The sequence below is a fragment of the Podarcis muralis genome, chromosome 8 (assembly GCF_964188315.1).
Source record: "Podarcis muralis chromosome 8, rPodMur119.hap1.1, whole genome shotgun sequence".
NCBI classification, from domain to species: Eukaryota; Metazoa; Chordata; class Lepidosauria; order Squamata; family Lacertidae; genus Podarcis; species Podarcis muralis.
The window spans coordinates 7,979,215-8,267,572 of NC_135662.1; the positions used below are offsets into that span (position 1 = coordinate 7,979,215).

The window sequence follows — 288,358 nt, forward strand, 5'->3', positions numbered from 1 at the left end:
TCTGGAGAATGATCTCTGCTCTTGTCCTGGGTGTTCTTCTCTACGACAAGAGTGAGCTATAACTTGGGTTTGTTCCTTCAAGACCTTTTCCCCTGAGGCTCTTTCTGTTCCAAACTGTAATGTTCTTGCTGCTGCCACATTTTTTTTACCCCTTTTGTTTCATTTCCAGCATCTTGCTGAGATATAAGAACCTAAGAGCAGCTCAGACACAGCTACATGTCATCAAGTTGTGGGTGAGTGTTTGTCAAAATGAAGAATATGCCTTCTCATTACCTTGCAGCTTGTGCTACAAGCCAGTCTTGGGTCCTGCCTGTGAAAGAACCAGGAGTTCTAGCAGCTGTTGCACTCTGTAGTGCTGCTGAGTTCCATCGCCATAGCAACAGCATCAGTACCATCTGCGGCATCCTCCTCCCCCTCTCCACTCATACTCCTCCTCCTCCGTAACATCATCAGTACCAGGAACAGCAGCGGCAGCAGCCTGGGCAGAAGCCAGTGCCTGGTAGCACACTGACTGCAATTTCAACCAGCTGGCTTGGGAGACCCGCTCAGGCACCAGGACCAGTGATGAGCTGCAGCAACCGCTACTCTGTCATTTTCTGGAAGATGGACAGATAGAAAAGAAGGGAGGGAAAGAGAGTTGAGGACAGTACACTGCAGAGGAGCCGGAGAAGACCTAGGTAAGGGACATTTCCCCCCCAACTCCCTGTTTCTGCCAACTCTCTGCCCTTGATTGTCTCAATTGCATTTCCACGTCTTTCTGATTTACTAACCATTTTGAACGTATCCAAATTATCCCTCTCCCCACCCCCCACAAACCAATGCCTGCTTTAAAAAAGAGATTCCCCTCCTCCTCTTCTTACCATCATCACTTTAATCTTAAAAACAACAAATATATTCAGAGAGAGGAGGGGAGGGAGGGAGGGGGAGAGAGAGACTGGATTTGATTGTTGTTGATGGGGGAACATAATCAAGAGACGCAATGTGTTGGATCCAAAGGGAAAAAAAGGTTCTTGCTGAGTGCTTCAGAATAAAAAGTGGGCAGCAGCTTGGAGAAGGGGCTGGCATAGCAATTGTTCATTCTTTTTCAGAAAAAAAGAAAGAAAACCCATACAGGTCTGTGTCCAATCTGTTTATTAAATTGCTCTGAAAAATATTCGGCTGAGATTTTTTAAGACAGCGAGGTGTGTGTGTGTGTGTGTGTGTGTGTGTGTGTGTGTGTGTGAGATTAGTAAAGTCTTTCTCAAAAGCTTGAATTATATAGTGGAAAAAGTAGTGTGTGTGAGTGTGTGTGTGTGTGTGTGTGTGTGTGAGAGAGAGAGAGAGAGAGAGAGAAATTAACGATGATGAGTTCATAAGCTCCCTGTTATTTACAGCTTGGGTTTGTACTGTTTGATATGAAACACATTCTGTACACTGGGTCGGAATATTGGATACTCTTGGCACAACAGGCAGATTAAGAGCATTTTCCCAATGTCTGGTGTCCAGGTATTTTCCAGCCTTCCTACCTGGGGTTCTTTGACAAGAGATAAGAAGGACCGAACTTGCGATGTTCTGCATGCAAATCATGCACTCTGCCACTGAGCACTGGGCACACCGAGTCTGATGTGATGGGCGGAGAGTCCTGCACTGAGCAATGTTTTTGGCTAAGGCACTGAGTCTTCTTCTTAGATACTTCTTAGGGACCATTTGACCCCTTCTTTGAAGCCTACAATTCTAAGGTTGTAGTCCTGTACGAATTGACCTGGAAGTGAGTCCCATTCAACACTGTGGGGCTTATTTCTGAGTAGACGTGCGTAGGATCGTGTTCCAGATATACCGTGTCTTGCTATGTAGACTCATGGTGATGTTGTTATCCGGTGCAAATGGCAGTAACTCCCCTGTAAGCAAACATTAGATTGTCTCAATGTTGTGAATGTCCTTAAGCCATCCATACAAGATTATGTCATATCAATAAATTTACTGTGTGCATCTTTTCCCACCTTGAAACTGTTTTGTGCCTCTGTTGCTATGACTCACCAACCAGTTGAGCTACAGCTCCTGTGTTTCCTTTGATTTGCTTCCTGGGTTGAATTCAGTTTCGTTGCATGACTGAGAATGTTATTCAGTTACAGCAATCATTCCAACAGCAGTTTTCATTTGACAGTGTGCTTGATCATTTGTGTTTTGCCTGTCTTGAACAAACCTCTGAGTTAAGTCACCATGAATCCTCATCTGCACATGGGGAAGCAAGGCTAAGTAACTGTGATTTACTCAAGGCCATTGAAGAAATTTGGATTGGGTTCCTATATCCAGAGACACATACTAAAGAACACAATGCAGATTTTTTTAATTTGATTTTTATTTGCCCCTTCAACTCAACATCAGTTGCTTTTAACAGTTGTTGTTAATTTCACCGGTAATTCTATTGCTTTATTCATTTTGTAAACTGCTTGAAGGTTGCTGCAGTGCTTTTTATAATCAAGCAATATATACAGTAATCTGTATGAAATAAAATCGATAATAATATTTAACCAAAATCAAGTTCTGAGGCAAAATTGATAGAGCAAACCATCACTCAGCATCTGAAGGCAAAAAGAATTCTAGCAAGATTAAGAAAAAGGAAAACACTCAAACAATGAAGTTTTGTACTTTTCTTGATTCCTTCCTCTCCTCTCCAGAAACCTGAATTTGAAATGAATTCTAATGGGTCTTCTCAGGCCAAATAACTTGGAATCCGGAGAAGAGCTAGAGAACAGAGAGATGTGTGTATTTTTGAGCAAAACACTGCAATGTTCTATAGAGCGTCCCAGGTGAAAGATGGGGTTGCCTGGTTGTTGTTCCTTAGCACTGGTGAACATCTTTAGCGAAGGTTTTGCAATGAATGCAGGTGGCACTGTGGTCTAAACCACTGAGCCTCTTGGGCTTGCCAATCAAAAGGTTGGCAGTTCAAATCCGCACAACGGGGTGAGCTCCTGTTGCTCTGTCCCAGCTCCTGCCTACCTAGCAGTTCGAAAGCACACCAGCGCAAGTAGATAAATAGGTACCGCTGTGGCGGGAAGGTAAACGGCATTTCCGTGCGCTCTGGTTTCCTTCGCGGTGCTCTGTTGTGCCAGAAGCAGTTTAGTCATGCTGGCCACATGACCCAGAAAGCTGTCTGTGGACAAATGCCAGCTCCCTTGGCCTGAAAGCAAGATGAGTGCCGCAACCACATAGTCGCCTTTGACTGGACTTAACCGTCCAGGGGAAGTCCTTTACCATTTTTTCCCTTCAGTGCACTGAAAATGTGAACATGGCATCTGTTCCTCTTATGTTAGAAATAAATGCACCTGCATTTTCTGCTCCCTTGTTGCAGGGAGATATAGGAGCACAGGAAGCTGTCTTGCACTGAGTGAGAGTATTGGTCCATCTACCCCAGTATTGTCTACACTGACTGGCATGAGCTTTCAAGGATTTCAGACCAGGATCTATCCCAGCCTTATCTAGAGATGCTGGGATTGATCCTGGGACCTTCTGCATGCAAAGCAAATGCTCCAGCACTGAGCTATGGCTCTTCTCCAATGCTTTGGGAGGTCTTGCCGATCTGAAGGTTGGCGGTTCGAATCCCCACAATGGGGTGAGCTCCCATTGCTCGGTTCCTGCTCCTGCCAACCTAGCAGTGCGAAAGCACATCAAAGTGCAAGTAGATAAATAGGTACTGCTCCGGCGGGAAGGTAAACGGCATTTCCGTGCACTGCTCTGGTTCACCAGAAGCGGCTTAGTCATGCTGGCCACATGACCCGGAAGCTGTACACCGGCTCCCTTGGCCAATAAAGCGAGATGAGCGCTGCAACCCCAGAGTCAGCCACGACTGGACCTAATGGTCAGGGGTCCCTTTACCTTTACCTTTATGACCAGAGATACCTGGTGAAATTCCCTCTTTACAATTATTAGAGGTGCAGAGGTCCAGTCCTCACTTACATCTGGCCATTGCAGATCGTCTTTGAATTTATTTTAAAATTTATTGTCAAAAAAAACCTCAAGTCACTTTAAATAGTAACATTTCGATACTGATATATTTTCTGCTGCTGTTGCTGCTAATCTTAGTAATTTGACTTAGTTTGTGAAAGGTTCATTAACTAAATGTAGATATTTTTGTGTGTGGTCATTTATGAGAGGAATGCTTTTCATACATTATAATATTGCAATGTCTGTTAGCATGCTAATACCTGAAAACTGCTATATTGTGTGTACAGTAAATTTAGGATTGTTTCTGGTGTACGCATATATTTATGATTTGTTTACTGTTTTTGTGAGCTGCTTTAACTATGATTTGGGAAAATAATGCATTTGTTTTCTCTGGCTTATAGAAACAACAAATGCAATACCTGAGTTACTACTGCAGTCTATCTTTTTTTACTTTGAGATTTTCCAATATTTTGGTATGTTGGCCCTTTAAATATACTGTACGCAGTTGTGTATGTGCCCAAAGTCCAACAGTAAGAGCACAATTCAGTAAAAGGCAGTTTTGAGTATTTCTCATTAAAAGCAATGGAGTGGGACTCACGAGACAACCTGAATTTGTTGGACTTATTTATTTGGAAATTGCCCCTCAGGGGCAGAGTTGTGGCTTAGTGGTTAGAGCACACATTTTTTGTAAAAGCTCCCAGGTTTGATCCCATGTGTCTCTGGGGAAGGCCAGGAGAGCCTGAAATCTTGGAAATCCACTGGCTGACAATATTGACAGTACTGAGGACCAATGGTTTGACTTTGTACAAGGCAGCTTATTATGTTCCTATAAATATGTTTTCTTGCACATGGCCTGCTAAAATGAAATGAAGGAATGACATATGTACAAGGCTGCAACAGTGCCCATGTTCAAGTCACCATTCATTATAACTGGGGTTGTTCAGGAGAACAGCAGATTGTGAACAGTCACAGCAGACGGTGTCCTTTAAGAATAACTTTAAAGTTTCACATGTAAATGTTAAGCTTCCCGCTTAATCTTCATTTTAACATTATTGATACTGCTGAATGCCAGTTGTCGAGTAGCAGAGATGCTCATGAAGTCCTTCTGAGCCACGCATGAGGGTTTATAAAAGCCAGGCCTAGAGGAGAAGCAAGTTTCTCAAAGGCCCCTCCAAATTCTCTGTCTCAGAGGAAAATCTAAGCTGAAGAAGAATTCATGGCTTCTCCCTGCCTGCCCTTCTCTCTCTCTCTCTCACTCTCTCTCTCTGTCTGTGTGTGTGTGTGTGTGTGTGTGTGTATGCGTGTGTGTGTTTGTAGTGGAACATCAGTGCAAATTTCATCAGTGCAAAATTCTGGGGTTGTGGCACTCATCTCACCAGTTAATTACCAGTATTTGGCTTTTTAATTTAAATTAATTTAATTATTTTATTACTATCATATCTTCCGAATGCTGAAGCTTTTAAATTGTCTTCTGGCTACTTGCTGAGTTAGATGTATCTTGGTCCAGTCTAGCAAAATGGTTGTATGTGCATATTTGTCCATCAAGGCTGTCTTCACTATGACACATTACATATTACATTACAATGAACTTAAGAAAATCCCTGCTTCATCTAGTTCACCAACCAGATGCTTATGAGAAATCCACAAGCAGGGCATTAAGGCGATAAGGTTCCAGTCAGCCTGTTTGTTTGCAGGAAGCATTTAGAGAGGACCCTGGGAAGCTTTCAAGCAGGTCTGAAGGTCTCACCCCTGTGTTTCATGGCCAGCGGTTCGAATCCCCGTGACGGGGTGAGTTCCCGTTGCTTGGTCCCTGCTCCTGCCAACCTAGCAGTTCGAAAGCACGTCAAAGTGCAAGTAGATAAATAGGTACCGCTCCGGCGGGAAGGTAAACAGTGTTTCCGTGCGCTGCTCTGGTTCACCAGAAGCGGCTTAGTCATGCTGGCCACATGACCCGGAAGCTGTATGCCAGCTCCCTCGGCCAACAAAGTGAGATGAGTGCCGCAACCTCAGAGTCGGCCATGACTGGACCTAATGGTCAGGGGTCCCTTTACCTTTACCTTAACCCGCCCAGGGACCTGGGGGTAAAGTAGGGTAATCAACAACAACAACAACAACAATGGAACAGCAGCATGGCTATCCTATCCCCCGAAACATCAAGGTAGTTTCCCTCATTCCCTCCTGTATTAGGGTCACAGGAAATACTGCATTATTGCCCCTTTGCAAAAATCTTGCACTGACTGCAATGAGCTTGTGCGATCCACTTTCAGCCTGTGGTGGGTTACTCTCCATCCCCCAACCTGAAGACTGAAAGATATTTATTTTTATTATTGTTTTGGTAAGCCTGCCTCCTCTTTCCCCTATGAAATATATCCAAAGCGATGGAGAAATGCCATGAGAATGGCTCATTCCTGACCACGATAAATCAAAGGCAGTATTTTTTTTAATCCACTTTCTGCACATTGCCAAGAGATCCGTACCACATAATAAAGAGGGTGCACGTGGCTGTGCGATGATGGATGGAGGCCTGCGAGCATTTCATCAGCCTAAACTAACAATGAAAGGCCACCAGCGGCCTACAGATTACTTTGGGCTCCCTAAATATTATTCCAAATCATCACTTTGCTGTTGACTAAAAGCATGCAGCAGCGCCGCAGAGATAGAGTCTCTTGATTACGATGGGGCTGCAAAAACTCCCTTTAAAATGATGTCAAACCCCCAGGGATATATAAATCTTTATGTCTAGAATGTTTGTGTGCTTATATATTTATAGCCAGACCAGGTTCATGCCATCAGTGAAATATGCCATTTTAAAGCAGGTTGTTGATGTTGTGCTTTTGCATCTCTGTATAAATAGAACTGGCAAGGCTATGCTGCACTCAAGGAACAAAACCAGCTAGCTGGGGTTCTTCGTTATTAGACTACGGCTGATTCCTCCATTAGTTTCACCACCTTTTCTCCATCTGCCACTTATCAGACAGCTTGTTGTCTGAGCAAATATTGTAATTTTATGTATTTAATGTATTAGTCTCATTTCATGCTTGACAGTCGCTACTATAGCTGTGTTTCTGATGTCGCTGAAGTTGCCCTCCTATGCCACTGTAAGGGAACAAAGTAATTTTATAGTTGGAATCTCCATTTAATTAGCAGCTTTTTTGAGGAGCTGATGCCACAAACTGCTGTGTTGGCAAACAGCAGAAATGAACAATCCTTAGCCCCAAATGATGTATCTGTTACTGGGTTGTGCCGTTTTCTGACCATATAGACAGGGAGACATAATCGAAAGCTCTCCATTCACGGACAAAAGTAGGACATGAAGGAGAAAGATAGGAGAAAGATGCTCCTGCCATGCTTATGTTATATGAACATTATGTATCTCCTTTTTTAAAAAAAAAAAAGTGTGGTGGAGACACAGACCTTCAAACCCATAACTCTCAGCCCCCTACAAACTTTCAAGTGTTGCATAGTCCTGCATGTGACCCTGTTGATCAAGCAGTATGGCTCTAAATGTGTAGGATTAGACCAGGGGTCAGCAAACATTTTCAGCAGGGAACCGGTCCACTGCCCCTCAGACCTTGTGGGAGGCCGGACTATATTTTCTTTTTTTTTTGGGGGGGGGGGGAGAATGAATTCCTATGCCCCACAAGTAACCCAGAGATGCATTTTAAATAAAAGGACACATTCTACTCATGTAAAAACACGCTGATTCCTGGACCATCCGTGGGCTGGATTTAGAAGGCGATTGGGCTGGATCCAGCCCCCAGGCCTTAGGTTGCCTACCCATGGATTAGACCATGTGCCAGTTGCATCACTGGCAGACCTAAATGATGAGCCATGTTGTGCCCCAGAACATAAGTGTTTTGCAGCTGGATCTGGGCAAATTCCCATCTTGTCCAACATCCTGATTTCACAAGGGCCAGCCAGATACCTTTATCCACAGTCAGGACCTTAGCAGAACATCAGTCTCCTCACTTGCAATTCTCAGCAGCTCATATTCAGAGGAGACACCACTGATGGAATATTTCAAGGAGTTGGAGTTGTGGAAGGACGTGTGGATCCAGAATTGGCCTCCACAGTCACTTACGGGCTCATTGTTAAAACCGTGTTTATGGAAGACAATCTTACTCGGCTACGAGTTATCACCAAAGAAGAAGAAGATTCAGAGGCACACCGACTCCAGAACTTGAAGTTCAGCATAGTCAAGTAGCCATTGATTTTGTCTACTCTTCTTTTAAAGCCACCCAATTCAGTGGCCATCACTAGAGAAACCCATAGTTTAACAATGTGTTGAGTGAAGAAGTATCTCCTTTTATCTCTCCTGAATTTCCCACTATTAAGCTTAACTAGATGACCCTTAAGCTCTAGGATAATGAGAGAGGGATGAAAGCTCCCTCTCCACTTCTCCACACCATGGATGAAGCAAAGGACAAGAGGATGCTTTCCTCATGTCATGCACAGAAGTGGGTCAGGCATTCAGCCGAATCTCACTTCAACCTGGGAGCTTTTGTATGAGCTGCTTAGCCAAGACTCATTTTCTTAGCTCTGTGTGGCTTGGTTCATAAGGGCAGGGGTAGCCACTGTGGTTCCTACCAGATGTTATGGGCTACAACCCCCATCATCACAGACAATTGGCCATGCTGGCTGGGGCTGATGGGAACTGGGGTATGGGATGGGGGAGAAATTTGGTTTGCCTCCATCACTTGCGCTTACTGAAACAATGCACAGCTAGCCTTCCAAATCCACACTTCTCTGAATTTTGCAATGCAGTTCTCCAAGTTGCCCCCAACCCCTGTGCACAGAAATGCATTTATTAGAGGGAAAGTAAATTAGGAATGCACATTTTGTGAGAATAAAATGCATTATAAAATGCTTGCAGAAATGTTTGCGTGAGAATAAATGTACACTAAAATGGCAAATTTCCGTGCGGATTTTCAAAGTAATGCAGAAATGTGGCAGACTGACCTTAAGACTTATGAAACTGAGAGAAACCAAAATAGACAGATTTGCCCATTCCTAATTGGAGACTGCAATAATTGGAGGGAGCCATTATGGCTGCCCCTGGTTGAGATTGATGGTGCATCATACTGAAGCTCATTTAGCCACCAGTGAACCTCTCGCTTAATCATTGCAACGCACATTGCTTGCATAAACCAGTAGTTCAGTTTCAAAACAGTGGCAGTTATTTCTAGGTAAGTAGTATTGGTTTACCCCCTAAAAAAAGAATCTGATCCAGGTTTATAAAATTATTTATTTGTTTCATTTGTTTATAATGCAACATTGGGGAAAGTTCAGTGAAAGAGTGCCCCCCCCCCCTCTAGTAGCACTAGAAATTTGATTCATCCAATGAATTTGAATGGAAGTGAATTTAGGACTGAGGAAATAAAATCTGCCCCCCCCAAGCAAAATTTGTGGAATTTGTTGTCACTGTATGGGCTCTAAAGAGGGGTTGTGTAGAGTCATGGTGGGTAAATCCAAGGTCCAAGACATTTCTGGCATATTCAGAGGGCCTTGAATGAGTTGGGAACACGCAGCCATGGATCACTGTGAGTTGGGTTGGCCAGAGTGGTCCGTAGCTGTCAGGAGGCAGGACATCATGCTGGAAGGAGAGGCAGGCAGGATGCAAAGAAGGCCAAGAACTACCTGACTGGCGACTGTGTCTACCTGGAACCAGGTAGGCCCAGTGCCTTCTTCCTACCTGATGCCTATAGGACCAACAACTGTTGAGTGGAAGCATCGGTCCTGTGGGTTGCAGGTGCTACTTCTCAAGCAGCTTTCCTGCTTCTGAAGCAACCATACACAGGATTGAATCCTCCTACTAAAACAGCTGTCCGATCCTGCATGGGGCTGGCCACTTACCCTGCACGGTGCTTGAGGCTAATCCCTGCATACAAAGTAAGTTGCTGGGAAGGACTAGCAGTGGCACTGCAAAGCAGGAGAATGTGATACTGCGGGGTGTCATTTACCTCCTGATCTTCTCAACAGGTTTTTAAATGGTTTTGTTGTTGTTTAGTCATTTAGTCATGTCCCACTCTTCGTGATCCCATGAACCAGAGCGTGCCAGGCACTCCTGTCTTCCACTGCCTCCAGCAGTTTGGTCAAACTCATGCTGCTAGCTTCGGAAAAACTGTCCAAACATCTCGCCCTCTGTCGTCCCCTTCTCCTTGTGCCCTCCATCTTTCCCAGCATCAGAGTCTTTTCCGGGGAGTCTTTCCTTCTCCTGAGGTGGCCAAAGTATTGGAGCCTCAGCTTCAGGATCTGTCCTTCCAGTGAGCACTCAGGGCTGATTTCCTTTAGAATGGATAGGTTTGATCTTCTTGCAGTCCATGGGACTCTCAACCCTTAATAATAAAAAAAATTAGGCCCTCCCTCTGAATTGTTTCAGAGACACATCCAGAAAGAGGTGGTTGTGTTCCTCCCACCCAGGGTGGCATAGGGTAAATTGCCCTGCACAGCCCTAAAATATGCTACTTCCAGGATCAGAGGTACAATATCACATAGTATCATTATGTGGGTGGACCAGGAGGGACAAAGCTATTGCTTATGGGTTTCTGGGGAGGCATAAGTTTGTTCACTGCACTAGGCAAGCTGCCTGGCTGGGTGAGCTGTTTAGTTTGACTCAGCAGAGCTCCTCTTGCATTCTTATGAACCAATTACTACATGATTAGCCACTTGGTAGTTACTTTGCCCTGGGCACCTATCCCATCTTATTTCATCCACGGCTGATCAAAAGGCGATGGCTTTTCTGATGCGCACAGGCTGTGCGTTGTTTATTTTTTTATTGCCGTCTGCAGTGCTCAAGAGCAAACCATTGGCAATAAGTTACCAGGGAGGACCCATCTGAAATGCTGGGCTGTCTCCCGATCCAATGAGCAGAAAAGCAGGCAGAGCTTGAACAGTGTGTAGCATAACTATTAACCAGCAGTCATTCATTGGTATATAAATAAGGACCACCTGCAATTACATTAAAGGCCTGAATGGAAATGGTTGGGGTTTTTTAGGTGCAGATGATTACACACACACACACACACACACACAGAGAGAGAGAGAGAGAGAGAGAGAGAGAGAGAGAGAGCTGCCTTATATAAGTCAGACTGTTTGTCTATCCAGTTCAGTATTATTTGCACTCAAAGGGAGTCACTCTCCAGATTTTCAGACTGGGGTCTCTTCCAGCTCTACCTAGAGATGCTGGTGATTGAAGCTGGAACCTGGAACCTGAAGGAGCGTCTCCACCCCCATTGTTCAGCCCAGACACTGAGGTCCAGCTTCGAGGACCTTCTGGCGGTTCCCTCCCTGTGAGAAGTGAGGCTACAGAGAACCAGGCAGAGGGCCTTCTTGGTAGTGGCGCCCGCCCTGTGCAACGCCCTCCCATTTGATGTTTTTATCACATTATTATTGTTGTTGTTGTTGTTGTTGTTGTTGTTGTTGTTGTTGTTGTTGTTATTATTTCATTAATTCTGTTGGGAGCCGCCCAGAGTGGCTGGGTATAAACAATAAATTATTATTATTATTCTGCATATGAAGCAAATGTTCTACCACTGAGCTATGACCCTTCCCAAGTGGGTTTTAGGCCATGGGTGGTGAGAAGAAATGTGTTTCCCCACCCATCTCATTTTGTGTTGTTTTCAAAGCATTGACTTGTTTAGAATTCGCATCCATTACATCCAGGTGCTGATCCTTAGGGCTCTCTAGATGTTTGAATGTGTGTGTTTTTTTCCTGTATAGTATATCCCAAACAGAGTAGATCAACTTAACCTGAAGTGGAGTGTAATTCTGTTACGAGATGTGTGAGTCTTGCAATGTGGTGGCAATTCTGGTGATAATTGCACTTTTAAAGAGTGTTACATTGGTGAGCTCTCTATTGATTTTTGACTTAGGGAGGGTTGGAATACTTTACTCTTCATAAAGCAGGCCAATACTGTGATATTTAGGAAAGGGGGGGGGGAGATCTGCTCCAAGGACTGTTTGTGTTTTTGTTTTCATGTGAAATGCAGACAAACTCAGGGGCCTTATTCCTCTGTTGATACAACTGATAAGTAAGAGGGTTCGGTTTTCTCTTAATGTCTTTATATCTCTATTACAATTCTCAGAACAAATCTAAAAATCATGGCGATAACATATTTATTATTTAACAACATGTATAAGCAAGTATAACGTGGGTGGCGCTGTGGGTTAAACCACAGAGCCTAGGGCTTGCTGATCAGAAGGTTGGCAGTTCAAATCCCCAAGACAGGGCGAGCTCCCATTGCTCGGTCCCAGCTCCTGCCAACCTAGCTGTTCGAAAGCACGCCAAAGTTCAAGTAGATAAATAGGTCTCCAGCAGCAAGGTAAACGGTGTTTCCGTGCGCTGCTCTGGTTCGCCAGAAGTGGCTTAGTCATGCTGGCCACATGACCCAGAAGCTGTACGCCAGCTCCCTCGGCCAATAAAGCGAGATGAGCGCCGCAACCCCAGAGTCTGTCATGACTGGACCTAATGGTCAGGGGTCCCTTTACCTTTACCTATAAGCAGCTGAAATCAAATTGTATAAAATATTGAATTGCTGATAACATTAACAAACTTCTTTTAAAATGGTCAGTTCAATAAAATGGTCAAAATATAGTAAAATCATCAATGCAAAAACAAATATGCATAAGACAATTACATGCCTGGGTTGGCTTACCTAAAACTAAAATGTTTTTTTGCAGGGACAGTGCAGTGAAGGGGACTGTCCAGTATTAATACCATGATGCTTCAGAGCGTGGGTGCTGCCATCAGCTCTTCATATGCAGTAGTGTAGCATGGAGGGGCAGAGGGGTGGTTGCCGTAAGTGCAAAATTATTAGGGGTGCAAAATTTCTGTTGCTGGACTCTGCTGAAAACGGCTTCTCCATGTGAACCAGGAAGCGACCTCTACTCAAAATAGAACGTATCCTCTTTTCTTATCTCTGCGGCTGCAATCTGCTGGGTGACGTGGATGCCATTAGGCAGTTGAATGTGCATGCGTGCTCCATTCGTTTCCCTCGCCATGGCTCCAGCTACACTACTGCTCATATGTAATATATTCAGTAGTAATGGCCACAATGTGTAAAGTAATATGCAGTTTCCCATAATGATGGGAATGTAAAAGGCCTTGGGGCCCTTTCAGAAATCTGGGCAGCTGGGGAGGCTGCAGAATGCTGGGGGAGATGGGGAGAGGTACAGATGCTATCCTGGGCTGCCTCATAACCAAAAGGAATTCTCAAATCCTTGAGACTGAGGCCGATGAACGGACGCCTCTTTTATTTATTTATCATTTATATTTCAACATTTACAATCTGCTCTTTCATAAAATATAACACATAGGCTTTCCACAAATAAAATGCAATAACATCAATCTATGAAAACCTAGAAAACTAAAGTAAAAACATCCTGGAGCCAGCTTTGCTTCTGGAAATTTAACAGCATAGATTGAGAGAGAAGGAAAAGCAGGGCTTTTTTTGTAATATCAGCTTAAATAAATTTCAGTGTTCGATTTGGTAGCTATGTTATTAATGTGAGCAACCAACAGCATCCATTTTCCCTTAAACTAGGAGCTGCATTATTTAGCACTTGCTACGACAAATAATGTGCAAGACAGGAAGGGGTTGGCATTTATAGCAATGGGTATACAAGTAGGATGTCTTGTAGGTTATGTAGCACAATTTAGTCAAATAAGCTAAACAATTTAAGGTGTGAGTCATGACCTTTAAAGCCATTAAAGGCTTGGAAATAGGTTTCGTGAAGCACGGAATACATCTGCGCCCATGCAAACCTGCCACAGATTTGAAATCAGCGACAGAGGCTGCACTCCAGGGAGAGCAAGCATGGCTGTTTACAGGCATAGTTGAACTCCAACTCCCATCAGCCCGAAGGAGCATGGCCAATGGTTTGGGAATATGGAAACTGTAGTCTCAATAGTATCTGGACAGCTCCACATTAGCAACTCCTGTTTCCTTTGTATGCCCTCTAAGGAGAAAGGTTAGTCTGGTGGGCGTGAACAGGGTCTTTTGGGTAGAGGTCCCATGGTGTGGAGATATGATCAGCTTCCTCCTTCTATCATTTAGGTGGGCTCCAAAATTGTTTCAGCAAAGTGCAGAGGTAGCGCATCTGTTTCACATGTGGATGTTTCCTGAACACCTAAGACCTTCTCGCAACGGTGTTGCACCAGAGAGAAAGAGCCACTTTTCCAAGGTAAGAACAGGTGCCTGACTTTGGCAGGCTGCTAGAAGTGAATTCATGGACCAAATCAAGTGGCTTCATGGGCCATGGGCTCACCACCTTTCGTCTAACTCTTCCACCAGCTTCTGCCTCTATGTGAGACTGTATGCAATTGCAATCTGTTTGTGGAGTGGTGGGCTCCAGATTTCATGGGTGAACTTGTTGGCGCCAACCAAGTCTATGAGGGCATGATTTTCAAAACCCGGTAACCACTAGAGAGAATTTAGAAAGAAATTGGTTAAATGAGCCTACTAGGTTCCTTTTGAAGTGATTAAGGACTGGCTGCTGCATATGTAAACCATTTGGAGATACGGAGGGAGAGAGGATTTTTCATAAATACAACATTGCCATTTAATAATTAATTATTAGCTTTGTAAGCTTTACAGAAAATCTAGAGGAACCACCTTCTTCAATTTTCCAAGTGGTATTTCCAAGGGAGTAATTAAATGTTGCATTCATTTATGTAGCTGTTGAGAAAGAACAATGTTTGCTCAAGGAACAGCTATGCCAAATGCAGTATATTTGTGATGGCCCGGGACTCGGGCTCCGACTCAGAACCAGAGGAGTCTCAATCTGCACCAGATCTTTTGCCTCAGGCATCATCTGAACCAAGTCTGGGGCCTGATGCTGAAGAGTCCCAGTCTGCACAGGTTCCCCTGCAACAAACACCAGCTGGGCCGAGTCAGGGGCCTGAGCCTGCCCTGGCTCCAGATGCGGGGATTACCTTGTTGCCTTCAGCTGGGCCATCACGTACAGCTGCTCCACTACCAGCTTGGTCAGGGGAGGCTGAGGTGCCGTCTGGGTCTAGTAACCCACCAGCGTCTCCCGAGCTGCAGAGACTAAGGTCTGAGAGAAGGAGAGACTTGAGTACTCGCAGGAGGAGTGCTTGCCTTCAGGTGAAACAGGGAGGTGAGTCGCTGGGCGATCAGGATCGGCAGCTACCCCGAGAAAGATAAAAGGTTGTGGGAGCAACATTGTTGTATGCTAGATCCTGCCTGAGATCCTGTACCTGTCCTTGCCTGGTATCCTGCCTTGGCCCTGTTGGACTGACTCCTGGCGGAACCTTCGGATTCTGGACCAGTCCTGGACCACGTTTCACTGGTTACCCCCAGGCCCAGCACAATATTTCAGGGTCATTTCTTCCTGTGTAATACGGCATTTGAGATGAACGAAGCTAAGTTCACTAGAAATGATGAATTAAGTCAGGTGTCAGGGACTGTCAGGGTCTGAAAGGTCACTGATGAGCGAGTGTGCACCTGGGGAAGGGGGGCTGTAGTCTGGCTCAGGACTGGGGGCAGTGATTTGTGGGGAGCGGCATCAGTCAGGAGGCAAGAGTCACAGGCAGGAGAAGCTTCAGAGCTGGAGGGTGGAGCACAGGATGGGTCGGAAAAAGAGGGGGGAGGTAGGTCAGGCAAATGAATGGCCAAGTACTTCTCTGTCCTCTGCACCACTGCACTGCTGTCTCCCAGTACCAGGAGGGGACTGAAGAGGAATGAGCAGGGGAAGTTTCCATGCAGGTGTAGTCTCTGTCTGCATGCATGCAGCCCATCGGGGAAGGTACATAATATGGTGGAGGGGGAGTGGCCCCCACTTGCAGCAACTGCTGCATAGAGCCCAGATCCTGGGAACAGCTTCCTAGATGCTAGACTGGTGTGCGTGGTTATTTGGATCTGTAGAATAACTGTGTTAGCTTTGCCAATAAAGAGTTAACTATCTGCTGTGCGCATTCCTTGGCTGGAGACTGCCCTTGACAGCAGGGATGGGGGACCTCAGGGCCAAGGACCTCTCTGTCTCAGAACTCTCCTCCCTAGACCCGAAGATTTCTCCCCAGATCACACACCCCATTGGACTTGTTTTGCATCTTCCTTGAGGGTTCTTTCATGGCTGGAATGTGTCTTTCAACTCTGATACAGTGGTACCTCAGGTTAAGAACTTCATTCGTTCTGGAGGTCCGTTCTTAACCTGAAACTGTTCTTAACATGAGGTACTACTTTAGCTAATGGGGCCTCCCGCTGCCACCACGCCACCGCCGTGCGATTTCTGTTCTCATCCTGAGGCAAAGTTCTTAACCCGGGGTACTATTTCTGAATTAAAGGAGTCTGTAACCTGAAGCATCTGTAACCACTGTAATGACTTTTGCTTCCCTGGATGCAGGACACAGTGCTGTGTGTCTGCGTATGTAAACCGGTTTATTGGACAAAGGTAAATTTTACATTCCTTGTGCTGCCCATTTTCGTCTTGGACTCGGCCCACCATTGCCATGTGGCCTACAGACGTTTGCATAGAAAGGAACGTGTTGCTCGGGCTTGGGGGGAGGGGAGGAGTTTCTCACCATCTGACCCAGAGAATTAGAAAGCTTCTTCAATGGAAACTGGAGGTGATCATTTGCAGCACCGTGGACCTCAACCAGTGCACCAACCAACTCTGATTGAGGCTGTAGCACTGGAAGAGTTTAGCGTCCCTCCTTGGAATGTTTCCAGAATTAAAATCCTTCATCCCTAGCAGCTATTTGCACTGTACAGTGGTATCTTGGATTAAGTACTTAATCCGTTCCAGAGATCCGTTCTTAACCTGAAGCACCACTTTAGCTTAATGGGGCCTCCCACTGCTGCTGTGCCGCCGGAGCACAATTTCTGTTCTCATCCTGAAGCAAAGTTCTTAACCCGAGGTACTATGTCTGGGTTAGTGGAGTCTGTAACCTGAAGCGTATGTAACCCGAGGTACCACTGTATGTAGTTAGTTGTTTTTTGTGTGTGAGCCTGGTGGTGTTGGTATATAAATTAAAGTTTAATCTGCAGAAAGTGGTACACTGGAAAAGGGTAAAAACCTCTCCTTTGGTGGCACAAAGCCTCACTCCAAACTGGGCCTTCCCTGTGACTGCTGGTAGCTTCTAAAAATCTCAGCATTCCTGTGTTGAGTCTGATTTGGCCCCACAAGTCTCTTTAAGTGAGGGGCAAGCTGTTTGAAAGCTCCCTCCAAGTGCAGCTGTGAAAGTAAAAACTGTAGAACAGATTTCAAAGCACTTCTTTTAGGCATAATTTTCAGAATAATCACCAGTAGCGCTAGCAGGAACGATGTACGTCCCTTAAGAGGGAGAGATCTTCTGCTGATTAACTCCGGCCATTCCCAGCAGGTGTTCTCTGCATAGAAAGTAGCAGAGCTGAAAAGTACTTTGTTTTCTGAAATTTGCAAGCAGGGCTTTACAGCAGATGGACTGAAAAAGTCCCAGCCTACCGTCTGCCCCCTCCTTGTCCTTTTTATTGTTCAATTATGGTGAATTGTGTTCATGGGGCTACTGGGGCAGTTAGACACAATCCCACTTTTAATACTATTTGTGCTTGCACGAGTTTCAGGGCGGTCATACTGCTTCGTTTCCAACCAGCACATGTCCTGTAACTTCCTGCTGAAATCCTGTAGCTCAGAGGTAGCCAACATGGTGCCCTCCATATTGTGTTGGACTACACCTCCCATCATCCCTGAACATTGATCTTGCTGGCTAGGACTGACAGAAGTTGTACAGTGGTACCTCGGGTTACAGACGCTTCAGGTTCCAGACGCTTCAGGTTACAGACGCTTCAGGTTACAGACTCCGCTAACCCAGAAATAGTACCTCGGGTTAAGAACTTTGTTTCAGGATGAGAACAGAAATCATGTTCCAGCGGTGTGGTGGCAGTGGGAGGCCCCATTAGCTAAAGTGGTACTTCAGGTTAAGAACAGTTTCAGATTAAGAACGGACCTCCGGAACGAATTATGGTAAGTTCTTAACCCGAGGTACCACTGTAGTTCAACAATATCTGGAGGGTACCACATTGTCTGTCCTTGATGTAACTTTTTTATACCACAAATGTTACAGGGGTGTTGGGTTTTTTGTCCCACTTTTGTTGTGCTGTAGAGCAAGAGTGCTCTTCCGGATGGCAGTAATGGAGTAACACCGGGGATGCACCACAGAACAACTAAGAAAGCTCTCTCCAAGCATTACACTTTGCATTAAGGAGAGGGAGCGGGAACATGCAAAGATAGCACCCTCACTTTGCCACCACCTGACACTGAACAAATGACTGGAGGATGGCCTTCTCATGTAAGGATTTCCATGGATTTCTGGAATCTAGAAAGTGTGATCTGGAACCTGGGAACTGTGGCCAGGAACCTAGAACATGTGCATGTGAAGACCCCCCCCCCTACTTCAGACGTCTGTGGTGCACACATAGAAGACAGGAGGAGAGATTTCTTGCTGCAGCCCCACTCACACGCTCTCCTTTAAGTATGATGCCTGAAGAGGACTAGAATTAGATCAGAAGAATGAAAGAAGTATTCAATCCCGGCAGCATCTCCAGGCAGGGCTAGGAGAGACTCCTGCTGCAAATCCTGCAGAGCCATTGCCAATCGCTGTAGACAGTACTGAGCTAGAAGAACCAGCGGTTTACCTCAGTAAAAAGCAGGTTCCTCCATTCCCATGAGGACGATGCTACGATAAGCTTTGTACAATCGCCTAGCACACTGCAGGAATTATACAAATATCACTAGATTGGATGGTCTTGAATTGGACAAATTCAGGGAGCAGTGGAGGTTTTTAGGCATGGCAGATAAATGGTGTCTCCATGCTCAGAGGTCATGTATTCTAATAGACACCAGCTGCTGGAGAACAATACTGGGAAAGGGCTATTGTTTGCAAGCCCTGTTTGTGGACTTCATGGAGGCATATGATGGACCTCTGTGGAGTCTTCTGCTGCCTATCCTTCCTTGCAGGGTTGTTGTGGAGGGTGGGGAACCATGCATGCTGTCCTGAGTTTCCTTCCTTCCTTCCTTCCTTCCTTCCTTCCTTCCTTCCTTCCTTCCTTCCTTCCTTCCTTCCTTCCTTCCTTCCCCTGTGTCTGATATGAGGCATTCCCCATAAAATATCCCTATCTTTTTTCCCATTGTTTATTCGCTTTAAAGGTTTAGGCATGTGCAGATAAAAGCAGCCAAAAGGATTTACCAGATTAATATTTCTAGATGACGCCATTGAGAGAGAGAGAGAGAGAACATCGGGGTGTTAAGATCACAGGATGCACTTTGTGTGACTTTGAGCTACCTTTTGACCCCTCTCAGAGGCTCCAGATTAAGGATAATGCACTTACAACACTGTATGCTGGTTATTTGCTCCCCCTGCGCAGCTCATACATTGTGTGCATCCATTGCACTTTGTGCCTGGGAACATAAGTGGGGCAAGATCTGTAATAGAGTGAGCACTGCAACACTAGTACCAGAACAGTTTCGTGTCGCGCTTTCTGCTCAAAAGAAGTCCCAGGCAGCTAATAATTGCAAGAAGCTATTACAACCTGCAACACGGTATACATAAAATCACTGGGAAATATGGGATGCAGTTTACGCAAAGTTAAGCACCTTAAGAGTACAATCCTGTGATTGGTTGGCATTGATTTATCTCGGGAGACAATGTGGAAGAGGAGAAGAACCTTCAGGGGGAAGTCAAACCATTGGAGAATTGCAGCACCGACTGTGGCTGTAGAGAGACAAACCTATATGTGTCTTTGTAGAAGTAGGTCCCATTGGGCCTTACACTTAGGGAAGTGTGTATGATGGGGTTATGCACAACCCAAGAGATTTCAGAGGTGAGATATTTCAGGGGTGCCAGCAGATGCCTTGAATTTGTTTGCCTTGAGATGAAGGTTTCTGGAGTCTGTGATGTCTTTGTGATGTATAGCTTCAGTCACACATGTTTAGTCTAAGATGGAAGCATGAACATCCCAGGAAATCTTGTTCCCTGCTGGGTTTCTAGGTGGGTTCCCAAAGCCATGGCCTTTGTTTCAGAACAGGCGAGGCTAGTTCTGGCCTGTTGTTCTTAGTGGGGGCTGATCCCCTCTGTGACTGGTAGGGTAGAATATGGGGATCTCAAATATTAGAGTCAATAACAGGCAGAGCCAAGTAATTCTAGTTTTGCCCCCATCATTTTCCCTCTTGAGTTCTACAAGGTGCAACACTGAGACTGAAGAGGAAGAGGAGTCTTGCAAGTAGTTCTTGAGCCTTGGAGTGGTTGTGAGTGGGGATGGGAATTGATTTCTTCTAGTTTCTCATTTGCCCCACATTCAGTTCTCCACATGTCCACATCAGGTTGCATTTTTTTAAAGCGCTCATCAAAATTTGTCTGCCTTTTAGTGCAAATTTCTCCTGATATTCACATTTTGATGCATACATGTATTATGGGCACATTATTGCAAATCAGTTTCCCCTAATGTAATGTATTTTATATGCTATTTTCATTAATACACCCATCATTATGCAAATTGTGCCTTAGTGTTCGCATTTTTTGCCCTTTTCGTGGCTGGAAAACTGAGGTGCAAAATTCAGAGCAATGTGAATTTTGCAGGATGGACACATTTTGTTCTGGAATGTTTGACATAGGTAGATTTGCCTTTAAATGCCAGCTTAATCAGATTCCTTGCTCATCCCTACCTGTTATTGAAGTCCATTAAATATAATCCAGAGAACAAGACTTTACCCTCTTGTATGAGACAACCCTTCTGGTATTATGTAACGGAAGGATAATGATAATGAATGCTTTGATGGGGGGGGGAGCCTATATGTGGAGAACGTTCTTTTATTAGACAGCCAGATACCTTGGTTTTTATCAAGAATGAAGAATGGACTCTGTGAATAATGTTCAGAAAGGCAATTCCTCCTTCCTGCTTTAATTACGAGGAAAAAATATTTAAATAAACAATGCAATACAGTGGTACCTCAGGTTACAGATGCTTCAGTTTACAGACTCCGCTAGCCCAGAAATAGTACCTCAGGTTAAGAACTTTGCTTCAGGATGAGAACAGAAATCGCACAGCAGCAGCAGCGGGAGGCCCCATTAGCTAAAGTGGTACCTCAGGTTAAGAACAGTTTCAGGTTAAGAACGGACCTCCAGAACGAATTAAGTTCTTAACCCGAGGTACCACTGTATAATAATAGTTATTAAACAGTTATTAAAACAATGTAAACTAGGGAATGTTTTTCAGGGACACGGGTGGCGCTGTGGGTAAAAGCCTCAGCGCCTAGGGCTTGCCGATCGAAAGGTCGGCGGTTCGAATCCCCGAGGCGGGGTGCGCTCCCGCTGCTTGGTCCCAGCGCCTGCCAACCTAGCAGTTCGAAAGCACCCCCGAGTGCAAGTAGATAAATAGGGACCGCTTACTGGCGGGAAGGTAAACGGCATTCCGTGTGCTGCGCTGGCTCGCCAGATGCAGCTTGTCACGCTGGCCACGTGACCCGGAAGTGTCTCCGGACAGCGCTGGCCCCCGGCCTCTTGAGTGAGATGGGCGCACCACCCTAGAGTCTGTCAAGACTGGCCCGTACGGGCAGGGGTACCTTTACCTTTACCTTTATGTGAATGTTTTCTTCTATTATTTTCAAGATGGTAGGTGAAAAGCCACTTATACTCTTGCTGAGAAGTTTAGCAAAACCAGCAGACTGAACAAGCCAACAACCCTGTGGGGTAGGCTCAGCTGAGAGATAACGATTGGTTCATGTTCACTCTGTAAGCTTTATGTCTAAGGTAAGATTTGAACCCTGGCCTCCTTTGCCTAGTGGTCTGAACATGACGCTGGCATTTATAACCCGCCAAGGATGATACAATCATGAGACAATTGCTGCTAACATGATGTTCCTGAAGAGGGGTGTGTGTGCGCGTGCGCATGTCTGCGTTTTTGTCTATAGCACCAAACTGGTTGGACCAGCTGTTCCTTTGCTAGGAAGCTTCACGACCATCACTATAGGGAATCCAGTGTGGAACTGGAAATCGAGCCTACTTAGATTAATAAAGCTGTAACCAAAGTAATGCATGGGGGACATTAAAGCTTCTAACACATTCCCTATCAACAGAGTGATCATTTTGAGCTAAAATTAGACCCAAGATTGTGCACTTTGTATCTTAATTAATACAAAGCCCTCTTTATCAATTAGCTCTGACAAGTATGTGCAGACGTCTGCTTGCCAACATAATCCCTTACTCCCGTTTTGATTAGGAAATGGAATTACATTAAAATTGATTCTTCTCCCGTGGTCCATTTGTACTCTCTGCCTCTCTTCAATTAGATTGCTGGCCCACAGCCATTCCCTGGCTCCCTGTTAGGATGGCAAAATCACTTCTGCAATGATGCTCTTTCTGTGACTTACGACATATCAGTGATTTATCACAGTGGCTCAACACAGAGATGAAAAGCTATCTTAAGACGCACAGCCTTCATCCACCATTCCTCATGGATTCTTTGCTTTACCTTGACATCCAAAGTCAAATGAGGAAATAACCTTTCCTTGTGTGGAGCTAAAGATGTTTTCTTTGGTTCAAAGATGGGTGGTTGGACTGCGTTCTCCAGGTCATGGTCCATGAGGCCACTTGGTGGAGATGGTGTTCCGCTGATTGAGGTAATTGTGTTTGATTGTACAATGACCTCAACTCATAAGAACCCAAGAAAAATTTTGCAGGATCAGGCCAAAGGCCGAGTCCAGCAGCCAGACTTCACAGTGACCAAGCAGATATGCATGGGAACCCATGAATCATCTGAACGCAGCAACTCTCTCCCAACTTGTGATTCTCAGCAGCTCATATTCAAGGAAATACTGTATTTGACAATGGCTCAAATTGCTGTAAGAATGAAACTCATGAATGAACACATATGAATACAGGGGGAATGGATTCCAGCTATTTCCATTCCACATCAGTTTCACACATGTTCATGCATAAGTTTAATTCTGCATCAATCTGCAGACTTCTCTTAAGAAAGAAAAATGCATTGAAAATTGCTTTATTTTTGAATGTGCCCCCAAACACACAAAATGCAGGGGGTTTTGCATGAATTTTATCACAAAGCACATTTTGGTACATATTTTTTGATCCACTATGTTGTCTACCTTTGGGGTTAGGCTGAGAGGGAAGGGTCCAAGTTCACTCTGTAAGTTATATAGCTTTGATCCTAGGTCTGCCCAAGTCTATTATGACATTCCCACTACACTTTGTTGATGTTCACAGTTTTAGCTGAACATGTAGTTGAGGGTGGGTACCAATGATTGCAGAGTGGCAGGTGAAGATGATGGACTTTGCAGAATTGGCCAGACTGACCTGCAGGATTCAAGACCAGGATGATAAAAAAATTCAAAGGGACTGCGAGTAAATTCATTGTATATTTGAATAACAATTGCAAAAACTTGAAGGCACTAGCAGGATTGAAATAAATCCTACAATGTGGACAATAGAAGTTAAAGAGCTAAATTGCAAGGCAGCACTTGAAAGCTGAAAACCTGCTGAAGGGAAGGAGGGAAGTCATATGCTCAGCAGAGCAGAAAGCTTTTGTGTTTGTTATTGTATTGTTGAAAATATTGTTTAAGGAGGAAAATAATAAAAATATATTTTTAAAAAAGAACATGTAGTTGAGGGTTCCAGGGTCAACACATGCCAACCTGTTCTCCTTATCCACATGTCTGAATGGGTCTATAATGAAAGGTTAATAAGCCTGTTCTAATTAGGGCTGCAGAATGGAAAATATTCTTTCTATTCTTCATTTTTTTTTGTTTTGTTTTAATAGCACATTATTTTTTGTTTGCCTTCATTTCAATTGGCTTCATTTTCTCTCCACTCCCTCACTGATTTCAGCTGAGATTCACACTCTCCTCTGTTACTAGCTTCTTCTAAACCCAGCGTCGTCATGAAAATATCATTTTGAGCTGGAGAATCTCATTTTTAAAATGACACCCATCCACATTTGTGTATTAGCTGTCCCAAAGAGGAGACTTATTGAGAACTAACAACCAGATGTGGTGTTATGTCTTTAGTGGGAAATAGCACTTGCCCCATTTAATAATGCAACCAATTATCTGGGGCAGCAGTGTGTGTGTGTGTGTGTGTGTGTGTGTGTGTGTTGAAGAAGAATTACCTCAAGACCCTCTGATGGGCACCAAATTGTTCTATTCTGACTAGAAGCAGATATCTTGGGTTTCAAGCAAAAGTCGTTCCGGGCTCTACCTGGAGATACCAGGGATTGAACCCAGGAGCTTCTTGTTACAAGGCAGGAAGGCTCTACCACTGAGCTATGCTCCTTCCCTGAAGAAAAGGAGGACCAGGTGGAGGAAGAAAGCTATGTTGTTGTTGTTTAGTTATTTAGTCGTGTCCGACTCTTCCTGACCCCATGGACCAGAGCACGCCAGGCACTCCTGTCTTCCACTGCCTCCCGCAGTTTGTTCAAACTTATGCTGGTAGCTTTGAGAACACTGTCCAACCATCTCGTCCTCTGTCGTCCCCTTCTCCCTGTGTCCTTCATCTTTCCCAACATCAGGGTCTTTTCCAGGGAGTCTTCTCTTCTCATGAGGTGGCCAAAGTCTTGGAGCCTCAGCTTCAGGATCTGTCCTTCCAGTGAGCACTCAGGGCTGATTTCCTTCAGAATGGATAGGTTTGATCTTCTTGCAGTCCATGGGACTCTCAAGAGTCTCCTCCAGCACCAGAATTCAAAAGCTATATTTATGCTCTAATGAGGCTTCCTCCCCCACTCCACATCCGTTGTTTTTGTGCCAGCCTAAAAGAGGGGGAGAAATGTCACTTTTCCTGTTTAAAGTCTGGCATTCAAAGTGTGAAATTTACAGCTTCAAATAGAAAAATGTGTTAATTGCAATACTATATAGCTCAAGCTATGGATGCCGCTGCCATAAGACAACAGGGGCCAGCATCCACCATCAGTTTGATAAATCATTTATTTTTATTTTTTTCCTGCGGGCATCTGCAATGTGGAAGCCAGATTTTGTCTGAAATTTGTTGCAGTTCTGAAATAGGTGTCTGCTTCAGGCTGCGAAGGCAGCTCCAGGTTTGGCTGGAAACGTTGGCAGCCATTGCACCCCACTGCCTATAAAGCATGAATAATTGTTTGGTGTCTTTGTTTTTGTTCAGAGGAAAAAGACAGAGAGACAAGCAAGGAAGACAAAGGAGAGTGTTCACAGTGTGGTTTTATAAATACTTTGTGGCATTGTTCTTTATCTCTCTCTCTCTCACACACACACACACACACACACCAACCAACTTAGGGCATTTAGTTTACCGTTCTTGTGGGAATGTTCAGGGTGGCAGGAGAGGATATATTGTTTATTAATATCCTTCCTAACTTGCACTAGCAAGTTCCTTTACTTAGCAGAGTTTACATTCCCCCCTTTTTACATGCATAGCTAGTTGCAGGTTTGTGTAAGCCTCTCACTATTATACAATTCAGTCTGTCTCAGATTGAATTGTATAGTTCCTGGTAAGTTCCCTTTAATCCCTCTTGAAAGAATGAAGACACAACAATCTTATTTAAAGTCAATAAAAAAAGTTTACTCACATCAATTCACAGTTGGATCCCTGAAGGTAGACTTAGTTACAAATATGTACATGTGGATCTACCCCATATGGGGGAATAATCCAGTGCTTATGCTAGCTGGTAGCTAGCATAGCAGTCCGTAGCAAAAAAAAAAAAAAAAGCTGGTCCATCGAAGAAGGAAGTCAAAAAGAGAGAGCTGCGTGACTTGTCCTTTTTGTTACCTGGACAAGTAAGGTCACGCCCACCTCTAGTCCCATGCAAGGAAGGATGCTCCAGCCCAGGAGGAAACAGGAAGTTTCGACTGGCTGGACAAACATCCCCTTGCATGTCCACTCTAGGAAAACAAGGAATGTTGTATTTGACTGCTCCCTGTGAATTATACCCCACAGTTCTAACCTTGGGCCCCTTAAAATATCACTACAGCAATCTAGCTCTCAGTGCTGTAAGCACATGAGAGCATAAGAAGAGCCCCAATGGCCCTCTTAGTCCAGCATTTTGTTTTTATGGTGGTCAACTAGATGTCTATGCATGCAGGACATAAGAGTAACACTTGCCCACTTGCTCCCTTGCCCACTTGGGATTTTCAGCAACTGGTATTCGGAGGCATATTCCTTATGATAGTGGAGGGAGAATCATAGCCATTTTTGCTAGTAGCAATAGATTTCTTCTTCTTCTTCTTCTTCTTCTTCTTCTTCTTCTTCTTCTTCTTCTTCTTCTCAATATTAATACTTTATTGAAAATGACACAGAGAAGAAAAAGGGGGGAGTGAGGGGAGGAAAGAACAAAGTGTGGGTGGGGGGAGAGGTAGCTAATGCATCAGAAGGCAGAATTCAAAGTGACCTTAGCAAATTGGAGAACTGGGTGCAAGCTAACAAAATGAATTTCAATAGGGACAGATGTAAGGTTCTGCACTTAGGCAAGAAGAACCAATGCACAAATATAGGATGGGGACACCTGGCTTACTAACAACACATGTGAAAAAGATCTTGGTGGATAATAATAATAATAATAATAATAATAATAATAATAATAATAATAATAATAATTTATTTGTACCCCGCTCATCTGGCTGGGTTTCCCTAGCCACTCTGGGCGGCTCCCAACAAAGATTAAAAATACATTAAACTGTCACACATTAAAAACTTCCCTAAACAGGGCTGCTTTCAGAGGTCTTCTAAATCTCAGGTAGTTGTTCATCTCTTTGATGTCTGATGGGAGGACATTCCACAGGGCGGGCGCCACTACCGAGAAGGCCCTCTGCCTGGTTCCATGTAGCTTTGCTTCTCACAGTGAGGGAACAGCCAGAAGGCCCTCAGCACTGGACCTCAGTGTCTGGGCAGAAAGATGGAGGTGGAGACGCTCCTTCAGGTATACTGGGCAGAGGCCATTTAGGGCTTTAAAGGTCAACACCAACACTTTGAAATGTGCTCAGAAATGTATTGGGAGCTAATGTAGGTCTTTCAGGACCGGTGTTACATGGTCTTGGCGGCCACCCCCGGTCACCAGTCTAGCTGCTGCATTCTGGATTCAAAGGTAGCCCCACGTACAGTGCATTGCAGTAGTCCAAGAGGGAGATAACCAGACCATGCACCACTCTGGCGAGACAGTCCATGGGCAGTTGGGGTCTCAGCCTGTGTACCAGATGGAGCTGGCAGACAGCTGCCCTGGATACAGAATTGACCTGTGCCTCTATGGGCAGCTGTGAGTCCAAAATGATTCCCAAGCTGCATACCTGGTCCTCCAGGGGCACAGTTACCCCATTCAGGACCAGGGAGTCCCCCAAGAACAGTACAGTGTGATGCAGCTGCAAAACAAGCTAATAGTGTTCTAGGCTTCATCAACAGAAGTATAGTATCCAGATCAAGGGAAGTAATACCATCACTCTCTTCTGCCTGAGTCAGACCACACTTGGAATACTGTGCCCAATTCTGGGCACCACAATTTAAGAAGGGTATTGACAAGCTGGAACGTGTGCAGAGAAGGGCAACCAATATGATCAAGGGTCTGGGAACCAAGGAATGGTTGAGGGAGTTGGGTATGTTTAGCCTGGAAAAGAGGAGACTGAGAGGAGATATGATAACCATCTTCAAATATCTTAAGGGCTGCAACATGGAGGAGAGAGCATGCTTGTTTTCTCCTTCTCTGGAGGGTAGGACTCAAAAGGCTTCAAGTTGCAAGAAAGGAGATTTCGACTAAACATTCAGAATGTTCTGACAGTAAGAGCTGTTCAGCAGTGACCCCCTTAAGAGGATGTGGATTCTCCTTTCTTGGAGGTTTTTAAACAGATTGTTAGAAATAAATCAGAGGTTGGATGGCCCTCTGTCATGGATGCTGTGGCTGAGATACCTGCATTGCAGGGGGTTGGACTAGATGACCCTTGGGTCCCTTCCAACTCTAAGAGTCTATGATTCTATGAAATGTAACGTAATATACTGCCTTTCATTCTTATTTCAATTGATATAGTGCCGTTATCCTAATACATAAGTAAATATTAATATTCTACATTCTGTATAAACTCATTCCAAATGTTGTCATATTTATTCAAACAAAGTCTACATCTCTAAGAAGTCCATTCCCAAGTTGCGAGTGTTGTCCTATGGATGGTCTTTATCCTCCCTGAATTGTCTAATCCACTTTTAAAGCCTTCCAAGTCGGCAGTCATCAGTACAGTGGTACCTCAGGTTACATACGCTTCAGGTTACAGACTCCGCTAACCCAGAAATATTACCTCGGGTTAAGAACTTTGCTTCAGGATGAGAACAGAAATCGTGCTTCGGTGGCGCGGTGGCAGCAGGAGGCCCCATTAGCTAAAGTGGTGCTTCAGGTTAAGAACAATTTCATGTTAAGAACGGACCTCCAGAACGAATTAAGTTCTTAACCCGAGGTACCACTGTACATCTTCTGGAAGCAAATTCCACAGTTCAACTGTGTGCTCTTTTAAGCAGTACTATAGGGACGCGGGTGGCGCTGTGGGTAAAAGCCTCAGCGCCTAGGGCTTGCCGATCAAAAGGTCGGCGGTTCGAATCCCCGCGGCGGGGTGCGCTCCCGTTGTTCGGTCCCAGCGCCTGCCAACCTAGCAGTTCGAAAGCACTCCCGGGTGCAAGTAGATAAATAGGGACCGCTTACTAGCGGGAAGGTAAACGGCGTTTCCGTGTGCGGCTCTGGCTCGCCAGAGCAGTGATGTCACGCTGGCCACGTGATCCGGAAGTGTCTCCGGACAGCGCTGGCCCCCGGCCTCTTGAGTGAGATGGGCGCACAACCTTAGAGTCTGTCAAGACTGGCCCGTACGGGCAAGGGTACCTTTACCTTTACTTGTTTTGTCTGTCTTGACATTTCCATCATTCAACTTCATTGAATGGTCCCAAGTTCGAGTGTTACCCCCTGGTATTGTGTTGAGTATGTGCGCACTGGAAAGCCCATACAACTGATCCCATTCACATGCACCTGGTTTCCAAATTTTACCCTGGCGGCATGTGAAGAAAGTCACAGAGAAGAAGTGAATGCAATATCTGCTGAAGGCTCTCCTTATGTAGCTATTTTCATAGAATTATATAATCGTAGATTTGTAAGGTCCAGCCTCATACAGTCCAGCCTCTGCAATGCAGGAATCTTTCACCCAACATGGGTCTCAAAACCACAACCCTGAGTCTAAGAGTCTCATGCTCTACTGACTGAGCTATCACCTTTCATTGTGTATATCATTATGCATGGGGGGAGACCTCCTGAAAAAGTTCTGAGTCTTAACCTCCCACCCCAGTTGTTGTTTTCTTCTTCTTCTTCTTTCCACATTTATTGGCTGCTTCTCTCTACTGGGACCCAATAAAAAATTGAAACTTTGCTTTAGGCAGTGATTCTGCACTTAACCACATTTGCTGCTCTTGGGATGCATAAGTTCTTGGTGTCAGAGTTTAGCAGTGCATGCATAAATTATAATCGTGTGTCTCCAACTGAGACACCAGCTGCTAAATTCTCCTGCTCTGGAGAATGCTGGTGGGTGAGAAATTCTTAACAAGATCCCTTTGCCCTGCAGTCAACATGGGCTGGCTATTGAGCTAAGATTTCATTTGCCAGCTAAGGCGTCACAAGTGATAGAAAGCTCAAAGCCATTAAAGGACCAAACTACGAAATATGCAGGGGGTCCATGATTGAACTGATTTTAAACTCGAATGCACAGTGGGAAGAGGACCTGTCAGTTTGATTGAACTGGAGGATGGGGTATTTAACCTTTTCCTCTGGTGCCATTTCCCCAATTAAAATCACCTCCACAAGGTGACTCTTGCATAAACAGGAGCCAGTGAGGTGTAGTGGTTAAGAGCGGTAGTCTCGTAATCTGGTGAACCGGGTTCGCGTCTCTGCTCCTCCACATGCAGCTGCTGGGTGACCTTGGGCTAGTCACACTTCTTTGAAGTCTCTCAGCCCCACTCACCTCACAGAGTGTTTGTTGTGGGGGAGGAAGGGAAAGGAGAATGTTAGCTGCTTTGAGACACCTTCGGGTAGTGATAAAGCGGGATATCAAATCCAAACTCTTCATCTCTTCTAATAGGTATCTGCAGCTCCCTCTATACAGCAGTGGTGGCTGGTGCCCATTTGTACTGATAGGGTGGAGTGCAGGGAGACTAACAGTGGGGGGGGGGCGCCAGAGCACATGACAGGCAGAGCCAACTAACTCAACTTTTGTCACCACCCTCTACTTTTGTCACCATCCTCATGCTTGCTGAGTTCTAAGGCAGGGAAGGAGTGCAGGACAGTGGCCACCAACCGAGTAGGTGGTATGGCTCCATCTCCAATACTTCATCAGTTGCTGCCCCTATATAATAATAGAGTAATGATGTGGTGCTGTGGGTTAAACCAGAGAGCCTAGGACTTGCCAATCAGAAGGTCGGCGGTTCGAATCCTCGTGACGGGGTGAGCTCCCGTTGCTCGGTCCCTGCTCCTGCCAACCTAGCAGTTCGAAAGCCCCTCAAAGTCCAAGTAGATAAATAGGTACTGCTCTGGCGGGAAGGTAAACGGCATTTCTGGGCGCTGCTCTGGTTTGCCAGAAGCGGCTTAGTTATGCTGGCCACATGACCTGGAAGCTGTACGCCGGCTCCCTCGGCCAATAAAGTGAGATGAGCGCCGCAACCCCGGAGTTGGCCACGACTGGACCTAATGGTCAGGGGTCCCTTTACCTTTACCTTAATGATGTTGGCAGAGGCCTTGTAGACCATGTAGCCGAACTCCGTGCTTGATGCAGGACTCTCATAGCTCAAGCATTCCCAATGGATGGCTTCCCAGCCTCTGCTTGAAGACTGGCAAAGAGAGAGAGCTCACCACCCCTAACTGGGAATTTCTTTTAACGTTCCATCAAAATCTACCCACCTGTAATGTATTTCTAGAACTAGCCCTGGGTTTCTGGGGAAGTTTTTCACCAATTTCTGGCATCCCCCCCCCCCCAATAAATACTGATTGGAGGCTGTTTTTTTTTTTTTTTACAGTGGGTGAAAATGCATGTGAAAAGCAAGCCCACCTGGACTTAGACCGACTGATTTATTCTTATAAAGTGGCTTCATACCAACAGCATAACTGTTTTGTGTCTCTGTTTCTGCTCTCTTCAGAAATGGCCCATAGCCTTCAGTGACAGTCCATCATTCTGCACAACAGGATCTCATTGGCGCATTTCATTTTTTTTAGAAAAACACACATTCGCTCCCGGTTCAGAATGAAATGAAATACTCTGCCAAAATTAATTATGCTGAGAAAATGGTTCTTGCATGAGTCATTCTTAAATGAAGGAAAAAATGTGGCATCTCAGGCAATTAAAGCTTCAGATGCAAATTTATATTCCCTTTCCAGTGGGATTGGTAGGATCTTGAAGCCCGCCTGCTAAATTCTAGCAATGGTCAGACCAGCTTTTCCCTGAATTAAGACTGGAAGCATCTTTTATTCTGACACTGCTCAAAGTGTGCTTTAGATTTTGTAAAAGTCAGGTCTAAACACCTTCAAAGGAACCCACTCCAGTGCTTGAATGGAGGGCTGCCCCTGTCTTTGAGATTGCCCCCATAGCTGCTCTTTTAGAAGGTTACAAGATTTGCACCCCCCCTTCAATATTCCACCATGCTTCTTCCCTCCAACTCAAAAAGAAAACTTTGTCTGTCTGTGTTGGGCTGTACACACTTTCCCTATACCACCAACTGGAGGCCCAGATTGTCCCCAACCCTGGCCGACCCAAAGAACATCAGATTTGGGCTCTCTGAATCGATTGGGGTGGTAGTTAAAACCCTGATTAAACATACAGTGGAGTGGGGGAAGGAGCTGCTGAGGGTTCAGTCCTGCTGGGTGCTGCTTCAGAAGTGCCTTTCCTGATTGTCTGTACATTCATTGTCCAACACACCCACTTGGATGTGATAAACCAGCTCTGAAACCCTGGAACGGATAATCATTAGTATCTGGAGTGGACTTATCTCCATGTGTTTCACTGCCCCCTTTGATGGAGTAGATATGGAGATCAGTTGTGTTGGTATGGAAAAGGAAATTAAAAAGTCTCCAGCAACAAGAAGTGTCTTCCCTGCAGCCTTGCTGCACTGACACCTGCCAATTCCAGGTTACTCTGGACAGCCCAGACTGACCTGAGGCAACCTGGGTCTGTCTTGAACCATCATAGCCCAAGCCCAGATCCCACTGACTCTGTTTGGATGTAGGCTTCAGCCAAATCCAGTGCACAGCCCTAGGATGGATGGATGGATGTGTCCCCCTGCTCTGAATGTCTCTTGGAGGAGCTATCAGCTGATTGGAAGTGTAAGGAAATTCCCATATCCCTGATACGTGGCCATCGAACTTCTGCTTAAAAACTTCCAGTGTTAAGTTCAGGGATATGGGACCTGTGGCCCTGCAGTTGTTGGATTCCAGTTCCCTTCATCCTTGACTATTGGCCTTGCTGGCAGGGACTGATGAAAATTGGAGTCTGGGAAGCCATAGATTCCCCATCTCTGGTTTAGTTCAGCCTTAGCATAGAGTGATCTGGACAGCCTGGTGATACCAGCAAGTCCTACCATGTTCTCTGGGGCCTCCTCTCTGATAATTGCACTTTAAGCTTCAAGCCATAGTCTTGGAGTCTTTCCATTTGTAGCCATATTCCAGTTTCTACATCTTGCCTACAACACAAGCATTTAAAATTGTAAATGTTGATGCTGTTTAAACACATTTGACAGGTTTCTCATTCTTCCCCCAGATAGTTTATCTTCTTTTTTTAGGCATGTGTTTTAGCACTGCTGAGAATATCTGTAACAGTTAGAATGTCTGAGAATTTCCCTCTTGGTGAGACAGACCCAAATTTGAGGCCAGCACCACCAACAACTCGGGCACTGGGGAGTTACTACACCCTGAAATATCGATTACCAATCCAGCTTGGTGGTTTACAACGGCTCAAAGCTTTACAAATCCGAGGCCTTTGTAATAACCAACCCCCAACTATGAGTCACTACAGCTTCAAGCTTTATAGCTCTGAAGCCATTTCCATAACCAATCCTGACTGGGGGGCTACTACAGCTCAAAGCTTTGTAAATCTGAGGTCATTGTCATAATCATTTCAGGCGGGGGAATTACTACAGCTTGGATCTTTATCAGTGCTATTTTTCTAGAAAAAAGGTGCCAGAGCTCACCATGAACTTCTCACTTGTTCTCTTAGAATGGCAATAGCTCCCACTTGAAAGGTGGGGAAGAGCTGAGCTCTGGCTGAAAAAAAAAGCAAGCCCTGATCTTTATCAATCTAAGACTGTTGCCATAATCAATCCAGGTCAGGGGTGTGGTTGGGTGTTACTACAGCCTGAAGTTTTGCAGGCATCTGCCCACTTCCAGCTTCTCCTTCACTCAACAGCCTTCCCCCCCCCCCCCCGGTGTTCACTATAACAGGGAGTCTAAAAACGGCTATAACTTTCCCCCTTTTGGCCAAAGTGGATGAAATTTACTGGCACAGGAGCCCCTTCAGAGTAGATTAAGCCTACCAAATTGCAGCGAAATTAGCTACTAGGTCTTTTGGCAGGAGGTAAGGAGCACTCAGATGAGCTTTATATGATGGAAATTCCCATATGCATAGCATAGATCAAGGGTGAGGAACATTTAGCAGCCTGAAGGCCACACTCCGATCTAGGCAGCTTTCCAGGGGCCAGAGGTGGGCAAGGCTGGAGGCAAAAATGGGGATGCAAATGTTATCTCTGCAGAGTTTCTACACACCCACACAGCCCTTTTCTTTCATCTAGGCTAGCATAAGGCCTTGACAGAATTCAATGACACATTCCAATCAGATGAAAACAATCCAGGAGGGTGCAGAGCAGGGTCATCGAAGGGTGTGACCTGGTAAGAGTCATGAGAGCCAGATGGAAAGCTTGGAGGGTTGAAATTTGGCCCACAGGCCTGAGGTTCCCGACTCGTGGCTTAAATATTTACTCCCCCCTCTATATATCAGGCTCCAGAGGGACTCCAAAAACAGCTCAAACACTGAAGCTATGGCAGCTTTCCCCACCCACCCACAATCCCTTTTTTATATATACATGCACGTCAGAGAAGAATTGTTGACTGCAAGGATCAGAACATCCTCTTTGTATAAGCCTACTGCTGGGCTTTGTTCCAGCCCTTTGCCGCTTCGCATGTTTTATATTCCTGCAGCAGACATTAATTCCGTTAATTACCACGGGCTAGAGGTCATCCGAGGTACCGGGAGACAAGTGTGCGCACGTGTGTTTTGCATAATGTGTGCTTCATTCTATCTGCCCTTTTATCTCACGTGCCGTTTGCACAGATCGAGGTAGGCAGGATGAAACGTTCGGAGAGAAAGTGATGCACCCTGAAATGTTAAGATGCTTCACAATGTGAAGCTGACCTTGGGAGTTTGGTTGGAAGCACCGGCTGGCAAAAAGAATAAAATGATCAGAATAAAATAAAATAAAGTCCTGGGGGAGGGGGTGGTGAGAGGACTGAGACACAAGGAAGACATTATACTAGGATTATACTACAGAATGGCAGCAGCTTTCAGAGCACTGGTGTTAACAAGCTCAAAGTGGATTGGGGCCAACATGTATTTACTTGTTTGCTTGTAAGTTGTTGTTGGCTTCTTCTTTTTTCCTGGCTCCTTGCCATAAGTTCCAAGGGCTGGGATTCAGCAACAGAACATAGTATTATATAAAAAAGATACAACAATTGGTCACACCTGGAGTCCTGTGTCCAGTTCTGGGTGCCACAATTTCAGAAAGATATTGGCAAGCTGGAGCATGTGCAAAGGACCAGGTGATCAAAGGTCTGAAAACAAAGCCTTATGAGGAACAGTTGAGGGAACTGGGTATGTGTAGCCTGGAGAAGAGACTGTGAGGAGATATGATAGCCATCTTCAAATATCACAAGGGCTATCACGTGGAAGACGGGGCAAGCTTGTTTTCTCCAGTTCTGGAGGGTAGGACTCAAGCTAATAGCTACAAGTTACGAAAGAGAGAGAGGGAAGGAGGGAGATTCTGACTAAACATCAGGAAGAACTTTCTGACGTTAAGTGCTGTTTGACAGGGAATGGACTTCCTTGGGAGGTTGTGGGCTCTCTTTCATTGGAGGCTGTAAACAGAAGTTGGATCGCTGTCTGTCATGGATGCTTCAAATGAGATTCCTGCATTCCAGGGGTTTGGACTAGATGACTCTTAGGATCCCCTCCAACTATGAATTATGCAGTTACAGATAGGTAGCCGTGTTGGTCTGCCATAGTCAAAGCAAAAAAAAATCCTTCCAGTAGCACCTTAAAGACCAACTAAGTTAGTTCTTGGTATGAGCTTTCGTGTGCATGTTCATGTGTGCACTCTGTGTATCTGAAGAAGTGTGCATGCACACGAAAGCTCATACCAAGAACTAACTTAGTTGGTCTTTAAGGTGCTACTGGAAGGAATTTTTTTTGTTATGAATTATGCAGTTGCAGAACTTGTAAAATCACTCCACGTGGAATGGAACAGTATAAAGTCAGTTACAGAGGTGGGGTCCCACAAAATGAAATACTAGTAAAGATGTGCATACTGGGGAAATTGTTTGATGAAGATGTTAGGCACACCCCTGTGGGGAGGGAGCATCATGTTTTAGATGTTGCAACATTGAAAGGCAGCAAAAGCTGTCTGGAAGGACATGGGTACTGGCCAGCCACTGGCCAACACTTTTCCTGCTGTCCTCCAGAAACTCTCAACATAGAGTGTCTTAGTTCCTAGGATTAACAGACTTCTGGAGAGCCATAAGTTCCCTCTGGCAGAACTCTTGCTCACTGGCTGGGCTAACTTAGTTCCAGTGTATGATCTGTAGGAAGCACTTGAGGCCACCATCTTGCTGAAGCTAAGAAATCTGGGTCTGGTTAGTTTCTGGAGGGGAGACTGCTTGGGAATCCCACATAAACAACATTGGGTTCCACAACAGAAGAAAGAACAGCTTGCCTTCAACCATTCTCTGCACTTCTGAGGGTGAAGGAACTACCAAGAGGCACTCATCTGCAGATCTTTAAACCCAAGAAGGGCAATAGGGTTCAATATGGTCTTTCTCTCTTGAGATCTTCTGTGGGCACATCCATGCCATCCACTTAAAGCAGCACCCATTGAAAGCACACGACACGATGGTGCTGTGAACTGTAGTCCCGTGAGAGGGGTGAACTACAATTCCCAGGGGACACACCATGTGCTTGAAATTGTGCTCAAAATGTACATTGCAGATGTGACCAACATATAAATCCATTTCAGCTATCTGAGGTTCTGCTCCAAAAAGGAAGTCTGCTCCATCCTGGCTGAGGAACTGCCACAAAAGAGATACCCTTGGTGCTTGTTTTGAGCACTGTGTGGTATTGAAAGAAGGCATATGCAAACATGCCAAAGCAGCTGTCAGATCTGAAAGGCAGAATCTGTCAAAACGGCTCCCATTATCCAGCTTCAAAGAGCCTACAGGATTACAGCCATACAAATTTAATGTGTGGGTCTAAGACTCTATGCTATTCAACGGATCCCTCTATTAATTTATTTTTTGCATTCATCCATGCTACAACCTCTCCCCTAGTTTTTCCCATACTCCTTTTCATAAATATCAAGTGGTTTTTTTTTCCCTTTAAAGAAAGCTAAGGATGCACAAGTTTCTGTTCCTTCCTCCTCTGCAAGCTCTTATAGTAAATGATGTCAGGGTAAGTGAGAAAGATCCATTCATTTCCAGAAACCATGAGAAGATTCTTGAAGCATCTAAGTGCAAGATTGTTTGGTCTACATCAGCAATAAATAGCTGAGGAGCACATATCTGTGGATTTGTGCGATTCCTGCAGGGGAGAGACCACTGAGCTGAGTGCAGGTAGCATGTAGAACGGAAGTGTCCCTTACTATTTGTGTGGTAGTAAAGTTGTAAAAGTGGATGTGGGTGGTGCTGTTGTTTAAACCACTGTGCCGATTGGACTTGCCAATTGGAATGTCAGTGGTTCAAATCCCTACGACGGGGTGAGCTCCTGTTGTTCGGTCCCAGCTCCTGCCTACCTAGCAGTTCAAAAGCATGCAATGCAAGTAGATAAATAGATACATCTCCAGCGGGAAAGTAAACAGTGTTTCTGTGCGCTGCTCTGGCTTCACCAGAAGCAGCTTAGTCATGATGGCCACATGACCCGGAAAAACTGTCTGTGGAAGCAGACAAACACCGGCTCCCTCGGCCTGTAAAGCGAGATGAGCGCTTCAACCCCAGAGTCGTTCAGAATGGACTTAACTGTAAGGGGTCCTTTTACCTTTACCTTAAAGTTGTAAATAGTCTTCTAACATCAAGAATGATATTGCCTTTCACGTAAACAATGCTTGGTTGAGCTTTACTGCTTCCATGAGTGTTTTATTGCCATCGGCCATGTGCAACTTGATCCTTTCAATGCTTAGGCTGTGCGATCGTCCCTCTGCTATGCAAGGGAGCTAGCATACATGCAAGGAAGTGTTGCTGGACCACCCTCGATATTCACGGTTGGAGATTTTAAAATCTTCTTCAAATGTTGCTGGGTATGCTTGCTTGCAGCTCTCTCCTATAAATATTCATTTGTTATTTGGGTCCCACCTCTCCTCCAAGCATCTCGAGGCTGCATACATGTTTGAACACTGCAAATTGCTTCATAAATGCTAAGCTGTAAGCATCTACGGAGCTTCCCATAGAGCCTTCCCCAGTGACTCAGAGCCAACGGCAGTGATCCAAATCTATTGCTGCAGCTTTTCTTCCGAGAAGGTACTGGAAACTGAAGGTAAGGTAAAGGCAAATGATCCCCGGACAATTAAGTCCAGTCAAAGGCGGCTATGGGGTGGCAGTGCTCATCTCACTTCGGGCTGAGGTAGCCGGCGTTTGTCCATAGACAGATTTCTGGGTCATGTAGCCAGGATGAATAAACTGCTTCTGGTGCACACTGTGACAGAAACCAGAGCGCATGGAAACGCCGTTTACCTTCCCACCGCAGTGGTCCCTATTTATCTACTTGCACTGGCGTGCTTTCGAACTGCTAGGTTTTCAGGAGCTGGGACAGAGCTACGGCAGCTCACCCTGTTGCACGGATTCGAACTGCCGACCTTCCGATCGGCAAGCCCAAGAGACTTAGTGATTTAGACCACAGTGCCACCCAAATCAGCCAACTGGTCTGCCTAGCCCAATGCTGAGTTCTCTGCTCCAGCGGCCACTGTGTGGTGTGGCAAAGCCACCTGCCCAAGACCAGTGCTGATATAGCCTGACTTTGCTGTTCCCCGCTTCATCACCACAACCACTGTGCCTGCCCCCCCCAGCTTCATTCAGGTAAGATGCAGTAACTCTGGTATGTGGAAAGTGACTTTGCCCTAGGACATTAGCTGCTATTGGCAAGCAACAACTTTGTCCATGCTCAGACCTGTTCCTTGAGATCCTATTACAACGGAGATGTTGTGGGTTGACCCTATGCATGCAAGCACACATTCTGCTGCTTATCTGGACCCGCCCTGTGGTGTATTGGGAAAATGTATCTATCTGTTGCATTCATTGTTGTTGTTGCTTATTAAATTTGTAGACCGCCCTTCTTCAGAATACCACAGGGCAGTTCACAACTGGCATACCCTCCAGACAGACTCCCAGTATTCCGGATTATTGGTTATACTGGCTGGAACTGATGGGAAATAGCTGAAGGGCCACAGGTTCCCCATGCCTATTCTACAAGATGACAACAACAAACAAACCTATGGTCACATAAAGCATCCTCAGTAAGTCCAAACAATCCACATGAAATCCTTGTCTAGACTCTATGAAAGGATTTTGTGGAACTGTAACAACTTTTCTTGTGAATTGTTTGGACTTTATGAACAGGCAGGTGGAATAGACACCATTACATGGATTGACCTTATACATGAACTGACTAGAGAATGATCTGACTCCCTGGGTCTTCTGCTTTGTTCGTTTGTTGAACTTTATGAGTTACTTCTGTTGAAATTTACAATTGGATACAATGAATAGTATACCTTATTTATCTAAGAACACAGCCAGTTACGTCTCGTGTGTTTATTGTGAATATTCTACAAGATGGTCAGACATGAGGCATGAGAGGCTGAAAGCAGTTTTCTTCCTCAATGTGTCCTCCATACTCTTGTATCTACCTCTGAATTATGATGTCCTATGTGAGGATGGGTGAACCTGTCAATATCTGTTTCTCTCAATCTCTCATTTGTCCAGTCCAAAGTTATATTCTCCACATTTACGTACCCATTAGTGATTATTATTATTTTGTGATTTTCTAAAAGAAAATCCACCAGCATTCTAGTGTGGATTTCTCCTAATTTCTAATTCTATTTGCCTAATATGCCCAAAATCTTTTGCAAAGTGATTTCTTCTAATATGCTATTTTCAGGAACATACAAATTTTTAATGCCTGGGGTATGCATTTTTGTATACAATATTCGGCTGGAGAAGTGCATTGCAACATATGGAGAAGTGGGAATTCTGAAAGATGGCCATGTTTCAATTTATGCATTACCTCTGATAGTGCAAGTCTAAGGCTGCGGTCCTACAATGCCTGGGAAATTGTTCCAGGGACCACAGGATTCTCCAGATCCTTCGCATTACAGAGCGGGGAAGGCACATTCAGAGAAGGAGATCTGACCAAATGTGCCCCTTCTCTCAGGTTCCCAAATGTTCTGCAGGCAGTGCCCCACTGAAATCAGAGCTCAGATGTTCAGCAAAATGAGCAGCTACTAGCCATGATACCTCTGTTTTACTGCCAGAGGCAACAGGCTTCTATATTTAGGTGCTGAGAATCCTACTTTGATGCAACTATATGCTATTCACTAGGAATCCCAGAGGCATCTGACTGAGCACTCTGAGAACAGTATTTTGGACTAATTGGGACGTCTCCTAGATCCAGAAGGGTTCTTCTTATGTCCATAGAGAGACAGGGTGTGCAGAGCATGTTCCTGCTCTTTCTCCTTGCTCCTCTGCCTGGCCACTCACTTGGGGAGGATGGTTGCACAGGTAGCAGTCACAAGGAAGAGAAGAAGAAGAAGAAAAGTTTGGATTTGATACCCTGCTTTATCACTACCCGAAGGAGTCTCAAAGCAGCTAGCATTCTCCTTTCCCTTCCTTCCCCAAAACAAACACTCTGCGAGGTGAGTGGGGCTGAGAGGCTTCAGAGAAGTGTGACTAGCCCAAGGTCACCAAGCAGCTGCGTGTGGAGGAGCAGGGAAGCGAACCTGGTTCACCAGATTACGAGTCTACCATAACCACTACACCACACTGGCTCTCAGAGGAGAGGAGCTCCACAGAGATTAGTCCTGGTCCCTGAGGATTCAGTCCTCAGCAGGTGATTAATGTTGCCAACCCTTGGTGCTGGCACTTCTTTCAAAAATTGCATCAGAAGCAAATCCTAATCCCATTCTTTGTATTTTCATAGAATCATAGAAGGGACCCAAGGTTCATCTAGTCCAATGCAGGGGGCATCCGACTTGCCCATGTATAAGAAAATGCTGTTATCTCGAGAAGCTCGAGTCACTTCTGGCACCACAAGAGAGATGCTGTGCCTCATGGTGGGTTTTGTGCTTTGCTGCAAATGGATATTCTTATGGAAATCCCTCCCTCCCAGGGTTGCTGGTGTCCGTGTTTGTTTGTTTCTACCGATGTGGCGCACGAAGCAAATTGATTCCTTACATGGGAAACATTTCATTTGTGCTTACAGCTGGGAGGTTGGAATGTGCTGCTGTTTGTAGCGGTCAATTCACTTTCAAATATATAAAAGGATGTCATATAGAGGAGGGAGAAAGGTTGTTTTCTGCTGCTCCAGAGAAGCGGACACGGAGCAATGGATCCAAACTACAAGAAAGAAGATTCCACCTAAACATTAGGAAGAACTTCCTGACAGTAAGAGCTGTTCGACAGTGGAATTTGCTGCCAAGGAGTGTGGTGGAGTCTCCTTCTTTGGAGGTCTTTAAGCAGAGGCTTGACAACCATATGTCAGGAGTGCTCTGATGGTGTTTCCTGCTTGGCAGGGGGTTGGACTCGATGGCCCTTGTGGTCTCTTCCAACTCTATGATTCTATGATTCTAAGTTTGGAGCCTCCCCTGCTTTGCTAAATGACTTGGGTTCACTTCTCCTTCCCTTCCTGTCCTTTTGTTATGTCACGGAGAGCTTCCCTCTGTTTGTGAGTCCACACTTCTGATTAGAGCTCCAAAACACCTAGCATTCCAGGAGAAGTTTAGTCTGTTTCCTTTATAAATTTTTAATTTGATTTTACAATTTAATCTTCAACACATTTATCATATTTTTAGAAAACAAAACAAAACTCCCCACCACCACCCTGTGACTTCCCTCAACTTCCCCTTCTGGTTCTTTAACAATTTGCTAGGTAAAGGGACCCCTGACCATTAGATCCAGTCATGGCCGACTCTGGGGTTGTGGCACTCATCTCGCTTTACTGGCTGAGGGAGCCGGCATACAGCTTCCGGGTCATGTGGCCAGCATGACTAAGCCGCTTCTGGCGAACCAGAGCAGTGCACGGAAAAGCCGTTTACCTTCCCACCAGAATGGTACATATTTATCTACTTGCACTTTGACGTGCTTTTGAACTGCTAGGTTGGCAGGAGCAGGGACCGAGCAACGAGAGCTCACCCCATTGCAGGGATTCAAACCGCCAACCTTCTGATCGGCAAGTCCTAGGCTCTGTGGTTTAACCCACAGCGCCACCCACATCCCTAACAATTTGCTACTTCTGCTTAATTTTTCTATCTTATTTTTCATCTTTTAGCTAAATGTTCTTATATTCATATCATTCTTAAACCAGATTTTCTTCAAATTACATCTTACATTTCATTAATTTCCATATTGTTATCTCTTAACCTTTACACTTGTTTTCTTAGTTGTAAGTGTTTACTCGAACCGTGCTAGTGAGTCCATTTCTTTCCAGTATTTCTGTAAATACAGCATGTACGGTTCCCAGTCTTTTAAAAAGTCTTTATTGTCATTGTCTCTGAGTCTTCCCGTGAGTTTCACCATTTCTGCGTATTCCATAAGTTTGAATTTAGTTTGTCTGTTTTCATGACTTTTCCCCAACTATTAAATTCCAAATTATATTTGAGCTTTCGCGTGATGTCAGAGCAACTTCTGGAACTTCCTTGGAGAATTTTAAACAGAGGTTTAAAATCCATCTGCCAGAGATTCTTTAGCTGTGGTCACTGCATTGCAGGAGGTTGGACTAGATTACTGTGGGGTGCCTTCCAGCTCTATAGCGCAGGTGGCCCTGTGGTCTAAACCACTGAGGCTCTTGGGCTTGCTGATCAGAATGTTGGTGGTTCGAATCCCCGTGATGGAGTGAGCTGCCATTGCTCTGTCCCAGCTCCTGCCAACCTAGCAATTAGAAAGCACACCAGTGCAAGTAGATAAATAGGTACCACTGTGGCGGGAAGGTAAACGGCATTTCCGTGCGCCCTGGTTTCTGTCACAGTGTGCCATTGTGCCAAAAGCAGTCTAGTCCTGCTGGCCACATGACCCGGAAAGCTGTTTCGGACACACATCAGCTCCCGCGGTCTGAAGCGAGATGTGCGCCGCAACCCCATAGTCGCCTTTGATTGGCCTTAACTTTTACCTTTATAGGTCTTTTACTTTTACCTTTATAACACAAGTTTAGTGCTTATTTCCATGTTATTTGCTTCCAGAAAATAGATCTTTGCAAATAATACAGAAACGAGTGCTTAATATGCATTATGTTCCACTATAGTTTCGGAAGTGGTGTTTACGTTGTGTGAGAGCTCAAATATAATGTGGAAATTTACAGTTAGGGGGATGCCAGTGGAATTGAATAAATGCCATGTGAATACAGCCCTAGAGAGCACATGATAACTCTCCTGCCCTATGCCTCATAATCATTGCACTATGGAAATGAAGAGAGACCCTGGTGTATTTAACCACAGCACATTCCAGCTCTAGAGCCTGGGACCTGTTCCAGCTAACACAATTTCATTTTCTCCATAACCAAGTCCCCAGTGTGTTTTTACCTGAAACTATTCCTAACTCCTCCCCCCCCCCCAAACAGATGGCACAGCAGATAAAATGAAACATGCCGAAATAATGTTTTGCTACCTGTCTTGGTGAAGCAGGGAAAATGCAAAATTTAACGAAGGGGAAAGGGAGGTTGACTGCTGTTGGGATTGCAGCTATTATTACCAACTCCAGGGATAGGGGAGAAGTCGATTTCATTTTGCCCATAAAGGCGCACCTACCTGGTTTGCAATTTCCAAAACGGTATGAGAACAGGAACGCAGCCATCCTTTGAAATGAATTTTGCGATGCAGTTCTGCAGACAAATAATGCATACCAAGAAATGCATATATTAGAATAAAGTGTATATAGGAATGCATATACTCATGAAAGTAACATTTAAAAATGGACTATATCAGGGGAAACGGGATAGGATATAGAAAGAAACAGCTACCCACAGCTAATGTCAGTGGGTGAAAGTTTGTCTGTCTCTGCTTCCCTTGCCACCTGTAAAAGGCCTCTGTAAATATCCCCCCAGAAATTTACAATGTGCAATTGACTGTTTGCTCTTCCTGCTCTGTTCTTGTTTAGTTGTTTGTAATTTAGAGCATTTGTACCTCAATCTTCAGCCATAAAGGCTGCCAGAGCAACTTGCAGATAATCAAAACAAGACACTCCCTACCCACCCATGGCGTAATGGTTGGCGCATTGGACCATCATGACCTTGGAAAACAGGGTTTGAATCCCCACTCAGCCTTGAAGCTCATTGGGTGACCTTGCACCAGTCGCCATCTGTCAGCCTAGCCTACCTCACAGGGTTGCTGTGAGGATGAAATGGGGAGGGGTAGAACCATGTACACCACCTTGAGCTCCTTGAGAAAATAAAAGGTGGTATATAAATGTACTAAATAACTAAACAAGAGTGTGGACTGCATCCTCGTTAGTAGAAGTGTTACTGTACTGAATAGATCACCTTCAGCAATATCAGAGAAGGATCTTACAAGGAGTTCCCTCTTGTGTTGATATAGAATCTTAAAGCCATTGGTTCCAGTTCTACCCTCCAGAGCAGGAGAAAACAAGTATCTTCCCTCTTCCATGTGACACCCTATCATAGCTCCTCTCAGTCTCCTCTTTTCCAGGCTAAACATACACAGCTCCTTCAAGCCCACCTCTTAAGGTTTAGTTTCCAGTCCCTTGATCATCTTGGTTGCCCTGCTCTGCACACATTCCAGCTTGTCAATATCCTTCTTAAACTGAGGTTCCCAGAATTGGACACAGTATTCCAGATGTAGTCTCACCAAGGCAGAAAAGAGTGGTACCATTGCTTTCCTTGATCTGAACACTATACTTCAGCTGATGCAGCCTAGAATAGCATTAGCTTGTTTTGCTGCTGCATCACGCTGTTGACTCATGTTAAGCTTGTGGTCCACCAAGATCCCTAGTTCCTTTTCACATGTACTACTAGTAAGCCAGGTGCCCCCCATCCTATATTTGTGCATCTGGTTCTTCCTGCCTAAGGACAGAACCTTACATTTGACCCTGTTGAAATTCATTTTGGTAGGTTAAGGTCATTTTGAATTCTGATTCTGTCTTCTGTGGCATTAGCTACCCCTCCCAGCTTGGTGTCATGACAGAAGCACAGGATAGTTTTGGCTGCTCAGGAACTCTGCCACTATCCACAAGAACCTAGGATCTCTTTGGTGGCAGTTCACCATCTACACCGCCAACAGTGCCCAAACTGGGGAAAGAGGAATTGTCTAAAGCCCTTAGCATTTTTGATCTCCCTATTCAAGATCTCTCAGCTGTGGAAAGCCTTGCAGTATTCTGGAACCTGGGGAAACATTAATCATAGTTCGGAGTTAAAGAAATTACTCATGTCATGCAGGCCTTGCCTTCTTCCGACGGAGAACAGAAAATGAGCAGCTCAACAATAGGGTGAAATAAATGTTTGCTAACCCCGGTGATTGCTTGGGCTAAAAATAAGCCACCGGCACAGGGATCAGCCAGGTTCCACAGCATCTTATGAGCAATAAAAGTGGTAAATTGCTTACATCCAGCTGTGGCTTTGCATTTCTTTCAATGAAAATTGGATTCCGGTTTTGGCAGGGTGAGACCCAAATCAGCGGCCAGTTAGCTTGCAAAAGGCAACATGTAAAGGTTGTTTATTGGATTTATTGCACACTTTCATGTTCCACCTTTCCTCTGTCATGGAGCTGCAGGTCTGGACCAGCTCAGCCATTATGCAGAATACAGTGACTTCAGTGGAGGCAGATACCAGACCCTCCAGGTGTCCCCATTTCCTAGTGACAGTCCCGGATTTACAGAAGCTGTCCTGGTTTCTGAATTGATCCTGGAATGTCTTGCTTTTCCTTAAAGGTAAAAGTAAAGGGACCCCTGACAGTTAAGTCCAGTCGGTGCTCATCTTGCTTTACAGGCCAAGGGAGCCGGCGTTTGTCCGCTCCGTGGACAGTTTTCCTGGGTCATGTGGCCAGCATGACTAAGCCGCTTCTGGTGCAATGGAACACCAACACCAGAACAGCACGCGGAAACACAGTTTACCTTCCCGCCAGAGCAGTACCTATTTATCTACTTGCACTTTTTAGCGTGCTTTCGAACTGTTAGGTTAGCAGGAGCAGGGACCGAGCAACGGGAGCTCACCCCATCGCGGGGATTCGAACCACCGACCTTCTGATCGGCAAGCCCAAGGCTCAATGGTTTAGACCACAGAGCCACAAGCACCCCTTAGGGTGTCCATATTTTCATCAGAGATATGTTGGAGGGTATGGAGTCATGTGACCCCCGAGCCAAGGAGGTAAGTAACTATACAAACTTCGGAAGACATCTGAAGGAAGCCCAGTATAGGGAAGCTTTTTTAATGTTTAATGTTTTATTATGTTTTTATATATGCCGGAAGCTGCCCAGAGTGACTGGAGCAACCCAGTCATATGGGTGGGGTATTATTATTATTATTATTATTATTATTATTATTAAATATGACATACCTGTTTTCATTGAAGAAATGCTGGAGCAGTGCAAAAAAGCAGCAGCCTATTCTGCCAATATTTAGCATCTGATAGTATATTGCCATTGACCATGGATATTCTACTTTGGATTAATCAGCAGCTATGAGCCACAAGGGACGTGGGTGGTGCTGTGGGTTAAACCACTGTGCCGCTTGGGCTTGCTGATCAAAAGGTTGGCGGTTCGAATCCCCGTGACAGGGTGAGCTCCTGTTGTTCAGTCCCAGCTCCTGTAAACCTATCAGTTCGAAAGCATGCAGTGCAAGTAGATAAATAGGTACCGCTCTGGCGGGAAGGTAAATGGCATTTCTGTGTGCTGCTCTGGTTTCGCCAGAAGGGGCTTAGTCATGCTGGCCACATGACCCAGGAAAACTGTGGAAACCTTTAAAGCGAGATGAGCACCGCAACCCCAGAGTCATTTGCGACTGGACTTTACCTATGAGCCACAAATAACTTCCAGAAAGGGAAAAGCCCAAGCTGCTGGGCTGTGGAAGTTCATGCTTGAGAACTGCCTGTGTGTGTACGAAATAAATAAATAACATGCCTTATCTCTCTGCTCAGCTCACTTTTTCAAACACTTTATTGTAAGCGAGCATGTCTTTGCTCATGACTCACAGTTGCCCTTTATTTCTGAAGCAGCATATCATTATTTTGGTCCTCTCCGAATCTGACTTCATTGATTTTTGTGCTAGCGGGAGAGAGGGAGGGAGAAAGAGTGAGAAATATTCCGTTCTGTGGGACAATATTTCACAAGCATAACGGAGAGGGGGACGGCTTTTCTTCTTTCTTTCTAAAGGTTCTATTATTATTTTTCCACCGGCAAACAAATCCCAGCTTCGTAGCTGGAAACCTAATGCAACACACTGCCTGCCAAATATATTATGAAGCCTTGCCTATTTTCTAAGCAAGACAGCAAATTCTTTCTCTCGCTCTCCTGTTTTTGAGCCATGGTCTTGTTCCATGGGGTGTTTTGTTTTGCTGCTGCATTGCCCCTGATGATGATAATGATTTGGGAAAGGATTTGGTAACAGAAGCAGGCAAGTGTTATCAAAATAGTGAGGCTGGGTTATATTTTTTTCTGAAGAATAACACTGGGAAGATTGAGCAGCAGTCAGGTCAGTAAACAGGTTTGCTCTTTGTCGCTTGTAATGTATGGTGGCGTTCTTAATGCAAACGATACTGTGTGTTTCTCGTTTCATTCTCTGGTTCTTGTCATGTGTTGGTGGGATTTGCAAGGCTTGCACATACCATCATTTGATCTCACCAATGCTTGGTGACTGGGCCAAACCACACACAGAGGGCATCTAACTTTTGGTGTGGATTTTAGGAGTTTAATACTTATCATTAGGTAAAGGTAAAGGGACCCCTGACCATTAGGTCCAGTAGTGGCTGACTCTGGGGTTGCGGCACTCATCTCGCTTTATTGGCCGAGGGAGCCGGCATACAGCTTCCAGGTCATGTGGCCAGCATGACTAAGCCGCTTCTGGCAAACCAGAGCAGCGCATGGAAACGCCTTTTACCTTCCCGCCGGAGTGGTACCTATTGATCTACTTGCACTTTGAGGTGCTTTCGAACTGCTAGGTTGGCAGGAGCTGGGACCGAGCAACGGGAGCTCACCCCATTGTGGGGATTCGAACCACCAACCTTCTGATCAGCAAGTCCTAGGCTCTGTGGTTTAACCCACAGCGCCACCCGCGTCCCCAATACGTATCATTAGAGGCTTTCAAACAAAGGTCAGGGATTCTTGAGCTGTGGTTCTTGCATGGCAGAGGATTGGACTAGATAATCTTGGGGTCCCTTCTAATTCTATTGATGTTTTAAAGCATGAGTCTTCAAGCATAGGTCAGACCCACAGGGGGCCACAAGGCCACACCAGGTGAGTCGCAGATTCGCCATGTTTGATTACAGCTTAGGTTGATCAGATCAAAATCTCAGCAGAACCTCTTCGCAAGGCTGGTGAGTTTTCCATCTGCTTCCCCCATGTCCACCTTTAAATACATGAAATGCAAAGCTGCAAAATATGTGAAGGGGACGAATTCAATATTGCTTGTGCAGGTGATTTGATCCATCTTCAGCAGGCTTTTCCTGGCCGTAAGGCCCATTTTTAAGGTGCTGGTTTTAACCTTTAAAGCCCTATACGGCCTAGGACCCTCGTACCTACTGGACCACCTCTCCTGGTATGTCCCACAGAGGAACATACGGTCTTCAAACAAAAACATCTTGGAGGTCCCGGGCCACAGGGAGGTTAGGCTGGCCTCAACCAGAGCCAGGACTCTTTCAGCTGTGGCCCCGATCTTGTGGAACACTCTGTCTCAAGAGACTAGGGCCCTGCGGGACTTGACATATTTCCGCAGGGCCTGCAAGACAGAGCTGTTCCACCAGGCCTTTGGCCAGGGCACAGCCTGAATCCCTCCTCTGGCAATCTTCACAGAACTCTAGCCCAATGGTTGCCATTAATTTGATTTGAATTAATTTTATAATGAAATGATTTTAGAATGTTGAATTATTTTATTGTTGTTAGCCGCCCTGAGCCCGGCTTCGGCTGGGGAGGGCGGGATATAAATAATAATAATAATAATAATAATAATAATAATAATTATTATTATTATTATTATTATTATTATTATTAGCTTTTGATAAACTTCTGCTGTCCATCTCCATCTTTTCCCATCTGCTCAACCAGCTTCTCCCTTTCTCACCTGCTCTTTAGGTGATGACCTGAAAACATCATGTCGGAGGTTCAGGGAACTGTTGACTTTTCTGTGGAGCTGCACAAATTCCATAATGTGGATCTCTTCCAGAGAGGGTGAGTCAATAGACTTCTGTAAATGTATTCGTGCATAAGAAAGTCACAGGTGCTTTGAAGTGAATCAGATGCCCATGTTATGAAGGAAAGTCCCTCTTCTTACCAGTTGCTTCAGAGAAACAAGCCATGGGCATCATGCTCATGTCTGAGTTGTGGACTTCTGGCTGACCATGGGAAAAGTTGAATTGGATCATTGTTTGCCAGCCTGGTGTCCTCTAGATATTTTGGACTACAGCTCCCATCATCTCTGACCATTGACCATCCTGGCTGATGATGATGGGAATTGTAGTCCAAAATATCTGGAAGGCACCAGATGATGAGTGGAACTTTTCAGTAGTGGCACCTCACCTGTGGAATCCTCTTCCTAGGAGACTTGTCTGAATTTTGTGGTGCTAAAGTAACTGTATACAAATGCATATACTGGGGTAAAGCATGTGTTTAAATGCATATAATAGTGAAAGTAACACACAAAAGGCATTATAGAAGAGGAATTTGTTTTGCAAAAATGTGCTTATCAGAAAGAATTGCATGCAAATAGATATGTGTTTATTAGGAAAATGCTTCTGAATGTTCATGAGGATTTGTTAAATGAAATAAAATCACAAACTGATGTGGAAATGTGGAGAACTGAATTTAAGACTGGGGAAAATGAGAAACTGAAAAAAACTAAAATTGACAGATTTAAGCTCATCCCTAGTGTATATATAGCATTGCAGCCTTATGCAATTACTGCAATACAATATTTCAAAGGCTGAAATAGGAATCACCCCTTGTTTATGACCCTGTCCTGTTTGGAGGACATTCAGGGGGGGAAATGCATGAAATAATTTGCATACTCAATCAGTGTTTACAACAATCTAAAGCAGACACTGGAAAATTTGGAGTGGCATGTTCAAAATATATTGTCTTTTTGAAAGTAAGTAAGTAAGTAAGTATTTTGTGTGTGTGTGTGTGTGTAGATATACTGAGACCTAAAGGTCAAGCATATATAATGCAAATTTTGAAAGAAATGCACATTTGAAGGTTTCTTCTCCTCATTGAAATTCACCCCCATCACCTATGATTTAATCAGCGGAGACAGCTGAGTCTCTACCAAAATTAGTTTAAAGTTTCTGACATTCTTTAATAAACTTGGAAACTGAATTATCCAGATTCAGCAGAGATCAATTAATTGATTTGCCTGCTTATGCCAGGTCTTCATTCCCTCCAACTTCTTCTTATGCCACTCAAAATAATTGACAAATTTGGTGTGTATATTCGTAAACATAAAAAGAGGTAGCAGAGGCAGCTTAGTATGGAGGGGAGAAAAAAGTAAAGCAGAGGCAACTGAGAGGAAGAGTGGGAGGTTCCAGCAATCATAGAATCATAGAACTGATTTAAATTTGTTTTGAATATTGTACTTCAGAGCATAATAATATACGTAAGATGAGCTGGCTGGATCAGGCAAATGGCCCACCTCATAGTGGCTGATAAGATGCCCATTAGAAGACCACAGGAAGGACCAGAATTGGGTCCTCCAGAGCCCTAGGAGAGTGACCAAATAAACTATCTATAGAATGCAGAAAACACAAAGGCCTGAGAGAATTGCCATTGCATTTATGAACCAAGAAAGCTGTGTTATATCATGTTAGATCATTGGTCTGTCAAGCCCAGGCCTGGGGGAACTTTTCCAGCTTGAGGAACACCTTCCTTTCAGTGGCAGGTGGAACAACTAATCCAAATTGTACCTTTGCTTGGTAGGATAGTTTCTACACAGATTCACACCTTCTCTATCCTTCATCCAGGCTAGTAAGAGTCATTATCAGAGTTCAGGGATGGATTCTAACCAGGCAAAAATACTCAAAGAGGTTCTGAACCAGGACCGGTGAGGGGCATTGTATGGGGAGAGAGGTTGTGGCATGAGAAGAGTCCAGCAGGCCAGGTAAAGAGGTTGAAATTTGGCCCACAAGCCTGAGGCTCTCCATCCTTGATCTAGTCAAGCCATGCTCTCCAGATCTTTCAGACTGCAACTGCCATCAGCCAGAGAGAGAGCCTGGCCAGTGGTCATGGAGAATAGGAATTGTAGTCCAAAACAAGTGGAAAGCAACAGATCGAGGAAGGTTGTTTTGGACTTTGGTTGTCTACAGAGGCATTCCAGTGTCCCAGTCCAGGATCTCCAAAGAGGAACCCTAAAGAGGATCTTGTAAATTTAAAGCAAAGCAGGATTGGGTCTTGGACATTCTGAATGCAAGGCAAAATGGTTATGGCTTTCCCCCGTATATCAGTTAAAGTGGATTTGAAGGTTCCTGTTTGGCTCAAATATGGAAGAAATGCTGAAGTAAGGGAGAAAAAGATCATACTAGTAAAAAAATTCAAAAATATCCTTGACACTGAAGGTTTTTTTTTGGGGGGGGGAAATGTCTTTTTTAATGGCTTTTTGTTCTGGAGTTGAAATGTGTAACACTTTAGAGGGGAAAACAGAGCACTTTAATCAGTAAAAGAGCTTGCTGCTAAGGCACTAGGTGATTAAATGCAAGCCAATCCTTTCATCAGTCTACATCCAATTTTGGTGTTCAATATATATCCATTAATCTGCGGGCAAGATGTATGTCTTTATTCCTTGGCAGCGCAATTGCATTCCACCCCCCCCCCCCACCTCGGATAGCAAAAGCTCGCAAAAACGAATCATGTGTTATACTGTAGCATAATCACCTCTCTGTGCATAATATATTTTATGGTGATGTCCACAAACAAGCAGGATGTTGGCTTCTAATAGAATTGGAAATGTAACCATAGCGGGAGATAGTTGCTGTCAGGCAACAAGAACAATAGTAATAACGTTGGGGACAGGAAATGTATACTCTTGAGATTATCATGCTCAGAGCATTTTACCAGTCAGCAAAAAATATCTGCATGATATGATGCATGGTTTCTTTACCCCAAAAGGAGATGCTATGAAATGGTGTACAACTCATGGTGAGCCACCAAGCCAAGCATAGCGCCACCCCCTCCCCAGCCAAGCATAGCTACTGAACAGGATTAAGAAAAACACACACAATTTGAGATAGCAGAGATCATGCGTCTAGCACTAATAATGTCAACAGTGTATAAGAAAGCTTACAGTATCTACATTGTAGAGGATGGGTAGGGAAGCTGTGGTCCTCCAGATACTCTTGGTCGACTCCTACCATCATCCCTCACCATTGGTCATGGTGGCTGGGACTAGGAATGCCAGAGAAATAGAAATGGGAGCAAAAATTGATGTCTGGAACGACAATCAATGCAGCAGTTATGAATAATAATCACTGTTGATACTTTCAGTCTGAAAATGATATGTAATTGATAATCTCCACCCCCCAAAAAATTGTGGTGTGTTTCATTTGCCTTTAAATGAAATCAGTGGGGTGGGATAACATAATAATAGTGTAATTTACGTAAATTAATTTCACTGCAGCAGACAGGGAGATAAAAAACTTACTTTGGGGGTGGAATTGCAGTGGAACGGAAGTGGTGCTCCATGTGATGACTACAGGGTGGAATGGGGAATGATGTCTTCTTAACATCTGCACTTAGGGATGATGGGAGTTGGATTCCAACAACATCTGGAGGGACACAGATTCCCATTTGCTGCTTTACAGTGCTGGGGTGAAACGAGAAATCTGCAGCAGAATCCAACTGTTACCAGCTCTCAGTGAATGCAAGGAATCCTCTGCTCTTCCCTCCAGAGGAACAATTATATAATAATTGCTAAATGGTACCATAATCTGGCAACTTGGGAGAACTGGAGTCCCTGGGGACACAGTCTCAACAACGCTGCTTGCCACATTATATGATACTCACCTGTTTTATTCAATCAGATTTCTCCTTTACAGCATCTCTCCTCATCTTGTTTTCAGTTTATGCTGCTTTTGAAAAAGATAAATTGATTTTTGGAAGTGCATTTCCCACATCTGAGCATTGATATAAAGAAGGGTGTTGGAGTCCATTGCAAGAGGAAGCTGCTGTATTTAGATTCAGTTTTGGTTTCTCTCATTTCCTCATTTCCCCAGTCTTGAGTTCTCCACATTAGTTTGCAATTAATAAAGAAAGTTCTCATGAGAATTTGTCAGCATTTTTGTCCGCAAATTTCTCCTAGCATGCACATTCTTCGACACAATTTTGCCTATCGTACACATTTTTTTGCAAAACAATTTCCCTAATAAAATCATTTTCTGTCATATTTTCACTGATACATGCATATATAGGCAAACTGTACCTTAGTATATGTATTTTTAGCTGGGGAACTGCATTGCAAAATCCAGACACATGCCAATTTTGAAGGACGCCTTGTTTTTCAATTTGCTTGTTGTTTCAGGAAGTGTGAATTAGGTAAGTTCACCTTTAAAAGAAAAAGGGATCAAATTCTCCCCCCATCCCTATTCTGTGCACCACAAGGACTAATTTAGAACCCATCTTGGGGCATGACAGTGCAAGGAGCATCCATTGAAGTTTGCTGTGCAGTTTGGAATAGAAGCAGAGTTCTTGAAGCAAACCTCACAGAGGGCCAACTCCCTCCATCCGTCACAGAAAGGCTTTCTGTAAATCACAATTGAGTCATGTTGGCAAAGGAATGTTGGAACGCCTCTCTCAGAGAGGCATCTATCACATGGTGCAACAGACGTCGTCAGTCTCCTCGGCTGTCAGTCTGGCATTTCTTGTCGGCACTAAATGTACTTTTGAAGTGTTTACTCTGCTTGCGTGGAAGGGAGAAAAATAGCCTTGGCTTGCACAATTGCCAGCATTCTGGTCAGAACAACAGGTAAACTTGGGTGAATTCCAACAATACCCTTAAGGAGATTTCAAATAGCAATTGGGCTTTTAATAAGAAATATAAAGGCTGATTTCCGAAGAATTGATGCTTTTGAATTATGGTGCTGGAGGAGACTCTTGAGAGTCCCATGGACTGCAAAAAGATCAAACCTATCCATTCTGAAGGAAATCAGCCCTGAGTGCTCACTGGAAGGAAAGATCCTGAAGCTGAGGCTCCAAGACTTTGGCCACCTCATGAGAAGAGAAGACTCCCTGGAAAAGACCCTGATGCTGGGAAAGATTGAAGGCATAAGGAGAAGGGGACGACAGAGGACGAGACGGTTGGATATTGTTCTCGAAGCTACCAACATGATTTTGACCAAACTGCGGGAGGCAGTGGAAGACAGGAGTGCCTGGCGTGCTCTGGTCCATGGGGTCACGAAGAGTTGGACACGACTAAACGACTAAACAACAACAACAACATAACTGAGCTCTAGATCTCACCTATATTGTTGAATTCTTATGTTGAGAACAGAATTTCCTATATTCCCCAAAACTGACTAAGTCTTTTGCTCAGAGCTTCTAGCTTCTAACTGGTTTGAGAGTTATTTATTGTTATTTATATAAATATTTAATTTATATAAAGCCCTTCATCCAAAGATCACAGGGTGGTCCACAACATAAAAACACAAACTAAGAAGACAAAATATACAATCAAACAGAAACGAACCAATAAACCCCCCTTCTGCAAACACATTAAAAGGCCGTAGACTATTTAATCAGTTCAAGGCCTGGTTTTTTGCCTGGGTAGGTAATGAAAGGACCCGCCACCCGCTTGGGGATAAGAAAGACACATGGACACAGTATATTAGGTTAATGGGCTAAAAAAGGCCACAACTTTATTGATTACAGCATCTGAGAGGTATTGGCTTAGGTATTGGATAAAACAACAGAGTGTGACTCCACCCCCTCAGGGAGGGGTGAGTCTAACAAGGGTTAACCACCAGTGGGAGGAGCCTGTTGATGCAAATACAACTGAAAGCTCCCCCTTATGTCACTGGGGGTCGTGCCATGGCCCTAGCCACCAGCAAGGGCATCGGACGGGATCCATGACCTCCGGATGCCTTTAGCGGAATACCCATAAAGTGGAGGGGTAGGCGATGGTCACACCCTGCCCTCCAATACACAAACATATTCCAATGCCTAACCACCAATACCTAAAAGTTGTGACGATTTGCTACGAGGTAGGCGAAAAACCAAGTGGCCAGTGCCAATTTGCCAGTTGGATAAAAATTCCTACCAGGCCCTTGGACAACCAAGGTGACCAACCACAATGTCAAGAACCAAGCAATGAACTAAAGGGAGCGTGGGTGGGTGATCCAATGAAAACCAGCAGCGGAATGAAAGGGAAGTGCTGCCGCGGCCACGTTTGAGCGGCAAAACCCCGCCCCCAAGCTTCCACCTGATTGGTTGGCTACCTGGGGGTGTGGCCCGGCAGCCAGGCCAGCTGGGCAGGGGCTGGAACGCCCCCTTCCAAAGCAGGAAACAGCTCCTGCTCACAACTCCTCCCCGCTGTAAGGAGGAGAGGCTTTCTCACAGAGACCAACCAGATTTATTAAATTCCTACCCAGCCCTTCTTCCCAAAGGAGCCCAGAGGCCAACGAGACCTGAGTGCTATGGCACTCTCCTTTTGGGATTTCCCAGAGACTGGTATTCAGAGGCACCCCGCTGCCTCTTCCCACCCCTCTGCATCTGCCGCCTGAGGCAGCCACCTCCGTTTGCCTATTATTAGGGCTGGCCCTGAAGATATTTGGGGACACAAGGAAGCTTTGTTTGGAGAAAACAAAAGGAGCCTGTCTTCCTGCTCAACCCATCCCCTGCGACCAAGGCATTCACGTCTGGCTCTTGTCCGTTCCCTGGTGACAATGCCCTTTCTTCTTTGTTTTACATCCCTGCTGAGCTAGAATTGAATGTCGCTTGCTCCCTTTCCTATTATGTTTCCATTCAATCTCCGATTATATTTAATTTTATTTTTTAAAAAAAGCACACAAATCCGCCTCTCCTCTCTTTGTCCAGCATCCCAAAGGGGAAGCAAAGGGCAGCTTACTGTAAAAATGCCAACACAGGAGCAAATAAAAGGCAAGTCTCGCTACTGTGTTGTGCCAAGAAGGGCACCAGCTCCTGAGGCGAGCATGAAAGGCACTTTCAAGAGAGCCTGTTCGTGTGGCTGTCAGAGAACTGCGGGGTATAAAAGGGTTCGGGCTTTCATTTTGCTTCTTCTTCTCCCCTGATGCCTGCGAGTCCACGCTCCTAAAAGCAAACTACCATTTGATCTCGAATCTAAAAATAACCATATACAGTGTAGGAGAAGATCCAATCTGTGGTTTACCCACATCCAATTTTTAGAAGCTTAGCCTCCTATTTTAAAGCTTATTTGGGCCAGGCAGGGGCTTAGAGGTTAAGCTGGTGGATTGTGCATTTTATTCCCCAAAGCATTTTCCAGAAGGCGCAGGCTGATGCTGCAGGATGGAGCCCTGTGCAAGGAGCCTAAGGCCTAGAGTAGCTTCTGAAGTACACACTACCTATCTTTGCTGTAGTAAAAATGGGTATTTGGCCAAAGATTGTGCCCCAAACTGAAGATCTTGCAAAGAAAATAAAATCCAGTGTGTTGAGAGTCGCAAGATTCCATTCATTTCTTCAAAGAGTACCAAACTCTGGCTTGGATTTGCCATGGCCAGCGGCATTCTCTAGTCATCATCATCATCATCATCATCATCATCATCATCATTTAATTATTTATTATTTATACCCCACCCATCTGGCTGGGCTTCCCCAGCCACTCTGGGTGGCTTCCAAAAAAATATTAAAATACTGTAATACATCAAACATTAAAAGCTTCCCTAAACAGGGCTGCCTTCAGATGTCTTCTAAAAATCTGGTAGTTGTTGTTCCCTTTGACATCTGGTGGGAGGGCGTTCCACAGGGAGGGCGCCACTACCGAAAAGGCCCTCTGCCTGGTTCCCTGTAACTTGGCTTCTTGCAGTGAGGAAACCACCAGGAGGCTCTCGGTGCTGGACTTCAGTGTCCGGACTGAGGCCGTTTAGGGCTTTAAAGGTCAGCACCAACACTTTGAATTGTGCTCTGCCCCACCAGCCTCCGTCTGCCACTACCCAGTTCTCTCCTTCCTGCTTTCTTGCTTCTACCAGTCCAGGGGATGGCACTGCCTGACAGCTTCTTCCTCCTCTTCAACCCCAACCCCTTTTTAGAACTCAGCAGGAGAGAGGAGGGGCAAAACTAGAATTAGCTTGGCTGTCATTGACTCTGGCGCCACCTACTGTTGGCCTCCCACCCTACCAATCCCAATGGGCAACAGCCCAACACTGACCAGAGCAAACCAGAGGGAGGGCTTAGGAGTGACTTTTGGCCTAGGTCTTAAGTTTAAATGGGACCTCATTGCATTTAAACACATGGCAGAGGAGAGGTAAGATTCACACCGACACAGTCTCCGATTTCTTGGAAAAAAACACTGGACAGGAGGGAATCCATGTAGAGGCGGGGACAGTCTCAGCAACTGAGCCATTGGGCAAGACCTATAGGGGATGAGCTGCTGTGCTCACCAGGCCTGACACTCCACCAAGTCTGTGCAAATCATATTCTTGCTAATAAAGGGTTAACCTCCTGGTTGCACACTGTAGTTTACTGATGGCTTACTCCTGACATGTACAAAGCTAAAAATTACATTTGTTGTCCTGCCCATATTTATCTCTGCCAGCCCCCATCAGTGGCACATGGCCCTCAAAAGGTTGCCCAGAATGGAATGTGGCCCTTGGTCCAAAAAACATTCCCCACACCTATTTTCAGTTAACACTATCTGATCGCCATATGCACTTGTCTGTATTTTTTTATTGTATTTTGTTTGTTTTGGGAATCGTATTTTGTTTTGGGAATCATTTCTTTTAATCGCCATTAGTTGACTTGAGTAATACCTATGCCAGCGGTTCTCAACCTGTGGGTCCCCAGATGTTGTTGGACTACAACTACCATCATCCCTGAGCTCTGGCCTTGCTTGCTAGGGGTGATGGGAGTTGTAGTTCAGCAACATCTGGGGACCCACAGGTTGAGAAAGGCTGACCTATGAATTATAAGGGAGGAGGTATGCATTGTGATACAAATGAATGCAAAAAAATATGCATGTATCCTCAGCTCCAAACGTGGTACCCCATCACCCCGACACTTGGCCCCTCTCTGAGCAAGTTGCTCTCCTGCACGCTTGGGAATTAGGAATCTGCGCTGGAGTAATCTGTCACTGGCAAGTGGCAATGCTTGCTGTCACAGTAGTAGAGTAGCAATCTGTCCGGGTGATGACACACTGTGATCACAACTGTGTTTCTCAAGGCGTCCCGCTGGATGATAAATTCTTCTGTGTCAAGGCAAAGTGCTGCTTTTGCTTTTCTGTTTCTAATGCCAGACTATTTAACACTGGGAGTCACAGATATGACAGCATCGCGAAGTGTCCTAGCTCTTCATTCAGTAAATACTATGTTGGCCAGCTGCTTAGATGTCTGCCAGCTGCTTGGTTTCCATTTGCCTATTGGCTGTCTGATCTTAACATGGAACAGATCTCTGCGTGTGAGATCCTCAAAGGTTGCTGAGTTTCTGAAGTGTGTGAAGTATGAGGTTCCTGAGGTGTGTGAAGTATGAGGTTGCTGAGTTCCTGAAGTGCTCTAGAGGGCCAGTGTAGTGTAGTGGTTAAGAGTGGTAGACTCGTAATCTGGGGAACCGGGTTCGCATCTCCGCTCCTCCACATGCAGCTGCTGGGTGACCTTGGGCTAGTCACGCTTCTCTGAAGTCTCTCAGCCTCACTCACCTCACAGAGTGTTTGTTGTGGGGGAGGAAGGGAAAGGAGAATGTTAACCACTTTGAGACTCCTTAGGGTAGTGATAAAGTGGGATATCAAAACTTCTCCTCCTCCTCCTCCTCCTCCTCCTCCTCCTCCTCCTCCTCCTCTTCTTCTTCTTCTTCTTCTTCTTCTTCTTCTTCTTCTTCTTGGAACTTGGCATATATAGTATTTATTTTATCATTTCAACAACCCTGTAAGATGGGATGAAAACATTCTTTAGAACTATATACCTATTGTCTGGAAGTTAACAGCAGGACCATGAAAATGGATTCCACATGCTCTAATGGTAGCCAAGAGACTCATATTGAGGAACTGGAAGAATCAAGATAAGATCCCCTTTAATAAGTGGATCGACAATATGTCAACACTCCCAACCTATGAATAGACTGCTTACAAACATATACTTTGTTTGGATAAATATGACAATATTTGGAATGAGTTTATGCAAAATGGAGTAGGCTATTAATATTTACATAAGCATTTGGATAATAATATCAAAATAATGTATGTCAGGATATTTTTCGTATATGTTCATATTTTTTCTCTACACATTTTTGTGCCTTTTTATTTTTATTTTCTTCTTTTGTTTTTCTTTGTACCACTTTATTTCTTTATAATTGAAACTTCTCAATGAAATATTAACACAAAAAAGAAAGAAAAAACCCTTCTGTAACTTAGGCTTGCATTCCTGAGATCTGCTGTGACTCAGATATGCCTTTAACCACTTTGCTACAACATATGTCTGTGACAGGTGTTTTTCTTCCATGTTTATTTGGTGTTCCTCTCAAGTTAACCCCCTCCCCACAAAGCTGTCCCAGTTCTAGTGCTTTTTTTTCTGTGGGGGGGGGACACAGGGGTACACATACCTCTAAACATTTTGTGAATCTAAGTTTGGCCTTGTTTAGGGGCAGTATTTCAATATGAGTAGGAAAATGAGAGTACCCCTAAACTTTTTTTTAAAGAAAAAAAGCACTGTGCAGTTCTATCCTTTCTTGATGTAAGGAAGGGATGTGGAACCTATGGTCCTCATGAAGTCAAGCTCCACCTCCTGTCATTCCCAGCATGGCCAATAACAATGGAAAGGCATGAACGTGCTGTAGACCATTAGGGACTGGTGTCACAGGATACAGAATGAGATGCTAGATGAAGAACAATGACATCTTAAGTACATTTTCTCTTGAGGAAATAGGGCGGGTGGCTTTTACATCATACTCTGGGACTAGCCAATCACTGTTGCAAATAGAAATCTTGTTGGTTATCATAAACGTATCTGCGATTAAAATTGTTGGCCATCCTGGGAGTTTCATCTGCAGAGCTTTGAGTTCTAGCTGGTTTCAGCCAATGAGCCAAACCGCAGCCTACAGTGTTTAACAGATCTTCACAACTGGTGTTGGAAACTGAAATCTGATTGGCTGGCAATACTGGAGCTTGTGATTGGCTCACTTGTGGGAGTGAAACTAGAGCTCAAAGTCTCACAGTCTGTTCTTACAAAATGCAATCTTGCTTTGTTCAAGGTTGGAAATGATGACTCTTAGGATGACAGCAGCAAAGTGATGCCCTGACCCTGTAGATAAGTCTATAATTGGGAGGCTGTCTGCTTCTGAATGCCAGCTGATAGAAATGACAAGTAGGGAGAAAGAAGGTTGTTGTGCTAATGTCCTCTTTGTGAACTTCACATAGGCATGTAGTTGGCCTCTGTTAGAACAGGATACTGGACTAGAATGAGTCTTTGGCTTGATCCACCTGGACTCTTACGTTCTTATTTATCTTATTTTTAAATTTAAAATAAGCTGCTGGATGCAAATCTGTACCTTTAAACATTGGGCATAAAAGGGAATGTTGGCACTGTGGCTTCTAACCCAACAGAATGGAAAGAATGATGCATCAAAGGTAGCCAATGTGGTTCCTGTGTCAGGTATGCTGGAGTACATTTTCCATCATGCTCCACCACTGGCCCTATTGGCACCACTGGCCCTATGGGCTGGACCTGATGGGAGTCCAGCAATATAAGTCACCCCAGTTCTCCACAGTCATCAAAAGCATGAAAGAACTTTGCTGTTTGCATCTTTTCAGTAACATGAATCCCTTGTTTGTACTGGAGAAATCTGTTAGGGCTGTAAATATACCCAGTGACACTGGTATTGATATTCTCTGTGTACATTTCTACCATATAAAGGGAAGACTTCTGACCTCCTGGAATGGGAAAAAAAAAATGGAAATCATTGGGAGTGGAATAGTTGCGCCATCCTCTCTGACCTTTAAATTCTTGGATAAAACGCGTATAGTTGACTTGACAATGTGAGCAGGCAATGCAGTCTATTCTATTTCACAGAAATGTTCTCTTCCATATTATTACGGTCTTAGCCTTGCTGCTTAGAAGAAGAAGAAGAAGAAGAAGAAGAAGAAGAAGAAGAAGAAGAAGAAGAAGAAGAAGAAGAAGAAGCAGCATCAGTATTACCAAGAAATATGATGGCTCTGTAAAAGCACTCCAGAGAAATTTTGCTAATCCTATCCAAACTCTTCCCTTGGATATTAGGGAAGGGTCCCAACTCAGTAGGAGAACACTTGCTTTGCATGCAGAGGTTCCAGGATCAAAGTGCAGGATCTCTAGGTAGGGCTGGGGAGGTCTGCAGCTTGGAGAGCCACTGCCAGCCAGTGTAGATGACATTGCACTAGATGGGCCAGTGTTCTTACTCTTGGGCTTGCCGATCAAATCCCCATGACGGGTTGAGCTCCCATTGCTCTGTCCCAGCTCCTGCCAACCTAGCAGTTCGAAAGCACATAAGTTCAAGTAGATAAATAGGTATCACTGTGGCGGGGAGGTAAACGGCTTTTCTGTGTGCTCTGGTTTCCGTCACAGTGTTCCGTTGCGCCAGAAGCGGTTTAGTCAATGGCTGGCCACATGACCTGGAAAGCTCTCTGTGGACAAACATGGGCTCCCTCGGCCTGAAGGCAAGATGAGCGCCGTAACCCCATAGTCACCTTTGACTGGACTTAACCATCCAGAGGTTCTTTACCTTTACATTTTACTGATGTCCGTTCCCTATGAGCTGTGCTTTGTATCATCACTTTATGCTTTTCGACAACTGGTCCAGATGGACCTCTTTCCCCTGGCCTTTGGTTGAGTGGACATTATCTGTCCACCTGGATTCCATGCATGCACAGCTATCCTGTGTTGCTATTTTGTGATTCTGGAAAGGTTTCTTGTGGTTTTGTTTTATGGTTTTAATTGTACGGTGTACTTATTCTGTGATATTTTTGCAACCCACCCTGAAACCGTTTGGTGATGAGTGGGCCACATTAAAACAAGTCCAATCTACAATAACAAACAAATAAAGCATTATAGATTTTAGCTATTGTTCTGCTTTATGGTTTTCACCTTTGTTGTAAAATTTGGTTATTGGGCAGTATAGCAGTAAGTAAATACATAAATAAGCAAGCAAAATATTTGCTTTTTCGAAGGAAGGCTGCAATTCCCTCTATAATAGTTTTCTTTTTTCCCCTCCAAAAAAATCTCTCTCTATAGGTATTACTTGGTGCACGCAAGTCTGAAAGTCCCACCCAGGATCCCACATCGATTGCTGGCGACCATTGTTGAACAAACAGGTGAGAAAAGAAAGGAGAGAGAAATGGCTTTGAATGAGGTGAGTTCAACCTGCCTTGAGGGATGGAGCCAGAAACTCAAGAGGGTGAACTGAAAGAGCTACACTGTAATGGACAAATCTGAAGTTGAGTCTAGAATAGTTCTGCAAAACCTCAAAGTATATAGAGTCTACACAGCTGGGATGGCAGTGTGTTTACCTATTCATTTCCATGCCCTGTTAAAAATTCTGGTAATGACTTTTAAAGAGCTAAATGGTTTAGGACAAGATCACACCTATAGAAACCGTTTGTCTGAATCTTGAGATCAGAATCAAAGGCCGTGCCTATCAACCTACCATCTAGACCAGGGGTGTCAAACTCAAATTCATCGGGGGCCGCATCAGCAGTTTGGTCACCCTCAAAGGGCCGGTTGTATCTGTAGGACTATGTAAAGGACATGTAAAGTGGAGGTTTCCTGTGTAGAACGGCCGGCGCCGCTAGAGGGCAGACGTTCTCTGGCTTGTAGGCTGCCGCGCATGCGCTGAAGAGGCAGCTTTCTTGTGTCAAAAAAAAAAGCGAGAATAAAAGGTGAAGGCTGGCGGCCGCTGCCGGCTACACGGGCCACAGGACGAGGTCTGGCGGGCCGGATTCGGCCCGCGGGCCTTGTGTTTGACACCCGTGATCTAGACCTATTAGATCACATCTTCACCATACATTTAAAGCACTATTATACCTCCTTTAGGGATGCGGGTGGCGCTGTGGGTTAAACCACAGAGCCGAGGACTTGCCGATCAGAAGGTCGGTGGTTCAAATCCCCGCGACGGGGTGAGCTCCCATCGCTCGATCCCTGCTCTTGCCAACCTAGCAGTTCGAAAGCACGTCAAAGTGCAAGTAGGTACCGCTCCGGCGGGAAGGTAAACAGCATTTTCGTGTGCTGCTCTGGTTTGCCAGAAGCGGCTTAGTCATGCTGGCCACATGACCCGGAAGCTGTACGCCGACTCCCTCGGCCAATAAAGTGAGATGAGTGCCGCAACCCCAGAGTCGGCCTTGACTGCACCTAATGGTCAGGGGTCCCTTTACCTTTATCTTTATACCTCCTTTAAATAGTCATGGCTTTCCCCAAAGAATCTCGAGAACTGCAGTTTGTTAAGGGTGCTATGAGCTGTTAGGAGATCCCATTCCCCTCATAGAACTACAATTCCCAGAGTGGTTTAACAGCCCCACTTCCCAGGGAACTCTTTGTTTTTTTAAACAAATAAACAATTCAACAACATTTCAAATTTAGCAATCAGTCATTCCACCTATGATTTCCCCCTCCCTCCCTCCATGGTTCCCTCAAAATTTCAGTTTATGCTGCATATCATAGTTACTCTACACCTTCACCTTACCTCACAAGAAAAACAAAAAGTTCACCCCCACTGCTGTTCTTACTCAAATCCTATTTGCATTTTAACATTTTTACACTGAATTTTTTAAGTATTCCGAAAATATTTTCCAGTCTTCTTTAAAACCAGTCTCCCCCTGATCTCTGATTTTACACTTCAAACTTGCCATTTCTACATATTCTATCAATTTCAGCTGCCATTCTTTGTTGTCACGCCATTTTTGTGTCCCGCTGATTTCAATGGCATTTGCTTCCAAAAAGTGAAATTATTGTGGCAGTCTTACGCATACCGTCGTGGAAATTTGTCTGGATTGCTCCCACCGACAAAAGAAAAATACCATGGGAATGACAAATTCAGTTCCATTGGAGTCAGTTTCACTGCTGTTTTAAATATGACTTACTGAAGGAGGACCATTTTTCTTCATTCTGCGAAAGATGTGTTTGATGACCCTTTTGATGCTGTCCCAACAAGTTTGCGCTGCTCATTGCTCAGTGGAGCAGGAAAGAATCAAGACTCGGGATTGTATCAAATTGCTGTCATTAGTTCCAATAACGCTCGAGGAAGCAATTTCTGCCTCCATCAACTGGAAGCAAATTTACTGCCTTTTGGAGTACAAGAGAGAGGACGAACCTTTTTATTTTCCATTGAATGCCATATGATTATTATTTTTTAATGCTGTAATGAACCTGTGTGAATAATATCCAGGATTTTACAGGTTAATGTTTTATAAGGCACAAATACCAATGTATCACATGAATCTGGCAGGTCCCATTTTGGAAATGGATTGCTGTAGTTCTGCTGGCGCCAACAGTTATCCCAAACAGACCTTCTATCTGATTCGGGCTCTCCAATTTGCTTTCTGTCAAGAAAAGAATGATTAGCTGCTGGGTGTACAAACTCTTTAATGCAACCTAGCTAGGGGCTTAAGAATGAGGAAATGTATCTACAGGCACATCCCTTTGGGGAGCAAATGATAGCATATCCACTTGAGTGTAGAACAGGGGTCAGAAAATTTTTCAGCAGGGGGCCGGTGCACTGTCCCTCAGACCTTGTGGGGGGCCGGACTATATTTGGAAAAAAATATATGAATGAATTCCTATGCCCCACAAATTCGCCTTCTCAATCCGGCCCACAGACGAATCAGCGTGGTTTTACATGAGTAGAATGTGTCCTTTTATTTAAAATGTATCTCTGGGTTATTTGTGGGGCCTGCCTGGTGTTTTTACACGAGTAGAATGTGTGCTTTTATTTAAAATGCATCTCTGGGTTATTTGTGGAGCATAGGAATTTGCTCATTTTTTTTCTCTTCAAAATATAGTCCGGCCCACCACATGGTCTGAGGGACAGTGGACCGACCCACAGCTGAAAAAGGGTTGCTGACCCCTGGAATAGAGTGTTGCTATTACTTTCCTTGATTTGGATGGTACACTTCTGTTAATGCAGCCTAGACGAGCATAACGTTTCTGTTTCTTTTTCTTTTTCTGCTGCTGCATGATACTTTTGATTCATGTTAAACTTGTGGTCCACCAAGACATCAAGATCCTTTTCACATGTACTGCTAAACAGCCGGAACTTGAAGAACACAGACATACCCTTAGCTCACAGGAAGGGAGAATTCTAATTATACACAACAGCCTTATTATTATTATTATTATTATTATTATTATTATTATTATTATTATCACTTTAGTTTAGAAGAGTAGCCTCCATAGCTTACTATTCTGGTGCCGGATAGAGTTGCAGATTGGGCTTCCTATCCATTTATATCTGACTGCATCCCATTCCAGTAACCTTGAAAAATGAACTTGGGTTTATGAAAATAACAGCGATAAGTGGCTACATTTATATTACTGACTTCCATGTGAGGAAATTAATAGGGATATCTTACTTTCCCATCGTCCGTAATGGAATAGTGTTAGAGAGGCAGTTAGCTATCGCTCTTTCCAATGGGCTAATTGGAAATGTCAAAAGGCGAGGCTGAGTTGAAGGATTGATTATAGAGCCTTGCAACTTTTCGGCAGGAGTTATACTTTGAGAAGAAAGGGATGAAGAGCAGAGTCTCTAATCACAATGACAGGAAGCGGCAGACATGCCTTAACATGCCAATCTTAAAGCTCAGAGTAAGTTTAGAGTAAAATACAGCCTAGGAAACTGAGTGAAGTCCATTGGCATAAATATTAGGAGCTAACTCCTAGGGGCGGAAGTCCCTTCGCCTCCCCCAATAAAATATTGAAGTGGGCCGGGGGCCCCCAAAACTTATGGGCATTGCCATTCAAATGGTATGTGTGCTGCATCTTGTGATCGATTATACAGGGCTGGCTTTACCCCTTCCCCCCAATATTTTATTCAAGTTGGCACCCCTGGCATGTGTGGTGAGAGCCAGTGTGGTGTAGTGGTTAAGAGTGATAGACTCGTAATCTGGGGAACCGGGTTCGCTTCCCCGCTCCTCCACATGCAGCTGCTGGGTGACCTTGGGCTAGTCACACTTCTTTGAAGTCTCTCAGCCCCACTCACCTCACAGAGTGTTTGTTGTGGGGGAGGAAGGGAAAGGAGATTGCTAGCCACTTTGAGACTCCTTTGGGTAGTGATAAAGCGGGATATCAAATTCAAACTCTTCTTCTTCTTCCTGGCATGACCAGGGGCAAAAAGGGGTGTTGCAATAGAAGTGACTTTTACCTCTGTACAGTAGGCCATGTCCCAGCCCTGCAACAACTGGATGTCACTGCAGACATTGCCCTCCACCAACCATTCAGGCAAGCAAACAAGAGGTATTCTAAGGCACTTAGGGAGGGTGCAGAACAGGGGCAGTGGGGGGGGTGGCCTCAGGAATGAGGGTGTGGTCTGGGAAGGAGGTGTAGGGGAAGTCCCATGGGCCATATAAGTCAGCCTGAAGGATCATATTTGGCTTGGGGTTCTCCACTCCTGGTGCACATGGTAGCTCACTAGGTGTGTGTGTGTGTGTGTGTGTGTGTGTGTGTGTGTGTGTCTGAATAACCCTCCTGGATTTTATGACTGCAGAAACCTTCAGCAGCTATCTGGCAATGCACACTACTGATATGCATTCTGTTTTATAGGTCAATTCACACAGGTGCTCTTACAAGTGATACTTCCTCAACTTCCATGGTTGGGGGGGCTCTGTTGCATGTTGAGACTTTTAAACCTCCCCCCTGAAATAAACTCAGACAAGACTCAAATTTTGGTTTGGTTTTTGGCAGAATTTAGGCCACAACCCTCACCGGTCTTCAAGCAAGCGGGCTGAAGCTGGTTAGTTCTTAGGACCAATGCCTAAGCCAATACCGCTCAATTCCTGTAATCAATAAAGTTGTGACCTAATTCAATCCATTAACCCAAAGTATTGTTTCTCGTGTCTTTATTTCTGAGGGGGGAGGCAGGAACTCGCCACGCAAGTGATACTTCCTCCACTTCCATGGTTGGGGGGGGGGCTCTGTTGCATGTTGAGACCTTTAAACCTCCCCCCTAAAATAAACTCAGACAAGACTCAAATTTTGGTTTGGTTTTTGGCAGAATTTAGGCCACAACTTTATTGATTACAGCAAGTGACTGGTTGCATAGACTCTGGTTCGACTAGCTCCCTGCACCATTGCAGGTAGCGCTGACCCAGTGCACCAGCATAGGTCAGCCTAGGGTGAACACCTGAAGAAGCAGAAAGCCAGGAGCAGGCTATCTCCTCCACCTAAATGCCCCGCCTGGACTCAGGCACAGACACAACCCCCTCTCAGGGATTGACCAAACCATTGAGTCCCTGGATTCCTTTAACTGAATACCTTCACATAGGGATGGTGAGAGCGTTCTCCCATCCCTATCACCTGAACCGGAGCCTATCTGCAACCTTACAAGTTGTGATGAATTGCTACGCAGCAGGCGAAACCCAAATGGCAACAGCCAGTCAGCCAAGTGCGGAAAATTCTTGCCATGCCCCTGTCCCAATGACAGATGACACACGACGGAATAGCAAGGTCAAGCGAAAAGCCCTAAAAGTAGGGACAGGTGGTTGGGTGTTCCGAATGCATGCACTGAAAGAGGAAGCTCTGGGTCACGTGCATTGGTATAAATTCATCCCTCGAACCGTTTGGACTGCGTCCCATTGGCCTGATTGCACCCAGCTATGAGGGACCTACCAATCAGGTGTTGTGGCTGACCAACAGTACCCACCCACAACACAGGGTGTCAGTTTTCCAGGTGCCCTCTTTAAGGGAGGACCTGATTTGTCATTGTTTTTTCAAGTTTGTGTGCCTAGGCAAAGTAACTGTGGAATTGCATTCTTTAAAATAGTAGCATCCTGTGGGTGAATGCCCGTTGGGAGAAAAGGATGGTTTCAATTCATGCAGGCCCTGGTAGCATGGAATGTTTGTTTTTAGCTCAAACAGATTAGACTTTGTTAAAGGTCAGGAACTGACAGGGCTCATGAATTACAAGACAAGCTATGATCCTTCGTTATATGGTCCATTTGCTACATCCTTGCAGAGCTTCAAATAAGCAGAGCGGCGTGACTTAGGCCACCTTCACATCACACAGTTAAAGAACCCTTTAAACAATCATGGCTTCCTCCAAAGAATTCTGGGAGCTATAGCTTTTTATGGGTGCTGGAGAGTTGTTAGGAGTGAGGCTGCAAGCTTCCCTGGAAGGCTGTGGGGCTGTGGGAAGCCAGAGGCACTGGACAGGAGCTGTCTGTCAAGCAGTGAGTAAAGCAGGAACTGAAAATTCATGAGGTTCCCTGTCTGCCAAAGCTATGAATGAAATCCTCAACACAAATCTCCCTGGAGTCAGAGCTGGATTTAGGGGAGTGCGACCAGTTTGATGGGTCATGGATCACCGCCTTGTCGTGGCGAAGGGGCTTGAATAAGAAGCTATGAGCTATGCTGTGCAGGGCCACCCAAGATGGACAGGTCATAGCCGAGAGTTTAGACTAAATGTGATCCACCTGGAGAAGGAACTGGCAAAGCACTCCAGTATTTTGCCAAGAAAACTCCATGGACATAAAAAAGGAGAAGCTTTGAGAAGAAAGTGAGAGTTTTCAAGGCATGCTCTGGTTCACGGAATCACGGAGAGTCGAACACGAGTAAACAACAACAGTGGCCATTTTGATTCCACTGGCTGCAGAGCCTTAGGAGTGCCGCAACTATGTTATGGTTGCCATATTTCTGGAAGTAAAATTCCAGACAGTTGTTTAGCTTTTTTCTTTTTCTTTTTCTTTTAGGAAAAACAAAGTTGTTAAAGCAATCAGCCACAAAATCCTGGAGATTTTCTGAAATCCCCCTGGCCGCTATTTTCGCTATTTTTGCTGGTTAAATTCTGTATGGCAACCCTAAACTATGTTGTAGAATGGAAGGCAAGAGGCGGGAGGCACCAAATTTTGGTGTCACACAGGACCCCAAGCTCTGCTACTGTGGATGATATTGTCAAGTTATCTGAATGCACATTCATGTTTGTTTTCCTTCTTTGCAAGATATCAAACCCTGCTTTAGCCCAGATGTGCATAGCGAATCATGTACTTTGCTAGGTTATGATCTGAAATAATTATGTGCACTGATAGCGTGTGAGCATTAATAGCCTTAGCGTGAAACTTTGGTGTTAACACTTGCCATTGGGTGAGTGTGTAGTCACGCTTTTAAAGTTGCCACAGGATGCAATGTGATAAAGCTCCCCATTTTCGAGTGTAGAAAGGCTTTCTCCTTCACATGGGTTAAATGCCACATAGGCAGATTTTACTAGCTAGCTTTCTGAGTAAGTATTTTCATGAAGGTTAAAGACTGCCTGCATTTACATTCTCAATCCCATGAGGAAGGCACCAGGGCTATACTGAAATGTAATTAGAAGTAACTGAAAAAGAACAATGGCTGTGTGTGTGTGTGTGTGTGTGTGTGTGTGTGTGTGTACAGTAGCATATGTTCTTACCTGTTCCTGCTATAAAGAGGAGCTTAGGTGGGAAAGTTGTCATTTCATCACTTGCCTTTAATTAGGTTTTATTTAAGGAAAGCATATTGGCCCGAAATATGTACAGAAGCTGGGTAAACATCACCATCTGCTTGTGACCTCCCGACTCCCTCAGCAACACACACACACACCACTTTGCAGGCAGTTACTGGTGACATTGCAGTGGGAGCTCAAGCTTGCAGCTCAGAAGGAGATCACTTTCTTTGCATGCATAACAGGCTATGGCAGAGTCCTAGCATGACTAGGTAAGGGCTTTTAGCCAGGGCAGAGTTGAACACTGAGCATTCTTTTTGCACATCCGTCAGTATGTGCAAATCTGACCCTTCTCACACTACCCTGGAAGCAGAGGACGGAGCAACAGTTCAATTACCTGTTGTGCTGAGCTTAAGATTCAAATGTTAAAACTTCTGGGTATTCCCCCCCCCCTTCAAAAAAGGCTGTCAGGAGATAACAGGGCCTTCTTGATGGTGGCGCCCTCCCTGCAGAACCCCTTCCTTCCAGATGTAAGGAGATAAAGAAATACACAACTTTTAGAAGACATCTGAAGGCAGGCCTGTATAGCGAAGTTTTTAATGTCTGATGTTTTATCATGTTTTTATATATGCAGTAAGCCACCCAGACTGGCTGGGGAAACCTAGCCAGATGGGTGGCATATAAATAAGATGATGGTGATGATGAAGATGATGATCTTAGGAAGAGCCACTGCTTATTCTCCTTCAAAAACGACTTGTAATCACAGTTGCCACCCAGATGCCTGTGGGAAACCCACAAACGGAACCTGAGCGCAGGAACATTCTCCCCTTTTGTGGTTTCCAGAAACTCATATTTGAAAGCAGTAGAGAACCTGTCCAAGTGACGCTGACACCAAAACCCCACACATACACTAAAGCAAAATAATGCAAGTTTTACCACCCCACCCCCTTTCCCCTCCTTCTTCCACAAACTTATACTGTAGGCAACACCAGTGGGGTTTTTTTCTTCCTGGGGGTACAAATACATCTAAAAATTTTGTGAATCTAAGTTTGGCGTTATTGAGGGGCAGTATTTCAATATGAGTAGGAAAATGAGAGTACCCCTAAACATTTTTTTTAGGGGGAAAAACCCCACTGGGCAACACTAATGTCTCACATCGAATGTAACTGAGCTATCGAAAAGACTGCGACCTGAAAAAGAGATAATACATGTACTTTTGTAACCAAAGAACATATTTAATAAAAATATTTTTTTTAAAAAAAAACATTACTGCCCTTGACTGTGGAGATAGAGCATAGCCAATATGGCTAGTAGCTGTTGAACTTGTCCCATCATCATTTAAAACCATCTGATCAATGTTATAAAAAGCAACAGCAACATTATTTAATAATAACTGGAGGTTCACAAAACCTTTTAGGCGCATGTGTGTCAACTTCTGGGGTGCTATTCCATGGCAATGCCTAACTGCTTCATTTCTGATCCCACCAGGTCACATTTGAGCAAAAGCCACTGCCAGACCCTCTCTCTCTTCAAGTAACATTTTGTACAGCAGGATTAGAAAGAGAAAAGCACACACCTGCTGAAAGTGAAGGCAACGCTCACAGGGGCCCCATTGCAATGCTAGCCACGTCTATCAATCTGAGCATTGCTTTCTTCCTGCCTTCTCAGGCAGGAGGTTTTTAATTAAGGGAAAGCTCTGCAGGGTCTAGTATCTCAATCTGCTTGCATACAACCGGCATTGTCTTGCGGTTGTTTTTCATCGTTGGGGGGGTGTGGAGGTTCAGGGAGGCCCCCATGTTTTCAAATTACCATCGCTGCTGTGAAAAAAGGGAACAGCCAGGGGGCAGAAGTGTGTGATGGTGTGTGTGTGTGTGTGTGTGTGTGTGTGTGTGTGTGTGTGCTGTTTTTCTTCCATTACAGTGTTTTTCCATTACATTGGTACCTCGGGTTACAGACGCTTCAGGTTACAGACACTTCAAGTTACGGACTCTGCTAACCCTGAAATAGTACCTTGGGTTAAGAACTTTGCTTCAGGATGAGAATAGAAATCACACGGTGGCCGTGCAGCAGCAGCAGAGGACCCCATTAGCTAAAGTGGTGTCTCAGGTTAAGAATAGTTTCAGGTTAAGAACGGACCTCCATAACGAATTAAGTTCTTAACCCGAGGTACCACTGTAGTGAAGCTGAGGCTCCAATTCTTTGGCTACCTCATGAGAAGAGAAGACTCCCTGGAAACGACCCTGATGTTGGGAAAGATTGAGGGCACAAGGAGAAGGGGACGACAGAGGATGAGATGGTTGGACAGTGTTTTCGAGGTTACCAGCATGAGTTTGACCAAACTGCGGGAGGCAGTGGAAGACAGGCGTGCCTGGCGTGCTCTGGTCCATGGGGTCACGGAGAGTCGGACATGACTAAACGACTAAACAACAACAACAGCCACTGTAGTGGTAAATGGCTTGCCACTTTCTTCATTCACAGACCATCTGAAGTTTGGGGGGGAGGGGGTGTTGCCGCTGCTAATGGGTGCAGCAAAAGCAAGTGGGGAGGGTAAAGAGAGAGAACCCCACCCTTCCTGCTTGGTTTCTGGAAAGATGGGTTCTGTGGAGATGTCAGAGGGCTGCTGACAGGATTCCTGTTTCTTGAACTGAAACCATGTGGCATCAGAGAAGGTTCAGGAGGAATCTGGAAGGGTTTAGTGCAGTGGTGGCGAACCTATGGCACATGTACCAGAGTGGGCACTCAGAGCTCTCTCTGCGGGCATGCGTGCCATCGCCCCATCATTCAAAGTGTCTTGCTGCTCTCCTCACCCCATGCCAGTGCAGGCGTGAAATGCTCGCTAGATTGTGCTCCACCCGCAGCAGCGTTGAGGGGGAGTCGCGTGCCCCCTCACGCCGCTGTGAGCATGAAACGTTTCATAGAGCGTGCGTTGGGGGGAGATGCTATTGGTGAGCTGGAGACGCATGTTTGCTGTGCTGACGTGAGTGAGTGTAACTGTTTTTTAGTTGAGTTAGTTATTTTCTGTGTTCCACCTGAAGAAGCTCCAGATCCCTGCACAATCCGCCCCCAAAAAGCTCAACAACACGGATAAAAACGGTAAATCGCCATGTTGGCACTTTGCAATAAATAAGTGGGTTTGGGGTTGCAGTTTGGGCACTCTAAAAGGTTCGCCACCACTGGTCTAGTGGATGGGGGTCTGAGCAGGCCCAGGAGCAGAGCTAAAGCAGGTTTCGGTTGACCTGAGGGCCTAGCCTAGCCATAGACATGTTTTGGTGTTAGCTTAATGAAGCATACTTGGACCGTTACCTCACCAGGAAGCTAGCCTGGCTATTCCAGGACTCTGAAAGCTTGCTTGGATTTTTACACTTGTTGAGTCCAGAAATTAGAAGGATCCAGCAATTAGAAGCCTTACTCCCCAGCAAAAAAACCTCATAGCAGTATTTACTCATTGATGAGATCAAGGAACATTCCATGGGGAAGTTGTGCTCAAGCCTCAAGACACACAAGAGTATACCAAAGTGAGCATTTAAGCCTTTGTTGGTGTATTTATCGACTTTCCTCACTTAGGTTGCAGGAGGAGGAGGAGGAAGGCTCTTAAAACTTGCGTGCAAGTTTTTGCATCTGATCAGCTCAGGTTTAGCAAAGTTTGTCTAAATTAACTAGTATACACCCACTGACTTGCAAGATCATTGAAATACATGGGTACATGTTGTTGTTTAGTCGTTTAGTCCTGTCCGACTCTTCGTGACCCCATGGACCAGAGCACGGCAGGCACTCCTGTCTTCCACTGCCTCCCACAGTTTGGTCAAAGTCATGCTGGTAGCTTCGAGAACACTATCCAACCATCCCGTCCTCTGTCGTCCCCTTCTCCTTGTGCCCTCCATCTTTCCCAACCTCAGCGTCTTTTCCAGGGAGTCTTTTCTTCTCATGAGGTGGTCAAAGGATTGGAGCCTCAGCTTCATGATCAGTCATATTTAGGAGTTTGCTATGTCTGCCATTTGATGAAAAGAATGAAAGGCATCTGAACTTTTAATGTATCAATCAAATCAAATGTTTAAAGGCTTTTTTTTTACAAAAATAGAGAAACATAATCTTGAACTATTACAATGCTGTTCCGCCTTAGAAGAGGTGGTCCTTCCTGTACAACGGAGAAGATGAGATGTCTGTTCTAAAACAGCAGCAGTCTGTTATTTTTATTAAAGCGTGGGGTATTATTATTATTATTATTATTATTATTATTATTATTATTATTATTATTTTGCAGGGCAGGGAGATTATTCCTAATTATTTTAACTAAACAAAGAGTGCTGCCCAGATTTATTGGGGTTGAGTTTTAATCAATCAAAAGTTTTAAAATTAATTAAGCTGATATATCAACGCAGAGTTGCAGGCCTAGAATTAATGTAGCAATTAACTTACATGCGGAGAGCTCTGCAAGGCTTTCAGTCTGACCTCTGTGGAAGTCCAGGCTTGAGAATTAATTCTGCAATTAATTAATTGGCAACAAGCATCACTTTGATCTTGCAGCCCATGTTTTTGGAAGGTTCATCGGAATTAGCATGCAGAGAAAGCATCCCACACAATGCCAGTATTCTCACCGAGCAAGCTGGGGTCAAGGTCGGCTTACTTCAATGACGTATATTGCTTTAAAAGCCTTGATGAAAGGAACCGGCAAAGAAGTAAAAACACCATAGCAGGGATCCCTCCCATTAAACATGGCTGGAAGCATCTCTCTGACAGCTGTATGCTAGCTCTGTTCTGGTTTGCAATAATCTCTCCTACACTGATTTAAAGCATAGAGAGCCTTTGTCATAAAGGTTTACCAGAAGCTTTAACTAAGAATAAGGGTCTTGTGGCAGTATAAGGGTGGTGCTGTAGTCTAAACCACAGAGCCTAGGACTTGCCAATCAGAAGGTCGGCGGTTCGAATCCCTGCACCGGGGTGAGCTCCTGTTGCTCGGTCCCTGCTCCTGCCAACCTAGCAGTTCGAAAGCACGTCAAAAGTCCAAGTAGATAAATAGGTACCTCTCTGGCAGGAAGGTAAAGGGTGTTTCCGTGCGCTGCTCTAGTTCTCCAGAAGCGGCTTAGTCATGCTGGCCACATGACCTGGAAGCTGTACGCCGGCTCCCTCGGCCAGTAAAGCGAGATGAGTGCCGCAACCCCAGAGTCGGTCACAACTGGGGGCTAATGGTCAGGGGTCCCTTTACCTTTAAGGAACAACAGAGTTATGGTGACATATTTTGTGGGCTAGAGTCCACCTCATCAAGTGCACTGGGGGCTGATGACGCACTTTAGTCCATGAGCACATACACCTTCATAAGAGTCCTCAGGTCAAAGGCCCACCTAGTCCAGCATCTTCTCACAGTGACCGACCAAAGCCCATAGGAAGCTGTAGACAGCACTTGACTGCAAACAGGCTTCTCCCCTCCTCTACTTTCTAGCAGCTGGTATTCAGAGACGGCCGAGGAAGAACATAGACTTCATGACTAGTAGCCATTGATGTCCTTGTCTGCCATACATTTAATTAACCTTATTCCAAAGTCATCCAAGTTGGTGGCTATCTTCTGAGTGTCATAAACGTTTCCACCAACTATAAATGCGTTGGTCTTGGAATGTGCCACAAGACTCTTTTGTGCTGCAAAATAGTACCAAAGATACGGAAATGAAGTGGTGGTGAAACCAGCACATCCTGGCCCTACAATATTGGTATCTTTCCACCTCTGCCTGGAGAGGTTGAAGACTGAAGCTGTGACATTTGAACTATGGCCTTCTGGAAAATAGAGACCTTTGGAGGACATGCATTATCTTGGCTGGCCCCTGTATAAATAATGTCTCTAATATGCTACCAATTATGCACCACTGGGGATCCTAGCAAAGGTATATTTGGAAGAGAAAATTACATTAGGTTCTGCATCTCTGAAGGGAGTTAGTGTATCAAATATACACAAACACACTTATATATATATATGTATAAAAATAATAATAATACAATCAAATTGCTTCTCTTTCTTTTTTGTCCTGTTAGATTAAGAGAAGAATAGATTTGGCCAGTAATGCAGTTTTACGTATGGCTCTAGAATGATGAGTTTTCAATGAAAATAAATGAGGCTTCATTGCCTGCCTTTCGAAGAGCTTATCTGCTTCATGCTTTTTATTGTCGTCACTGCGGTGGAGCAAATAAATGAGTTTTCTTTTTCTTTTTCTACTGTCCACGCTTCCATTATGATGCTTGGCTGAAGTGCTGGGGCTGAATGAGGCAGGGGCTCAGTGTCTCGTGGAATGTTCTCGGAGGAAAATCTGTTTTAGTTTTCCAGACCCACCACAAACTGGAAGCCAAAGATAGATAGAGAAAGCACCGTGAAATGTGTTTCTCACTGAGATGTTCCACTTCAGTGTTTAGATGGGGGAAATGGAGGTTCTGATGCTCCCACATATACTGTTTCCTGTACGATAGATAGATGATAGATAGATGATAGATAGATAGATAGATAGATAGATAGATAGATAGATAGATAGATAATGATAGATGATAGATGATAGATAGATAGATAGATAGATAGATAGATAGATAGATAGATAGATTATGGAACTTACACCAAAAAAGGGGGGGTAGGTCTAAGTCAAAATCTATTTTAAAGTCTTGTTTTCACTCTGCCAACTTGATCCCAAAGAGGTTTCGAATTCGGCATAACTTTACGCCAGTTTATCTCAAGGTGTCGTAAATTACACTGGCTCCCATAGTTTGGATTGCTGCCCCCCCAAGTGTTCGATGCATTCCAAATGCATAAAAGTGCAGGGCCTGATTAATTCTGGATGCCCAGGGTGTAAATCTATCTCATAGTTATTCTGTTTTTGGATTCTGTTTTGCAGGTGATTCAATTCTTTGTGCAGCCTGTGTCCATGAGAACACCGTCTACAGCAGAGTGTTTCAAATTTTGTACAGGAATGAAGAGATTGTCATCAATGAATCCATGAACTTCAGGGCCCACCTCCTCGTGGATGGTGAAAAGGTTTGTTTCTCTCAGTTTGGACTCTTGTTTCTGCCTCTTTTACACACATGCATATACACACAAAGAGTGAATCTGGTTCCACTGGTAAGGTATATTGCAGTTATTAATATTGCAGAATCTGAAGCAACTGGAACCATGAAAATGGCAACTGCACCGCTTTCCCACACTAGGCCAATGCTGGGTCTCTTGACAACTTTTCTGTGCCTCTCTGAGACCTCTGTCTCTCTATGCCAGGGATAGGCAACCTAAGGCCCAGGGGCCGGATGCGGCCCAATCGCCTTCTCAACCCCGTCCCCGGACAGTCCAGGAATCAGCCTGTTTTTATATGAGTAGAATGTGTGCTTTTGTTTGAAATGCATCTCTGGGTTATTTGTGGGCCATAGGAATTTGTTCATTTTTTCCTCCAAAATATAGTCCGGCCCACCACATGGTCTGAGGGACGGTGGAGTGGCCCATGGCTGTAAAAGGTTGCTGACCCCTGCTCTATGCCATTCTTCAAGTTGCCAGTCAGTTGGCTCTCTGGTACAGTCAAACCTCGGTTCCCAAACGCCTCAATTTTGGAATGTTTTGGCTCCCAAACACCGAAAACCCAGAAGTCAATGTTCCTGTTTTCGAACGTTTTTTGAAGCCAAATGCCCAACATGACTTCCCCTTGAGTGCAGGAAGCTCCTGCAGCCAATCAGAAGCCACACCTCGGTTGTCGAACATTTTGGAAGCCAAATGGGCTGCTGAAATGGATTATCTTCAATAACCAAGATTTGACTGTACTTGTGTTTCCTGAGTCACACTTCAGCAGGAATGCTGATAGATACTTGCTGATGGGAGCTGAGCATCTTACGCGTCTGAGGTAAATTCATGCTGATTTAGCAGAGCCCCATGATAGAACTGTCACACTCACGCTGCATTGCATCACATTGGTTCTCAGAACACACACACACACAATTTCCTATGTGTTATGAGGCCTTGCTTGTAATGACAGTTCTCTTTTTCAATAACCTCTACAGGTGGAAGAGGCACTAAGAGAAGCAGACTTTCAGCTCAAGCTGGACTTGCATTTTACGGACAGTGAGCAACAGTGAGCACTTTTTGCTTTCCTAAGGCAAACTGATCATTGTGGATTCTGATGCAAACTGGCCCAAATCAGGACTAACCCGCAGATAGAAATGTAGCTGTTCTTTGAATTCCCTCCGAAGGTTGCCACTCTGTCTTTAGCTAAAAACAAACCAATAAACAAAAAACATGCATACGGTGGCCCTGGGTGGCCATGACATCCACTCTCTGTGATCTGCCTTGTGGCTGCAGTCAGTGATTTCAGCTCAGCTGTGGCGACAGTTCCCCAGCAGTGATTTCAGCTTGTGGAGGCTAGCCAGGGCTACATACCTAGCCTAGCATCCCACCTTCATCGCTAGTGAAGGGTAGGTGGGTTCCCACGAGGCAAGACACAGTGATAGCAGCAAGAACCATTATTGAACTAACAGAACTGAGCAACAGGGGCAAAACAATTGCATATATACATTTCTGAAGGCCTAGGCCACTCCCATTCCCAACGTGATTGGCTATCTAAACTTCCAAGCTGCGAATCATGACTCAGAGTTCAAGGGCCAATGACAGAGGCCCAAATCCTGAAATGTTCTGTGATTGGATATCACGTATCGAATCAGAACACAGGAACTCAGAATCCTTAGTCCAGACTCAAGCTCAGGCAAACACAGACCGGTGAATACATAACAGGAAGATAGGTTTTTAAAAAATGTTTTGAGATAAAATACATTTAGACATTGATGTTTTGCGATAAAAGATATTCAGAATAGTATTTAAAAGTGAGTTTTCATGATTTTATTCATTTTTTATAAAATAATCATGTGAAAACGGCAAAGAAATAGACTACTAAGTCAATTGCTAGTGCCGTCTAGTATTTGGGGTCATCAACGTGGCTTCCTTAACCCTACTGTCCTCTAAAATTAGGCTTGGAAGAAGCAAATAGAATAAGTAAGAGTGTTGTGGCATTTCTGATATGCTCTTGGCAGCTTCTATGGTTTGCAAATGTACCCTCAGTTCCAAAACTTTGGCAGCCTCTGATATCAATAGCCATTTCCCACACCAATCATCTAAACCTCCCTCTTTCACGGAGCAAGCCTAAGTTTCTTCCTTGAGAAGTTCCCTAGAATTCATCACTAGTAAGGGTGTTTAGGGTTGCATTCCTAGACTTTCAAAAGTTAATCTTCCCTACAGAGGGTCTGCCTCCTTTAGTGCTGCTATGTCCATTGCCCAGATAGATTGTAGGACATGGAATCACATGAGGAAAAACATTTCCACTTCCCTGAATTGAAGGTAGATTTCTTCCCCCTTCCCACTGGAAACTGTGGGTCCCAGCAGGCTAGATTTAAAAGTGGGTGGTATTCTACCCCACTCCAATTCCTGGGCTCCATGGTTATTGATGGTCTTACTGTTATTTCTTAATTATTGTGTTTTCTGGTTTAAAATTCCGTTTACACATTGCTCTTATATAGTCTTTTATTGTGCTGGTTTCCTATTTGAGGTTTTATGTGCTGGCTTTTTCTAACACCTTTTGTGGCTTTATTGCCATATTTTTATTTTGTTTTTGCCTGATGCCAGGAGAATTTATTTCATGAAGAATCTCATAAACACAATAAAGAGATAATATTGCTTGAAGCTGCCTTAGAAGCCAGAGTTGTTGTTTTTTTAAATTTATTTTTTATTTCTCTTTTTAAGTCACTTTGTGTTGCTCTGGGTTAAGATAAAGAAACTAACTCGTAATGATGATGATGGTTTAATCTAAGCAATCATGTAGTTTCCCCAAGGATTACTGAATGTATCAACTATTCTATAATGGGCTATCTTGAGAAAATAGAATTTACTACGTATGTTCTACGTATGTTCCACCCGTGTTCTAACCTTCACTGTCAGAAGCATTCTGTCTCCAAATGCCAGTTGCTGGTAATCTCAGATGGACAGAGAGTTGTTCCACTCATGTTAAGCTTTCAGGCTTCTTACAGGTATTTTTTGGGCCACTGTGAACAAAGGATGCTGGACTAGACAGGTCTTGGCTGGATCCAGCAAACTCATCTCATGTTAACTCCCGTATGGCGGCAAATCTGGGCTACCCAACACCAACTGGCCTCAAAGGTTCCCATGGTGCCATAATTTGAACGTTTGTCAATGGACCACAGAGATTTTTAAAAAGTCCCTCAGTGAAATATTTGCACCTGATGTTCCACAAAATCCCTCTTTAGAAGCTTCAGCAGGCTTTTCAAAAGTCATGTTTTGAACTTTGAACTTCACACCCCCAGTTTAACATTTCTATTCAGTTAAGAATAAGAGGGAAGATTCCAATAGTGAGAACAGGATCATAAATGGCCTGATTCAGTAAGACTCTTCTTACCATTATTATTATTATTATTATTATTATTATTATTATTATTATTATTATTAGGAAATATGAGCTTCTGTGACATCATTAGTACCAAATGAATGTGTGACTGGGATATATTTTTTATTGCACTGGGCACTCAGAAATTTAGACACACATTCTCCTGAACAGCACGGACATGGGAATAAAACGGATTGTCCTTTTTTGTCCTAGCTCTTCCTTCACCTCTTACACAGGCTTCTCAAAAGTCTTAACGGCTTGTGTCAGCAGCTTCTCCTAAAATGACAAAAGCAGGTTTAAGCCCAATCGCTGACTTTTTTTTTTTTAAGGATCTGTGAATGGTGCAATGCAAGTCACTTTGGGTTTTTCGCAGCAATGTCATAATATTGACACTGCTGCTACAAGTACAATTAAGAGCTAAGCACCAGCCTTGTAAATGCTCCTCGTTGCCAAGTGAATTGCTGCCAAGTGATAAAAATTCCACTCACACCATTGTCTCTGGGGCTGCATCCATGCAGCAGATTGAGCCAGAAGAAGGCTCTTCTCAATTAGCTACCAGGCTAAGTTGAAGGTGGTAGTACGAAGCCCTGTACAGTTTGCATTGGGATACCTTGAAGACCAGCTTATTCCTTATTGTTGTTGTTTAGTCATGTCCGACTCTTCGTGACCCCCTGGACCAGAGCACGCCAGGCACTCCTGTCTTCCACTGCCTCCCGCAGCTTGGTCAAACTCATGTTCATAGCTTTGAGAACACTATCCAACCATCTCGTCCTCTGTCGTCCCCTTCTCCTTGTGCCCTCCATCTTTCCCAACATCAGGGTCTTTTCCAGGGAGTCTTCTCATGAGGTGGCTAAAGTATTGGAGCCTCAGCTTCATGATCTGTCCTTCCAGTGAGCACTCAGGGCTGATTTCCTTCAGAATGGAGAGGTTTGATCTTCTTGCAGTCCATGGGATTCTCAAGAGTCTCCTCCAGCACCAGAATTCAAAAGCATCCATTCTTCGGCAATCAGCCTTCTTTCTTTATGGTCCAGCTCTCACTTCCATACATCACTACTGGGAAAACCATAGCTTTAACTATACGGATCTCTGTCAGCAAGGTGATGTCTCTCTTATTCCTTATAGGCCCAACCAATCACTGTGCTCCGTAGGAGAGAGCCTCCTGCGGCTACCATCTCATCAGAAAGTCCATTCCACCCAATGTGAGAACAGGGCTTTTATTGTGGTAGCACCTATGCTTTGGAACAACCACCTTCTCCAGTACACATCAGGAAGCTGTCATCTCTGTTGATTTGTACTGCATTTTTTTAAAAAAAAAGAGTGTGGTTTTATTGCTTGTGCATTTACTGCCCGGGGCTCCATTGGGAGGAAGCAGGTTATTAAATAAATAAATAAACAAATGCAATTATTTTAACTGTTTTTTCCTCTATATTTATTTGTTTCAAAGGTGTTTTATATGCAATTGTTTTAACTTTTATTGTAGATAGACAGGCAGATAGATGTGCAACAGTGCTTTATAGGCTTTTCTTCCCTTGAGAAGGCAATTTGAGATCCTTCATACAAAGCCATCCATAAATGAAACTGTTATTAACAACAACGACCATTGCTTCTCCTTCCAGGCTGAGAGATGTCACGTCAATCCCTGTGATCAGCAGCCGCACTTTGGGGCTCCACTTCCACCCGGGGCGAGGGCTGCATCATCATGTGCCCGTCATGTTTGACTACTTCCACCTGTCAGCCATCTCTGTTACCCTGCATGCTTCTCTGGTGGCTCTGCACCAGCCCCTGATCAGGTGAGAGAAACAGGGTTCTTGTTGTTTTCATTTTCTGTATGTGTATTTCATGATCTTTGCTATGAGAGGTCAATTGTTCATATGTCATGTTATGTACTGAGCTTGGATCCTAGAACAATAGGCAGGTAGGAACCTAGAAGGCAGCAACCTGATTGGTCTGCAGGAACTGCCCAATCCGGCTCCAGGAGGAAGTGAATCAGCAACCTGATTGGCCTGCAGGAACATTCCAATCAAGTTCCAGGAGGGGAGTTGAATCAGCCAATCACACGGGACTCATTGTGTAAATAATGTATATATAACCAGAGGTTTTTTGGGAAAGTACTCACTCACTGTTAACCATGAGCTGAAATAAAGAGCATGAAATCAACACTCAACTCCGAGTATATTTCATCTCATTTGCTTTTTTAAAAAAATGCTTACATAAAATAAAAACAATGCCAGCAACAGAACTACTAAAAATAGAGACTTGGCAGAAATATTATTATTATTTATTAAATTTCTATATATGTATAATGTGTTGCTGTAATCTAACCACAGTTGCTGACCAAGGTTTGCCTTTTATAATCAGCTATGTGGTGATGGCAGGGACGTGGGTGGCATTGTGGGTTAAACCACAGAGCCTAGGATTTGCCAATCAGAAGGTCGGCGGTTCGAATCCCCACAATGGGGTCAGCTCCTGTTGTTCTGTCCCTGCTCCTGCCAACCTAGCAGTTTGAAAGCACACCAGTGCAAGTAGATAAATAGGTACCGCTCTGGCGGGAAGGTAAATGGCGTTTCCGTGCAGTGCTCTGGTTTGCCAGAAGCGGCTTAGTCATGCTGGCCACATGACGCAGAAGCTGTACGCCAGCTCCCTCGGCCAATAAAGCGAGATAAGCACCGCAACCCCAGAGCCGGTCACGACTGGACCTAATGGTCAGGGGTCCCCTTACCTTTATGTGGTGATAGCACTATCCACACTAGGAAATGGACAACACTCTGTCCTATTTTAGGGTTGCCATTTTTCTAGAAGTAAAATTCAAAAGTAGTTGAGCTTTTTTTTTTTTTTTAAAAAAAGCAATCAACCTCAAAATCCCGGACACTATTTTCCTGGTTAATAATAATAATAATAATAAATTTTATTTATATCCCGCCCTCCCCAGCCAAAGCCGGGCTCAGGGCGGCTACCAACACTAAAACAGCGCAACATTATAAAAACATTATAAAAATTAATTAAAATACAAATTGATGGCAACCATAAACTAAAGTTTTGTAAAGATTGCCAAAGGAGGGAGTCAGGCTGCGTCCTGACCAAAGGCCTGGTGGAACAGCTCTGTCTTGCAGGCCCTGCAGAAAGATGTCAAGTCCTGCAGGGCCCTTGTCTCTTGAGACAGAGCGTTCCACCAGGTTGGAGCCGCAGCCGAAAAAGCCCTGGCTCTAGTTGAGGCCAGCCTAACCTCTCTGTGGCCTGGGACCTTCAAGATGTTTTTATTTGAAGACCGTAAGTTTCTCTGTGGGGCATACCAGGAGAGGCGGTCCCGTAGGTACGAGGGTCCTAGGCCGTATAGGGCTTTGAAGGTTAAAACCAGCACCTTAAACCTGATCCTGTACTCCACCGGGAGCCAGTGCAGCTGGTATAGCGCCGGATGAATGTGGTCTCGCAGCGAAGACCCCGTAAGGAGTCTCGCTGCGGCATTCTGCACCCGCTGGAGTTTCTGGGTCAGTCTCAAGGGCAGCCCCACGTAGAGCGAGTTACAATAAACCAGTCTGGAGGTGACCATCGCATGGATCACAGTGGCTAGGTCAGGGCGAGAGAGGTAAGGAGCCAACTGCTTAGCTTGGCGGAGATGAAAAAATGCCGCCTTTGTTATAGCTGCAATCTGTGCCTCCATAGCAACCCCAGACATATAGCAACCCCATCTTATTTAAGTCTAGTTGTTAGATGTGGCTTTACCAAGCATTTTGCCACCCTATGGACCTCTCATGGAGGAGGCCCACAAAGAAGGACCTTAGATGATGACTGCAGGGTCTGGGTCAGTCCACATGGGAGGTTCTTCTGAGGTCCAGCTCAATACATTTTGTAGCCTAAGGCGAAGGTGACCATGGTGTCCCCTCCCTTCCGTGCACAGAATCTTGACAGGGCTAACTCTTACTTCCACACTAATCATGTAAGAATCATCCTCCACAAAGAGGAGCAGGCTAGCTTAGGGGCCATGTAACACACTCCTGGCTGTTGGTCCCTATCCTCAGCACACAATGCTTGAGGCAGTGGCCTCACCCTGTCTATTGGTAGGGCTGGTAAAGAAATAAATAAAATTAAAGCGGATCCTGCAAGCCTCAAGTCTGCCTGCCTGTGATCTAATGTTTCCTTATTGTCTCTTGCCTGCTCACACACAGACTTGTTGTTTTTAATATTTGATCTACGGTAAATCTAGCTCCCCCCCCCCCTAATTTGTAACCACTGTCTCTTGTCTTACCCTGAGCAAAGAGGGAGAACAGTAATCTCTTTGCTTCTTTCTGAACTCCTTTAACAATTGCCATATGTTGTTGATGACAAAGAGAGAAGAAAAGCTTACCTATTCCTGGGAAACTTGTTTGCTGCTACTGATCCTGTTAGTGGAGAATTTTTAACAAGCTTTGAAAAAGCCTGAAGGCTTCCCAGAGCACCACAGACCGAGACGAACCTTTGCTATGTCTCCCAGCTCTCCAAGAACTGTTGTTTTAAAATAGCAACACAGGGATATTTTTTAAAATGTATTTTTAGTGCAGAGAGGAAAGGATGGGTGAGAAAACTTTGAAATGTGTAATACTGTTGTTCCATATAGATATAGGTATTCCATTTTTTCTTCTTTGTTTAGCTTTGCCCGTCCAGGGAAGGGCTCGTGGCTTGGTAAAAACAGCTTGGAAACAGGACCAGATCTGACGGGGATGTCGCTGGAAAACCTGGTGTTTGGAGCCGGTTACTGCAAACCTGTTGCTTCTGAGGTAGGGGACAGTTCTTGTTCGTGGTGACATTAGATGCACAGTGTAAGGTGTTACCGGAAAAATCTGAGGGCTCCCTTGGACAAAACAAAGACACCAACCAGGATAACTTGGAGCAAAACAGCAGCCTGTAGGCTTGGCCTTTATTGAACTGTTGCAACAGGGTGTTCCCCTCACTTGCAAGAGAGAGGAAAGACCCAGAAAGATGGTGTGCAAGAGCTTATAAAAACTTTTGAAATTCCCATCCTCTAGGTCAAGCCCACCCCCAGAAACATCATGCATACATTGCAGAAAGGAGGGGTTGAGGGAGGAGTTGTGGTGGTAACCTGAGTGTCCTGTCACCTGGCTGGTTCCTCCTTTCCCCCTCCCCATGAGTCACTTCCAGGAGACAAAGGGGAGTTGGCAGTTTCCTGCCCCCAGAGGGAAGATCTGATCATTGTCCTTTGTTTCAGTCCATGCTGAATCCACTCCCATATGCAAGTTCTTTGTGATCTTGATTGTCTTCTGTCTAGGACCATCAGGGTTGGCACAGCAACTGGGCAGGGCTCCTGTGGATGTGCTGGGATGGTGAAGGGATTATGGCTGACCAGAACCAAGCCACCCCCCTTTGATAGTCCTTGTCATATGGAGTAAAATAAAAATGGAACAGTGCAAATCCGATGTATGGTTGATTTTTCTATGGATTTATAACAGTAGTGTGTGAGTGTGAGTGTGTGTGAAGTTTGTACAAACTGAATGATTGGGGTGGGGGTTCCTGCTACAAAAGGGATGGAGATGGGCCTTTCTTAGGCAGGATCACCAGGCTGATAAGAGAGAGGTGAGTTTATATTATCCCTACTCCCACCGATAAAATCTGTGATGAATTTTGCCCACTGGGAATGGAAGTGCAGGAAGCAAGGAGAATATCTGCAGGTAGAGGCAGAGCCAACTGCTTCTAGACTTGCCCTCAACCCCCTCTTCTCTGCTGAATTCTATACGGGCAACATTGAGGTTACGGAAGAGGAAACTGGCCTTCTAAGGCAGAAAACTGTTTACAAAATCCTTCCCTTGTAACCATTTTGTCAAAAAAGGACCAATAATGCCAAATGTTACTCGAGGAAACAACAGCGGTATTAATATATTCCTAGTCATGCTTCTTGAAACTCCTACTCTGTTGGGGTGGTGTTGTCGATCCTGTCTGTTATACAAAGTGCTCACCCCTTAACCTAGAAGAAGAAGAAGAAGAAGAAGAAGAAGAAGAAGAAGAAGAAGAAGAAGAAGAAGAAGAAGAGTTTGAATTTGATATCCCGCTTTATCACTACCGGAAGGAGTCTCAAAGCGGCTAACATTCTCCTTTCCCTTCCTCCCCCACAACGAACGCTCTGTGAGGTGGGCGAGGCTGAGAGACTTCAGAGAAGTGTGACTAGCCCAAGGTCACCCAGCAGTTGCATGTGGAGGAGCGGGGAAGTGAACCTGTTCACCAGATTATGAGACTACCGCTCTTAACCACTACACCACACTGGCTACACTGAAACCGTCTACAGAGGAGCAGATCTGAGACGCCAGTTTCTCAAATCCCAAAAGGCTAGTAGAAGAAACAGAGCATGCAGATACTTTACTTACCTTGCCTTTAGTACTGACTAGCAAGGGAAAAGGCAGTGTTTTATGAAGCAGAATACTCTTCCTGTATCATCAGAACAGTGGTGCTATTTTAAACAGTGACAGCATTCCAGGGTGGAAAATTTCCTCCAAATACGAATGTGGAATCCCAGAATTGTAGAATTGGAAGGGACCCAGAAGTTCAACTCCCAGTTAGGTGCTCCATTATTGCCCCTTTTCCTGTCTTGGCTGCAGCTCCCTCCTTGCATTCTTTCATCCAGCCGTCGGCAACCTAAGGCTCATGGGCCACAAGTGGCCCGTGCAGGTTGTTTAACCGGCCCATGGACCCCCGCTGCCCGCTCAGGGACCCCTACCGGCCACTCAGTCGGCTCCCATGTGCTGTGCTAAACTGGCACAGAGCAGAGTGGGGACCGCCTTCCGTGACGCTGGCCTTCTTCACACGCCTCCTCCGCACCGGAAGGAGCACCGGAAATAGCGTTTGCAAATGTGTGCGTGTACGCGCACTCTGGCCCACTGCGACGTCTGCGGGACCGTGAACCGGCCCAAGTCACAAAAACTTTGCCGACCCCTGCTGTAGTCTGTTATCACCAGATTGGGCACTGCTTTCCTTTTGTGTGAAAACAGAGGCAAAGGAGGTGTTGCGTGGTTCCATCTTGTCTTCGTCGTAGCATTTCTCTGCCTTCTTCACGCAGAGCTCCTGCAACTTGCTTGGTCTTCCTGTTGCTTCAAACATAGCTGACGAACAGGTCGGCTACGCCAGATCAATTTTGATTTCCCCCAGTTTCCATTGCTTATTCGTTTGATTTCCTTTCAAGCCCACGGCTGAGAGCGCTCCAGCGATGATCTGTTTTGTTTTTCAGCTTGCTGAGACAGTGTCGATTACAGCGATAATTGAGATAATGAGCTTGTTTATCAACAGTAGATAGCTTGCTTGGTTAATGTTTATTGCAGCTTTTCTTTCCCCCATTTTATGAGCTTAGGAGAAAGTGGTGCTAAATGCAGTTTGCTGACTTTGGAGATAGCAATGCAGAGAGAGTCAATGTGGAAGAGAAGTCCATGCAGCCCACGATTTAAAGCAAGCTGTCCAAATTCTCAGTTCCCTGCCTTATATGTGGGTTGGAAATCAATGAACACTTGGGGTTGTCGCCAACTAAGTCCTACTCAAAATAGACCCAACGAAATTAATTGACCTAATTTAATCATATTCATTAATTCCATTGGGTCTACTCTGAGTAGGACGCGCACTGGACACCACCCTCAGATTGCACAGAGAACTGTATGATGCATACAAAATTTTATACGTATTTTTTAAACAAACAAACAAACAAACAAACATGGGCTTGCAAAGCCACACAACCAAGCTGATTGGGATCAGGATCCAGCCTAAGTCCCCCCTTTCTGCTCCCTCCCCTGCCACTTCCCCAGAATGCTCCTTTTGGGGGAGCTACAGCCACATTCAACTGAGCTCAACTGAGCTGGTATGAGAAATTTACCCTGGCATATTCAGCTGCATTGGCGTTCGGGACTGAGCATGTCCGAGCTGGGAATCAGTTGGTTGAGCCAGAGAACCTGCAGCATCCATTATATTGTAAATTGCCCGGGGATCCTCAGATGAAGGTCGGTATAGAAATTTAATAAACAAATACAGTGGTACCTCGGGTTACATACGCTTCAGGTTACAGACTCGCTAACCCAGAAATAGTGCTTCAGGTTAAGAACTTTGCTTCAGGATGAGAACAGACATTGTGCTCCGGCGGCGCGGCAGCAGCAGGAGGCCCCATTAGCTAAAGTGGTGCTTCAGGTTAAGAACAGTTTCAGGTTAAGAACGGACCTCCGGAACGAATTAAGTACTTCACCCGAGGTACCACTGTAATGAAGGATGCGGGTGGCGCTGTGGGTTGAACCACAGAGCCTAGGACTTGCCGATCAGAAGGTCGGTGGTTCGAATCCCTGTGATGGCGTGAGCTCCCGTTGCTCGGTCCCTGCTCCTGCCAACCTAGCAGTTCGAAAGCACGTCAAAGTGCAAGTAGATAAATAGGTACCACTCTGGCAGGAAGGTAAACGGTGTTTCCGTGCGCTGCTCTGGTTCGCCAGAAGTGGCTTAGTCATGCTGGCCACATGACCCGGAAGCTGTACGCCGGCTCCCTCGACCAGTAAGTGAGATGAGCGCCGCAACCACAGAGTCAGTCACGACTGGACCTAATGGTCAGGAGTCCCTTACCACTGTAATAAAACAAATAATCCTAAACTGCTCGTCTTGCCATACGATTGCCTGCAACATGTTTTACATGATTACCACCTAAAATTCTGAAGTACATTCCCATCCTCTTTTTTAAAAAAAGATAGAATAATGGGAAATGTAGCTTATTCCTCACAGAGCCCCCCTACAGGTCCTTTGGAGGGGTGTACTTTAAATTTGCTTTAAATCTATGGTGTGTGGGAAGCCTGAGGTGCATTACTCATTCTGCATCACAAAGCTGTTTATTTTAACACCCTCTGTTGTGTTTTGGGTCAGTTGAGGGTAATGTGCTTGAAGAAGCTTCAATTTATCTGTAGAACATTCTGTGGGCACTTTGTTGTAGACATGTGCTCTGGCTGATGCTTAGATGCATATTTAGGCCATCTATTTCCAATCAGAGCATATTTTTGACATGATTACTGGGCAGCATGGATGCTGGTGCATCTGACTCATACTGTGTAGGAAACCCCTATGGCTTACTATGAGGAAGAACATCCCCTGGCCAGGTAAGGAACAATGACACAGTTGGAACGTTTCAGACATTCTCCTTCTCCAAATTCCCTTGTAGAATTTTGAGTGCCAAATTGTTCTCATTGTGGGAATGTTCAGGGAGGCAGGAGAGGATATATTGTTTAATTATATCCTTTCCAACTTGTGTTAACAAGTTCTACAATTTAGCAGAGTAACATTCCCCTTTTTAAAAGTACACAGCAGATAACGTTTTTGCCAGGCTTGTTTAAGCCTCTAAAATAAGTTTCCTGGTAATTCCCCTTTTATTCCCTCCTAAAAAGATAGACACAACACAGTCTTGTATAAAAGTATAAAATAGTTTATTCACAGTTTCATTCAGTTCACAAAAGGATCCCTGAAGGCAGACTTAAGTTACAAAATATATACGCCTGGAATCTATTGCATAAGGCGATAGTTCCTTTTTCCTCTCTTGGCCAGACAAGGTCAAGGCTGATGCTTCTTCGATGAAAGAAAAATGGAGAAGAGAGAGATGTGGTGGCCAGTCCTGTGCTTTTGTTACCTGCACAGGTAAAGTCACGCCCACCTCTGGTCACATGTCGAGGAAGTTTGTCCCAGCACAGGAGGAAACAGGAAGTTTATCTACTGGCTGGACAAACATCCCTCTTCATGTCTAAATATGTCCACTCTAGGAATGTTGTATTTGACTGCTCTATGTTTCACACCCCACACTCATCTCATCCATCTCTACATTTAAAGCCTTCTTATACCACTTTTAAAATCATGGCTTCCCCTAAATAATCCTGGGAAATGAAGTTTTGGTGTTTTTTTAAGGGTACCTACAAGTCCCAAGATCCTTAACAAACTACATAAGGATTTTGTTTAAGTTGGCACCCGTAGCTCCAGATTTGCTGGCAGGGGTCTGGACTGCCCCAACACACCCCCACCCCCACACCCCCACACCCCAGTCCCTTCTGACAACAACCAGCCACCAGTTTCTGGAATGCCCACAGCTGGAATTTCAGCTGCAGCTGGGCTGCAGAAGCTGATGGGAATGCGAGGTTGGATTAAAAATATAACAGCAGAACCAAGCAATGGCACCCGGGTAGGATACCAGACAGCATGGGAGACTAGGGTCCGAGGTCCCATCCCCCCCCATAAAATATTTGAGAGGAAGCCCCCGCCCAAGTTACCATTCAAATAGTGTGCGTGGACCATGTCATGTGATTGATTATGTAGGGCAGGGCTTACCCCCCCTCAATATTTTATTCAAGTTGGGATCCCTGCCAGAGAGGGAAATACAGAGATCTCGGGAGAAACAGATGTTGATGGTTAAAAACATGCACGTGTGTGCAAAATAATAATAATAATAATAATAATAATAATAATAATAATAATAATAATAATACATAAGGGGGGAGAAAACATTAAAAAAACATTCCATACAAACAGCACAGAAAGTAAGACGGGACATGGGTTGAGAGATCAAAGAAATGCCCTGTGTAAATCATAGAAACATCAACTTCCGCATAGCGTTGGAAAGGATCCCAAAGGTCATTTAGCTCAGCTCTGTGCAATGCAGGAATAAGTGTGTAGCCCCAAAGACTTGTCCCAAGTGGAACTTGTGGGAATGTTCAGGGATGCAGGAGAGGATATATTGTCTGATTATATCCTTATCCAACTTGTGTTAACAAGTTCCACAATTTCAGCAGAGTAACATTCCCCTTTATTTTAAGCTTTGCAACGGATGTGTTTGCTCAGGCTCGCGAAAGCCTCTATAATAACTGTTCTGGTATTTCCCCCTTATTCCCTCATAAAATATAAGAGACAACACAGTCTTTTACAAAAGTATAAAAAGAGTTTACTCACATCCTGTTCACAATCAGATCCCAGAAGGCAGACTTAGCTTAATGAAGTAACATACATTTGGAATCTATCTCTTAAGAAGATAGTCCCTCTGTCCTCTCTTGGCTGGAAGCCAAGAGGGCATCTTTGGCTTAGTAGAAGTTGTATCTTCGATGCATATGGTGAAAGAGAGGAGAGAGATGGCTGCCCTGCCCTGTGCTTTTGTCATTACCTGCGCAGGTGAGGCCACACCCACCTCTAGTCACATGCAGAGGAAGTCTGTCCCAGCCCAGAAGGAAACAGGAAGTTTACCTGCTGGCTGGACAAACATCCCTCCCCATGTGTAAACATGTTCACTCTAGGAATGTTGTACTTGACTGCTCTTGTGTTTCACATCCCACAGAACTTGCTTGTCTTTGCTGCATAATCTCTTCCACATTTGAGAGGAAGTGCCCTTTCACACTGCACAAAACAGATGGCACTCTTTCGACACTGATAAATGTCCTCTGAAGTTTTCTCTCCCAGTCGTCCAGCTGATTCCTGGATGCTGGTACAAATGTCTCTAGTGATTTGACCAGCTTGATATTTGAGAAGGAGAAAGTCCTCGCTGCTGTCTTCATTTGCGAATGGAGACGGGTTTCAATCAATCCTCCTCCTTCTTGCTTCCCCTGCTTTGATTCTGCACAAGGGAGCTTGGCACGCTGCTGTTTTTGACAAGACGTCAAAGGTTCTTTGTTCAGCGCTCCTGACTTCTCGCTGTGCAGAATAATTAAATGTCAGGCGCAGAAGGTTGTACCAGTCCAATTTCCCTAGCTCTTGCAAAGTGACATGCCGGACACAGGTTTTATTATTTCATTTTAATTTTGAGTGTGTGCTTTCTGCTTTTCTGGCTTACTGCCCATCAGGATACTTCTAATTCACGCGGAGGCTTTTAAAAAAATGAGGAAATGGCTTTAGGTGGTCCTTCCTTCCCCTTTTCAAATGACAAAGGGGAATCTTAGGAGGGGGATTTGAGCATTTTCATCCCCACAAAGTATAGGCAAGGCACTTGCACTTCAAGAGAGATGAAGCTGACTTGGCCATTTATCTTAGCAGGATTGTAATTTCAGTCAAATAGGCCCACAGAGTTTGCATTTGTGAGCTTGATTTATCCCCGCAGCTTCTGAAGGTGGCAAAGTGAGTCAGACCGTTTTGCATACCAATCTCTATGGTTAACAAAAAAGGAAAGGTTTGATTGGCAAGTCACTTTCCACAGGTGGAAGATGATGATGGCAGTGATTTACCAATAAATAAATATTATTTGGGGGGACAGGCCTATGACAAGATTTCTAAGGAAGAACAATTTAGGATGCAGCAGATCTCTGGCTCAGATGACTGGTGCCCAGCTCAGCAGACATTAAACCCTCAACCCCAGTTTAGCCAAATATATGCTGGCATAATTTGCACATTCTGGCTCTGCCAGCTGAGACTAAAAAAAGGTAAAGGTAAAGGACCCCTGGCAGTTAACTTCAGTTGCAGACGACTCTGGGGTGGTGGCGCTCATCTCACTTTACAGGCTGAGGGAGCCAGCATTTGTCTGCAGACAGTTTTTCCGGGTCATGTGGCCAGCACGACTAAGCCACTTCTGGCACAATGGAACAACGAAACCAGAGCAACGCACGGAAATGCTGTTTACCTTCCCGCCAGAGTGGTACCTATTTATCTACTTGCACTTTTTGGTGTGCTTTCAAACTGCTAGGTTGGCAGGAGCTGGGACCCAGCAATGAGAGCTCACCCCGTCGCTGGTATTCGAACCACCGGCCTTTTGATCAGCAAGCCCAGGAGGCTCAGTGGTTTAGACTACAGCGCCACCCGCGTGCCAACTGAGACTGGGGTAAATCCCCAAAAAGAGTCATTCTGGGGGCATGGCATCAGAGATGGAGGACTTAGGCTGGATTCTAATCCTATTTAGCTCAGTCTCATGACCTGGAAACCTGACAGAGAAGACTGTTTCAAAGGCTTGTTTTTCCTTCTGCTAGGCTTAGGCAGAGCAGCTGCTGAACGGTATTTGACCCTGGTGTAAATTTACGCCATCTTAACGTACAGAGGCCTGCTTTACTTCAGCGTCTTCTGCATACTGATTTATCATTTGCACCCCTTTCAGGAAAAGAGGGACCAGAATACTGCAATGCCCCATATCTCATAATGCTTAATCTGGACTTCTAAAATGTCCGATACATTGGGCCTGCACTTGAAAACTTTGGGGGAATTGTCACTGTAGGAGAGAGGAAGTAAGGCTGAACTTTAAAATGATTGCAAAAGGAAGTACTATTGTTATTGTTTGAGACAGGAATCAAGCTAGCACACACACAAAAAAAACAACCCAGCAAACTGAAAGGGGCTAATGTCTAGTTTGATGTCTAGCTTTCATTCCTAATTATTACTGCAAATGGTTTAGAAGGAAGAGTCAGTTGACATTGTGATATCTCTATTTCCACAATATATATAAAGGTAAAGGTACCCCTGCCTGTACGGGGCAGTCTTGACAGACTGTAGGGTTGTGCGCTCATCTCACTCTAGAGGCCAGGAGCCAGCATTGTCCGCAGACATTTCTGGGTCACGTGGCCAGCGTGACAAGCTGCATCTGGTGAGCCAGCGCAGCACACGGAAACGCCGTTTACCTTCCCGCTATAAAGCGGTCCCTATTTATCTACTTGCACCCGGGGGTGCTTTCGAACTGCTAGGTTGGCAGGCGCTGGGACCGAACGACGGGAGTGCACCCCACCATGGGGATTCGAACCGCTGACCATATGATCGGCAAGTCCTAGGCGCTGAGGTTTTACCCACAGCGCCACCCGCGTCCCTTAATATATATATATATATATATATATATATATGCTTTCGTAGATTTTCACGGGTACAGGAATGCAGGTTTTGGTGTCCTCGGGTATCTTCCCGTGTAAAAGTTGGGGTGTCTAGGCGACGTTTCGACGAGGTCTCACTCGTCATCTTCAGGCAGGTGCTTTCGGCTTCTTGTTACTGGAACAGAGCAGGATCTCAGTGTTTGAGTTCCTATAAATACTGTTGAGGAGGTGTGGCCTCCAATGTTTTGGGCAGAGAGGAAGTTCCTAGGCTAGTGTGCCTTTTCTTCTTTTGTTCCTTAATTGCTTGAGGGATATCTTGAGTGATTTCTTGAGTGATATCCTGAGTACCACTTAGGTGGGTCATTAGGTGTGGATTAGTTGCTAAAGCCTTTGTGTCTTGACCTCTTGAACTTTGTGAAGAGTTTTTCTGAGAAGATGGGTGTACTACATTTAGTTGTGCTCTGGCTTGGCTTCGTGTATAGGGGCGAGCTGTGGTTTTGTGGCCTGTGCCAGCCAGATCTGTGTAGGGATTGCAGGGGGGTGCAGCATCCGGAGGTGCCACCATGGTTTGGCTACTGGATGGTGTCTGTAATTTATCTGTGGAGAGGGTCTGGGTTTGGGTCTGGTGTGGTTGATTGGTGATGGCGTTCTGTGTGCCTCTGGATCTGGTGTCAGTTTTTGTGGGGAGGGCTAATTTCCAGATGTCTGGCAAGCGGGATGTGTCGTCACGCTTGTTCATGTTGTGAGGGTGTTTCTCTATCTCGATGGCTTCCATGATTATTCTCTTGTGGTGATGTTCCATGTTAGAGAGCAATTTGGAATCTGCAAAATTAATTTCGTGTCCTGTTTCTTTCATGTGTTGGAAGAGAGAGGAAGTTTTTTCTTCTTTTTTGACGGCATTCTTGTGTTCTGCGATACGTGCATTTATTCGTCTGTTTGTTTGTCCAATGTACGTGGCTGGGCAGACTTTGCAGGGTATTTCATAGACCCCTTGGTTTTCCAACTGGATTTTATCCTTGGGGTTTCTGAGGATATTGGCTATTTTTTGGTTGGCGCAAAAGGCTGTTTTGATATTGTGTTTATGGAGGATTTTGCTAATTTTATCTGTAGTGCCCTTGATATAAGGAAGGAGGGCCATGCCATTGTTTTCTTCTGTGTCTTGGTTTTTGGGGGGTGTTTCTTTTTGGATTAGCTTCGTAACCCTGTTTTGCTGGTATCCATTGGCAATTAACACATCTCTTCACACGTTCCAAACTCCTTCCAGTTCATAGAAACAATAAAGAAGCAAAACCTACATCCCAATGACCTACTTGTGAGCTTCGATGTTGTATCTCTCTTCACACAAGTGCCCATTAATGAAGCCTTGACAGCCATTCAAAACAAATACAATCCCCCCGAATACATCTTGGACCTGACCAACCACTGCCTAACCAACACGTACTTCATCCACAATGGACAAAGATACAAACAGATAGAAGGAGCACCTATGGGATCACCCCTCTCACCGGTCATCGCAAACCTGTACATGGAACACTTTGAAACCAATGCTTTAGACAAGTCAGAACACAAACCCAAACTTTGGCTCAGATATGTTGACGACACCTTTGTAATTTGGCCACACGGGAAGGAAAAACTGGACAGCTTCCTCACACATCTCAACAGCCTACACCCCAAAATACAATTCACTATGGAAATAGAAGCCAACAGCCAACTTCCCTTTCTTGACGTCCTAATCTACAAAAAACCTGATGGCTCCCTAGGACACACTATCTACCGGAAAAAAAACACACACCTACCGCTACTTACATGCACAATCACACCACCACCCTGCACAAATAAACTCCGTAGCCAAGACTCTCATCTCCAGAACCAAACGCCTGGCTGACAAAGACCACTTGACAACTGAGTTACAGAATCTCTCAAATGTGTTAATTGCCAATGGATACCAGCAAAACAGGGTTACGAAGCTAATCCAAAAAGAAACACCCCCCAAAAACCAAGACACAGAAGAAAACAATGGCATGGCCCTCCTTCCTTATATCAAGGGCACTACAGATAAAATTAGCAAAATCCTCCATAAACACAATATCAAAACAGCCTTTTGCGCCAACCAAAAAATAGCCAATATCCTCAGAAACCCCAAGGATAAAATCCAGTTGGAAAACCAAGGGGTCTATGAAATACCCTGCAAAGTCTGCCCAGCCACGTACATTGGACAAACAAACAGACGAATAAATGCACGTATCGCAGAACACAAGAATGCCGTCAAAAAAGAAGAAAAAACTTTCTCTCTCTTCCAACACATGAAAGAAACAGGACACGAAATTAATTTTGCAGATTCCAAATTGCTCTCTAACATGGAACATCACCACAAGAGAATAATCATGGAAGCCATCGAGATAGAGAAACACCCTCACAACATGAACAAGCGTGACGACACATCCCGCTTGCCAGACATCTGGAAATTAGCCCTCCCCACAAAAACTGACACCAGATCCAGAGGCACACAGAACGCCATCACCAATCAACCACACCAGACCCAAACCCAGACCCTCTCCACAGATAAATTACAGACACCATCCAGTAGCCAAACCATGGTGGCACCTCCGGATGCTGCACCCCCCTGCAATCCCTACACAGATCTGGCTGGCACAGGCCACAAAACCACAGCTCGCCCCTATACACGAAGCCAAGCCAGAGCACAACTAAATGTAGTACACCCATCTTCTCAGAAAAACTCTTCACAAAGTTCAAGAGGTCAAGACACAAAGGCTTTAGCAACTAATCCACACCTAATGACCCACCTAAGTGGTACTCAGGATATCACTCAAGAAATCACTCAAGATATCCCTCAAGCAATTAAGGAACAAAAGAAGAAAAGGCACACTAGCCTAGGAACTTCCTCTCTGCCCAAAACATTGGAGGCCACACCTCCTCAACAGTATTTATAGGAACTCAAACACTGAGATCCTGCTCTGTTCCAGTAACAAGAAGCCGAAAGCACCTGCCTGAAGATGACGAGTGAGACCTCGTCGAAACGTCGCCTAGACACCCCAACTTTTACACGGGAAGATACCCGAGGACACCAAAACCTGCATATATATATATATATATATATATATATATATATATATATATAAAAGCCTCTAATAATAACCCTATGAATTCCCTTTCCTGTATCAGCATTAACACAAGCTGATCATAGAATCGTAGAATTGTCATCTAGTCCAACCTTGTGCAGTGCAAGAACCACAGCTAAATGCTAACAGCCGCCATCCTATGTCCTGAGTCTAAGTTTGGGCACAAGACATGATAAAGAATTGTTTGTTTTAGTGACGTTATTATATAGCTTTCATGGGGGATAAAAGGGCCCCATCCTTTCTGTAAGAATTATATACGCCTAAAATTATATATTGGACGAGGGTGGCGCTATGGGTAAAAGCCTCAGCGCCTAGGGCTTGCCGATCGAAAGGTCGGCGGTTCGAATCCCCACGGTGGGGTGCGCTCCCGTTGCTCGGTCCCAGCACCTGCCAACCTAGCAGTTCGAAAGCACCCTCGGGTGCAAGTAGATAAATAGGGACCGCTTACTAGCGGGAAGGTAAACGGCATTTCCGTGTGCGGCTCTGGCTCGCCAGAGCAGCGATGTCACACTGGCCACGTGACCCGGAAGTGTCTCCGGACAGCGCTGGCCCCCGGCCTCTTAAATGAGATGGGCGCACAACCCTAGAGTCTGGCAAGACTGGCCCGTACGGGCAGGGGTACCTTTACCTTTACTAAAATTATATACCACCCCCCCCTCCTGAAAGCAATGCAATAATGTCACAAAAACAAACAGTGAGGTAGAATTTAAAATCATGTGTCTAACAAGGTTATTAACTGCCATCAACTCTACTGAGTTAAGAGCTTAGGCACATGCATTATATGTGCAATTATACATAGAGCACATTCTGAATTAGAACAATTAGAATTCCAGGGATGTGTGTGTGTAGATATGAAATGCTTTTAACTCTTTCTTTGATCAGAACCAAAATGTTCAGCTTTAAAAACTTTTATGTCTGGTAGGAATTGATCGGTTTTGTTCCTCCAAAACTCCAGAGTAGATTGTGGGTTCCTTAGTCCTCCTCAGGTACGCCCAGGGAGGTGAGGTCCGTCAGCCAAGAAGAGATGAAGATTTCTGGCTCAGAAACTGACAGCCCAATATTCTCCCTGGTGCCACTAAATACACAGCCTTCTCATGCCTGCTCAGAAGTAAAATCTCATTAAAGAGACTTCGTTACATATCAGCATGAAACACTGAAAAATATTGGTCACAGGGTGGGTGGCTGTTGCAGCCTGTCATGCCAGGCTCCCCCCACCCCCTGCCCGCCCGCTGGAGCAATGCCAGGCCTAGCTGGCCTGTTGTCAAGGCCGTCTTAAGCATATCCGGCGCCGTGGTGCAAAGAATCCCTCCAGTGCTCCACTCCTGTTTCCCAGAGTTGTCAACCTTTTCCCAATCCTCTGTGGGGATCACTATCTTCTAGCAGGGGCTTGGGAGGGAAGCCAGCCATATAGTTGGTGGGGCGCAGCTTCCATCCTAAGCTCCTGTGGGGATAGCTCTCCTCCCGCGGAGGCTTGGGAGGCAAGCTGCACGCCCACCAGCCATATGGTTGACGGGGCGCAGCTGGCAGACGTGCGGGAGGGAAAGGGGAGGCCGCCGGCAAAGCTACGCAGCTCCCCCACTCACTGGGGCGCCCCTGAGAGGCTGGCGCCCTGACACAACACGGCAGTAAACCCAATGGGAAAGACAGTTCTGCCTGTTGTGGGGAATTCTCAGGCTGGCCACTGGAGACTGGTGGGCTTTCCCTTCATCGGGTTGATTTGAATCCTGGCCAATCCGGCTGGGCCAGGAGAGAGGGGCTTGAGGAGGTACTAAAGGCTGGCTGCAGCCGACCCCAGGGGCCACTGTCGGCCAAAGAACAACCCTACCTACAGCAGCCCCCATTCAATGACACTGTGGCTTTATGTATGCTAACTTTTCCCCACCCCCTTTCTAGCACTCTGTGCTCGTCGGCTTTACTGTGGTTCAATAATGGTTGCCGTTTTCAGAGCCAGGAAGGAATTTCTTCTCCAAACAGATTGGCCCCGTTTGGAGGTTTTGCTTTCCCCATAGTGATAGTCACAACTTTGGCAGATAAGGCATTGGGTGGAATCCTTCTTGTCTAACAACATGTGGTGGTTGAACTGGTGCATCACCCCCACCTTAGAATTGTGCGATAACAGGGTACCCTGTTAGAGGGGTCTAGTAGGTTTCTATCCCATAGCCAAGGTGTGTGGCAGATGGGCCATAGAGCTTCCTTCAGTGACTTGGGAGGGTAGACCTGCAGCTTGCGGGTGACCCGCTAATCCTGACTTGACCCTGTCATGTGACAGCCCTCCACCAGGGGAGTGCTATGTGGGATATACACCCAATGCCCAAACCACATCCAACCTACATCTTGAATCAATAAAGTTGTAGCCAATTTTTTTAAAAATCCCAGAATGTCATCTTGTCCAGTTTGTTCCCCTTCTTGACTCGGGCCTTGCTCCCTAGGGGAGAGGTGGGTCACTGCGAGTGGGTCCACAGTGTCAGTGGGGAACAGGAAAAAAATAAGAGCCAAATACTGAAAGAAATCAGGTGTTTCCAAACAGAATTGTTGAAGGGGTTGCATAAACAGTATATTTTCCATTCCCACATGCCCTACCAGATGTTGACGGCAACGTCAAACCACCCTGGAAATATGGTCTAGAGAGAGAGAAAACACAGGGAGAAAAGGGTCCTGCTCGGTTAGACCAAAGGTCCATCTCATTCAACATCCTATGCCCAAGCCTATAAAGGTAAAGGGACTCCTGACCATTAGGTCCAGTCATGGCCGACTCTGGGGTTGCGGCACTCATCTTGCTTTATTGGCCGAGGGAGCCAGCGTACAGCTTCCGGGTCATGTGGCCAGCATGACTAAGCCACTTCTGGTGAACCAGAGCAGTGCACGGAAACACCGTTTACCTTCCCGCCGGAGCGGTACCTATTTATCTACTTGCACTTTGACGTGCTTTCGAACTCCTAGGTTGGCAGGAGCAGGGAATGAGCAATGGGAGCTCACCCCATCACGGGGATTTGAACTGCCGACCTTCTGATCGGCAAGTCCTGGGCTCTGTGGTTTAACCCACAGCACCACCCGCCTATAGGAAGCCCACAAACAGGACCTGAGTGCATCAGTACTCTTCCCATTTGTGAATCCCAGGATCCAGAAGCATAGTGTCTCTGGCACAGCATAATGACCTACCAAATAATGGCAAACTGCTCCACGATTCATAAAATTTCATTGTCCTTGCCTGTAAATTGCTTCAAGGCTGGAGGGTGAACTATGAATAATACAGGAGGTGCCTGCAGGAGCAAGGAAGCAAAAATCAGGGAGAGAATGGGATATTTATGCTAATCTCCCCCAGTGATCCAGACGTTCTTTGATGCACAGCAGTGAATTGCAGCAAATGAGAGCTGTTTGCTTTTTAAAGCAACTTGCCGAACAAAAGTTTGGAATACTTGTGATTGCTGGTTCAAAAGGCAGAAGGAGGGAGAAGAGCTTGAAGAAACATTTCCCTCTACTTGTGTTTCCCAAGCAGCATAGTGTAGATTGCAACCACTATCCAAATCCAGACCATGCGTACAACCCACCTAGGATTGCCAGATGTCAGGGACTGGCTGAGGAGAAGAGGTAGAAGTTGCCATACCAAGAACATCTCAGAGAAAGCGTAGAAGGAGAAGGTTTTGATCCTGGATTCTGGTGGTAGGAAGCTGGTCACACACACACACACACCCAGAGGAGGGAAAGAGCTGGGAAGTACTGGAGGCTGGGAGCTTGAAGGATGATGAAGAGGAGGAAGGAGACAGCTGCCTCAGCAGAGACAGGAATCAGACTTGGCCATTCAACCACAGAGCCACTCTGACAGCTTCTCTGCTGATAGCCTGCAAGACAACCTCCCAGAACAAGGTGTAAGTTGCATATTTTTGAGCAGAGAGCCAGGCAGAAACAGAGAGGGTCCTTGAGGCTCACCATAGTGTGATGGCCTGGGACTCGGAACTGGAGGAGTCTTGGTCCGCACCGGATCCTCTGCCTCAGGCGACATCTGAACCAAGTCTGGGGCCTGATCCTGAATAGTCCCAGTCTGCACAGGTTCCCCTGCAACAAGCACCAGCTGAGCTGAGTCAGGGGCCTGAGCCTGCCCTGGCTCCAGATGCGGGGATTACCTCGTTGCCTCCAGCTGGGTCATCACTTACAGCTGCTCCACTACCAGTTGGGTCAGGAGAGGCGGAGGCGGCCCCTGGGTCTATTAACCCACTGACATCTCCCGAGCTGCAGAGACTCAGGTCTGAGAGGAGAGACCTGAGTACTCGCAGGAGGAGTGCTCGCCTTTGGGCGAGACAGGGAGGAGAGTCACCGGGGGATGGCCATTACCCCGTCAGAGATAAAAGGCTGATGGACCCAGGTTGCGGGAGCAACATTGCTGCTTGCTGAAACCTGCCTCAGACCTTGTGCCTGACCTAGCACAGTTACCTGCCTTGGCCCTGTCGGACTGACTCCTCGCGGAATCCTTGGATTCGGGACCGGACCTGGACCGTGTTGCTCGGGTTAACCCCTGGGCCCAGCACAAGAGGGAGTGTCTTAATACGGAGGGATAGGGAGTGAAGGAGGAGGTACAAGCCAGTCTGGGCAACTGCTTCTTTTAGATAGGAAGAACCTTTGAAGTTTCCATGTGTTCTGTGTTCTGCTTCCTTAACCAAGAAACTAAATGTAAGTTAAGCGGTATTTCTCTGACTTTCTCTGATCTGTGAACGACTTGCTTTCCTTGTCAGCTCCCAGCACTTTGGATATTTGTATCAAAGGAGCAGGGTGAAGTAACTGTGACTGCTGCATAGGCAAATGACCATAGCTCAGTGGTAGAGCATGAGCAGAGTGTGGGAATGTTCTGGGGTGCAGGAGAGGATATATTGACTAATTAGATCCTTATCCAACTTGTGCTAACAAGTTCCCAAAATATCAGCAGAGTTTATAAACATTCCCCTTTAAGTGTGCAACGGTAACGCTTGCACAGGTTCGCTAGAACCTCTATAATAATTACTCTGGTAATTTCCCCTTTTGTTCCCTCTTAAAATACAAGACACGACACAGTCTTTATAAAAGTATAAAAGAGTTTACTCACGTTCTGTTCACAATATGATCCCAGAAGGCAGGCAGGCTTAAAAAGGTTACATACATTTAGAATCTATCTTGTAGCAAGATAGTCCTCATCTCCTCTCTTGGCTGGGAGCCAAGAGAGCATCCTTAGATGTTTCCTCATCAAAGGAAGATGGCAGAGAGAGAGAGTGGCTGCCTGCCCTGTGCTTTTGTCATTACCTGCACAGGTGAGGCCACACCCACCTCTGGTCACATGCGGAGGAAGTCCGTCCCCAGGAAGTTTACCTGCTTGCTGGACAGACATCCCTCCCCATGTTCTAACATGTACACTCTAGGAATGTTGTCATTGACTGCTCCTGTGTTTACATCCCACACAGAGGCAACCTCTAGTGTCAAGGAGTTCCACAGGATAGGGGCTACCACACTAAAGGCTTGGCCCCTGCTAAAGGCCAGTCTCAGTGCATGGGTGGGACCACCACCAGTGCCCCACCAGAAGACCTCAGGTTGGGCATAAGGAATCAGGAAGTCCTTAAGGTACTTTGAGCCAAAGTTGTTCCAGACTTTGTGAATTTGCACAAGAACCTTGACCCTGTTGTGACCAGAAGTTGATCACCAGTGCAGTAATCCCATTCAGGGCATTTTAAGGGATGGCGCATCTGACAGCAGACCAGGAGATTGGCGGAGACAATCCCTTCCCACACAATTGCTTGTGATTCATTGGAGTTGAGGCTGGAAGCCACGGCTGTCTTCTAGATTGAAAGAAACCAATAAAGGCGTCCGTGAGGAAATGTCAGATTGACTGTAAAGCAAATAAAGCTGGAAAGGTTGGAGTCATTGATCACTATCAGGTGACAGGGTGGTATTTCCTCTCTGGTGATTACTTGACACTTTGTATAAGTTTACTCTTCTCGCCCCCTGCACATTTACTCATCTTCTGCAGCCATTGTTTTCATTTCCCCTCCTTTTCCATGGAAAAACAGTGTGACTTGAAATGTTGCGCAGCTGGCTTGATTGCATAGCGCTGCTCTCCTCCAGATGTCAAGAGGGTCTCTGGAGTGGATACAGTGGGTGGACGTTGTTTCGTAGCCTGACAGAATGCTCTGTCCCTCGTGGATCTTTTGCAGGGAGATATGTGAAAATGTCTTCCGAGTGTTGCAGCTCTTTGCAAAAATTGACACCTGAGCTGAATCTATGGCTCTAGGGAGGTAGCTTCAACCTCACTGTCTCACCCAACAATGGATGCTGCAGAGTGTGAATTCACAGCACAGGTTATGTGACCGAACAGCATCAATATGCTCTCTTTGGGTTGAGCAAATTTGCCTCCATTTCTGTTCGTTGTTTTGCTTTCTTGAATGCTGGCATTTAAGGGAGGCACAAATATCCCAGTTCTTATTCCTAATACAGTGGTACCTTGGTTCTCAAACTTAATCCGTTCCAGAAGTCTGTTCCAAAACCAAAGCGTTCCAAAACCAAGCACGCTTTCCCATAGAAAGTGATGCAAAATGGATTGATCCGTTCCAGACTTTTAAAAACAACCCCTAAAACAGCAACTTAGCATGAATTTTACTCTCTAATGAGACCATTGATCCATAAAAAGAAGGCAGTAAACAATGTACTGCAGTCACACAATCGATCAGTGGTTGAACTGGATTCAACACAGTCACAAAAACAAAACAAAAAGATCCGCAAAAACAAAAATGCAAAACAAATAGCAAAAACAGACAGACCTCAGCATGACACTCAAAATGGAAGTGTGGCACTCAAAACGGAGCGTGTTCGGCTTCCAAAAAAGGTTTGCAAACCAGAATACTTACTTCCGGGTTTGCAGTGTTTGGGTTCCAAGTTGTTTGAGTACCAAGGCTTTTGAGAACCAAGGTACCACTGTAGGGCTTTTTCCTTTGCAGGTACTCTAAGTTGAGTGTGAACAAACGATTAATATTGTGTGTACACTCCATGACAGCATGTGCAAAATACTTGTGGGTACTCGGTGAACCTGCTGTGACCTGTGCCAGCACCAACCTTGCCCTGCCTCCCCATTGTCTCAACTGGGGCAAATGGGAAAAGCAGTGGCACACATGATCTAGCTTTTCTTTAGCACATCCTTTCTTGCAGTTCTTCCTGAGACTATGAGTTCCAGAATTATCTTCAGGAATGTGTCCATCTTCTTGACAATCTCCATTTGGGCCATGACCTTTTCCCACCAGCCATGCCTCTAGGACAAGGTTTCCCAAACTTGGGTCTCCAGCTGTTGTTGGACTACAACACTCATCATCCCTAGCTAGCAGGACCCATGGTCAGGGATGATGGGAGCTGTAGTCTAAAAACAGCTGGAGGCCCGAGTTTGGGAAACTCAGCTTTGGAACAATGCTACACTCCAATGTAGCACCATTGTGGTTGTGGCACTGTGGGAGGACTTGGAGTTGGAAAGACATCCTGTCCAGTTTGCACCTAAAGGCAAACCGACCAAATTGGTGCACTCTGAAATGATACCCGAACCAAAATACAACCATCCTTTGAAAACTCGCACTTCTCTGAATTTTTCAGGGCAGTTCTCCAGCCAGGTAATGTGTACAGAATTGTGTATACTGGGGTAAAGCGTGCCTAGAAATGCATATGTTAGTGAAAACAGAATGCAGAGATGCATTGTATTATTTTCCCTAGCCTACGTACATTTTAAGCTGCCCAGAGTGGGTATAAATAATAAAATAATTGTTGTTGTTGTTGTTGTTGTTGTTGTTGTTGTTACCTTACTCTAGTACAGTAGTACCTTGTTTAGTGACCGGTATCCATTCCGGAGCCCCGGTTGCTGGCCGAAAAGGATGCTGGAGAAAGCGCCATGTCTGCACACACACACAGAGCGGTTTGTGCTTCTGTGCATGCGCGAGCGGTGAACCCGGAAGTAACCCGTTCCGGTACTTCCAGGTTTGCTGTGGGCGTTCAATGGAATGGGCACTGAATGAGGCGAACGCTAGACGAGGTACCACTGTATATGCATTTTGGCTGGAGAACTGCATTACAAAATGCAGAGAAATGTGAATGCCAAAGCATGGCTGTTTCAGTTCCCCTATAGCAGGGGTAGGCAACCTAAGGCCGGGGGGCTGTATCCAGACCAATCGCCTTCTAAATCCGGCTGGTGGATGGTCCGGGAATCAGCGTGTTTTTACATGACTAGAATGTGTGCTTTTATTTAAAATGCATCTCTGGGTTATTTGTGGGGCATAGGAATTCGCTCATATTTCCCCCCTCAAAATATAGTCCGGACCCCCACATGGTCTGAGAGACGGTGGACCGGCCCACGGCTGAAAGTTTGCTGACCCCTGCCCTACAGTTTTAGGAGGTGTAAATTAAGTAGGTTCACTTTTAAATGCAAACTGCATTTCCTTCCCCACCCCTATCCAGAACTTTGGCTTCAGCACCATTGAAAACTCATTATTTTGCCTCCTTTTGCAAAGCAATACAGTGCTGGTAGCTCTGGCAAGAACCAATTACTACAGTCCTGCTTCCCTCCTTCTCTTTAATCTGCTGCTTCAGAAGCTGTCAAATAATGAAGCTGTGCCGTGATGCGATGATCCCCACTTACATAGAGAAGAGACCAATTTTGTTTACTAGCTGGGGAAAGTGTTCCGAACTCCTAATTAAGCGGAAAGCACTGACGCTGCTTTGGAGATGTCCCTGCCACAATCATAATGTTCCGGGGGAACAAGTGGGAAAATTACGTGGGGTGTATGCGATGCAGTGTTACATGAAAGTACCATATTTTTTCGTGTATAACACGCCCCCTTGTATAAGATGCCCCATATATAAGATTTTTGAGGACTCCAAATTGAGAAAACAGGGGGAGATTGCCCAGAGTTGCTGAGCTTTTGGGGGAGGATAGCCCATAGATGTTGAGCTTTTTTTTGGGGAGAGCAGAGTTTTTTTTAGGGGGGATTGCCAAAATTTGGTCACCCGCCTGCCCTATGCTGCCAATCACGCACATCGTTTGTCCCCTCGCAGGCAGAGGCCGCCAGTCACAAGCCCAATTTCAGCAGCGACAGCCAATCAACAACAGCCCTTCCCGCAGCTACCAATCCCACGCCCAATAGCCGCAGACAATGTCCATAACCCCACTATGCACTATCCATGTATAAGACGACCCCCCATTTTTAACATTAATTTTTAATTAAAAAACAACCCTTGTCTTATAAAGTACGGTAACTTGTTCCCAGTGGCGTAGCGTGGGGGGTGCAGGGGGGGCCGGCCGCACCGGGCGCAACATCTGGGGTTAGGGCAAATCCACAGGTTAGGGGGCGCAAATCCACGGGTTAGGGGGCGCAAATTACTTGCCTTGCCCCGGGTGCTGACAACCCACGCTACGCCACTGCTTGTTCCACTGGTGAAATGTTTTGCACCAGTGGAAAGTGGGTGCACAAGGGGATGCATAAACAGGATGCCGGTAAATTTGTTTCTGCTAGTGCAACAGTTGCATTGGATTATGTTGTTGTGCAACATTAAAACTCACCCATCCGCTACTGCAAAAGCCACTTTTTATTTATTTATTTATTTATTTTTCCAGGCACCTTTGCTTTAGCGGATGGATAGAGCTCTGTGTTGTTGATCATATGTGGAGCTGTGGGAAATTTTCTTTGAAGGTCAAGTTGATTAAGGTCCTTTAAAAAAGCTCCCAAAATGAGCAGCCAAGTCATGGGCTGCATGTTCAAGCCAGCATGGAAATTCAGACCATTTCCTCCCTGCCACTAGCATCTATGTCATATTTCTTATTGAATTATCGAGGGCTGGTTATATAGGGTCGCCATATTTTTAAGAGCAAAATTTGCCGACTTCTACTTTTCACTATGGATCGATATGACAACTCTCACTTTAAATATTCCTACTATATGTAGGCTATAGAAGCTGTGATATAAGCGGGTGGCGCTGTGGTCCAAACCACTGAGCCTCTTGGGCTTGCCGATTGGATTGCGGTTCGAATCCCCGCAGCAGGGTGAGCTCCTGTTGCTCTTTCCCAGCTCCTGCCAACCTAGCAGTTGAAAAGCACACCCAAAAGTGCAAGTAGATAAATAGGTACCACTCCGGTGGGAAGGTAAACGGTGTTTCTGTGCGCTGCTCTGGTTTCGCTGTTCATTGCGCCAGAAGCGGCTTAGTCATGCTGGCCACATGACCCAGAAAAACTGTCTGTGGACAAACGTCAGCTCCCTCGGCCTGTAAAGCGAGATGAGCGCTGCAACCCCAGAGTCGTCTGCGACTGGACTTAACTGTCAGGGGTCCTTTACCTTTTTACTATATGTAGGCTATAGAAGCTGTGATATATTGCTGGTAGCCTTGTTCTTAACATTCAGCAACAAAATAATAATAACAATAATACACAGGACTCAACTTCATTAGATGCCCATGAGATCTAGAATTAGGAGAGAGGGAATAAAATCCACTTCCTTCCACACAAAGCATATTTTTGCCACCTGCCCAAACCATCTGTCTTAAGAGGCATTGTGAACCTCAGGGTGTGTTCCTGCGGAGGAGGAGGTCAACAACAGCATTGATGAGAGACCTTCCTCAGGAAATTACACCCAAGAAAAGCAAGAGTGCACTCTGAAATATGGCATTGTGAATAGACACTTCTTCCTAATTATTTCTTTTAATAGCTCTTTCAAAATTGCTTCTGTTGGGAGTAAGTAATTTGCCTCATTTGAACATAGCACCGCCACTTTGTTCCTCTGTTACTAGTCATTTTACAGCGTTCTGGTAATGACCTGTCACATTATAGAAAAGTAGTAGATCAATAAAGGCAGGACAGGTTGGTAATTAAAATGATGCAATGCACACCTTGAAAGTTCATTTGTGATTCTATAATGGGGCTGTTCCAAGGTGCTTTGTGCATGTTTTATGATAAACAATTGGGAAAGGTATTAATTGTCTGCGTGTTCCTTGTAGTCAGCCTGTACATTTCTTAATTTGTAAGTAGGGGAGGGGGAGAGGTCTGGATATAACTCTGCTCTGAATGGCTCAGTGAAAAGGAGATTGGACAAATTCAGGGAGGAGAAAGCTATCAGCGGCTAATAGCCATTATGGCTAAGCTCTGCCTCCACAGTTATGCTCTAAATACCAGTTGCTGGAAGACATGAGAGAGAGCTCTTGTGCTTGAATCCTGCTTCCAGGTTTCACACAGGCATCTGGATGGCTGCTGTGAGACTAGTTGGTCCATTGGCCTGATCCTGCATGCTCTTTGTATGTACTTAAGAAAACTCATACAAATGTTACTGCTCCTTTGCTAGCAGATCTCTCCTTTTGTGGTTGAACCGATTCCTGAAATTCCAATCTGGACTGTGACTCACACTATGTCAGGTTGAAATAATTTATGTCACGCTGACATTTTCTTGCTAATGTTTGAGGAGGTTTATGTATCCAGTGTAGTGATAGCACGCAAATTAAGTGCCGTTTGCATTCTAATGTGAGCCTGCCCGTTTCATGCTTCCCAAAACGATAGGTGAACTGAAGGGCAACTGTCCTTCAAAATTCACACTTTTCTGAATTTTGTTATGTAGCTCTCCATCCCAAGCATATGTAGATAATAATAATAATAATAATAATAATAATAATAATAATAATAATAATAATAATATAGGAGGAAATGTGCAGTGAAATGCATACATGAGTGAAAATACCACACAAAAGTGTCTTGAATTACAGGGAGCTGCTATCAAAATTTTGTGTATTAGGAAAAACGAGCACTGGGAAATTTTGTTGGCCCAGAGTGAAACAGAGTGTCCAGGTGTCTGAAGATTAAAAGTCCTTTGAAATCAAAGTGTTTGCTGGCACTTGAATTCAAAATTCAAATTTAAAAGCTTGGCTAACAAATAAAAGGTTTTCAACTACAGTGGTACCTCAGGTTAAGTACTTAATTCATTCCGAAGGTCCGTTCTTAACCTGAAACTGTTCTTATCCTGAAGCACCTCTTTAGCTAATGGGGCCTCCTGCTGCTGCCACGCCGCCGGAGCATGATTTCTGTTCTCATCCTGAAGCAAAGTTCTTAACCTGAGGTACTATTTCTGGGTTAGCGGAGTCTGTAACCTGAAGTGTATGGAACCTGAAGCGTATGTAACCCGAGGTACCACTGTAGTCCTATGCTGAAATCACATTCAAAAATTCTCAAAGGGGAGAGGAATCTCAGTGAAAGTTTCACGAAGGGGATATGCATTTTTTTATTTTTATTTTTGCTGGATTTGACTTACTTTTGAGGTGACTGATTCTACAAATCATTGGTCCAGTGCCCTGCAGCCTTCCTGGCTTCACACACTTCAGTTAAATCCGGGGGGGGGGGGGGGTAGAGAGAGAGAGAGAGAGAGAGACGCCAGGAGTCAATGCCTCTCATAATACTTTTTCAGGTCAGAAAGTGTGGGTAGTCAGGGAATCTAACCAGTGCTGGATAAATACTGGGAGAGATTCAATGTTGCACTGTTACAAATGTTCCATTACTGCAAGAATTTCTACTTGCCCAATGGAATCACCTCCCCCTTTTCCCACTCCCTAGGGACGCGGGTGGCGCTGTGGGTAAAAGCCTCAGTGCCTAGGACTTGCCGATCAGAAGGTCGGCGGTTCGAATCCCCGCGGCGGGGTGCGCTCCCGTTGTTCGGTCCCAGCGCCTGCCAACCTAGCAGTTCGAAAGCACCCCCGGGTGCAAGTAGATAAATAGGGACCGCTTTCTAGCGGGAAGGTAAACGGCGTTTCCGTGTGCTGCGCTGGCTTGCCAGATGCAGCTAGTCACGTTGGCCACGTGACCCGGAAGTGTCTCCGGACAGCGCTGGCCCCTGGCCTCTTGAGTGAGATGGGTGCACAACCCTAGAGTCTGTCAAGACTGGCCCGTACGGGCAGGGGTACCTTATACCCACAGAGCCCATTTTGGCAGGTGAGGGGGGACACCATGGGGGGGGGGAGGAGAAGGGGAAGTTCCTAAGGCACTAGTAGAAGTCCTTGTGTGTGTGTCTGCTAGCAGGACCAGTTGTTGTTGTTGTTTAATCGTTTAGTCGTGTCCGACTCTTCGTGACCCCATGGACCAGAGCACGCCAGTCACTCCTGTCTTCCACTGCCTCCCGCAGTTTGGTCAAACTCATGTTAGTAGCTTAGAGAACACTGTCCAACCATCTCGTCCTCTGTCGTCCCCTTCTCCGTGTACCCTCCATCTTTCCCAACATCAGGGTCTTTTCCAGGGAGTCATCTCTTCTCATGAGGTGGCCAAAGTATTGGAGCCTCAGCTTCAGGATCTTTCCTTCCAGTGAGCACTCAGTGCTGATTTCCCTAAGAATGTATCTAAATCCAGCCCATTCACTGGGAAGAAAAACAGACACTGTGATTGACCAACTTGCAGTGATAACGCAAGACCAAAGCCCCAAACCCACAATTATTATTTTTTTACAAAATTCTAAAAGGGTCCCGAGAATGAGTCAGAAATGTCTTTCACAGGTGCAGAAAGCATTCAAAAAACTGGAGGATGGATTTCAGAAAAGCACAAGTTTTCACTGCTGTAAAATAACGCACCCCCCATTCTGTTCCTCCGTTGTTTATTATCTTGTTTCACAGCATTTTGAATTGAGACAGGCTGCAAACATGTCCTTTAAAACGCTGCCTTGTTTTGCAACCACACTGCATTAAGTTTGAAAATTAGGTGGTGTTGTGAATTGATGACTTTTGAAACAAAATGAAACATTTGGTTGCTGTCGTGGCTTTTCTAAACAATCTGAGGGTGGAATCCCACCTCTTTGCCGCGTGATAAATACAGCAAGAAGGAAGAAAAAAATGACATGTGGGAATTGTGTCTTTGCTGTAATTCTCTCTCTCTTTACGCATTGCTACACAAGATACACTGATACATGCATGTACACACAAGTGCATACAGCTCTGGGCTGTAGGGGAAAATTTTAGTTTAGAAGAGAAGTTAGCATAGTAGTGTTTTATTAAATCACAAATGATTGAGATATAAAGAGAGGGATTGTTTTGCTCCCATTGCAAGATCATCATCATCATCATCATCATAATTTATACCTTGCCCTCCCCGGCCAGAGCTGAGCTCAGGGCGGCTAACACCAGTAAAATTACAATAAAAACATAATAGGACAAAAAAAATCAACTTAAAATACAGGTTAAAATACAATTTAAAATGCTGCCTCATTCAAAAGTAGCCGATAGATCAAGACCATAAGGGGAGGGAAACATAAGGGTCAGACTGAGTCCAAACCAAAGACCAGGTGGAGCAGCTCTGTCTTGCAGGCCTTGCGGAAAGATGTCAAGTCCTGCAGGGCCCTAGTCTCTTGTGACAGAGCGTTCCACCAAGTCGGGGCCACAGCCGAAAAGGCCCTGGTCCTAGATGAGACCAATTTAACCACCTTGCGACTTGGGACGTCCAAGGTGTTGTCATTTGTGGACCTTAAGGTCCTTCGCGGTGCATATCAGGAGAGGCGGTCCTGTAGGTAGATCACCGTAGGATCACCAAAATGACTGTGATTAGCAGCTGGTTCAGGACGGATGAGGGACATAATGCTCCAGATGCTATCAGAAGCGGCTCTCTGGGTGAAGTAGATCCCCTGTACTAGTATGCCAGCAGGAGGGTTATTGGGTTATTGTTGCTTACAGGGTCGAGGAGACAGTAGGGAGGTCACCACAGTCACCCTTAGTCTTGGAAACTCCTGGCATGCAAAATATTGGTCTAGCTAGATCTTGGTATTGTTCTCCAAGGGACGTCTTTTTAAGCCAACTCAGCCTGGAACTATTGTAAACTGAGCGTTGCAATACTGGTGGAATTAATTGGTGGGTTAATTGTATAACCCCAGGGGAAGGTGAGCCTTTTTTATTCTCTTTCGATATACAGTGGACGCTCGGGTTGTGAACGTGATCCATGCGGAGGCACGTTTGCAACCTGCAGTGCCGGGTCTGCACATGCGCAGGTTGCAATTCAGTGCTTCTGCAAAGCGTGATTTAGTGCTTCTGCGCATGCGTGACCACCAAAACCAGGTTTTGGCGCGTCCATAACCCAAAAACACGCAACCTGAAGCATCTGTAACCCGAGGTATGACTGTATATGTACTTGCAGTTATACCTAGTAAACCTCCCCCGAAAGGCAACTGTTTGAAATACACAAGCGAGCTTGAAAGAACACTCTGCTGCCATTGTGGTTCAATTATAATACTGACTGGATTCTGGCAGCTACCCTCAGTGCAAGGATGGAAAGAATTCTGGACTGGAGTTTTGTTCTTGTGGAGGTACCAGCATGTTGGGAGATGGAGCGAGACTACAGAGGGGAATTGGTGTATTTTTATTTTTTAGGGGGATGTGGCGTTTATGGCTCCTGTGAACAGAAATCGAAAATGGAATTGCTGGAATGTGGATAACAACAGGGGAAAATATTTCACACAGAACTATGAAGGCGAAAGCTGAGCAGACTAGTGGTTGCAAACATAAATGAAAATCAAGCAAAGGTTCAACACCAGAATGGTTTATTGACTAATTAAGAAATGCAATGTGATCCTAGATGATCAGCACTCTGTGAAATTCAGAGCATGGGAAGTCACCCAAAGATATACAGTTTGGCATTTATATTTGTCTTTTTATTGTATTGTAATTTGGAATGTTTTAATGTGGTTTTTATTGGATTATTAAAATGGAAAACTTAATAAATATTATTTTTTTTAAAATTGAGCATTGTGATAATCTGCTCCCCTTGTCTCTTTCTTTCTTTCTTTCTTTCTTTCTTTCTTTCTTTCTTTCTTTCTTTCTTTCTTTCTTTCTTTATTATGCAGGGTAGCTTCTATGTGCCCTCTGGAAACTGCATGCAGCATGCGCACAAGTGGCACAAAGACCTTTGCCTCCTGCTCCTCAAGGCGTATCGAGGACTCCACATGTACTATGCCTTCATCACGAAGGAGATTCCCAATTTGCCGCAGCTGAAGTTAGGTAAGAGGAGAGCCGTGGCCTGAGATCTGAGCATGTGGACCAGTTCTCGTGTTCAGGTGACTTGAAGCCCAACAAGATGACTGATTCTGCCATACCAATCTCCCCTCTTTGCTGCCATAAGGAAACTGCTTACACACATCAGTCCAGGTACCTTGGCAATGGGCTCACAGTTTCCTCTCCCTTTTGTGCTGCTTGGAGCACCTTCAAACAACCATAAAAAGGAAACTTTTTGCAGGGGACACCAAACCCCCAGTTTTCAGTTTATCCCCAGCTTAAAGCAGGCCCCACATCTTGCTGCGACAACCCTCTCACCACCTGCAATATAACGGCAATAATGCCAGCCTCCCTGACAGGCTGTTTTATAAGTTCACAGAACAATAAACCTTGGGAATTGTTGTTGTTGTTGTTTAGTCGTTTAGTCGTGTCTGACTCTTCATGACCCCATGGACCAGAGCACGCCAGGCACTCCTGTCTTCCACTGCCTCCCGCAGTTTGGTCAAACTCATGCTGGTAGCTTCGAGAACACTGTCCAACCATCTCGTTCTCTGTCGTTCCCTTCTCCTTGTGCCCTCCATCTTTCCCAACATCAGGGTCTTTTCCAGGGAGTCTTCTCTTTTCATGAGTATTGGAGCCTCAGCTTCAGGATCTGTCCTTCCAGGGCTGATTTCCTTCAGAATGAATGGGTTTGATCTTTTTGCAGTCCATGGGACTCTCAAGAGTCTCCTCCAGCACCATAAGCATCAATTCTTTGGCGATCAGCCTTCTTTATGGTCCAGCTCTCATTTGGGAATACAATCTATAAATAACTTATTCTGCATGCCATTATTCTGCTATCTTATCTGATTCAGTTCCATCTTTTAAAAAGCTTTCTGGAGTTTAGCTGAAATGATATGCAGTGGGAGTTTAGAGCATATAGAGTTCAATTTGTGTTCCCCACGTCTCTCTAAGATTCTACCCATTGTCCATAGGATATGAATCTTTAAACAGGTCAATTATTTAATTCCATGATTAAATGGGGGGGGGCATAGAAAATTAGCAGGCCTTTGAAATTTTAATTTAGGATGAATGATGTCACAATTTTATTCCAATTGGCAAGAATAACTCCTGTAATGAATTAAAGAGTGGGGGGGGGGACTGTATGAATTATCCAACTTATCTTTGATTTGCTTTTTGCCAAAGGGTAGATTGTGGTTTTTATTTATGCTATATTGAGTTGGTGGTGAATTTTATTTTAATTTTTTTTCTGGCACCTTGTTGTATCTGGCAAGATATATGAGAAAAGATGGAGCAACTAAGTGTATTCCGTCATTTCAATTGAGACATTTGGCTGAGGTCTTCTGATGTTCCTATTATCATGCAAATCAACCCTGGGCACAGATGCTTCTGAATTAATGATTGTACCTTTTTCTTCTTCTTTTTCCTAGAGGACCTTTCTGTAGAAGACACCCTGTTGCAGCTGTCTGCAGAGCTACAGGTAGCTAGCACAATAGCACACACCCCTGTGTGCATTTCCCAAACAACTGCAAGAGCAATATTTCATTTTCCCTCTTCAAAGATGCATGTCCATTGTCAAGTACATGCATTTGTCTATGGGGAAGGGAGTGTTGTGTTAGAATGCAAAAATTACTTGAGTTTTGCATTCCAGCACGATGACTTTTGCATGGGGTTGGAGCACTTTCTGTCAGAGATTTGCAAATCCATTTCATTCCAGCCCATTCCCCTTTTGCATGCTATTTCCCATAATTCAATTCTGCTCAGTTTCCTTATTCACATGTTATTCTTCTTTTCTAAAAGAAAACCCACAAACCTTCTCAAACATCTTTTTTTAAAAAAATATACATTCTAATGTTTAAAATCTGTATATAATGTTTATCTTCTGTCAAAAATGTATCCAAATATTTTGATATGTTTAAATTGCTGAGAGGTGACACATGATCATGCCTTGTAAGTGAAATGGAGCAGGGCCTTCTTGGTGGTGATGCCACATTTTCAGAATGTCCTACCTAGTTGCATCTGGTTGGCTTCCACAGTGGATATATTTAAACAAAGCCTGAATGCATATCTTTTCTTTTGCCCAGGGTTTTGTATCTTAATGGCAATTGCTATTTCTTGGGGTAGTCCAATCGTTTGTCACTGCTTCTGGTTTGATTGTGATCCAGTTGTTCTAACTCTGACTTTTATCATGCTGCGCCTTGCTTTACCTAGCTGATGCTCTTATCATCACTTGGTGCAGATTGTGGGATGTAAAAACAACTAAGAAACTAATAATAATAATAATAATAATAATAATAATAATAATAATAATAATAACAACAACAATGTATTATTTATGCCCCGTGCTGATCCATATGCAGACCAAGTGATTTAGTATAGGAATCTACAAAGATCAAATCTCTCAAGCTTCCTTATGAAGGAAAGCAAAAGATATTGAGGCTTAAGAAAGAAAGAAAGAAAGAAAGAAAGAAAGAAAGAAAGAAAGAAAGAAAGAAAGAAAAACCCCTGAAAGGTTTGGAAAGAGGTTTATTTTTCTCTTCAAATTCCATAATGTAAAATCACTGAATGAGGTTGATTGGCAGTAGGCACACAACACAACATACTTTCACCCAACACAGAGTGGTTCATCTTGTAAATCTCACTGCCACGTGATAGCTACAATGATGGCTAAAAAGGTAAAGAAAGGTAAAGGACCCCTGACAGTTAAGTCCAGTCGCGACTCTGGGGTTGCGGCGCTCATCTTGCTTTACTGGGTGAGGGAGCCGACATTTGTCTGCAGACAGTTTTTCCGGGTCTTGTGGCCAGCACGACTAAGCCGCTTCTGGCGAAACCAGAGCAGCGCATGGAAACGCCGTTTACTTTCCCGCTGGAGCAGTACCTATTTATCTACTTGCACTTTGACGTGCTTTCGAACTGCTAGGTTGGCAGGAGCTGGGACCAAACAACAGGAGCTCACCCCGTCGAGGGATTCAAACCTCCAACCTTCCGATCGGCAAGCCCAAGGTTCAGTGGCTTACACCACAGCGCCACCTGCGTCCCTACAATGATGGCTACAGCCACTCAAAAGAGATATCCAGCAGAGTTGTTCTTAGGCATGGGATTTTCTGTGGGTGGACAAAATTGGCCTAATATCTGCTAAATGCGGGTTCTTATTGTGAGACGATCACTGGTGATGTTTCTCGTGGCTGCCATTATGGTGCCCTGTGGTGTTCTAAGAATGGCTGGGTAGTATTATGCTCGGTTCCAAAGCGAAGAACTTGATTAAGGCAGGGGTATTAGCATTATTATTTATTCATGTACGTGCCACTTAATTGCCAAGGTGTCTTCTAAATGGTTTTACAAGTATAAAAGCAATTACAAAAAGAAAATATTAAGACACCTAATTGAAATACACAAGAAAACGACCCCCTCGAAAGATTGCAATAAACCACCCACACTTAGAATATTCATTCAATACAATAAAATAGCACAACCGTTAAAAGAGCTAAAGCAGCCATTGAAACAGGAAGTTCGGTTCAGGAGTTTAATGCTTACTTAAACAGGTGTGCCTTCAGAAGATGGTGCAATGGCAATACCAACTGGACACCCCGTATTTCAGCAGCGAGAGCATTCCAGAATACTTGGGCTGCCAACATTATGGACAAAAAGTCCAAAGATGGGGTGACAGGTGAAAGCATTCACACCAGTGGTGGAAAAAGGGGATTTATTCAGAGTAAAGTAAAAAGATTCAGGGGAACCCAGTTCCAGATCCTATACATTCAGAGATTTATAGATTTCAAGTACATTGGTTGGACTTTACCATGATCCTATTTGCTATCATTGTTCCCTATGAAAATGTGCTATTTCCTCCTTTTTCTTACCTCATCTTGCAGACCCAAGAGTTAGCGCTTGGTAACCCTAGACGGTTAAATGCAGTCAAAGGAGACTATGGGGTTGTGGTGCTCATCTTACTTTTCAGGTCAGAAAGACAGTTTTCCAGGTCATGTGGCCAGCATGACTAAACCGCTTCTGGTGCAACAGGACACCATGACAGATACCAGACCACACGGAAATGTTGTTTACCTTCCCACCACAGCAGTATCTATTTATCTACTTGCACTGGCATGCTTTCGAACTGCTAGGTTGGCAGGAGCTGGGACAGAGCAACACCTGTCATGGGGATTCGAACCACCAACCTCCCGATCAGCAAGCCCAAGAGGCTCCGTGGTTTAGACCACAGCACCCCCTGCCCCTTTGACTGAACTTAACCGCCCAGGAGTCCTTTACCTTTACCTAACCAGGGTAAGGTGGTGATGGCATGTCTAGGGTTTTTCTAGCTTACTTTGCTGTCCAGTACATTTTTTAGGAGAGGACAAGGTCGCAAGATATGGGAGTTGGGTGCTGGCAGTCTCATGGTAGCTTTTGCTGACCATTGCAGTACTTTGTTTATAGGTGGTTAGTCCAGAAGTTTGAAAAACAGCAGAAAGGTTGAATGTTTATGCTCGTCCCCGATTCAAGCTGGGTTAAAAGGTTACTGGGGAGACCAAAACTATGCTTTGCTTGCTTCTAGCTAATTTCCGAGGCCAAAGCTAAAGTCCGCTGCATGTAAAAGGATGAAATCTCTTGCTAATGCCTGGTGTTTGAAGCAAGATGGACTTTATTATTCTAGTAAGGAAGCCAATGAGGTTCCCTTCAGATTCTTTTAGACCATCATCCTTGCTCTCAGCTTTCTGGGGATGATAGGAGTGGAGTCCTACAATGTACAGGCAGCACCATGTTGGCAAACCCTGAACTAAGACATGCATTTTATTATCTGATACTCAAAGGGAGGTTGCATCTGAATATGGAAGCCCCATTTCGCTGCCATAGCTAAGAGCATTTGACCGATCTGTCCTCCATGTAATTGAGCAGATCTGGGGAATTTGCCACTTCCACAGTTTATGGCTGCAGAAGAGAACCCCACAAAGAACAGACCACACTGAATTATCCCCACCACCCACAGCAAAATGATAATAAGCAACTGTTGGCCACAGAACAAAGAGAGATTTATTCTGCCAGTACCTCTGCTTGAAATCTCTGATTTTTATCGTGCGGCATTTTCTAATTCTAAACTGAAAACTAGGCTGACCACCCTGCTGGGAAGTGCTTGGAGGAACAAACAAGGGAAATATTGCAGATGCATCAGAAAAAGTTTGGCATGTTAGCGGGGGTTTTAAAAAACATTATAGATGGAGCAGCACCATCTAGCGGACAATGTATAATTGACAACAAGAAATGTCTGTTGTTTCTATTTTTGCAGTCCATAGGAAAGAACACTTAGTTGTTCACAGGCAGCTTCAGCAGAATGGTAGTATTAGGTAGAACCCTGAGTTCCAGCAAGGGAACCTGCTGGTGGAAGATGAGAGGCAATTTTTTGTCCATTTCCCTCTCCTACGCTCCACCATAGCACCTTGTGTTGCCTCTCATTCTGTATTGTGGGATGTGATCCATGAGAAGCAGTCAAGTACAACATTCCTTGTAATCCTAGAGAAGACATGTGAGGGAATGTTTCCTCCTGGCTGGAGCATCCTTCCTTTTGCATGTGATAGAAGGTGGGCGTGACCTAACCTGCCAGGTAACAAAAGGATGAGTCACGCAGCACACCTTTCTCTTTTTGACTTCCTTCTTTGTTTGACCACCTTCTGGCCAGGACTGCTCTGCTAGATCTCAGCTAGCAGAAGCACTGGGATTATTCCCCCATATGGGGTAGATCCACATGTACATATTTGTAACTAAATCTGCCTTCAGGAATCCAACTGTGAACTGATGTGAGTAAACTTCTTTTATTGACTTTGAATAGGATTGTCACATCTTTATTCTTTTAAGACGGTTTCAAGGGAACATACAATTCAACCTGAGGCAGACTGAATTGTATAATAGTGAGAGGCTCGCACGAGCCTGCAACCAGCTATCTGCTATGCATATAAAAGGGGGGAATGTAACTCTGCTACATAAAGGAACTTGCTAACGCAAGTTAGGAAGGATATTAATAAACAATATATCCTCTCCTGTCATCCTGAACATTCCCACATGTATTGCATCTCGTGTTGCTTTGAAGGGGTTCCCAACCCTCACCAAGCAGAATTTGGGGGAGCATAAGGATCTGGAGGGAGAAAGGGAAATGGTTGTAAAGTGTCCCACACCCACCTTCATCTGGTGGGAGCATCTCATCCTGGCAAAACCACACAGAATAGCCTCTCGCCAGCAGGAGAAACTCTGGATCTCAGCCACTGTAAAAGATATTTGCCATAAATCTCCCCATCTTTCGTTGTCAGCTTAAATCTTTCCCCAGAACTAGACTCGCAAAACAGTTTGAATATTTTACTACTCCCATTATCCTTGTCAGAAGCTCAATCTAGATTGATGCTCATGAGTAATGTTCATCTGAAGAAGCTGGAAATAGGGAAGGAGAAGGGCAGGACACAGATGCCATCAAATCCAGAGCAAGATTGAGTTGAACTCGGCAAGAAGCAAAATTTTCAGGAGAATTTGAAGCCCCTTCCAGGAGGAAACGACTGAGGAACTCTGAGGGAGGAAAAAGTGCTGAGCAACATTTCCAGTACAGGCTTCTGTACCTCGTGTTGCCAACGCTGAGTTTCACACTGAGTTACATTTCAAGATACACGAAATACCAAGGAAATTACCAGACGAATTAGAGAGTTGGAATAGAAGACGCTTTGTGTCCCATCCAACTCTACAATTTTATGATCAATTCTACAAGGGTGAGAAAAGAGCCTTGATGAAAGTTGCAAAATTTCAACATAGCTTCCTTAATATGCACAATACACTCAAACTGTCTTAATGTCTTCTGCTGAGTTGGGGATGAGGACTTAATCCTGGCTAAGCCTACATGAGCTGGGAATCCTGAACTCCTTATCTTGGTGCATATTGGCAAAAGATTGCCCCCTAATTCAAAGGTGTTAGGGGTCATATGTCCCTTAACGCCAGTTGCTAGGAGTCACAAGAGGACAGGGTACTATTGTACAGTGTTAAGATGATGATGATGATTTACTTGTACCCCACCCATCTGACTGGGTTGCGCCAGCCACTCTGGGTGGCTTCCAATGGAAAAAAGCCTCCTGATACAAGACTGCCTTGGGAGGGCGTTCCACAGGGTGGTGGCACTACCAAGAAGGCCCTCTGCCTGGTTCCCTGTAACTTCACTTCTCACAATGAGGGAACTTCCAGAATGCCTTCTGAGATGAATGTCAGTGTCTGGGCTGCCCAATAAGGTGGAGACACTCCTTCAGGTATACAGGGCCAATGCCATTTAGGGCTTTAAGGGTCAACAGCAACACATTGATTGCATTTGGAAACACACTGGGAGCCAATGTAGATCTTTTAGAACCCGTGTCCTGCTTGCGTCAGCTGCTGCATAGGCAAATGGTTGATCACTGTGAAAAACTGGATACCATATTAGATGGGTTTGTGGCCTAATCTAGCAGAACTCTTCTTGTGTTGTTTTGCCTAAGTTCATTTCCCATACAGTCATACCTCGAGTTACAGACAGTTTGGGTTGCACGATTTTGGGTTGCGCACCACACCGAACCCAGAAGTACCGGAACGGGTTACTACCGGGTTTCAGTGCTTGCGCAGAAGCGCCGAATTGCTGAATCGCAACCCGCACATGCACAGATGCACCGCTGCGGGTTGCGAACGTGCTTCCCGCACAGATCACGTTCACAACCCGAGCATCCACTGTAGTTGGAACCCAATAAGGCTATACAGTGGTACCTCTAGTTACAAACTTGATCCATTCCGGGGTGTTGGTCACACCTCAAAAAGTCCACAACTAGAGCCCTGCTTCTGCGCACATGCGTGGCATGATAGAGCGCTTCTACGCATGCACAGGCGGCGAAACCTGGAAGTATACATTCCCAGGTTTGCCACATTCGTATCCTGAATAAACGCAACCCGAGACTCAAGTAACAAGAGGTACGGCTGTGCTGTTCTGCTCTGAATCATGTTGGGTCTCCTCCAGGCTTATTCAGATGTTTGACCTTTTGCAAAATGAAATAAAATAAAAACCAATTCAAAGGTCATTGTCACTACTTTGCCTTGACAATATCTACTTTGTACCCTTCCAGATGCTGAACAATCCAGAAAAGATAGCAGAGCAGATCAGCAAAGACCTCACTTGGCTCTGCTCCCACCTTTTGGCTCTCTGGACCCAGTTTCTAGAGTTCGTAACCCTGCACCCAGATGTCACAGCCTATCTCGTTCAGGAACATCACACGCTGAGGGTAACCTTGCAAGATGGTTCTGAACCCTACTTGGAGGAACAACCTGATACAATCGAAGGCTATAGGCAATCCCACTCATTTTTAAGGGCATTGCAGAATTGTTTTGTGTGTCTTTAGGGGTTCCCAAATTTCACGAATTTCCTAAAATTTAGCATAACCAAGATTGCACTGAGTTGTTTTGGACGATATGACCAGTAATAATGACAATAAACGGAAGTGCTACCACGTTTTCATTAAAATGCTGGTTTCAATCTTATTTGTTCGTTTAGATGCAAACCTGCCCTTAAACCCCCATTTTATTTTGTCATTTGCTGTCAGGAGGGTCTCAGAAAGAAAATCTCCCCAAAAATTATGGAAGGGAAAGCAGAATTTTGGTGATATCCATGTGGGTGTCTTTGAATCTTGTAAAATTATGCAGTGGATGTGGATGTCTGTGTTCTTTCATTTTACAATTCCACTTCCCCAAATTTCCCAAAAAGGAGAGGATTTAGCATTCTGGCATCTTCCCCAAGGATACTTCCAGAAAGTGTGGAAAGCCGGGATATCTGATTGTGGAGCACCCAAGAGTGGCATACTAAATTTGCTTATGTTTGGCTCCATCACAGGAATGAGTTATACCCAGTTTATGTCACCTTCACATTTGTTGTTGTTTTGTTGTTTAGTCATTTAGTCGTGTCCAACTCTTCGTGACCCCATGGACCAGAGCACGCCAGGCACTTCTGTCTTCCACTTCCTCCCGCAGTTTGGTCAAACTCATGCTGGTAGCTTCAAGAACACTATCCACATTCAAGAACACCTTCGCATAGGTTCACCCATAAATCTGTACTGCTCTGTCCCATTTCCACATTTATTTACATCCACCACCCCCCCCCCAAAAAAAATGTGCATTTAAATATATATTTTAAAGCACAAATTCTTCAAAATGCACACTTCCAGACATTTTCTTCCTCCCTCCTGCCAAAATGCATGTTTAACTGGATTGATCCCTACATCGGGGAGTTCCTAATATTTATTTTCTTGTAGTCAGCACAACTTCTGGACACACTTGTCCGAACAAGCCAAGGTATATTTCCGTTGCGCCCCAAACTTCGGCGGCCTTTTTAAATGCACTGCTGACTCTGATTCCAGGAATGTCAGATGCAGTGGGCTGTTACGTAGACAATATACAAATAAACATAGATTATAGACTATGTTTTGAAGGTGATACACCTTCTAACATGTTTTTCTTTGCCAGGTAAGAAGATTCTCTGAAGCTTTCTTTCATGCTGAGCATCAAAAGCCTGCCGTTGTGACTTTCCAGGAAAGCCTGTATGTAATTTTTGATGCATTTCTACCTTTTGACTGTGGTGTTATATAATTTAATGACATTTATTTTCTCACTTATTAAAAGAAAAATATGACACACTTATGTGACCATGCAATTCTGGGCATAGCTACCTAGTAGTAGGCTCCGTGGCACTAAATGGGACTTATTCCCTGGAAGGTAGGTACAGCATCGCATCCTAATATACTGCAATGCTGATTTTGGGAGGTCAAGCCCACACATGGTGTCTTCCAACCCATAGAAAACACAATATATGCACTTTCCTCCAGTGTCCCAGTTTTCCAGGGATAGTCCCAGATTTACAGAAGCACTTCCCAGCAGGGTGGCCAGCCTAGTTTTTAGTTTAGAATTGGAAAATGTTGCACAATAAAAACCAGAGATTTCAAAGAGAGATACTGGCAGAATCAATCTCTCTTTCTTCTGTGGCCAACAGTTGCTTATTGTCATTTTGCCAGGGGGTGCTTCTGTGATCAGATAAATTACATGGGGGACGGATCGGTCTAACGCGCTTAGCTCTGGCAACTAAGCTAAATGGGGCTTCCATATTCAGATGCAACCTACCTCTGAGTATCAGATAATAAATGCATATCTTTGTTCAGGGTTTGCCAACATGGTGCTGTCTACACATTGTAGGACTCGAACTCCTGTCATCCCCAGAAAGCTGACAGCAAGGATAATGGAAGTTGCAGACACTCCCAAGTGTCCTAGTTTTCTAGGGACAGTCCCAGATATACAGAAGCCATCCCGGTTTCTGATTTGATCCCGGAATGTCCCGCTTTTCCTTAGGACATCCCTATTCACACTGGAGAAATGTTGGAGGAAATGGTAGAATATCCCTATTTACACCGGAGAAAAGTTGGGGGTATAGAGTTATCCGACCCCCAAGCCATCTGAAGGCAGCCCTGTATAGTGAATGTTTTATTGTGCTTTTATATTTGTCTGAAGCTGCCCAGAGCGGCTGCGGCAACCCAGTCAGATGGGCAAGGTATAAATAGTAAAATTATTGTTATTATGGAATAGGCCATCCCTATTTTGATTGGAGAAATGTTGGAGGTGTAGTGGGCACCTCCAGTGTAGTGGTATCTTCCAGTGTAATTGGGGGCCACCATGAAGAAGGCACTGTCTCAAGTCACGATATAACATATCCCACCCTGAGAGGCGAGATATTCTCCTTTTCCTCCCCCAGTTCTAAAGACATGGGCTGGCACACATCTGTGTCTCAAGTAGGGCATAGAATGAGTGTTTTGTGTAAGCAGAGGATCTGTCACAGAAGTAAAGCCATAAGAAGTACAAATGCTGTGGAATAAGCAGCGGGTGGCGCTGTGGGTTAAACCACAGAGCCTAGGACTTGCTGATCAGAAGGTCGGCGGTTCAAATCCCTGCGACGGTGTGAGCTCCCATTGCTTGGTACCTCCTCCTGCCAACCTAGCAGTTTGAAAGCACGTCAAAGTGCAAGTAGATAAATAGGTACTGCTCCGGCAGGAAGGTAAATGGCATTTCCGTGCACTGCTCTGGTTCGCCAGAAGTGGCTTAGTCATGCTGGCCACATGACCCGGAAACTGTACGCCAGCTCCCTCGGCCAATAAAGCGAGATGAGCACCGCAACCCCAGAGTCGGCCATGACTGGACCTACCTTTACCTTTACATTATTACATGAGCACTGTTCCACAGCATTTGATATTTTCATTTACATACATTCATTCGAAATAAGATTATGAAGCAATTCTATATCCTCCCACCACGCTGACGAAGAATTCTACAAAACAGTAGTCAATATCTGGAATCACTGTTCAGTGTTGCACATCATATTTGCTGAATACACAAAGCTTCACAGCTTGTCTTTCATCGTACAAAGTTTGGTACCTCGCTTCATTTAAAGATTTTCAGAGACTTTGAGACTAAAGATTTCATTTTGTACTTCTTATGGTTTGAGGGAATTTTATAAAGATTGTCTATTACGTATGTATATGGTCATAGTGTTGCCTAGACATTGCTGACGTTCTCTTTGCAACGCAGGGGTTGGTTTGTTTTGTTACAGAAGTAAAGCCAGGAGGGGTAGGGAACCTCAAGCCTAGGGGCCAAGACAACCCTCCGTTCCCCTCTAGACTGGCCCTTAGGCCATACCCCTCACTGACTGCTTCACACCCAGAATGTTTTACCCTGCTGAAATGTGTCCTTCCTTCCTTCCTTCCTTCCTTCCTTCCTTCTTCCTTCCTTCTTCCTTCCTTCCTTCCTTCCTTCCTTCCTTCCTTCCTTCCTTCCTTTCTCTCTTTTCCTTGGGTGGAGCACAGGGGTATGGAAACTAGCCTACCATTCAGATGTAAAGTTTCCATTCGTTGATCCACCCACTTTTGCTTCTGGTCCTGTCCACGTGGCCCTCAGGAGGTGCCTGGAATGGAATGCAGCCCCCAGACTGAAAAATGCCCACCCCCAACCCTGATTTAGACGGCGTTTCATGTTTGGTTCAAGTGGGTTGTTGCTGGCAATCGTGGCAAACTCTCTAGGGGGCGGGAACTCAGTCCAATGGAAGTGGAAGTGGGGAAACTCTACACTAGGGAAAATTACCCTCCTGTTTCTTTCAAACAGCATCCAGCATCACAACCAAATCTCATCAGAAGTCCGGAACTCCGAGTACCTCACCAGCATGCCGCCCCTGCCAGTAGAGTGCCTCGACATTGATGGAGACTGGGGCACGCTGCCGATTATTTTTGAAGACAGATATGTCGATTTCCCCTACAAAGGTGGGTAATAAACTGAGCTTTGGAGCTCCTCCTTGGGAACTTTACTTTCTTTTTTTCTTTTTGAAATAATTTTTATTTGGTTTTACAAGTACAGTGGTACCCCGGTTTCCAGACAGCTTAGTTCGCAAACAACTTGGAACCCAAACGCTGCAAAACCAGAAGTAGGTGTTCCAGTTTTCGAACTTCTTTTCGGAAGCTGAACGTGCTTCATTTTGAGTCCTACGCTGTTCCTCTTCCTTTCTCTGTGTCTTCTGTTTGTAAATTGAGTCCCCCACTGCTAATGAGAGACTTCCTCTTCCATTCTGAGGTTGTCCCAGGCACCCACGCAACACTGAGGTGATATTTGGAGCTTATATTTGGTGCTTTTGTTTTTTATTTTATTTTTGGCATTTTTGTTTGTGCAGTTTTTTGTTTTTGTGACTGTGGCTTGTGACTTCGTTTCTGTGACTTGTTTCTGTGATTGTGTGGAACCCAGTTCAGCTACTGATTGATTGACTGACACTGGGCACTGCACTGCAGGGGATGCCACAAGAATGCTGTAGAATCCCAACTCTTCCCCTTTTTGTATCATTCTTTTTTGTAATTGTTATATAAAAGTAGGTAATGGACTCCTGGATGGTGAAGTCCAGTCAAAGGCGTTTATGGGGTTGCAGCGCTCATCTCGCTTTCAGGCCGAGGGAGCTGGCGTTTGTCTACAGACAGCTTTCCAGGTCATGTGGCCAGCAGGACTAAACCGCTTCTGGCACAATGGAACACCGTGACAGAAACCAGAGCGCACGGAAACACCGTTTACCTTCCCACCACAGCAGTACCTATTTATCTACTTGTACTGGCATGCTTTCAAACTGCTAGGTTGGCAGGAGCTGGACCAGAGCAACGAGAGCTCACTCCGTTGTGAGGATTCGAACTGCTGACCCAAGAGGCTCCATGGTTTAGACCACAGTGCCACCCGTGTCCTAATTGCTATATATTGTAACTCAATAAAACTGTTTTTTGAATCAAGCTGGTAATTTTACTGAAACAAATAGTTTCTAGTGTTGCTATAATAATCAGGGGGTATTTTCTCTCTCTCTCTTTCAGTTCAGAGCTTGGACAGCTTGCCGGACTATGTTATTTCTGCTGCTGGCAAATCACAAGTGGACTTAATAGGAAAAAACGAGGATCCTTCTTCAAATGATGACACTGCTTTAGCAAAGGGAGATTTCAGGAACAATGCCCCTTTCATCATCCATACAGATAGGATAAATGGAAAATCGGTGTATGGTCACAGCTATCCAAAAGGAGATTCATGTATGGTTGAGAGTCTCAAGGATCACCCCACAACTCAGGTACACACAATGAATGGAGATGCCCAGTCCCATGGGGATGTCTCAGATCTGGCTAGCAATATGATTTCTGGTTTGCAATCAGAACTCCTGAAAGATAATACAGAAAGCCTTAAGACACCAATGGAGCTTTCAGAAAATAATAGTGATAGACTTTCACCGGAGGCCGCCTATTTGGACATAAGCCCAGTGTGTAATAATGACCACCAAGGAGAACCAATGCTAGTCATGACTGCCCAGTATGATGGTGGCACATGTGGCCAACATAAACTTTTGAATGAGATTGAATTGAGCCAAGCAGCTTCAGGGGATGGTTGTGAATCTACTCTCACTTCAGACAAACTTCTAAATGCCCAAGAGAAACCAGCGGATCAGAGTTGTGAGTCAACACTGCCATCCTTGAGGACATTTGATGTAAGTGATGATTTGGGTTCACTGAACGAGATAAAAGACGCTGAGGAGATTAAGGAGCAAAGAGTGCAGGAGCGTGAAGAGTTCAGCTTGACATCAGGGGTCATTAAGAGATCATCGTCACTAATCTCAGACTCAGGGATCGAAAGCGAGCCCAGTTCAGTAGCTTGGTCTGATGCACGGAGTAAGGCTTTGGAGTTACCCAGTGACCGGGAGATTCTTCACCAGCTCGTCAGAAGGCACGCGATTCACCGTAACTCTCTGGAGGGAGGGCACACAGAAAGCAATACCAGCTTGCCCAGTGGCATCCAAGCTTCCCTCACCTCAATCAGCTCTTTGCCCTATGAGGAGGAAGAGCGGGAGGTGGAGCCCAATAAGCTGACGAAATCTATCTCAGCTCCTCAGATCAGTAGCCCTGAGGAGCCTGTTGATGACATGGATATATCAAAACATGCAAAAACTATATTGGACACCGCAGAGGGGCAATACGTGGAAATAGGGTGCACCAGCACGGGCCCAGCAGAAAACGTTTCCATGTGCCAGAAAGCCAGAGAAAATTATGGGTTGCCGCTTCCATTTGCTACCATGGAACACCCCAAATCTGCCTTTGAAGAAAATGTTGACAGTCCTCACTTACCAGAAGCTGCTGAGGGCTTTTCAGAGGTGGATTGTGGCTTGGATGCCACAGGAGAAGCTGTGTTTCTAATGCAAAATGAAAATCTAGATGACACGGTTGAAAGCCAGCTGCCAAAGAGAACAGAGGAGATCTGCTTGGGAAGGGTTGGTGACTATTTGGACACCAACACCACTCCTCTTGATGTGTATGAGGAGGAGGTAAATTTGCACACAGTCCATGGTTCGTATTCCACAAACGTTGAGGTTTTTTCACACCATGAGGGCCACACGCCAGACTATACTAGCACAGCCTCATCAGAGGTGGTACCTGAACCTGTCTCTGCAAAGGGTCCCCATGGCAGTTCTCTTGCCAATGGCAAAGTAGTGATGTGTGGTGGAGAAATACCCAACTTACAAGAAATTGATCTGGGTAACAGACCCGGCTGTGGATCCTACTGTGCAGAACCAGAAAACCGAGAGTTCAAAATGGTGGCAAACAGCACAAGCTTCCATTCAGTGGCTCCAGGGCCACTGGCGCTCGAGAGCAAAAAGGCTATTGAGGTGGTCAACTTATCTGTTTCTTGCGCAGCCACCTGCCTTCCTTTTTCTTCGGTCCTCAAAGAGAACCCACCAGTGGCCGGCTTCTCCTCCAAGCAGGTCACTTCTCCAATTACTCACCAACCAGTGGGCTCCTTTGGGGTCATCTCCTGTGAGTCCAGTGATGTGGATGGGGAGGCCAATGAAAGGATGCTTAGGTAAGTAGGTCCAAGGGCTTTTCATTCCCCACATGTTCTATTGGCTGCAATTTCCTGGATTTGGTGGGTTGATTTGGTACTTCTGATTACACCAGCAGCTGGGGTTCAGGAAGCTCTGAAGCTCAGCTAGGTCATTCTTTTTACAATTTGGATTGAAGGTGGTTTTGGGGGAAGCTCATAAAAATGCAACATTTCATGAGATACATATAGGATAGCTATGGATTGTGGCTAATGGCATATTTACACTGCTTGCCAAACCAGTGGTGGGAGCACACTGTATGTCAACATGATGTCATATGATTGACAGGTGGGTGGTTCCAATCACCTGTCAAAATTGTCCTACTGGGGTATGGGAGATACAGATCTGTCCCAGTGGGCCGAAAAGGTCCCCCAGCCCAGGCATACATCATTGGAGACTGTATGGTTGGCATTTGGGTTGAGATTTGAAAATCTGAATTTGGTTATCCTTCCACAACTGGTCTACCAGCAGCAGTGCCAAAATCCAACTCTCACTCCAGCCCTTTGAATGCAATGGTTGAAAAGTCACATGTTGTTGAATGCCCATCTCAATCAGTGATTAATTAGTGCATTCTCCAGTTTTCATCAGGCCAAAGAAAAGTTTAAAAAAGAGCTGAAGATTGAAGGATTTCTGTACAGTGACTTAACTGCACTCGCTTCTGATATCCCATATTTCCCACCAGAGGAAGAGGAAGAAAATTTTGAAGATGGGATTCACCTAGTGGTCTGTGTCCATGGACTGGATGGTAAGGCCAAAGAGGCGATGTGGGGATAACTGGGCATTCTGAATATACAGTGTTCACACAATACATAATTGTGTGTAATGTGAAAGCAGACAGCTGCAGTGACACTAGTCATAGAGACCATGGTTAGGGGGTCTTCAAACTTGGGTTGGACTATAAATCCCAGCCTCCTCTGGGAAGTAACTCAGTGCTTCAGAACTTTCACAAAGTCATGGGTGTTCTGAACCACAGGCCCCAAGGAGGGCATGTATGAGTTGTTTGGTGCAGGGATACTAAAGAAGGATTTCAGAAAGACCAGACATCCAGTTCTAGTGCTTTATAAGCTTACAACACAGTGTGCAGAGCCTCACTGCCTTTAAAGACATAGGATGGACACTGCAACCGTGAGAGGTCATCATCATCATTTTATCTGTATGCCGCCTTGCCACAGTTAAAAACAATGCTCAAGGTGGCTTACAACATGACAAGATTTACATAATTACAAAAGTCATAAACAATAAATAAACCACATCAAAAAAAACCAACACAACCAAATGGAAAACAATTTCCACGTAAATCAAGATCTAAAACTAAGAATACAGCATTAATATCACGGATTAAAATGACATAGATAAAAAATAACAGCAATTATTGCCGAACAACTCCAGGCACGCCTGGAAGAAGCGGACCATTTGGATCCCTTCCAGTCGGGATTCAGGCCTCATCATGGGACTGAAACTGCCTTGGTCGCACTGGTTGATGATCTCCGGCGGGCTAGGGACAAAGGTGAGAGCTGTTTCCTAGTTCTGCTGGATCTCTCAGCGGCGTTTGATACCATCGACCATAGCATCCTTCTGGACCGTCTTGAGGGGCTGGGAGCTGGGTGCACTGTTATACAGTGGTTCCGCTCCTTCCTCCTGGGCCGTGTTCAGAAAGTGGTGGTGGGGGATGAGTGTTCAGACCCCTGGGCTCTCACTTGTGGGGTGCCTCAGGGTTCTGTCCTCTCCCCCATGCTTTTCAACATTTACATGCAGCCGCTGGGAGAGATCATCAGGAGGTTTGGGCTGGGTGTTCATCAGTATGCGGATGATACCCAGCTCTACCTCTCTTTTAAATCAGAACCAGTGAAGGCGGTGAAGGTCCTGTGTGAGTGTCTGGAGGCGGTTGGAGGATGGATGGCGGCTAACAGATTGAGGTTGAATCCTGACAAGACAGAAGTACTGTTTTTGGGGGACAGGAGGCGGGCAGGTGTGGAGGATTCCCTGGTCCTGAATGGGGTAACTGTGCCCCTGAAGGACCAGGTGCGCAGCCTGGGAGTCATTTTGGACTCACAGCTGTCCATGGAGGCACAGGTCAAATCCGTGTCCAGGGCAGCTGTTTACCAGCTCCATCTGGTACGTAGGCTGAGACCCTATCTGCCTGTGGACTGTCTCGCCAGAGTGGTACATGCTCTGGTTATCTCCCGCTTGGACTACTGCAATGCACTCTACGTGGGGCTACCTTTGAAGGTGACTCGGAAACTACAACTAATCCAGAATGCGGCAGCTAGACTGGTGACTGGGAGCGGCCGCCAAGACCATATAACACCGGTCTTGAAAGACTTGCATTGGCTCCCAGTACGTTTCCGAGCACAATTCAAAGTGTTGGTGCTGACCTTTAAAGCCCTAAACGGCCTCGGTCCAGTATACCTGAAGGAGCGTCTCCACCCCCATCATTCTGCCCGGACGCTGAGGTCCAGCGCCGAGGGCCTTCTGGCGGTTCCCTCATTGCGAGAAGCAAAGCTACAGGGAACCAGGCAGAGGGCCTTCTCGGTAGTGGCGCCCACCCTGTGGAACGCCCTTCCAGCAGATGTCAAAGTGATAAATAACTACCTGACATTCAAGAGACATCTTAAGGCAGCCCTGTTCAGGGAAGTTTTTAACATGTGATATTTTATTGTATTTTTGGTTTTTATGGAAGCCGCCCAGAGTGGCTGGGGAGGCCCAGCCAGATGGGCGGGGTATAAATAATAAATTATTATTATTATTATTAAAAAAAACGGAGCCCTCTTTGCATCATGACATGTCCACACCCAAGCAAACATTCATACAACCTTTATGCACAAAGCAGCATGCATGACTTTACCCAGAACCTTCTATGACACCTGGCTGGTGAGGCCATAGGTGGCAGCTACTTTAAGCTTCTCCCCTCTCTGGGTCTAGAACTCAGTATCCCAAGGTCCACAGCATCAAAGGAAACCAAGTAGCATATATTAAAGCAAATAAATATACACATATGGGCTCATTCTTGCAATAACTTCCAGTTATCTTGGCCACCAATAGTGTGCATGAATGCCTTCCAGAACATTTCACCTTGGGTTCAACACACTGGGTCAAAGTTTGATAGGATGAAAATTGTCCTGAAAATGAATCACCATTTTAGATGAGGCACTGCATTCACACTGGGGGCATCACAGCCATATCACTGGAACACAAGTCACTTCCCACTTCCTCAGGATATGCCTGCAGTGAGAGCGGGAATGCAAAGTCATGCAAAGTGGCCAGCCTAGACACATGGACTCATCATCAGAAGACTCTACTCATGTTTGCTGTGGAAAGAGACATACCAGGCCGTCATTGTCAACCCCTCTCCCCAGTAAGCAGGATGAGAGATGGGTGGATGATGTCCTTCAGCATGGAACCCGTGTCTTAGAAAATCAATTTCTTCCCCCTCAAGGTAACAGTGCAGATCTACGGCTGGTAAAAACTTTCATCGAACTGGGTCTCCCTGGTGGAAAGCTTGACTTCTTGATGTCAGAAAGGAACCAGGTATTTTGCTCATTTCTTACTTCTTCAAGGTTTGTACCTCAAGTTTCCAACTCATAATGATGCATTCGACACAGTTAATGATACCACAATTAAAAAAATGGAACACAAAGCCGCAGAAAATAATTACAAATACATTGGAGCTCAAGGGACACTCCTTCTTATCAAGGAAGACCCATGTGGGGTTTTTTTATATGTCCTCTATGATTAAGCACATCCTCCCATGTCTAAATAAAATGGAAGATAGTAAGTTTCAGAGAAAACCATTAATTATCAGTGCAGGCAAAACAAACAGGCCAGAGTCTATATTTAAGTTTACGAGCATGTTTAGTGGAAGGCAATATTGCAAATTGGATGTGCTCGTGTTTTTCTTTGGAACGAGTGGCAATTAGCAAGATGGATTTTCTCTCTCACACAAAAAGAAGCATTAATTACTGGATATGTTTCCCTTGAATCTTTGTCCCAGCATTTGATGATTATTTCCCTGGCATCTCATTAGTTTTGAATCTGATGCAGAGCTGATGGGATTACAAAACAGCACAGCTCCAGAGAAAAAGAGCCATTTGCCATCCTCATCCCTCTGAATTCCGTTCCTCCATCATTCCCTTTCTGTTTATCGCAAGAAACAACAGAATGCATGGCTTAGCATTTGCATAACTACACATTGCTGGCCCTCAATGGGTACTAATTATAACTGTTCAACCACAAAATATCAGAACTATGTTGCAACAATGCAACTTTGTGGTAGCTTTGCGGTCAACATTAACCATCTGATGGTTTCATAGAGCTGTTTCCAAATGCAGCTGGACTTTAAGTGGTAGTAAAAGTAGCAGTAGGAAGCTTACAGAGCATTGGAAGGGCTACATCACCAACCCTTCAGCTCTGAGCCATGCCAGTGAAGGCCAGAAATTAAGGATGAGACTGGAATATTGACTGAGGCTGTGATCCTACCCCTTTTTCACCTTGGGGTCCACATTCCCTTCTGCCCTACCTTCCAGAGGTTGCATGCTAATGGTGGGTTAAAGGTAAAGGGACCCCTGACCATTAGGTCCAGTTGTGGCCGACTCTGGGGTTGCAGCGCTCATCTCGCTTTATTGGCTGAGGGAGCCGGCATACAGCTTCCAGGTCATGTGGCCAGCATGACTAAGCCGCTTCTGGCAAACCAGAGCAGCGCACGGAAACGCCGTTTACCTTCTCACCGGAGCGGTACCTATTTATCTACTTGCACTTTTGACGTGCTTTCATACTGCTAGGTTGGCAGGAGCAGGGACCAAGCAACGGGAGCTCACCCCGTCGTGGGGATTCAAACCGCCAACCTTCTGATCGGCAAGTCCTAGGCTCTGTGGTTTAACCCACAGCGCCACCCGCATCCGTGGGTTAGGTGAGAGGAAAAAGTGGACAGAAAAATTAATGCAAATTTTAATTTTGTGCAGTAGGCCAATTTTTGCACGGCTTTCTTTATCCTCCATCCAGACTAGTAAGAGGAATTGTCAGAATGCACGTACAATTCCCCGCTGGGCAAAAACATTCATGGAAGATGCAAAGCCAAGCCAATGGGAGACATGGCCTTGGGCAAGTGAGTGTGTCTGGGGAAATTTCCAGGGGACAGACAGAGGTGCCTAGAAAGTCACATTTGACCTGCTTACTTGAGATCCACCATCCCTGCTATTACAGTCACATGTGAATAACTCCCATTGAACACAGGGGTGCTTACATTTGAATAGACGTGGGTAAGATCATGCCAATGCAGGCTAACAGTTGTGTACCCCAATGCATACAATTTTGTATGCGTGGTTTGGTTGGAGAGCTGCACTGCAACATTCAGAGAGGTTGTGTTTAGATTTGCATACTGGTTTAGGAGCTGTGAATTAGATAGTTTCTCATTAATATGAAATCCAGATTGAATTTCTTTAGCATCCCTACCACACACCCAACACCAGTTGCAGAGCCAACAGAAGTGAGCCTCTGAAATGCATGGCGTGCCTTGGGCAGGTGTACTCTTCTTTTAAATATTCTCAAACTTCTTTTGTTAATCATTTCAAATATATGGTTTACACACACCCACACCCACACACACCACATACTGTGTGTGTGACAGATAGATAGATAGATAGATAGATAGATAGATAGATAGATAGTCCCTTTCTTCTTCTTTGCCTATGAAAACTCGGAAGGGTACTACCAACTGTTCTTCTCTTGATTTAACAGACGGACACATTTGCAGATTTCGATACAATGACCGACCGCTTGCTGGATGAAATAATTCAGCACATTCAGCTGTACAACTTGTCGATATCACGAATAAGGTAAATAGCAGTGGCAACTGTGGAGGAGGATGACATCATTTTCATAGGCTACTGTTTGGTTGTTAATATATTGAATGGTGGCCCTTTCTGCTTTTGTGCATCATTTAGAGGTTTCTTTGAATGCAGAGCAATGAAGGCGTTCTCTAAATAAATGGATACAAATTGTGTCCCCACAGTTTCATCGGCCACTCCCTCGGCAACGTCATCATCCGATCTGTGTTAACCCGGCCCAGATTTCGCTATTACCTCAATAAGCTGCATACTTTCCTTTCCCTCTCTGGGCCTCACCTGGGAACGCTTTACAACAACAGTACTTTGGTTAGTACAGGTAAGAGCTACTGGCTGTTTGAAGGGAAACACTGAAAGTATGAGAGTGGTTCTAACATCCTGTCTAATGTTTCTTTCCCCATGCTATGAAATGTCATAGGAGTGTCTCCAACCAGGAATGGAATACAACCACAGAAACCAATTCACTGAAGATCATTTGTTTCTGTGGACATGCTCTAGTTTCAATGGGTATACTCTGAGTTTTATTGGAGATCTCTCTCTCTCTCTCTCTCTCTCTCACACACACACACACACACACACACAGAGAGAGAGAGAGAGAGAGAGAGAGAATAACCAACCTCACCAAATGCACAAAATGAACCAAGAACATGCTTTATAAACATGTGGACTTTGCTTGTCCATTGCTAATAAACCAAGGCTAGGAAGTTGTGGCCCTCCAGATGTTGCTGGATTCCCATTAGTCCATGGCAGCATGGCCAGTTGGTTGAGGGTGATGGAAACTGTAGTCCAAGACACCTGGAGATAGGCCTAACCTACTTTTAGAGGTTGTCTAAAAACCTCTCCCATCATGTTACAATTTCCAGTACACAAGCCCTGAAAAGCCCCTTTGCCTGCCAGCCAACCAGCAACTATCCAGGCCCCTTACTATCACGTTACTTTCAGATGACCACTTTGGTTTTGAATAAATAAATTAAAACTTTAAAACTGTCCACTAGCACCTTAGAGACCATCTAAGTTTGTATTGCATATAAGCTTTCGTGTGCATGCACACTTCTTCAGTTTTGAATGACTCAGACCATTCAGCTTCCCCCAGTAGTTCTCAGACTCCCTTGGAAATAGCTGCTTTGGGGTTTAATGCAGAATTGATCTTCCCTCAATCGATTTGCTGGGCTTCACCCCACGCAAGTGCTCTTGGAAACCCACAAATCACCATTGCTTTTTCTAGGCTTGTGGCTCATGCAGAAGCTGAAAAAATCCGGGTCACTTTTGCAGCTGACCTTCAGGGACAACGCAGATCTGCGGAAATGTTTCCTCTACCAGCTCAGCCAAAAAACAGGTGGGTGAGTTAAAATCAAAGCCTCTGTTCTAACAAGTGGTGGTATCTTCATATGCTTGTCTGAAATCCAGTTGACTTGGGGAAACGGCCATCTCACAGAGAGTGGTTTCCTCTTTGGCTGCTACCATAGGAGCCAAATGCTAGGGGTCGAGGTGCCTTTGCCCCCCCCCCAATATAATATTTTAGGGAGGTGGGGGTGCCCAAAGTTGCTAGGCATTGCCATTCAAATGGTGTGTGCGCGCTGTGGCTTGTGATCAATTATGTGGGCTGGAGCTTACCTGCTCCTCCATGTTTTATTCAAGTTGGCATCCCTGGCTGCTACTATGCTGTAAAAAAGAGGTAAAGGACCCCTGGACGGTTAAGTCAAGTCAAAGGTGACTATGGGGTTGCGGCACTCATCTCGCTTTCAGGCTGAGGGAGCCGGCGTTTGTCCACAAACAGCTTTCCGGGTCATGTGGTCAGCAGGACTGAACCGCTTCTGGCACAACAGGACACTGTGATGGAAAGCAGAGCACACGGAAATGACATTTACCTTCCCACCACAGTGGTACCTATTTATCTACTTATTTATCTACTTGCACTGGCGTGCTTTCGAACTGCTAGGTTGGCAGGAGGTGGGACAGAGCAACAGGAGCTCATCCCGTTGTACAGATTCAAACTGCCAACCTTCTGATCGGCAAGCCTAAGAGGCTCCGTGGTTTAGACCAAATGCAGACCCTTTGGACCTCTCTGTATGGCCCTTCAGATTCCATACAATCTCCTCAACCATATCGCTGCTACTCAGTGCTATTATTTAAAAAAAAGAAAAGAAAAAAGAAAAGAAAAAAGAGGGCGGTGCCTGAACTTACCATGAAACTTACTTTTTTTCTTTGTATGGTATGATGGATAGAATTTGCTCCACCACCCAGCATGCATTTCATCTAAGGAAGGCTGTTCTAATGCACACACTTGTTTCCTTTTTCCTTTCTTCTTTTTACAGGTCTCCAGTATTTCAAAAATGTTGTCCTGGTGGCCTCTCCCCAAGATCGCTACGTACCGTTTCATTCTGCAAGAATAGAAATGTGCAAATCGGCCCTGAAAGACAGGCAGACAGGTGAGCTTCTTTGTGGATTTAAGAGAGTAAAGGTAAAGGTAAAGGTACCCCTGCCCGTACGGGCCAGTCTTGACAGACTCTAGGGTTGTGCGCCCATCTCACTCAAGAGGCCGGGGGCCAGCGCTGTCCGGAGACACTTGCATCTGGCGAGCCAGAGCCGCACACGGAAACGCCGTTTACCTTCCCGCTAGTAAGCGGTCCCTATTTATCTACGTGCACCCGGGGGTGCTTTCGAACTGCTAGGTTGGCAGGCGCTGGGACCGAACAACGGGAGCGCACCCCGCCGCGGGGATTCGAACCGCCGACCTTTCGATCGGCAAGCCCTAGGCGCTGAGGCTTTTACCCACAGCGCCACCCGCGTCCCCTATTTAAGAGAGTAGCTGTATTTAAAACAACAACAAACTGTGCATGGATTTATTTCTAGATGGGCATATCCTAATAAGACTCATAGTAGATTTATACAGTGTCAAAACAGATACAGTGGTACCTCGGGTTAAGTACTTAATTCATTCCGGAGGTCCGTACTTAACCTGAAACTGTTCTTAACCTGAATCACCACTTTAGCTAATGGGGTTTCCTGCTGCCGTCGCGCCGCCGGAGCACGATTTCTGTTCTCATCCTGAAGCAAAGTTCTTAACCTGAAGCACTATTTTTTTGGTTAGCGGAGTTTGTAACCTGAAGCGTATGTAACCTGAAGCGTATGTAACCCGAGGTACCACTGTACTTCCCTGTTTCCAGATGCCCATAATCTCCATTAATCAATGGACATCAGGAGACAAAAGAAAAGAAGGAATCTCCAGTTAGATCTAAGACTCCTAACTGAAATCCTGGCCATACATGCTACAGGGAAACTTCCTGTGTTCCTCAGGAGGAGCCACGGCCATCTGCCACACAGGTGATCACTTGAAGGTGATTGCTACTCATCCCAGTTGAGTCAAAAAATCGCGTATTGCAAGACCATGTGAATTAGACCAGGGCTAGAGGCCCTCAAGGTGTGGTTGAGCTGAAAATCCTACCACACCTGACCATTCCCTGGTGCTGGTGGGATTTTGAGTTCAATGCTCAGAAGTGCCCCATTTGTACGCAAGTCAGCTATTCTTGCATGTATCCTGGCTTCTGTGTTTAGAGCTCCTTTTAACATTGAAACCACACCATGTTCAGAAACAGGCACTTATGGATTTATGTAGGCAAATAATGCCCCTGAGGAGTGGTATTAGGGGTAAAAAGAGAGCAGATTGGAATGGGAAAAGAAGAGCCTGTTAATCTCCCAATTCAACAAGCAAACCAAGGAGAGGGGCACAGGAAGCTATGGGTTAAGTTGGGAAACAGGAGACATTTACCCAATGGGAAAGGACTGTGGCTCCTCTAGACTGGTGGGTTTTCCATTTTGTTTTGTTGTTTTTTTGCAGATATATTCTGCAACATGCCATTGATACAACAATAGGTTATTAGTGGTGGATTTATGCTGGACTACCTACACATAGGGGGACGCAGGTGGCGCTGTGGGTAAAATCCTCAGCACCTAGGGCTTGCCGATCGAAAGGTTGGCGGTTCGAATCCCCGTGGCGGGGTGCGCTCCCGCTGCTCGGTCCCAGCGCCTGCCAACCTAGCAGTTCGAAAGCACCCCCGGGTGCAAGTAGATAAATAGGGACCGCTTACCAGCGGGAAGGTAAACGGTGTTCCATGTGCTGTGCTGGCTCACCAGATGCAGCTTTGTCACGCTGGCCACGTGACCCGGAAGTGTCTCCGGACAGCGCTGGCCCCCGGCCTCTTGAGTGAGATGGGCACACAACCCCAGAGTCTGTCAAGACTGGCCCGTACGGGCAGGGGTACCTTTACCTTTACCTACACATAAATTCACTTTATTAGTTGTTCTGCTATACTTCCTGAATGATATTACATTATTGCCATCTGGTGCTCCTGCAGTGCAGCACAACAAAAGCAGGACAAAAAAACCCATTGGAATATTTGTGATGTGAAAAGTTACAGGATTTCAGCAGGGAGCTACAGGGCATGCACTGGTTGGAAACAAAGTGGTGTGTCTGCTTTGAGACCTTTGCAGGAGCGTGTATGTAGCCAGGATTTATGTTGGAGGGGGCAGTACCTGCGTTTGGATCATGTATAACCACTCAGATACCACAATGAGTGCAAAACATCATGAATGCACAATAGAAATGACATATTGATGGGCAACGTGCGTCACACTTCGAAGTGCTTAATTTCACCACTTGAAGCATCCGTCGTGATGAGCTATTTCAATTGCTTTTGTTTGATTTGCTCATTTCAAACAGCTGAAAGTCTGTAAATTTCGATAATAAACCTGATTTGCAATCAGGGGGTTGAATAATTTTGATTGCAACTGTAGATGATGATGATGATGATGATAAAAAAAATAAAAAATTATTTATACCCCGCCCATCTGGCTGAGTTTCCCCAGCCACTCTGGGCAGCTCGCAATAGAATATTAAAAACATGATAAAAGATCAAACATTAAAAACTTCCCTAAAGAGGGCTGCCTTCAGTTGTCTTCTAAAAGTCAGATAGTTGTTTAACTCCTTGACATCTGATGGGAGGACTTTCCACAGGGAGGGTGCCACTGCCAAGACGGCCCTGTGCCTGGTTCCCTGTAGCCTCACTTCTCGCAGGGAGGGAACCACAGAAGGTCCTCAGACATGGACCTCAATGTCCCGGCTGAATGATGGGGGTGGAGATGCTCTTTCAGGTATAGATAGACAGATAGATAGATGACAGATAGATAGATAGATAGATAGATAGATAGATAGAGCGAGCTATAGATAGTAACACCAACAGCATCTGAAGGGTCACAGGCTCTCCATCTTAGAGTTACACAAATGCAGTCAGCTACACAGAAAAACCTATATTGATGGGAAACACCTCTCAGAGCCCAGGAACAGATAGCAATGGGGATCACCTGCCCTTCACCTCTGCAATGCCAGCAAAAGCTCAGCTGGACTTAGGAAACAATGGTTGAACCACCGTCAAGTATCAGCCCCACTTCCTTTAATGTATGTATTCATTAGTCTTCCTTCTTAAGTATAATGACTTAAAATATGGCACAATCATTATTAGTGAAATATTGAGATAGCTACTCTTATTACCAGTTGTGATGATTTGCAAAATTGTCCATAATTACAGTTTTCCTTTTGATAAACAGTTAACTTAGCTAATCATGCTATAACCCAACTCTATATGCTTTTTCAGGTCTTTTATTAAATTTTCCTTGCCTGCAGCTATTAAATACATAATTGGCCTTTGAAGCTTAGGAGGATTAGCCTATTTTTCATACTTCAACAAACATCATTTCAGATCTACTGCTAATTTAAATTTGTGCATTTCATTTTTACTATTTATAGCTTTATCCCGGTACTTTCTTTTTCTTTCACAAATGCACCACATATGGATAAAATTCCCAATATCTGTTGTGCAATACCCACATTTCCCTTCCACCCTTCCCTTCTACTCATTTTCCGTGGTGAAAGTTAATAAAAATATTATTAAAAGAGAATAGGATGCTGTGTGAGATGAGCCACTGGCCTGGTCCAGCAGGTTCATCTTGTGTTCTTCATACAACCTGAATATTGAAGACAATGAAGAAATAATAATAATAATAATAATAATAATAATAATAATAATAATAATGTTTTTCAACTTTCCAAGGTCCCGTTTATGCCGAGATGATCAACAACCTCCTCCGGCCAGTCGTGGGGACAAAGGATTGCACTTTAATCCGCCACGATGTGTTCCATGCCTTGCCAAACACAGCCAACACCCTGATTGGGCGAGCAGCTCACATCGCGGTGCTGGATTCTGAACTGTTCCTGGAGAAATTTTTCCTGGTTGCAGGACTCAACTACTTCAAATAAGACTGTGAGCCTCAGGGCAGCAAAGGGAGCCTTGCATATTGAATTGCAAAGACTTTCTGGGCCAAGAGAGTGCTTCATTTCTGGGAACAAACAGAATATGTTTATGGCACAGCCTAGTGGCTTGGAGAGAGGAATCAAAGTGCTTTGGTTATAAGGTATTCAAAGGGCCAAAAATTGGTGCTTTTTGGAAGATGTAAACTACATGTTATTTCGTCTTTTTTCTTTTTGTTCATCTAACCACCAACCTCTTTAAAAAAAAAGCTTTTAAAATCCTGAGGATGTGATTATAGATCTGCCCCCTTTATAATGGTCACTGGACTGACATCTTTTTCTCCCTTCCACCATTAAGAAATCCACTTAGGCATAAACTGCCTTAGCTGAGTCATTAATTATTATTTAAGAAGAAACTTGTCTGGTTTTGTAGATTTTCCATGTTTCGTGTGGTCAACAAAAGAAGAAAGAAGTAAACTCAGGTTAAATTCTCCTTTGTGGTGAATCAGAAAATAGGAATGGGAATCTGTGGATTGCAGCACTTTATTTATTTGTTTGGCAGGGGAAGTTGAGAAGAAAACTCGTAAATGTGTGGAAAACTCCAGTTCTGAAGGCCGCAAAGTGTAATAAAATTATCTCTGCAATGTCTAGTCGCTGACTTTGAACTAATCTGTTGTGGTGTCCCAAATTTTGGTGGGCAGGGGCTTTCCTTGTGGCAAGCAATCTGATTTAAGGGACTCTGGAGGAGCTTTGAAGGCACTAGAACACAGGCTGGCAATGGTGGACGTATTGTGAAGTGAGCAAGGATTGAAGGATGTCGCCCCAAAATGACTCCTTCCATTGATCAAGACCCAGGCCTCTCCTCCAGCATACAGAGGCTACAGTTCATCCACTCACTTCAAGACCCAGACAAGGGACCCTTGAACTCCTTCCAGTACTTGAGGAGGAACTCTCTCCAACAAGAATAGCAACAGAGTTATTCCCTTGTTCATCGCTGGTTGCCCTAAGTTGCTAAAAGATGCTAACAGTGGTCAAAGATGCAGGGACAGTGGTTGAAAAAACCCATCTGCCTATAACTTGGCATGAGAAAATGTGGTTAATGTACCTATTTAACAGGGTGACCATGGGTTCCAGACTTCTTCTTTTTTGGTGGGGAAGTAAGTTAACTAGAATTTTCCCTGTGCCTCCTATAGTAGGAGGATTGGAAACAACAGAAGAGCCTTGTTGGATGAGGCCAGCAGTCTATCCTGGCCAATCAGATGCCTAAGGGAAATCTGCAAGGAGAGGATGAGTGCAATAGCTTCATTTCCAGAAACTGGCTTTCAAAGACATGCTGCCTCCAGCAGTGGACATCATGGCTGGTTAGTAGCCATTGGTAGAGAAGAAAGCGCAGGGATTAGGTGACTGACAGGAGACCCTGAGTTTGGGAGAAAAGGTTATAGGAAATGTGCATATTTGTTGGTTTGAGCTGGAGGCAAGAGAGGTGTGCCTATCGCAGTCTCCACCCCCAGCTGAAGTGCTATGTGCAATGGTGACACTATGGGCCACTTCCTCTCTCCTCCCAGGACATCTCTAGCCCAGCCAGTCAGTCAAAATTGGTCTCCCAGGTGTGTTACCTCTAAGCAGGAAAGGAGCCTCCTGTGGGCCAATCCACAGGCCTATTTGACATCATAAGCAATGGTAGCTCAGTGGTAGAGAACTTGATTTACAGGCAGGAGATCCCAGGTTCAGATGATGGCCTGCACATCATGCCCAAGAGTCTTCAGAGCTGTAGTGATTCAAAGTATACAATACCTGAATTAGATGGATAAGTAACCCAAACTGGTATGGCAGCACTCGGTGTAAGAGCTTTTGCAAATATTTCTCTGAGATTTGGGGGCACATAGAACTAAAGGTTCTATGGAAAAGGTTGAACTGGATGGAGTGGCTTGGAATGGTATGACTGCATGTTATTTTAGACCAGGCTTCCTCAACCTTGGCCCTCCAGATGTTTTTGGCCTACAACTCCCATGATCCCTAGCTAGCAGGACCAAACATCTGGAGGGCCAAGGTTGAGGAAGCCTGTTTTAGATTCACGTTGGAATTCTTTTTAAATTTCTGGAATGTGAACTTCCAGAATCTGTGCTTGTCAGTTTTTGCAATGTGCACATAAATAATCTGTAGTTCATCAGAGTACAGATTTTCATATATTTTCCTTTCGAGAGGAGATTTGGGTTATTTCATGAAGAAAAAACAAAGCTTGCTCATCCCGTCTCAATCAGGACTCAGTCAGCTGAATTGAACTTGTCTGGAATCAAGGCCAGTGTAAATTCCCACAAAGTGGTTTTCTGGGGGCATGGGGTGGGCATAGGTGCCAACTCTATGTGTGTGTGGACAGGGCTGGGCCCCCACCCCACCCCAGTCTTGGGGGGCTGGGCCACAGCAACAGTTGGCCTCACCAGGCCTCCCTGTGGTGGTGGAAGGGCCTCCTGCAGGCCTATTGACTTCCTCCCGACATTACGCACATGCAATGGGCCCTTCCAATGTCAGGCAGAACTCAGCACCTTGGGGGGGGGGGGTGATTGGGTAGTGCAGACTTGATCCTGATCTGAACTCTGTTCAGCTCAGTCATGTGGCCAGGCAAAAGAGGTTGTGTTTTAAAGGCTTGTTTCCCCAGCTAGCAGTAGACTTTCCCCAGACCAGGGGTTTGGATCTGGTGTGGCTTTATGCCAGCTTAACTTATGCCAGCTTCTGGTGTACAGGATTACTCCCTAAATCACTTTCTTAACATCTCATAGTGTCTTTGGAGTACTCTGAGCTTCAGGCAATGCATCTTAAGCATGTGGCAAAGTCAGAAGCAGTGAAACAAAGATCTCTGTGACTTGGGGAGCAATCTAGAAGCTGATGTAAAACACACCAGCGTAAACCAAAATGGCATAAAGTTTGACCAAATCCTAAACCCATTCAGCAGTAGGGCTGTTGATGTTTCTCTGCCTAAGCCTGGCAGAGGAGAAACAAGCCTTTAAAATAGAGTTCTGTGCCAGGTTTTCATGTTGCACAACTGCACTGAACTGTCTTAGAATCCAGTCTAAGATCTCGGCCTTCAAGTCCCAGCCCACCATGTCCCCAGAATGTCCCACCTTGCTCCCCAAAAGTCCTGGCTGAGCCAGGGTCAGCAAGTTACACCAGCAGAACCTTGGTTAAGATGAGGTTGGGGACTTAATACCAGCTGAGCCCAGAATCAGCCATCTCAGCTAGAGATCCTGATCTTCCTAAACTCATCATTTCAATGGATTTTGCCATAGGATCGCCCCCTTTGACTGTTGGAGAAACATTGATTTACATATTTAATTAAGATATCTTTTCAATTGGACAAAATTTGTAGAATGTTTTCTTTAAAAACCTCTGCAAGCAGTTTACGTAAAATAGACTAGAATACTGACAAAATAAACAGACCTTAAAAACAAGCTGAAATATTAACGGTATCAACGTGTAGATAAAATCAGCAGAGTTTGATAAGAAGCATGCATAATCAAATTACATGACTGGGTAGGCAGCCTAAACAAAAAAACAAAAAAAAAGTTTTTAACTGGCATAAAAGAACCCGTATAATGAAGGCACTTTTGCCTGACATTAATAGGCAGCGCATGTCCCAGCAATTAATTCTGCGCATGTAACACACCCAGAATTTTCTGAAACATTGAAGAGAATGGGAGAGACCTTGCTCACCCAGGACTCCAAGGGTGAATCAGAACCCCATAAATTTAGCATCTTAGCCATTATAACTTGATCCTATTCCTTGCTAGTGTTGTTTACCAAATCCCAATATTAATCTTTTCTCCCCCAATGTGGAATGGCAGAATGTGTGTTTTATGTGTGAGCATTCATATTTGGTAATAACCTAACCTGAAATCTTTAATAATAATGATGATGATGATGAAGGGACTTCTAGAGACGCAAAACGGGCTTGAGACCAACTTGTGTGAGCCTCACCCAACTTCTGCAGATGCTAACAGGCACTGCTTAGCTCTACGTTGACTTTTTGATGTGTCTTACTGGAGATTTCAGGTGGCCGTCTCAGACCCATGCAGAATTGGTTGGAATCCTCCTCCTTCCACCCAGAATCCTGTGGATCATAGATGAACCGCCTGAGATGTGGGTCTAGTACCATCATCCTGATCTAGTACTTGTGAAAATATTTCTGTTGATTAAATGTGGATGTTCCTTTTCTCCAACCAAGAAAATCCATGACACACAGGCTCCTGTGGATCAATTTCTGAACTCGTAATAGGGTTGTTGTTTTTTATACAAACTGGTGTAGGTTCCATCTTCATAAATGCTGCCACAATTGTATCAAAATTATGGGCAATAATAATCTGATCTGCTGAAGATCTGCAGCTATCAGATATATCTTTTTTTTTTTAATTGGGACACTGTCTTTGTAAAGGCCTTGAATATTATATAATCCTGTCTTACATAATATATATATATATATAATGTTTATGCTATTATTATACTTGTACTACAAACTAACCTTAGAAGATAATTGTGTTGTGTAGAGCAACATCTAAAATGTTGGAACATCGCTAAGGTATGATTCAATTTGGCCTCCTTTGAAAAGGCTTTTAAGATGTCTCTTTCTATGGAAATATATAAATATAGATATACAGATATATTTAAAAAGACCTTGTTATTGGCTGTTCAAATCATTCGCAAACACACAGACACACACACACATTGCTGGGTGTCTAGCATCATTGTCAGAGTCTGATTCTTCTGAACTGGGTTTTTTGTTTTTGTTTTTACAGACTTTCTCTTTTACTAGTTAGTAAGGTGAATAAATATTGCCAACTCCAAACCAATATTACCACTGGCAACTGTTTCAAGCTTTCCAAAATGGCCTGATTAGATGTGATGAATGTGAAACTTGAGAACAGTCATACCAGAGAACCCTCCTTTTGTGGATGCTAATAAGTAACTAATGGTTCTTCTTGACCCATTTGCTACAAGTTTCACTGTTTGCAGCTGTGCCCCACTTGCAAAGTGCATATGTGCATTTGTGCAAATTTGACCTGCAGCCCAATGAGAGGGGGGGATTATTGCTTGCAAAGGTCTGCCCATTTCCTGGGACAATAATAACGCGTCCCCTTTTCTTTGTCTGCTTTCTTATTAATTTCATGTTTGACAAGCAACCTCACTGACAAATGCAGAGCTCTGTATGAAATCAAGGCAATGGGACATAGTGGGATAATTGGAGTTGGCTGAGAGAAAGGGCTTTTAATTTTCAAAGGGGTCTGCTTTTGAATTTTGAGCATATTTAAGGGGTGGGAGTAATCGGTCTCCTATTTAACCAAGATCGCGAATGTAAAGCTTAGAATGCCACTGTGAAATTTTAATGCTCCTTATTTATTACAGTGATGATCAACTTTGTATAATGAGAGGATGATGCTAATGATGAATGGTAATGTCAATAACGAACAGTCATCAGTGCCAATATGATTCTACTATTTTTCTACATATGCTATATGGTGATGATTTGTGTGGCTTCTTGTAAGGTGTAAAAGAAATGTTAATAAAACTGTTTGCTTCCTTTCGTTTGTCTTTGCATGGTTGCTTTGGAGGAAGACACCTCCTTATAATGCATTGACTAGGTTAAGAAACTAATCCAAGATGAATAACCCAAGATGTTAGCTTTAGTCTGCCAGGGATACTGCATAGGTTGCTGATTTGCCATACAAGAAACAGACCACATCTTATACAATATGGTGGCACTGTCTCTGTCTCTCTGTGTGTGTTTGTGGGGGGAGAGAGAGAAAGAGAGAAAGAGAGAAAGAGAGAAAAAGAGAGAGAGAGAGAGATATGCACTTGTCACTCCCATCATAAGTTATAATTAACATGCTTTAAGTCATGCATAGGCAAACTTGGCCCTCTAGATGTTTTCAGGTTACAACTCCCACCACCCCTCGCTAACACGACCAGTGGTCAGGGATGATGGGAGTTGTACTGGCCACTATAAGGGAATTCTGTCCTTGGTATGTTCATTTTCCACCTTTCCATTTTGATTCTCTGGCCCCATATCTGCACAAAGTTATTATCCCAAAATACAGACGTGCTTTTGCACTTGCAAGACTGGATACTTTGCCACCTGCGGTACTTGAGGGTCGATTCCAAAAGATCCTGCCGGAGAAACGTCTTTGTGGAGATGGTAGCACCAAAACAGTGGCACAAATCCTCCTGTCTTGCATTCTCTACAAAGACCTGAGGAACAAGATCATCACCCCACTCGTACTAACCATCCCAGGGCGCTCAAGCACTGCCACAATGTCCTTTCTTCTATCAGTTCAAAATCAGCAGATAACAGCAAAGGTTGCTAGGTTCATAGCAGGGGCAATCAGAATAAGGGCCACTAAATGACTGCTGATTCAGGACTCTAAATTGTGCTCTTATATCAAATTTTCCTTTCTGCGTATACTGTAATGTTTTATTGTTGCTATGGCCATTGGCTAATGCAAATAAAGTTTTTATCTTCTTTTTTGTCTTCTTCTTCCCAAAACATATGGAGGGCCGAATTTGCCTATGCCTGCTTTAATTTTTTATCAGAGATACGGTAAATAAAAAGGAACACACAAAGCTACTTTCAGTTGCCACGAGATGTCACTGTTTCCTCAAATAAGAATACAATTGTACGTTCACCTAGTTATCAGTGCTGAAAATGTTGCCCACATGAAACCCATAGTATTAGGAAAACTGGTAGCACACATGGTGCACATGCAGAAGGACGCAGGATCAATCCCCCATCATCTCCAGGAAAAAGGGACCTAACAGTATGTGAGGGGAAGAAACCATAATTCAGTGGCAAAACTCATGGTTTGCATGCACAAGGTTCAATCCCTGAAGCCTCCAGTCCAAAGGATCAGTGAGTGGACTTGTGCTTCAAATCCTAGAAAGCCACTGCCAGTAAGATTAGACTAGCTTTTCTCCAAGCGTCTCTGGTTTTCTCAGCATTTGTGACCGGGCCAGTGATTTGGAACCTCTGCTCATTCAGAAGGTGTTGGACAATCCCTAGTCAATGGAAACTAGTCACTCACTGGTTTCATAACCTTGTTGTAGTGAGTGAGCTATGACCCTTGTGAGCTAAGCCGTTGGGAGTCTCGTACCCAGCAGGGTCACCCAAGGCGGTAAGGTCAAAGGGGAGGAGCTAGACAAAGAATGATCCAAGATGTCCTCAATGGCAGAACAGGCAGAAGATAACAAGTCACATGTTACAGCAGCTGTGAAGGCAGATGAAGGCTGTAGCAGATAAGAATCTACGTCATGGTGCTCATGTCATCGGAATAGAGCCTTACTGCGAAGACTGTGTGTTGGTCAATGTGCACTGGTCTACACACATAAAACAAATTCACACACAGGCATCTTCCAAAAGCCCATCCCAAACCCAAACCCAAACAAGTTCCATGGTGATCCGCAAATGGTAACGGAGGCAGGATCGTGAAATCTGTGCAGCACAGTTGAATGTAGGTCAAGCTGTTGTACCTGTTATCTAATATTAAAGAGTGCTTGTAGACTGATGATGAGGCAGCATAGACTAAGGGTATGAGTCTTATGCCTACTGATTGATTTCATGTAATACATAATTTACTTATTTTGACCCCATTATAAAATTACTTTTTATTCATCTTTATTATTTAGTTTGGTAAAGGGTAAAGAGACCCCTGACCATTCGGTCCAGTCATGGCCGACTCTGGGGTTGTGGTGCTCATCTCCATTGGCCGAGGAAGCCAGTGTACAGCTTCTGGGTCATGTGGCCAGCATGACTAAGCTGCTTCTGGAGAACCAGAGCAGCACACAGAAATGCCATTTACCTTCCCGCTGGAGCAGTACCTATTTATCTACTTGCACTTGACGTGCTTTCGAACTGCAAGGTTGGCAGGAGCAGGGACCGAGCAACGGGAGCTCAGCCCGTCACGGGGATTCGAACCACCAACCTTCTGATGGCAAGTCCTAGGCTCTGTGGTTTAACACACAGCGCCACCCACGTCCCGATTATTTAGCAGGCCTATATTATTATTTACTAGTACAGTTCCCTATTACCCCCACTTGCTACTATAATACTATATATAAATATATGCTATATAAAGGGCCCCATTACCTTCAGTAGCTTAGGGCCTCATCAAACCTAAATCCGGCTCTGGCTATCACATGGAAGGTAGAGCAAGGTTGCTTTCTGTTGCTCTAGAGGAAAGGACCAGACCCCACAGATTCAAATGACAAGGAAATTCTGAATATACATTAGATAGAACTTTCTGATGGTAAGAACTGTTCAACAGTGGCATGCAACACCTCAGAAGGTCGTGAACTCTCCTTCACTGGGGGTTTTTGAACAGAGGTTGAATATTCATCGGACATGAATGCTTCAACTGTATTCCTGCATTTCTGACATCACTTGGGAAGACAGGTGAACTATTATCAGTGTACTGGAAAAAGCAAAGATCCCCAGTGTTGAAGCAATGATTTTTCAACATCAACTTCATTGGACTGGTCAAGTTGTGTGGATGCCTGATTATCGTCTTCCAAAGCAACTACTTTATTCCGAACTTAAAAATGGAAAGCGAAATGCTGGTGGTTAACAAAAGAGGTTTAAAGACTATCACAAGGCAAATCTAAAAAAAAAAAAAGTAGTATAAACACTGACAACTGGGAAACACTGGCCTGTGAGTGCTCCAATTGGAGAACCGCCTTTACCAAAGGAGTCATGGGCTTTGAAGACACTCGAACTCAGGACACAAGGGAGAAACGTGCTAAGAGGAAGGCATGCTTGACAAATCCACAAAGTGATCAACTTCCACCCGGAAACTAATGTCCCCACTGTGGAAGGACGCATGGATCCAGAATTGGCCTTCACAGTCACTTACGGACTCATTGTTAAAACCGTGTTTATGGAAGACAATCTTACTTGGCCACGAGTGATCGCCAAAGAGAAGAGACTGTTTGGGTCTCTTCTATGACTTACAAAGGGACCTTCTGTTTCTTTTTAGAACTGAAAAAAGGGAGTAGCAGGGAGTGATGGCTTTTGAGGGGTTGTTGAGAGAACAATGCCCCATTTGCTGTGATGGACCAGCCTCCGCTGACCCTAGTCCCTTATAACAGTCAGTGGCATGGACATTTATTTTAGGACCCTTGTTATGTACAGCTATAGAACAGAAGGGTGATATTGTGCAAAGTGCTCCTTGATGATTATGAAGTGAGATTGCAGGCCGACTGAACAGACCAGAGTGTGCTCTAGGTTTACACATATATATGTGGCTTAGAATCTGCAATTCTGGTTGTGAACAGCCCTGGAGCCAAAGCATAAATAGCTTGTTCCCAAGGTCCTGTAGAGCAAGCTGATAATAACTAAAAAGTGCAATTGCAGTAATTTTCCTCGGAGTGCCGCTGGGTAAAATCTCTCCCTCGTCACCCTGCACAGGCTTTTAAGCAATTTTCAATCTGTGCTTCATTAGAGAGAAAGAGAGAGAGAGAGAGAGAGAGAGAGAGAGAGAGAGAGAATAAGAACTGCCTAGCTCTACCTGCACCCAGTCACTTGAAAATTCTAGCAAGCGGCGAAGGTCATATGTTTCAGTGATGTTTTGTTACGGCAGTGTTCCCCCCCCCAAAAAAAAAAAGATTAACTCACAGGAGATGAACTGTAGGGGGTCACACACAAAGGGAGGTGGAGTGGCCCAGAGGGGTCTCAGTGATGGAGGCAAAAAACTCAAGCTCACAGGGAAGGAGAGACAGGAGAGCTCGACTTCCAAAACATTCAAAGACCAAATCATGGCTTCTGATTGGTCCCAGGAGCTTCCCCGTCAGACGTTTGGGTTCCATAGAATGTTCGCAAACCGGAACAATCACTTCCGGGTCTGCAGTCTCCGGGAGCTGAAACGTATGTGTTCCAGGGTATGACTGTAATTATTAGGGATGTGCACTAGATTCTGCCAAGTCCCGAGCCAAATCAGGTATCAGTTAAGTCAGACTGAAATAGCCACAGAGCACTGGGGATGTGGGGTGGATGATGGGGAACGGACAAAAAGGTGGAGACCTACCTGATTGGCAACAGGTTAGGAAAATTCTCAACACTCCCTGGAGATTGCCAGGAATTGAACCTGCGACCTTCTGCATGTAAAGCAGATGCTATGCCTCTGAGCTACAGTTGTTCCCTTGGGGGATATTATAAGTATCCCCATGTTCATTTGTGAACTGTCAGAAAGCATCTGTGGAGAATGCAGGCTGCCTCTCATTCCAGGCCATCCTGTGAAAGGATTCATCTTGTGTGTTTTTTTAAAATAAATTTTTATTGATTTTCCAAACACATAATAAAAACAAACCGTACACAAAACAAAAACATACAAACAAATAAACATGTATAATTTCATAGTCTTATTTTCATACACCTTACTTCCCGGACTTCCCCATACCTCCCCTTTTCTGCATCCTTGTTTTACATTTCTTCAGCAACTCCTTCAATTAATTAATTATTTCAGTCACTTTCATTAGATTCTTTTTTCTTTAACTTATTGATTTCAGCTGCAATTCTCTATTTCTTAATTCCTTAACATCTTAACACTCCTCAATTTTACAACAATTTTTAAGATATATTTTAAATTTCTTCCAGTCTTCTTCCACTGTCTCTTTCCCCTGGTCACGGATTCTGCCGGTCATCTCTGCCAGTCCCATATAGTCAATCACCTTTGTCTGCCATTCTTCCAGAGTGGGTAGTTCTTGTGTCTTCCAATACTTTGCCAGAAGAATTCTTGCTGCTGTAGTAGCATACATAAAAAACGTCCTATCCTTCCTTGAAAGGATTTATCTTGGTGCCAAAAACTTGTGACGGGAAAGGCAGAGATTACCTGAACTGCTCTTTTCTGAAGCATATGGCATCGTTGACCAGCCTGCCAAAACACCCTCTTTTTGCATTCAGTAGGAGTGAGCTTTTGTGATATGGACCTAGCCCAAAAAAACAGGTGAGAAGGTAAATGAGGAGGAACGCAATCATGGTCTCTTCAGCAGAAGTCACAGGGCGAAAGAGAGCCATCAACCAAAAGAACAGCCATGGACCATAAAGAATCACATCCCTCCTCTGCCGGAGGCAGCATCCTGTATAATCCACACCTTTTGCAGACCCAGCCACCCTCCCCTTTCTCATAAAATGGCGTTTGCGAAGATTCGTAACCATATTACTGATACGCTGTGTGTCTTTTTGTTAAGCCCGCCAGGTAGCAGAGACGTGAGGAGGCAGCGATGTTTAGCTCCCCATCTGCGGTGATGCATTCTAGGATGTAATAGCCAGGAATGTTAAAATAACTGCCCATTATATGATCACCTTGGTTCTAATGCTGAGAGGGGGTCATCGGTGAGATTGATCTTCCAGAGGCATGAAAAGATTAAACACCACTTTCAGGAAACCAGCAGTTCCGGATTGATGGCGCAGAATAACAAAGGCTGGATGAACAGGACAAGGCTTGTTCCGAAACACAAAAGAAGGTTTTCCAAAATGTCTGGCTCGGCAGAATTTCTCAACATTGGTGTGGCTCATAGGGAGAGCAAAACCCACCCGAGGATAGAAAAAGGGAGTTCTCAGGAAGTGAGAATAAGTTTGAGATTAGGGTACTAAGTATTTGATGACATTTATTTGTTCAAATTAAATCTTGGCCTTCTTTCAGAAGGATCCCAGATGGCACATCAATACACGTCAGTGATAAAACTTATTATTTTTGTTGCTGTTATTAAATTATTGTTAATTTTTATTAATAATTTATTTACAACATAGTCCACAACAACTCATACATACAAACAAATCCACCACCGTTGACAAATTATCAAAATGAAACTCCTATCCTCTTACATAAAGAAAACATAACATAAAAATAAAGGACTTCCTTTATCCTGTAAATAGCCTCCTTATTTACTTCTTGTATACTCTTTCTTTTATATGTGATTATTACAATTTTTCTTAGTTATGACTTAAAAATCTGCAAAGTCTCCTGTAGAAATTAATCGAAACAAGTCCAGGTATATATTTTGGGGTTTGGTAAAGTATTATCTGCATTTTCCCCATTCTGTTTGAAATTCTTGTCTGGGTTGTCCCCTAATTGTCTCTGTTAATCTGGCCAGTTATTTTTAAGCATTATGAAAACTGTTTAAATATCTGTTGATATAGTCTCTCAGTTATCTTAGAGCATACCCTCCAACATTTCTCTGCTGAAAATAGGGATGTCCCATTCCATAATGATAATTTTACCATTTATACCTCTCACATTTTACTGGGTTGCCCCAGCCACTCCAACATATATAAAACCATTATAAAACATTAAACATTGAAAAAACTTCCCTGTACAGGATTGCCTTCAGAGAGTTTGGGAGTTGAATAACTCTATACCCTCCAACATTTCTCGATTGAAAATAGGGACAACCTAAGAAAAAGTGGGACATTCCAGGATCAAATCAGAAACTTGGATGGCTCTTCTAAATCTGGGACTGTCCCTGGAAAATAGGGACACTTGGAGAGTCTGTTAGAGTTGCCAGGAACAATGTATTATTGTATGTTTCCGGGCACAATTCAAAGTGTTGATGTTGACCTTTAAAGCCCTAAACGGCCTCGGTCCAGTATACCTGAAGGGGTGTCTCCACCCCCATCATTCTACCCGGACACTGAGGTCCAGCACTATGGGCCTTCTGGCGGTTCCCTTGCTGAGTAAGCCAAGTTACAGGGAACCAGGCAGAGGGCCTTCTCGGTAGTGGCACCTGCCCTGTGGAACGCCCTCCCACCAGATGACAAAGAGAAAAACAACTACCAGACTTTTAGAAGACATCTGAAGGCAGCCCTGTTTAGGGAAGCTTTTAATGTTTGGTGGACTATTGTGTTTTAATATTTTGTTGGAAACCACCCAGAGTGGCTGGGGAAACTCAACCAGATGGGTGGGGTATAAATAAATTATCATCATCATCATCATCATCCACTGCCACCATGAAACCTTAATTTAGGTCCCTAGTCAGCTTCTGCCAGGAAATCAGTGTTGTATTGCCCTCTTCATTTTGGGACTTTCATATGCTTCCCTTCTTCACAGGCCTGCTCTTTCATGTCTGCTCACGACTGAAGGCAAAACAATTTTTTTGCATGAATTTAAAATTTGGCTGTATTTCAAAGTTGGGGAGCTGACTGTTGGCAAGACTCTTGATGATAACAGCATTGGTTGGACAGCTTCAACAGGGCAACTGGTGCCTGGTATGAACAGGCACTTAGAAATGAGAACAACAGGCCATCCTGATGGAGATGAATCAGCTGCTTAAAAAAACATGAAAGATATGTGTGCTTGGGGGCTCTTGCCACTGGCTCGCTGCTTTTAGTGTTTTGGCATTGTGCTATATTTCATGCACTTTGTGAAGTGTAAGCACCACTGTAGCCTCTGAAATTGCTTTCCTTAATGTGGTCTGGGGAGGTTTTGGCACGCCGGTGGAGAGCTCTCTGGCTAAACCACTGGAATGATGATGTATATCTGAAACGTTCTGCTGCTCACTTACACTTAAACTTATTTTCTTGTTAACTTCCTATATCCTGGGAGATTCACTGCCGTTTGGAAGGTCAACACTAGGGATGGATGAATCTGTCAATTTCCATTTCTCTCAGTTTTTCTTCTTCTTCTTCTTTTTCCAATTTTAAGCTTAGTTCTATACATTCCCAGATCAGTTTGCAACTGTAAAAAAACAAAAAAAAAAAAAACACTATTAAAATTTTCCAACAATTTATTGTATATTTCTCCTCCCTGATATACACATCCTTGATTGCAATTTTGCTTTAAATACTTTTTTGCAAGCAATTTTCACTAATACAATGCATTTTTTTGCTTTAGTTGAGAATCCTTAATTGCAGGGGGTTGGACTCCACAATTTTTTGATTTCCACTAATATATATTATTATTCACAAGTTCAATTAATGTGTGCCCTTTAGTATACATTCTTTGGTTGGAAAGCTGTATTGCAGAGATGTGCAAACTTGGAAGCATGGCTGACTCTTTGTTTGTGTATTGTTTCAGGAACTGTGGATGAGGCAGATTTGCATTAAAATGCTAACCAAACTGCATTTCTCCCTCATTCATTCCTAGTCAAAACAGTGCATCCTCTAGTAACCCTGTCCTCATGGAGCCTTTTAAGGAAGCTGTTTTGAACCACAAAATTGCAATGTGAATCATCTAAACAGGCTGACATTTCATCACCTGAGACTGAATGTAAAAAATGTTTCTTATCAAATGTCATTTAAAGATATTTATTAAAATTTTCAAAGTATTACAAAATGAAAAAAGAAAAAAGAAAAATACAAAATAAAAATAGTTAAAAAACAAATCCATCTTTCCATCACTTATCTTTCATTTGCTTGTTTCCCGGACCTCCTCACACCTCCCTTTTTTGTATTCCAATTCAATTTATTAGTTCAGCAAATCCTTTCCCTCTTTGTTTATCCTAGTCTTTAATCTTAAAATATTGTAACATTAAATTTTTACCTGTTAATAATCCATTTTTTTCATATTCCTTATAGCGTTATAGCTAAAAACCACTTAACTTTTTATCCAACATCATTCTAACATTCATTAATTTTACAATATTTCTGTAGATAGTCTTTAAATTTCTTCCAATCTTCTTCCACCGACTCTTCTCCCTGGTCTCGGATTCTGCCGGTCATTTCTGCCAGTTCCATATAGTCTATCACCTTCATCTGCCATTCTTCCAGGGTGGGTAGATCTTGTGTCTTCCAATACTTTGCAATAAGTATTCTTGCTGCTGTCGTGGCATACATAAAGAAAGTTCTATCCTTCTTTGGCACCAATTGGCCTACGATGCCCAGGAGAAAGGCCTCTGGTTTCTTCAAGAAGGTATATTTAAATACCTTTTTTCATTTCATTATATATCATCTCCCAGAAAGCCTTAATCCTTGGGCATGTCCACCAAAGGTGAAAGAATGTACCTTCAGTTTCTTTACATTTCCAACATTTATTATCGGGCAAATGATAGATTTTTGCAAGCTTGACTGGTGTCATGTACCACCTGTATATCATTTTCATAATATTCTCTCTTAGGGCATTACATGCCGTAAACTTCATACCTGTGGTCAGTACTGTTGTTGTTGTTGCTCCTCCTCCTCCTCCTCCTCCTCCTCCTCCTATCTAGGGACAGCTGAGAACATCAGAGCTTGCTAGATGTGACACAGCTGGGTGTAGATATGAGCAGGCAAGAAATGAAATGTTGTGGTTGTTGACGTGGATGCCAGCTAAGTCCTGCTCATGCTACAACCCTTTTTGTGGGTTTTGGGTTAGCTGGCTGAGCTGGACGAGCAGGTTGTGTTAGCATATTTTTGGCTGAGCCAGAGATCCACTCTCTCCTAAATCTAAACAGCTTTTAAAAGGCTTTTTAAAATAGCAGATAAAACCTTTTTGGGAGGAACAACGCCTGAGCCTCTTTATGCAACTCCCCGCCGAGCCGCCATCTTCCTCTTCCTCCATTTAACACCTGTTCATTACATAAAATGCCTCTTTCCTAAGTTACTCATATCCTGGTGGGCTAGGATTGTCTCCCTAAGTCACTAAGGGACTACACATTAATACACATTAATTAATACACATTAATGTGAGCACCTAGAATTGAGCCTAAGATACATAGATAGATGGCAGATATTCATATCTCATTTCATTTGTAATTTGGGAACTCCACAAGTCTCTCTTTTATTTAGTTCACATTGGGAGTCTAGGGAGTCTGTTTTCTATATTTCAGTGTTTGGCACATTTGGAGGGAACATCAAAAAAAGAGAGAAAGAATTGCCACAGAAGCACCAGCCTTTCAATTTCCTGGAGTTGTTTCTTGTGATTTCCCTCTGCTTCTTTCTCCACCTCCATTTTTACCTTACCGTCCTTATGATCAAAAGTTCTCTGTACGTCTGGGAAGCAAACAGCACACTCAGGTTTCTGGAAGCCTGGTGGGGAGTCCTATGATGTACAGTGTTTGCAAGAGGACAAACAATAGCTCTTCCACTGTCTCCTTCTCAGCACACCTGCCCTGCTGCTAAGGTATTTCTATTTGTTGCATCTTGTCCTCTGGTTCAAAGGAACTTCCCTCCTGCAAATTAGGTTCATTCCATCCAAACATTCATTCCATTCTGCTTGGGCTTAATTGGAATCATTGTATAGTGAACAGTTTCTTGGTGTGTGTGGTTTTATACCGTACACTATCCGAGGTCCTTTTCACTGGATAAGTATTCAACCTGGGACTTCAACTTGGGACTTTCTGAATTTCAAAGGATGTGGTCAGCCACTGACATGTGGCTGGGGATGAATGAGAAATCTGTTCTTCATGAATACAAATATAAATTAACTTGATTTAGTTTTCATAAACAAACCTAGACAGCATCATAAAAAGCAGAGACATCACCTTGGCGACAAAGGTCCGTATAGTTAAAGCTATGGTTTTCCCAGTAGTGATGTATGGAATTGAGAGCTGGACCATAAAGAAGGCTGATCGCCAAAGAATTGATGCTTTTGAATTATGGTGCTGGACGAGACTCTTGAGAGTCCCATGGACTGCAAGAAGATTAAACCTCTCCATTCTGAAGGAAATCAGCCCTGAGTGTGATTGTGGGTACAAGGAGAAGAGGATGACAGAGGACGAGATGGTTGGACTGTGTTCTCGAAGCTACCAGCATGAGTTTGACCAAACTGTGGGAGGCAGTGGAAGACAGAAGTTCCTGGCGTGCTCTGGTCCATGAGGTCACGAAAAGTCAGACACGACTAAATGACTTAACAACAACAAAGCAAAGCAACAATAAAGCAATGTTTTTTGTTGTCTTCTTTATCTCCAGCTTCCATTCTGTTGGATGAAGACAACTACCATATTCTTCCTTGTATAAGACGCCCCCTATTTTGGGGGAATCCAATGGGGGGAGATGGCCCAGAGTTGTTGAGCTTTTTTGGGGAAGGGTTTTAATGTTTAATAGACTATTGTATTTTAATATTTTGTTGGAAGCCACCTAGAGTGGCTGGGGAAACCCAGCCAGATAGGTGGGGTATAAATAATAATTATTATTATTATTGTTATTATAAGGGTTGCCCACAGTTGTTGAGCTTTTGGGGGGTTTATGGGAATGCCGAAAATCGCTCACCATGCTGACAAACGCTGCCTGTCGCCACAAACTATCTGCCTGATCACCAACAGCAGCTCGCAAGCACATACACAATTGGTGCAGCGGAAGACAATCAACAGTAACCCTTTTCGCATCCAACAATCTCCAACCCAATCGCTGTTGCCACAGCTAATCCAAAGCAGCCATTGCCTCAGTCACCTATCACCCACCCAATAGCCATGGAGAACTTCCTGCTCGCGGCTGCAACCAATCACCCATCCCCCCCTCCACTATCCATGTGTAAGACGAGCCCCAATTTTGAACACTATTTTAGAGTAATAAAAGAGGTAGTCTTATACACGGAAAAATACAGTAAATGGTTTTGGCTGGAATCGACCCCTTCCAGCCCTTATGCTAGGCTGACAGTGGAGTGGGATTGAGCAGAGGTGTCCCTCCACGCACTTCTACTGACTCAGATGACCTCTCAGAAGTCACTGAATGAGCAGGAAATCCTACCAATGGAACCTGTTAGAAAGCCCCTCAGTGGGGCATTGTGCGGGTTAAGTTGAGGCAGCCTAGGATTCACTGGATTCCGATTTGGTTCCACAGGCAGTGCCAGCCTGGATCCAGCACAGGGACCAGGTCCAATCTGGCTTGCCCGTTGCCACCATGAGTGAAGCGGTGGCCTCAGGGCTCTGTACAGCCCTGTCTGTGATGGAAGGTGTGGCGTTTGTACGGAGCCCCCGGTCGTCTCATGGACTATTGACCCGTACACCACTAATCCACTGCCACCAACCAGGTTCTCCCCAGTAAATCACTTAGCCTCAGTCAGGTTCTCAAGTTAAAGGTGAAGATTGTAGTTTACTGCAAACACACATAAACTTTAAAGGCATTTGAAACGCTGTTACTCTTTACCCTCTTAGTCTTATTTTATCCTTTCTCTAACTCGTCTACCTCCCCTCACACAAGAACCAACTGCACTAACTGTCTCTCTATTTCCATCTGTCTGCCAACTGCTTTCCCAACTGCTTCTTCCCAACCAACCAACGAACTAAGTGTCTAAACCTCAGGCTAAGCCCTTTTTATAAACAGGTAGGCTCCGCCTCTGGCTTTTCTATTGGTCTTCCTATTAACTCTCTCCTCCCTGTACAGACATTTCTAAAAGAATGGGCAAGTGCCACAGCGGTGTATTAAGATTGTTCTGTCCATGTCTCTAGCAAGAGTCTTTGGAAGCATGCAAACAACTCTTCTTGATAAATTATTTGAGAGAAAGGATTTGAGAGAGGGAGGGAGGGAGGGATTGAGAAGGCCTTATCAGGTCAGGTGGAGGCAGAGAGCTGCATTCATGGACTTGAAACAGTGCGGATAATATCTTGGATAAGGAAGAAAGATCTCCTGCCACTGAACGAAGTGAAGAAATTAATCCTCAGTATTAGAGATGGTGCTTATGTCAAAGATTCTTCTTGCTTTGATGCCATATATATATATATATATATATATATATATATATATATATGAGGAAACTCTCCTTAATCTCACCTCTTACGATTGAATGATAAAGCTAAATCCACTCCAGTTTAAGGAGCTCAGCTGACTTGCTTGGAAAGGAAGTATTTCCTGAAAAAAAATAAGGCTTTACTGTCTCTATCATGTTAATCCTTAGTCTGGGTTCATGGACACATGCATGAATCAGGAAGAGTGCACCAGGAGAGGGCATTGCCATTCGCCATTGGTCTCTACCCATCCCCCATTTACCCCTCATCCTAAAGCAAGGGTGGAAGATGGGGCCGTCCAAAAGTCAGGCCTTTTGACTCTCTCCAGGCTACATTCTTCTCCCTAGGTTGCCCCTTCTTCACTGTTCTGAGCCTTCCTTGAGGTTTCCTATGTAGGGAAAGAGACACACCATTTTGAACTGAAGATAGCAAAAGGAGATAAAGAGTATTATTTTCGTTTTTTTGTAAAATCAGGAGAAATTCAATGACAATGTTTGGAATTTCATGAAAATGGATGGAAATGTGGCAATTGAATTCAAGAGTGGGGGGGGGGATGAGAAACTAAGAAAAAGTGAAATTGACAAATCCATCCATCCCTTTCACTGTTTTAAAGGAAGGTGTAAAAATACCTTGAGACTAGACTCCTAAATGTGTGTGTGTGTGTGCGCGCGCATGCATGAGAGAGAGAGAGAGAGAGAGAGAGAGAGAGAGAGAGAGAGAGAGAGAGAGAGAGAAGGAAGGAAGGAAGGAAGGAAGGAAGGAAGGAAGGAAGGAAGGAAGGAAGGAAGGAAGGAAGGAAGGGATAGCAGTACTGTACAGTAAGTTTACTCATTGTTTCTGTCCTCTTTCTGCCTGTAACTCTTACTTTAAAGAATGAGAAAGATTGCTGCTGGCTGGGTCAGCAGACAACTTCCTTCTGGAGCTCCACTCACCAGTGTCGAAGCAATGATTCTTCAACACCAACTGTGTTGGACTTGTCATGTTGTTCAGATGCCTGATTATCATCTTCCAAAGCAACTACTCTATTCCCAACTTAAGAATGGAAAGTGAAAGACTGGTGGACAACAGAAGAGGTTTTAGGCCTCTCTCAAGGCAAATCTTAAAAAAAATGTAGTATAAACACTGACAATTGTGAAACACTGTCCTGTGAGTGCTCCAATCGGAGAACAGCTTTTAGCAAAGGTGTCATGGGCTTTCAAGACGCTCAAACTCAGGACGCAAGGGAGAAACGTGCTAAGAGGAAGGCACGCTTGGCAAACCCTCACCATGATCAGTTCCCATCCAGAAACCTATGTCCCCACTGTGGGCCAGGGCTGATGAGGATTGTTTTCTAGAACACTAGAGGGACATTAAGTTGGCCAAAGCTGCCTTGTTATATTCCAAAGTTATTCCCAACAATGCATCAAAAGACAAGCACGTTTTGTTTCACTGACTGGAAGGAAGCATTTGAATCCACCGCTCCCATTGACAGAATCTGGAACCCTCTCTCTCCAAATAATTTCTTTCATTGAAGTTCCACATGGAGTTACTTCAAGCAAAGCTCAGCCCGAGTTTCCACTCTCCAGAGCATAAGAGAAAAGTGTGTTTAATTAAGACAGCACATCCTTCTTTGTAGGAAAGCATGGCAAAACTGTGCTTGCCTTACTGTATGGTACTTGCGTCAGAGATAAAGCACTTTATAAACAGCACAGAAGATCAGAACCACAAACATTTTATAAGACCACAGGACACAGATTACTCCGGTTTCACAAGAGTGGAGAGAGCCATAAAATATGTGAGTGTGGTACTTTAGTGAACAATAATGGCTCGTTGAATCCAGAGGTGATTTCTTAGAGCGGGGAGAGAGATGGAAGAATCGACGGAGGACAACACAATTCTCAGAGGTCTCTTGTTGATGGCATCTCATTCATTTTCAATGAGAAACTTTTTTTTCACAGTAAAAGCTCAAGGGTGGAAGAAAGTTTATCAAATATGTCAATCAAACTAACAAGTGCCTACCTGGTGAATGGTGAATATTTGCAGCGCTAAGTGCATCGTTTTAAAACTAAGAAATGTGAATGCCTGCATGATGGTGTGGGTGAACTGAAGTCATTTGAGAAATCCAATTAATTCCTAGTTCCTTGGTGGAGAATTCATTAATTCACAGCTGATAACCCAAGAGCATGTGCTGCCAAGCTAACCTCAGCTTGAATCGAGACAGAATTTCAGGACAGACTCTAGAGAGTCAGCTCAGGCAATAACAGACTCCCAGACAGTTGGAATACACCAGGGTATATCAATGTAAAACTTCAAGTACCTTACCTAATAAAGTCGATGGCCTGGTGGAAAGAGTTGTCTGGATTAGGCAGTTCCTAGAAGCCTGCGGAAATATGGAGTAGTGTGCTGGTCCCGGGGGGAGGTTACTGTGAGGCGAGGTCAAGGACCTGGGTCGAGGGTCTGTAGACTGTCCTCCATGGGCGAAGCAGGGTCCAAAGCGAGGAGCCGGGCAAGGACGGGAACTCTTGAGGAACAGGTCTGGGTGCTGGCCGAAACAGCTCTTCAATGACGTTGCTCCCACAACCTGGGACCGGGCTGACTGGCCTTTATCTTCTCTGAGGCCAGGGGCGGTCCCGGCCCCCAGGTGACCCGCCTCTCCTGGCCTTAAGGCGAGCACTCCTCCTGGGAGAAACCAGTTCCCTCCGCCTCTCTGCCCTGAGCCTCTGCAGCTCAGGAGAGGCTGGAGGGTTACTGGACCCAGGGGGAGACTCACCTTCCCCTGACAGGGCTGGGAGAGGCGCACCTGCAGGCAATGGGTCCTCAATCACCTCTGGAGCCAGAGTGGATTCAGCTAGTGTCTGCTCCTGAGGATCCGGCACAGGTGCAGGCACTTCAGAATCAAGGCCCTGCCCCAGCTCAGCCGGCCCTGGAGGCGGGGACTCCTGTGCAGGCTGGGATTCCTCCGGTTCAGCTTCTGAATCCGATTCCCAGGTCATCACAAGTAGGGATGCCCTCCAAAATTCAATCTTTGCAAACTCCAGCATGAAATTAGCTGAATTTCACCTCCTATCCTAACAAGCAGATAATATAATGCAATTCAAACCCAAGTTTGACTCAGTTTGGAATAAGTTGATAATGGGCTGTCCTGGTTGAGTCAGGGCTATGCTGCCTTAAGACCTGGATCAGATACACTGGCTGAACTCCCTCTGTCTGACTGAGCTTACACTGGCTTAGCCAGGGGTCAGCTGGCAGGACTTCAGCCAGCAGAAATTGTATTGACATAAACCCCTCAAAAGGGGTGTTTTAGGGGCAGGGCAAGGGAAGACTTAGCCCTACCCCAAATCTGTTCCACTCATGGTCTAGAAACCCAGCAGTTTTACAAGGGCAAAAAGAGTACTATGAGTGAAACTTTGTTCTAAAGCCTTGTTTCCTGTGACAAGCTTGAGGTGGCTCAACCAACAGCAGTCCTTCTCCTGAATGGAGTTTAGAATAGGACCCTTCAAGTCTACTTTGCTTCTCTGCCTCTATTCCCGGGAAACTAGGAAATGGTTGTAACTTTTGGGGGGGGCAGAAGTGGGTGAAATTTGCAGGCATGCTTCAAATATCTGAAGCGCTGTCACATGGAAGATGGAACAAGAAAATTACAAGAAAGGGGATTCCGACTATACAGTGGTGCCTTGCAAGACGAAAAAAATCCGTTCCGCGATTCTCTTCGTCTTGCGGTTTTTTCGTCTTGCGAAGCAAGCCCATTAGCGGCTTAGCGGCTTAGCGCTATTAGCGACTTAGCGGCTTAGCAGATCAGCTGTTAAGTGGCTTAGCGGATCAGCTGATAAGCGGCTTAGCGATCAGTTGTTAAGCGGCTTAGTGGATCAGCTGATAAGCAGCTTAGCGATCAGCTGTTAAGTGGCTTTGCGGCTTAGCGGATCAGCTGTTAAGCAGCTTAGTGGATCAGCTGATAAGCGGCTTAGCGGCTTGGGAAAAAGGGGGGGAGGGGAAAAAAACCTGCAGGAACTCGCAAGACATTTTCGTCTTGCGAAGCAAGCCCATAGGAAATTCGTTTTGCGAAGCACCTCCAAAACGGAAAACCCTTTCGTCTAGCGGGTTTTCCGTCTTGCGAGGCATTCGTCTTGTGGGGCACCACTGTACATTAGGAAGAACATTCTTACAATAAGAGCTGTTCGACAGCGGAATCAACTCCCTTGGAATGTGGCGGACTCTCCTTCAGTAGAGTTTTCTAAACAGAATTTGAATGGTTACCTATCAAGGGATTCTTTAGCATTGATTCCTGCTTGCAGGGGGTTGGACTAGATGGCCGTTGGGGTCCCTTCCAACCATATAATTCTACAGTACTATGAAATTCTCAGAAGCCTAATTGTGCTTCTCACCAGGCTGTCTTTCCCACCAGCTTCTCTATCATTCCCTTTGAGAAAGCTTGAAGAAATACTTGCTGTTTTCCTAGACAGCTGGGTTCTTTTTAGTATTAAGCATTCCATTTCAGAAGGTGCATCATGCTCACATGCCACAACCAGCATCTAATTGATGTTTTACTCCGTCATTTGGTTTCTGTGACTGACAGTGAAAGAAATGCCAATTAAAGAACCGTTTTCCTGCTGCTATAGTTAAAAGATGTGTAAATGAAATGGGGGGGAGGGGACAGAGTGATGTGACATTTGGCAGAATTATAATATCTAAACCAGAGTATTTTTGTTTTTTGTTTTTTTCTGAAGAACAATTTCTGTCACAGTAAGGTTTTTGAGGAAGTCTGTGAGTCCCTTCTAATTAGCACGTTGATAACAATTATAGCTGGATTTGGAATAACAGCTTTTTACATTATTATTATTATTATTATTATTATTAACCATCATCACACTATGCCAGTTGTCACAAGGCAATGTAAAGTATAAAGCAGCACATATCAAATACAAAGCACATTCAATTCAATTTTTAAACACAATAAAACAGCTCATTCCTGTGAAAACATCAGTAAAACATTCTACAATTCACACACAAAAGAAACTCTCCTCTTACAATCAGTGACATTATCAGTGGAGGTCAAATGAGGAACTGCATGTGGAGGTAGAGGCAGGCATATTTAAATACTCAAGAAGTGACATAGCCTACGGCACCCGGTATTCCCAGGCGGTCTCCCATCCAAGTACTAACCAGGCCTGACTCTGCTTAGCTTCTGAGATCAGACGAGATTGAGCATCTCCAGGGTAGTATGGCCATAGACAATATTGCAGATCTGCTGACAGGTTTAGATTTAATCTTGAACATTAAGGAATGCTAGAAACTTAAAAATTTATTCGTGATATGCAATAGGTACAACAGGAAGTGCATATAGGCTAAGAATGTGTAGAAAGCACAATAAGGTGAATTGGAAGTAAAAGTGTGTGTGAAGTTAGAATATTTGTTGTTAGTGTGTGTGTAGTTGTTATTGACGTACTGTTCTTTCTTCTTTGTTTGTGCTGTTTTATGTAAACTGTTCTGCAATAAAAAAATAAAAAGAAAGAAAATAAATAAATACAGTGGTACCTCGGGTTACAGATGCTTCAGGTTACAGACTCCGCTAACCCAGAAATAGTACCTCGGGTTAAGAACTTTGCTTCAGGATGAGAACAGAAATCACGCAGCGGCAGCGGGAGGCCCCATTAGCTAAAGTGGTACCTCAGGTTAAGAACAGTTTCAGGTTAAGAATAGACCTCCAGAACGAATTAAGTTCTTAACCCAAGGTACCACTGTACTCAAGAAGTGGACCCATATGAAGCCTACTGACTCAGTTGGGCCCGCCCCCTGACAAGTGCCTGTCCCTAAGCCCGCTTGCCATTGGCCAGTCTGGCAGGCGGGCAGAATTCAAACTTCCCAGTCAGTGAGGAGGCCTGCTTAGGCTCCTCGCTGGTCAATAATCCTCCACATCAGACAACTCCAAGTCAGATAGTGTAGGGTGAGGCAGTGCCGGCCCTCCACACTGCCACACTCTGCCACACTCTGCAGTGGGTAAGTGCGCTTGCGTCAGAAAGCACACATATGCACACTTTTTATTTCTCTCAAACATTTCCCTTGGGCAGGAACCTCACAATTTTGCTTTAGGTGACATTCAGGGGCAATGCTACTCCAAAGCAGATCTCATTTGCTTTCTTAACCACAATGAGAAATCATCAACCAGCCTTGGACCCCAGCACTAATTGGAAGGAGATGGTGCCCACAGCTAAGCTTTGCTAACTTTCCCATACCCCCCAACATTTCTCTGATGAAAGTAAGGATGTCCCATTCCATAATGATAATTTTACTATTTATACCCCCCACATCTTAGTGGGTTGCCCCAGTCACTCTGGGCAGCTTCCAACATATATAAAACATTAAACCTTTTTTAAAAAAACCTTCCCGATACAAGATTGCCTTAAGATGGCTCGGGGGTTGGATAACCTCCAACATTTCTCCAATGAAAATAGGGACATCCTAAGGAAAAGGGGGACATTCTGGGAGCAAATCAGAAACTAGGACGGCTTCTCTAAATCAGGGATGTCCCTGGAAAATAGGTATACTTGGAAGAGTCTACTTTCTTAGCTGAGAAAAATGTTCAGCACTTTTTCAGTAGGTGCACAGCACATCTTAGGCTGAGAAGGTCTGTTTCTGAAAGACCACCAGGGTCTGAACTAAAGTCTTTTCCTTCCACTCAATTCTGGAAGCTTAGGATTTACAAAGATTTTTTTCACACAGTGCACAGCATATGCTCAGCTATGAGCTACACCCAGTGCCAGATTCCTGCTGAGTAGAGCTTAATAATACACACAGAGAGATGTGTCTTTGTCACATCAACACTTTATATTTTAGGAATAAAATTTAACCTATGTTTAAGGTGCAATGAGCTCAGAGACATATACTGGGCTGTGTTTGCTGTGCAATCCAATGCCTAATGGGATGCAGGTGGCACTGTGGGTTAAACCACAGAGCCTAGGACTTGCCGATCAGAAGGTTGGCGGTTTGAATCCCCGCAACGGGATGAGCTCCCGTTGCTCGGTCCCTGCTCCTGCCAACCTAGCAGTTTGAAAGCACGTCAAAGTGCAAGTAGATAAATAGGTACCGCTCCTGTGGGAAGGTAAACGGCGATTCCGTGTGCTGCTCTGGTTCGCCAGAAGCGGCTTAGTCATGCTGGCCACATGACCCAGAAGCTGTACACTGGCTCCCTCAGCCAATAAAGTGAGATGAGCGCTGCAACCACAGAGTCGGCCACGACTGGACCTAATGGTCAGGGGTCCCTTTACCTTTACCTTTACCAATGCCTAAACTGGTTTGAATCCCAGCCTCACACATGAAAGGTCTAAGGCTGTGTATTATGCCACATTCTCAAATCAGACTTTGATTTTCCAAGAAATGAATACAAGACTCAGGAGTGGTTGTCGCTCTCACTTAGTGTTATGCCACACTCCCCATCACAGGCATTTTCTGTTATGCCACCCCAACTAGCTATTTTGTGCCCCTGGCACTCTCTCAAAATTCAAAAGTTTGGCCCCGCTGGTCCACGAAGTTTAGCAACCTCAGGTGCAAACATGACTGAGCTTAATGGAGCAATGGTCTGATTCCGTATAAGGCAGTTCTCTCTGTTCCCCCAAAACGGGACAAACCAAAACTGAGAGATTCATCCATCCCTAATCCATACACTTATTCTGCTCACCAAAATACAAATGCTAGGATAGCATCATTTCTAGCGCTGAGTCACATATGCATACCTGTGACTTGAATTATTTACCTTTTCCTTGATGACTGGCAGCTGAATCTCTGAAAGGCTCTATTGTCACACAATGCGTTTTACCCTCACATTGCATCAGACGGTAAGTAAGATCTCTTTGTCTGTGGGGTTGTATCTGTAACACGCATCCCTGCATCTGAAGCTGCAGTCACCCAGGATGGGCTTGCATGTATGAAACAGCCCCTAGAGATGGCAGCTGTTGATAGTAACAACTACCCATTTATTCGGCAGGTTGAGAAGAGGTTCCTGGACCATCTTTTTCACACTGCCTGAGCCAATAAATAGCTCAAGCATTTCGAATCCGGCAGGCTGGGAAAATATCAGCCAGGTGCCATCAGTGTTTACAGAACGCTTTTAATTTGCAGAATGCATTCACCTTCCCTCTAAGTCTGTGGAGGCACAGGTGTGCCTCACATCTGCCATAGCAAAAACTGTAATACCCACACATAAAAAAAAATAAAAAATCAGAGTATCATCTTGGCATCTGCAACACTGATATCCACTTTTGTGGCACAGCTGGGCCAAAGCTCCTTAGCTGGCTTTGTTTTATTGTAAATAAATAACAGCAGTCAAAAGACAGCTTCTTGTTTCATACCGAACACCTGCATTAAATCAACCATCCTTCTACAATGCAGAAATAGAGACACAATTTAAGGACTGTGCTTTTGAATGGGTTTTGTCTTGGATTTTTTAAAGACATTATGTTAAGAAAAGGGCAGCCAAAAATGACCAAGAGGGTGGAGCAATTCCCCCTTTAAACATTTTCAGCCCTGTAGAGGCTGAAGGAGCGTCTCCACCCCCATCATTCAGCCCAGACACGGAGGTCCAGCTCCAAGGGCCTTCTGGCAGTTCCCTCACTGCGAGAAGTGAAGTTGCAAGGAACCAGGCAGAGGGCCTTTTTGGCAGTGGCACCCGCCCTGTGGAACGCCCTCCCATCAGATGTCAAGGAGATAAAGAACTACACAACTTTTAAAAGACATCTGAAGGCAGTCTTGTATAGGGAAATTTTTATGTTTGACATTTTATTATGATCTTATATGTGCTGGAAGCTGCCTAGTGTGGTTGGGACAACCCAGCCAGATGGGCAGAGTATAAATATAAATATAATAATAATAATAATAATAATAATAATAATAATAATAATAATAATAATAATAGACTTCCCAGCTTACAGACAAGGCAACTAAGATGTGTCATGATTGTTGCTGTTTAGTCGTTTAGTTTTGTCCGACTCTTCGTGACCCCATGGACCAGAGCACGCCAGGCACTCCTGTCTTCCACTGCCTCACGCACTTTGGTCAAACTCGTGTTGGTTGCTTCGAGAACACTGTCCAACTATCTCATCCTCTGTCGTCCCCTTCGCCTTGTGCCCTCCATCTTTCCCAACATCAAGGTCTTTTCCAGGGTGTCTTCTCTTCTCATGAGGTGGCCAAAGTCTTGGAGCATCAGCTTCAGGATCTGTCCTTCCAGTGAGCACTCAGGGTTGATTTCCTTCAGAATGGATAGGTTTGGTCTTCTTGCAGTCCATGGGACTCTCAAGGGTCTCCTCCAGCACCAGAATTCGAAAGCATCAATTCTTTGGCGATCAACCTTCTTTATGGTCCAGCTCTCACTTCCATACATCAGTACTGGGAAAACCATGGCTTTAACTATACGGACCTTTGTCAGCAAGGTGTCATGATACAGGTGTCTAATATTATGCACAGTGTGAAGAAAGGGCATGAAGAAAAGTTTTCCTTCCTGCCTCATAATATTAGAATGCAGGGACATCCTACTTCACAAAGTATATAGTTAAAATATAGAATTTGCTCCCATATCAGGTAGGGATGGTGGTCAACTTGGATAGCTTTAAAAGAGGATAGGCAAATTCGTGGAGAATAAGGCTATCTATCAGTTATTACTGGCTGCAATGGCTGTGTTTCACCTCCTCTGAATACCAGTTGCTGAGAATTACATGTAGGAAGAGTACATGTTCTCAAGTTCTGCTTGGAAGCTTCCCATAGGCATTGTCAGAAGACAGTTCTGGAATAGATGGACTTTTGCCCTTATCCAGCAAGCTCTACTTTTGTTCGTAATTATTTTGCTATTCTAATTAGTTGTGGAATGCTCTCCCCAGAGAAGTTTGCCTAGCACCAGCTTTTTGTATTCTGGCACCAGACAAACATTTTTCTGTACCACCAGACATTTGAGTGATGGTTTGTTTCTTCTTGAGGCGGGGTCAGCTTTGAATACTAACCACACAATAAGCATGCCAGTTGGGAGGTCTTTATACATTGCAATATGTTTTTTGTGATATGTTCACCAGAATGGGGTGGGATTTTTGCATTTTTTAACTGTTGAATTGTATGCATTTTTGTACTTGGAGATACTTGTAAATCACATAGTAACCACATGCATATACAGTGGTACCTCTGGTTATGTACTTAATTCATTCCGGAGGTCTGTTCTTAACCTGAAACTGTTCTTAACCTGAAGCACCACTTTAGCTAATGGGGCCTCCCACTGCTGCTGCGCCACCACCCTGCGATTTCTGTTCTCATTCTGAAGCAAGGTTCTTAACCTGAGGTAATATTTCTGGGTTAGCGGAGTCTGTAACCTGAAGCATACGTAACCTGAAGCATATGTAACCCGAGGTACCACTGTAAGTCTATGAATAAACTGAGGGTGGAATTCAACGCCACGCTGATTGTATCATTCCATCCTGCCAGATGGAATAAGATCAGCTGGTAGAGCATGAGACTCTTAATCCAAGCCCCACATTGGGCAAAAGATTTCTGCATTGCAGGGGGTTGGACTAGATGACCCTCGTGTTCCCTTCCAACTCTACTCTTCTATGATTCTATATCTCTTCTAGAGGTTTTCCTGAACTCCCTCCCCCCGAGTTAATTGTGGGGCACGGGGGCACAGGGGGAGGAGAGGGGAAGCCCCATTGTCCTAGAGGGACTCATTGTAGCACAACTGTTTAGTTGAATCTGGCCCTAATAAATAATAATTAATAGTAAGATTTGCATGTAGAAAGTGCTTTGCAGATGCTGGTGCCGGCATCGACTAATTAGAATTCAACGATTTCATTTTTCAAATGCATTTACCTCCAGCTGTAATGACTTGCTCTTCCTAGGCTGAGTGGCATTACATGTCTGGTGAATTTCCCTCTCAAAGAGAGGCTTAGTAGAACAAATGAGCTGCCTTATCGATGTGGGGAATAGACAAAAGGCTGCATTTATTTTCCTCTTGAATTTGAGATTCGTGTGCCTTCCAAGTTCTTACAAAAAAAGAAGATGAAGCCTTTGAAATATAGTGGATGCTTGGGTTGCGAATGTGATCCGTATGGGAGGCATGTTCGCAACCCGCAGTGCCGCGTCTGCGCATGTGTGGGTTGCGATTCGGCACTTCTGCACATGCGCAAAGCACGATTTAGTGCTTCTGCGCATGCGCGAGCGCCGAAACCCAGAAGTAACCTGTTCCGGTACTTCTGGGTTTCGGCACATACGAAAACACGCAACCTGAAGCGTCTGTAACCCAAGGTATGACTGTAGTCCTGGTGTGTGTACACATATGTGAGCTTGAGCTTGTGTTTGTGTGTTGTGGATGTTATTTTTCCTCCTCCAAACAGTCAATACTATCACAGGTATCATAACTGTAATGGCCCATACATTCTTAATGAGATGCAATGAAAGCTCTCGCATTTGGGGAGCTATTGTCTTTGGAATGAGGCAGAAATGTGACAAACATATTGCTAATTAGACAAGCAACATCCATCTGAAAGACTTGCAGAGATGCTCCTTTTAAAAATTATGTTGCCGTGAAACAAAACAGCCTGCATTATTAATGGTGACGTGTTAAGAATCAAGGGGATATATGTGTGCAGACTGCGCTCAGTTTCCTTGCGTTATTAAGAGTAGGGGGCGCGGGGACCTCCTCCAATCCAATGGAAAGCAGTTAGCAGCAATCTAAATAGCTGAACCCCAGTGACTGGTTTCATCCTCTGCACCTTCTTCCTCCAGAGGGGAGTCTGGCTGTTTCAGCTGCCAGTTACGGGATCCATATGGAGAACCAAGACCCGTTTGCCACAATCCTGGAAACCAGCCCAGAAATGCCGCCGTGATCCCAGGGAGTGAAAAATAAAACAAAATAACAACAGCTGATTGCTTCCTCTCATAATTCAGCAAATGTCCTCAGGGTCCGTCTCAGCAAACCTGTAAATTGGGATGACTTAGATTTAAGCAGCATTATGCAGCCTGCTCTTTCTCTCTCTTTCTCTCCCTCTTTTTTGCAGAGAAAGGTTGGCCAATTGGTGTCCCGGGGGCTGCATCAGCACCCGCTCCTCCGCCACAAGCAATGTTATGTACACCCCGTTTCCCTGACAAATGCCTAGGGCACGGCTGGAGAACACATCAGGCTGCTGATGGTTTGGGTCTGCTCAGCGCCGGGATGGGTGATCACCTGGGAACTGAGAAGACACTGATAATAAAGGAGAGATCTAAACGTATTAAAATAAATAAATGTCAGGTTTTCCCCCTATATTTTTGGAAATTACTTAGAGGTTTTAAAGCAATGTATTGGTTTTAACGGGACACGGGTGGCGCTGTGGGTTAAACCACAGAGCCTAGGACTTGCCGATTAGAAGGTCGGCGGTTCGAATCCCCACGACTGGGTACGCTCCCGTTGCTTGGTCCCTGCTCCTGCCAACCTAGCAGTTCAAAAGCACGTCAGAGTGCAAGTAGATAAATAGGTACCGCTCTGGCGGGAAGGTAAACGGCGTTTCCATGCGCTGCTCTGGTTTGCCAGAAGCGGCTTAGTCATGTTGGCCACATGACCCAGAAGCTGTACGCCGACTCCCTCGGCCAATAAAGTCAGATGAGCGCCGCAAGCCCAGAGTCGGCCACAACTGGACCTAATGGTCAGGGGTCCCTTTACCTTTACCTATTGGTTTTAAAGCACCTAAGAGGAGAGGGTCTGCAGGATCAAGCCAATGGCCCATCAAGTCCAACGTCCCATTCTCACAGTGGCCAATAGATGCTTATGGGAAAGCCGCAAGCAGGATCCTAGCACAAGATCCCTCTCCTTTCCTGGGGTTTCCAGCAGCTGGTCTTCGGAAGCTTTGCTGCCTCCAACTGTGGATTAGAAGATCAGACAAATTCATAGAGGTGGGTGCTGAATCTTGTGCTGGAATCCTTGTTATGTATTCAGTGGTCTGTGTTTGCCTGAGCTTGAGTCTGGACTAAGGATTCTGAGCCCCTGTGTTCTGATTCGATACGTGCTATCCAATCACAGAACATGCCAAGATTTGGGCCTCTGCCATTGGCCCTTAAACTCGGAGTCATGATTTGTAGCTTGGAAGTTTAGACAGCTAATCATGTTGGGAGTGGGAGTGGCCCAGGCCTTCAGACATGTATATAAGCAGTTGCTTTGCCCCTGTTGTCTAGTCCTTGCACATTCATCCAGTGCTTTACCAACTGCACTGGCTCCTGGTGGAGTACAGGGTCAGGTTTAAGGTGATGGTTTTGACCTTTAAAGCACTATGCGGCCTAGGACCCACGTACCTATGGGACCGCCTCTCCTGGTATGCCCCGCAGAGGACCTTAAGGTGCAGAAATGACAACATTTTGAGGTCCCAGGTCGCAAGGTGGTTAGATTGGTCTCAGCTAGGGCCAGGGCCTTTTCAGCACTGGCCCCGACTTGGTGGAACGCTCTGTCACAAGAGACCAGGGCCCTGCGGGACCTGACATCTTTCCGCAGGGCCTGCAAGACAGAGCTGTTCCACCTGGCCTTTGGTTTGGACTCAGTCTGACCCTTATGTTGCCCTCCCCTTATGGTTTTGATCTATTGGCTACTTTTAAAATGAGGCTGCATTTTAAATTGCATTTTAACCTGTATTTTAAATTGGTTTCCCATCCCCCCCCCATTATTTTTTTACTGTGATTTTATTGGCGTTAGCTGCCCTGAGCCCGGCTCTGGCCAGGGAGGGCGGAGTATAATAATAATAATAATAATAATAATAATAATAATAATAATAATAATAATAATTTTAATTCAATAAAGGTTCTTGCTGTTATCACTGTGTCTTGCCTCATGGGAACCCAGCTACACTTCAGTCCTGCTCTCAGGTTGGCAACTTTGAGAAGATGATGCCAGACAAGATGGGGCATTGGCCTGATCCAGCAACCTCCTCTTACGTTCTTAGTTTATGTGTTGACTCCAATGTCTGCCTGGCCCCTAAAATAAGTTCTGCCCAGGGTGGTGGTGTAACCTGGTGGTGTGTTTTTCCAGGAGCAGATCCACAGTTCATGAGAGTACCAAATTTGATTTCCCTTATTTGTCAAGGCCTTGGTGGGCTACTATTAATAGGCCGTGTTTAGTTGGATGGGTTAAAACTTCTGTAAGCCTATATTTTTGCCCTCACACACATCAATTGTCTCCAGGCTAGAGAAATGGACACGTTTTTCCCCCTGGCTTCCCAATTCATTATTTACAATGCAGTCTGACTGATTCCATTGACCAGGGATGAGAAATGGTTCATCCATTTCATTGCTAAGTGGGTGATTTCGTTGGACCAGCCTGGAAGCAATTGCCATGACATTTTCAAAATGTTCTACACCTGACTGAGTATCATTTGCCTGCAGGTAAAGGATGCTACCATCTTCAATTAGACCCAATTATCAACTGGCTGATCTCCCTTGTCACTCAGATGCCAGGCAGAATTTGCTTAGAGAAACTGAGACGATGGAACCCTGTCTGAATACGAACCGGGAAAGTCATCTCCAAGAAAGAGAGAAAAAGAAGTTGGAACAGGAGAAAGCAAACAAATAAGCAAACAAAAAATGACTTCTTCTTTTTTGAGTTTTACAGGAAGTGGGTTTCTTTTTTCCATTACTTCTGGTCTCTCGTAACCTTTTTAAAAAAAATCTTGCATTTCTTCCATCAGGGCACTGAGCAGATCCAGACCTGCTTAGCATCAACATGGAAATTTTGGACATATGGAAACCCTGCTCATGTGTCATCATAGCATATCCGGGGGGGGGGGGGGCTATAGAGTGCCAAAAATGGGACCCTCCAAGTACCCCATTTTTTCCAGCTACATACATTCCAGAAATTACAACAGCCATCCCAGCTTCTGATTTGATTCTGGAATGTCCCTATTCCCCTCACCAGTGCTTCTGCTGCCAGGCTTAGGCAGGAAGATGAGTAGGTACTTGTCCTGAGCGGTGGCAGTAGCTGTAGCTGCGAGGAAGCATCCTGTTGCCTCTCCATGGCCTCTTCACAGCAGAGGTTCTATGTTCTGAGAATCCTCCAGAAAAACAATCTCTCAAAGGACCTGCTGACGGCATTTTACCATTGTACTGTTGAGAGTGCATTAACTTATGGCCTGTGTGTGTGGTTTGGGAGCTGCACGGTCAGAACAATGCTGTCCAGGGTTGTAAAGACTGCTGAGAGAGTAATTGGGTGCACTCTTCCCACCTTAGAGCAAATCTATGCTTCCAGGTGCCATAAGAAAGCTGCAGAGATAGCGCAGGATAGTGCACACCCCGGAAATGATCTCTTTCAGCTTCTGCCTTCTGGAAGAAGGTCCAGGGTTATAAAGACTAGGACTAGCTGCCTGAGAAACAGTTTCTACCCAATTGCAATTCTGGCTTTAAATGCAGTGTAAGGTAGTCTTTATGTGGGTATATTGTATTCAATTATGGGGTATCAAGAGTTTTTAGGGGCTGACCAGGCTGGGGTAGCTGGAATAGCAGGATTGTGGGTTTTTAAATGTCTGATGTAGATTTATTTTCTCCCAATTTCGTTGTTCTGTATGGGACAATAAAGATTGTCGTATCTATGGCTGCTGCTGCTGCTGCTGGCCTTCTATCTTGTAATAAATTATTATAAGCATAATAAATTGTTGCCCAGAATTTGAAATTTGAAATTTGAAATTTGAAATTGAAATTGAAATTCATGGATTGCATATTGTTAAAAGAGAATTATATGAACATGATGTATATGTGGCATACCACACCAGTAAAATTGGCAGAAATGTATAAAAGAACAAAAACACTGTTGGAGATGTAAAGAAGCGGAAGGTACGTTTTACCATATGTGGTGGGACTGCAAGATTATTTTTTTAAAAAGAGTTGTTGTTGTTTAGCCATTTAGTAGTGTCCGACTCTTTGTGACCCCATGGACCAGAGCATGCCAGGCACTCCTGTCTTCCACTGCCTCTCGCAGTTTGGTCAAACTCATGTTAGTAGCTTCGAGAACACTGTCCAACTATATTGTCCTCTGTCGTCCCCTTCTCCTTGTGCCTTCAATCTTTCCCAACATCAGGGTCTTTTCCAGAGAGTCTTCTCTTTTCCTGAGGTGGCCAAAGTATTGGAGCCTCAGCTTCAGGATCTGTCCTTCCAGTGAGCACTCAGGGCTGATTTCCTTTGATCATCTTGCAGTCCATGGGACTCTCAAGAGTCTCCTCTAGCTCCATAATTCAAAAGCATCCATTCTTCGGTGATCAGCCTTCTTTATGGTCCAGCTCTCACTTCCATACATCACTATTGGGAAAACCATAGCTTTAACTATACTGACCTTTGTCGGCGAGATGTCACGATACAGGTGTCTAATATTATGCACAGTGTGAAGAAAGAGGGTGAAGAAAGGCTTCCCTCCCTGTCTCATAATGTTAGAATGCAGGGACATCCTACTTCACAAAGGCTCTGTGGTTTTCTTCTTCTTTGGCAATCACTCGTAGCCGAGTAAGATTGTCTTCCATAAACATGGTTTTAACAATGAGTCCGTAAGTGACTATGGAGGCCAATTCTGGATGCACACATCCTTCCAGAGTGGGGACATCAGTTTCCAGGCGGGAGTTGATCACGGTGTGGATTTGCCAAGTGTGCCTTCCTCTTAGCACGTTTCTCCCTTGCACGTCTGTGGTTTAGACCACAGCCAGCCCAGAGCTATATGACACCCAATTGCGATTTGTTCCAAGTCAGCACTAAATATCAGATTTCCCCCGGGGAAAGTGGTGGGGCAAACAGAGGCTTAGGTCAGCCCTTAGTCTCATAGTTGCCCTTGTAAAACACAGCAGAGAGGAGGACAGCACTGAAACACAAATTAGTTGGCCCCATCTGTCATTGCTTCTGGCTCCACCTACTGGCAGCCTCCTTTCCTTCCACCCTACCAGTCCCAACGAGCTGTTTATGTTCCCCACAATGCAACTTAGTGAATGTGAAAGGAACAATCCCTCTTTCAAACCCTTTCAGCTTTCTGGGAACAAACATCTGCAGATTCAAATGCACTGATTTTTATTTAAATTAAATAAAACAGAAACAAAACCTTTTCATGGCCCGGATCACATAACGACCAGTAGGTGGAGCTGTTCATTCACAAAATCCACTCTTTCTTCCAAACAGGAAGAATTGCAAATACCCAATGCCTTTTCAAATAGGTTAGAAAAAAGCAGAATTTCTCAATTCTCCCCGCACCCGCTGACCGCCCACTGCCCTGCTCCAACATGAGCAAGTAGGTAGGACTTTTCTGCAAGACAAGTGTAGAGGAGCTGATTAGCACAGTGTCCAAAACCACAATTGACACATTTAGTTTTTCCTTGATGTTTGATTGGTTAAAAAGAATGCAAAGTGCATCATCAACTGGAGAGGAGCGGGAGAGGAGAAACCCACTCACAACAACTAATTTGGATGTTGCTCACAGGAATGGCTAATCCAGTCTTGGGAGTCCTTGGTGGAATGAATTGATTCTCGAGTAGTGTCCAAAAGCCAACTGATCGTTTGTGCCAGCAGCAAAAGGATAAACAGAGCATAAGTGGTCTTGTTAAATCATTATTGCCCTTAATGCATTGCAGCCCAGAGGGATATCTGCCGGCAAGCTTCTTTCTCTAAAGCAGAAACAAAATCACACCTAATCACATCACGGTTGCAAGTGGGTTGACCTGCCGATCTCTCCTCTGGTTGTGTTATGTGCCTGCCTGCTTTTAAACAGCAGAATACTTCCAAACTCCATTCCTCCTAGTAATTCTTTCTAATGGTTAGGGCTGCCGTATGTTCGGATTTTCCCCAATTCCCGGCTGTAACTTCCCAAAGGCAGTACTTTGTCCTGGATCTTAGGCAAGTCAATCGAAAAATCTCATTTTATTTTTATTTTTGTGTGTGTTTTGGGGGGGCATAAAGCTCAACTCCTCTCAGGTTTTTGGGGAGTCCTGGTTTTTACTTTTTGAAATATGGCACCACTACTAACTGTACATTCAAAGTATCCTAATTTTCAACATTTTCTCCTTTTTTGACCATTTCTTGAGAGGGTGGAAGTAAGACAAAACCTTCCAAGAACAATAAATTTCTCCAGCATTTTCAGGGGAGAATTGCTATTAAATTGCACAAGGTGTGCTTGGGTTTTCCATTTTCCTCGCTCCCCGCCCCTACTATTAACAGTCAGAGTCCATCCAGTCACACCATACATTTAAAACTCTGTGACACCACTTCATGACTTCCCCCAAAGAATTCTGGGAGTTGTAGTTTATTAAAGGTGCTGAGAGTTGCTAGGAGACTCCCCTTTCCCCTTCCGAGAGCTACAATTCCCTGAAGGATTTAATAATCAATCCCTCTTCACAGGGAACTATGGGAAATGTGGCTCTGTGAGGTGATGGGGGGTCTCTCTGCACCCTAACAACTACAGCTCCCAGAAGTCTTTGGGGGAAGCCATGACTGTTTGAAGTAACATCACTCTGCAATAAATAAATAATAATAATAATAATAATAATAATAATAATAATACAATGCTGTCCATCATCCAAGGATTGGTTTACAGTATAAAAACACAAGAACGAAACAATACCCCCTCCCCAGTTTAAAAGGCCACAGATTGTTTAATTAGCCAAAGGCCTAACAGAAGAGGGATGTTTTTGCTTAGTGCCTAAAGATATGTTGTTGTTTTTTAAAAACTTTTATTTATTCAAAATGAAAACAAAACATATTATCCAGAAACATATCATCCTTATTCCCCCCCCCCATTTTTCCTCCCTCCCGCTACCTCCCACAGAAACCCCACCCCACCCCACCCCACAACTTCCCTCAGTTCCAGTCTTTGATTTCTCTAAGAATGCTGTTTTCTGCATGTTACATAGTTGTATAGATCCTCAAACTATTTAGCTGATTATCATCAATAAAAAAGTTTGTGAATTTTTATTCAAAGCCAGCCAAGGAGTCCAGTTCACTTTGTTGTGTCTTCAAATACTTTGTAAAGGGTTCCCATTCATCTTTAAAGTCACAGTTATCCTTGTCTCGTAGCTTATATGTCAATTTTGCCAGTTCTGCATAGTCCATCATTTTTTCTTGCCATGATTCTTTAGTTGGGGTTTCTTCAGTCTTCCATCCTTGTGCTATTAAAACTCTCGCATAAGCAGAAGGAAATCACCCTCCCCACAGCATGGCTTGATGGCAATGAGAAGTCTCTGACCATGAATGTTTGAAGCTGTTAACAGACACAATCAAAAGGCAACAGGCAGAGGGTTTTTTGTGTTTTCTCTTACACACACACACACACACACACACACACACACACACACACACCTGCTGTCTTCTTATACCCTAGGCAGAGGCTCATCCGCCATCTAAGTACATACCCCACAAGTGTCCCAGATAAACTGGGGCATCTCATTTTTTATTGCACAAAAATGGCGGCCATTTTGGTTGCCATGATATTGTGATCCCCCCCCCCAAAAGCACTGAAGGGCATGGTCTCATGTGGCACCCCAACATGAGTGTTTGGGGGCACTGCGTGTGCCCAAAAAATCGCTTTTGGGGAGGAAAGAGTGGCACAAAATCGAGCAAAATCATGGCAACCAAAGTGGACGCCATGTTCTCGCAATAAAAAAATGGGAAGATGGCACCTCAGATTTGAGCTTCAAGGTGTGGGCGAGTATGTCAGAGCTGTGGTGCCACAGCACTAGGACCAAAGTTCCCCTATCACACATAAAAGATCTCTGCATCTGACATCATATGTTATCAGGTGACTACTGACAATTGGGCATGGTTTGTCCAAAGTGGTCTGTCAGGCCAAAATCGCAGGCCTAATAGGGCTAATGAGGCCTGTAGGCCACAGGTTTCCCTCTGCTGATTTGGGTTATTTTATCAATTTGTTAGGCTTCAGGTGCCGCAAGGCTCTTGGTCCCATATGTTTAAGCTTAGGCCACAAGCCTGTGGTTCTTGCAAGGCTGCACTACACCTTACACTTCCTGCCCACATTTTTTGCACAGTATCTTTCATTGCCCTGCTGACAGCCACAAACACACCTTGGCAAAGCGTGTTCTCCCTAGCAGAGAGCACGTGTTGCGGTTGGGAACAGGCCACCCTCCAGTGACTAGGCAAATTTAATTGAATCCCGACCATTTAAATGGTTAACTGGGTTGCTGGGGTGTTTTGATGGTTGCCATTTCGGAGGAGGGGTCAGAGGCTATATATACAGGGGACAGACTTGGGCACGGCTTCTTGGCCGTTTTGCATCGGATCGAGGAGCCTGAGGAGCTTCCTGAGACGGTTGTATTTGGGCCTGGAAAAAATCCTAACCTCCTGCCGCTTAACCCTTCTTTTATCTCTTTCTTTGCTCCCTCCTTTCCTATATTCCTTCATTTCTCCTTCTCCCTTCGCCCACCTCCCTTCCTATGCTACTGGTTGTTTGATTTCTTCTACCCTGAAATCTAATTAGGACTGGTGGTTATTAGAAGGCTGAGGGTGGGGACCCCCCCCCCCCGGCCTGGGGAGGCCTTACAGGGAAAGTCGCGGCCGCTTTCCTGTGCTGCTGGAACGCCGCCTCCACCCCCTTTTTGGCTTCGTTGCAGATCCGCAGCCGCGGATCGCGGTCGTTTCCCTCCCCTCCCCCCCCTGCCGTCCCGGCAGCCTAGGGCCCGGTTTCTTGTAAATCGGAGGCCCCGGTTCTTCCTTCAGGGGAGAGCTTCGCGGCCGCCGCCCCCTTTCCGTGTTCGGCGCGAGCTCGCCACGCCTCTCCCTCATTGACGGGGATCGCGGCTCCGCAACGCGGAGCGCGACCGCCCCCCCATCCTCAACCCCGCTTGCGCCCTTGTGGCTTACCGGGCTGGGTCGACGGCGAGTGTTCCCGGCTCCGGCGGCGCGGCTGCCGCGCCCCCACCTTCCGGAGCTCCTGGGGAGAAACGGAGGCAGCTGGCCTATTGAAGCGGCGCGGTGGAGCGTCCGCTCTCGCTCGGCCCTGAGGAGCGCCGGCGGCGAGGCAGAGCTGCTCGCTAACCGCGCCAGCGCTCGTGAGGCCTGCGCAGGCCTGAGGCCTTGGCGCGGCCTGTAACTCAACCCCGGAGGGCCTTCCTGACTCATTGGAGTCCTCCAATTTGTTTCGCTGCGTTGTCTCTTGACTCCTTGCCGGCCCTCTAGTGGCCGTTGGGAGCTATTGCGGCTGTCTGCTCGCGAGCTCCCCCAGTGGCCCAGTGCTGCACTGCAGCTGTTCTGCTTAATTGACTAGGCCATCGAGAGCCACCTTCTGGTTGACCTACGTATTGCAGTTAGCTTTAATTCATTTTGTACAGGCCCACCTGGTGGCTTAGCCTGGTATTGCATCTCCTCTTTTTGAGGAAGGGATATACATTGGATTGTTCTTCGAATTAATTTAAGTAGTATTTTATTCCCTTTAGTTATTAGTTAAGCACGTTATTTCTTGAATTTACTGGTTCTTTAATTTTAAGTTGCTAGTGGGAACAACAACAGTACGCCAGTGTCAGAAGGCGATTGGGCCAGCTGTGGCCAATTCCTCTTCAAAGTTGATAGTCTTCTGGTTTATTATTAAGTGCGCTTTCTTGGCCTTTCGTTTGTCTCTAAACTAGCAGGTATGGCTCCGAAGAAAGCGGCAACCCGCTCTGGCACACCTATCACCGCAAAACGGCCTATTAGAGGTCCATCCCAGGCGCTGCGCTCTCCTGCTCCAAGACAGCCAGTGGGGCGGGTACAGTCTTTGGTGGCAAGCATGGCTGGTGACCCGGAAGCCTTGTCCCGATTTGCGGTGGATATGGATGGTTTTCTTCAACAATGCTCCAGTCAGCCTTCCACGTCTGCAAGGCCGCCTCATCCAGTGAGGGCGTCGTCACCGGTTTCATCGGCAGCTAGCGAGGATGGGGGAGAAGGGTTATCAGCTGGGGGTGTCGGAGCTGATTCCCAGCTAACCCAACCCCTTTACTTACCTGCTGCTCGTGGCCGTTCGCGGAGGACAAGTCATCCTGCTGGGAGGGCCTCGGGGAGGAGGAACCCTTCGGCGTCTTCTAACCGCCGGGGCAGGACTGCCCAGCCGCCCGATGAGGTGGCGTCAGGTTCTGGCCTCTCACGTGTTGTTTCTTTTCCAGCAGCTTCAGGTGTAGAACAGCCGAACCTTGATACGGAGTCTTCTATTGAAGACGGTTTGCCAGTTCCTGCCAGGAGGTCTTCAGGCGGAAAACGTTGTCGCAGGAGGTCTCCTCGGAAGCACGCTCAGCGGAGGAGGGACGACATGTCTTCCTCTTATTCTGTTTCAGATTTAGCACGGGATCCGGGTCCTTCTCAGCCAAATTCTGACACTGCCTCTTCTATGGAAGATAGCTTACCAGTCCCGGCTAAGAGATCTTCGGGGGGAAAGCGTCATCGTAGAAGATCTTCCCGGAAGCATGCCAAACGTAGAAGGGCGGACTCTTCTTCTTCTTATACGGGTACGTCATCTAGCTCGGATGATGAGGCTGATAAATCAATGGCACTTTATTGGGGTTTTGGTGAGACGGCTTCAGGGCTCCCGAGGTGGGCCTGGGAACGGAGGGCCAATACGCACCGTGCTAAGTACGGGGCCGTTCAAGAGTGTAGGGATGGTGTGCTGGTACCTGACACTAAGGTCTCTACCAACTCGGCCAGGGACATTATTCCTGGTTCACACCTGGCTACAAAGCTTCGGTCTAGGATATTGAATGGCCGTTATGTAGACATTTTCAAATTGGCCCCACCGTCGGAGGACCAGGAGAGGGGGCCTTCTTCCAAGAAGCGTCATGGTACCGCCATTGCAGACAGGACATTCGAACATTGGCTCGATTGTTTTCAAGTCTTCGCTGGTGTTGTTGTGGCAGCCTATCCTCGGAGGTCTCTCCACTTGTTTGTCTACTTATCTATTGTTCGCTCTGCCTTCACCAAAGCTGGTGAAAAGGCCGCGATCAAATATGATGAGAATTTCAGGCACCGAGCGGCCAAAATTCCCACGGCCCGTTGGGATCGTAGGGATCTAGATGTCTGGACCACCCACGTGGCCCCACTCATCGATAAGAAAGCGCCAGAAGTGCAGAAATTCAAGCCGGCAGCCTTTAGAACTAGCCGCCGGCTCCTATGCTGGGACTTTAACAAGGGCTCCTGTCAGCGGCAGGGGTGCAGATATGCCCATGTATGTGAGAGGTGCAATGGTTCGCATGCTGCTTCCTCTTGTTTCGGTGGTCGCCGGCCCTTTCGAGGGGGCAGAGGGGGTTCTCAGCAAAGTCAAAAACCAACCCCCTCCCCTGCAACTTCAACAGCAGGGAAATAACGCATTGACCTCCATGGCATACACTCCGGTTCGCTTACAGCCCCTGCAATTGTGGCTGCAGTCTTACCCCAATAGGGAGGCTGCGGTCTATCTGAACAATGGTTTTTCCGTGGGTTTTCGGATTCCTGTAGCCATGCCTCCCGTGGCACAGAATCCTGCTAACCAAAAGTCAATTCGCGAGCTGCCTCAGGTTGCTCGCAAGAAGATTGCGAAAGAGGTAGCCATGCAGCGTATGGCTGGCCCTTTTGATAAACCTCCCTTTCATAATTTGCATGTATCCCCATTGGGTATCGTGCCAAAAAAGGCCCCTGGTGAATTTCGTTTAATTCATAATTTGTCACATCCCACGGGCACGTCGGTCAATGATGTTATTCCACCAGAGCTCTGCTCCGTGAGGTATGCTTCTCTTGATCAAGCGATCAAGATGATTAGGAAGTTCGGCCATGCAGCTTTATTGGCGAAATGCGATATCGAGTCGGCATTTCGCCTTTTGCCAATTCATCCGGAGGATTTTTGGCTGCTTGGTTTTCAGTTCGAGGGCAGCTATTACTTTGACAAAGCTATGCCTATGGGATGTTCCGTTGCATGTGCCGCTTTTGAGGCGTTTAGTACCTTTTTAGAGTGGGCCCTAAAATTTAAAACAGGTTTGGGCGGAGTCACCCATTATTTGGATGATTTTTTACTGGCCTCGGCGAGCGATACCGGCGAGTGCGTGGTGTTGCTGCAGGCCTTCGCTGACCTTACACAGGAGTTGGGGGTTCCGCTCGCCGCTGACAAAACGGAGGGTCCTTCGACCTAGCTCACTTACCTGGGTATCCTTCTGGATACTGTGGCTCAGACTTCCAGCTTGCCAGGGGACAAGTTGGTTGCCTTGAGGAAGATTATAGAGGAGCTACTTCCTCTGAAGAAAGTGTCGCTCAGGCAACTCCAGTCGCTTTTGGGACACCTGAATTTCGCCTGTAGAGTGGTGGCTCCTGGGCGCCCCTTCTGTTCACGCTTGGCGCGCCTCACCGTAGGGTTGAAGGCTCTGCACCATCGGGTTCGCCTCTCTTGTGAGGTGCGTGCGGATCTTCGCATCTGGCTCGAATTCCTGGAGGAATTCAATGGGGTGTCCTTATGGCAAGACACCTTGAACTTGCATAATGACTTCCAGGTGCATTCCGATGCTGCAGGTTCCCTGGGATTTGGTCTTTACTGGAAAGGTCGATGGTGCGCCCAGCGTTGGCCGGCTGGGTGGCAGGGAAGTGCGATTACGCGTGACCTAACCTTTCTCGAGTTTTTTCCAATTGCAGTGGCAGTGCACTTGTGGGTCGAGGAGTTCAGGAACCGTCGTGTCTGCTTCTGGACCGATAACCAGGCGGTGGTGACTGTGTTGGCCAAACTGTCATCTCGCTCGCCCAGGGTGTCTGCCCTTTTGCGGGCATTTGTGCTGCACTGCCTACGTTGTAATATAGTTTTTTCCGCACGTTTTATTCCTGGGGTGTCTAACGAAATTGCTGATGCTCTGTCCCGTTTTCAGATGGAGCGGTTCAGACTTCTGGTTCCAGAGGCGCGGATACGTCCGGAATGTTTCCCGGATCATCTCTGGAACCTTGGCAGCAATTAGTTTTTCAGGGAGTAGTGGCATCGGTTTCCCCTTCTACCTTGAGATCTTACGGGAAAGCTTGGGCTGATTTTCTGGCATTTCTGTGCCAATCAGCCAGGGGGCTAGCTGGGGTCCCACCCACCTCTTCGCAGGTGCTACAATATTTGGCTCATTTATTCCAGATGGGGCGTGCGGGCAAGACACTTAGGATGCAGGCAGCTGCTATAGCATTTTTCTGTAAGACATATTTTGACACCGATCCTTGTGTGAAGTTTGTTGTTCGCAGAGCCCTCGAGGGTTGGGGTCGTCTCTGTCCTTCTCGGCCACCAAACCGACGCCCCATCTCTTTTGAACTGTTGAGCAAAATGCGCAAAAGTCTGCGGGTGGTGTGTTGGTCTGACTATGAGGCCCGCCTGTTTTCGGCTGCCTTTTCAATGGCCTTCTTTGGAGCATTGAGAGTGGGTGAACTAGTGGTGGAAGACCACAGGGATGGTCGTTCCAGGGGCCTTCTGCTCCAGGATGTGCAGCTATCCCCTGCGGAATTGAGAATTATGATTAGGCATTCAAAGACGGATCAGGGGGGCAAGGGGGCTCTCATTCGTCTCCCTGCCACTGGGGCGGCAGGCCCTTGCCCAGTAAAGGATATTAACAAGTATCTAGTGGTGAGGGCGCAAGAGGATGGGCCGCTGCTCCGGCACGAGAATGGGTCACCCCTTACAAGGCACCAGTTCGCAGGGGTGATGCGTAAGGCTATCCTGGCCTGTGGTGGCGTGGCTTCTGATTTTGCCCCCCATTCCTTCAGGATAGGGGCTGCCACGACTGCAGCTCATTGGGGTTTGTCAGCTGCTAGAATACAGGATTTGGGTCGTTGGAAGTCAAATGCGTTCAGGGGATATGTTCGCTAACGATGTAGTGTCTGATACTGTTTTGTTTCTTTATCCCAGGTTTGTCAGCCATACGCATATGGATGGTGGGGCACAGCATCATCCATTGGGCTGGTGTTGCGGCACGGCAGTCCGAATTGGGTCCAGGTCTCGGCCTTCCTTCACATGTTCGGGTCTCCTGGCTGTCCAGACGAGGAATGCGGTGGTCGGAGTTTTTGCCACGAATTCGAAGGCAGTTGCTCCTGGAAGGGCCGCCAGAGGCTATCGTGGTGCAGCTGGGGGAGAATGACCTGGTTGCCACGGACTGTTTATCGTTGCGTGCCGCAATCTTGGCTGACCTGGAGACGCTGCGGGCAATGGTGCCCACAGCGAAGATATTTTGGTCTAAGCTTCTGCAACGACGTGTTTGGCTGGGAAGTCGTTGCCCGGTGGCCACGGAAAGGGCCAGGAAGCGCATCAATGCGGCTGTTTCCAAAAGGATTGTGGAACTGGGCGGAGAGGTGATTTTTCACCATGAAATCTCCTATCCTGCGGCAGCACTATTTAGAGCTGATGGTGTGCACCTTTCTGCTTCTGGAAATGAGGTTTGGCTGGGTGCGGTGGTGGCTAAGCTGAGGTCTTGGCTGGGGCTGTGAGTGGTTTGGCGGGGAGCTGAGGGCTCCATGGCGGTTAGGCATTGGTTAAATTTGTGCTTGGAGGGGTAAGTGCCTACCCCTCCAAATGATGCGAATGGGAATTCCGTTAAAGGAAATCCAGGGGCTTGCCATTTTTTCGTCCTTGTCCCCGGAGTCGGACTTGGGCCGTGCAAGCCCCACAGGAACATGAGGGTGAGAAGTAATGGTCTGGTTCCCGGCTTTATTTCTCACCCAATACTTGTTTCCCACGCTGGCTTCCGCTGGTGTCCGGAAGGCCAGCTCTGTCCCTGAGGGCAAGGACAGATAGTCATAACCAATGCCTAAGCAACCACTCACATTTTTGTATTTTAATAAAGTTGTGGCCAAAAATTTATGCCAAAAACCTTAAACAAAAATTGATGTGTGAAGTGTGAATTATTGGGGGGCTACTGTGACTCAACACGCAACTGCTGATGTTGCCCGCTTCCCACAGCAACAGGTAGAATAATGACAGGTGCTGGAACTGATTTCAGAACCATGCTACGTTGGCGACATGAGGGGGGAAATATATATTTTGTTTTCTGTTTCCTCTGGTGGAAAATGAAGTAAATCCATCATAATGAAGGTTTGGGATAATTATCTGCATCAACAGAACAACAATAAAGACATCCGAAATGAAACCTGGTGGATTCCTGCAGCCTCCCTAGATAGCACAGGAACTCGCAGAGAGTAACTTCTGTGCTCTCAAAAGAAAAAGAAAAAAACAGCAACAATGAACAGCTAATGAATCCTGAAATCTTACTGTGAGAAGGGATATTTGGGGAGGGTGAAATATGCCTTTTGCTTATGAATAAATGATTTTAGACATGTTTTAAGCAGCAGGAGGGAAGTTACTTCATCAAGGAGTTCTCTCACTGCAGCGTAACCTATGTACACAAAGAGATGTCTACGCTTTTCAGTTTTCTGTGCACATCTGTAGGGCTGGGTGAATCTGCCAGTTACAAGTTCTCAGTTTCCCAAACTAAAGTTCTCAAAATTCCTGCATCCATTTCTGCATTTAGCTGTATTTTAGTCAAGATTCTCATGTGCACACATTTGTTTGCAATTTTGCCTAATAATACACATATCTGCAAGCATTTCCACCCATCAACGTAATGCATTTTGTATGTTATTTTCGCTAAATGCACACATGCCTGTCTGTGCTTTACTCATCGCTAGCCCTATTGAGGCCTCTGATTTTGGTCTGCATCTTATCATGGCAGCTCACCTGCCTGAGAGGTGCCGGAGCTGAGCTCCAATTCTCCTCAAAATCAGGGCTTGTCCAAAATTTCTGTTGCCTGAAGCCATCGACAGATGATGTGATGGGGTTGTGACACTCACCTGACCTCCCTGTGGCTGCATCACTCTTGCACACAAGGACAGAAACGAGGCCAGGAGGAGGGAAGGTTGTTGTGGGGAAAACAGGACAAATTGGATCCACCAATTGGATTCATGTTATGTACTGAAATTCTCACCCTGGGCCAGCAGGGGGATACTATAGATAGTTTTTACTCAGGTCCACATATGCAGATAAGGGATTGAAAGTGACGTTCAGTGATTGGATAGTTACAGAAAGTTGTTACAGTAGTGTTGTACTGCAGCTCTATATAAGCAGGCTGGCTGAACCCTTCAGTTCAGTTCTGTTCTGGCCTCTGAATAAACAAGAGCTGTTTGAAGAATTGCTGTGTCGTCTGATATGTTCACCCACAACTTAACAATCCACCATTACGGTTTGTGGTGAAGATGGTGCCTCCCCTATTCTAGATAAACAAAACTACTGGGCTAGTGATTTAAGTCTCTGCTCAATGCTGGTCACAGGACAGCATAACCATGTGACCTGAGGGCAGTAGACAAGCTGAAAGAGCATTGAGCAGATAATTTGTCGCACAGAGCTCTGTCACTGCCACTCCCAGCATCCACCACCTGAGGCAGCTGCCTCACTTTGCCCAATGTTTGGGCCGGTCTTGCTCAAGGTACATCTGGGACCTGCAAGCTGGGAAGATATATATATTGAGGATTTCTGGCATTCCTACGACCTCTGCTGGCTGATAGTTTTCTCCCGCTCTATCTAGAATCTAAATGGCTCCCCTGAAGGTAACTAATTCATCCAAGTGGGAATACATGGCTATAATCTACCGGGAGAAACAACATTGTGGGGTTTATCCCCCCACAGCTGTATCCTCCAAAACAAAAACAAAACTCTCGTAACTGTCTGCTTCATCAGACATAAAACACCACTTACCCCTCAGCAGATGGGGGAAATGTGTAGCTCTGCATAGCGCAAAGCAAAGCATTGCATTGCTCTTTAATTGGCACTTAGCAGAAAGATACCCCACAGCAAGAGTTTCTATGGCTAATGAAAGGAAGTGCAAAGCAGCTCTGTTCCATGGCTCCAATTAGCCCCTCAGAGTAAACGAGGGTCCATTTCCAGCTGCTGACTTGCCATATGGCGAAGAAAAGAAGACGTCAAAGCGATAATGAAACTTTGAATGCAGATCAGTAAAAGAAGGGGGAGAGAAAACCAAGTGTTCGTTTTCACAACACCTAGCAATGTTTTTGCATTTCGGGGAGAAGGAAAAAAAATGGCACTGTATAGAAAAGTCAGGAATTATGGAAGAAGTCCTATGAGTCCAAGGCTGGGTCCAAAACCAATGGAGTGGCGTTTATTGTCTTGGGGATTTGAAGGTAATCTGACTCTTTGGTATACAGACTCACAAATGGAATGAAGAAAAGGAGAAGGAGGATAGCCGTATTTCGGTTCATAGAATCATAGAATCATAGAGTTGGAAGAGACCACAAGGGCCATTGAGTCCAACCCCCTGCCAAGCAGGAAACACCATCAGAGCACTCCTGACATATGGTTGTCAAGCCTCTGCTTAAAGACCTCCAAAGACGGAGACTCCACCACACTCCTTGGCAGCAAATTCCACTGTCGAACAGCTCTTACTGTCAGGAAGTTCTTCCTAATGTTTAGGTGGAATCTTCTTTCTTGTAGTTTGGATCCATTGCTCCGTGTCCGCTTCTCTGGAGCAGCAGAAAACAACCTTTCTCCCTCCTCTATGTGACATCCTTTTATATATTTGAACATGGCTATCATATCACCCCTTAACCTCCTCTTCTCCAGGCTAAACATGCCCAGCTCCCTTAGCCGTTCCTCATAAGGCATCGTTTCCAGGCCTTTGACCATTTTGGTTGCCCTCCTCTGAACACGTTCCAGTTTGTCAGTGTCCTTCTTGAACTGTGGTGCCCAGAACTGGACACAGTACTCCAGGTGAGGTCTGACCAGAGCAGAATACAGTGGCACTATTACTTCCCTTGATCTAGATGCTATACTCCTATTGATGCAGCCCAGAATTGCATTGGCTTTTTTAGCTGCCGCGCCACACTGTTGGCTCATGTCAAGTTTGTGGTCAACCAAGACTCCTAGATCCTTTTCACATGTACTGATCTCAAGCCAGGTGTCCCCCATCTTGTACTTGTGCCTCTCATTTTTTTTTTTTTTTGCCCAAGTGCAATATTTTACATTTCTCCCTGTTAAAGTTCATCTTGTTTGTTTTGGCCCAGTTCTCTAATCTGTCAATATAATTAATTTTGCAAAAGGAATTAAACAAATTTTACTATCAGCCATGAGAATACAATGGGACCTTCAGATACAGAGGTGGCGTGACACTGGAAAACAAATGTGAGGGTCAAGCAGCTGTGGAAACCCATCATTTTTATCCTCTCTTGCTGAGCTCCTGGGATCATCTTGCTGGGCAATGTAACAAACAGAATTTTGGATCCACGGTCTGATCCAGCAAAGCTGTTCTGTTCTTTATTCATCTGTTTGGCTTGGTTTGGACACAGGAGAATAATCTGTTCATTCTAAAGCTGGGAAGACCTTAATTCTCCCTCAGAGACCAAATGAAGGAAACTGAACAGGATGCCTTGGTATTCCACAGGAATGTTGAGAGTTCTGAAGGGTTTTGCGGCCAGCAGAATATCTGATGTGAGATTAAAGGATTACGACTTCAGCAAGGAGATGGAGGGTTTTGTTCTCGTTCCAGGAACAATGCAAAAAAGAACCTCATATATCGTAGCAAGAAAACCTAAACCCAGCCTGGAAAATTCCTGCTCCCTGAAGGAAATTTCCTTCTAAATGTAGGCTGGCATGAAAGGTCACCTGCCAAACTAGGGGGGACTATCATTTCAGAGACTATACATATGGTCTGTGTCGTTTATTGACACTGCAATTCAAATCCCGGCTGGGGAGCAATGGGGTTTAAGGGGAATTGCAGGGCTACTACTGCTGTGATAGCCCTGCAGCTCATGTCATCCAGGCCAAAACTGGGTTGGTGGGTGGGTGGTGGAAGGGGGCAAATTGCTCCTGAGTGGGGCTGAATCAACCCCACTACCATTACAAAGCAACATAATGGTGACAAGAAAACTTTGGAGTTTAGCAAATCTGAAGTGGGAAATAACCCATTTTAGGGGAAGAATTGCCAATTTGTTTATTTACCGTGAGAAGGAAGGACGCGGGAGGCGCTGCGGGTTAAACCACAGAGCCTAGGACTTGCCAATCGGAAGGTCGGTGGTTCAAATCCCCACGATGGGGTGAGCTCCCATTGCTCGCTCCCTGCTCCTGCCAACCTAGCAGGTCGAAAGCTCGTCAAAGTTCAAGTAGATAAATAGGTACCGCTCTGGCAGGAAGGTAAACAGTGTTTCCGTGCGCTGCTCTGGTTCGCCAGAAGTGGCTTGGTCATGCTGGCCACATGACCCAGTAGCTGTACACTGGCTCCCTTGGCCAATAAAGCAAGATGAGCACTGCAACTCCAGAGACAGCCACAACTGGACCTATTGGTCAGAGGTCCCTTTATCTTTACCTTGAGAAGGCAGAAATCAAACTGCTGATGCCCCCACCGTATCCCAAAATGCTCCATCTATAATACCAGAAGCATTACCTGCTGAATCTTTTCACCTGTCCTGCTGTTCCCCCCCTTCAAAACACAGAAGTCCTGGCAAGAAAATAAAAATAAGTTGCAATGTTATTTATACCCCTGTGCAAGACATAAGTTTTAGAACTGAGTGTTAGTTTTAAATATATATTTGCTATTTGTTAGGATTTACCACATATTAATTATCAGTCGGAATCACACAGTAAGGCTGTGCAGTCAGCAGATGGAGCTGTTTGCCTCAGCTATTGGCATGCAGACACTCTTGCTTAATTTTTACAGGGAACTGGGTCAAGGCAGGAAAAACTGGCTCTGAAGCTGCGTCTGCACAAACACCACTCACTTGCAGTGCTTAAGGTTTTGCGGCTTAAAGCATTGCTCCTTCTTGTATAAGAGCCACAAAAGCTTTTAGCCTTCTCCCCTCTCTCCTGAACGGATGGGCTCCCGCCTCTCACAATCGCAGGATCGTCTTCCCATTTTGGTTGCAGGTTTTGGTTTTTTGGTTTTTTTAAAAAAGCACTGTATTAAATTAGGTCAGAAAGCACACATTTACTGTTCCAGGTGGTTTCCACTAGCGACGAGCAAACTCTTTCAAGCTCTCCTGGAATTGGGGGTGAGGAGCCTGTTGCCTCATGGGTAATGCTGGACTCCAGCTCCCATCAGCCATGAGCAGCATGGCCCAAGGGTTAGGGATGTTGCTCCATCTAGCTTAGTACTGCCTGAGCTTAAGGTTTCATAGTTACTGCTTATGCCCTCACCCCACTTAACAGTCATACCTCATGTTATGTCTGCTTCATGTTACATTCTTTCAGGTTATGTCCCGCGGTGACCCGGAAGTACTGGAAAGGGTTACTTCCGGGTTTCGCCGCTCGCACATGCGCAGAAGTGCAAAATGATGTCATGTGCATGCGCAGAAGTGGCGAATCGCAACCCGCACATGCACAGGCATGCCGCTGTGGGTTGCACTTTTTTCATGTTGCGAATGGGCCTCCAGAATGGATCTCGTTTGCAACCAGAGGTACCACTGTAGTACATTTGTAGAAAATGAGCTCACTGAGACCTGGCCCATGCAAAGTTTAAGAAGAACTTTTATCCAAATTTGGTTTCAATCTTTTTGCATGCTTCCCTTTCCCCAAAAACTCTGTGTAGCACTCGTTCTTTCGTTCTTAAAAGCTCTATAGGCCATGCACTTGTTGTCTGCAAAGAAGGCTTCTACATGAATAGCGTAACAGCTCCTAGTACGTACCGAATCCCAAATCTTGGTTAAATTGCTCATAGTTGTTTTCAAGAGATTGAATTTGGAGATATTGCTGCACATAATCAACATCAACTGAACATATTTTGGGGGAAAAACTTGCTGTGTTCAATTCACATAGGATGAGGATAATGCTAAGCTGCAAACATTTGAAATCAACGTCAACAGCACCATATGCAATGGATGTAAAAACAAAAAAACCCCAGTAATAATTGGATCTGTCTAGCGTGTCTGGCGTGCTCTGGTCCATGGGGTCACGAAGAGTCGGCCACGACTAAACGACTAAACAACAGCAACAACAAGCCCATGGGTAGGCAAACTAAGGCCCGGGGGCCAGATCCGGCCCAATCACCTTCTCAATCCGGCCCACAAACGGTCCAGGAATCAGCGTGTTTTTACATGAGTAGAATGTGTCATTTTATTTAAAATGCATCTCCGAGTTATTTGTGGGGCATAGGAATTCGTTCATCCCCCCCCCCAAAAAAAATTTATAGTCCAACCCCCTACAAGGTCTGAGGGACAGTGGACTGGCCCCCTGCAGTAAAAGTTTGCTGACCCCTGGTCTAGCCCATCAATGGGCAGCTTTTTCCAGCCTACATTTTACTCTCTCTTTTTGCCATGCACCAAACAGGCTTCCAGGGGAAAGACAGAAGTCTTAACTGATAGTTTGCAGAGGACCTTTGAAACCATTATTCATTCATTCATTCATTCCCCACTTTCCCCCTGACTAGTCTGAAGGCCCCTGGATGTCCACTCTTGGAATCCATTCAGACATAGGGAAGATTGTGTTAGTTTTCCTGATTGTAATGCTAGTTGGTCTGTCTTGTTTTTAATGTTCCTTTCACACAGCATAGAATCATAGGATCATAGTACTGTAGAATCATATGCAGATTTTCAGAGTTGGAAAGGACACCAAGAGTCATCTAGTTGTCATCGTCCCCCCCTCTTCTGTTATGGAACTGTGGCTTTTGGACCAATATACTGCCATGTCACACTAAATGTCATTCCTACCCATTTAAGCAGCATATCGTTGGAAGAGGAAATAGCTTCTTCTCACTAACAAATGATCTTAACTTAAAGTTCATGTTGCCTTCCAATGAACACTGTCATAGAGTCTTTCCCAACTTGACATTCTCTGGATGATGGACAAAAACTCTCACCATCCCTATTGGTTATCCTGGCCGATCTTGATGGAAGCTGGAGTCCAGGGGTTGGAGGGGGGTGGTGGCTGCAGCAAGCAGTTGGTTTTGAAATCCATTAAATAGTTGACCTTGCAAGTTGCTAATGACTTTTCCACAAAGGGCTGAGCAAGGAAACCTCTCTGGACTCCAGCCAATGGAACTAAGTGAAGTCTGGAAGTTTTAAGCCTGTGCTTGTCTCCTCCTTGACTGGGCAAGGAATACTCAGCTGCCCTGCCGAATGGAACCCTCCATTCATTATCTCCCTTAGCCTTGCTGTAATTTAAAATTATCTCTAGCAAGTCAGACAGTTACATCTGCATATTATTAATCAATTAGTGTATCTCGCTCGTTGCAAGGACTATGATCAGAATAGTTAAACACTTGTGATAAGTTGAACGCTATCTTCTACAGAGACTTGCACTGATGCAATGAATTAGAAATTGGGCACAGCGTAACTTCAGTGGGAGTGGAAGTCAGCCAAAACATGCAAGCGAAAAAAAGTATAAGAAATTTCATGCCTTCCTTACACTATTTGTAGCAAGACGATTGCTTTTTCTTTGACATTGGGACACCAATAGAACCGGTAAACCAGAAAAATAAAACAGTTGAGAAAATGTTCCAGCCTTAAGGACAGTGTGTGGATTCAAACAGTTGGAGTGTGAAAGTTTGCCAAATTTAGAAGAAAATGAAGGAAATCTGTACCATTTGGCAAGTCCATAATTCTACAAAGCTGCCACTTTGATGTTGAAGCATATGTATTTATATATTACATTTAATAGACCCTTGCTTTCCTCCCAGAAACACAAGGTCGTATACTTGAACTTCCTCTTAATGGAACCTCTATGAACAGATTCGATGTGTTTCCAATGAGCAGATACTAGGAATAGAATGTCAGGCTTCAGGGAATTAGCTTCCCCTATGGCAGTAGATAAGCAGAACAAAGGAAAGGGAGTATTCATAACAGCTAGAAACTTTAATAATCACAGCAAGAGAATAGAGAACCCATCTCCTAGAAATGGTGGTGCTCCCAATTAAGAATCCCACCCCCTTACGTCCTTATTAATCCACATCACTTCTACGTTTTGTAATCTGAGCCTGTCCCGTCTGTGCTTTGTGTGTTTTCTGTTCTGCCACTTTCTCGGCTCTCCTTGACCTTGGTGAGAGTGGAGGAATGCTTCCCAGAGACAGTGAATCTGTTAACCCTCTCTCTGCCAGTGTTTCTTCTGCTAGCTGTTCCCCATCCAGTATTTCCCAGCTCCTGCCTTCTGAACTATGACCCTCTGCCAACCACTGTTCCAAATCTATACTGTCCTCCTGCTCCTGGTAAGATTCAGGATCCGGAGCAGGAGGAGGGGGAGGCTCCCAGGGCTTTGCAGAGCCAGGCAGAGGCCTGTAAATGAGTTGGAAGGGTTATCTAGTCCAACCACCTGCAATGCAGGAACCTTGGCTAAAGCATCCATCCAACCGCTGCTTAAAAACCTCAAAGGAAGGAGAGTCCACAGCCTCCCGAGGGAGACTGTTCCACTATAATGTCATATAGTGAGTGCCATTTATCATGCTCTTTGGTGCTGTGATAGTCCAGAGCAAAGGACAACCATTGTGGATAAGGGTTATCAATTGAACCAAATGGCATTTGGGAACATTCATCATCTCTCCAGCCTGGCAAAGATACTCCAATCATGACAGCTGAAGTGGACCCAAGTATTCAATTAAAGCAGAAATGGAAATATGAATAGCTACTTTTGTTCAGGTAGGCAGGGGCAAGCTCAAAGAGACATTTGCAGGCTTTGGTTGCCCTCTTCTGAACCTTCTCCAGCTGGGCAATATCCTACTTGCCCTTACTGGGAAGCAAACCAGTAAACACGACTTGAAGACAGATTGAAGAGATCTGCCAAGGAGGCAGGGAGTGCAGAACATAGGAGACACCTTTTCAACCAAGTTCAGTAATATCAATTAGGGAAGCCACTCAAAATCATCTCACTGCAATGGATCTAGAAGCAATGCAATTTGCAATGAAAGCGAGCATTGTTTTCTAGCATTGTTTATCATTTTGCTGGCATAACAGATACTTTAGTTCCCATTCAACTTTCTGTTTACCACAACCGTAATGTTAATGTGTGGGGAGCTTTCTCCCCCTCCCCTACCTTCCTGGCACCTGTACTGTTAAAAAAAAATCAATGCAGTACTTAGGGAAATTGTTCAGCAGATATTAATTCCTCCACACAGGGCTCTATAAATGCTTTCAATTGCAAATTGAAATCCAGTATCAAAGTGTTATGCTGTAATCACAGCTAAGACTACTAAATTCATAAGGCACAACAACAAAACAGCTGAATTAGAATAATACAAGCAAGAATACATAAGAAATGTTGAATGTCAATTCTTTTTTTAAAAGATCTCAGGCTAGCATCACAAGAAAGCACTTGATTTCTTAGGTTGGCTTTGTGCTGTTTAAATCTTGCTACAGTAAAAGGCAAAAAAAAAAAAAAAGCATTTTTGGTTTATGTATTGTAACATTATATAAAAGGGTCTCAGTTAAACACCATAACAGTAATGGAGGAAGCAACCACTGGTGAACCGAGAGAATTTTAAAGGTGAGTTTGAAAGTTCTTGCTGCTCAGGAGAAACATACAAGAGAAGAAGAAGAGGAGTTTGGATTTGATATCCCGTTTTATCACTACCCAAAGGAGTCTCAAAGCGGCTAATAATCTCCTTTTTTCCTTCCACCCCCACAACAAACACTCTGTGAGGTGAGTGGGGCTGAGAGACTTCAGGGAAGTGTGACTAGCCCAAGGTCACCCAGCAGCTGCATGTGGAGGAGCGGGGAAGCAAACCCGGTTCACCAGATTACGAGTCTACCTCTCTTAACCAGTACACCACACTGGCTCTCTAGAGCAGCTAAAGAATTTGGATTAGACCAGCAACATTTCTCCGGGGTTTCTACATCACCACAGTAAAGAGCCCACAAAAAACGTACACACTCAGGATGTCTGGCCTTGTCCTTACTGAGGACATAGACGTGTGTGTGTGTGTGTGTGTGTGTGTGTGTTTGTGTGTGTGTGTTTCTACTTCTAAAATTTGAGAGATGAGGAGTTCACAGGGTTGAATAGGAACATACGAGCCTGCCTTATATCAAGTCAGTCCGTTGGTCCATCTGCCTCAGGATTGTCCCCACTGACAGCAACTCTCCAAGGTTTCCAGAAACGGACATTCCTCACCTTACCTGCAGTTGCTGGAGACATTCTGCTTGCCCAGCAGATGTGCTGCCACTGAGCTACAGCCACTATTAACTTTCCAAATTTCTTCCACAGAGAAAATTAGGATATCCACAGCAGAGTTGGACAAGAGGCCCAGTTGTCACAGGACTGCCTGAGAGCTAGTGCGGTATAGTGGTTAAGAGCTGTAGACTTGTAATCTGATGAACCGGGTTCGCTTCCCCGCTCCTCCACATGCAGCTGCTGGGTGACCTTGGGCCAGTCACACTTCTTTGAAGCCTCTCAGCCCCAGTAACCTCACAGAGTGTTTGTTGTGGGGGAGAAAGGGAAAGGAGAATGTTAGCCGCTTTGAGACTCCTTCAGGTAGTGATAAAACAGGATATCAAATCCAAACTCCTCCTCCTCTTCTTCTCCTTGTTGCTCCCAACCAGTATTTCCCAGCTTCTGCCTTCTGAACTATGTCCCTCTGCAAACCACTGTTCCAAATCTATACTGTCCTCTTGCTCCTGCTCCAGCCCCAGTAACCTCACAGAGTGTTTGTTGTGGGGGAGGAAGGGAAAGGAGAATGTTAGCCGCTTTGAGACTCCCTTGGGTAGTGATAAAGCGGGATATCAAATCCAAACAACAACTCTTCTTCTTCTTCTTTTTCTTCACCACTTTAGACTATCTCAGAGAGCAGGGGTGTCGTCTCACTTTCTTCATGACATGCCAGCATTCTGTCTTCAAGAAAATGAGCTTCGGGAACTGGCTGTAGCCCAACAGCCTACTTTGCCTGCCAAAGGTCCCAGATTTGATCCCCAGCATTCCCAGGTGTCATCTGGGAACAAGCCTTGTCTGAAACAACCACTCCATGGAGCTAGGTGGACCCACTGTCTGACTTGATATAAGGCAGTTCCCAACAATCATCGCATTTCAGCCATTTGATCTCCCACCTTCAGTATAAAGTGGCGTAGCTCAGGCACTCCTGTGACAATTGGGCCTTTTGTCAAGCTCTGCTGTGGATATCCTAGTCCCATCCCTACCAGCTGAAGCCCTCTTGGAATAAGCAACAGCATGTAACCAATACCCTCTATGCAGGGAAAATCAGCCACTACAGAAAGCTAAAGTAGCCTTCCTGAGATGTCTTGTTTAGTTTCTCTTTCTTGCTTGCTTCCATTGAATCCAGAAATACCTGACATCATTGAGTAAAAAAAACAACCCAGTTTAAAGCTTACAGACGTGTCTGTCTTGAAGCCTACTCTGCCACAGAAGACCCCTTGGGAACCACACCACACCAGCCTCTTGGGCTGGTGAATGCAGTCTCCAAGCTGTGAGCAAATAGCTGCAATTTGGACCTAGTGTTCTGATTTTAAAAAACGAAGAGTTACTCACTTTTGATGGCACAGAGCAAGAGGCTCCTTTATCCCTTCATTGCAGGGTGTTGGACTAGATGATCCTTTGGGTCCCTTCTGAAATATACTCGGAGTTGAGTGTGAATTTCATGCTCTTTATTCAGCTCATAGTAGCAATGAATGAATCTTTCCCCAAAACGTCTAGCTATATATACATTATTTACACAATGGGCCCTGCGTGATTGGCTAATTCCGGGCTGCTCCTGTAGGCCAATCGGGTTGCAGATTCACCTCCTCCAGATGCCTGATTGGCTGCTCCTGCAGGCCAATCAGGTTCCTGATTCACTTCATCCAGGAGCCTGGTTGGCTGCTCCTGCAGGCCAATCAGACTGTTGCATTCTGGATCCTATTGTTCTAGGATTCAGCTCAGTACATAACACTTCCAACTCTACAATTCTGGAATTCTATGACTATTTATTTATATGTGAAATTTTGTTGTATGTACATCTCAAATTCTTCTACAAGGAACTCAAGGTGGCATACATGGTTCTCTGCTGTCTCATTTAATCCCCACACCAACCTTGTGTGGCAGGTTAGGCAGTGATTGGCCCAAGGTTATCAAAAAAAAATTTGGGGGGGAACCATCGCTAAACCTTAGAAATTAATAAATGGTAGGATTTTGATTCTTTGATATGGGAAGGGAGGAATACAAGCTGCAGAGGAGTTCCTGAGCTTGCCTATGCAAAATGACCTGGCCAGCTAAGACCATTAAGAAACAATACAGGGCCATTGAGAGCCATTAGCAATGCAAGAGACCTGTTCTCCTCCCCTGTCCTGAGGTGTCAGCAGAGATTGGGGGCTTTGGAAGGTTGCCGGGGTAACTGAGTGTGAGGTGACAGGAAACAAGTGTTTTCAGAAAGGTGTGTTGGGAAGAAGAAGGGAGATCAAAGGCGGAGGTCCATCTTGGGCAGGTTGGCTGAAGGCTGGCTGCCCTGCTGTGGGGGACAAGTCTCTCTTGAGATGATCAGGCTAGACTCCCTCCACTCAGACTGAGTGTGTAAATAGGTGAAAGCGGTGTGATTATATTCCAACCCAACTTTGCCCACTCAGCGTAGTGACCAGGGAACGTCACAACATTGCTTTTGCCCTGCCCCCCCCCCCGGCCGATTGTCAGCTTTGAACTTGAAAAACAAAACAATGATTTTTCAAAAGGTTATTCCATTCCTATTGCTTCCTGAGAGCTTCCTCACATGTGTCAGGAAAGCACTGGGATAAATCATTATGTGTGAGGTTTGCGTGCTTCTTCCATCTCAGGAGAAAAGGGAACTCTCTGTTGCATCATAGATGAAGCTGCCCCCAGGACATAGACAAGCAAATTTATTTTTATTTCTTTTTAAAGGGGTCCTTTTTCTGTTAATGACACAATGTGGATGCCTCTGAAGGAAAGGGGGGTTTCCTTTCTATCCATCACATTGATGTAACATCTTTGACAGACAGTGACATCTTTCAGTGCTTGCCATTGCCCCCTCCCAAAGTCAACCACTCATTAAAATAAAGCTCTTAAAAAACAAATAAATACCCAGCCTTATTCAGAATGTTCTTTACATTCTCCCCCCCTTCCTTTTTTTTTCATGTGCAACAGAAAACATTGAAGCAAAACAATGGAACAGAGTCTGACAGGGCATACGCGTTGTGTCCCTGCTTCACAATCAGAGCATGTTCTCCAAGCTGACAGGGGTGGGCATTGGTGTGCATGCTCAGTCATCCATCCCAGCCAAAGGAGCCGGCGTCTGACTCCTCAAGAAGGCCGCCTGACAGCCCTCACTCCCCACTGATCTCCGGGGTGAGCACACCTCAAAAGAGTCCTCTCTTGCCTCCTGGAATGATTTCATGTAGCCTGATTTCACTTAAAATGGTCCTGCTCTCCAGAGTCTTCCAAAACATTATCCAAGAGAAAGATAAACTATAATACTGAAGGCAGGTGGTAGGCAGCCTTGCAACTCAGGCGCCTGAACATTGTTTTCTGTGTAGAGTTGGAAGGGATTCAAACCCCCATGATGCAGGAATCGCAGCTCAATGAGAAGGGCTAGAGAAGAAGTTGTTTGGTCTCTTTTCTTTCAATGGGCTCAAGGCAGCAGGCTGTGCTGGGCCCGGGGGTTAACCCGAGCCATGCGGTCCAGGTCCAGTCCCAAATCCAAGGATTCAGAGAGGAGTCAGTCCAACAGGGCCAAGGCAGGAAACCAGGCTAGGTCAGGTACAAGGTCTCAGGCAAGTTCCAGCAAGCAGCAATATTGCTCCTGCAACCTGGCAGCCTTTTATCTCTGGCTAGGTAAAGGCCGGTCCTGATCCCCTTGTGACTCACCTCCCTGTCTCGCCCGAAGGCGAGCACTCCTCCTGCGAGTACTCAGGTCTCTCCTTCTCTCAGACCTCAGTCTCTGCAGCTTGGGAGATGTCAGTGGGTTACTAGACCCAGAGGCTGCCTCAGCCTCTCCTGACCCAACTGGTAGTGGAGCAGCTGTAAGTGATGGCCCAGCTGAAGGCAACGAGGTCATCCCCGCATCTGGAGCCAGGGCAGGTTCAGGCCCCTGACTCGGCCCAGCTGGTGCTTGTTGCAGGGGAACCTGTGCAGACTGGGGCTCTTCAGAATCAGGCCCCAGACTCGGTTCAGATGCCGCCTGAGGCAGAGGATCCAGTGTGGACCGAGACTCCTCTGGCTCTGGCTCTGGCTCCGGCTCCGAGTCCGAGTTCCAGGCCATCACACAGGTGTGCGCACCCCCCCCCATTTATTCTCACAACAACCCAGAAAGGTAGGTTAGGCTAAGATTCAGTGACTGGCACAGTTACTACTACAGCACTCTAACCACTACACCACACTGCGTCTCCTGGTGATGATCTTTTAGTATTAGAGTTCCTGTTCCTTGGATTAATGTGCACCAACATCGTTCTAAAGAAGGTGAGGAGGGGGGAGGACCTCAACCGGCACTTTCCTTGTGCAGCCGTCACAAAATCATATGCCATTGGGTTGTATTTATAGGCTGACAAACCCCTGAGGTTCTTGAAAGGTTTTGTGTTCTGCTGCCGATTGCAGCAGACTGTGATTTCTGCAAGCATGTGACTATTTCTGCTTCCGTGTAGCTGTCACTCTGCAGCGCTGGGCCTTCCCATCGGTTTTGGAACCGGAGGCATGCAGAGAAAACGCAAAAGCTTTTGACAAAAGGACGCCTTCGTCCTCACATTCCTGTTTCCCGTTTCGGCATCCAAGACAAATGGAAACGTTTGTTGATGAACATGCGAGCGCATTAGCCTGAATAACACATTTAGCCATTTCTGTGAGGATGTTGACAACTATATTACAGGCTGAAGAGCACCCACCTGTCGCACATTTGTGTGTGTGTGTGCATGTGTGTGTTTCACCAACACAAAAACAGTGATCAGAGGTAGGATCAGATTAGGAAGCCTCTCATTGATTGACATTCTATTTTTTTTATACACACTCAGATTGCTCTGCTACAGTCAAGAGCCCATTAAATGCCTTGAGATTATTTGCATGGCAAACAGGTTACCTGGAGATTAAAGATCTTAAAAAGAACTCACTCCAATTTTTAAAACTAACTGGTGGCAGTGGGGAAGGGGGAGACATGATTCTCTCTCTCTCTCTCTCTCTCTCTCTCTCTCTCTCTCTCTCCTGACCCCAAAGGTTAAGGTTAATGTTTCAGAGAAAGCCTTGTTTATTTGAAAGGATCGCTAAGCGGTTTGTTTTCTTATGCTCAGCACCTTAATTCTCACCAGCCATAAAACTGTCCAGATGTTTAAAACAAAAAGGCCACCAGCGGATTAACAGAGATTACTGAGATAAAGATAGACTTCCACAATGTGTAGCTATGCAGTATAAATTGCTGGGGCAAATACTGCTCAATAAGCTCTCCAGCTACAATCCTGCAGTGCTGAGAAGCTTCTCACAAGGCTACAGCTTAATCCGTTTTTCCCCCCTTGGCAGTCGAGGGCACATATGCAGGCTACTCACTTGAAGACAGGCCTGTGTAGTATAATTGGGACTACATTACATACTCCATTTGCTCCCTTCTTGGCATCCTCAGATCACTTCTGTGTAAGAACATCTGGCCGTCTCAGTCCCCTCAGAAAGAGGGAAGGATGCCTGGTCCCTAATTCCGGCATTGTTGTTCTTCCTGGGTTTCAGAGCTGCATGGTGGAACTTCAGAAAGGGTGCCACAGATCAGAGATAGAGCATCTGCATTTCATGCAGAAAATCCCTGGTTCTATCCCTGGCACCTGCCAGAAGGGCTAGGAGAGACCTGGTGGAATTCCCAGAGAGATTGCTGAGCTAGATGAAGCATTGGTCTCAGTGTAAGGCTGTTTCCTGTATTTCCTTGCAGAGCAACTAACGTTGTGTTGTGATTTGGTCATCACCATCACTTCAAAAGGTGGTCCAGAATGGAGCATGGTGCGAGCATGTGCCAGAGAGGCTTTGAATGCAGGATCCTAATTCCCTTAATTTCCTAAACATACACCCCACCAGACCTGAAGTCAGAGCTAGCCAGGAGAGCTTAAATGTGGTGGTTGTTCCACGATCTAATACCACTGCCAACTTGCCCTCAGATTGCTCTGTTAGCCTACCAACTGTGTGAGGTTTGCATGTTTACTAGGAAGATTCTTGTTTAATTACAATGGTACCTTGGTTTTCAAACATCTCCGTTGAGGAACATTTCGGTTTTTGAATGCCATAAACCTGGAAGTAAATGCTTCAGTTTTCGAACACACCTCGGAAGTTGAACATGCCATGTGGCTCCCACTGAGTGCAACATCCTAGTGCGTAAAGGTAAAGGGACCCCTGACAATTAAGGCCAGTTGTGAATGATTCTGGGGTTGTGGCGCTCATCTTGCTTTACAGGCTGAGGGAGCCGGCGTTTGTCTGCTTCCACAACAGTTTTTCAGGGTCATGTGGCCAGCAGGACTAAGCCGCTTCTGGCAAAACCAGAGCAGCGCATGGAAATGCCGCTTACCTTCCCACCGGAGCGGTACCTATTTATCTACTTGCACTGCGTGCTTTCAAACTGCTAAGTTGCTGGTGCCTAGCTGTTGGCTATTGAGTTTTCATTTTTTAAATGTTTCATAACTTGAACGGTCTTCTGGAATGGAATACATTCAAAAACCAAGGCACCACAGTATTTGAAAGGAAGGCTTAACTGTTAGAAGAAGAAGAGAAGAATAGTTTGGATTTGATATCCCGCTTTATCACTACCCGAAGGAATCTAAAAGCAGCTAACATTCTCCTTTCCCTCCCTCCCCCACAACAAACACTCTGTGAGGTGAGTGGGGCTGAGAGACTTCAAACAAGTGTGACTAGCCCAAAGTCACCCAGCAGCTGCATGTGGAGGAGCAGAGATGTGAAGCCGGTTCACCAGATTACGAGTCTCCCGCTCTTAACCACTACACGACACTGGCTCTCAGTTAGGCAGTCAGTTCCTTCTCCGCCACTTATTTATAATCAGTATGTGATGTTCCACTATTCCTAAACTGCTTGGTCTGCTTCCACCATGGCCCTACGGCCTCTGGGCTTTGTCAAGTGCCTGAAGTTCAACAGGGAAAAGGCCTGTCTAATTGAAGTTGGATGGACCTTCCAAAGAATTGTGTTTCTCAATACTGAACGAATGCTTTCTGGTGGATATGAGTCATGCAGCTAAGCCATGGAGGTCCAGTAACAGACTTGCCCAAAGCTGTAAGTGATTGGAGTGGGATCACAGAATCAAAGATTTGGAAAGGTCGCTGAGAGCCATCTAGTCCAATCCCCTTCAATGCATGAATATGCAACTGTCCCTTAGGGGGATTAAACCTGCAACCTTGGCATTAGTACCACAGTCCAGAAATAAAAGGGATCAGGTGCTGTGTAGTGGTTAAGAGCGGTAGTCTCGTAATCTGGGGAACCAGGTTCGCGTCTCTGCTCCTCCACATGCAGCTGCTGGGTGACCTTGGGCCAGTCACACTTCTCTGAAGCCTCTCAGCCCCACTCACCTCACAGAGTGTTTGTTGTGGGGGAGGAAGGGAAAGGAGAATGTTAGCCGCTTTGAGACTCCTTCGGGTAGTGATAAAGCGGGATATCAAATCCAAACTCCTCTTCTTAATGTATCCTGGGTTAATAATACAAGAACCTTGAATGTGGCCTAGCATGAGAGCCACCAGGGGAAGCTTTTAAACACTGGAGATATGAGTTGACAGTAGTCTGTCTCCTCCAGCACTCTAGCCACATTCTTTTGCACTATCTGGAGCGTCCGAATCAGGGGCCAGGGTAGCTCCACATAATATGGCTTTGAAGTCTAGAGTGAGAGACTAGGATGATGTCTGCTGTTTCAGGAATTCTTCTCTCTTTTTATATAATTAGTTTATTTATTTCATAAGCAGACAAACAAACAATGTTCATTCACACAGACAGAAATACAAATAGTATCCCAGAAAAGAAAAGGAAAAGAAAAAGAAAAGAAAAAATAACAATATTAATACGCCCATGTGACTTCCCTCCTCCAGTACTCACCATCCCTTAAACTTTAAGTTCTTATTTACATTGCATTTCATACATCTCATCTTTAATGTTCTAAATATATTAATTTTTCCTAGGTCTACTTTACAAACTTAATCTATACATACCAACATGTTCTCCTTAGAACAGTGTTTACTCAGGAATTCTTCTCATTGTGAAACTTTTGTGGGTAAACTGAGAGTTTGTTTGTACCCTGGTGAGAACACAGAGATGAAAGGAAAGGTGTGTCAGAAGGGAAATGATTTGAGGTGTGTGTGTGTTTGTACTTTTTTATTAATACAATATTTGTTATATGTAATTGTGTATATTTCTAATATTTTGTTTTTCTGGTGTTGCTTCAGTTTTCTGTACACTACGTAGATATATTTTTAATATATCAAGTGGTATAGAAATTAAACGGTCCAATCAAATTTATCTAATCAATTGGTGGTAGGGCTGGTAAGAGTTGTATTTCAAAACATCTGAAGGATACCAGATTGCAGAAGTCTGACCTAGTACTTTTCAGAAAGACATGTTGAAATTGCAAATTGGACTCATATCCTAATTGTGATAGGTGGATTGATTTTTAGAGCTTTTAACATCTTCAGAATCATTTTCTAGCATCCAGCATTTCCCTTATTTTCTGATCTTCCCATACACCTATGTTCTGAGTTGCCTAAAACACTCTGAGCCACTGTTACTTATTGTTCTGTTTCAGCTCAGCTGGCCCAGTCTCTGTGTTTCATTTGCAGTGGCTCAGCCACAAATTACAGCATTTGTTGTGGACTACCTTCAGTCTTGAAGCATCTGTTTGAGCTCGCTGAACTGGAGAATGCAGCAATGGATCAATGTGCATTCACAATAATCCATCAGCAGTTGATAAAGGGACGCGGCGCAGTTACAGCTCACTGGCCCATTCCTTTCATTTTAATTTGCTTATGCTGCTTTGGGGAAATTGTTTGTGATCTCTAGCTCTGTTTTCAAGGCAGGGTTCCCTTTCCCTTCGTGACCTTGCATATATCTAAACTTTATTTTGAAGAGATGTTCCAGAGGAAGCGATGTTTGCCCGTGCACCTGGGATGAAGGTTCAAGAGACAGGACTTTTGGTTTATCATTGTGTTTATTCAGCATCACATGAGAATCTGAAGCAAAGCAAACCAAAATCTTCCATGGCAAGCAGATGGAACATATCTAGGCAGAGAGAGGAGGTCATGTCTACCAGCTTGGGCAAAACCACCCCAGCAAAGCTCAATCACCATAAGTGGGTGATGATGAGAGGCATATCTTTGTACCTCCCTGTATAGGGGAACAGAAGCTGTGTAGGATCTGAGCTAGGCACTCCACTCCAAAGCCCAAGCACACATCAGGCACCAATAATATGAAACCAAGAAGCCTCCTAGGTTCCTTGGCAATGGAAGATGGAGAAACATCTTTCACGCAAGAGCATCTCAGGTTGCTTATCACTGGCATTAATCCTAACCTGCTTACCTGCCCACATTAAATGTCAACTGGAAGCAAAATCAAACAGCCAAACAAGCAAGCAGAAACCTACTGCAACCTAATCATGGAAGGGACAGTGTGGAGTAGGTGAAAACAAAGTTCACTGGAAAGCCAGTTGAGGAATACCCCAAAAAATTACTATGCAGATCCCAAAGGGTGTCTAGAAAAGCCCACACTGCACATGGGTTGGTGAACTGAATGATGCAGAGATCAAAGAGGGGAACGGGAGCAGAGGAAGGAGCCTTATAGACTGTGTCAGACCACTGGTCTATCTAGCTCTGTATTGTCCACACTGGGTGGCAGCAGCTGTCCATTCAAGGAAAATTCATTCCCCTAGAAAGGAGAGGCTGAGCATTCCTTAAACTTCCAGTCCATTCTCTATCAATCAATGAGAAGAATGATGCATTTGAAAATGATCAAACGAGGGTGAAAATTGCAAATACTCATGGGTGGTGTGCAGAGTTTGAGTCATGCTTATTTTGCTTTGGATCTAGCCAATGGCTGTTTGTGAGTGTCCTTTCTTTCACACCACAAATCAACTCACCAGTGGTCTGCACTTTGCAGCCTTCCCAGGTGTCTGGACTTCAAACATAGGCCAGAGGATTATGTATTGAAGTAGATTCATTAGATCGGGAAATGCAGGCAGCTGGCAAGGCTGCAGAGTGCTGGAGAAACATTTATGGGAAGGAGAGAGAGAAAAATACACACACCGTCCTTGACAACATTGTAACACTAAGGCAAACTCAGAATGATGCACTCACTGAAATCCTAAAGACTAGAAGAAACAGAAACATTAACAGTTTGGGTCCAGGATAGCTTAAAGAGTGTCTGATTCCTTGTACTCCTGCCCATTCACTGAGAATTTCAGGAGAGTTAGTGACCACCCCTATGTCTCAGATGTATGACTTGTATCCACAACAAGCTGTGCATTTAATATTGTGTGCCCAACCCTCTGAAACTGCCTCCCAGCTGTGATTTGACAGACCTGCTGAACTTGAGCTGCTTGGCAAAGACCTTCCTCCTTTAGCTGACATTAGAAATACAGTCATACCTTGGGTTACAGCCGCTTCACGTTGCGTTTTTTTGGGTTGCGGACCGCCGAAACCTGGAAGTACCAGAATGGGTTACTTCTGGGTTTTGGTGGTCGTGCATGCGCAGAAGCGCTAAATCGCGCTTTGCACATGCGCAGAAGTGCCAGATCACAAGCCACACCTGCACAGATGCGGGTTGCGAATGCTGCAAGTTGCGAACGTGCATCTCGCACGGATCATGTTCGCAACCCGAGAGTCCCCTGTACGTTATATTATGCCATTTTTTGGTACTTACGTCTTTACCTGTGGTTTGTTTGTTTGTTTGTTTACATTCCTAAGCACTTTATTATTTGATTGCTTGCTTTACTGACTGTTATGTAAACCGCTTTGCGACTATCTATGGTGAAAAGTGATCAATAAATACTGGAAATAAATAATAAAAACAAGGAAGTCTTTTGAGGAATTGGAGGACAGGTTCTGACCCAGCACTACCAAAAACATAAGAAAATGAGTCTGGTTGGTTTTGTTTTTGTTTTATATATGGACTTTTAAAAAAGGAAGAATTTATATGAGCAGTTTTGGCCCACTCCCAATCTAGACAGCACCTGCTACTTCAAGCTCTAAGTGCTTGTAGTGCAACATAGCTCAGGGCGATACAGAAGGTGTGCCTCCCTATATTCTCAAAGGACTCTCTTGATGGTAGAATGATCCTCAAAGTGGTAAAGAGTAGCTCTAAGTGGGACAGGTGAATGAATGGAGGCTATGCCTGCCTATAACAGGTGTAAATTGGGACTGACAAATGAAGTTGAGCTTTCCTTGACTTTCTTGTTAAAATGCAGGTTGGGATCCCAGAGAGATGGCGGGGCAGGTTATGGAAGAGGAGGAGAGGAAGAGGAAAAGAAGGATGGATGTGTGCCTGTGTGTCAAGCAGGGGGCAGGGGGAGATCTAACAAGGTTGTGCTCCGTGTTGATATGCGCCGGGCAGCTCTTGACCACTGCCAGGGTGTTTATCCTTGTGGAAAATTGGCCGGCGCAGAGTGGATGGCTCTCAACATGCCGCACAAAGGAAGTGACAGTGATTCTGCGCTAATGGAAAGATACGAATTGCATGAGAAAGCGTCAGGCGAGCTCGGGCCTTTGAAAAGCAAAAGAGTTCTACTTGTTTGAACTTTAGTTTATCTGATGGAAACACTAGCTGTCAGCTCAATTCAGCTTCTCTTTCTTCTTTTCAGAGGCTGCCAGACAGCCCTCATTGAGATAAGCTTCAGGAGGAGGGGAGGAAAAGGAGAGGGCAGAGAGGGAGTCAGGAAATGCAGCTGTAACTGGGTAGTGTGATGGAAATGAAGGCACTCGAGAGGGCTTGGATGGAAATAAGTGGGTAAATATTTTAAGGCAGGCATAGGCAAACTCGGCCCTCCAGATGTTTTGGGACTACAACTCCCATCATCCCTAGCTAACACGAGCAGTGGTCAGGGATGATGGGAATTGTAGTCCCAAAACATCTGGAGGGCTAAGTTTGCCTATGCCTGTTTTAAACAGTAGCCTGTTGTGCTGTTATGCACTGGCCTAGGGAATAATAATAATAATAATAATAATAATAATAATAATAATAATATATTATTTATACCCCACCCATCTGACTGGGTTTCCCTAGCCACTCTGTGTGGCTCCCAACAAAAGATTAAAAATACATTAAAACATCAGTCATTAAAAACTTCCTGATACAGGGCTGCCTTCAGATGTCTTCTAAAAGTCAGATAGTGGTTTATTTCCTTGACATCTGATGGGAGGGAGTTCCACAGGGTGGGCGCCACTACCAAGAAGGCCCTGTGCCTGGTTCCCTGCAACCTCACTTCTCGCAGTAAGGAAACCATCAGAAGGCCCTCGGAGGTGGACCTCAGTGTCCGGTCTCAACAATGGGAGTGGAGAGGCTCCTTCAGGTATACTGGGCTGAGGGAACCACACTTTAAATCTGCTCCCCTGGTCTACTGCACATTCCAGTGCAAAGGATTCCCATGCTGTGTCTACACCATTGGCTCTTCAACACTGTACATCCAGTATTTGATTTCAGACAGGCTGTGTTCTGTAGTGGTTAGAATGGCCATCACTGCCTCCCGTGGGAGTGACTGCCACAGTTTAACTGTGTGTTGCATGAAGAAATATTTTCTTCTATGCATCCTGAATCTTCCAACACTGGTGGTCCAGAATTTCTAGTTTTAGGAGAGATGGGCGTATTCCCTGCTTTCTCCATGCAAAACACCATTTTATAAACTTCTATCATAGAATTGTAGAGTTGGATCATCTAGTCCAGGGGCATCCAACTTCCAAGAGACTGTGATCTACTCACACAATTAAAAACTGGCAGTGAACTGGGGGAGGGGTTCAGGGCAAAGTTGTTGACCTTTTTTTAGGGAGGAAGGTCCCATTTTTAGAAACTAGAGGGGGGCGGAGCCAGATGGAGGAGCCAGCGATCAAGGAGCCAGCGATCACCCATAATCTACCAAAACATCCTGGGAATTGACCAGTCAATCGACATGTTTGACCTCCCTGATCTAATCCACCCCCTGCAATCGAGGGATGTGCAGCTTCCCCATACAGGGATCGAACCTGCAACCTTGGCATTATGAGCAACATGCCCTAACCAGCTGAGCTATCATGTTATCTTCTTTCTAAAAAGACCAAATGCTGCAACCCTTCTTCATAGGAGAGTCACTTTGGTTGCCCTTTTCTGTATCCTTTCCATTTCTACAATAGCCTTTTTGTGTTGCATTATCATTGTAACATAATCATAAATTATGAAACAAGAGAGGGCTTTCATAGTAAATGAACCCAAGTGGCAAGGATGCCCCCAAATTACAGTTCTACAGAGTGCTTCGCATTCCATAATCCAGTGTTGGGAGGACTCCCAAAGCTACTCCATTGTGTTTTTCCCCCAAGATAATCTCTCTCATTCACTCCACCACATGCTAAAAGAACATTGTTGCTGTTTGCCTTTTGGCAGCCCGTGGAACATTGTTTACTGCGCAACTGAGCTGTAGTGGAATGTAGGGAATTAGCTATTAACGATGTGAGATGAGAAGTTGATATTGCAAGACAAAATATCAGGATTGTTATATAGGATTAAACACTCCACTGAGGATGCCTGAATGACAGACCGACCCAGGCACATCCAATTTCCTGTGGCTGGCAGACTTTTTTTATGTGCGCCAGAATATTTATCCACTAATCACGCCATTATCTGTGGAATCTTTGCAACAGCAGGCAAAGCTTCAGGGAGGGCAGGGACATATAAACAATACATTTTTACATGGTTCCAGTATTTCTGCAGTGTATGGGTAGGGAAGCCCAGTGCTTTGTTACAATAATGCTGGTGGAACTAACAGGGATCGGGAGAAATTTGATTCAGTTTGCACTTGAAGGCAAGCTTTCACAATTTGCACTTTCTGAAAAGATACACAAACTGAAATGAAGCCATCCTTTGAAAATTGCACTTCTCTACATTTCTACAACCACAGAACGTGTACAAAAATAAGAACGCCTGCACTAGAATAAAGTGTTCATAGAAATGCACATATTAGTGAAAACAGGAACAAAAAATGCATTATGCTGGGGGATATTGCTCTGCAAAAATGTGCATATGAGTCCAAAGTGTGCACATTAGGATAAATGTACTGAAGAATTTTCGTGAGGACTTCTCCTTTTAAATCAGAATCTGATGTAGAAATGTGAAGATATGGAATTAAGATTTTTTTTGGGGGGGGGGGGGGTTTAAGAAACGGAGAGAAACCAGAATTTACAGATTCACTTATCCCTAGAATCTACTCTTACGCTTTTGTTTTATATGGGGCATGGGTAGCACAGGTTAAAGCAGGACTGGAGAACCTTTGGTCCTCTGGACATTGCTGGACTCCAACTCCCTCCATTCCAGACCTCTGCACATGCTGGCTGAGGCTGAAAGGAGTTGGAGTCTAGCAGCATCTAGAGGGCCACCAGTTCCTTATCCCAGCCTTTAAGGGATGCATTTTTCTGAGAATCTATTTGAATGCCTTGTTTTTCCACATACAGTTTCATCAGCCTTCATTATGTATCTGCAAAAGGTTTGTGATTTCATGCTCCCACTTGTATCACCTTTTTTGTTGTTGAAGTTTTGCTAATCAAGGCTTTCCCAAGTTGAAAATGCACAATTTGACATAGAAACTGGACTTCCAGCAGAGATTTGGGCCCCAAACTGAAAAGAGAGGAGCCCATGGGATCAAAAGAGAGTAGGTAGCACAGCCCCAGGGGTGCTGGATTTGGACCCTCACACCACTGAGCCTGAATCTAGGAACTAGTCTAACTTCTGCTATCTATCCTTTGTTCACCTTCCAACATTCCTCAGATGAAAATAGGGACATTCTATTCTACATCAGCATCATTGCTTTTGCCCCGTCTCTCCTCTCACTCCTCCAGTGTCCCCCCCCCCCCCCCAGTGCTCTGTGAACAGGCAGCAGAAGGTATGTGGTTACCCCGGTACTTCCATCTGCACTTCAATCTACATGCCAAAGCTCCCTTTGCTGCTACAGGCAGCACTCAAATGCTGCTACAGTCCCCATGCTGCTACAGGCAGCACTCAAATGTTAGGCATGGAGGTGAAGCATTCTGCCTTGTTGGTGCTACAGCTCATCCCAGAGCATCCCAATATTCCAGACATGTTTTATTTTGTTGCAATAAATCTGTGGGAGATGTATGCAGGATTGTGCTTTCAGTTGCAATATACTTTTTGTTAGGGTTCCTGCTCCGTGTTTGCAGTCATGAGATTGTTGTCTATCACATGACGGTGTATGTTTTCATTCCACAGTGTGGGAAATTACAGAGACAGGATGTTTTGGTATTACTCCGCTCTGTGAAGTGGGATTGTTGTCCTTTGTTCTTTCTCTCTTTGCTGTCTGATGAGAAAGAGGAAGGAGCTAAAGCAGAATGCTCCAAGTGTATTATATGTAAATAAACGTAGATTAGCCAAAATACTGTGCTACTGAGTTCTGTTACGCAAACTGTGAATACTCTGTGGATCCCTAAGTGTGCTGATGCTTCTTGGTTTTCAGTCACTGTGATGTTTTTGAATGATGTTTTGGAGAAAGTTTTTGAAGCTCCCGAATAATCGACCAGGAGGAACAGTGTACAGTGAAGAATGGAATAAGTAAGTTGCATTTCAAGGACTGTGGTTGGATGAGAGATGGTGAGGTGCTGGGGTAGCAGAAGGTGATTGAGTAAATGATGAAAAGCTAAGGTGATGAATACATCATTGCAGATATCAATATTCTGCAGTTTGAAATGACTGGATGCATAAAAACTAACTCCTTTTGAAATAAAGCATTGTCCAGACCCATTAGATATTATTCAAAACTTTACCTGCAGAACTTTCTTCAAAAACAGAACAGAAACATCAAAGATATATCCAAATAATGTCCAGCACAGGTTCAGCATCTTATAAATAACTTTACACAGGATACAATTACAACCTCCATTGCACCCTGAGGCTGTATGCTCCTGGAGTGAGTCATTTACATATTACTTCCATTAATGACTAAGAACAAAGACCAAAGGCAACTCCCTTTCAAAATGGAGATTTGCAACCAAATACCTCATCTAAGGTTAAACACTCACATGTCAGCTGCTAGAGAACAACAGCAGTTAATTATCGACCCATCAAGGAGCTCAGAGACCACTTCTTGCTGTTCTTTAGCTTTAATGGAATCTCTCAGTTAAACCCTTCGGCATCTCCATTACAGTGTCAATTAAACAATTACACTTAACATATATGTCATATATAGTGTGTGTCCTATTAGAAATGTTCTCACATATTCTTTGAACTTTGTCCTGTAATGCATTATGGAATAAAGGCTGTCTGACTGGGAACTTGGGGTCAGCCTCTGTCCTTGAACCCTCCAAGAGGAACTTCCCCCACTGTGAATAATACTTCCTAGTGCAAAAACCTGGAGTGTCGCAGGTTGAGGAAGTTTGCTCTAAATGACTTTTTTTCAAAAGAAACTTTGACTGCAGCTGCAGAGTCATTTTCAGAAGTGCTTGGGACAACAAAGGACTTCAATGAAGCTAAAAGGGCAGGAGGAGGGGTGGAATCTAAGGACTGCAAAGAAAGGCAGGAGTTGAGGACAGGAGAGATGAAGGGCAACCCTAGATACCCACAACAAAGCCCCATTGTTCCCCTTAACTGCACAGCCATCAGCTTTGAGAAGATCTAGGGGGTGGGGGGGAGGGGACATGGAAGGAGCATGCTCAGCACTTTTCCGTTATGTCTCTCTGCTCTTCCCAGATATTGTGCCACTACTGTTAACCAGGAAATTAAGCAGCCGCTGCACATCTTTTCAGCCTCCTCTTAATGGCCTCTCTTGCAATTACATTTCTCACAGAATGCAAAAGATAAGCTGACACAGCTACTGAGATGCCCCCTCTGAGTTTTCCCTCTGCCCTTCTCCTGACAAGTCCCAGCTGTTGGTCCTGGAGACTTGAAAGGAGAGACAAGATGATATGCAAATTGACACAGCATATTGAACATCGAGCCGCGGAGCTTTTCATTTACATTTCCAAACGCGCCGCATTTAAGACATAGATTATTTACACACAGCGTGGCTTCTCTTCACCACTGCTGATCATTGCTTGAATCTCACTAGTGAGTTTAAAAATAAATAAACGCGGCTCCTGATTTCATTCCTGCATGCCTCCAAAGGTCTAAAGTAATTAATAATTGACTTTCTCCTCCTGGAATAAATGTATACCTTTCAAGTTCCAAACTTTTGCATTCAGAGATTTACAATTGTAATCACAAAGCTCACTCGAAACGTCCAGAGAAAGATATATCCAGTGTGAAATTGTTGTTTTAAACTAGATTGGATAGAGTTTATGAAGGGTGCTCCTCAGAGCTCTGAAATGTCAAGGGCTTTAAACCATATTATTTTCTTGAAAGTTGCGTTCTGAAAAACAAACAAAAACTGCACAAATAGAAAGACCCCTCTTTCGGAGAATAATCTTTTGGTTTTACAGATACACTTCCAACTCAGGCATCAGAAAGGAAGGAAATCAACCAAATCACACAATATTTATTTTAACTATACTGGAAAATGTAGTTCTGTGCTGCTATAACTGTTGAAGGCATTTTCAGATTATTTTGTATGAATTTGTTTGCTTGCTTTTAGAATTTATATCCCACTTACTTTTTGGAAATATATATCAAGACACCTCGTAATAAGATAAAAAGAAATAAGAAAGAATGAAAACCAAAAACGTTGCAACAGTCATAATTCTTCTTTTTTATATAAAAACACACACAATGTATTGTAGATGCAGCACAAATTGGATTAGAATCCATTTGTTGCATTGGATAACAATAAAAATGTTATCGATTGAGGCTCCTGTCCAAAGTGTGGGAAAGTGAAGTGGTGACTGATGCTCATTGGGTAGAAGGCAGGGAGACCAAAAGTAAGTGGAAACAGATCTAGTGAAAGGCAGACCCAACCAACTCCAGTTTCATCTTCATCCTCTTCCTTGCTAAGTTCTACCAGGGCAATCAATAGATTTTATTGCATTAGCCGTGTGGCCATAGCATGATATACATAGAAATAACAACATAAAATGGGGGTGGGGAGGTAAAAGTAGATATCGTCCTGGGCGAATACTTAAAGAAAGAAAGGAAAAAAAAAGGATAACAAAAGCGACAGGGGATTTAAAACATCGAGTGACAGATAGTACAAAAACAAAAAGACAAAGAACTGCTGAGGCTGGAGGAGGATCGTTAAAGGGTCCTTCAGCTCCTCAGATTTGTCCTAGCTCCATTGTCCTTGTACAATAAGGCTAGGACAAATCAACAATAAGGCTAGGACAAATTCAGATACCAGGGCAATCCTGAAATGGAAGAGGGGGAACTTCCCCATTTACTCTAACAGACCAACCTCCACTGGGTAAGTGATGGTTTGCAATACGGAGAAGAAGCTCATTGCTCTTTCTAAAGGTGGGGCATTTCGGAAACCAAGACAGTCTTCTTAAGCAGGATACCTGTTGTGGGATGTTCTGAGCACTGTTCCTCTTGGAAGTTCAGCAAGATGCCTATTCGTAGTAGCACAACTACTTATTGATGTCCATTGGACTAAATGGGCTGATTTGTGTGTAATGTTTTTGCCTGGGACAGCAGGAATGGGGATGCATACATTCCTGCAACCTTTGAGACTATGAATCGTGAGTGTTGATATCACAGGTTTGGGACCTTCCAGAACTGCTTCTGGTCCTTTCCTGCTGTCTGAAGGATTGGGTATTTGGCAAAGGACATCTGGACACGGGTGACGCTGTGGGTTAAACCACAGAGCCTAGGACTTACCGATCAGAAGGTCGGCAGTTCGAATCCCTGCGACGGGGTGAGCTCCCGTTGCTCGGTCCCTGCTCCTGCCAACCCAGCAGTTCGAAAGCACGTCAAAGTGCAAGTATATAAATAGGTACCGCTCCTGCGGGACGGTAAACGGTGTTTCCGTGCGCTGCTCTGGTTCACCAGAAGCAGCTTAGTCATGCTGGCCACATGACCCGGAAGCTGTACGCTGGCTCCCTCAGCCAATAAAGCGAGATGAGCGCCAAAACCCCAGAGTCAGCCACAACTGGACCTAATGGTCAGGGGTCCCTTTACCTTTTTACTCTCTATTGAAGTGTGATTAATAGGAACACCCAACAGGCCTGCATAATATGTCATGCAGAAAGGGACAGGTGAAGCAAAAACCTGCGCCTGCCCCAGATGAGCCTCGTTGTTGATTTTGTTACAATTGCAATGCCCATTGTGGTTTATTAATCTTCTAATCCACTTCAACTGAAAGATGGGATATAAATCTAATAGATAGCATTCTCCAGAATCCTTAGGGATATGCAGGGATTCTACAGAAGATATACATGAATTTGGCATCAGGGAAGTCCATAGGAAAAGGGTGAAAGGTTAAAGTCTGAAATACTTCGCTCTACTGAGTTGCGCATTTCAATTGCTTCTGAAGATCACGATCAGTCAACAGACCATACGTGATAGGGAGGAGGAATCCATCTCATTTGAAAAGTTCGCTGTTGTTGATTACTTTGTTAGAAAAAGCAGCACATCCCATTAAAAAAGGGAGAAAGCCAGAGAAATGTGCCTTCTTTTAAAATCCTAGTTTTGCTGTGCAGCTGTTCAAAACCTGAAGCTTAAAGGGAAGAATGATGCACATGACTCCTACCAGATGGTGCAGACATTTAAGCTGGGAAATGGCATTGGTTCGCTGCCACTGTGAGGCTTGCCTGAGACAAAGGAACAGCAGCCCCAATAAAACTTGGTTGCAAAAAGGAGAAGGAAAGGAACAAAAGGCTATGGGATATAAGGGAAGGATCAGTCTGTTTCCAGTCCATGACAATTTTGCGCCGTCCATTTGTGTGCGTGTGTTACTGCACAATTTTTCTGCAACTTGAAATTTTAAAGTTGCATTGATAATGAAAACGAATCATAAAAAGTGTGATTGAAAGGTTGGTGGGGGTGTTCAAACTCTTTTGTGCAATTGAAGTTTTGGGGGATTCACAGGGTAGAAATTTGCTTCGGTTGTCATTTGAATACAAATCACATTTAAATGCAAACTTACCCAATTTTACCTTCTTGAAACAACACATGGACTCACACACACACACACCTGCAATGAGTGAGGAATTCATTTGAAACACCTATGTCGGGACACCATCAGGATATAGATTGACACATACCAAGAAAGAGCCATTGTTGAGTGAGGGAGCACACGTTTGAATTGATTTATCTTTAATGTCCTGCAGATTCTCCTTTGGCCTTGGTAATGTCACAACTGTCATAGAATCAAAGAATTACAGAGTTTGAAGGGACCTCAAGGGTCATCTGTCCAAGCCCCTGAAATGCGGGAATCTTTTGCCCAAGCCCATGACTCTGAGATTAAGAGTCTCCTGCTCTGTTGACTGAGCTATCCTAGCCAACCTCTTGGGGTGCGACAGAAAGGCAGTTTGAAGCAATTAGCTGTACAAAGAGAGCCAGGGAACTGGACTGATAGCACAACATTAGAAGCAGTGGAAAATACAGGTAAGCACTGTTACATTCTGAGTCTGGTGCAGGATTAACTGTTGCCTGCCTTTGGAAAGAATTTACTTGTTTGCTTGTGTAGCTGCAAATGATCTCCGCCATCCCAATATAAGCAGGGAATGTGTTTGCCATCGTCCCCTCCCTCTGAGCATGAAGACGCATGAAACCACAAATGATAGGGATAATGTATGCTTTTATTACACAGTGGTACCTCTACTCCCAATTCATCCTCTTCATCACCAATGCACCAAATTAGCAATAATAATAACTAATAACTAATAATTCATTATTTATACCCCACCCATCTGGCTGGGTTTCCCCAGCCACTCTAGGCAGCTCCCAACAGAATATTAACCATGATAAAACATCAAATATTAAAAGCTTCCCTAAACAGGGCTGCCTCCAGATGTCTTAGTTGTTTATTTCCTTGACATCTGATAGGAGGGTGTTTCACAGGGTGGGTGCCACCACCGAGAAGGCCCTCTGCCTGGTTCCCTGTAACCTCACTTCTCACAGTGAGGGAACTGTCAGAAGGCCCTCGGAGGTGGACCTCAGTGTCCAGGTTGAGCAATGGGGGGTGGAGACACCTCTTCAGGTATATTAGGCCAAAGCCGTTTAGGGCTTTAAAGGTCAGCACCAATACTTTGCATTGTGCTCGGAAACATACTGGGAACCAATGTAGGTCTTTCAGGACCAGTGTTATATAGTCTCAGTGGCCACTCCCAGTCACCAATCTAGCTGCGACATTCTGGATTCCTTACGAGTCACCTTCAAAGATAGCCCCACATAGAGCGCATTGCAGTAGTCCAAGCAGGAGATAACTAGAGCATCCACCACTCTGGTGAAACAGTCTGCAGGCAGATAGGGTCTCAGCCTGCGTACCAGATGGAGCAGGTAGACAGCTGCCATAGACACAGAATTGACCTGCACCTCCATGGACAGCTTTGAGTCCAAAATGACCCCCAGGCTGTGACCTGGTCATTCAGGGGCACAGTTACCCCTTTCAGGACCAAGGAGTCCACCACACCTGCCCACGACTTGTGCCCCCAAAACAGTACTTCTGTCTTGTCAGGATGCAACCTCAATCTGTTAGCCGCCATCCATCCTCCAACCGCCTCCAGACTCTCACACAGGAGTGTGAGTCTGTGAGTGTGCCTGTAAACATAAATATGTTCAATTGATATTGAGCAAGTGCTCATTGCAATCACTGTTAAATAATGTAGTGCCCATTACAATCTATCATTATTTATTGTAAGGTTTATATCCCACCTTTCTGTCAGGAGCTCGTCCTACTCTCGAGTAGGACCCTGGAAGAGACACATGCCCGACTGGCATGTTCTCTCCCTCCTGGTCTTTCGTTCGGGAGCTTCAGAAGCTTTCTTCAGCCCAAACATCACAGTGACCGATGCCAACAGACATTGACACCCTTAGGGATCCGCAGAGTCTTCGCAGTTTGCGTAACAGACCTCAGCAACTCAGCATTTTGGCTAATCTACTTTATTTACATATAAACACAAAGGCAGCACTGGAACATGGCTCCCTCTCTCTCTAGCGGCAGACAGCCAAGAGAAAAAGGACAATAGTCCCACTTCACAGAACACAGGAACACAAACATCCTGTCTCCGTCACTTCCCACTCTGTGGGGTCAAAACATACACCGTCATGTAATAGACAAAAATCCCATGACTGCAATCAGGGAGCAGGAATTCTAACACTTTCATCCAAGGAGCTCAAGGTGGCCAGCTTGGTTGCCGCCCTCCTGCATCCCATCACAATAACCAGGAGGTAGGCCTCATATTGTGCAGCTTGAAACGACTCTTGCAGCCCAGCTCATTCTTTTGGGATGCTGATTATCCAGTTCACAACCATGGTATAGACCAAGGCACTGGGTTTGCAAGCTTGCTCTCATACCTTCTACTGGCCCCAAACCTAGATTAGTTTGCTGAGTCGCCAGAGCTTTCTTTTCTGGAAGAAAGAAAACCCCACAGCACTGCCACTAGGATCATCGCTGCAGCATGTAGGCGGAGAGTGCAAAACAAATATTTGTTGCCACGGCTGAATTGCTCACACCTGAATTACTAATGTCGGGGCTCTGAGCTTTAGTGAGAAGAACCAATATTTCTCCTGTGGGAGGGAAATCTCTGCGAGTCAAAAGAGTGAAAGGGAAAATGTTGTGGTTTGTGGGTATCTGCCAAGTTTGTCAGTTAGCAGCTAGGCTGAGGCTGGTAGACATTTGGCCTGGGACCTCATCAACCCAAATCAGTGAATATTAAGCCTTAAGAATGTCCTGTTGCTTCACAGAGCACCCAGACACAGCTAATTTATCACAGCACGTAATGTTTTTTTAATGTGGCACATCATCAGGCCGGTGTTCATTATAGCACAGGTGATTTTTAAAAATGTATTTTTGGCCCAGTCTCCCTCTTGCTTCAAGTTATAAAAACTCAACCTAGGTGGGTTAAAAAAATAAAAATCTCCCCTCTGGCTGCGGCTGCTGTTGCTTGGAGAAAGTAGGTCAGATATAAACATGTTTGTTCTTTCTGACACTTTTACTGATACAGAGCAGTTAAATAAAACACACACGGAGAGAGCCACACACCCCGTTCCCTAGACCCATCCTTTCCGCAACTCTCCTCCTCCTCTTGTCGGAGAGAGCTTTTGTCAGCATCATGTCATTGTTCCCTATTAAAATGCATTCAAAGAGTCTTATCACAGTGCTGCAGAGTGGAATGTAATAAAACTGAAGCAGTGTTCAAAAGCCTGAGAGCAACACAAGGAGCAAGACAAGGCCATATAATTAGTGTTGATTTTTTTTTGGGGGGGGGAGTGGGAGATTTACTGTCTTACTTTGTCCACCCACGTGGAGTCACTTGAAACACATTCCACCTGCTACGATTCTGATATATAACAGATCACGTGTGGAGCACATAAGAAAAGGGGCCGGTTCATCCGAGGACAGGGAGCTGCCTTGTTCTGAGTCAACAACATTGCCCAACTAGTTCAGCATTCATTGCCTGCATTGACTGGCAGTGGCTCTCCTTTGAGGACAAAGGTCTGGAAACCAAGCCTGATGAGGAATGGTTGAAGGAGCTGGGCATGTTTAGCCTAGAAAAAGAGGAGAATGAGAGGAGACAGGATAGCCATCTTTAAGTATCTGAAGGGCTGTCACATGGAAGGGGGAGCAAGCTTGTTTTCTCCTGCTCTGGAGGGTAAGACTAGAACTAACAGCTTCAGGTTACAAGAAAGGAGATTCCACCTAAATAAACATCAGGAAGAATGAAATGTCTTGGAGTAAGAGCTCTTTGACAGTGGAATGGACTCCCTTGGGAGGTGGTGGACTCTCCTTCTTTGGATATTTTTAAGCAGAGGTTGAATGGCCATCTGTCACAGATGCTCTAGCTGAGATTCCTGCATTTTAGGAGGTTGGGCTAGATGACCCTTGGGTCCCTTCCAACTCTAAGATTCTATGATTCCTGGGGTTCAGACTGTTGAGATTTCCATTCCACCTTAAGGAGCAGATGTGTGGAACTGTTACATGTCACATGTCTGTTTACATTCCAGCATAGTTTGCTGGGAACTTCCGTTGTGTATAGCTTTTGCTTTTCCCATTCTCTCTGAGAAGATGAGAGAGAGAGAGACGACATGTTTCTTTGTCCTGATTTATGGTTAATAAATCTGTAGTTGTAGTATGCTTCCACAAGCCTCACACCTATTCTGTGTGCACAGTTTGCTTTGCTGATAGTGTGCCCTGGCTCTGAAGCCCGGGTCGCTGATTTACGTCGGAGCAGAGGCCGATGGTCTTTGCAGCGGGACGGCTGGAAGGGAACGGCCCAGCTGGGGCTTGCCAGCTGGCCTCCTGGCCCTCTTCATGTTGACACAGACAGCAGTATCTCCCTGGGGGTGCTGGGGATCGAGCCTGGGACCTTCCGTATTCAAAGGAAAAGCTCCAGCTCTGAGCTGTGGCCTTTCCCCTATGGATGGTCTTATTTGGATGCTGACATCCTCAGAATTGCATAGCATCATTGCAACTTTGTGTTGTAAGCCTCCCTTTGTGTTGTGAACTGCTCTGGGATGTACGGATTAAGAGTGGTATACACATTTAATAAATAATAATAATACAGGGCTGCCTTCAGATGCCTTCTGAAGGTTGTACAGTGGAACCTTGATTTCCAAGTGTCTCGGAAGCCAAACATTTCAGTTTTTGAACGCTGAAAACCCAGAAGTAATTGCTTCCATTTTCGAACGCGCCTTGGAAGTTGAACATCTTCCGCTGCATGTTTTTCAATTTTTCCAATTGAACTTGCAGGCAGCCCTTTGCACATCAGTTTTTGAACATTACAGAAGTTGAACGGTCTCCCAGAATGTATTATGTTCGAGAACCAAGGTACCGCTATATAGTTACTTATCCCTTTGACTCGGGGGTCGCATAGCTCCATACCCTAACTCCATACCCTCCAACATTTCTCTGTTGAAAATAGGGACATCCTAAGGAGAAGCAGGACATTCTGGGATGAAATCAGAAACTGGGATGGCTTCTGTAAATCCAGGACTGTCCCTGGAAAATAGGAACACTTGGAGGGTCTGAAACTGAAGGATTTAAATGAACTGATTTGAAGGCCCTGCTCAAAAAATTGCATATAAATTGAAACATGTGGAAAGTGCTTTCAATAGTATATATATAGATAGATCCCTTCCTGTGCATGTGTGTGTGTAAAGTTAAATTTGGCACTTTCTTTCAGCTTCCTGATCCGTAATTTGCCTTTGCTCACCAGATGGCCCATCTTAGAAGGCAGCACTGATGCTCCTCTAATTCCTTTTCAGAGGACGCAGATGAAATCTGCTCCAAAGACCTCTAATTACCTCCATTGTTGCCACGGTGAGCGCATGAAGCACTTTCCCCCATCGTCACCTGCCCGCATGTAAATGATGAGCCCAGTTCCAGACACTGTTTCTGCAGACAGCCAGCTGTGATGCCCTGTTGTGATTCATAATATCAAAGTGTTTATGGAGATTGTTGAATTTACATGTTTATGAAGTCTGCGGAAAAAAAGAAAGTAATTTAATTGATGGTGTTTGCTTTGCTGCAGCCGGGCTTATGCGGTGCTCCACATGGCAAATAAATTGACTGGTGTACAGGCAGGCATGGAGTCTTATCGGGACAAAGATCAACCACACAAGACACAGTCTGAAGAGGAAAAGGTCTAAGGGGTACAACTGATAAATATCACAACAGATTAAAAAAAAATTGACAGAATAAAGAAGAAGAAGAAGAAGAAGAAGAAGAAGAAGAAGAAGAAGAAGAAGAAGAAGAAGAAGAGTAGGAGGAGGAGGAGTAGTTTGGATTTGATATCCCACTTTATCACTACCCGAAGGAGTCTTAAAGCGGCTAACATTCTCCTTTCCCTTCCTCCCCCACAACAAACACTCTGTGAGGTGAGTGGGACTGAGAAACTTCAGAGAAGTGTGACTAACCCAAGGTCACCCAGCAGCTGCATGTGGAGGAGCAGAGACGCGAACCCGGTTCTCCAGATTATGAGACTACAGCTCTTAACCACTACACCACACTGGCTCTCTTAAAACGATGAATAACCATAGTTTAGAGGTCCCAGGCCCTAAGGAAGTCAGACTATCCTCCACCAGGGCCAGGGCCTTTTCAGTGATGCCTCCGACCTGGTGGAATGCTCTGTCCCATAAGACTAGGGCCCTTCAGAATTTAAACTCCTTCCGTCAGGTCTGTAAGACAGAGCTATTCTGCCTGGCCTTTAATTGGAATTCAGCCTGATCTTTTATTTCCCTTCTCTTCCTTCCCCCTCCCCTTTTATGAAGATCACCTGCTCTGAGACCCCACCGCTAATTCTCCCCTGGCCTCCTTGCTGGCCCAAGTAGGACCAATTCAGCCAGCTAGCCCTGGGGATTATCTAATTGATTTTTTATTTTTATTGTTATTCATGTTTTTATACTGTATTTTATGCTGCTTTTATAATTGTTTTAAAGTGTTTTAAATTTGTTGTTAGCCACCCTGAGCCTGGTTTTTGAACTGGGAAGGGCGGGGTATACATAAATTATTAAATTGTTATTATTATTATTATTATTATTATTATTATTAGGAAGGAGTGACTCCCCGATGATGGTTGTCGCAAAAGAAAAGTTTTTCTTTTTTTTAAAATAAGATATTTATTAAGGTTTTCAATTTTATAGAAACAAAGAGAAAAATGCAAAAACAAAAATAGAAAAAATATTAAAAACACATATCGTTCACAACTTATTTTCAATAACATATTTCGCTGACCTCCTCATACCTCCCCTTCCTGTTTTCTAGTTCAAATTATTTGTTCAGCAAATTCTTATCTCATAAGATTACCACTAAATAACACCTTGTTTTTTATCCATCTTCTTGAAACTTAAACATTTACCTTAAAATAACCGTTTTTTCATAACCTTTTATACCATTACAGCTAGAAACCACTTAATTTCAATCCAACATCATTCAACATTCCTTAATACTGCAATATTTCTGTAAATAGTCCTTAAATTTCTTCCAATCTTCTTCTGCCGACTCTTCTCCCTGGTCGCGGATTCTGCCAGTCATTTCTGCCACGCAAAAGAAAAGTTTTCCCCCCTCTCTTATCCCTCCAGCTTAGGGCTGCCAGAATTTCCCGGAAATAGACAGGATTTGCCCGTCAAAAATGGTGTCTGTGCTAAGGTCACCAGATTTTTTCCAATGAATCCGGGGACACTTTTCAACTTCAATGGATTCTGTATGGGGACTGATTTGCAAATCCAGGGACTGTCCCCGGGAAACAGGGACGTATGGTAACCTTAGTCTGGGCAGTATTTTCGGAAAGCGCCTAAAATGTCCGGGAAAATCCATATGACTGCCCATATTGGAAGGTTTTTAGTTTTTTGTTTGGTAAAAAGAAAGCAAGTTTTTGTCCATATTTTCACTTATTGGATGCTGGACTGGATGGGCCATTGGCCTGATCCAGCAAACTCTTCTTACATTCTTAAAGTGGCTAATATAAATACTTGCAACAGTCTCCTTATCAGAGCAATCTTTCACAAAGCTATCATTCAAGTCACAGGTATGAAGTAGAGAAGTCAGAAAATTCTGATGAAAACAGAATGGAAGCAAAAATGATCAATTTTCACTTATTTGTCCCAGGTGCAGAACAGAAACCTATCGCAATAATTCACTCGGTATTCACTGTTGTTGCTTTCAGTCCACAAACAGTACACAATTGATTGTGGGGTTTTTCACCCTACCTGCATTAAGTTTCTATTGCATTGAAATCACTGGGGTGGAGTGACATAATGACAATGTAATTTACATGAATAATTATGTCAATTACATAAGTTGCATAAATTAGCCGCATTCGGTGGAGAGATGAGTAACATACCGGTAGCTTTTTGTGGGAGATGAACTGTAGCGGTATGGAAACAGTACTGCATGGGACAAATGAAGGATGCAATGAAAAATAATGTCTTCTTGCATCCCGAGTCTGAAGGCAAATGATTCTGCATTACAGTGGTACCTCGGGTTACATACGTTTCAGGTTACATATGCTTCAGGTTACACACTCCACTAACCCAGAAATAGTGCTTCAGGTTAAGAACTTTGCTTAGGATAAGAACAGAAATTGGGCTCTGGCGGCACGGCAGCAGCAGGAGGCCCCATTAGCTGAAGTGGTGCTTCAGATTAAGAACAGGTTCAGGTTAAGAATGGACCTCCGGAACAAATTAAGTACTTAACCCGAGGTACCACTGTATTGTGGACGTTAAGCAGATCTAGATCTAATCAGCCCCTGAATTGGAGAAAGCTTGGCAATAAATGCTTAGAAGACATGCTGGATATTATTATATAGCACATTTAAACAAATAACCAGGCACTTTACAGCATAAAGTAAAACATCTTAAGCAAAAAAGGAAGAAAACCCAGAAAATTTCCACAGTCTATAAAACACAAATGACAACTAAACAAAGCATCATCTTTAGCATTAAAAAATTATATGGAAAAATCTGCTACCAAATTACAAAGAAAATTCAGATGACACATGGCCATGCAACCTCTGTTTAAAACCTTCAAATGAAGGAGAGTCCACCACTGTTCAAGGAAGTCCATTGCACAGTCAAACAAATCTCAGAACCGATCCACACTTACTTTTCCTTCATTCGTTCCAGGCATACTCCATGATTTAAAACTCTGTTTCCAAGTGCCTCCTCCCGCCCAAAGCTTTCCCTGTGGAAACTGCTCTTTAAACCTCAATTTGGAAAACCAAAATTGATGTTTGCTTCGATTCAGACACAGAACATTAAAGCACCGATCTCTTCTTGGGAAATGTAAGTGTGGATAAGCCTTTCTTGTCAGGGCATTCTTCCTATTTTTCAGTTGGAATTGTTAGGAAAATTCCCTGCTTTCGGTGGTGGCTTGTGGCTTTGGCTCGCAGGGTCGGCTGCCACCGTGAGCCCCCTCGACAACTCTCCCCTCCCCACTCGTCTTTTGGCAGTGTTTTTCAGGGGGGCGGGAGATCGCCGCTTCTGCCAGACCCCTTGACGTCCCACAGACCCAGGATGAGAACAGAAATTGTGCAGCGGGGGCACAGTGGCAGCAGGAGGCCCCATTAGCTAAAGTGGTCTTCAGGTTAAGAACAGTTTCAGTTTAAGAACAGACCTCCAGAATGAATTAAGTTCTTAACCCGAGGTACCACTGTAATTCTAATCCATTGGTTTGGGTCCTAGGCTCTGGGACAGCAGAAGACAAACTTGCTCCATATTCCATGTGGCAGCCCTTCAGATATTTGAAGATGGCTCTCTGATAACCTCTCAGTCGTCTCTTCTCTCTGTGTGTCCATATGCTCCACTGAAGATCCTGGTCAAATTTTGAGGATGGGAAGGACTGACAGGGTCCAGGAGGCACTATTTTTCAAGTCCCAAACATGATATGAACTGTTTGTTTCTTTGCTTGTTTGTTTGTTTAGCTCATGTCCTTTCCAGATTAAGGTACACTTTGTAGAGCTCACTCATCTCTAATTATCATAGAGATTTCTCAGGTAGAAAGAATGGAAGAGAACACCCTACACACCCCACAGTTTCAACATATGGTTATTGATTCTAGGAAACTTCCCTGTCTTTGTGACTGCATGATCTAAGCTATTAAAATGACTTTGAATTACTGACAGGGAAACATGTTCCTTGGATGCAATGGAGTCGACAGATTGTTCATCCATTTTGATGTCTGAGGAAGGGTTAAAGCTCTTTGTTGATTTCAGCTAAGTACATCAAAATGGAAACTGATTAGAAGCAAATTTCAATGTTCAATATTTAATAAGCTCAATTCAAAAATTAAATGAAGCATCCGTGCTTCATTAAAAAAAATACGCAAAGGAAATGTTCTCATTTCCTAAATGACATAGTTCTCTAAGTAAAGGAAGGGGAATTTGAGTCCCTTCTGAAATTGTTGTTGGACTCCAATTCCCATCATCCCTGACCACCAATGGAGCTCAGAATGACCTTAACAGATTGGAGAATTGGGCACGAGCTAACAAAATGAATTTCAGTAGGGACAAATGTAAGGTTCTGCACATGCAGAAATATAGGAAGGGGGACACCTGGCTTACTAGCAGTACATGTGAAAAGGATCTAAGGGTCTTGGTGGACCACAACCTTAACATGAGTCAACGGTGTGATGCAGCAGCAAAAAAGGCTAATGCTATTCTAGGCTGCATCAACAGAAGTATAGTGTCCAGATGAAGGGAAGTAATAGACCCACTCTATTCTGCCTTAGTCAGACCACACTTGGAATACTGTGTCCAATTTTGGGCACCACAATTTAAGTAGGATGTTGACAAGCTGGAATGTGTGCAGAGGAAGGCAACCAAGATGATCAAGGGTCTGGAAATTAAGCCTTAGGAGGAGCGCTTGAAGGAGCTGAGTATGTTTAGCCTGGAAAAGAGGAGACTGAGAGGAGGTATGAGAGCCATCTTCAAATTTTAGGGGCTGTCACATGGAGGAGAGAGCATGCTTGTTTTCTCCTGCTCTGGAGGGTAGGACTTGAACCAATGGCTTCAAGCTGCAAGAAAGGAGAGTCCAACTAAACATTCAGAAAAACTTTCTGACAGCAAGAGCTGTTCAGCAGTAGAACAGACTCCCATGAGAGGTGGTGGACTCTCCTTGGCGGTTTTTAAGCAGAGGTTGGATGGCCATCTGTCACAGATGCTTTAGCTGAGATTCCTGCATTGTAGGGGGTTGGACTAGATGGCCCTTGGGTACCTTCCAGGTCTAAGATTCTATGATTCTGGAGAGCCGAAGGTTCTCCACCCCTGCTCTAAACCTTGCATATTTTCTAAGTCACATATGCTGAGCTCTATTGATCTACAACCTCAGCATTTAAGGTGAAGGTCTTACTAAGCTGACTGTCTTGGTCTTCTCCTAACCTTTACGTAGGGATGGGTTTATAGGTCCATTTTTGTTTCTCTTAGTTTCTTATTTTTTATCAACTTAAGTTTGGTTTCTCACAACTCCACATGGGTTTGCAAATGCCTTTTTAAAAAATCCTCCTCAAAATTATTCAGCATTTCCATATAACTCTCTTCTAATTTTTGTAAACAGTTTTGTCTAATAGACTTTTTTTTTCAATTTCCCCAAATATAATTCACGTATATATGATATTTCCACTACTATCCGGTTGTCTATGCATTTTTGTATAAGATGCCTGGCTGGAAAACTACATTGCAAAATTCAGAGAAGCACCACATTTCAAAGGATGGCTGTGTATTGCTTCAGAAAGTGAGAATTATGTTAAGTTCAGCTTTAAATGTGAGCTCAGTTTAATTTAACTCCCATCCTCACCTTTATGTACTGCAATTTGTATATGTTCTAAACTGCTTTAGAGTGATACAATGGAAAGGAGAAACATAGGCACAAATCCTTAAACAAATATAAACCTGGGACCCAGGTTTTGTTCTTAATCTCTGTATGATTTCTCTTCCACAAAACCTTCAGTTCCCTTGTTTTGCTTGCTCTTTACTGTAGTGCATCAAATCTATATTCAGCATATTAAGTGCCCAAATACATAATCAACTCAATCACTGCAACAGTCATATAAAATAAGGACAGAATTATAATCCTCATGTTGAAGATTGGAGAGGTTTGAAGAATGAGAGACTAACTAGTAGGTTTGCAAGTATGGTAAGACAGCTCACATGCACAAGTGTTCACAGTGAGTTTTAATTTCATGGAATGTTGCAAGATCACGAACATGCTATTAAGGGAGTCTAGAGTACCAATGTTTACTTTCAAACTCTCTGTTTGGTAAAGTTCTTATTATGGCTGCATTGCTTAATTTATGAATTGCCTTTTACATATGCCTCAGGGTGAGTTACAGACAAACCATTAAAACAGCTTAAAACAGTTTTAAAAACAGTATGAAATCTAGTTGTGATCTAAGCCTCTGTATATTATCCTGGAATTAACCACCGATCTCTGTTGAGCCTTACTTCCAAATAAAAACACCTAGGATCAGGCTGCATGCATATCTATTTAGGAAAGAATCAATGATGGTAGGTTTTGTCTTGCTTGAAGGGCAGATGAGATATATTCACATATCCAACGTTACTTTTTGATTTTGCTTCAGGTTGAATATATTATAGACATAATGTAGCTCCTTAGGGAAATGTCAACTCAGTTCACAACACAGTGAGAACAACCTGAAGTAAATATCCTCTTGTGCCCATATCATTCCCATAATGATTACCTCTAATTCCTGGGTTCCTCTCACACAAGTCCAATGAAGAATTCTGCATATGCATTTCAGTGTCCTCAAGCAGTGAAAAAACATACATGGAACTGACCACATGAGTAGTAGCGGATCAAGAAAGGTACTACCAAGCCCCAAAGGAAGCCAGTAATGAGCAGAGGAAGGGACACTGGTGGCGCTGTGGGTAAAAGCCTCAGCGCCTAGGGCTTGCTGATCGAAAGGTCGGCGGTTCGAATCCCCGCGGCGGGGTGCGCTCCCGTTGCTCGGTCCCAGCGCCTGCCAACCTAGCAGTTCGAAAGCACCCCCGGGTGCAAGTAGATAAATAGGGACCGCTTACCAGCGGGAAGGTAAATGGCGTTTCCGTGTGCGGCTCTGGCTCGCCAGATGCAGCTTGTCACGCTGGCCACGTGACCCGGAAGTGTCTCCAGACAGCGCTGGCCCCCGGCCTCTTAAGTGAGATGGGCACACAACCCTAGAGTCTGTCAAGACTGGCCCGTACGGGCAGGGGTACCTTTACCTTTACCTTTAATGAGCAGAGGCAAGGAAGCTATTAGAGGCAAGAAGGCTTCCTTCAGAAAACAGAAGACTTGCCCAACTGGGGATAAAGAAAAGAAACACAAACTTCAGGAGGGGAAAGAAGCACAAGGGAACAATAATAAATGGCTGGAAAAAAATCATTTGAGGAGCATATTGCTAAAAAAAAAAAATCATGTCAAAATTAAAACATTATTTAAATACATCAGAAACAAAAATTAGGAAGACAGGTGGTCCTTTGGTGAGGAAGGGGAAGGAGTGCTAATGAAGGGAGATTTATAAAAAGCTGAATTAATAAATTGCATTTGTCTTCATTGTGGAGGATGTGGAGCAGGCACCTGGTGCTTGAATGGATTATTTTCCAGCAAAGGGGTTTGAAGAACCAAGGCAGGTAATGGTTAAAAGAATTAAAATTCTAAGACTTGTAGACAAATTAAAAATTAAAGGTGGCATTGAACGAAGGTTTGCTCAAAGACCCACTGAAACTAATAAACATGACTAAGTTAGGATCAGGGATTCCCCCCCCCCCAGCCAGAACTCATCAGAACTCTGTTCCGGTACCTCTCAAGTTGGCACCGTTGCCATTCTAAGAGAACAAGGGAGGCGTTCATGGTGATTCCTGGCATCTCTTTTTCAAGAAAAATAGCATTGGCTAGGACCATTCATTTTGCTGGGTCTACTCTGCATAAAACTTAGGTGCATGCTCTCAGGTTTCTACGGTTGCACTACGTATGGGAACACTAGATAGTGAGCAGTTAAACATCGGTTTCTGAAATAAACCCTTTTAGACTGGATCTCCACCGCAGCAACAGAAAGCAGCGCAAAGATGTTTAAATGGGAAACTTCACTGAGCAAGGGCAGGTCACAAGGCAAATGAGAGCTGATATAACAAGGGAGCCAGTGTGGTGTAGTGGTTAAGAGCGGTAGTCTCGTAATCTGGTGAACCGGATTCGTGTCTCTGCTCCTCCACATGTAGCTGCTGGGTGACCTTGGGCTAGTCACACTTCTTTGAAGTCTCTCAGCCTCACTCACCTCACAGAATGTTTGTTGTGGGGGAGAAAGGGAAAAGAGACTGTTAGCTGCTTTGAGACTCCTTAGAGTAGTGATGGTTTTCCCAGTAGTGATGTATGGAAGTGAGAGCTGGACCATAAAGAAGGATGATCGCCGAAGAATTGATGCTTTTGAATTATGGTGCTGGAGGAGACTCTTGAGAGTCCCATGGACTGCAAGAAGATCAAACCTATCCATTCTGAAGGAAATCAGCCCTGAGTGCTCACTGGAAGGACAGATCCTAAAGCTGAGGCTCCAATACTTTGGCCACTTCATGAGAAGAGAAGACTCCCTGGAAAAGACCCTGATGTTGGGAAAGATGGGGGGCACAAGGAGAAGGGGAGGACAGAGGACGAGATGAGTTTGACCAAACTGCAGGAGGCAGTGGGAGACAGGAGTGCCTGTTGTGCTCTGGTCCATGGGGTCATGAAGAGTCAGACACAACTAAATGACTAAACAACAACAGAGTAGTGATAAAGCGGGATATCAAATCCAAACTCCTCCTCCTCCTCCTCTTCCTCCTCCTCCTCTTCTTCTTCTTGGGAAGGGCCCTGCTGGACAAGGCTGGATCAGGCCAGTGACCCTACTAGTCCAGCAGAGTGGCCAACCAGATGTCTATGGGAAGCTCAGAAGCAGAACCTGAGTTCAACAGCTCTCATTCCCCCTGGAATTGAGAAGCATACTGTCTCCAACAGTGGGGGCAGAACATAGTCATCAGGGTTAGTGACCTCTGAAACTCCATGAATTTGCCTATTCCTCATTTAAAGCCATTCACACTGGAATACCCTCTGGAATACCTCTGAATGACCCACTTGTCATGTTATTGTGGTAAGGGGAGAAGAATAAATGAGTGGAGGAAATATGATTCCAGGTTAAAGAAAGCCACACATTTATGTAGATGCAACTAAAATTCAAGCCTTTTATCATCCCTATGCTGTGGTTTGGGCTTGCATTTCCTTTCTATTCATAAGACTTTGGACCCCGAGCAAAAATGAATGAGAAATGATTGATTTCTCTGAATATTTTCTTTCTCTCTCTTCTTCAAGCAAGACAAAACATATCATGGTCTTAATGGATAGTCTCTCGTTCTCTCTGTGTGTGTCTGGGCTATTGAATAAAACATAGACGGCTCGGGCGAATGTTAATAGGTTATTTAATCCGTGGAGTTTGGACACGCAACTGCTAACATGTTGGCTTTCATTTACAACATTATTTGGCATTTTAGGTATCCTAAGAAATGAACACCTGGCATTAATAACTTCTCAGTATTAGAAAACACACACACACAATGGAACTACAGCTCATTGTAGGTGGCAGCTGTGTCGCTAAATAGGAGAGAAAGGAAGAGACTTCTCCACAATGATACCAGCTAGATTAATTCCCAGCAATGCTGGACCTGCTTTCATTCAACCTGCATAATGCATTGCCTTGTAACAATAAGTTGCTTTTGTGCAACTTTTGTGCACAGTCTTCTAATATTTAGCTGCATTTGGTAAATGAATAGTCATATGAACAGGCTCCCATCTCCTTTCTTTGCTGTTTGTTTCTAGTTAATCACAGAATTATGGCTGACTGGGGCAACAGCTCTCATTTCGGGACCAGAAATTATGGTGCTGAATGTCTCAATGACAGGAGGCAGGAGGGACAACCAAGAACTCTTGTGCTCAAATTCTGCTTGCTGCTTTTCCACAGGCATCTGTTTGGTCGCTGTGAGAACAGAATGCTTAACTCAATGGGCCATTGGCCTGATCCAGAAGGGACTTATGGTCTTATAAAAATGTTGAAAGCTTCCTTAATAATCAGACCATCTTGCCATAGCTGTCAACTTACAGATTTGAAAATAAGGGACCAGCAGCCTCAAAAATAAGGGATCAGCAGCCAAAATAAGGGATTTTGTGAGCACAGGTATGTTCAACTTCTGAGCCCCTCCGAGCCAAAGGCAGAAAGCCCAGCCAGCAGCCAAATGAAGCCTCAAGTGGTGGTTCCCACAGCGCAGCAACCTGGCAAAGGGGATGCAGCAAGGAAAACCACCGTCACCTCTCTGCTGGGAAGCGCTGAGCAAAGGCGAGTCCCCAGGCAATGCGGCCGATTTGATCGGCACAAGGCATGCAAGCTCCACCGCCCAGTCATTCTTAGACTCCTTATTGGGTGAGCAACGCAGCCAAGCAACACAGTTGGAGCCTCCCTCCTCCCTGGCCGGCAGGTAGGGAGGGAGAGGAGCTGCTTCCTTTGGAACCCGGGAAATTTAAGGGACATCATCAATAAGGGACAGCAGCAGGACACGGCACTGGGATAAGGGACTTTCCCACCAAATAAGGGACGGTTGACAGCTATGCATCTTGCATGGTGGTTTACACTGATTGGCAGTGGTTTTAATGACCCTTAATGTACCATGGATTGAGTTTGGGCCTTTTGGCAAATGTCATGATTGTAGTTTTCTGATAGTTAAGTTCTAATTTGCCTTCCATACAATAAGACCTATGGGTGTTCTTGAAAGAATTGCTGCATCATCTACATGCTGTACAGACCCTACAAGTTCTAGTTACAGGTAGGTAGCCATGTTGGTCTGCCGTAGTCAAAACAAAATAAAAAAATTCCTTCAGTAGCACCTTAGAGACCAACTAAGTTTGTCATTGGTATGAGCTTTCGTGTGCATGCACACTTCTTCATAGAATCATAGAGTTGGAAGAGACCACAAGGGCCATCGAGTCCAACCCCCTGCCAAGCAGGAAACACCATCAGAGCACTCCTGACATATGGTTGTCAAGCCTTTGCTTAAAGACCTCCAAAGAAGGAGACTCCACCAAACTCCTTGGCAGCAAATTCCACTGTCGAACAGCTCTTACTGTCAGGAAGTTCTTCCTAATGTTTAGGTGGAATCTTTCAGATATCTGGTATCTGGTATCTGAAGAAGTGTGCATGCACAAGAAAGCTCATACCAATGACAAACTTAGTTGGTCTCTAAGGTGCTACTGGAAAAAACCTACAAGTGTCCCTATTTTCCAGGGACAGTTGCGGATTTGCAGAAGCTGTCCCAGTTTCTGATGTGATCCTGGAATGTCCCACTTTTCCTTAGAACGTCCCTATTTCCATTGGAGAAATGTTGGAAGGCATGGAGTTATCTGACCCCTGAGCCATCTGAAGGCAGCCCTGTACAGGGAAGTTTTTAAATGTTTGATACTTTATTATGTTTTTTATATATGTTGGAAGCCACCCAAAGTGGCTGGGGCAACCCAGCCAGATGGGTGGTGTATAAATAGTAAAAATATTATTATGGAATAGGATGTCCCTGTTTTCATTGAAAAAAATGTTGGAGGGTATGTATACAGTGTCTGCACCCAGACAAAGTTAGATTTCAATACCCATCAGTCACAGTCAGGGATAATGGGAGTTGTAGTCCAGAAACATCTCTGGTATAGGACAAAGATCAGATTTCAAGATACAGTTGGGTTTAGTGGCCATTCTGGCTGTCCTAGAAGAAGAAGAAGAAGAAGAGTTTGGATTTGATATCCCACTTTATCACTACCTGAAGGAGTCTCAAAGCGGCTAACAATCTCCTTTCCCTTCCTCCCCCACAACAAACACTTTGTGAGGTGAGTGGGGCTGAGAGACTTCAGAGAAGTGTGACTAGCCCAAGGTCACCCAGCAGCTGCATGTGGAGGAGCGGAGATGCGAACCCGGTTCCCCAGATTACGAGTCTATCGCTCTTAATCACTACACCACACTGGCTCTCAAAAGAGCAAAAGGGTTGAAAAGGGGATTAGAAAGTAGTTGTAAAATTGTGAGAGAAACATTACCAGCACCATGCAGCTGCTCAGAAATCTGGATGAGCAGGTGTGTGTTTTCTCTTGGACTTGCCACATGGCCACAGATGGCCACTTCATGGAGTAAAGGTTACCATGCAATAAATCTTCATCCTATAGTGATCTCTTTGGAGAAGGAATTGACTTCAGAGGCATCTTCTTCCATTTTGAAGCCATCTATGTATATCTATCATACTTAAAAAGCACTAGTGAGAAGGCCCAGGCTATGATTACCTAATTAACATATGCAAATGCATGTAACTTGCATAAACAGGGCTCCTGGGGGAATTTCTATTAGGAGGATGAACTGCATAGAGGGTGACAGTCTTTTTAGTGTCATTAGGGTAAATGAGGTGGTAATGGGCTGTGCAGATGATGGTAAAGTCAATAATTTATTTCACACTTCTCACTGGGGTGGCTTTTACAAACAGCCAGGATCCTTAATTGAAATGTAAATGCATGATAAATTAGGAAGAATGCCTTGTGAAAAGTGAAATAAAGGGAAATGTAGGAGCTGAGGAACTTCAAATAAGGATTTTAAGAGGACAAAGGACTATAGGGGGATATGCAAGCTCTCGTGTGGTCAAAGGGATACCTTGGTTCACTTTTAAATAGTTCCTGAGACCCATGATGAAAACTCCAGAAGAAAAGGCTAGGTTGCATCCCACTCTTTCTGGATTCTGCTTTAACTATACTAGGAGAAAGTCTAAAATTACTTACGGATTTGGAGCATGTGTAGTTTGCCATGATTTTCAGTTCCTTTGAATCCCGGCCACATGCTACCTTGGTAATGGGCATGTGGAATGATGATAACACTTTCTCCAATAACAGCAATATCAATGGAAAACAATCAAGTAATATATCAAGAAATATATACAAGACTTTCAGTTAGGATCCATAAGGTTTTCAGTGCACTTTGTCATTGCGAAACCTAACATAAACTCACCAACATTCAGGGTAAAGGAATGTTAATAAAGGAATGCACAAATCAGCTGTAATTTAGAACAGGGTATGTTGCTGTAACTGATGCTGATAGACAACACCATGCCCAACAACAGCTGTGCTCATCCTGCTGCATCTCTGGATTGAAAATATGCTTATGGCAGCCTCAAGGGACCTGGGCTGAGATGCATGTGGAAGGTGCAACAAAGATGATTCCCCAGTGACAATAATTGGAGGTGACAATTAACTCAGGACTATCTCTCCAACAAGGCTGTAGACTGTGTCTGGTCCCAGCTGCTTCAAACTGCAGTTGAGGCTCATATGAATGTTTCTTCTTGTCTATCATAGGCAAAGGGCTCATCCATTCTTCTTTTTGTGCCACATTTCTGGGCTTTAAAGCTCCATATCTAAGTGTTTTGTTGTGTTTTGGGTTTTCTTTTTTTATCCCCACATTTCCCCCATGTTTTACCACTGAATCAGAGCAAACATGGTGGTTCACAGCATAAAATTACAATATAAAAACCACAACATACATAATAAATATAAGAACAAAAACAAACCACTACCCACCCCTACAAAAGGACATTTGGTTGAGTTCACAGAAGAACAGATGTTGTGGATAAGCTTTCTCCCCAAAATCTAGTTATCGACATTCAATGGATTTCTATTTTCCTCTGTTTGAAGGAATCTTCACTAATGGGTAAATGGACCAATGTTCATTCATTTATTTGGCTCAGATCCGGCTCAATTCCATGGGCTCAGACCAGCTTAAAGCAGAGGTTTTTTTGTTAGTTTTCTAAATGTTAATACTCCTATACCCTAGGGGGCATCAATCTAAGGGAACTGAATGGTTTAGGAAATAAAGGATGTCAAATGAAATGGAAATGGCCCTGGGAACAAAAAATCTATTCTTTAAACAACAACAACAAACCACCCATACCATAACCAGTCCAAAAAGCCAACCACACAAATTATAATGCTTTTTGTGGGAATCCACCACCTCAATGTGCATTGATAAAGATGTACTGCAGAGTTAAGTGGGATGGGTGATGGCTTCTCTGGAATGTAGCCCAGAAAGTAGGGTTGGTCAGATCAGTCTGTTTCTGGCCCATACGCTGCCACATGTACTAATTCATCATTTTGTTCTGACTCGTTCTGCATTGCAATGCCCACTGCCAAGGACAAATGATGGCCTAAGAAAGGTGGAAGCCAATATGGGATTCAAGAGCAGCCTGGAAGCTGAGGCAAGGCTAGTTCAGAAAAATTTACAAAGCCTAGGGAGCTGGTTTCAGGACCACGGTTAGCAGAGAAGACAAATTGTCTTAGCAACCAACAGAGTTTTATAGCCTGGACTAGGTATTCAAGATGAAAGCCTTGTCCCATGAACAGAGTATCTGGCCAGTTAAAGGATTGGTACATTTTTCCTATACCTGTTGGCTTCTTCTAGGCCAAAGTATTTAAACTATGAGGGACTTCTATGGGGAAATTGTCACAGGTTTCCTGCAAGGCGTCATGGTCCATTGACTGAGACTGTGGTGATAGAGGATTCTCTTCGTGGGGCAAGATTTGGGCTCTGGTGCAGGAAGCAAAACCTTCTGCTCTGCCTCAGGGTTGCTATATTTGAGGATTACTGATCTGGCAGCATGATACATTTCAATCTGCATTTTAAATGGAAACCATTATTTAAACAGCCCCATAATGACATATAGGGACGCGGGTGGCGCTGTGGGTAAAAGCCTCAGCGCCTAGGGCTTGCCGATCGAAAGGTCGGCGGTTCGAATCCCCGCGGTGGGGTGCGCTCCCGTTGTTCGGTCCCAGCGCCTGCCAACCTAGCAGTTCGAAAGCACTCCTGGGTGCAAGTAGATAAATAGGGACCGCTTACTAGCGGGAAGGTAAACGGCATTTCCGTGTGCGGCTCTGGCTCGCCAGAGCAGCGATGTCATGCTGGCCACGTGACCCAGAAGTGTCTCCGGACAGCGCTGGCCCCCGGCCTCTTGAGTGAGATGGGCGCACAACCCTAGAGTCTGTCAAGACTGGCCCGTACGGGCAGGGGTACCTTTACCTTTACTTTTTATAATGACATATGGCTAGCCTTCAGCAGGGGCAAAACTAGACTTTAGTTCACCCTGGTCAAAATCCCAGTTTGGCACATTCCATTTGCATTTGCACACACACACATGGAATCTGGGTGTCTCAATGGTGCCCCTCTGGACATTTCACCCAGGGCAGAAAAACCAGGCTAGCCCCCACCACACCCCATAGCTACAGCTCTGTCTTCAGTCAGATGAGTTGGTCACACATTGCACTAAACACAGATACAAGCTGTCTCTACACATGTACAAGTGTTTATGAGATAGATTGTACCATGTGCACATAACATGTGAAGACCTCTGGAGTCAGAAATGAACCTGCAAAGGAATAGGTCCTCTGAGGCATCCAATAAAAACACTTGTCATTGGAGATTAATGAAGGAACTTTATTGGGAAAGGGTGTGAAATGGATTATATGGGAACACATACACTTATAGCAGCCTTTCTCAACCTTGGGTCCCCAGATGTTGTTGAACTACAATTCCCACCACCCCTAGCTAGCAAGGCCAGAGGTCAGGGATGATGGGAGTTGTAGTCCAACAACATCTGGGGACCCACAGGTTGACAACTGCTGACTTATAGGGATAGGGACAGAAGTATGTAGTGCCTATTCTGTTCCCAGAGGGAATGGAATAGAATGTCTGGAAAGGGAAAAGTGTAGAATGTGGGGAAAGATCAAAGTGAGATAAACAGTTGGTGGCAGTTGGAGCAGCAGCAGCAGCTTGCGGCAGGACGAAGGAAGCATAAGAAGGAAGAAGAAGAAGAAGAAGAGAGGAAAGACTTCACAGAGAAAAGTCAAAAGGGAGCCAGAACATCAAAACTGGTAGATTGGATGGAAAAGACTGTGAATTAGACTTCTCCAGCTTTCAGAAGGAAACTGAAACCATTCTCTGTGGTTTGGGGTTAGGTAGGTTACTTTCTGTTCTTTTATATTCACTGTATAATGAACTCGTTGGGTTTCCTATTCATATACATGCTCCCTTTCTACACCCATCTTGGAATGGAAGGAGCCTGGTGGAGTTGGTCTTTCAGCAGAGCGGATTATTACTGATGTAATATAGAGAAATCTTTTGGGGAAGCACTTACACACAGAGGGAGGAACCCCTTATGCCAAAGGTGGCTTCCTTATTCTGGAGTAGTGGTTTTCAAGATGTGTTCTGGAGAACTGTAGGATCCCTTTAAAGGTTTTTGGAGTTTCTTTCATGCGGAGCCAATTATGATGGGTCAGCTGCTCTGAAATGCAGCTCATCTACCACATCAAACATACATTTAAATGCACATCTCCATTTGTGAATGTTACATCACAGTGCTGGTTCGAGCTGTTGACCATTATGTGAAGCCCACCATGCTGGTTTTCCATGACTCCAGACGGCATGCCAAAGCTCTGTGGCAAATGAGCTGGACAGTTCCTTGACAGGTGTACAAAAGGGGGGGGGGCGGTTTGGCAACCGGAGGACATCTGCATCGCATAGTCAAGGGAGCCACAAACCAAATATGGGAGCCAGTGTGGTGTAGTGGTTAGAGCACTGGACTACAGCCCGGGAGACCTGAGTTCTAATCCCTACTCTGCCAAGGGGCTCCCTGGGTGACCTCGGACCCATTTTCTTCTCCCAGCCCACCCTACCTGATGGGGTTATTGACAATTGTGATGATAAAAAAGGGAAGAGGAACTTTTTCGCATCTTCTCAAGTTCCTTGCAGGGAAAGCTAGATTTAAATAAGTGAATAGTAAACTAGTACATGGGTAGATATAATAGAACAAAACAGATGTGCAGCATGCCAGTTCCCAGTGTTCGTTTCTCTTTCCTCACTAGGAAGAAAAGAGGGAGAGATGTTGTTCCTCCCCTGGCTGATGTTCTGGGGCCTCATCCATCTTACCAAAGCTGGCCCAGTTTCTTCAGTTTCAGCAAGAAATGTGAGTAGAGAGTGGTTCCTGCCTGATTTAGTGACATGGTTCAGGCAGAGGCATTTCAGCAAATATTCCCAGAAGTGTTTGTGTGTGCTGAAGTTCTCCAATAGTTTGAAGGGAGCCTGAAAAGGGAAATCTAAAAACAAACAAACAGAAAATTCATTTCTAAGATATTTCAGCCTCTTCCCAAAGAGTGGCACCTCCCTTACCCAGCTTTGGGAAGCTGGCTTGGGATGGTGTGTGTGTGTGTGTATGTGTGTGTGTGTGTGTGTGTGTGTGTGTATCAATTTTTGGCCTTGCACAGGGCAGCTCTTTACCAAGGTCTTACACCTTCCTGCACCTGGTAATTGAATCACCTTTGTCTCTGCCAAGGAAGGAAAGGGAAGCCTGAAGGTACACAGGGCATTGCCTACATTTTGATGCCCAATGTTTCTGAAACTTGTGGTGGTCGTGGTGATGATTGAAGTAAGTCCCCATTAAGGGTGCTCAGGGGGAGTGTCACGGGCAGGACTTTGGGGCGGGGGACTCAGACTTAGTCCTAAGCCCATTCAGCTCAGCCACATTACTGGACCACCGGGCATAGAACCTTATTTTAAAGATTTTATTTCCCTCTCCCAGGTTTAAGCAGAGCAGCAGTTCCACTACTGAACAGGGCTTGGATCTCTTCTAACTTAACGCCAGTTTAACTTACTCCAGGCTTGCTTTATGCCAGCTTCTTGTGGATGGGATTGCTCTATTAATTGTAAAAAACCTCTAATGGGTTTCCATAAGATATAAAACTCACATTAAAATTATTGACAAAAGTCAGAAGTTAAAAGCAAATTGGCTTGAAATCAACAGGAAACTTTGCATATCTGGGCCGGCTTGTTGAAAACAGTGAAGGGAAGGCGCCTGCCTAATATCACTGGGCAGGGAGTTCCAGTAGGTACTGCCACATTGAAAAATCAGTTCCTTACACCTGTTGTGACTTCTATCCATAGGAAGAATCCCTTCTTCCTTCAGCTAACAAGACTGTGCTTGGAAGAGGCATGCATCTCAAAGAAGGCGATCTCAACATCACAACCATCCTCTCCACGACATTTTTTAGTGTTCCGCATCAGATCCAGTCTAACTATATCATGGACTTCCTAATGTGTGTGCTGGGAGACCGTATATTTGCACGTTTCATGGTCTCCTTCTTTGTGCTTGGGATTTTGGGAAATGTTGCCATTTTCTCCTATCTCCTTTTCTATATCAAGAGGAAGTCCTGGAATGCCTACATCTGGAACTTCACCATCGCCAACTGTGGCATCTTTCTATTTTTGTGCAGTTCCTTTCTGCTGGCTTTCATTAATTATATTTTTCATTCCTGCGACGCCTTTGAGAAATTGTTCCTCTCTCTGGCCTACTTGCTTTTATACACCCAGTGTAGCTGCATGCATTTCATTGTGGGCATTGGTGTTGACTGGGTCCTCCTTCTCCTCTCTCCAAGCTGGCACAGAAGCCACCAACCATCCCTGTCTTCGCTTATATCGGCTGTCACCTCTATTGTCCTGTGGCCCCTGCTGTGCCAACTGCTGTTCTTCTTCAGCCTGGGGTTCGACACGCAAACTGTTGTCATCCTCTCCTTGATCCTTTTCCTCCCACTGGTGTCCATCTCCTTTCAGACCTTGATCGTCAACACGTGGTACAACTTGGGCCAGCGAAAGAAAATCCATACGGAGAGAATGCTTGAGATGCTTGGCTCCATCGTCACCCTGGTGCCTCTCCATCTTTTCTTCACCCAGAACTCTGACTGCGCAATCATCTTATTGTTCTTCATGCTGTATGTTTTGTTTTTGTGTTTTGCCCGGATGAGCTAAGAAGGGTTGGAGTTGGCTTGTAGTACCAAACCTACATCAAGATGAATAAAGCTTGCACACTTCTGCTTTTAAAATATGGCTGTTTGTCCCATACCTTTTTATTTAGAATATTTTCTTTTCAAAAGACAAAAGAGGAGATTCCTAAATCTTTAAATGGATAAGCATCCTATATTCGTCACTAAGGCAGAGTAATTCTAAAGCTTCAGGCCCGAGAGTCAAAGGTGGCTTTTCAAGGCTCTCCCATTGGCCCCGAACTCTCTGCAGGGGATCCTCAGACCCAGAGGCCAAATGAGGCCCTCCAAGCCTCTCTTTCTGCCCCTTGGGAATCCCCTCAATCCATACATCCTCCTAAGTCTCTCGTCTTAAAGGTAAAGGTAAAGGTACCCCTGCCTGTACGGGCCAGTCGTGTCCGACTCTAGGGTTGTGCGCCCATCTCACTTAAGAGGCCGGGGGCCAGCGCTGTCCGGAGACACTTCCGGGTCACGCGGCCAGCGTGACGAAGCTGTTCTGGCAAGCTGGCACCAGCGCAGCACACGGAAACGCCGTTTACCTTCCCGCTATAAAGCGGTACCTATTTATCTACTTGCACTTAGGGGTGCTTTCGAACTGCTAGGTGGGCAGGAGCTGGGACCGAACGACGGGAGCTCACCCCTCCGCGGGGATTCGAACCGCTGACCATACGATCGGCAAGTCCTAGGCGCTGAGGTTTTACCCACAGCGCCAGGCGCGTCCCTAAGTCTCTCGTCTCACTGTCCCTCTTTTGCAAGCCTCTTGAGTTTTTACTTGGCTGAAATGTGTCCTTGTCCTAGAATCATAGAGAAGAGGAGAAGAAGAAGAAGAAGAAGAAGAAGAAGAGAAGAGTTTGGATTTGATATCCCGCCTTTCACTCCCCTTCAGGAGTCTCAAAGCGGCTAACATTCTCCTTTCCCTTCCTCCCCCACAACAAACACTCTGTGAGGTGAGTGGGGCTGAGAGACTTCAAAGAAGTGTGACTGGTCCAAGGTCACCCAGCAGCTGCATGTGGAGGAGCGGAGACGCGAACCTGGTTCTCCAGATTACGAGACTACCGCTCTTAACCACTACACCACACTGGTGGAATTATACACACACTAGAATTATAGAGAATTATAGAATTATACACACACTAGAATTATAGAGTTGGAAGGTTCCGAAAGGGTCCTCCAGTACAACACCTTGTGATGCAGGATTAGCGATGATGTCTCTTGCTTGCCACGATAAGAGGATGGTGGTGTGTGTGTGTGTACACATCCTTGATCTTAGTCAAAAGGCTGAGAAATATAAGCTTGCCATTTCCTGTTCAGAGGCATTATTGCTTCTGGCCATGGAGGCAGAACAAAACAGGGGTGGCAGTCACTGAACAAAAGTTGAAGACAGCTCATTTCAAGTGCCATTGCCCACTGCATGCTGAGTTTATCTGCAGACATCCAGCAGTGGAGTGGCCATGGTGGACACCATGCATAGCACTGGTTGTTCAGATGTGCTGTGCTGGAATTTGTCTTCTAATTTCTTGACAGTCATATCCCTGCCACCCTGTGAAATGAACTTCAAGTTTCTTGCCTCATGCTCTGGGCACTAGAGAATTTCTTTGGTGAGTGTGGGTTTCTGAGATTACTTTAGCAGTTACAAGGTGGCCAAGGGTGGCATATGTGTTCTCGTTTCCAGAAAACATTTCTGCAGCACTTTGCAGCCTCCCTAGCTGCCCAGCACTGCCTCAACTGTAAAGCTCCATGGGAGGAACAAACCTATTGATGGTTTCCTGTAGGCTTTAACTGAAGTGTGGGCACCTAGGAAGGCCACAGTGATGGGACAATATGGAGAAAGAAAGAAAGAAAGTCCTCAGAATTAAAGGACAATAACCCTGCAACAATAACTACAGTAACCCCACCCTTGAGGATTTCACAAAACATTTTCTTTCTATTTGTATAATTTTCAAATGCCATTTCTTTTCTTATGAATGTGAAAAGGACCATACGTCTTGGTTGACCACAAACTTGACATGAGCCAACAGTGTGACGCGGCAGCTAAAAAAGCCAATGCAATTCTGGGCTGCATCAATAGGAGTATAGCATCTAGATCAAGGGAAGTAATAGTGCCACTGTATTCTGCTCTGGTCAGACCTCACCTGGAGTACTGTGTCCAGTTCTGGGCACCACAGTTCAAGAAGGACACTGACAAACTGGAACGTGTCCAGAGGAGGGCAACCAAAATGGTCAAAGGCCTGGAAACGATGCCTTATGAGGAACGGCTAAGGGAGCTGGGCATGTTTAGCCTGGAGAAGAGGAGGTTAAGGGGTGATATGATAGCCATGTTCAAATATATAAAAGGATGTCATATAGAGGAGGGAGAAAGGTTGTTTTCTGCTGCTGCAGAGAAGCGGACACGGAGCAATGGATCCAAACTACAAGAAAGAAGATTCCACCTAAACATTAGGAAGAACTTCCTGACAGTAAGAGCTGTTCGACAGTGGAATTTGCTGCCAAGGAGTGTGGTGGAGTCTCCTTCTTTGGAGGTCTTTAAGCAGAGGCTTGGCAACCATATGTCAGGAGTGCTCTGATGGTGTTTCCTGCTTGGCAGGGGGTTGGACTCGATGGCCCTAGTGGTCTATTCCAACTCTATGATTCTATGAATTAGGGCTTTTTTAAAAAATGTGGGAATTGTTTTTGGCATAACGCCAGTGATAAGAATGTAGGAGCACTTTTTTTGGGGGGGGGGTAGGTCCCAGTAGGGAAACAAAAGGATCGAGTGATGATTGCCCTCCTGTTCCTCTCAAAATAGAAGACTTTTTAAAAAATTAGTATTCCATTTTCAAAGTGGCTTAGCACACTCAGCACAATGTGCTCACACCAGCTGTCATGGATTGGTTGGGAACAGAGGAATGGTGGGAGGAGGCATCTGAGGAAACACAAAGATAGAGAGAAGTCCACAATCAAAGGCAGAAGCTGAAGGAGATGAGTGTCAGGAGGGAAGCCAAGAGGCAGAGATGAGTCATGCTTGTGATGAGTCACGGGTGGCCTTTCCTCGCTGTGACAAGCTCCCCTCCCCACTTGTCTCCAAGAACCAGAAGAGGCATGAAAAGAGCAGAGAAGCGGCAGGCAGCACCCAGGTCAAGTCTCAGATTGCTTGAGGAAAGCCCTGGAGAAGAGGGGACTTAGAGGCTTGTTAGGAGGTGGGGACTTTCTTGGCAACTGATTCATGGGGTAACAACTACCAGGGATGGACTGCTGTGCTCATCAGACCTGACACTCAGCCAATTTTGTGAAGACTGTGGTTTTACTAATAAAGAATTAACACCAACTTTGAACAGCGAGGTTTGCTGCGGGCTTGTGCTTTGACACCTGCAATCACTTCTGTTGGAATTCTCACAACTCTCCTAGAATTTGCAGAACCCTCCATGAGATTTCCACACACACACACACCAGTTCCTTCAGATGTTTTGGCTAAGCTTGGACCTCCAAATTAACTTTGACGTTTTGCTTTAAATATATCAGAAAAGAAGAAGCTGAGAGACATGGCCTACTTTAAATACTTTGAATTCAAAACAAGAACTCTGTTCCTGTTCTTTCCCTTCATATCTCCCCCCCCCCAATAATAAAAAATAAAGAGACCATTTCTTGAAGGAAAAACAGAAAGGGAATGCAAAAAAGAAATAAAAAATGCAAGCTTATACTCACCCCCCCCCCAGCATCAAGTGGACCAATATCAAAAATATCAAAAGCTAGCATGAGGTAATGAAGTCATCTCTATTCATAGATCAGCTCACAAAGCACCTTTGGAAGCTTTTCTTTTTAAAAAGTTCTCATTATTCCGGAGCCTTTACTAAATTCTCTAACCCCTCACTCTTCGACTCATCCATCCTGCCTTCCTCCCGCATACTTTCTCATTACTTCTCAATGCCCTCCCCCCATCTTCAGGGGAAAGACCTCTGCGGTACACACATAATGACAGTGAGTTTTTCAGCAAATCTCCACTTTTACAGTAGGGGCGAGAGAGGAATTTGTTCGGTCCCTTTTGACTTATTTCACCTGCAATCCGACACACTCAAACTTGCTTCTGAATCAGAAAGCAATGCCCAGTCATATTGCAAAAAGAGGCGGAATTAGGGGAGCTCAACCGGTTTGGTCAAACACAGAGCACAGTCTCCAGGGCACTGCAGGGCGTGTCACAATGATGTTGTAGAATGGAAGGCGAGAAACTTGGGGGAACCAAACTTTGGCATCACACAGGGCGCTGTTGAAATTTGAGACCCCAAAGGTCTGCCACTGCTGCATACTGCTATGAATTTTGCAAGGCAGTTTCAGTGTGCAAAAAAGGTAAAGGTAAAGGTACCCCTGACCGTTAGGTCCAGCTGCGGACGACTCTGGGGTTGTGGCGCTCATCTCGCTCTATAGGCTGAGGGAGCTGGCGTTTGTCCACAGACAGTTTTTCCAGGTCATGCAGCCAGCATAATTAAGCTACTTCTGGCGAACTAGAGCAGCGCATGGAAACGCCGTTTACCTTCCCACCGGAGTGGTACCTATTTATCTACTTGCACTTTGACGTGCTTTCAAACTGCTAGGTTGGCAGGAGCAGGGACCGAGCAACGGGAGCTCACCCTGTCACGGGGATTCAAACCGCCAACCTTCCGATTGGCAAGGCCTAGGCTCTGTGGTTTAGACCACAGCGCCACCCACATCCTGCACTGAACTACAATTCCCATCTGCCCCAACAAGCATGACTGGGGATGAATTGAGTTGTTTAGCAAAATCTGGATGGACAAAAGTTCCCCAGACCTGATGGACTGGCAGTATTTTTCTCATTTATTTATTTAGGTGAGAAATGAGCCTGCTTCCCTCTGCCCTTTAGTGATTTATTTGCCTTCCTGTCCCCCCTGAAAAAAATCCAGTGGAAGCCCATTGTGTCATCTCCTCCCATTTGGTTGGGGGTTTCCCATATTATCCTGCTGGGGAGGGAAAGAGCAGAGTTATGGTGGCTACACCACCAGCGCAACGTTAAGTCTGCATTCCAGGAAACCACCGCCTGCAGAGCTTAGTCATCTTTTTCACTGAATCAGCTGCTTTAATAGGTTTCCAGAGCACTGTGTCCTCCGCTCGCCCTGATCCATTCCCCCCTACTCCTTTTCCATTAGCAGAAGGATTTGTCATATTTTAAGGAAGAGTCAAGGGGAGAAAAATTACCCCGAAGACACTTCACAACTGATTAGGCTTCCAAATTGACTCCCCTGTGCTTGTTCCTAAATTTAGTTTGAGACAGTGATTTGCCATAAATTGTCATGTTGGTGAGAAAGCCTTGCAAGAGGCAGGTGCTGGCGGTGCCAGATTTTGGCATCAAGTGAGGGAGCGATGCTCAGCAACCTTGCACATTGCTTTGTGTGCCAGCTCAAGGGATAATTTATGGCCATGGCAGTCTTCACACCTGCAAAATGAAGGAGCAGCTGTGTCCATTCCTTTCCAAATCATTTGCTTTTGGGGGAAAAATAATAAGGTGCGCCTACAGGATCAGGATATAAGCTTTCACCAGAATAGCAAATTTTCAGAAAGCATTCACTACCTCTCCTACAGGAGGAAGATGGCTGTTTTTAGAGGTGATAATGGTGGGCAGAACACATTAGATGTCATTTATTATAAAATTGCTATCTCACCTTTTCCCCAAGATACCATCCATGGCTCTTCCTGGCACCTTCCATGTTATCTTGGAAGTATGTTTCCGAGCACAATTCTAAGTGTTGGTGCTCACCTTTAAAGCCCTAAATGGCCTCAGCCCAGTATACCTGAAGAAGCGTCTCTACCCCCATTGTTCAGCCCGGACAATGAGGTCCAGCACCAAGGGCCTTCTGGAGTTTCCCTCACTGTGAGAATCAAGGTTACAGGGAACCAGGCAGAAGAGAGCATTCTTGGTGGTGGCACCCACCCTGTGGAACATCCTCCTACCAGATGTCAAGGAAATTAACAACTATCTGACTTTTAGAAGACACCTGAAGGCAGCTCTGTTTAGGGAAGTTTTTAATGTTTGATGTTTTATCACGTTATTATTATTATTAATGTTGGCTGGATGGTTTCATATATAATTGTTGTAAACACTCTGGAATTTTTATGAATGTAAAATTCATAAATATGTAAATATGTATGTAATTCTTTTATATATATAAATACATAAAATGGAAATACAAGGGGAATTTTTTAAAAAAATGTTGGCTGGGGAAACCCAGCCAGATGGGCGGGGTATGCATGAATGATGATGATGATGATGATGATGATGATGATGATTTTCAAAACAACCCACAGAGGTATAGATTATTGAAGAGAGATAAGAACAAGGTTGCCCAATGAGCTTCATGATTGAGCAGGGATGTGCACCCTGGTCTTTCTGGTCCTAGTCGGACACACTAACCACTACACCATGATGGATCTGTGATCTCATTGCTTGGTGATGTTCTCATAAAAGATCATTCCCATGTAGAGTTCACCGCCTCTCACCACAGCATTGCACATTTCTCTGGCCTCTGCATTGCAAAATGTCTCTCCCTTTGCAGACCATGAAAATGTGGGTCCCCCTCTGGCTGTTTTTCTGATGGGAAATTTGGGAATGTGAAAATATGAAAACTATTGATGCAAGTTTCCCCACAAAACGTGACAGAATAAAGCACTGAGTGGCGGCCAGGTTTGGAATAAGCAACGTTATTTCATTAACGCCCAGTGTACCAAGAGGAAAACTTTACACCAGCTTAATTACACCAACTTAGCTTCTTGTGTATAAGTTTGCTGCTTAGTTGGCCTTAGGGAAGACAGTTGTTCTCCCTCTCAGCTCATATGCTATGGATGGGGATAATGCTATCACTCACAGGCAGCATGATATAGTGGTTAGAGGGCTGGCCTAGGACTGTGCAGACCATGGTTCAAATCCTCAAGTAGCCATGAAGTTTCATGTGAAGAGCCTAGCCTAATTCAACCTAATTTTCCTCACCAGGTTGTTGCAAGAAAAAAATGGAGGGATGAATTCACAGGGAGAAGGACAGAACTAAAATATCAAAGATGAATAGCATTGCCCCACCTTACAGGGCCATTAAAAGTTATACTGAATTCATTCAAGTGGGTTGCAACCTACTATAAATGCTAATTATATTTACTAATCTAAAGAAATATCTGACAAGTGTTTTGAAGTTAAGAATAAAAGGAGTTAGGGGAAAAAATGCCCTGTTTTGTTACCAAAAGAAGGTGTTATTTTGCCTGTTTCATTTATGTGTAAGGAAAAGTCAATACTCTTTTTGTTTTATTTTTGTTTTCAAGGTGTGGCAGGATATAATTTAGCAGAGGAAAAAACAGAATCTTTTTCTACTTCTTTATGTTTTCTTTCTGAAGCTCTTCCTGTGGTGGTAGACACAGAATCTGCAGGGGTTCTAAAAGATTTCCATTTCAGAAAGACCTTTGATTACAGTTTTGTTCCCAGAAATATTGGCTGGGGCATGGAGGATGCTACGGGCGGTGAAGGCACTTCCTAAGGAGCACACTGAATCCTGTCCAGTGACAGAGATTAAAACAAGAGTAGTTTTATTATATACTGAAATGAGAATTACTGGATCTCAAGGTATGGCTGCAGAGTGATAAGCGCCCTTCTCATATTATCCCCAGGGGGAAGTGAAATCTCAGGGTGAGAAGGCAAAACTATGCGGTAAAATATAACCTGAGCTGCAGACTTTAGCAGATGGCAGTGTTTCTCTTGATAGCATGAACAGGTTCACCAGCTCTTCTTAAAAGCACAGGAACAGGCTAGGTCCTTTTGTGTTGGCAATTTGGCAATCTTACCTATATGGCATGTATTCACATTAAGGATTCTGTTTAGCACTGCAGACCCTCCAAGTTTCCCTATTTACCAGGGACAGTCCCAGATTTACAGAAGCTGTTTGATCCTGCAATGTCCCGCTTTTCCTTAGGAAGTCCCTATTTCCATCAGAGAAATGTTGGAGGGCATGATGTTATCCAACTCCCAAGCATCTGAAGGCAGCCTTGTACAGGGAAGATTTTTAATGTTTAATGCATGGGTAGGCAAACTAAGGCCTGAGGGCCAGATCCGGCCCAATCACCTTCTCAATCCTGCCCACGGACGGTCTGGGAATCAGCGTGTTTTTACATGAGTAGAATGTGTCCTTTTACAGTGGTACCTCGGGTTAAGTACTTAATTCGTTCCGGAGGTCCGTTCTTAACCTGAAACTGTTCTTAACCTGAAGCACCACTTTAGCTAATGGGGCCTCCTGCTGCCACTGGAACACAATTTCTGTTCTCATCCTGAAGCAAAGTTCTTAACCTGAAGCACTATTTCTGGGTTAGCAGAGTTTGTAACCTGAAGCGTATGTAACCCGAGGTACCACTGTATTTGAAATGCATCTCTGGTGTTTTTACATGAGCAGAATGTGTGCTTTCATTTAAAATGCACCCCTGGGTTATTTATGGGGCATAGGAATTTGTTCATTCATTTATTTTTTTCAAAATATAGTTAGGCCCCTCGCAAGGTCTGATGGAGAGTGGACCGGTCCCCTGCTGAAAAAGTTTGCAGACCCCTGGTAATGTGTTATTTTGTTCTTAATATGTGTGTTGGAGGTCCCCAATGGCATCTCCAGGTAGGGCTGGGAAAGACCCCCCAACTAAAATCCCGGAGAGCCATTTCCAGGCAGCGTAGACAATCCTGGTCAATATGGACTGATTCAGTACCAGGTATCTTTCTGTGCCAATGGCCTCTGTATCAGAGTGGTTGCTTCTATATTAGAAAATACAAGAAGAGCCCTGCTGGATCAGGTCAAGGGCTCTTCTAGTTCAGCATTCTGTTCTCACAGTGGCCAGCCCGATGCCTGTGGGAAACCCACAAGCAGAGCACAAGAGTGCACTCCACTGCTGTGGTTTCCAGCAACTGGTATTCAGAGGCATTGCTACCCCCAACATAATGCTTTTGAATTATGGTGCTGGAGGAGACTCTTGAGACTACAAGGACTCTTGATATTGGAGGAGACTCATGGACTGCAAGAAGATCAAACGTATCCATTCTTAAGGAAATCAGCCCTGAGTGCCCACTGGAAGGACAGATCGTGAAGCTGAGGCTCCAAGACTTTGGCCACCTCATGAGAAGATAAGACTCCCTGGAAAAGACCCTGATGTTGGGAAAGATTGAGGGCACAAGGAGAAGGGGACGACAGAGGGTGAGATGGTTGGACAGTGTTCTCGAAGCTACCAGCATGAGTCTGACCAAACTGTGGGAGGCAGTGGAAGACAGGAGTGCCTGGCGTGCTCTGGTCCAGGGGGTCATGTAGAGTCGGACACAACTAAACGGCTAAACAACAACAACAACCCTCAACTGTGGAGGCAGCAACAATTCTCCTGCTATCTCTCTTATGGACCCTGGTCCCATGCGTTGGTACAGATACCTCCAGAACATGCCTGTCCTTCATCCCGCCAGAAACTATACTAGTGTGACTCTTTTGTCGCCCTTTTTCCAATCTGTTTCATCTGACGCCCTGTCTAAGCGATCTTCACCTGGCAGTCACACCTCCTGTCAAGTCTAATATAAACTCCAAGCACTTTAGCTTCAGGTGCTGTAGAAACCAGAAGGTCTCCTGCAGAGCGCCTCTTGTTTTCCTCCTCCATCTGCAGCTGCTGCTCACAGCATCATCTCAGGTGACTCCCCATCTGCTTTGATTAATGCACTACCTCTTTGTAATGCAGTCCCTATCTCCGCCGGGACCCCAGTTTGCTCTCCGGCAAAGTCTACTTTCCCAAAATGTGTGCAGCTGAGTTTTCCGTATTTGGGGAAATTGCTGCCAACATCTGGCTTTCAGACTATGTCCCAGTTTATCCCATAGGTATAACCTGTTGCAGCAAATTCAACAAAGAGCCAACTGAGGATCACAATGAAAGCAGCTGATGAATTTGATTCTTGTCCACAAAAGGATATGCTGTAATTAAGTTGCTGGTCTTTAAGAAGGCACAACTCTCTTGCTTGGCTTTTGTTGTTGCTCCATTCATTAAGCGTATCTTATAATAGTAGTAGTAGTAGTAATAATTTATTTATACCCTGCCCATCTGGCTTCCAACAAAATATTAAAATACAATAGTAGTCCATCAAACATTAAAAGCTTCCCTAAACAGGGCTGCCTTCAGATGTCTTCTAAAAGTCTGGTAGTTGTTGTTCGCTTTGACATCTCGTGGGAGGGCGTTCCACAGGGCGGGTGCCACTACCGAGAAGGCCCTCTGCCTGGTTCCCTGTAACTTGGCTTCTCGCAGTGAGGGAAACACCAGAAGGCCCTTGGTGCTAGACCTCAGTGTCCGGGCTGGACGATGGGGGTGGAGACGCTCCTTCAGGTATACTGGACCGAGGCTGTTTAGGGAAACGTACTGGGAGCCAATGTAGGTCTTTCAAGACCAGAGTTATACGGTCTCGGTGGCTGCTCCCAGTGACCAGTCTAGCTGCCGCATTCTGGATTAGTTGTAGCTTCCAGGTCACCTTCAAAGGTAGCTTCACATAGAGCGCACTGCAGTAGTCCAAGCGAGAGTAATCAGAGCATGCACCACTCTGATGAGACAGTCTGCGGGCAGATAGGGTCTCAGCCTGCCTACCAGATGGAGCTGGTAAACAGCTGCCCTGGACACAGAATTGACCTGCGCCTCCATGTACAGCTGCGAGTCCAAAATAACTCCCAGGCTGCACACCTGGTCCTTCAGGGGCACAGTTTCCCCATTCAGGACCAGGGAGTTCTCCACACCTGCCTGTCCCCCAAAAACAGTACTTCTGTCTTGTCAGGATTCAACCTCAATCTGTTAGCCACCATCCATCCTCCTTATTGATTTCCATTGCAATAATGCCCTATTTCTGCTCATTCATGCAGTATGTTTTCCAACACATTCACCAGTAAAATAAGCATTTGGTGCACATCTTTTACTTAAGATTCACATTTTCATGTGCATTGTTTGCACACACACAGACACACACACTGGAAAATTCATAGAATTGTATAATCTGACTAGGAGTTGCATTCCAATCCAAAATCAGGTTTGGGAGTTTCAGACTGTGTCCCTAGGACTTGCCGATCAGAAGGTTGGTGGTTCGAATCACCCCAATGGGGTGAGCTCCCATTGCTCAGTCCCAGCTCCTGCCAACCTAGCAGTTTGAAAGCACATCAAAGTGCAAGTAGATAAATAGGTACCACTCCGGCAGGAAGGTAAACGGCATTTCCGTGCGCTGCTCTGGTTCGCCAGAAGCGGTTTAGTCATGCTGGCCACATGACCCGGAAGCTCCCTCGGCTAGTAAAGCGGGATGAGCGCCGCAACCCTAGAGTCGGCCACGACTAGACCCAACGATCAGGGGTCCCTTTACCTTTATATTGAAAGCACATCTCTCTCACACACACACCCAAATAAAACTCCTGGGAGCTATAGTTTACCCTTCACCAAGCTACAGTTCCTAAGACTCTTAACAAACTACAGTTCGCTAGATTCTTTGTGCTTTAACTGTGTGTTGTGTATGCAAACAACAGATTTGTTGAAAAGCAGACCACACCAATTCCTCCCCCTCACTAATCACATCTCCCTGTGACCAACGACATCCAAATGGCATGTGTGTAATTGCTAATATGTATTCTGGATATATTACAGCTGAAAGAAAAGGTGCAGGAAAGGGCAAGCGAAATGATCGATGGGTTGGAGCAGCTCCCCCAAAGGGAAAGCTTACACCTTTGTGTGTGTGTGTGTGTGTGTGTGTGTGTGTGTGTGTTTTAGTTTAGGAAAAATGTTGAGTAAGTGGGGCATGACAGAAGTGCATAAAATTACACAAGTTGTGGTAAATGGGGATAGAAAGGTGTTTTTTCACTCTGACTCCCTTCCTTCTTTCCTTCCTTCTTTCCTTCCTTCTTTCCTTCCTTCTTTCCTTCCTTCTTTCCTTCCTTCCTTCCTTCCTGTTGGCTAGCTAACTAGCTAACTCAGGGGCGTACGAAGGGGGGGGGCGTAGAGGGGGCGGTCCGCCCCAGGCACCGCTCTGTTGGGGGTGACAAGATGGCCTGCTGCCCCCACCAGCTGTAGAGTGGCTGAGGGCATCCATCTATCGTGGGAGGAGTGCTGTAGAGAAACCGCTGCCTCCTGAATTGTTTTCACTGCCTCTGAGGAACAAGTCTGGGTAACGTGTATGAAGGTCCCGGGGTCCGAGACGACAAGACCCCTCTCTTCACCTCACTAATGTGGTCCAGAGGAAAGCAAAGCAGTACTTTTGACATCAGGATGCAGGAGTTGCCAGAAGGAAGTGTACAAGATGCCATCCCACCACTCCCAGATTTGTGTAAGGTTTACTCCTTATTGGAGTAATATGGAGGTATCCTTTCTCCTCAGGAGTCAAAGTGCAATTCTGGCAAACAATGGTTTATTGTGATACACAAACTAGAAAATGATGGCTTGCTTTCAGGCAGACCCAGCATACCAAGAACAAACCGAGATATTGGCATCAGGTTTCGTTTTGTGCTCTTGGGGACGTTTTGTCAAATGCTTTTGTTCTCTTTAATTCAGCTAACAATATTTATTACCAAAGCAGTCTCCTTTTTGAAGCTGTGAATTGCCAATTAAAGTTGATCCCTTGAAGTAATCTTCACTTTCCTTCTTCCTTATGACTGATTCATATTTCAAATACAGCATTAAGAGGAAAATGAATGGCGTAGTTGTTGTTTTCCCCACCCAAGAAAATAAAGGATGCTCTTTATTTATTCTGCAACTGCTTTCTAAATCACACAGATGAAGGAACAATTAGACAGCCTGCCTTTCAATTATAATTTGAATTTCATGTAAGCAAACATATTACATCGACGTAGGCTAATCCTGTCTGTGCTGGAATGAGCAAATAACAGCAGGGGGTGAAAGAAATGGATAAGAAATTGGGCCAGTAGGTTTGACAGTTACAGGCCAGCACTGGATAAATAACATTTACTATTTTTGATGTCACTGAAATTAATCAGTCAGAATTTTGGTTTGCCCTGATCATAGAACCCAACTGCATTCAATCCCGGGTCAGCTCCAGTACCCAAGAGATTCTTCACTAGGTCAGAATGCACTCTTATCCAGAGAAGAATTCCTGCCTTCCATTCCCACCCATTTCTCTTGTTGCTGCTACTATGATCTTTTTCAGGGTCTCCAGGATGCTATGGCAGACTCCAAGTTACTAGCCTTATCTTCACTCCCAAACACCTGGTCCAGTTCCTTAGCATGCGGTTCAGGATTCAGACAGCTCTGAGCCGAAGGCTGAGCTCATAGCAGCAGCCAGCTAAGTACCTTAGAGAGATCAGTCAGGTTCTTGAAAGAGATTTGGATCTCACCACTTCCCAAATAATATCATTAGGAGAGCAATGGGGTCCAAGCTAGGTATGGAATAAGCTGGATAAATTTATTTGCTGCGTGTTGGGAGGCGGAAGGAAAGCAGCCAACCAGAAAGAGGGACCCATCCATCCAAAGTTGCTGCTGTTGCTAGAACTAGGGTAGTCTAGTGAACTTTGAGCCCGGGTGTCACTAGTTCAAATATCACCTTTGCAACGATGTTATTGTCACCGCACACAACCCACTGCCTTTCAAGCTTCCCAGTATTGGAGCTAAACCACTTCAGGCTGAATGTTCACACAGAATCATGGAACTGCAGAGTTGGAAGGGACCCAAAAGATCCTCTAGTCCAGGGGTGTCAAACTCAAATTCATCGGGGGCCGCATCAGCAGTTTGGTCACCCTCAAAGGGCCGGTTGTATCTATAGGACTCAATATGCGCTCAATATAAAAACAAGTGGAGGTTTCCTGAATGCATGTAAAGTGGAGGTTTCCTGTGTAGAACGGCCGGCGCCGCTAGAGGGCAGACATTCTCTGGCTTGTAGGCTGCCGTGCATGCACTGAAGAGGCGGCTTTCTTGTGTCAAAAAAAAAAAAAAAAGCGAGAATAAAAGGTGAAGGCTGGCGGCCAGCGGCGGCTACACAGGCCACATGATAAGGTCTGGCGGGCCAGATTCAGCTCGCGGGCCTTGTGTTTGACACCCATGCTCTAGTCCAACCCCTTGAAATGCAGGAATCACAGCTAAAGAATCTCTGACAAATGGCTAACAGATGTCTATCCAACCTCAGCTTAAGAACCTCCAATGTCTGAATGGTTCTCCATTAAAAGATAAGAAATCCCTCTACATAAAACTAGCATGTCAGAGAGCAGGATCTTATGTTAGCTTTTCCCTTGACACCCAGAATTCTATGTGCAGGATAATGATGATTATGATGATTTTCATTTGGTGTTGTGAGCCTCCCCCTGAAGTCATGTGACTGAGATGAATGGATTTAGGTTCCAGCCTCTGCCCCCTCCTCTAGTCCCACCGCTGCCACGCCCCTGGAGCATCTCTGTTTCAGGGCTTAGGCCGATTTAAGATCTGCCAGACTGAACTCATCCATCTGGGTCTCAGCTGAGCCAGAATGAGGGAGATACAGTGGTAGCTCGGGTTAAGAACTTAATTCGTTCTGAAGGTCTGTTCTTAACCTGAAACTGTTTTTAACCTGAGGTACCACTTTAGCTAATGGGACCTCCTGCTGCGCCTGCGCCGCTGGAGCACGATTTCTGTTCTCATCCTGAAGCAAAGTTCTTGACCCGAGGTACTACTTCTGGGTTAGCAGAGTCTGTAACCTGGAGCGTCTGTAACCGGAAGCGTCTGTAACCCGAGGTACCACTGTACATCAATGTATCTCTGTCTGAGCCAAGGGTGAGAGAATTAAGCCACCATAGTCTGGCTGAGCTGGGAAGCTCCTGACTCAGCAGAAGATCTTCCAGATCCTAACCCATTCATCCTGGTGGAACTTGCTATAGGATTGCTTTCTGACTTCTAGGACATATAGTACTCTCACCATTGCCCCCATTTGAGGAGCATAGTTGCCAGGCAGGGTTGCATGGGGTGAGGTGGTCCCATTAGTAACCTGCCCCCAAGTTGTTCAGGGTTTTCAATGCAAAAAGCAAAACCAGTTGCATACTGGCAACCACTGCAGTTTTCCCAGCGGACGTGTTACATAATGTTGACAGAAGCTTTGAGAATAATAAAGCACTATGCAAACGATACGTGTTATTATTACGAAAGGATGTGGAGAACGTTCTCCAGTTTTCATTTGAAAATTGCAATTTCAGTCTAATAAAAATATAAAAATTCAATAGGATAAAAGTAAAAATAAAACACACTTGGATTGTGTAGGCATTCATCGTTATTCAGCCCTGCTAAGGGACACTTTTCCCTGCAAGTGTCGGCTCCTTTCTCCTACTTGATTGGTTCAGCCAGAGAGCCAGATTTGTATAGTTTGTAATCAATGACAGGGTCAGTGGCTGAAGGGGAATGGGATGACCATATGGCCGATGATCTGGTGGAGAAGCCTAATAGCAGAGGAGGTTTAGGATGACAGTTTTCCATCTTGTAGATGGGCTACCTTCCCAGGTTGATGAGCCCATCTGCCCCTCACTTCTCTCTCCATTTTGGGCAGAATCTGTCTTCTTGGCCATTGTTTCTGCTGTTCATCTTTCCTGCTCAATCCTCCAGATTGAGCCTGTCTTTGCCTGCAGGGGATCAGCAGGTTCCTAACTCACTGAAGGTTTGAGACCCATCAGCTACGCTCACCTGGTTCAGCTGGCCAGATGGAACAATTTCTGTTAGAATTCCTGATCTATGATTGCAGTCATGGGATTTTTCTCTTTCACATGTCAGTGTATGTTTTGACTCCATAGAGTGGGAAGTAACGAAGACGGGATGTTTTGTGTTACTGTGTTCCGTGAAGTGGGACTATTGTCTTTTTCTCTTTTTCTCTTTGGTGTCTGATGCTAGAGAGAGAGGGAGCCATGTTGCAGTGCTCTCTGTGTGTTTATATGTAAATAAAGTAGATTAGCCAAAATGCTGAGTTGCTGAGGTCTGTCATGCGCATGATGCGCAAACTCTGCGGATCCCTAAGTGTGCTGCTGTCGGTTGGCATCAGTCATTGTGATGCTCAGGCTGAAGAATGTTTATGAAGCTCCCGAATGATCAACCAGGAGGAAGGGAACATGCCAGTTGGGCATGTGTCTCTGCCAGAGTCCTACTCAAGGGTAGGCTGAACTCCTGACAATTTCCAGGGTGTAACCGCTGTTGTATACTGATAGCTTCTAGGAGTCCCAGGTGAGAGCTGAGTGCAGGGTGGGGACCAAAGGTGGACAATCTACCCCAGAAGGAGCACGGCATATCCCCCACATCCCCTATCCCACCCCTAACACCCAACAGCACATGCAATCTGCACTGCTCATAATGGAGTTCAGTCTATGTGCTGGCTATAATATTCACCACTAAAAGACATTCATGTCAAATCATCTTCACCCATTAAAAAGGGCTGTAGCTCAGTGGTTGAGCATCTGCTTTGCATGCAAAAAGTCCCAGGTTCAATCCCTGGCTTCTCCAGGTAGACACCTCAGCCTGAATCCACGAAGAGCTGCTGCCAGCCAGTGCAGGCAATACTGAGATATATGGACCAATGGTCTGGCTTGCTATAAGGCAGCTTTCTGTGTCAGTGCTGCAGACCTGACATATAGAATTATTATATACTTGCACACAAGAGCTCAAAAGGTCTTCCACCTTGCCTTTGAGTTTTGCACAGGTACATGAATTTTTGCATTTCTAGCAAGCCTTGTCAAGAGAAATTCAGACTGTCTTTCTCCAGCTGTTTTCAATTTTGCATGCTGTTGTCTTACTTGGTCTGTCCCCAGACTGTATTTTCATTATTTTTTATTTGTACATCTCTTTTGTATCTGACAGTATTTTTTATATATAAAAAAACCATTCTAGGAATTCAATGCACAGACGGTGTCAGTTTATTGAAAGGCTTTTATATATTCATATTTTGGAGTCTGTAATTACCCCTCATGAGCAAAGCGGAGAACTCACATCTCACGCCGGCTGCCTTCCTTTCCCTTTCAAGCTAAATGCAATTGCAGATGGCTCTAAATTTTTTTGGCAATGCTTTTATTAATAGAACAGGTTGCTACAAAGCAACACTGTTTGCATGATACAAAATTAATTAGAAAAAGTCTGTTTTAATTTATAAATATGCAATTACAGTTATACAAATAAGAAGTTGGGACTTTTGCTTCGTTCCCAGTGGGTTTGGAGCTGCTTGCTTGGGGTGCTTCAGTAAGAAGCTTTGCCTTGCTGGCACAACTATAAAAAGAGACAATTTGAGCCTCTCTGATGGGAATTGCAAATCTATTAAAACATATTTCATGAGTTTGTTCAAATTAAGGACTGTGGGAGCAAGCAGACTGATTTGCAAGAGAGCTTGCTTAGTTTGATAACATGCACAGAGAGAGAGAGTGAGGGAGGGAAGCTTCACACAGATCTCCTTTGGTGCCAAGATTTCGAAAGGCTACTTTGCACTCACCACATGCATCATTTGGTAATAACAGTATCAAGTGTGGGCCTATAGCACATTCACAGAGTCATCTGGTCTTATTCGACGCATTTGCTTCATCAGCATAAGGAATGCTGCTGTGCGGTGTTACATATTCTGATTTTATTAACTGCTTTTAAAAATGTGTTTTGTTACTTGCACAGCACTTGGAGACAATTGTAATTAAGTGGTATATAAATGGCTGAAATGAATTGTAACTAAAAATAAATGAATATTCTTCCTCTCCTCCTCCATCCCTGCATCCTGCATGCCCTAAATCTATCCTGGGCTTTCCCCAAAACCCTCTAGAGGAGATTTGAGGAGAGCATGGGGCACATGCAAAGAACAGAGAGGGAAAGATGTTCATTTGGACCAGGGGCCCCCAGACTAAGGCCCGCAGGCCAGATAAGGCCCGAGGGACTCGTTTATCCGGCCTGCAGCAACCCTGCCGCCCGCTGCCAGCACCTGCTCTTACTAGCGCTGCGCTGTGTGGCTGCCCACTTCTGGGTCAGAGGAGCACCGGAACTAGCTTGTATGCATGCACAAGCATTTTGCGCATGTGCAAGCATTATTTCTGGTGCACATCCAGGTCGAAGGAGGCCCATGCACATGTGCACAAGCTATTTCCGGTGCTCCTCCAACCCAGAAGTGCGCTGGAAATAGTGTGTGTGCACGTGTATGGGCATGTGCTCCCCCACCCTCCAGCCCACCGTGTGATCACCACTGGAGACACCAGCCCAAGACATGGTAAGTTTGCTGACCCCTGATCTGGACACACAAAGAACAATGAATGTACTGACGGAGCATGTGCATTGGATTACATCCATATAATTTCTTGTCCAAACCCTTGCCCAGTGCAGGATTTTGCAGCTGTAGCATACCTGAAAGATGACTATATGGCCACTACTTGCGTTAGATCCCACCAACTTCCATTGCTGAACTTCTTTTACTATTTGGCAGTTTCCCCTAACATTGAGTTGAAAGCTGCTTCCTTGCAATTTCTACCTATTAACTTACATCATGACCAGCACATGCTCTTAATTGTAAGAAAGAAATAGATAGTATAGGCACTTGATATTACAGGCTTGGCAGCAGAAGCAGTGCTCAGGGGTTCAGGAATCAGGAAAGGCATTCAGAACTTGGACAAAAGCAATGAAGATGTCCCAATGGTTTCCATACCCCACCCACCTACCCACCAAGCTTTGAAATGCAAGGTGGGATGTTCTAACTCATGAAATTCACTTGCTTTGCAGGAATGCCGTGATTGCAAACACATGCCACTCCAAGACAGGTGAGTCTTCTCCACTCTGTGGAGGTGGTGCCTGGCTTTGGGTGACAATGCCACACCCTCCTGTTCAATCTCTCTTGATGTGACCCACAGCTCTTCCTAGGCTCTACTGAGACTCTGCACTCTGCTGAGACATCGGGGGGGGGGGAACCAGAATCTCTGCTCCCCCCTCTGAAGCAGCTGAAGATGAGGCATCATGGGGAAAGTTCTCCTCCCAACCTCATTTCCCAACAAGCAGCACCCCCATTTCTTCTTCCTCCTTGTCAGGTGTGTGTGCAGGAGCCAGGCCCTGTGACCAATAGGACTCTGCAGGACTGGGGCCTTACTAAGTTTGTTCTGAAGAGGCAAGGCACAGCCGCACAGGTGAGGCTGATTGGTAACTCACAGCACTTGGTGGCAAGAGCCGGGAAGGGATATAAGGTCAGCATTTTCCCTTTGGCTCTTTGCCACAGCAACACGTTCCCTGCCTTGCTGCTTTTGACTCCTTGACTCCTTGCTTCTTGATCCTCAGACCCCTGACTTCGTGACTCCTTGCTTCTTGATCCCCGGACCCTTGACTTTGTGATTCCTTGCTTTCTGACCCTCGGTCTCTTGGCTTTCTGACTCCTGGCTTCTGGACTCCTGTTCCTGCTCCCACCCTGCCATCTTGCCCCTGGTCCCGACGTCCCCAGCCGGGACTTCGATTGCTCATGAACCGGACTGTGAAACTCCTGTGATGCGGACTGGCCAACCCAGTCCCAACAGCATTACAGAAGAAGTTGTGGGTGTCACAACGCCTGCTAGTTTTTGCCTTACCATAAAGAATAACAAAGAAGAAGTCTTCTCCATCTACATAGGTAAAGGTAAAGGTACCCCTGCCCATACGGGCCAGTCTTGACAGACTCTAGGGTTGTGCGCCCATCTCACTCAAGAGGCCGGGGGCCAGCGCTGTCCGGAGACACTTCCGGGTCACGTGGCCAGCGTGAAATCCCTGCTCTGGCGAGCCAGAGCCGCACACGGAATGCCGTTTACCTTCCCGCTAGTAAGCGGTCCCTATTTATCTACTTGCACCCAGGGGTGCTTTCGAACTGCTAGGTTGGCAGGCGCTGGGACCAAACAACGGGAGCGCACCCCGCCACGGGGATTCGAACCGCCGACCTTTCGATCGGCAAGTCCTAGGCGCTGAGGCTTTTACCCACAGTGCCACCCGCGTCCCGCATCTACACGACAGCCTTCAAATATTTGAAGCCAGCTATGGTGTCAATCCTATCTATTTAAAATAGCATTAAAAATGCATTATATTAGGAACAAATGCTCTGCTAAAATGTGTGTGTGAGGCAATATCTCACACAAAGAGACGCCTCATTCTTTGGTTCTAACTATATATTTTGCATGTGGCTCTGGTTGGTGGTGGGGAAACTAAAGGAGATTTAACAACCTAAAGTCTGGGCACTTCTGGTCTGCTCCCACTGGTAGTGCCATCTCAAGTGTCTCCAGCAATTGTCTTTTCTTCTGGCTTCCTGAACTTTTCTAAAACAAAACCAAACAAATCATGAAAACATCTAGAGATTGAACCTGGGTCCTTCTGCATGCAAATATGACATGATGTTCAACAGTTCCAGAGTTCCCTGCTGCAGGTCCCAATGGCCACCTTCTAAATTCTGGATCTGCCCAAGCCTACAAAGAAATATTTATAATCTGCATATTAGCTTCTTTTCCCATTCACTTTCTAATTCAGCCTATCAGTCAGAACCCATGTCACGTTAAAACATTCATGATCTTTGCGGTCACTGAATAAAAAATATGGAAGCAGTTATTACATATCTGCAGGCTCATTGCTATAGTTTGCAAATTGCTTCGGGTTTCTTTAGGTGGAATTGCCCTCTGGATATCCATCTCTTTCGAGCATGGAGTAAAAAAAAAAAAGTGGAATTATCATCATTTGTTATGGACCTACATAAATCCGTTAGGCTTTCTGCCCTGGAATAAACAGGCAAATTAATTCCCCTGCATTAATGTATTAATAGGCCACAGAGATGCAGCTTTGGGCTACCATTTATCATAATCCATCATGGCCGAGAGCATGTACAGTCAGATTTGCTGAATTCCAGGAGTTTATTACCAGAGCATTCTAAGAGTCTATAACACCCAGATGCACAAATGTTACTAGCATTGGCTGTATTGATTCTGCTCTCTGGGAAGGCAAAGGGTTTTTTTTTAATCCACGTTTAATTTTACCACTAAATTGCTCAGAAGCTGAATGTTGTTTTTTTCCATTGCTGCCAAATTTTAACATGAAAATTCAAGGGGTATATTCCAAAGCCTGTCCTTTTAGGGAAGAACGCTGGTTTAGTGGTAGAGCACATCCTTTGTATGAAAAGATCTTCCAAGGATGGACAGGTGGGGTGCAGTAGAAGATATGTTGGTGTAACTTGCTCATCCTAGCTCGGCTGGTGCTCAGCTGAAGCTGGTGTAAGCCTCCCAAAAGAGTGGATCCTAATTTTGTAATAATAATAATAATAATAGACTCATAGAATCGTACACTTGGAAGGGACACCATGGGTCATCTAATCCAACCTCTCAAAATGCAGGAATGCAGGAATAATAATTTTTATTTATTGAATTTGTTAGTTACCTTCTCTTGCCCAGGCTAAACCCAAAGCAACTTACAACCAAACAGACAATCGCACTGCACACATAAATGCATTAAAACCATGAGAGAGAAAAGACATACATTGAAAATTATCCAATTCTAAAAGGCCACAGAGAGAGGACAAAGGTCTCGATAAAGAGGAATTAATTTATTTTGCCTATAATGACGGCACCAGGCGAGCCTCCCTGTGGAGATCATGCCACAAACAGGAAGCCACTGCAGAAAAGGCCCCATTCTCATCTTGCCACGCTCCAGACCACTTCTAAGCTCATTCAGCTCAGTCATCTTACCTAGCAATCCAACACTGAACACAATTTTAAAGGCTTTGTTCCCCATTAGCAGACTTAGGTATAACTTGTGGTGTAACTTCAGGTCAGCATAGCACCCCCTTGCCCTATGCAAACTCCTTTTGCAAAGATTGTTCCTTTAAACAATATTTATGGAAGTGTGAAATTGTGCCCAGTTTGCTGTAATTTCTGATCAAAATTTTCTTGGTTTCACTCTAAATTTGGCAGGTGTTTCGCCTGGGAAAGGATTTGTAAATTAGCATTGGATTTTTATTTTATTTTTAAATGTAAACCCAGCGCCTTCCTTTGATACTGGGCAACATTTCACCAAATCCACTCGAGCACTCTTAAAATTTTCTCAAACATCTAACATAAAAGTTTAAAATTCAAAATTCCCTTGCTGAGATTTCACATTCAAATTTACTTCCAAACATTGTTTTTGTGGTTCAGTTTGTTTCCAACATATACACTGTTTAAATGTTTTACAACAGCCTTGCTGCCAAGTTTTGCTTAAAACTTTATCTTTCAATTTTCGGGCCACCAATTAAGAGGGGAAGGAAACACCCCCAGTTTTGTCAGTGTCCACCATGTTGTATGTTTAATCACTGCCTTTGAAAAAAAAATATATCCCCCATTCCTGCTGAGGATCATTCATTCAGAACATTCAAAACACTCTACCTATCCCCTAGATCATTTGAGTCATGGGCTGTAATTTGGCACCATTGATTATTTGACCAATTAAGAGTGGGGGAGAAACTGCAGCTCTTTCAGCCGTCAGCCTTGCTAATCACCAGCTTTTCAAAGACTTCTTTTTCCCACTGGCAGTCCTCAAAACAAAACAAAACAAAACAAAACTGGAAAAGTTACTCTTCCCAGTCTTTGCCATACCTTAACATTTGTTGAGTTAAAAATTAGATGGCATTTAAATTTTTTCTTTACACCAGGTTGCTCTTCTGTCGAATGCTAGAGACGGTTCAGAATACAGATCTGTCTATCTCACAATGCTTTGCTCTATTGGAAATCAAGTCGTTATGAGTGACATTTCCTTCCAATATTTCTTCTGGGAAGATCTTCATACGCACGGCCAACATTTCCCCCCTGACCGAGTTGTCATGCAAAATGATGGCCACTTACTTTGATGAATCAACTCTCATTGATTATTGTGGACTCCACGATTAGACCATTCAACCAAGCAACTGTTTAGAGCAAATGTGGTGCAGAGTCTGAAGTACTCGATTAAGACTTGGGAGAGCAGGGTTCAAATTCTACTCAGTCATCGGGGTGGACTTCTGCTGGCAGATGGGTGTTGTAGTTCAGAGCTCCTGGAGGGCACCCACTTGGCAAATGCATTCCATGCTGGCCCCACTTTACAGAAAGTCCTCTGGGCCATGATATGTTGCTAGTAGGTCCTAGAGAAGTTTGTTGATGCAAAGTTGATGGATTTAAGCAAGAACACATCAACCCTTTGGCTAGAAGAATAACCACACCCTTCCTTGAATGTCTGTATAAATCTCTGGAATTCACTTAGGGAATGGAGAGTATTATAGAAATTTCCTGGTGGAATGTAGGAATGGATTTAGACACTAGGAGACAATATATTATTTAGTTATTATCCTTCTTTGCTCATGTGAGTGAGATGAGCAGAGTACCAGCTTTAAATCTGGAAGTGAAGACAAGGTTGATTTAACCTCCTGGAAACAATAGTCCAGGATGCTTTGAGGCAGACTGCAATTTCTCTGGTATTACCCGCTTTCTCCCTTTAAAACAGCAATCACACACACACACACTGTTTTGTGAAGAAAAGTAGTATTCACTTGCTTAACTACTATCTAAGTTGTTGTTGTTGTTGTTTAGTCGTTTAGTCGTGTCCGACTCTTCGTGACCCCATGGACCACAGCACGCCAGGCACCTCTGTCCTCCACTACTTCCCGCAGTTTGGTCAAACTCATGCTGGTGACCTCGAAAACACTATCCAACCATCTCGTCCTCTGTCGCCCCCTTCTCCTTGTGCCCTCCATCTTTCCCAGCATCAGTGTCTTCTCCAGGGAGTCTTCTCTTCTCATGAGGTGGCCAAAGTATTGGAGCCTCAGCTTCACGATCTGTCCTTCCAGTGAGCACTCAGGGCTGACTTCCTTAAGAATGGATGTGTTTGATCTTCTTGCAGTCCATGGGACTCTCAAGAGTCTTCTCCAGCACCATAATTCAAAAGCATCAATTCTTCGGCGATCAGCCTTCTTTATGGTCCAGCTCTCACTTCCATACATCACTACTGGGAAAACCATGGCTTTAACTATACGGACCTTTGTTGGCAAACTATCTAAGTTACAAAAGTACAAAATCTGAGTTCAGAATGATGTATGAGCTACAAAGCTCAGACATGCACATGCGATCAGCTTGGAGGCATGATGAAAAAAAGAATGAGGTCTGGCCAGGTAGGAAGGAAGTATGCAATGTGACAGCTTCCTGCCAGGGCAGACAAAGCAAATTTAACAGAGTTCTCTCTAGTAAATTTTACAGGAAAGCTCTGTGAGCCTCAGTTTCTCCATGTGCCTATCTGGCAAAACATGAATTGTTGGTTTTTACTGGAAATAATGCCCCACACAGAAGACACAGATTCCCCAACATCTCTATTCCACTTCCTTACTCCAAAGTATTTGCCATGCAAAACTACTTCCCTATTAAGGTAATAACCAGATCAAGACATTCTTTGCTGAAGAAGTCTTAGCAGAAACACCTTCTATAACCCCAGATCTCTACTGCTTAAAAAAGGACAGGATTAATCCCTTCAGGCTCAAGTCCCAGCCCTGGCTCAGCTGGTTCTGGAGGCGGGGACTCCTGTGCAGGCTGGGATTCCTCAGGTTCATCCTCCGAGTCCGAATCCCAGGCCATCACAATCCTTAAGGAATTGGAGGTTGGTGAGGGAGGAAAGTGATAGCAAAGGAACCTACTACCAATGATTCACATTTCAACAGTTGTTCAGTTGGATGTCTTCAGTATGTTTCTGCCTTGTCACATTCTCCCCTTTGAAAACATTCAAAAGCTTTATTGGGCCTTAGAATATGTCCTTTATCAGAGTGCATTTACATGCTAAATTATTATCTGTTTTATTAAACCTTTTTTCCCCCCCAGAGAGAAGGAGAGAGCGCAAATTCCTCCGTGTCATTTTGCTCAGACAGACCATGCCAGGCATGTGGGAAGAAAGGATGCTGATCCATTGTTTCCATAGCAACAGGCAGGGCATGAAACAATTTGGAGCCTCCTCTACCTCTGTGAGATAACACACTTCTTCTTTGGCGATCACTCATAGAAGAGTAAACACGGTTTTAACAATGAGTCTGTAAGTGTCTGTGGAGCCCAATTCTGGATCCACACGTCCTTCCACAGTGGGGACATAGGTTTCTGGGCGGCAGTTGATCACAATGTGGATTTGCCAAGCGTGCCTTCCTCTTAGCATGTTTCTCTCTTGCGTCCTGAGTTCGAGTGTCTTCAAAGCCCATGACACCTTTGGTAAAGGCTCTTCTCCAACTAGAGCGCTCGCAGGCAAGTGTTTACGTGTCAAGGTCCCCAAGCCACCCGCCTAAATAAATCACAATTCACACAGAATTTTTGTTTAAGGTTTTTGGCATAATTTTGGCCACAACTTTATTAAAATACATAATGTGAGTGGTTGCTTAGGCATTGGTTAAGAGTATCGGTCCCCACCCCAGGACAGAACTGACTTCTGGATTCCAGCGAAAGTCAGTAAGGGAAAACAATATTGGGAAGAGAATGGGGCTGAGCACCAGACCATCACCCCTCCCCTCATGCTCCCAGGGGCTTGCACAGTCCTAGCCCCTTGCTGGAGATATGGACAAATGTATGGCAAACCCCTGGATTCCTTTAATGGAATTCCCTTGCAGCAGCAGCATTCGAGGGGCAGGCACAGCCAACCTCTACCCCTCCACCAACCAAATTTTATGCAATGCCTAATCACAACCTTACAAGTTGTGACGATTTGCTACGCAGAATGCAAAAACCAAATGGCACCAGCCAATCTGCCAAATGGACAAAATTCCTACCAGGCCCCTGGCCCCAAAGCAGATGACCCCATGACAAGCATAGCAATATCAAACACAACAACCCTAAATTAGGGAGGGTGGGCATGCGATCTGATGCATGCAGCAAAAGAGGCTGAAAAAACTGCATGCCAAAGAATATGTAACCTTCGGGCCAACCCTCTAAATGGTAACATCAAAATCTCCCCAACAACCCAACTTGGCCCAGTCACAGTCATGGCCACCCAAACGGTTCTACCCAGTAACCTAGAGTAGGTGTCTTGTTAGACCCCACTGCAACATGTTCTCTCCATGAAGGAGAACACGCTTTCCCAATTGTTGGGGTTTATACTACATTTTTAAAAATTTGCCTTGAGACAGTCTTTAAACCTCTTTTGGTGACCACCAACACTATGTTTTCCATTTTTGAGTCTGGAACAACCCACCCACCCACCCTCACACACTGTTTTAGTCAGCCTGACTTGAAGGTGAAACCTAAATAGTCACTGAAATACCTAATGAAGAAGTAGGCTGTTCAGTGACAATTAAACCAACTCAGTATAAATGTTGTTGCTTAAATAAACAACAACAGGGGCACATTCTCAGCTAAATATCTGGCTTATGTCCCCTTTAAGAGAAACAGCTATGACCCAGGAGGCCAGCTCCTGGTGAACTGACTCAAATACATGGCATTGATGTCAATGGGTCTACTTTGAGTATGGCTAACTTTGGATATTGCTTTAGAACTCGTTTCTTTAGAGCAGTGCTAGTCTAGCAGCATTTATATTTCAGTGTTTGTGGACATCCCAGAAGCTCAGAATTATTATTGCCATATTGCAGATGGGAACCCTGTTCACTTCAAGGTACCTACTGAGTTCATAGGAGAACCAAGGGTCCAAACAGAGACTTCCTGATTCATAGCGCAAGCCCGTTCTCCACTGTGCCACCACAGCTTCCAACCAAGATAGCTTTGGAATGAGATATCACAATAAGCAGTATAAAAATAAGCTGCATAAACATTCATCCAGTGAACGGCGTAAATATTCATCCTCCCTCATGCATGATTCACTCACAATAATGAAGATGATTTGGCACAAAAAGTTCAAAACATCACGAGAATAGCAGGTTTGCATGAAAAGGCTGTCATCTCACGAGAAACTAAAAGTAACTATAACAAGGTTTTGCTTTGTGTGCACAATTATAAGTAACAAAACTGAGTCATTTGGGCAGAGCTTCTTTCTGTATCAAAAAGGTCTGTCTATTGTGAGGTTTCCCTATCCAGGATATCCTCTCTTGTCTTGAGCACAGACAAAAACATGATTCTAAGCTGAAATCTTTGAAATCTTCAGAACACCCAACATCCTCTTTCTAATTCCCATGTGACAATGGTCCAAACCAGTCCATAGACTCTTCCAGACTGCCACTATTTCTGGGTGGGATTCAATCAGGTTGCACAAATACATTTGACTAGTAGCCTTGTAGCTGGCATTGCTTGGGAATTCTAAGAAACTAGAAGATCAGTGCAGTTTTGAAAGGTCCAGCCCTCTATCTTGAGTCAAAATGGCACCCAGTTGTATCCAAACATTAAGAAGAAACCTGCACCTTGATCCCAGGAACCAAATTTGGTTAGGATATCATAAGAGATGTCCAAACGCATAGCGAACAGACAACTTACTCAGATATATAGTAGATTGGGAGTTCTTGCACAACAAGCCCACTTCTCCAAAATATCAGACTTTTTGCAATAAGGAAGAGGGTGTGGAAAGTGTGGGATAACATATCTTCTAACCCCCCAGCAAAAAAATCAGGACAGATGTTCAATAAACAGTTCACCTGGAAGTGACCTGTGTTAATTTGCAATTCTTTGGATCATTCCAAACCATTTTGTGAATATCTGGGGTGGGGTGAGGTGGGGCAAAACTAGAGACTTTGATGGGAATTCCCAGTCTTTTCACCTGCCAGATTCTCTCTTCCTCCCCTTTCCTCCCCTATTATTCCCAAAATATGTACATTTGGAGACTAGAGGGGAAATGGCAGATGAGAAGACTTGCAACAGCCGAAGTCTCTCTTTAAGTTTCCAGCTCTATTTAAAGAAAACATCAGAATGCGCTCAAAACCAGTGAATTATAATAATTATTATTTATTTTTGTGTGTAAAAGAACCAGGAAGAACAATACAAAGAAAAAGAACACTTCTCAGGGTCAGTGATTGCTAGATCCCAGCATGTTTCAAAGTCTTCATTACAGAGTAAGGAAATGCTTAAAAACAGTCATTGGCTGATCTCTCCTTAGTTCTAGGGACAATATTTTGCTTTCCTTCAAGTCAGTGAGTTAGGAGCAGGAGCAGGAGCAGGAATGTAAGAAGAAGAAGAAGAAGAAGAAGAAGAAGAGGAGGAGTAGTAGTAGTAGTTTGGATTTGATATCCCGCCTTTCACTCCCCTTCAGGAGTCTCAAAGCGGCTAACAATCTCCTTTCCCTTCCTCCCCCACAACAAACACTCTGTGAGGTGAGTGGGGCTGAGAGACTTCAGAGAAGTGTGACTGGCCCAAGGTCACCCAGCAGCTGCATGTGGAGGAGCGGGGACGCGAACCCGGTTACCCAGATTACGTGACTACCGCTCTTAACCACTACACCATAATAATAATAATAATAATAATAATAATAATAATAATAATAATGACTTACCAGCTTTTACATCAACTTAGGCTGCAGGAACAGCTTAGCAGCAGCCCTAACTTCCACCTACATAACTTATAATATAATAATAATAATAATTTATTATTTATACCCCGCCCATCTGGCTGGGTTTCCCAAGCCACTCTGGGCGGCTTCCAACAAAATATTAAAATACAATAGTCTGTCAAACATTAAAAGCTTCCCTAAACAGGACTGCCTTCAGATGTCTTCTAAATGTCTGGTTGTTGTTTTTCTCTTTGAAATCTGGTGGGAGGGCGTTCCACAGGTTGGGCACCACTACCGAGAAGGCCCTCTGCCCTGTTCCCTGTAACGTGACTCCTCGCAGTGAGGGAACCGCCAGAAGGCCCTTGGGGCTGGACCTCAGTGTCCAGGCAGAACGATGGGGGTAGAGATGCTCCTTCAGGTATACTGGACCGAAGGCATTTAGGGCTTTAAAGGTCAGCACCAACACTTTGAATTGTGCTCGGAAATGTACTGGGAGCAAATGTACATCTTTCAAGACTGGTGTTATGTGGTCTCGGCGGCTGCTCCCAGTCACCAGTCTTGCTGCCGCATTCTGGATTAGTTGAGGTGAGGTTGCTGAGGTTGCAAAGATATTGGAGGAGAGGAGAGGAGATGGTAGATAAGAAGGTTGGCATTGTACCATTTCATAGGAGCTAACTCCTAGTGACTCAGGTCCCCCCTCCCCCAATAAAATACTCAAGGAGGCTGGGGACACCCCCCTCCAACGTTGATGGACATTGCCATTCAAATGATGTGTTTGTGCCATGATTATGTGTGGTGGGTCTAAAGCTGGCACCCCTACACCATTTTGAGAATGAAAAGTGGGTGGGTGGGCTCATTCTTTAATGGCTCAGAAAATTCTGAAATTGAGCTCAGCTAGCAATGGCTAAGGTATTCCATATGTGGGGTTAAATTCTCTCACACACTAACACTTGCCATATTGCTCTTCATTGCTATTTCTGCAGAATGTGTTACACCAGGGTGGTGGTTTGTTTTATGACCTAGACAAAGGTGGCCTTTAAATGAAGACAGCATCATCAGTTGCAGACTGTTGAAACCAGGCCACTTTCGAGATATTTCAGCCAATAGATTCCCTCCTCCTCCCTTTGTTGCTAGCAGGAAAGATGATCTCCAAAGTGGTTCCATGCAGGATTTGCTAAATGTGTTTCTAATTGTCATACTTTAATAACTGATAATATAGACTTGCTTGCAAATCTTTCTTTTACATAAAGGATAATTGTGCCTGAGTCAAGTACGGTCTGAAATTAAATGTGTTAAGTGCTCCAGGGGGCTGCTTTGTACGTGACATGAAATTGCATTATTCCTGATAAATGTATTAATCTGTGTGTCAGAAATCTATAAAAGGGATGCTCTGTTAGTCTTCCAAGGGCCCCAAGATGAAGTACTAGTGATCTTGGAGCATTAGTAATAAGAAGCAGGACTAGATTAACTGTAATGAACTAGCGATGTCAAAATTTGTAATTATCTGATTCAAGATACAAATTTGTTCAGCTCATGATGCTTGGGATGGTGGGGGTAATATTCCCAGAGTCAGAGGAAGTAGTGTGTCTAGCTGAAGCCAGCAGTGGACAGGACCAGAGCTAAAAGAGGATGAGGCCATACAAAAAATGGGGACAGTGCAGTACCTTCTGAAATGATTCATTCTGGTGCCCAGGTCCCAGCAATGCACTGAATGTCCTTGCCATGCATTATACATACCCTCCAAAATTTTGCTGATGAAAATAGGGATGTCCCATTCCATAATGATAATTTTACTATTTATACCCCACATATCTTACTGGGTTGCCCCAGCCAGTCTGGGCAGTTTCCAACATATATACAATGGTACCTCTGGCTACAGGGATGCGGGTGGCGCTGTGGGTAAAAGCCTCAGCGCCTAGGGCTTGCCGATCGAAAGGTTGGCGGTTCGAATCCCTGCGGCGGGGTGCACTCCTGCTGCTCGGTCCCAGCGCCTGCCAACCTAGCAGTTTGAAAGCAACCCCGGGTGCAAGTAGATAAATAGGGACCGCTTACCAGCGGGAAGGTAAACGGTGTTCCGTGTGCTGCGCTGGCTAGCCAGATGCAGCTTTGTCACGCTGGCCACATGACCCGGAAGTGTCTCCGGACAGCGCTGGCCCCCGGCCTCTTAAGTGAGATGGGCGCACAACCCCAGAGTCTGTCAAGACTGGCCTGTACAGGCAGGGGTACCTTTACCTTTTTACCTCGGGCTACATACGCTTCAGGTTACACAAGCTTCAGGTTACAGACTCCACTAACCCAGAAATAGTGCCTTGGGTTAAGAACTTTGCTTCAGGATGAGAACAGAAATCATGCTCCGGCGGTGCAGGGGCAGCAGGAGGCCCCATTAGCTAAAGTGGTGCTTCAGGTTAAGAACAGTTTCAGATTAAGAACGGACCTCCAGAACGAATTAAGTTCTTAACCCGAGGTACCACTGTAAAGACAAAATAGAACATAACACATTTTTAAAAAACTCTTCCTAATACAGGGTTGCCATCAGATGGCCCAGAGGTTGGATAACTCCATACCCTCCAGCATTTCTCCAATGAAAATAGGGACATCCTAAGGAAAAGTGGGACATTCCAGGATCAAATCAGAAACCAGGACAGCTTCTCTAAATAAGGGACATCCCTGGAAAATAGAGACACCTGGAGGGTCTGCATTATGTAAGAAAAATCTCACCTGCATTTTTATCAATAACATTTGATACGCTTACCCAACTGTTGTCAAGTACAACCAACACTTATTTAATAAGAATGTGTTACCATTTTTCCCCCAGCATCAAGTGCTTTTTCAGTCTCACATGATGTGGGAGTGCTGTTATAATCTGTAGACATTCTCTTCCTCTTTCATCTATTTATCTTGGGTTTTTGTTCAGTCACTGGATGCTACTCACATTGGAGAGTTTCAGTCCAATACAATTAGCCAGCTCAATTTAGTCTGCTCAATGCAAATCGCAGAGCTTTTGCTCGGACCTAATGAGACACAAATCAATAGAAGTCAATTCAAAATAATTAGCCTCTGTATAAATCAGTAGGGCTCAATTAAAATCAATGAGGACCTTATTTTATCTAATAACTGGCCTCTTCATCCCTTCAGATATTATGAACGAAGATTTGATGTAGTAGACCTCTATGGTTTTGGTTCAGCGTGTGTCTCCATTAGAAAGGGTTGGGGGTTCGTAAAACCTCCCTCCTTTCTTCCCTAGAGCTTCCTGGCATTGATGCCCCACATTCCTAAATATCCACTGTATCTCAGGTACATGTGTTTTTCTTAACAGCTTCTGTAGAAGTGGGTTTCTCATCTACCTTCTCAAGTAATGCAAAATGATGTGCATTGATAATGCTGGACTGTTGCATGTGCATTGACATTTACCTATGCAAATGTAGCAGCAATATTGCTAGTTTCCATTCCATTTGGCCGCCTTGTACTAATGCACAAGGGCATATGGAGAAAGAGACAACAACAAGGCTGGATTTCCAAGCAAATGTACATAAACCAACCTTGAAAGTGCTAAGTTCAGGCTTAAGAAATGCTCTTTTCATCTCTGTGCTGAAAGTTAGGCTTTGCCCATAGACTTTCTTTCCACCTCTAGTAATATGTAACAGCACATAAAGGTAAAGGTAAAGGTACCCCTGCCCGTACGGGCCAGTCTTGACAGACTCTAGGGTTGTGCACCCATCTCACTCAAGAGGCCGGGGGCCAGCGCTGTCCGGAGACACTTCCGGGTCACGTGGCCAGCATGACAAAGCTGCATCTGGCAAGCCAGCGCAGCACACGGAAACGCCGTTTACCTTCCCGCCAGTAAGCGGTCCCTATTTATCTACTTGCACCCGGGGGTGCTTTCGAACTGCTAGGTTGGCAGGCGCTGGGACCGAGCAACGGGAGCGCACCCCGCCACGGGGATTCGAACCGCCGACCTTTCGATCGGCAAGCCCTAGGCACTGAGGCTTTTACCCACAGCGCCACCCGCGTCCCAAGAACATAATCACTAATAACAGCACATAATCACTAATAATTAGTCACTCTAGTTCTGGATGGGGGTTGCAAAGTATTGTGAAGCGCCTTGTGATCTTTGGGTGAAGGGTAGCATACAAATTAAATACATAAATAATTAGATTTATACAAATCTGTGATCACATTTGGAATACTTTGTACAGTTCTGGTTACTTCACCTCAAAAGGAATATTGTAAATTTGGAAACAAAATGATTTGGGGAATGAAGTGACTGCCTGCCTATGTGGAAAGGTAGCAGCACTTTGAACTTTTTAGTTTCAGAAAAAGTGAGAAAGATGTTTATTAATTTATGGATGCCGTGGAGCAACATAGCACTAGTACCCATGGACATTCAGTGTGTTACAGTCCGGTTCACGGGTGATCGAAGTCCCGGCAGGGGACGTCAGGACCGGGGACAAGATGGTGGGGTGGGAGCAAGAACGGGGGTCCAGAAGCCAGGATTCAGGAAGCCAAGGGTCTGAGGGTCAGGAAGCAAGGAGTCATGAAGTCAAGGGTCCGAGGATCAAGAAGCAGGGAGTCAAGAAGCCGAGGTTCAAGGATCAGGAAGCAAGAAGCCAAACGTAGCAAGGCAGGAAGTTGCTGTGGCAAAGAGCTGAAGGGAAATGCTGACCTCATAACCCTTCCCAGCTCTTGCCACCAGGTGCAGTGAGTTACCAATCGGCCTCACCTGTGAGGCCGTGCCTTGCCTCTTCAGAACAAACTTAGGAAGGCCCCACTCCTGCAAAGTCCTATTGGTCACAGGGCCTGGCTCCTGCACGCACACCTGACACAGTGAAGCTAAATGTTGGAAGAAAGGACTTCTTCATGCAGTGTGTAGTTAAACTGTGGAACTTGTTTCCACAGGAGGCAGTGATAGCCACCAACCTAGAGGCCTTTAAAAGTGGAGTAGATAAATTCATGGAGGTGAAGGCTATCAACAGCTACTAGTCTTGATGACCATGTTCCACCTCCACATTCAGAGGGTGTCTTGCCAAATACAAGATGGTTCTTTTAAAATTAGATTCAGAAGCAATTACAAATGCAATGGGGTGAGAAGATTAAAAAATTTATTCCAAACAACAAGCAAGATACACATTACCAAGCAGCACCTTGATCTGCCACTGAGAAGCTCTGAAGGAGTGGAGAGGTGTCCCCCCAGATAGTCTTGGTACATAGCACTGTGGCCAAACAGTCTATGCGGAGCTTCTATGTGGCATTCTAAGAAGCTAGATATTTTATAGATGCTGTGACCTGTTGGGATAATACAGGATCAACTAGAGCTACTCTACATCAAAGGCTTTGCTGACCAATGTCATCAACACATCAAAAGACCTTTTCACAAGGGATATTGAAAGCAATAAAACATAGAGAGTCAGGAAGGGACCAGAGAGGGAAGAATTCCATATCAGATCACTCATCTCCTAGAGATAACAATAATCTTCTGCAATTAATCCATACAGAGGGAATATGCCTTTGGATACTATTTGCTGGGAAATGCAAGCAGGCAGCATGCTGTTGTGCTTGCATCCTGTTTGCTTGCTGCCCACAGGGTGTCCAATGTGAGAACAGGATGCTGAACTAGATGGACCATTGACCTAATCCAGTAGGCTCTTCTTATGTCCTTATGTCCAAACACTGAATGGAAATGCTGCAGGAGAGCTTTTGCTAGGTACAATTTTTCATGCAGAGTCAAGAAAATCTATGCCTACTGGAATTCTGCCTTCTGCCTATAGCTTAGTGGTAGATCATCTGCCTTGAGTGCAGCAGATAGAAGGTTCCTTCCCTGGTGTCTCCAGGTAAGGAAGGCAATATTTTTTGTCCATGGACAACTACTGCCAGTCAATGTAGACAGTGTTGAGCTAGATGTGAGCCCCACATATGTTGTTGGACTTCAACTCCCATCATCTCTGATCCTTCGTTGATGGGAATATCTGGAGGGTCACAGGTTCCTTTGTTGTTGTTTAGTCATTTAGTTGTGTCCGACTCTTCGCAACCCCATGGACCACAGCACTCGTGTCTTCTACTGCCTCCCACAGTTTGGTCAAACTCATGCTGGTAGCTTCAAGAACACTGTCCAACCATCTTGTCCTCTGTCGTCCCCTTCTCCTTGTGCCCTCCATCTTTCCCAACATCAGGGTCTTTTCCAGGGAGTCTTCTCTTCTCATGAGGTGGCCAAAATATTGGAGCCTCAGCTTCAGGATCTGTCCTTCCAGTGAGCACTCAGGGCTGATCTCCTTAAGAATGGATAGGTTTGTTCTTCTTGCAGTCCATGGGACTCTCAAGAGTCTCCTCCAGCACCAGAATTCAAAAGCATCAATTCTTTGGCGATCAGCCTTCTTTATGGTCCAGCTCTCACTTCCAAACATCACTACTGGGAAAACCATAGGTTTAACTATACGGACCTTTGTCAGAAAGGTGATGTCTCTGCTTTTTAAGATGCTGTCTAGGTTTGTCATCAACAAAAGTTCCTTACCTATGTAATAGAGCTTTGGATGCCCTGCTCTCTTTTGCTTTTCAATCTTCCTCATTCTCAGTCTTGGGGATATTTAACGTTTAGTCCTCCTATCTGAGCAACAAGAAAGCCATGCAAATTATAGATCAGAATCTTCACAGGTGTCTTCAATACCTTCTCTAAAGCGTTCTGTCATGTTTGCCTTCAGTTATTTCTGATCTGCCCCCTCCTCTCCTCTAATTCCTGCTGGAGTTCAAAGATTATCGTAAGAGTGACTCATTCACAGTTCAGAGGACAACTAGATGGGTATGAAATAAGCAGGTGGTCCAAAGAAAGCAGTTGGCTAATTGGAGATGAAGGCTGAACTCTAAACAACATCAGAGACATAAGTGGATGTAGAAGTGGGAAGAGGAAAACGCTCAGAAAAACAAGGTCATCATTAAGTCTTTGAAAGGTGGCTGCAGAAAAGGGAAAATGACAAGTAGAGAATGTCAAGAAACAATTCAGCCAGGGACTTCAGCTTGGCCAGATGCCAATGAGAACAGGACTCTAGTGCTTTAAACGGTTTGGTAGAACAGATAATTTTGGGAGGTAGAGCTCATCCTGCAGGGCTGAGAAAAACCACACTGCTGAAATTCCTTCTCTACCCATCTAATGAGAGTAGGGGACTCCTGGTGTCCTTTGCATCTGATCACCCCAGGGACTTAATTGGCTTTTTGGAGTTGGAAGAGAGCTTGGAGATAATCTGGTTCAGCCAGCTGATGATTTCAGGAATCTGCAACTGCATGGCAAGGTTTTGATGGAGCACTGCATTTTGCTTTACAGAATACAGATTGTTTCAAAAAGTGCAAATTAAGTAGGTTTCCCATCCCAGTGTGGATGGGAATCCAATTTCCCCCCATGTCTGTAGTTCTGCCTCTTTGTAACATTGCCTTAAGGAGGCCTGAAGAAGGATTTCAAATTTGCACCCAAATGAGAGGCAGCCATCCTTTAAAATCCGCACTTCCCCAGATTTTGCAGTGCGCTTCTCCACACAAGTAATATGCCTACACACACACACACACACACACACACACACACATATATACTAGGGTAAAGTGTGCACAAAAACGCAAATATTGGAGACAATGACATACCCAAAAAACCCCATTCTGTTAGGAAAATGGTTTTGCAAAAATGCATATAGCAGGTGAAAATGCAAAGAAAACAATGGGTACACTAGGAGAAATTTGGTACCAGATTTTCAGGAGGACTCTTTAAAAATGTAAAGTATTAAAAAAAAGGGGGGGGGGGGTAAATAAGAAACCAAGAGCAAAAGAAATGGACAGATTGCCCATCCCTAGGCAGAACCACAAGCAAGGCTATAAATCCCAAACAGCAACATCAGCCTCAGCCAAGACTGAGTGACAGCAGTGCCCGCCCTCATCTTCTAGCGTCACACTGTGTTGGAAGGTCCCATTTCCAGAGCCATTCAAAGCAAATTGGACTGTACGCTGTCATTAATTGTTCCTGTAGCTAGCACAAACAGATATTTTCCACATCCCAAGGTGAAACAAAGCTTAATTAAAACCTCATGCTGCCCTATTAATCCCCCTATGGGATTTTTGTTTGGCTTTGTTTAGTCTTCTTCCTGCTGAGTTTTGGCTTAATTTTTTAAAAATGATTCTGTTTCCAAATAGAAATCACTCTCAGCCGATGCGGACCCACTGAGACTAGAAGGTCAAGAGACACGTGCTTGCCCACAATCTAGGGCCTGTATGTTTCTCTGAGGTGAACCTGGCATGGGAAAATCAAGACTCATCTACTAGCTTTTCCTCACTGGAAATACTGAAGAATGACCCCGAGCCCAATAGAGTGTCTTAAGAGTAGGGTTGAGCTTTTTGAAGGGAAGTTCACCCTGGACATCTTTGGAACCCCAGGAGCTGCATGCACTATGTAGAAGAAGAAGAAGAGTTTGGATTTGATATCCCGCCTTTCACTCCCTTTAAGGAGTCTCAAAGCGGCTAACATTCTCCTTTCCCTTCCTCCCCCACAACAAACACTCTGTGAGGTGAGTGGGGCTGAGAGGCTTCAGAGAAGGGTGACTGGCCCAAGGTCACCCAGCAGCTGCATGTGGAGGAGCGGAGACGCGAACCCGGTTCCCCAGATTAGGAGTCTACCGCTCTTAACCACTACACCACACTGGCTCTCGTGACATGTCAAACGACAATGACATCTGCCTTTGGAGGACTAGAGTAGGGATAACACCAGAGGCCATAGCTGCCATTCTCTGTCCTCCAGCGCAAGGGCTCTTGCATAGGGCTAGCTTAGCTTTAACATTGTGCAACAGAGGAATCCTGTGCAAAAGCTGTGCTAGCAAAAACTTGTGTAGCCTATTTCTTGCACAACAAAGTTAGCAGCAACCTACTTATGCATTCTATTGCACACAAAGCGTTACACCAGAGGAACAAGTAACTAACTTAGTGTTGCATTGGATATATCCATGGATCACCAAATTATACCCTTTCCTTTATGAATGGATGTCTTGATCTGTGGATAAGATTGGCCAGATTTTGACCCTGGAAGTTGACCCTCCTCCAGATAGATCAGATAATGCATTATGGGATCTATCTGGGGGAGGAAGCCCTTCGGTTTTGGGTAAATACAAGTTTTGGGGTAAATACAAGTTTTTGAGGAATTAGTAGCAAGCTCCAACCTTTTTACTGGATCGGAACTTGCCAGTCCTGTAGTATGTTCCCATCAATATTATGGGTTACCACTTCTCTAATACACATATTTCCAATTGGTTTCCTTCCAGGGCTCTGAGAAGTTACTTCTGTTGTTACGTTTGTTTCAGAGCTCTGCTTCAGAGTTTCCTTCTCAGATGTTGACTGGGCCTTTGCCTTGTTTGGTCCTACTTTGTCTTTCTCTTTACTGCCCCGTGAGGTGGATTTCTTTAAGCCAGGTGTAGAGGATGATGGAATTAGGTTGTAAAGTTTCTGCCATTGTTTTTTTGTGTGTGTGTGTGAGCACGGTGGATTATCTTCAATTTCCTTAGTGTTTTGATATTTTTGCTTTTCTTCTTCTTTGCTTCAGGTTTTTGCCTTTGTGATTTCTGGCTGGTTACTGGGCGATTTATATCAGCTGTTTCGGGGAGGTTGTTCATTTGATCAAGATTGTTTGGCTCAAATTATACCCACATTAAAGGAAATCCAGAGACATTGTGCTACAATGCCTTAAACCAGTGGTTTTCAACCAGTGTGTCTTGGAACCCTGAGGGCTTTAAATGATGGTCAGGGGTGCTGCGAGCAACACTGGCCTCTGTCCCTGTTTCCTTCCCTCATTCCTCTAATGCCCTCTTATGTCTCTATACCCCAAAGACTTGCACAGCTGTTTGTTGCAGCAGCCCTGGCTACAAGGTCCTCAGGTAAATGGTGCCTCTGGGGCAGGCCAGGGGGTGCTGGTTGCCAGGAGCTGATTTAGCCTAAGAGTAAGGGACGCGGGTGGTGCTGTGGGTTAAACTACAGAGCCTAGGACTTGCCGATCAGAAGGTTGGCGGTTTGAATCCCCACAACGGGGTGAGCTCCCGTTGCTCGGTCCCTGCTCCTGCCAACCTAGCAGTTCGAAAGCACGTCAAAGTGCAAGTAGATAAATAGGTACCGCTCTGGCGGGAAGGTAAACGGTGTTTCCGTGTGCTGCTCTCGTTCGCCAGAAGTGGCTTAGTCTTGCTGGCCACATGACCCAGAAGCTGTACGCCGGCTCCCTCGGCCAATAAAGCGAGATGAGTGCCGCAACCCCAGAGTCGGTCACGACTGGACCTAATGGTCAGGGGTCCCTTTACCTTTAAGCAAGTAAGTGGGTGAGGGAGACCATCTTGCCAATCCACCAGCCCTTGCTATTGGGAATGGACAGACAAGTCTCAAGCCCCTGTGGGGCAGTGTGAGGAAGTGCCTCTGTTTGGGGTTGGGGGGCAGCTCAGAGACCATGGGTGGAAGCAGTGGCTGCCCAGAGGACTACCAAAGAGAGGGGGGGGGGAGGCAGAGGAAACACTCCACAAGGGAGAATGTTTGAAAAAGGATGAGAGGCTGCCAGCTCTGCAGGCAAGGGGTGGCATAACTGAGCCCCTGAACCCCACAGGGGTGCTGCACAAAAAATGTAGTCGGTCAAGGGAGCCATGGACTCAAAAAGGTTGAAAACATCTGCCTTAAACCACAGTATGGTATGAAGGCATGTGATGCTGGAACCCTACATTGCTGTCACATAGTCCACACAGGGCTGCTTTAAGAAATTGCAATTGGTTGAAAACCGACTTGAGTGCAATGGGCCACATTTTTGGAGAGTGTTACTCACTCTTGGTTCCAGTTCATTCCAAGGCATTGTTCAAAGTGTGTGTTATTATGTATGAAACCCTAAATGGCTGGAGACCAGGGTACTCAAAGGACCATTTCACCAACGTTCATCTACCCAACCATTGTGGTTTTGGAGCCCTTGTTCTACATTCTGTTGCCTTGAAGCAGCACTTTTGACTGGGAAAAGGGGCCTCCTTTTTCAGCTACAGTACCTCCCAGGCTTGGTGCTGGAGGAGACTCTTGAAAGTCCCATGGACTGCAAGAAGATCAAATCTCTCCGTTCTTAAGGAAATCAGCCCTGAGTGCTCACTGAAAGGACAGATCCTGAAGCTGAGGCTCCAATACTTTGGCCACCTCATGAGAAGAGAAGACTCCCTGGAAAAGACCCTGATGTTGGGAAAGATGGAGGGCACAAGGAGAAGGGGACGACAGAGGACGAGATGGTGGGACAGTGTTCTCGAAGCTACCAGCATGAGTTTGACCAAACTGCAGGAGGCAGTGGAAAAAAGGAGTGTCTGGTGTGCTCTGGTCCATGGGGTCATGAAGAGTCGGACACGACTAAACGACCAAACAACAACACCTCCTAGGCTGTGGAAACTCTCTCACTAAAGAAGCCTGGTTGGCTCTCACTCATGCAGCTTTTAGGGTTAAATAAAACCCCTTTATATTTTGCCAAGCGTTTTCTTAAATCTCTCTCTGCTGCTGGAATGATTTATTGCTCTGCATTAAAGCTGTTTATTATTTATTGTTAAAATTCTGAGTGTGTGTGCAATGGTAGATAGATAGATGCAAAGCTTTTTTTTTGGCTAAAAAAAAAGAGAGAGAGAGGCTCCCCAGAACTCCTTACAAGTAGAGTTTTAGCAGAAACCATCTCTACCTTCTTTCAGATGTCGTCTGAAAATAACACATTTTACATGCTTCCACAATATGAGTTTTTCTTTAAACCATCTACTGAAGTTTAATTGATGTTTTGAATTATATTTTATAGATATTTATAGACTGATTTTATTGTTGTTGTTTTCTATGTTGTAAACTGCCTTGTTATATTTTATGAATGAGTGGATGATAGCTTTTTTAATAACAATAATAATAAATGATGTCTTGATAAAAGTGTCTGCAGGAACAAAATGGCTGTCATAGGCAGAATAAAAGCCATGGTGCTCATACCAGTCAGTACAATCACATAAAAGCAGTGGCGAGAGAGAGAGAGAGAGAGAGAGAGAGAGAGAGAGAGAGAGAGAATTTCATGTAAGCCAAGAAGTGGGCTAATAAACTGCTGTTAATGAGCCACCAATGGCTGGATTGGTGATCCCTTGAGGACCTCTTGAGATTCCTAAATGAACAGGGAACAGAATTGACGTGTGTAGATCACTGTGTTTCCAATGTGTGTCGGTTTCACATGCATTCACTCATTAATCTATTCTGTCTCGTTTCTGCATTTTAAAAATGTACAAATATTCACATTTAAATATCCATTTTGAATGTGTGTTCTCTTAAAATGTGCAGCTCTAACTATATCTTTCTAAACACATTTTGTCACATTTTTTTAAAAATGCATTTAAGTGTGGTTTTTGAGTCAAAAACTGTGTTACAACATTTGGAGAAGCACAAAAACCCAACAACGGCTCCCTTCCCACACCAACATTAGCCCAGGATATGCAGATCAGGTGAGTTGTAATTCACTGTGATTGAATTCCTCAAGCACCCCAAATATCAATGTTGAATGAAGAATCCCAAACACATCCATGTCACGTAAAATCTCGATACATCTGAAAAGGGATTTAGACCCTGCTGGGATTCAGCAGCAATGCCCACCTTCGATTTTTCATTTTCCCAGAAGTCACTTTTGCACACATGAAAACACCTGCATGCCAGAAGAAATGAGTGCTCCTGTGTCTCATTCCCTCAATTTCAATTTCCTTCAGCCCCTGACTGACCCCTTTATCATATATCAGAGATTGGGACTGCTTTAATGGGTTGTTGTCATTGGATAACGGATCCCGTAAACAAGTCCTGATTAAGCAATAGACTCTTAATTGAATTGTTGATGCTAATAGGTTCAGAGCATGGTGTAGCGCTGAGTGATTAGATGTGAAAATATCATAAATGTAATGGTTTGGGCTCCATCCATGGACTTGCCTGCCTCTGCACGTTGCGGTTCATTCAGGGGTCATTTTAAAAACAGGAGCTGCATTGATTCAAGGAGGAAGACCTGGAGTGGAATGCTACAAGGCAGCCATGAACGTTTGATTTTCTGCATGCTCAAAGGTAGACAGTCCCATTGGGCATAATCATCATTTATTACCCTGAGATGACTGAAAACATAAAAGTAAAACAGCGAAGAACAGCTGGACTGGAATGAGTCCAACTGAACTGGAAAGAAGTCCCGAGATGGTTGGAGGCAAGATGATGATGATGATGAAGAAGAAGAAGAAGAGGAGGAGTTTGGATTTGATATTTCGCTTTATCACTACCTGAAGGAGTCTCAAAGCGGCTAACATTCTCCTTTCCCTTCCTCCCCCACAACAAACACTCTGTGAGGTGAGTGGGGCTGAGAGACTTCAGAGAAGTGTGACTAACCCAAGGTCTCCCAGCAGCTGCATGTGGAGGAGCGGGGAAGCGAACCAGGTTCACCAGATTACGAGTCTACCACTCTTAACCACTACGCCACAGGATGTCTCTGAATTCCAATTCCTGAGGATCACAAGCAGGGAGATATTCCTGCACTCAGGTCCTGTGGTGGGCTTCTCATGGGGCATTTTCTAATTGGCCACTTTGAGAACAAAATGCTGGACTAGATGGGTCTTTGGCCTGATCCAGCAGAGCTCTTCTTATGTATCTTCTTACACTTACACTTATACTTCTTACATGAATAGTGAGGTAGTCGTCTCCTGTTAAAGACCTCCCTTGTATTGGAAGACACAAGATTTACCCACCAGGGAAGAATGGCAGATGAAGTTGATGGACTACATGGAATTGGCGGAAATGACTGGCAGAATCCGAGACCAGGGAGAAGAGTCGGTGGAAGAAGACTGGAAAAAGTTTAAAGATTATTTACAGAAATAATGTAAAATTAATGAATGTTAGAAAAATGTTGGAATGAAGTTATATGGCTTTAGTAGAAATGTTATAAGGAATTAAGTATAAATAGATTATTAGAGCAATAAAGGGAAAAATAAGGTTAGAATGTGTTAAGACAACTATAGGATAGAAAATAGAGGAAGATGGAAAGGAATTGCTGAAACAATCAATAGAAGTGGAATACAAAAAGGGAGGTGTGAGGAGGTCATGGAAATTAGTGAAAGAAGGATAAAATATTGAAATTGGACTGTGTTTTAAATGGTTTTTGTTTTGTTATGTTAGTTGTATGTTAGTGTTTTACAGTGTTTTTTGTTTGTTTTTGTTTGTTTGTTTTTCGTATTGTATTGTATTATTGTATGTTTGTGTTTTTTTGGTTTTTTGTAGTGTTGTGTTCAATCTGTTGGAAAACTAATAAATATTATTATAAAAAAAATAAAGACCTCCCTTGTAATGCTGAGCCGAACTCTGCCATCCAGTTTTTTTTTGAAACTCTTCACTTCCATGAATGAGACAGCAAATTGTCTGCCTCATTTAGGGGAAGAAAGGGGGGGGATGTTGAATTTTTGGTTGTAGGCCCAGGTGCTGCTTACGTTAGTAATTAATGTTATGCAGTGGCCAGGGGGATGTTTGTTCTTTAAACCCCATAACATATCCCTGAAAATCTGGGTGAAACTCCCTACCCCTCTGGTTTTTCTTGTCCTGTAAATGCCCTCTCCCAAATGGCTAAAACTATTCAAACAGCTCTGCTTCCTATCTTCACTGGGCTATAGAGAATAAATCAAGGGTGAGTAGGAATTAATTTTCAGCAGTTGAAGATCCCTGAAGGACAAGGCATGTAGTCCCAACTGTTCTGCAAGATAAGATGCTAGTTCAGCACTCTGCTACCAAAAACAGCATTGGAAAATAGGAATTTGTCTTATCCTGAGTCAGACCATTGGCCGATTTATCTTAGTATAATCTCCACTAATGGATAGCATCCCTCCAGAATCTAAGACCAGTGGTCTTTCTTATCCCTACCTGGAGATGCTGGGGCTTGAACCCAGGACCTTCTGCATGCAAAGCAGATGCTCTACCACTGAGCTATGACCTTTCAGATGCCAGTGTGGTGTAGTGGTTAAGAGCAGTAGACTCGTAATCTGGTGAACTGGGTTCATGTCTCCGCTTCTCCACATGCAGCTGCTGAGTGACCTTGGGCTAGTCACACTTCTTTGAAGTCTCTCAGCCCCACACACATCACAGAGTGTTTGTTGTTGGGGAGGAAGGGAAAGGAGAATGTTAGCCGCTTTGAGACTCCTTAAAAAGGTAAAGGGACCCCAGACCATTAGGTCCAGTTGTGACCGACTCTGGGGTTGCGGCGCTTATCTCGCTTTATTGGCCGAGGGAGCCGGCGTACAGCTTCTGGGTCAGGTGGCCAGCATGACTAAGCCGCTTCTGGCGAACCAGAGCAGCACACAGAAACGCCGTTTACCTTCCCGCCGGAGCGATACCTATTTATCTACTTGCACTTTGACATGCTTTTGAACTGCTAGGTTGGCAGGAGCAGGGACCGAGCAACGGGAGCTCACCCCATCGCGGGGATTCGAACCGCCGACCTTCTGATCAGCAAGTCCTAGGCTCTGTGGTTTAACCCACAGCACCACCCGTGTCCCTCTTGAGACTCCTTAGGGTAGTGATAAAGCAGGATATCAAATCCAAACTCCTCTTCTTCTTTGGTGTCCCAAACTGGACCTAATGAAGATTGCCTTCTTCTGTTGCTTGACCCATTGCCAGATGCACATAGGACGTCACCTTTCACTGAGTTAGAGAATTGATGCATCTAGCCTAGTGTTCTCTGCTGTCACTGACAGAAGTTCTCTGGAGTCATAGGAGGATATATTTTCCATTGCCTGCTGCCAGGTGCTTCTAACAAGAGATTCTAGGGACTGCACCATCTGCCTGTGAGGTATTTGCACCTCTGTAGAGTGGTAGCCCTCTCAGATTCTAGTTAGTGACCATGGCTAATAGCCCTTTCATGGTTTTATCTAATCCTGTAAAATGAGAATTTCATACAAATTCAATCTGAGCTACATATATTATGCAAATTTCATTTCTGAAATGTAAGTTGCATTTACATGGGGTTAAAACTTTGACCTCCTTGATGAATCTGTAAGGCAATAAGCAGTGTGATCCTACTCGTGTGTGTGTGTGTGTGTGTGTAAAGCTGTGATGGACCAAAGAACATTTTATTTATGTAGCAAAACCTTCCGCATTCATCAGCTGCTCTGGCAAAAATGAAATGATGCTGTTTCCAAAGTGGCAGATACAGAGCTTTAATTCCTCCCTACATAAGGGAGTAAGACTGGAAGGAAGCGGAGCCAAACCTGTTCCTTCCTTTAAAAGTATTAAACTATTTTCTCATCAATAGGTTCACAATTGTGCCCATGCTTCACAGAATAGCAATGCAGGGATGCAATTTTGTGAAATATTCTGCAGAGGAGATCTGAATTACTCCAAGAAGCTTGGGGAAAAAATATTTTCAAAAACATGTCAGAAAAGTATTTCTTGAGAAATTTTGGTCCATCCCTCCCTGATTGTAGTAGTAGTAGTAGTAGTTGTTATCATCATTATCAAGGAGCTGAAGGTGGCTTACATAGTTCACACACCCCATTTTATTCCCCCACAACAATCCTGTGAGGTACGTTGGGCTGAGAGTAAGTGACTGGCCCAAAGTTCACCCAGTGAGCTTCATGGGGGAGTGAGGATTTGAACCCTGGTCTCCCAGCTCCTAGTCTTTCACTCTTAGTGAGTATATCACACAGATTCTATAAAACTTCTGGCATTCTCCCAGCAGTCTTCAGGGCCAGCCCATCCATTAGACAAGGTGAGGCAACTGCCTCAGGCAGCAGGATTCACCAGGGCATCAGATCCCAATCTCCATCTTTCTTCACCCTTTCCTCCTGATGTAGAGCTTCCCTCACCCCTTCTTCCCTGGCTGGGATAAGGTGCCACTTTGGGGTCTGCCTCAGGTGTTGAAATGTCTGGGGTCAACCCTGGCAGTCTGAGTAACTTGTCTTTCAGTTAGCGACTGAGCTGTTCAGGGATGGGCTGCCTGCCTGCCTGTCTTCCCTTGAGCAATTGCAATGTGATATAACTGTTAAAACGTTTGGAAACCATCTGAACCTTCGAAGTGCTTTCGCCTGTTGCACAGCTTAGCAGAGTATAGCAGAGGACCACAGCGATTGTTGAGCAACTCTTGAGATTGCCCAGCTGGATGATGAGCAGGAACAAAAACTGCTGACTAGTAACTTGATACTTGTTGCTTTCTTATTTACAGTAGCAAACGTACAAGCTATTCAAAAGGTACTATTTACAACACAACTTCTCACTCTCAGCAACTCCTCAGAACTAACCACACCACACTAACACTCTCCAACAGGGTTATAGGTAAAGGGAAAGGGACCCCTGACCATTAGGTCCAGTCATGGCCGACTCTGGGGTTGCGGCGCTCATCTCGCTTTATTGGCCGAGGGAGCCGCCGTACAGCTTCCGGGTCATGTGGCCAGCATGACTAAGCCGCTTCTGGCAAACCAGAGCAGCACACGGAAATGCCATTTACCTTCCCACCGGAGCGGTACCTATTTATCTACTTGCACTTTGAGGTGCTTTCGAACTGCTAGGTGGGCAGGAGCTGGGACCGAACAATGGGAGCTCACCCCGTCGCAGGGATTCGAACTGCCGACCTTCTGATCAGCAAGTCCTAGGCTCTGTGGTTTAACCCACAGCGCCACCCACATCCCAACAGTGTTATAGGTCAGGCCTGTATAAGGAACTCAGCCAATCACTTGGTTGTTGCTGGGTCTCCTTATCTCTGGACAGATTCCTTTCATGTTCTGTATTCCCACGCTGTGGAGATTCCAACTGCAAACTTGCTAAGCTGCCTGCAAATCATGGATTCCAACACAACAACAACAACACCTAAGCAGCTACAGGTTGCTTTGTGAGGTTGTACAGTGGTACCTCTGGTTACATACGCTTCAGGTTACATACACTTCAGGTTACAGACTCTGCTAACCCAGAAATAGTACCTCGGATTAAGAACTTTGCTTCAGAATGAGAACAGAAATCATGCTCTGGCAGCATGGTGGCAGTGGGAGGCCCCATTAGCTAAAGTGGTGCTTCAGGTTAAGAACAGTTTCAGGTTAAGAACGGACCTCCGGAACGAATTAAGTACTTAACCCAAGGTACCACTGTACATGGCTGACACAATGGGATTTCAAGCCCTAATAACTCTTTTCTTCATCCTTCCCATCCTTACTTACCTTCAACTTGCCTGACTGAACTCTCAGCCAAGCACACGGCCACATTATGAAGTTATGAAAAGCTATGAAGGGGGGGGGAGGAGAGGGGGAGAAAGAGACGAAGTTATAATTAGTTTAGAGCAGCAGATGAAAAATGTAATTTTGATCATGCACGCACTCTGTCTCTTGTAAAAGCTATATGCAGAACTAGCTTGAATTATATCATTATCGAGGATTTGCAGTCATGTAATTATACTTTACCGACAAAAGTCAATTTTAGACATCAATTTGTGCTATTTGAATAAGTTTTATCAAAATAAACAGTTCTCTCTCTCTCTCTATATATATATTTAATTTAAAAAAACCCTGCCATTATCAGAAAGTCAAGACTGGTAAGGGAAAACACTGAAATAATATTTTAGCTTCCTTTGTCATTAATTGACTCTTCTGCGGATATCCCATAAGGCACCTTCCCCAACCCACCAATCAGATAATCCAGTTATTTCAGCAATTTATTTCCTTCTATCTACATACTAGCCTCAGATACCTATTCATTGGTTTAAATCTCAAATCATAATTTGCATAGTTCTATAAAGCTGATAGACGTAGAAGTCTTTTCTTTTTTCCATCATATTCTCTCTTTTAGTTTTTGTGTTTAAAAAATGGTTGGTATTTGATGTTAACTTTTGTATACTGTTTTCTTAGTATACTGTTTAGGGAAGCTTTTAATGTTTAATTAATTATGGTATTTTAATATTTTGTTGGAAGCTGCCCAGAGTGGCTGGGGAGGCCCAGCCAGATGGGTGGGGTATAAATAAATTATTATTATTATTATTAGTAGTAGTAGTAGTAGTAGTAGTATTAGTAGTATTTCTTTGTCATTGGGATATTGTGGAATTTTTTGCCACCGCAGATTAAGAAGATGCCTTCTTTACTTCTTTTCTTCTTTACTTCTTTACTGCTGAAACAGTAATTCTGCATGTGCAAAACCAGAAATACTCTTGAAGCATTAAAAGCTAAGTAAGAGCTACCTAGCTCTGGAGCATTGGGCACTGGCTGTTGCTGTCATTCTTTTTAAAAGCCTGGCACCACCTTGGTCACTTTGGGGGAAGTGACATGGCTCAATGGTAGAAAATATGTCCTGCAAAGTGATCATGTGGGTGACTTTTTACGCATTTATTTTTTGGGGGGGGACTGCACAAAATTGGACAGGCTTTATCTAAGATTGAATGCCAGTGAGATTGAAACAGAATGGAATTAGGTGGTCAGTCCATCCTTGCTTCTGTTTCATCTGAGTTTAGTATTTTAAATTTTTTTGGAAAGAAATTAACACTTGTTAATTTAAAAAAAACAAAAAAAAAGATAGGCTTGGAAATATTTGGGCAAATCTTAGAGGGGGGAAATGAATGGAACCAAGCGTTCAGGTCACAAGGGTTTATTAAATTACAGATCTCATTTCCTGTTTCCAGGACTAGCAGGAAAAAATATGTGACAAATATGTATTATTTATATAACTGGCAGAATTACCTTTGCTTGTTGAATAATTCTCATTTTTTCCCCTGTAGCACAGGCTCCTCACCTCTTCTCCTGGTAAGGAGCTCAGAGTAGCTCAAGGGAGTGAGGTTATCCTGTGCTAAATGAGTTTGCAACCCTACTCACCCAAGGTTTGGAGTGA

The 288,358-nt window shown here is 44.8% G+C and overlaps 3 protein-coding genes, 1 non-coding gene and 1 pseudogene across 7 annotated transcripts; 3 read left to right on the top strand and 2 right to left on the bottom strand.

Annotated features, from left to right (window-relative positions):
• Positions 1-446: 446 nt before the first annotated feature.
• FAM135B (family with sequence similarity 135 member B) lies at positions 447-142,183 on the top strand. Of its 3 annotated transcripts, XM_077932714.1 has the most exons (21): positions 447-677; positions 13,980-14,106; positions 48,645-48,740; positions 61,934-62,013; positions 76,169-76,308; positions 77,313-77,383; positions 81,316-81,489; positions 84,324-84,450; positions 112,415-112,568; positions 113,993-114,042; positions 120,668-120,823; positions 122,058-122,131; positions 124,734-124,888; positions 125,969-127,994; positions 128,592-128,758; positions 131,450-131,541; positions 133,747-133,844; positions 134,021-134,172; positions 135,079-135,189; positions 136,169-136,282; positions 139,961-142,183. In XM_077932714.1, exons 3-21 carry the CDS (start codon positions 48,664-48,666, stop codon positions 140,164-140,166), a joined length of 4,224 nt encoding a protein of 1,407 aa, XP_077788840.1. In that variant the 5' UTR covers positions 447-677; positions 13,980-14,106; positions 48,645-48,663; the 3' UTR covers positions 140,167-142,183. The 3 variants fall into 3 exon arrangements, with proteins under 3 accessions (XP_077788840.1, XP_077788842.1, XP_077788843.1); XM_077932716.1 differs by lacking the exon at positions 13,980-14,106; XM_077932717.1 differs by lacking the exons at positions 447-677; positions 13,980-14,106 and adding an exon at positions 46,609-47,049.
• A 21,676-nt stretch (positions 142,184-163,859) lies between these two features.
• Positions 163,860-163,978, bottom strand: LOC114601434 (5S ribosomal RNA; annotated as a pseudogene).
• A 12,004-nt stretch (positions 163,979-175,982) lies between these two features.
• On the top strand, positions 175,983-185,491 carry LOC144328787 (uncharacterized). The gene is made up of 4 exons (XM_077933617.1): positions 175,983-175,990; positions 179,425-179,756; positions 180,846-181,181; positions 184,562-185,491. Exons 1-4 carry the CDS (start codon positions 175,983-175,985, stop codon positions 185,134-185,136), a joined length of 1,251 nt encoding a protein of 416 aa, XP_077789743.1. The 3' UTR covers positions 185,137-185,491.
• A 51,588-nt stretch (positions 185,492-237,079) lies between these two features.
• LOC144328658 (uncharacterized) lies at positions 237,080-240,213 on the top strand. 2 transcript variants are annotated; one of them, XM_077932719.1, is made up of 3 exons: positions 237,080-237,217; positions 238,208-238,308; positions 239,283-240,213. In XM_077932719.1, the coding sequence occupies exons 2-3, from the start codon at positions 238,225-238,227 to the stop codon at positions 240,141-240,143; spliced, it is 945 nt and encodes a 314-aa protein (XP_077788845.1). In that variant the 5' UTR covers positions 237,080-237,217; positions 238,208-238,224; the 3' UTR covers positions 240,144-240,213. The 2 variants fall into 2 exon arrangements, with proteins under 2 accessions (XP_077788845.1, XP_077788844.1); XM_077932718.1 differs by having other exon boundaries at positions 237,102-237,301.
• A 43,211-nt stretch (positions 240,214-283,424) lies between these two features.
• On the bottom strand, positions 283,425-283,494 carry TRNAA-UGC (transfer RNA alanine (anticodon UGC)). Its single transcript has one exon. It is a non-coding gene; the product is annotated as a tRNA-Ala (tRNA).
• Positions 283,495-288,358: the final 4,864 nt, after the last annotated feature.

Coding starts and splice junctions, on each gene's coding strand:
- LOC144328658 (XM_077932719.1), top strand. CDS start 238,225: ATGTTGTTCCTCCCCTGGCTGATGTTCTGGGGCCTCATCCATCTTACC. Junction 238,309..239,282: donor CTTCAGTTTCAGCAAGAAAT/GTGAGTAGAGAG, acceptor TTCTATCCATAG/GAAGAATCCCTTCTTCCTTC.
- FAM135B (XM_077932714.1), top strand. CDS start 48,664: ATGTCGGAGGTTCAGGGAACTGTTGACTTTTCTGTGGAGCTGCACAAA. Junction 48,741..61,933: donor GTGGATCTCTTCCAGAGAGG/GTGAGTCAATAG, acceptor CTCTCTCTATAG/GTATTACTTGGTGCACGCAA. Junction 134,173..135,078: donor CAGTACTTTGGTTAGTACAG/GTAAGAGCTACT, acceptor TGCTTTTTCTAG/GCTTGTGGCTCATGCAGAAG.
- LOC144328787 (XM_077933617.1), top strand. Junction 179,757..180,845: donor CGCTAACCGCGCCAGCGCTC/GTGAGGCCTGCG, acceptor CTTTTCCAGCAG/CTTCAGGTGTAGAACAGCCG. Junction 181,182..184,561: donor CTCTTCTTCTTCTTATACGG/GTACGTCATCTA, acceptor TCTTTATCCCAG/GTTTGTCAGCCATACGCATA.